The sequence below is a fragment of the Drosophila subpulchrella genome, unplaced genomic scaffold (genome assembly GCF_014743375.2).
Source record: "Drosophila subpulchrella strain 33 F10 #4 breed RU33 unplaced genomic scaffold, RU_Dsub_v1.1 Primary Assembly Seq30, whole genome shotgun sequence".
Classification (NCBI taxonomy): Eukaryota; Metazoa; Arthropoda; class Insecta; order Diptera; family Drosophilidae; genus Drosophila; species Drosophila subpulchrella.
In genome coordinates this window covers 321,784-610,141 of record NW_023665566.1, presented here as the reverse complement: position 1 = coordinate 610,141, position 288,358 = coordinate 321,784, and positions in this window count along the sequence as shown.

The following is a 288,358-nucleotide window of genomic DNA, read 5'->3' as shown; positions in this document are numbered from 1 at the left end:
CGGAGGATCTGGAGTGACCGAGGGCGGATTTCACGTTTTCGGGATCACGAAACGGAAGACTTACGACATACCTGCCGTTATCGTCTCTCGTAGTCGTCCGGAGAAGATTTTCCTCGCACGTCAAATCGGAAGATTTTGTCACTTTTACTGGCAGATCCTTCACCTCCCAAAATTTGGTGAGAAGCCTATCCAGGGACGTGTCAACCGTGTGGGAGATTCTCGTGGAAAAAACGGAAATCTGATTTTCCCTTGGAGCAGGAACGGGACCTGTTAGGATCCACCCAAAAATGGTTTCTTGACCGAGGAGAGAGCCACAAATGTTCGGCCGGGTGCCGCTTAGGAGAATGGATGGCAGTACGTCGGCCCCGACCAGAATATCTATCTGTGCGCTCTCGTAGAAATTTGGATCCGCTAGTGGCAGTTCGGGAAGATCCCGTAGAAACTGTTGCGGAATCGGAGAAGATGGAAGGTTTCCAGCTAATTGAGGAAGAACATAGGCCGTCGTGTTTATTTGCAAGCCAGGCCTGGTCGGAGAACGGATGGTAAACTGACAGAGCTCTTTGGATTCAGCGGATACTGTCTGGTTTAAGCCTGATACTTGGGCTTGGATTACCTGGTGAGGCAACTTTATTAATTTGAACAGCCGCTCAGAAATAAAGGTTGCCTCTGACCCTGAATCTATCAAGGCATGAGCTTTAAAATTCGACCCCAGGTGACATATGTCAATTATGACGGTGCCCAGCAAGACGGATACCCCGTCGCGAAGTAATTTTGGACTGTAGAGTCCGTGGACCGGGAAGCGGTGGCAACTGGTGTACTTGGTCTTGATCTGGGTCTTGGGGAGGGATTCGAAGGCTATTGTGGGGAGTTGCCTCTGTGTAGTAAGGTGTGATGGCGGCCGCGGCACGTAAAGCAACTATGAGTGCTTTCACAATCACGCAGCTGATGCCCTCGTGCGAAGCAGTTCAGACACAGCTGCTTTCTCTTTATATATGCCGACCGCTCGTCGACCGTCATCTGGAGAAATCGTGCACATGTGCGGACAGGATGGTTTTCCTTCTTACAAAGGTCACATCCTTTGGGCTTGGGTGCCACTCTTGTCTCGTAAGAATTTATTCTTCGAGGCGCTGCAGTGGGGGCGGAGGTTTTTGGCAGAGATTGACTCGAGCCTGACGGCCGTACGTCGTCTATGGCTTCTAAGGTCCGGTGACGCTCCGTAAGGAAGGCGTTCAGCTCCTGCCACGTCGGAATCTCGGCCTTGTTGTGCAGGGACTGTTCCCACAAGGATAGCGTGAGCTTCGGAAGTTTGGAGGAGCACATATACACTAAGAGACAATCCTAATTTTCGGCTTCAATTCCGGACATTTCTAAAGCCGTGAGGCAACCCTGGATAGTGCGTTGAAGTTCTCGGATAGCTGAACCAGATTCCTGATTAACGGACTGCACACCGAAAAGTATTTTTAATTGGCTATTTACTAACAACCGCTTGTTTTCGAAACGCTCAGTTAGGTTAGCCCAAGCTGAGCGAAAGCCATCGTTAGTAAGGGGGGAGTTCGACACTATCGTGTGTGCATCGCCACTTGTTTTGGCATTCAGGTGAAACAGTTTTTCGACTGGCGTCAGCCTTGGATTGCTTATATATATGTAAGATAATTGGATATTATCTGTAGTTTATTAATAAAGTTTAGGAATATAATAGTTTGTACATATAAGAGTTACATAAGTTTTGATATTGATTAACGCGACTTTTCAACTGATTTTGCGACTGAAATTACTACTTTTTGACCAACGACTTTGTTTCACAACTTCTCTGTCTCTTGATTCGGCTGATGGTGGTGGACTATCGAATATCATTTTAGAACGCAGAGTGATAAGGACTGCCAACCTATGTCCAATCTACCAGCTCGCATTCGGCCATCCTGCAAAACATCTGTCCCAGATGCCTCGTCCTCTTCAGTTAAAAGGTTTTCATCTTCGTCCTCGTTGCTAGCATAGCGCCACAGCTTCATGAAGTCAGCGCTAGTAGACGTCTGTAGTGGACCCTCAAAATCGGTTGCTTTCTTTACATCATACCTGCCGTTGCGTTTAACCTGTATGACTTCATATGGCCCCATGTATTTGTTGGCTAACTTTTTGCCGGTTATAAACTGCGTCACCTTGATGGCAACCAGATCACCTAACTGATAACCATGACTTCCTTTTCTCTTCTTGTCAAAGTTCTTCTTGTAGATCTCTTGAGCTTTTTCGATTTGGTGACGAGTTTCTTTCCAAATTTCGTTACGTTCTACTTGTTGATTTATTATCATCTCATCTTCAAGGATCTTAGGGAGTTCGGCACTAGAGTTGTTTCTCATTCGCATCCCAAACATAACTTCGAATGGCGTGAAGCTAGTTGATGCGTGGACATGTGCATTTATGGCCTGCTGTACTTGTGATTTGTATTTATACCACTTTGCGGGCTCCGATGCTGACATTTTTGAGAGTACTGAAATAATTACTCTGTTGACCCGTTCGATTTTCCGTTGCCCCTTGGCACACCGGCTGTAGTCTCAATGTGATCAATATTTTTCGCTGTGCAGAATTCCTTGAAGGAGTGTGATGTAAATGCAGCTCCTTTATCGCTGATGATTCTCTGTGGGCTGCCAAATATTGAGACCCAGGACTCCAAGTGTTTGATAACTTCCTCTGCGTTCGTTGACTTAGTGGGAAACAACCAAGTGTATTTAGAAATGCCATCCACAAGTGCAAAAATGTAGCGGTAGCTTTTTGATGTCATGTCTAATGAGCCCAGATGATCCACATGAAGCGTTGAAAGGGGAGTATCTCCTTTGTTTATAGCGTGCAAGAAGTCGTCCTGCTTCCCCAATTTCTGATTATGTGTGATGCACTCGATACAGTTGGAAATAGTCTGCTTTACTTTCTTCTCAAGGTGGGAAATGTGGAAATCCTGCTGGATTGCACGCATAGTCTTCTGCGTTCCCATGTGTCCAAAGTTATGCGAACTTGTTATAATCTCTTTCTCCATGCATTTTGGTACAGCTAAAAGTTCTTGCCCATTTACTTGCTTATATATCAAGTTGTTTTTGATTATATAATCGGCATACGGTCCATGCTTCAAAATTTCCCGAACAGCCATTAAATGTTCATCATTTTGTTGGGCTCTCTTGATCTGCGTGTTAACTTCGGATGACACGATCATTGTAGGGAAACGACTAAGGCTGTCGACATGTTGCATTCTAGTTCCTGCGCGATGCTCCACGTTGAAGGTAAAGTCTTGCAAGTACATCAACCACGGCGTAACTTCTCGAGGAACATCTTCTTTTGAGATCGTCTGCTTGAAGGCTGCACAATCCGTTACCAGGTCAAACTCAATACCCAGCAAATAATGGCGAAGTCTCTTTGTTGCTAGAATAGCTGCCTTTACCTCGAGCACGTAACTGGTGGCGTTTTCTTCTTGTGGTGTGGTTTTCTTACTCCAGTAAAAAACGGGGTGCCACTTCCCAGCATGTTGTTGCAGCAGCGTTCCACCGAAGCCATGTTTTGAAGCATCAACGTGTAATTGAGTTTTGGCGCCTTGACTCCAAACCTTCAGGACTGGTTCCTCTATAAGTGCTGCTTTTAATCGATCAACGGCTTGCTTCTGTTCTCCTTCTATTTTGAAAACAGCATCCTTTTTTAGCAGCTGCGTTAAGGGTTTAGCAATAAAGGCGTAATCCTTAACAAACTTGCGAAAATACCCTGTTAGACCGAGGAATGCCTGTATACCTCTGATGTTGACCGGCGTAGGAAAGTTTTTGACTGCCTTGATTTTCTCTTTTCCTGGCCATATCTGCCCATTTTCTATTTCGTACCCAAGAAAATTGATACGCTGTTTTAGAAAGTGGCATTTAGACCACTTTATATCAAGACCGTACTGCTGGGCCTGCTTCAAGACGCGTTCCATGTTGCTTAGACATTCATCGGCTGCTTGTCCAAAAACAACAATGACATCGATGTACATTTCCATAATACCTGAATTTATCAGCTGTTGAAAGATATAAGTGACATACCTTACAAATACTGTGGGAGAATTGCAATACCCGAATGGTGCTCTGTTGAATTCGAATAGACCCTCTTTGGTCACAAATGCAGTGTATTTTCGGCTGGCTTCATCAATTTCGACATGGAAAAATACATTCTTGAGATCGAAGACTGAAAAATATTTCGCATTTTGCATCTTGTCAAGCACTTCGTCTATGAGTGGAACTGGGAATCGATCTTTAAGAACCTTGGTGTTTAATATACGGTAATCTATGCACAGTCTGTATGTCTTATCCTTCTTCTTGGCCAGCACAACTTTACTAGCAACATCTGAATACGACTCTCTTACAATTCCCAGCTGCAGCCATTCCTCCACCTGTTTGCGAATTATTTCCCTTTCTGCTGCTGAAGATCGGCTTGGATGTTCTCTAAAAGCTATGTTGGTGCAATTAGGGATGATTGTCATCTTTACAGGGCAGGTTAGCTTCACGTCAGACGGCTTGTAGTCCTCAACCATTTGCTTGACTGCAGTTTTGTATTCGCCTGGAACGTCTAGCTCTAATTCATGACTCACCACATTGTAAATATTATGGTCATTCTCGGCAACGGTGTCATCTCCTCGTTTGAAAGCGTATTTTCCATTCTCCAGCACAACAGAAAACTTTTTTAAGAAGTCGAATCCAATAATGATGTTCACATTAATTTTGGTGTCGGGAACAATGAGAAACCTATGTAGCGTTTGCATGCCATCTACCTCCACGTCGACATTCAGTGCACCCAGCACGGAGGTTGCAATGTTTCCGAGCCTGTACAGTTTTGCAAAACTTTTCTGCAGTGGGATTTCAGCGAACTTATCCTTGTAGGTCCTGATACGCATAAGCGACACATCAGCTCCAGTGTCTACTAGGCATGCCACACTCTTTTTGTTGATCGCTGGTACTTTCTCCCTCGACTCGCTGATTACACCGATAATTGGCTTTTCACCTGGACAATTCCTTGAAGTATGCCCACCTCCGTTACATTTAAAGCATTTCGTCTCCTCTTTACATTCGGCTCTCATATGCTCAGTTGAGCCGCAATTGAAGCAATGCCTCTGGCTCTGACTTTGTTTCTGATCGAAACGCTTTACTGGTTTTCCTGCTTTACCTAGGTCATTCTGATTCACTGCTTGCTTGCGCTGTATATTGGATTTCGTCATCATCTCGATCGTTTCAAATCGACTTCGTAGCTCCTTGAAAGTTGTCGCACTATATAGAGGGTATATGAGATCGTCACGAAGCTTTAATCCATCTGCGATATATTGGATCACCGACTCATCCTCCACAATTCCAAGAGCTGCTATCTTACGCATATGCAAAACATATTCGTGGAAATTCTCGTTGTCGTTTTTCTTTCGCTCTCGAAGCTGCTTGTGTACTTCAGCACTGGTCAGCGTCTTATCAAATTCGTCCAAAAGTACTTCGCATAGGGTATCATAGTCCGAAACAGTGGTGGACTCCAGGAATAACATTGCAGTTCCCTTCATTTTCATACGAGCGTTCACATATTTTTGCTTCAACGTTAGCTCGTAGGCACTGGCGTTTTCGTTGAAACATTTAAGCCACTGTCTAATTGGAATTGACACTCCATCAAAATCGGGGACAACTTTAGAGAAGCTCTCAATTGGAACAACGGTCCTGCTTGAATCACTTTGCCCAATTTTTGTAGCAAGCAGTTTTAGCACTTCGCTCAACTCGCTGCTGTTGGTGCAGTCTTCTTCGCGATTATTGTTGTATTTCAGCTCCTGTTGAAACTCAGCTTCGTGTGTTACATCACTACTACTAGCGAACTTAACTTGCTCCTCGATATTATTTCCCTTCTCTTCCTCGTAAGGCGGCACGAAGAAAGTATGATTCATATTCACCACTGCTGCTGCATTTTGCGAATCTTCTGGTTTCATTTTCTGATTGTTTTGTTTTCCACCTGGACTGCATTTTTTGTTCTTTTTCGCGGAGCGAAGCATTTTACCAACTTCTTTGCAATGTCAAATTCAAAGTGTTCGGTTTTTCCCCGAAATCAAACGACGTTCACTCACACCAACAGATTTTTTACTTGCTCGACGGTTGAGCCCCCATGTAAGATAATTGGATATTATCTGTAGTTTATTAATAAAGTTTAGGAATATAATAGTTTGTACATATAAGAGTTACATAAGTTTTGATATTGATTAACGCGACTTTTCAACTGATTTTGCGACTGAAATTACTACTTTTTGACCAACGACTTTGTTTCACAACTTCTCTGTCTCTTGATTCGGCTGATGGTGGTGGACTATCGAATATCATTTTAGAACGCAGCGTGATTAGGACTGCCAACCTATGTCCAATCTACCAGCTCACATATATGGCCGCAGATAATCTCCGGTGAAAACCTCGGTATCGCACGGAGGCAGCCGACAGCCAGAGGAAATGTAAGTCTGGGTAGGAACAGCTTGAACTTGGGGAGCCTGGGCTATCATATCCGCGATCTGAGCCCCACATCTCTCGTAAACGAAATAGCAGTAGCCGTATTTAGCTTTGGCAAACTATCAGCTGCACTGATCGTATTCTGCCTTGATGCGGTCCCATAACGCGCGTATTTCTTCGCGGCGGATGTTCAGCATGGACAGAGTAGGAGGGATCGGCGAAGGAGTGTTTGTTCTCGATTCAAACTCACTCAGCCGATCTGAGACCTCAATGAATTTGCTTAGAGCAGTTTGGGAAGGTGTCAGTGCCATTTTGACGTTTCCACGGGTGTCCATTTTTCGGGGCGACGAGGACTTAGCGGTTAGTTCGGGTGTGGGCGGATCTACGGCTATGCCTGGAACTACGGCAGGTGGAATAGACAACTTGTTGTTATCACTTCCAACGGACATTAAAAAAAGATGACCTTTTTTGGGTCAGAATCTGCTCTTCCTTGTTTATGTCGAATAAATAGGAAACCTGGCCCACTTCTGGAACAGTGGAACGAGGTGTCGACAAAAAAAAGTAGTGGATCGGAGTAATAGAAAATTGGAGCAAGTACCGACCTGGTTCACTTTGCGGAATTAAATTCCAAAGATACGGATTAGGAACGGTGAGTAAGGAGTTCGAATATCACCCGTTGAGAAATAATACTATAATATTTAACCCTTTTGGTATATGTATTTTGGAATTGGGATCAAGTTTGGTATATTTTTTTTTTGCTGGTATTTTTCGCGTTTAAAATAAATTGAGGGGGAAAATACCAACTATGTGTTAATATATAGTCCCCGGTGGAGTAATTTTAATCTTTCGCCTCTATTCTCGGCGGCGTCGGTCGATAGAATCCTTGCCATAATTCTTAATGAGCTGTTGGATTTTCCCTTGCAGCTCGTTTTGGGTGTCTAGTAATCGATTGTGTAAATCGATTCTTGTGTGACTTGTTTCCTCTATGAATGAAGTAGACATGTTGTGTGTCTTGTCCTGTGAAGCTGGATGAAGCTGAGTATCCTGTGAAGCTCGATGAAGCTGACGTTCCTGTGACGCTGGAAGAAGAAGCGTATCCTGTGAAGCTGGATGAAGCTGTGAGTCCTGTGAAGCTGGATTAAGCTGAGTTCCTGTGACGCTGGAAGAAGAAGCGTATCCTGTGAAGCTGGATGAAGCTGAGTTCCTGTGACGCTGAAAGAAGAAGTGTATCCTGTGAAGCTGGATGAAGCTGTGAGTCCTATGAAGCTGGATTAAGCTGAGTTCCTGTGACGCTGGAAGAAGAAGCGTATCCTGTGAACCTGGATGAAGCTGAGTTCCTGTGACGCTGGAAGAAGTGCATCCTGTGAAGCTGGATGAAGCTGTGAGTCCTGTGAAGCTGGATTAAGCTGAAGATCCTGTGACGCTGGATGAAGAAGCGTATCCTGTGAAGCTCGATAAAGCTAACGATCCTGTGACGCTGGATGACGAAGCGTATTCTGGGAAGCTGGATTAAGCTGACGATCCTGTGACGCTGGATGAAGAAGCGTATCCTGTGAAGCTGGATAAAGCTAACGATCCTGTGACGCTGGATGACGAAGCGTATCCTGTGAAGCTGGATTAAGCTGAGTTCCTGTGACGCTGGAAGAAGAAGCGTATCCTGTGAACCTGGATGAAGCTGAGTTCCTGTGACGCTGGAAGAAGTGTATCCTGTGAAGCTGGATGAAGCTGTGAGTCCTGTGAAGCTGGATTAAGCTGAAGATCCTGTGACGCTGGATGAAGAAGCGTATCCTGTGAAGCTCGATAAAGCTAACGATCCTGTGACGCTGGATGACGAAGCGTATTCTGTGAAGCTGGATTAAGCTGACGATCCTGTGACGCTGGATGAAGAAGCGTATCCTGTGAAGCTGGATAAAGCTAACGATCCTGTGACGCTGGATGACGAAGCGTATCCTGTGAAGCTGGATTAAGCTGAGTTCCTGTGACGCTGGAAGAAGAAGCGTATCCTTCCTAGCCTTTGGTAGGAAGGGGGTTGCTGAAGTGTGATCCTTTGTTGGTAAAGGATCACGTCGGGGTCACCAATGTTTGTGCCTAACCGAAGTAGACACTTCTTGGTCACACCGCGGGACAAGGGGGTGATGAGCACTTGTCTCTGGCACGGGGACGCTTTGCTGGCAGGACGACCGCGTTGCGGCAATGGTAACGATGGTTACTGCGATGCCGGACCACAGGCGATGCTGAACTGCGCCGAGGTTGAGGTAACGTGGTTAGCTGCTAGTTGAGATAGTGTATTACCAGCCCTATTCCTAGAGGTAGGAAGTAGAACCGCGAAGTTATAAGGTATGTTGATAACTGATTTATTCTTCATTTGATACCTGCTTACATTCTACTTGGAACACGGAAGATTAGTGTAATGATTAGTGAAATAAGCTATATTCTAAAGTAGGTAGGTAGGTCAGGGAGTTTCGATTATGGTCGCAGTTTGCGTAGTTGGCTCGGCTGACACTGCAAAATGTGCTGACTGCATTGGCGGGTCAGAGTACCGCTGAGACGGTAAGTTAGTGAGACATATAATATGCTGATCAGCAATTCTCATCTGCAGTGAGTGCTACTGAGCGCCTGGTACTGTTCCCAACTTGGCTACTGCTTGATTTGTTGGGTGTGGTCATGTTGAGTACCTTTGGGTACGAACAAGACTCATTCGACAATGTTGACTATAAAAATATTACCCAAATATCAGGTGTTGGTGAAGGAACAACCGACTCAAAAGGATTTGTATCAATAGAACCGCATAATTTTCATATAGTAACATCATATTTTCCTTTTCCATGTGATGGAATTATAGGCATAGATTTTATGAAAAAATACAATTGTCAAATAGATTTAAAACCAGAAAATGATTGGTCTCAGTATGAGACCAGGTAACCTCTATAATCCGATTCATATTCTAATAAACCATATACTCGAAAATAATTTGACAATTCTACCAGCAAGATCCGAAGTAGTCCGAAAATTTGCTATAATTTCAGCAGCCAGGAATATATTAATACCAAATCAAGAAATCCAAAATGGAGTATTCATTGGAAATTCCATCGCAGATTTTAAAAACACTTTTTTCCGAATTTTGAATACAACTAATAAAACTGCAATCATTCAATTAAATACACTGAAAGTTGAACCATTGGATAATTACGACATAATTAAATCTAATAAAAATGTAAGCAAAGAAGAAATTTTAGACAAACTAAACAAAAATTTTCCACCTCAGTTCAAAGAAATACTTAAAGAATTATGCACAAAATACACAGATATATTCGGAATAGAATCCGAATCAATATCAACTAATAATTTTTACAAACAAAAAATAACAATGAAAGATGTTGAACCAGTATACATAAAGAATAATAGAATTCCCCACATTCAAAGAGACGAAGTAGAAAAACAAGTAGACAATTACTTAAAGACAAAATAGTATAACCTTCAGTTTCTGAATACAACAGTCCATTATTAATCGTCCCGAAAAAATCATTACCAAGTTGCGATACTAAAAGATGGCGTTTAGTAATTGATTACCGCCAAATTAACAAGAAAATTTTATCCGATAAACTTCCACTACCAAGAATAGACGATATTCTTGACCAATTGGTCATTGTAAGATCATATGTCAGGATTTCGTCAAATAGAACTCGAAGAAACGTCTAGATATATAACATCCTTTTCCACGAGCAATGGCTCCTATCGCTTCATGCGATTACCTTATGGTTTAAAAATAGTGCCAAATTCTTTCCAAAGAATGATGACAATTGCATTTTCAGGTATCTAATTTTCACATACATTCTTGTATATGGATGACCTACAAACGTTTTTGATTTATGCAGGAAGCACAACCTTAAAGTGCACCCAGAAAAGTGTACATTTTTCAGACACGAAGTGACCTTCCTTGGACACAAGTGAACTGACAAAGGTATTTTGCCAGACAAAGGTATTTTGCCAGAAATACGATGTAATAGAAAAATACCCAGTCCCAACGGACGCAGACAGCGTTTAAAGATTCGTTGCATTTTGCAATTACTACAGACGTTTTCTTAAAAAATGTTCCGATTACTCACGTCACATAACTAGATTATTTAAAAAGAATGTTAAATTTGAATGGACAGATGAATGTCAAAACCCATTCGAATACCTTAAAATTCAATTGATTTTAATAAAGAATTTTGTATAAAAACAGATGCAAGCAAAAAAGCGTGTGGAGCTATTCTTACTCAATATTACAATAACACCCAGCTACCAGTAGCCTATCCATCAAGATCATTTACAAAAGGAGAAAGCAAAAAAAATACAACTGAACAAGAGTTAGCAGCTATCCACTGGGCGATAAATTATTTTCGACCATATATTTATGGAAGACATTTCACAGTCAAGACAGACCAGAGGCCATTAACTTATTTATTTTCAATGACAAACCCGAGCTCAAAAACTAACGCGAATGAGATTAGGCTTAGAAGAATATGATTTTACTGTGGAATATCTTAAGGGAAAAGACAATCATATAGCCGACGCGCTTTCAAGAATAAGTTTAACGGACTGAAAAAATATTGAAACGAATAATACAATTCTGACAGTCACTACAGAAACCAAAGTAAACAGAAAAATTCCTGCGCAGGAAAAGAAAAAGAAAAAAAAAGTTTGCCTAGGCAAACTCTAAATAAAGCTTCTCAGCCCAACGTTTACGAAGTCATTGTAAATGACGAGGAACGAAAAGTAGTGACCTTGCGAATAACAGATTCACTGTGTTTACTAAAGCACGGAATAAAAGTTATAGCAAAAATTGATGTTTGCGATATGTACACCAATCGAATTCTCGACTTAGATCAGATCTTTCAAAGGCTTGAAAAAGAAGCCGGTATACTTAATATCAGCAAACTCAAAGTGGCACCGAGCGAAAAGATCTTTGACACTATATCAATAGAATCTTTAAAAATAATGGGCAATAAAATATAACAATCTCTAAGAGTAGCGCTACTCAAGCCGGTGACCCTATTATCTATAATGATAAAGAGAAAGAAGCATTACTGTTTACATTCCATGACGATCCAATACAAGGAGGTGAGATACAAAGGCATTATTATTGGAAAAATATGACTCGATTTATAACAAATTATATACGAAAATGCCAAAAATGCCAAAAATCCAAAACAACCAAACATACAAAAACACCACTGACTATAACTGTAACGCAACAAATAGCTTTTGACAGGGTAATTGTGGATACGATCGGTCCACTACCTAAATCCGAACAAGGAAATGAATATGCAGTAACCCTAATCTGCGATTTAACTAAATAACTTGTGGCATTACCAATTCAAAACAAAAGTGCAAAAACAGTAGCAAAAGCTATATTTGAAGTTTTTACTCTTAAGTACGGTCCAATGAAGACGTTCATAACGGACATGGAAACAGAATATCAATATTCGATAATTGACGATTTATGTAAAAATTTAAATATCAAAAACATAACTTCTACCGCACACCATCACCAGACTGTAGGAACCGTGGAGCGAAGCCACATAACATTTAATGAGTTCATCCGCTCATACATCTCAGTTGATAAAACAGATTGGGATGTATGGCTTCAATACTTTGTAAATTGTTTCAACACAACACCCTCTATGGCACATGACTATTGTCCATATGAGTTAGTTTTTGGTAAAATTTCAAATTTACCTCAACTTTTTAATAGTATAGATAAAATAAAACCGCTATATAATATAGGTGACTACGCTAAAGAATCTAAGTTTAGACTAGAACAAGCATTTAATAGAGCTAGATTAATGTTAGAATCTCATAAACAGAAACAAAAAACAAGGAAGAACGCTATAGTCGAGTACCTCGACTATCAGATACCCGTTACTCAGCTAAAGGGACCAAAGAGAAATGGAGATATGCAAGCAGCAAAGCGAGATTAAAATGCGCCACCTACCGGCGGTAGACAGATTTAAGCGTTATGGGCGTTAGAGTTGGAGTGGCAAATTTTTTTTTGGATCAATCGATAGGTATTGACGAGACCAATACAGTTCAGTTAAATTTTTGTATCTAGCGTGAAAATTGTGGGCGCCACAGGCTTGGGCGGCTTGATGGCGTTAGAGTGGGCGTGGCACATTCGCGTAATAAACTTGTGCTGCGTACAAGGCTACGGAATCTAAATCTGAGATATCAGTTCTCTATCTTTTATAGTTTCCGAGATATCCACGTTCAAATTTACGATTTTTTGAAGTTTGTGGGCGGTTTGTGGGCGTTATAGTGGGCGTGGCAAACTTTTTTTTTAGGTCAATCGATAGGTATTGATGAGAACATTACATTTCAGTTTCAGTTTTTATTCTAGCATCAAAAGTGTAGGAGCCACAGTTTTGGGCGGTTTGTGGGCGTTAGAGTGGGCGTGGCACTCTTCTGAAACAAACTTGCGCTGCGCAGGAATCTCAGGAATCAGCATGCCTAATCCCAGTATTGTAGCTCTTACAATTTCCGAGATCTCAGCGTTCATACGGACAGACGGACAGACGGTCAGACGGACAGAGGGACAGACGGACAGACGGACATGGCTAGATCGACTCGGCTAGTGATCCTGATCAAGAATATATATACTTTATGGGGTCGGAAACGCTTCCTTCTGCCTGTTACATACTTTCCGACGAATCTAGTACACCCTTTTACTCTACGAGTAACGGGTATAATTAGATATGACAAAAATACTTTATATTTTGATTTAAAAATAGGAGATCAGGTTTTATTGAAAAATGAAACAAGGCATAAGCTAGACTTGAAATATACTGGACCCTATAAGGTTGAAAGTATAGAAGAAAAATATAACATAGTAATTTAAAATAATAAAAATAAGAAACAAACAGTACATAGGGATAAGTTAAAAAATTGTATTTTATAATCACGGTTTATTTACTTTGAACTCCAAAATCGAACTACTTAAATCTAAGCTCAGTTCCGCGCTCCAAAGTGCAGCGGAGACTTTACGGAGGGGAGCTGGGAACAGAGCGGAAGAGCGGGAGCGCGAGAGCGCGAGAGAGCGGGAGAGCGGTGCAGTTGGATAGCGGGGCCGGGGTCCAGATTCGCCGGACAGTGGGCCTGAACATTCCGCCCCCCTTGCAATCGCTAGCGTTGCAAAAAGAGACGGACCCCGGCCAGTATCCTACGCCTTAAGCCTGCGTACAGGCGCCGGAGAGGATCCACCCGAACACCGTCTTCTGGGCTACTAGCAGTCCCTCGTCGACCATGTGGAAGCCCGGTTGTATCACCTTCGGGAAAACGTCCGCGTCCAGGACTAGGGAAATGGTGGCTGGCCGATGGAAACGCTCTCACTGAGCGCACGGATGGGGGTGCGAATGCGAACGTTCGGCTCGATCTTGAAGACCACCTCCATCTTGATGGCCTCGTCGACCTTCGACCGAATCGTCGCCGTGCAGATGCTCTCATCGCCCACGTTCGTTGTCGGCAAACGAAATGCGGCGGCCAGGGATGCATCGATGGAGCTTGTCGGGGTGCCCGGATCGATGAGTGCGGCGGTGTCGAACATCTTCTCCCCGGTCCCGAAGATCACCAAAGCAGTCGGAAGGACGTTGGCGCTATGACGCTGGAGAAGTGCCGCGAGCGACGGAGCTGGTGTCGAGGATGCTGAGCGCGGTGGAGGGGCAAGCGTTTAGCGAGTTGGCGGATCTTGCTGGCGCGAACGCTGCTTAGAAGCGGGCTGTTGCTTGGAGCCGTTCTTTTTCCGGGAAACAAATTCGTGCATGTGGAGCAGCGTGTGATGGTTCCGGTCGCATGTTCTGCACCGGTCACCGCTACGACAGCTCCCAGTGGAGTGCTGGTGTGCGAGACAGTTCGCGCAGTACTTGCTTATAAGAACTGCCCGCAGCCGCTTCTCTGCGCTCAGCTTTAGGAACCTCTGACACTTCCGAAGAGGATGGATTCCGCGGCAGACTCGGCATCGGTAGGACTGAGTACCTCTCGTACGTCTGCTATCCAATGCCTGAGCGCTTCGTGGACGGGGAGCCATTTTCCTGGTTAGAGTGTGGATAAGGAAAAACAAACAGAGCTGATTAGCAATGACGAGGATAATGGCTACGGACTAAGGTGTATAAGCAACGTGGCTCGTTACTAGGTAGTTTTGGACGGCTCTCTTGGAAGAAGAACCACCTTGGTCACTGGACGTTTGACAATGCCGCGCGCCGTACGAATGTCGACTACGCGGACATTGCCATCGGTTCCCGGAAAAACGGAGTCTATTCTTCCGAGTCGCCACTCATTTGAGGGCAAATTTTCTTCTTTAATGACGACCATGTCGCCGAAACGCAGATTTTCTGTGGGAACTTGCCACTTGTTGCGCTTGTGAAGCTCCTTAAGGTACTCATCCTTCCATAGAGTGCGGAATTGCTGATGATGAAACTTTAAGTGCTGCCACCGGTTCAGAATGGACTTGGATTCGCCCTTTACTTCAGGTTCCACTATGGATAGAAGAGGTCCACCAACAAGAAAGTGCCCTGGTGTCAACGCTAAGAGATCAGTTGGATCCTCGGACATGGGAGATAGCGGTCTGGAATTCAGACAAGCTTCTATTCTCGCTAGGAGGGTGGACAGCTCTTCAAAGGTGTACTTCCGTGTAGCGGTGGACTTGTAAATAAGGTCTTGCAGCTCTTGACACCAGCTTCCCATAGGCCTCCCATATGGGGTGCAGGAAGTCTCGGGAAAGCACAGTGGAAGCGCCGACGAAGGTCTTTCCATTGTCGGACTGGACTTGGCGAGGACACCCTCTTGTAGATACAAAACGAGCGAAAGCGGCAAGAAACTTTTCAGTCGTTAAGTCGGATGAAGGCTCTAGATGGATGGCCTTTGTAGAAAAACAGACGAAAACCAACACATACCCTTTTGTAATGAGACAAGCTCTTCCGGTATAATTTTTAATATCAAACGGGCCGGCGTAGTCCATCCCTGTGTACGTGAACGGACGGGAAAAGGACACTCGCTCTTTCGGAAAACTTCCCATCATCTGGACTTGCAATCTCTTTTTGTGGATAACGCAGACCTTGCAGGAGTTAACCACTGCCTTCACCAAGTTCTTTATTCTCGGAATCCAGTATCTGGACCGGGTGAGACGCACCACTAACTGGTTACCACCATGTAATGAAATGAGATGCGTGAATTTTACCAGGAGCCGCGAGAGTGCAAATTCGTACGGTAGGATTATCGGATGTCGTTCATCATACCGCAAACTGTCGGAGGCCGTTACGCGGCCGCATGCCCTGATTAACCCTTTCTTGTCTAGAAAGGGGTTCAGGGAGAGAATCGAACTCGCCGCGGGCACAGGACGCTTCTGACTCAAGCAGCGGTATTCTTCAGAAAAATACCTGCGCTGAGTGCAAATTGTCATGAGCTGTTCCGTGGCGGAAAGGTCCTGGGCCTCTAGACGGACCCCAGAAAGCGGTGATTGCCTTCGACATCACTGGACAAATCGATGGACGTACGCGAGGACCCGCAATGCTTTATCTAATTTGGAAAAGCGATCTAGGAAATCTTCTGTCGGCATAGACTCCACATGGGCTTTGACGGCACGCTTTTCGATCTCGGTCACCGGCAGGTCGGTTCCCTGGCTGGGCCAAAGATCGCGTGGACGTTGCAGCTAAGTGGGTCCATGCCACCAAAGCGGGTTATCCACCAGCTCTTGGAGGGGAACTCCTCGACTAGCCAAATCAGCTGGATTATGTTCGGATTGAACGTGTGACCAATTCGCTGCCTCTGTGGAATCGGTGATCTTCGTCACCCTGTTGGCAACGAACGTTGTCCAATGGTACGCCGGTTTGGCTAACCATGCTAGCACAATCGTGGAATCGGTCCAACAATGGAGTTTTGGAAGGAAACCCATCTGGGTATTCTGACCTGGTCTAGGACCGAATAGCTCTGGAGAAAGCTGTTCCACCTTTGGCACAGCTCAATTGGAAGTTTGTCGTCCCAACCTAGATCCTGAAGCCAAATCTCTTGCATAAAGATTTTGGCACACACAACAAATGGAGCGAGCCAGCCTGCTGGATCAAACAGCTTGGCAATTTGGGAAAGGACTTGGCGCTTTGTGGGGGAGATTTCCGTTGCTAAATCTGGTGGGACGAAAAATAACTCGTCGGACGTCGCCTTCCAGCGTAAGCCGAGAGTTTTTGCTGTGCTCTCAGTGTCGATTTCGAGGAAGTCTGTTGTCAGAAGATGATCGCTTTGGATATGGGCTAATATTTCTTTGTGGTTGGAGGTCCATTTTCTCAATGGAGAGCCCGCGGAATCTAGAGCACTTTGTAGCTCGCGAACAATGAGCTTAGCGTCCTCGGCGGAGTCAGTTCCCGAAAGGACATCGTACATCATCATCATACATATGATTTCAAATGACGTTACTCGCTGTTGGATGGCTGAGCTGCACGTCAATTTCCAGTTGTTGCAGGACTCGAGTGGCCAGGAATGGCGCTCAATTAACTCCAACAGTTACCGTGTGTAATTCGAAATCTCGAATGTGCCCCTCGCTGTTGCGGAATAAGATGCGCTGGAACGGGGAATGCTTCGGATCTACCCCTATCTGCCGATACATTTTCTCGATATCGGCACTGTACACGTATCGGAAACATCGCCACTTCAGGATCTGGATAGTTAGATCGGACTGTAAGACAGGGCCAGCATGAAGGATATCATTTAAACTGACCCCATTCTCTGAAGGGCTGGAGGCATTGAAAACCACACGTAGCTTGGTGGTTGTACTTTCCGGCTTGAGCACGGCATGATGCGGAAGGTAATAACTGGCAGAATTATGGGTAGGACGGACTTCTTTCATGTGATGGAGGTCGAGATACTCTTGAATCACGGAGTCGTATTTGGTTTTGAGCTGACTGTCCCTCTTTAGGCGTTGCTCGGTTCTTAGGAACTGCGACAACGCGGAGGATCTGGAGTGACCGAGGGCGGATTTCACGTTTTCGGGATTACGTCGGTCACAGTGGTGGCAGTACGTCGGCCCCGACCAGAATATCTATCTGTGCGCTCTCGTAGAAATTTGGATCCGCTAGTGGCAGTTCGGGAAGATCCCGTAGAAACTGTTGCGGAATCGGAGAAGATGGAAGGTTTCCAGCTAATTGAGAAAGAACATAGGCCGTCGTGTTTATTTGCAAGCCAGGCCTGGTCGGAGAACGGATGGTAAACTGACAGAGCTCTTTGGATTCAGCGGATACTGTCTGGTTTAAGCCTGATACTTGGGCTCGGATTACCTGGTGAGGCAACTTTATTAATTTGAACAGCCGCTCAGAAATAAAGGTTGCCTCTGATCCTGAATCTATCAAGGCACGAGCTTTAAAATTCGACCCCAGGTGACATATGTCAATTACGGCGGTGCCCAGCAAGACGGATACCCCGTCGCGAAGTAATTTTGGACAGTAGAGTCCGTGGACCGGGAAGCGGTGGCAACTGGTGTACTTGGTCTTGATCTGGGTCTTGGGGAGGGATTCGAAGGCTATTGGGAGGAGTTGCCTCTGTGTAGTAAGGTGTGATGGCGGCCGCGGCACGTAAAGCAACTATGAGTGCTTTCACAATCACGCAGCTGATGTCCTCATGCGAAGCAGTTCAGACACAGCGGCTTTCTCTTTATATATGCCGACCGCTCGTCGACCGTCATCTTGAGAAATCGTGCACATGTGCGGACAGGATGGTTTTCCTTCTTACAAAAGTCACATCCTTTGGGCTTGGGTGCTACTCTTGTCTCGTAAGAATTTATTCTTCGAGGCGCTGCAGTGGGGGCGGAGGTTTTTGGCAGAGATTGACTCGATAGCTGACCCAGATTCCTGATTAACGGACTGCACACCGAAAAGTATTTTTAATTGGCTATTTACTAACAACCGCTTGTTTTCGAAACGCTCAGTTAGGTTAGCCCAAGCTGAGCGAAAGCCATCGTTAGTAAGGGGGGAGTTCGACACTATCGTGTGTGCATCGCCACTTGTTTTGGCATTCAGGTGAAACAGTTTTTCGACTGTCGTCAGCCTTGGATTGTTTATATATATGGCCGTAAACAGATCCTTAAAGGTCGGCCACCGCTTGAACTTGGGAGCCTGGGCTATCATATCCGCGATCTGAGCCCCACATCTCTCGTAAACGGAATAGCAGTAGCCGTATTTAGCTTTGGCAAACTATCAGCTGCACTGATCGTATTCTGCCTTGATGCGGTCCCATAACGCGCGTATTTCTTCGCGGCGGATGTTCAGCATGGACAGAGTAGGAGGGATCGGCGAAGGAGTGTTTGTTCTCGATTCAAACTCACTCAGCCGATCTGAGACCTCAATGAATTTGCTTAGAGCAATTTGGGAAGGTGTCAGTGCCATTTTGACGTTTCCACGGGTGACCCTTTTTCGGGGCGACGAGGACTTAGCGGTTAGTTCGGGTGTGGGCGGATCTACGGCTATGCCTGGAACTACGGCAGGTGGAATAGACAACTTGTTGTTATCACTTCCGACGGACATTTAAAAAAGATGACCTTTTTTGGGTCAGAATCTGCTCTTCCTTGTTTATGTCGAATAAATAGGAAACCTGGCCCACTTCTGGAACAGTGGAACGAGGTGTCGACAAAAAAAAGTAGTGGATCGGAATAATAGAAAATTGGAGCAAGTACCGACCTGGTTCACTTTGCGGAATTAAATTCCAAAGATACGGATTAGGAACGGTGAGTAAGGAGTACGAATATCACCCGTTGAGAAATAATATTATAATATTTAACCCATTTGGTATATGTATTTTGGAATTGGGATCAAGTTTGGTATATTTTTTTTGCTGGTATTTTTCGCGTTTAAAATAAATTGAGGGGAAAAATACCAACTATGTGTTAGTATATAGTCCCCGGTGGAGTAATTGTTATAGTTCGCCTTTATTTAAACTTCTGAATGAAGAAAAAATACCAAAATATGCCAATAGGTTTTTGGCCGGAGGATGCGATCAGTTGATTATTAAGTATTAAAGTATTGCTTTAATTTAATTTCATATTCCGAGAGAAAACTACTAAAAATATACCAAAAAAAAATGGTGGACGGAGGATGCTATGCATGCGGTGTAGTGCTGGTATTTGTTTTGTTAAAATAAAATAAATTTTACGGAGTAAAGCCTAGTACTCAGATCGGCTAAGAGTTTCACTAGTCGAAAAATCTTATTCTTTGTAGTGTGACCGAAGTTTCCAAAGTTCACCCGCCATGCATGTAGCATGGTCTTACTGTCAAGCAGCTGGGCTTGTTGTCAAACGGAAAACAAATCAATTGGAATTTCAATTTCAATTTAATAAAGAAAAGTCTGCTGCTGCACAAAGAAATTAAAATTAAAATATTTTTTTTTAAAAATTTTCATCGAATGTTTTTATTAATGTAAATAAGAAGTTTAAGGCTTCCTTCTCGTCCCACGGATGCTTCGCCATCTTTCCCGCGCCATCTGTAGTCCAGCTCCGAGCTGGTCAATAATGGCTGGTCATGGCTCCTCCAGCTGTCCCTTCGCGGGCGACCTTATTTCCTCCTCCCTATAGAAGCCGGCGCATCCTCTACCATCGCTCCATCACTAGCTGCCAAGTAGCTGGTGAGGGAGGAGTCCTCAATGCAGAGCTCGTCGGAGATCAAGCGATGTCCCATATTCCTTCCTACTGGGATTCTCTAGTGGATCTCCTCTAACGCTTCAACTATTCTGCGGATTTACCCCGTTGTGCTTTTGTTTCCTGTCGGTCAAGTCCCACAATAATGGGCAACAGCTTTGATTAGACGTCTTTTTTCATCTGCACTGACCTCCTTTAGTCGTTTTGGGTGTTTTTCATCCATTTTTTATTTTTAAATTCCGCACCGCCTCTGCACGAACACCGCCAAAGATTAAATTTCTTATTCTTTGGGCCGCGGCTAACAACGTTCATCGAAAATTCACTCCCGAAATCTGGTATTTTTTTTGGTATTTCCTTAGTTCATATGAGTACCGCGCTGAAAAACAGACCCGACGAAACGCTTTAGCCGCCTGTTTGCCTCTCGCTCACTCCTATGGTTGGCTCGCGGTTTTCGTCGATGTGAGTACTAGGCTTAAATATCAAATACCGAAAAAAATACTAAAAAGTTTGATGGTAAATTAAACACATTGACCAAAAAATTTTCACGTCGGTTGGTGTAATTTTTATTTTATTATTTTTTGACCGGATGGCCGACGGGAAACTTTAATTAGTCGGAACGGGATGGTGGAGCTAAAAATTATATGGGTATGTGTGTAGATATTTGTATATATGTAGATATTTGTATGTACCCTTCAGTTCCAAAAAAAAAGTTTCACTTGTGAATCACCTTGGGAATCACCTGGGACATGTCCTCGTGCACAAGTGAAGAACAACCCTTCAGTTCTGCAGTAGGGACGCGGTGACATGGCTCAAGGCAAAAAGCTTTTTTTGTTTTTTTTTTTGTGCCTAAAACGCTGTGCCGCTGTTGACGTCAGCAGAGCAGTCGGCGCAGCGTAGAAGACTGCCCACGAAAACGATCGTGCAACAAAGAGAGGCAGATATTCGGATATTTCCCTCTCTTTCTTGTCTTATAATCTGCCTGCACTCCGCGCTCGCAGAGACAAATATCGTCCGGTCCGTTATTTTTTTTTGCGTCTCTCCGTTATGTTCGGCTAGCGACTAATATTTCGGCGGAAAAATTTTCGTGGAGCAGCGACATGTGAATGCCCTAATATCTTAGGAGCATTATTGTGTATCGAAAATATACAACTTATATTGTTTTATAAAAGTAAATTATTTGATTATAGTAAAATTAAGTAATTTGGATTTACTTATAATGTTATGTTTACTTATTATACATTTTTATTACAATATATTTTTTTAGTGTAATTATAGAAAATTAGTCCGTTAAAATTGATTTCAATATTTAAAACATAAGTAGTATTAGTACTAACATTTTTACAAAATTGCATATTGTATTTGTTACTTAAGAAGTAAAAACTATATAGTCGGATATATTTAACTTTAGAAAGGGTATAGGTGCAGTGGCACGCGCCAACAGCGAAGAGAAAACAAAAGAAATCTAGTAAAGGGGTGAGAAGACTTGGTGCATTCTGTTTGAGTGATTGAAAGGGAAGCATCCATTTTAATGGTGCGCAGCAGAGTTACTTTAATCGTTTAGTTAATATAATAAAGTCAGGTAAGTGCTACATTAAGTTTAAGATGTTGTGCATTGATCTTAGTTTAAAGTACGTAAATTTTGAAGGTATTCAATGGGTTCCGTTAGCCGAAAGTGGATGACGAAATGTTTTGTGCCAATAAAAATTCTCCAACAAGCTATAAAAGGTAAATATACAATTAAACAAATAAAACGCATTTTTTAAACATACAAATGTTTTTTCAGGAGCGTTGGCCAAGAATTCAGAGGACCCGGACAAAGGTTTAAGAACGGCGATGTCTAACGTTAAAAATAAGCTTACGAAGCAAAAAAACAGAAACAATAATTGTACAATTTTTGAAAATCTAAATAGTACCATATAATTAAAATGAATTAAAATAAAATGAATTAAATTCTATATTTTTTTTATTGAAAACTCCAGGAAAAATTCTGATTTTCACAAGTGATTCACTTGGGACGTGTCCCTTGCAAGTGATTTCACAAGTGAAAACTGAAGGAAAAATTCTGATTTTCCCAAGTGATTCACTTGGGACGAGTCACCGGCACGTGACAGGCCATACGAAAAATGAGTATAAGGAACAAGTGAAATCCCGTAGGACTTCGAAAAATTTTCATTTGAATTTTCACTTGTGAAAATGCGGACATCCCATACAATTTTCTATATGGAGCGTCACTTGTTCTTCACTTGTGCACGAGGACATGTCCCAGGTGATTCCCAAGGTGATTCACAAGTGAAACTTTTTTTTTGGAACTAAAGGGAAGTGACGCTCCATATAGAAAATTGTATGGGATGTCCGCATTTTCACAAGTGAAAATTCAAATGAAAATATGTTTAAAAAATGCGTTTTATTTGTTTAATTGTACAATTATTGTTTCTGTTTTTTTGCTTCGTAAGCTTATTTTTAACGTTAGACATCGCCGTTCTTAAACCTTTGTCCGGGTCCTCTGAATTCTTGGCCAACGCTCCTGAAAAAACATTTGTATGTTTAAAAAATGCGTTTTATTTGTTTAATTGTATATTTACCTTTTTTAGCTTGTTGGAGAATTTTTATTGGCACAAAACATTTCGTCATCCACTTTCGGCTAACGGAACCCATTGAATACCTTCAAAATTTACGTACTTTAAACTAAGATCAATGCACAACATCTTAAACTTAATGTAGCACTTACCTGACTTTATTATATTAACTAAACGATTAAAGTAACTCTGCTGCGCACCATTAAAATGGATGCTTCCCTTTCAATCACTCAAACAGAATGCACCAAGTCTTCTCACCCCTTTACTAGATTTCTTTTGTTTTCTCTTCGCTGTTGGCGCGTGCCACTGCACCTATACCCTTTCTAAAGTTAAATATATCCGACTATATAGTTTTTACTTCTTAAGTAACAAATACAATATGCAATTTTGTAAAAATGTTAATACTAATACTACTTATGTTTTAAATATTGAAATCAATTTTAACGGACTAATTTTCTATAATTACACTAAAAAAATATATTGTAATAAAAATGTATAATAAGTAAACATAACATTATAAGTAAATCCAAATTACTTAATTTTACTGTAATCAAATAATTTACTTTTATAAAACAATATAAGTTGTATATTTTCGATACACAATAAAGCTCCTAAGATATTAGGGCATTCACATGTCGCTGCTCCACGAAAATTTTTCCGCCGAAATATTAGTCGCTAGCCGAACATAACGGAGAGACGCAAAAAAAAATAACGGACCGGACGATATTTGTCTCTGCGAGCGCGGAGTGCAGGCAGATTATAAGACAAGAAAGAGAGGGAAATATCCGAATATCTGCCTCTCTTTGTTGCACGATCGTTTTCGTGGGCAGTCTTCTACGCTGCGCCGACTGCTCTGCTGACGTCAACAGCGGCACAGCGTTTTAGGCACAAAAAAAAAAACAAAAAAAGCTTTTTGCCTTGAGCCATGTCACCGCGTCCCTACTGCAGAACTGAAGGGTATGTAGATATTTGTATGTATGTAGATATTTGTATGTATGTAGATATTTGTATGTATGTAATTTTCGCCGGTTTTAAATTTATTAAATAATTATTGCCGGCGGGGTATGTGTTGTTGCGGACGTTTTCGATTTATTTGTATGTGGACTGTATTTGGAAAAACGAAAAAATATGTGCAAGTACTTTAGCGGCTGCGGATATACAGTGAGAAAATCTTGGAAAGTTTTGGGGGCCTGAATTGCAAGAACACTGGAAATTAAATAATTCTCACTGTATGCTTTGCTTGTACTTGCACAATATTTTTTCAAACCTTGGAATATTTTTTCTCGATTTTATGCAAGTGTATGTATGTATGGATGAGCGGGGTACGGCGCTGGCAGAATGGCGTGGGAGGCGACGGCGGGAATCAGCGGCGACGGCGGGAACTGATGCGCGCGCTGGGCTTCGGCGTAGGGCTGCTGGTGCGGATGGCGGGCGTCGGATGCGGCGATCTGCTTGGTCGCTGTAGGGGAGAAAACACACGCTTCGCGAAGTGCCCCTTGACCGAAAAGTAATTACGCAGAAAAGTTAACTTGTAAAGTAGGCGGGGGTGCGACCGCGGTTTATTCATTTTGAACTCCAAAATCGAACTACTTAAATCTAAGCTCAGTTCCGCGCTCCAAAGCCCAGCGGAGACTTTACGGAGGGGAGCTGGGAACAGAGCGGGAGAGCGGGAGAGCGAGAGAGCGGGAGAGCGGGAGAGCGAGAGAGCGGGAGAGCGGTGCAGTTGGATAACGGGGCCGGGGTCCAGATTCGCCGGACAGTGGGCCTGAACAAATTCTCTTATAAATATATCACATATGGCCATACATAAATTAAGAACCATAATTATAATGGATATATAATACAAAATATAAAAAAAAAATATATTAATAAAATAAATAATACTTTCTGATACTAAAAAAAAAAAAATTATGTAATTAACACTTTCTTGAAAAAAAAAAATATTATTATAAAATAAGAAAATAACTTCATAGGATTACGTTATTTTTCAAAAGGAGGGAGATGTAGTATGCATGTATCATTTAAGCGAGTACCCACTGTACCGACACCAACATTGTGTTACAGTGTACTTAAACAAATACAAAAGTCCCGGCCGCTAAGCTCGTGCGGCCAGCCGAAATATGAATGCGCCTCAGAGCCTAACTTATGGGAAGTGCTAGTGTCAGCATATTCCCATGGCCTGAGTGCAGACACATACAATGAACGGATATACAACTTCTCTAGCGCTCTCGCTGCTATCAGCCAAATACATTTGTGAGCATATACGTTGAACATATATATATATGACGGCCGCTGCCAATGTTTGCAGGCAGCGCAGCCGCGAATAGCTAGTTGTTAGACACTCTGATTTTGACCATCAAATATAAAAGATCTTCCCGTGGCCGTTAGCCACTAAGACCAAACCTTTGCACTTTTTCTGGGTTCAACATATATTCTAATAATGACAAGGAGGACCAGCAATACATCACTTTACAGCGTATACGGATTGTAACTCGCTCAAAGCTTCCAAGGCGTACGCTATATTAACTCCTAGAGTTCAGGTTTGTAAATTCGATCAAAAGGAGTATATTATCGTTAAAGTTGTTGCATTTTCTAAGTTCGGCACATCACTAGACTAGACTCTGAAAGCTGCACTAAGTCAGTAAGGTCTTTAATATCGATTTATGGAGTTCCTTTCCGTTTGATAGCGGATGAGGGACATATCTTTGCTAGCACTGTGTTTCGTGACTTTTGCTCAGCACAGAAGATATAATGGCATTTGATCGCAACTGTTGCCAGGTCGAACGAGTGTTGAGTACTCTGAAATGAACTATGCTAACTGCGATTGAAACAGGCAAGGGATCCTGGCAGGACGCCTTATACGAAATACTAATGGCTCTTAAATGCACTCCCAATAGGGTAACGAAAGTTAGTATTTTATAGTTACTTATTGGAAAAGAAGCTTTTACCGGTATATTAAGGGAGAAATATAGCTAAGCATAATATGGAAAGAAATGCCAAATATGAGAAGTTAAGATTTGATAAAAAAAAGCCACTATTGTTAGGCATAAAGTTGACGATCATATCCTACTCAGGAACGAGGACCGACATTAGACAAAACTAGACCCCTTTATTATGTCTGAATCGGAAAGAAAAACGATAAATTCGATTTGAATATATGGAGAAGTCGGATTCCTGGACGATTTGCATATTAATGGCCCCCGCCCCCTTACTAATAAATATATTAATGGCCCCTGCCCCTCACTAATTAGCATATTAATGGCCCCCGCCCCCCCATTAATGTATGCGCGTTCTAGGACAATTAGCATAATCCATAAATTAACTGATTTCAATGGGCTAAGATGTCATAAAAAGGTCACGATCGTGTCCAAAAAGAGTTTACTTAATAACCCCCATCCCCACACCCCCATGTGACAACACTGATCACGTGTCCTTTTTCCTCATCATGAGCAACTAATATTTTACAGGTGTTGTTGTGTACGTGTACACTTTCTCCACATCCCCATGTGACAATAGTGATCATGTTTCTTTTTCCCCTATTATGAGCAATTAATAGCCAACAGGTGTAGCTGTGAACATAAGATAGGTCGCACACCCAAAGTATCCAAAGGTTGTTATCTTAGAGGGACATGTCCAATCATGTGATCACACGATCACGTTTATTTTTGCCTCATTATCACATTATCACATTATCACAGAAAGGTCGCACACATTCCTCACACTACCATGTAACAATACTGATTACGTGATCTTTTCCTCATTATGGGCAACTAATATTCCACAGGTGCTGTTATGTGAAAGATTACTTCCTTTCCAGAAGTGAGTCACCAATAATAGGGACGCTCACAAGACCTACTCCGGTCACAAACTTTACTTATCAAAAACAGGCTTGCCGTGACCTTTCATTACGTGACCGTCATAGAAGTCACATACCCAGGACTTAAAGCGCAGGATCACTGATAAGAGCATACATCGCAGAATATCCCATTGACATGGGGTGAAATCAGGACTGTGTAGAATCTCTCAAGTAGCCGACATATCTTAATCAAGAAAAGATTTTCTATTGTCCGTACCTGTAGTTTTAATTACAATTAAGAAGTCAGAAGCATATTTTTTAGATTATTATAATATTTTGTCATTTATTTTATTATTGTGAACATGTTTCGTTATATATAATTAAATATATATTATATTTTTGAAGTTGAAGAAATGAAGTGTAAAGTTGAGTTTTTTATCAGGCTCCGAGAAAAGTTTTGCTTATTAAGATACCCGCACCATAAAGAGCACAAACTTACGGCCAAACGACGACGCACTGCTCACTGACCGCAGAAAAAACGGAGGATCCGCAGTGGACCAGCGTACCTCACGAGAATCAGCACTTTGTTTTGCAGAAAGATTAACTCGGTTTTCACTCATTTTTTCGGCGAAAGTTGTGAAAAAAACCGGGAAAAGGCATGAAAGCATCAGCTGGTCGCAGCCGCAGTGAGTTGTCTATAACTTAACGAGAACGTTGAACGGGTAGCGGCCACCGTTGGGGGGCGCCAGGAACCTTTTTATTAAAATAGATCCTTCTCTCCTTGAGGAGATTATAGTGTTGCTATTCAAATTGGGCGCCATTCTATTATGATCCTTGCAAGGACCTGTTTGGTTTTCGGGCCTGTTCGCTGGCCACTGCACACATAACAATAAGTATAACGTCGATTTCTTAACAGAAAACCAACATTACACAACACGGTAAACTGCAAGTTCACATTCCAAATTTAAATTTAAAAAAAAACATTAAGCATATTAGCAAATTAATGATTGATTACATAAACATTAACCACACAAAACTTCACTAATACACACTTGCATACATTTTTTTGGCAATTAGTTTGCGGATCACATTTGCAGATATAGATATATATATAAAATTTTAAATAAATATGTAAATAAATAAAAGACAAGCAAATGTGGAATAAATAAATAGATAATTTAAAAAAACAATATTATAAAAAATTCTTAAAATTACAAAAAAAAAAATTACTGAAGCCTACTGGCTGGTCTTCCACGACGAAAAACCAAGACCGGCTTATGCAACCGTCTTGACAAAATAAAAAAAATGAGGCTGCCAGGTTAGGGCCACTCCTCACGGGACTTCCAATTGGAGATTTTCCAAAAATTAACTGAGCCAGGTCAGCCGTCTTCACCTGGCTAATCCCTTCCAGAATTTACTGGGTCTGGTCGAGCATAGAAGGAAATGCTAATAAGCACGGCCTTACTCCTGGACGTCTACCACTCACCTCAAGGGTTTCTCGATCCAGCTTCCCAGCTTCTTCCGGACTGATTTTCGGGCGCAATCGGGCGCTGCTGCAACTGCGCAACCGACTATGTCATTGCAAAAAAAAAGATAATTCTGCTTGCACTTCTTGAACAATCATAAAAAAAAGGTGAACAGCGCAGCAGCTAAAACGCCCTTCCTCGACTTTCAACTTCTTCGATCTGTTCTTCCCTTATCTCTTCGCTAAGCTATGGAGTCTAAACTCCGTTGCTCCTGATTTGAAAATTTCGGGACGTTGACCAGGAAGATACCCGGGTGACCATCATTCCTTGCGCCATGGATAAGTTGGCAGGTCTACCGGCACTGCTTGCTGGTCTTTTAAAACAAAAGTTGGCAGGACTTAACCGATTCTTGATAGCCCTATCGATTAATTTATATGGCCACAACAATATAGCCAAAGAACCGAATGCGAGGAAGGTGTTATAAATACTTAAAAGGGTTTTTACCGTCCCAACTTGTGAAAAATTCTCGTGCCGTCACTTTTGGCTCACAAAAGTCCCTATTCAATTTTCACTAAGCTTTCATGAATGGCGCTGAAAACATTTCGCATGTTAGGTTAACTTGTATTTAGTTTTGCATCGACTTGCATTTTTTTCGGAGGAACTGCTTATGCCGAAGCTGTTTGCCTCAGCGATTCTGTGTGCAGAGGCTATTAACTATAGATCGGCTAAGAGTTTCAAAAATATCAGCTTTCGTGAGTGAATTCTGATCAGCGCCGTTAGCCGCCGCACAAAAAAAGATTTTTGGTGGTGTTCGTGAAGAAGTGATGTGGAAGAAACAATTTAAAAATCTAAGGAAAACCCCAAAAAAAAACCCCATGCCAAAGACACCTGCAGAAGTTCAGTGCAGAAGGAAAAATACGCCTAATACAAGTTGTGGAAGGTCGCCCAATATGGTGGGACTTGACCCACAGGAAGCAAAACCACAACATGGAAAGTCCGCAGAAGAATAGAAGTGCTGGAGATAATCCAATAGATAAGACATTTAGGAAGAAGCATGCCGAGTGGGACTTTCTTACGTGCAAGAGAGGAGGAAAAAATGCAACCCGCTAAAGGACAGCTGGCCGAGCCATTGCCAGGATGCTTACCGACCTGCTGCAGCACCAGCGAATCAACCCCGCTCCCAATCCGGCTCCCAATCCTTCAAGGCCCATATTGGCACAATGGGAATCGGAACTGGACTGCACATGGCGTGGAGAAAATGGTGAAGCTTTTGCGAGACAAGAAGAAAGTTTTAAACTACTAATTTACATAAATAAAACATCACTTGAACATTCCATGTATTATACCCGTTATACTATATTCGTCGGCAAGTATGTAACAGGAAGAAGGAGAAACGTTATATATATTATTGATCAGGATCACTAGGAGAGATAATCTAGCCATGTCCGTCTGTCCGTATGAACGCTTTGTTCTCGAAAACTATAAAGGCTGTAATACTGGGCATGGAGAATCTAGAGATTCCTGCACAGCGCAAGTTTTTTTCATCGCGGATGTGCGGATTTCACCAAATCCTAGTCAGACAGTATGAGTTTGTAACCAAACCATTTGCGCTGAAGAATGTCCCTTCCGTGTTTCAACAAGATATTAATTGTGCTTTAGGTGATCTTGCTTATTCGAATGTCGTCGTTTACATGGACGACGTAATTGTGGTAGCAGATACCAAAGATGAAGCTTTCGAAAGACTTGAGGTAGTTATGCAAACCCTAACAAAGACCGGATTTCTTTTCATAATACAAAATTCTCTTTTCTTAAGTCCTGTGTTGAATATTTGGGGTTTGAAGTTAAGGCAGGTGAAATACGACCCAATCAAAGAAAAATAAATGCTTTTACTGATCTGCCACCCCCACAGCCTGCGACCCAGCTGAGGCAGTTTATTGGTCTTTTATCTTATTTTAGGCAATTTGTTTCTCAGTTCTCACAGTTGTTGAAACCTGTGTATGCATTAACCTTCAAAAACATATTGATCGAGTGAAACCTGGAGCCCGAGCAAATACGAGAAATATTCGACACAGTTTTTCCGATTGAGCTGCAAACTGATGCAGGTGCTTACGGTTACGGTGCAATTTATTTGTTTTACAGTTTATTGCAAAGGATCGAGAACAAGCCCCGAGTGATCGAGTATTTCAGCAAAAGAACTTCGCCTGCCAAATCGCGCTACCACTCATACATATATGTCTCTATGTAGTTTTTCTGTCATTACTTGCATCACTTTACAGAGTATACGGAAAAGCTTCCAAAATGTACGCTATATTAACTCCTAGAGTTCAGGTTGGTAAATTCGATCAAAAGGAGTATATTATCGTTAAAGTTGTTGCATTTTCTAAGTTCGGCACACCACTAGACTAGACTCTGAAAGCTGCACCAAGTCAGTATGGTCTTTAATGTCGATTTCTGGAGTTCCTTTCCGTTTGATAGCGAATGAGGGACATAGCTTTGCTAGCACTGTGTTTCGTGACTTTTGCTCAGCACAGAAGATAGATTGGCATTTGATCGCAACTGTTGCCAGGTCGAACAAGTGTTGAACTATGCTAACTGCGATTGAAACAGGCAAGGGATCCTGGCAGGACGCCTTATACGAAATACAACTGGCTCTTAAATGCACTCCCAATAGGGTAACGAAAGTTAGTATTTTATTGTTACTTATTGGAAAAGAAGCTTGTACCGGTATATTAAGAGAGAAATATAGCTAAGCATAATATAATAACTAAGCCCTCATTAATTAGCATATTAATGGCCGCCGCCCCCTCATTATTGTAAGCGCGTTCTAGGACAATTAGCATAATCCGTAAATAAACTGATTTTAATGGGTTTAGATGTCATAAAAGGTCACGATCGTGTCCAAAAAGAGTTTACTTAATAACCACCACCCCCACACCCCCATGTGACAATACTGATCACGTGACCTTTTTCCTCATCATGAGCAACTAATATTTAACAGGTGTTGTTGTGTACGTGAGGAAGGTCGCACACTTTCCTCACATCCCCATGTGACAATAGTGATCATGTTTCTTTTTCCCCTATTATGAGCAATTAATAGTCAACAGGTGTTGCTGTGAACATAAGAAAGTTCGCACACCCAAAGTATTCAATGGTTGTTATCTTAGAGGGACATGTCCAATCATGTTGGGGGTGTGATCACGTTTATTTTTGCCTCATTATCATTTTTTCGGGGAAAGTTGTTTAAAAGGCATGAAAGCATCAGCTGGTCTCAGCCGCAGTGAGTTGTCTAACACTTAACGAGAACGTTGAACCTATCGGGTAGCGGCCATCGTTGGAGGGCGCCAGGTACCTTTTTATTAAAATAGAGTATACCACTAGGCGGGTAGATAAAATGTTGCAGTAGTCATGTCGAGTTCGGATGAAAAGGATAACTATTTATCAACAGTGCAGGCATCACAACCGCGGAAGTTGGAGAAGACCCCCTAACCAGAAATATCCTTCTCTCCTTGTGGAGATTATAGTGTTGCTATTCAAATTGGGCGCCATACTGCTATGATCCTTGCAAGGACCTGTTTGGTTTTCGGGCTTTTAGCCGTGCTAGCTCATGTCAGGGCTGTGAGTCCCCGAACCCTGCCCACCGCACACATAACAATAAATGTAACGTCGATTTCTTAACAGAAAACCAACATTACACAATACAGTAAACTGCAAGTTCAAATTTTAATAAAACAAAAAACAACATTACATAAACATTAACCACACAAAACTTCACATACACACACTTGCATAAATTGTTTAGGCAATTAGTATGCGGAACACATTTTGGGAAAAATATAGATATATATATAAAATATTAAATAAATATGTAAATAAATAAAGGACAAACAAATATAGAATAAATAAATAAATAAATCAATAAATAATAAAAAAAATCAATTTTATAAAAAATTCTTAAAATTACACAAAAAAAAAATTACTGATGCCTACTGGCTGGTCTTCCACGACGAAAAACCAAGACCGGCTTATGCAACCGTCTTGACAAAATAAAAAAACTGAAGCTGCCAGGTTTGCCAAAAAAAAACTGAGCCAGGCTTTGACCTGGCTAATCCCTTCCAGAATTTTCTGGGTCTGGTCGAGCATAGAAGGAAAAACTAATATGCACGGCCTCACTCCTGGACGTCTACCACTCACCTTAAGGGTTTCTCGATCCAGCTTCCCAGCTTCTTCCGGACTGATTTTCGGGCGTAATCTATTTAAATTATTTTCACTGGCGCGCTGCTGCAACTGCGCAACCGACTATGTCGTTGCAAAAAAAGATAATTCTGTTTGCACTTCTTGTACAAACCTAAAAAAAAACTGTGCAGCGCAGCAGCCAAAACGCTCTTCCTCGACTTTCAACTTCTTCGATCTGTTCTTCCCTTATCTCTTCGCTAAGCTATGGAGTCAAAACTCCGTTGTTCCTGATTAAAAAATTCTGGGACGTTGACCAGGAAGATACCCGGGTGACCATCATTCCTTGCCCCATGGATAGGTTGGCAAGTCTACCGGCACTGCTTGCTGGTCTTTTAAAGAAAAAGTTGGCAGGACTTAACCGATTTTTGATAGCCCTATCGATTAATTTATATGGCCACAACAATATAGCCAAAGAACCGAATGCGAGGAAGGTGTTATAAATACTTAAAAGGGTTTTTACCGTCCCAACTTGTGAAAAATTCTCGTGCCGTCACTTTTGGCTCACAAAAGTCCCTATTCAATTTTCACTAAGCTTTCATGAATGGCGCTGAAAACATTTCGCATTTTAGGTTAACTTGTATTTAGTTTTGCATCGACTTGCATTTTTTTCGGAGGAACTGCTTATGCCGAAGCTGTTTGCTTCAGCGATTCTGTGTGCGGAGGCTATTAACTATAGATCGGCTAAGAGTTTCAAAAATACCAGCTTTCGTGAGTGAATTCTGATCAGCGCCGTTAGCCGCCGCACAAAAGAGATTTTTGGTGGTGTTCGTGAAGAAGTGATGTGGAAGAAACAATTTAAAAATCTAAGGAAAACCCCAAAAAAAACTCCATGCCAAAGACACCTGCAGAAGTTCAGTGCAGAAGGAAAAATACGCCTAATACAAGTTGTGGAGGGTCGCCCAATATGGTGGGACTTGACCCACAGGAAGCAAAACCACAACATGGAAAGTCCGCAGAAGAATAGAAGTGCTGGAGATAATCCAATAGATAAGACATTTAGGAAGAAGCATGCCGAGTGGGACTTTCTTACGTGCAAGAGAGGAGGAAAAAATGCAACCCGCTAAAGGACAGCTGGCCGAGCCATTGCCAGGATGCTTACCGACCTGCTGCAGCACCAGCGAATCAACCCCGTTCCCAATCCGGCTCCCATTCCTTCAAGGCCCATATTGGCACAATGGGAATCGGAACTGGACTGCACATGGCGTGGAGAAAATGGTGAAGCTTTCGCGAGACAAGAATAAAGTTTTAAACTACTAATTTACATAAATAAAACATCACTTGAACATTCCATGTATTATACCCGTTATACTATATTCGTCGGCAAGTATGTAACAGGAAGAAGGAGAAACGTTATATATATTATTGATCAGGATCACTAGGAGAGATAATCTAGCCAAGTCCGTCTGTCCGTATGAACGCTTTGTTCTCGGAAACTATAAAAGCTGTAATACTGGGCATGCAGAATCTAGAGATTCCTGCACAGCGCAAGTTTTTTTCATCGCGGATTTGCGGATTTCACCAAATCCCAGTCAGACAGTATGAGTTTGTAACCACACCATTTGGGCTTAAGAATGCCCTTTCCGTGTTTCAACAAGATATTAATTGTGCTTTAGGTGATCTTGTTTATTCGAATGTCGTCGTTTACATGGACGACGTAATGGTGGTAGCAGATACCAAAGATGAAGCTTTCGAAAGACTTGAGGTAGTTATGCAGACCCTAACAAAGACCGGATTTCTTTTTGTAATACAAAATTTTCTCTTTTCTTAAATCCTATGTTGAATATTTGTGGTTTGAAGTTAAGGCAGGTGAAATACGACCCAATCAAAGAAAGATAAATGCTTTTACTGATCTGCCATTCCCACAGCCTGCGACCCAGCTGGGGCAGTTTATTGGTCTTTTATCTTATTTTAGGCAATTTGTTTTTCAGTTCTCACAGTTGTAGAAACCTGTGTATGCATTAACCTTCAAAAACATATTGTTCGAGTGGAACCTGGAGCACGAGCAAATACGAGAAATAGTAGAAAACTCCATCTTGACCAAAGATCCCGAACTCACTATATTCGACACAGTTTTTCCGATTGAGCTGCAAACTGATGCAGGTGCTTACGGTTACGGTGCAATTTATTTGTTTTACAGTTTATTGCAAAGGATCGAGAACAAGCCTCGGGTGATCGAGTATTTCAGCAAAAGAACTTCTCCTGCCAAATCACGCTACCACTCATATATGTGTCTATGTAGTTTTTCTGTCATTACTTGCATCACTTTACAGAGTATACGGAAAAGCTTCCAAAATGTACGCTATATTAACTCCTAGAGTTCAGGTTTGTGAATTCGATCAAAAGGAGTATATTATCGTTAAAGTTGTTGCATTTTCTAAGTTCGGCACACCACTAGATTAGACTCTGAAAGCTGCACCAAGTCAGTAAGGTCTTTAATATCGATTTCTGCAGTTCCTTTCCGTTTGATAGCGAATGAGGGACATAGCTTTGCTAGCACTGTGTTTCGTGACTTCTGCTCAGCACAGAAGATAGGTTGGCATTTGATCGCAACTGTTGCCAGGTCGAACGAGTGTTGAGTACTTTGAAATGAACTATGCTAACTGCGATTGAAACAGGCAAGGGATCCTGGCAGGACGTCTTATACGAAATACAACTGGCTCTTAAATGCACTCCCAATAGGGTAACGAAAGTTAGTATTTTATTGTTACTTATTGGAAAAGAAGCTTGTACCGGTATATTAAGAGAGAAATATAGCTAAGCATAATATAATAGCTAAGCCCTCATTAATTAGCATATTAATGGCCGCCGCCCCCTCATTATTGTAAGCGCGTTCTAGGACAATTAGCATAATCCGTAAATTAACTGATTTTAATGGGTTTAGATGTCATAAAAGGTCACGATCGTGTCCAAAAAGAGTTTACTTAATAACCACCACCCCCACACCCCCATGTGACAATACTGATCACGTGACCTTTTTCCTCATCATGAGCAACTAATATTTAACAGGTGTTAAGGTGTGTACCTGAGGAAGGTCGCACATTTTCTTCACATCCCCATGTGACAATAGTGATCATGTTTCTTTTTCCCCTATTATGAGCAATTAATAGTCAACAGGTGTTGCTGTGAACATAAGAAAGTTCGCACACCCAAAGTATTCAATGGTTGTTATCTAAGAGGGACATGTCCAATCATGTTGAGGGTGTGATCACGTTTATTTTTGCCTCATTATCATTTATTCGGGGAAAGTTTTTTAAAAGGCATGAAAGCATCAGCTGGTCTCAGCCGCAGTGAGTCTAACACTTAACGAGAACGTTGAACCTATCGGGTAGCGGCCACCGTTGGAGGGCGCCAGGTACCTTTTTATTAAAATAGAGTATACCACTAGGCGGGTAGATAAAATGTTGCAGTAGTCATGTCGAGTTCGGATGAAAAGGATAACTATTTATCAACAGTGCAGGCATCACAACCGCGGAAGTTGGAGAAGACCCCCTAACCAGAAATATCCTTCTCTCCTTGTGGAGATTATAGTGTTGCTATTCAAATTGGGCGCCATACTGCTATGATCCTTGCAAGGACCTGTTTGGTTTTCGGGCTTTTCGCCGGGCTAGCTCATGTCAGGGCTGTGAGTCCCCGAACCCTGCCCACCGCACACATAACAATAAATGTAACGTCGATTTCTTAACAGAAAACCAACATTACACAATACAGTAAACTGCAAGTTCAAATTTTAATAAAACAAAAAACAACATTACATAAACATTAACCACACAAAACTTCACATACACACACTTGCATAAATTGTTTAGGCAATTAGTATGCGGAACACATTTTGGGAAAAATATAGATATATATATAAAATATTAAATAAATATGTAAATAAATAAAGGACAAACAAATATAGAATAAATAAATAAATAAATCAATAAATAATAAAAAAAAACAATTTTATAAAAAATTCTTAAAATTACACAAAAAAAAAATTACTGATGCCTACTGGCTGGTCTTCCACGACGAAAAACCAAGACCGGCTTATGCAACCGTCTTGACAAAATAAAAAAACTGAGGCTGCCAGGTTTCCCAAAAAAAAACTGAGCCAGGTCTTTGACCTGGCTAATCCCTTCCAGAATTTTCTGGGTCTGGTCGAGCATAGAAGGAAAAGCTAATATGCACGGCCTCACTCCTGGACGTCGACCACTCACCTTAAGGGTTTCTCGATCCAGCTTCCCAGCTTCTTCCGGACAGATTTTCGGGCGTAATCTATTTAAATTATTTTCACTGGAGCGCTGCTGCAACTGCGCAACCGACTATGTCGTTGCAAAAAAAAATAATTCTGTTTGCACTTCTTGTACAAACCTAAAAAAAAACTGTGCAGCGCAGCAGCCAAAACGCTCTTCCTCGACTTTCAACTTCTTCGATCTGTTCTTCCCTTATCTCTTCGCTAAGCTATGGAGTCAAAACTCCGTTGTTCCTGATTAAAAAATTCCGGGACGTTGACCAGGAAGATACCCGGGTGACCATCATTCCTTGCCCCGTGGATAGGTTGGCAGGTCTACCGGCACTGCTTGCTGGTCTTTTAAAAAAAAAAGTTGGCAGGACTTAACCGATTTTTGATAGCCCTATCGATTAATTTATATGGCCACAACAATATAGCCAAAGAACCGAATGCGAGGAAGGTGTTATAAATACTTAAAAGGGTTTTTACCGTCCCAACTTGTGAAAAATTCTCGTGCCGTCACTTTTGGCTCACAAAAGTCCCTATTCAATTTTCACTAAGCTTTCATGAATGGCACTGAAAACATTTCGCATGTTAGGTTAACTTGTATTTAGGTTTGCATCGACTTGCATTTTTTTCGGAGGAACTGCTTATGCCGAAGCTGTTTGCTTCAGCGATTCTGTGTGCAGAGGCTATTAACTATAGATCGGCTAAGAGTTTCAAAAATACCAGCTTTCGTGAGTGAATTCTGATCAGCGCCGTTAGCCGCCGCACAAAAAAAGATTTTTGGTGGTGTTCGTGAAGAAGTGATGTGGAAGAAACAATTTAAAAATGGAAGGAAAACCCCAAAAATAACCCCATGCCAAAGACACCTGCAGAAGTTCAGTGCAGAAGGAAAAATACGCCTAATACAAGTTGTGGAGGGTCGCCCAATATGGTGGGACTTGACCCACAGGAAGCAAAACCACAACATGGAAAGTCCGCAGAAGAATAGAAGTGCTGGAGATAATCCAATAGATAAGACATTTAGGAAGAAGCATGCCGAGTGGGACTTTCTTACGTGCAAGAGAGGAGGAAAAAATGCAACCCGCTAAAGGACAGCTGGCCGAGCCATTGCCAGGATGCTTACCGACCTGCTGCAGCACCAGCGAATCAACCCCGTTCCCAATCCGGCTCCCATTCCTTCAAGGCCCATATTGGCACAATGGGAATCGGAACTGGACTGCACATGGCGTGGAGAAAATGGTGAAGCTTTCGCGAGACAAGAAGAAAGTTTTAAACTACTAATTTACATAAATAAAACATCACTTGAACATTCCATGTATTATACCCGTTATACTATATTCGTCGGCAAGTATGTAACAGGAAGAAGGAGAAACGTTATATATATTTTTGATCAGGATCACTAGGAGAGATAATCTAGCCAAGTCCGTCTGTCCGTATGAACGCTTTGTTCTCGGAAACTATAAAGGCTGTAATACTGGGCATGCAGAATCTAGAGATTCCTGCACAGCGCAAGTTTTTTTCATCGCGGATTTGTGGATTTCACCAAATCCTAGTCAGACAGTATGAGTTTGTAACCAAACCATTTGCGCTGAAGAATGTCCCTTCCGTGTTTCAACAAGATATTAATTGTGCTTTAGGTGATCTTGTTTATTCGAATGTCGTCGTTTACATGGACGACGTAATTGTGGTAGCAGATACCAAAGATGAAGCTTTCGAAAGACTTGAGGTAGTTATGCAGACCCAAACAAAGACCGGATTTCTTTTCATAATACAAAATTTTCTCTTTTCTTAAATCCTATGTTGAATATTTGTGGTTTGAAGTTAAGGCAGGTGAAATACGACCCAATCAAAGAAAGATAAATGCTTTTACTGATCTGTCATCCCCACAGCCTGCGACCCAGCTGAGGCAGTTTATTGGTCTTTTATCTTATTTTAGGCAATTTGTTTCTCAGTTCTCACAGTTGTTGAAACCTGTGTATGCATTAACCTTCAAAAACATATTGTTCGAGTGGAACCTGGAGCACGAGCAAATACGAGAAATAGTAGAAAACTCCATCTTGACCAATGATCCCGAACCCACTATATTCGACACAGTTTTTCCGATTGAGCTGCAAACTGATGCAGGTGCTTACGGTTACGGTGCAATTTATATGTTTTACAGTTTATTGCAAAGGATCGAGAACAAGCCTCGAGTGATCGAGTATTTCAGCAAAAGAACTTCGCCAAATCACGCTACCACTCATACATATATGTCTCTATGTAGTTTTTCTGTCATTACTTGCATCACTTTACAGAGTATACGGAAAAGCTTCCAAAATGTACGCTATATTAACTCCTAGAGTTCAGGTTTGTAAATTCGTTCAAAAGGAGTATATTATCGTTAAAGTTGTTGCATTTTCTAAGTTCGGCACATTACTAGACTAGACTCTGAAAGCTGCACCATGTCAGTAAGGTCTTTAATGTCGATTTCTGGAGTTCCTTTCCGTGATAGCGAATGAGGGACATAGCTTTGCTAGCACTGTGTTTCGTGACTTTTGCTCAGCACAGAAGATAGATTGGCATTTGATCGCAACTGTTGCCAGGTCGAACGAGTGTTGAGTGGGATCCTGGCAGGACGCCTTATACGAAATACAACTGGCTCTTAAATGCACTCCCAATAGGGTAACGAAAGTTAGTATTTTATTGTTACTTATTGGAAAAGAAGCTTGTACCGGTATATTAAGAGAGAAATATAGCTAAGCATAATATAATAGCTAAGCCCTCATTAATTAGCATATTAATGGCCGCCGCCCCCTCATTATTGTAAGCGCGTTCTAGGACAATTAGCATAATCCGTAAATAAACTGATTTTAATGGGTTTAGATGTCATAAAAGGTCACGATCGTGTCCAAAAAGAGTTTACTTAATAACCACCACCCCCACACCCCCATGTGACAATACTGATCACGTGACCTTTTTCCTCATCATGAGCAACTAATATTTAACAGGTGTTAAGGTGTGTACGTGAGGAAGGTCGCACACTTTCTTCACATCCCCATGTGACAATAGTGATCATGTTTCTTTTTCCCCTATTATGAGCAATTAATAGTCAACAGGTGTTGCTGTGAACATAAGAAAGTTCGCACACCCAAAGTATTCAATGGTTGTTATCTAAGAGGGACATGTCCAATCATGTTGAGGGTGTGATCACGTTTATTTTTGCCTCATTATCATTTATTCGGTGAAAGTTTTTTAAGCAGTGAGTCTAACACTTAACGAGAACGTTGAACCTATCGGGTAGCGGCCACCGTTGGAGGGCGCCAGGTACCTTTTTATTAAAATAGAGTATACCACTAGGCGGGTAGATAAAATGTTGCAGTAGTCATGTCGAGTTCGGATGAAAAGGATAACTATTTATCAACAGTGCAGGCATCACAACCGCGGAAGTTGGAGAAGACCCCCTAACCAGAAATATCCTTCTCTCCTTGTGGAGATTATAGTGTTGCTATTCAAATTGGGCGCCATACTGCTATGATCATTGTAAGGACCTGTTTGGTTTTCGGGCTTTTCGCCGGGCTAGCTCATGTCAGGGCTGTGAGTCCCCGAACCCTGCCCACCGCACACATTACAATAAATGTAACGTCGATTTCTTAACAGAAAACCAACATTACACAATACAGTAAACTGCAAGTTCAAATTTTAATAAAACAAAAAACAACATTACATAAACATTAACCACACAAAACTTCACATACACACACTTGCATAAATTGTTTAGGCAATTAGTATGCGGAACACATTTTGGGAAAAATATAGATATATATATAAAATATTAAATAAATATGTAAGTAAATAAAGGACAAACAAATATAGAATAAATAAATAAATAAATCAATAAATAATAAAATAAAACAATTTTATAAAAAATTCTTAAAATTACAAAAAAAAAAAATTACTGATGCCTACTGGCTGGTCTTCCACGACGAAAAACCAAGACCGGCTTATGCAACCGTCTTGACAAAATAAAAAAACTGAAGCTGCCAGGTTTCCCAAAAAAAACTGAGCCAGGTCTTTGACCTGGCTAATCCCTTCCAGAATTTTCTGGGTCTGGTCGAGCATAGAAGGAAAAGCTAATATGCACGGCCTCACTCCTGGACGTCGACCACTCACCTTAAGGGTTTCTCGATCCAGCTTCCCAGCTTCTTCCGGACAGATTTTCGGGCGTAATCTATTTAAATTATTTTCACTGGAGCGCTGCTGCAACTGCGCAACCGACTATGTCGTTGCAAAAAAAGATAATTCTGTTTGCACTTCTTGTACAAACCTAAAAAAAAACTGTGCAGCGCAGCAGCCAAAACGCTCTTCCTCGACTTTCAACTTCTTCGATCTGTTCTTCCCTTATCTCTTCGCTAAGCTATGGAGTCAAAACTCCGTTGTTCCTGAAGATACCCGGGTGACCATCATTCCTTGCCCCATGGATAGGTTGGCAGGTCTACCGGCACTGCTTGCTGGTCTTTTAAAAAAAAAAGTTGCCAGGACTTAACCGATTTTTGATAGCCCTATCGATTAATTTATATGGCCACAACAATATAGCCAAAGAACCGAATGCGAGGAAGGTGTTATAAATACTTAAAAGGGTTTTTACCGTCCCAACTTGTGAAAAATTCTCGTGCCGTCATGTTTGGCTCACAAAAGTCCCTATTCAATTTTCACTAAGCTTTCATGAATGGCGCTGAAAACATTTCGCATGTTAGGTTAACTTGTATTTAGTTTTGCATCGACTTGCATTTTTTTCGGAGGAACTGCTTATGCCGAAGCTGTTTGCTTCAGCGGTTCTGTGTGCAGAGGCTATTAACTATAGATCGGCTAAGAGTTTCAAAAATACCAGCTTTCGTGAGTGAATTCTGATCAGCGCCGTTAGCCGCCGCACAAAAAAAGATTTTTGGTGGTGTTCGTGAAGAAGTGATGTGGAAGAAACAATTTAAAAATGGAAGGAAAACCCCAAAAATAACCCCATGCCAAAGACACCTGCAGAAGTTCAGTGCAGAAGGAAAAATACGCCTAATACAAGTTGTGGAGGGTCGCCCAATATGGTGGGACTTGACCCACAGGAAGCAAAACCACAACATGGAAAGTCCGCAGAAGAATAGAAGTGCTGGAGATAATCCAATAGATAAGACATTTAGGAAGAAGCATGCCGAGTGGGACTTTCTTACGTGCAAGAGAGGAGGAAAAAATGCAACCCGCTAAAGGACAGCTGGCCGAGCCATTGCCAGGATGCTTACCGACCTGCTGCAGCACCAGCGAATCAACCCCGTTCCCAATCCGGCTCCCATTCCTTCAAGGCCCATATTGGCACAATGGGAATCGGAACTGGACTGCACATGGCGTGGAGAAAATGGTGAAGCTTTCGCGAGACAAGAAGAAAGTTTTAAACTACTAATTTACATAAATAAAACATCACTTGAACATTCCATGTATTATACCCGTTATACTATATTCGTCGGCAAGTATGTAAAAGGAAGAAGGAGAAACGTTATATATATTATTGATCAGGATCACTAGGAGAGATAATCTAGCCATGTCCGTCTGTCCGTATGAACGCTTTGTTCTCGGAAACTATAAAGGCTGTAATACTGGGCATGCAGAATCTAGGGATTCCTGCACAGCGCAAGTTTTTTTCATCGCGGATTTGTGGATTTCACCAAATCCTAGTCAGACAGTATGAGTTTGTAACCAAACCATTTGCGCTGAAGAATGTCCCTTCCGTGTTTCAACAAGATATTAATTGTGCTTTAGGTGATCTTGTTTATTCGAATGTCGTCGTTTACATGGACGACGTAATTGTGGTAGCAGATACCAAAGATGAAGCTTTCGAAAGACTTGAGGTAGTTATGCAAACCCTAACAAAGACCGGATTTCTTTTCGTAATACAAAATTCTCTTTTCTTAAATCCTGTGTTGAATATTTGGGGTTTGAAGTTAAGGCAGGTGAAATACGACCCAATCAAAGAAAAATAAATGCTTTTACTGATCTGCCACCCCCACAGCCTGCGACCCAGCAGAGGCAGTTTATTGGTCTTTTATCTTATTTTAGGCAATTTGTTTCTCAGTTCTCACAGTTGTTGAAACCTGTGTATGCATTAACCTTCAAAAACATATTGATCGAGTGGAACCTGGAGCACGAGCAAATACGAGAAATATTCGACACAGTTTTTCCGATTGAGCTGCAAACTTATGCCGGTGCTTACGGTTACGGTGCAATTTATTTGTTTTACAGTTTATTGCAAAGGATCGAGAACAAGCCCCGAGTGAGCCCACTCATACATATATGTCTCTATGTAGTTTTTCTGTCATTACTTGCATTACTTTACAGAGTATACGGAAAAGCTTCCAAAATGTACGCTATATTAACTCCTAGAGTTCAGGTTTGTGAATTCGATCAAAAGGAGTATATTATCGTTAAAGTTGTTGCATTTTCTAAGTTCGGCACACCACTAGACTAGACTCTGAAAGCTGCACCATGTCAGTAAGGTCTTTAATGTCGATTTCTGCAGTTCCTTTCCGTGATAGCGAATGAGGGACATAGCTTTGCCAGCACTGTGTTTCGTGACTTTTGCTCAGCACAGAAGATAGATTGGCATTTGATCGCAACTGTTGCCAGGTCGAACGAGTGTTGAGTACTCTGAAATGAACTATGCTAACTGCGATTGAAACAGGCAAGGGATCCTGGCAGGACGCCTTATACGAAATACAACTGGCTCTTAAATGCACTCCCAATAGGGTAACGAAAGTTAGTATTTTATAGTTACTTATTGGAAAAGAAGCTTGTACCGGTATATTAAGAGAGAAATATAGCTAAGCATAATATGGAAAGAAATACCAAGTATGAGAAGTTAAGATTTGATCAAAAAAAGCCACTATTGTTAGGCATAAAGTTGGCGATCATGTCCTACTCCTAATCCCTTCCAGAATTTACTGGGTCTGGTCGAGCATAGAAGAAAAAGCTAATAAGCACGGCCTCACTCCTGGACGTCGACCACTCACCTCAAGGGTTTCTCGATCCAGCTCCCCAGCTTCTTATTTTCACTAGCGCGCTGCTGCAACTGCGCAACCGACTATGTCGTTGAAAAAAAAAAGATAATTCTGTTTGCACTTCTTGAACAAACCTTAAAAAAACTTAACAGCGCAGCAGCTAAAACCCCCTTCCTCGACTTTCAACTTCTTCGATCTGATCTTGTCTTCGCTAAGCTATGGAGTCAAAACTCCGTTGTCCCTGATTAAAAAATTCCAGGTCGTTGACCAGGAAGTTACCCGGGTGACCATCATTCCTTGCCCCATGGATAAGTTGGCAGGTCTACCGGCACTGTTTGCTGGTCTGTTTAAAAAAAAGTTGGCAGGACTTTACCGATTTTTGATAGCCATATCGATTACCTAATATGGCCACAACAATATAGCCAAAGAACCGTAAGCGAGGATGGTGTTATAAATACTTAAAAGGGTTTTAACCGTCCCAACTTGTGAAAAATTCTCGTGCCGTCACTGTTGGCTCACAAAAGTCCCTGGTCAATTTTCACTAAGCTTGCATGAATGGCGCTGAAAACATTTCGCATGTTAGGTTAACTTGTATTTAATTTTGCATTGACTTGCATTTTTTTCGGAGGAACTGCTTATGCCGAAGCTGTTTGCTTCAGCGATTCTCTATATGATCAAGAATCCGTTTTTAATCGCTGTTGCTGTGTGCAGAGGCTATTAAGCATAAATCGGCTAAGAGTTTCAGTAGTTCAAAAATCGTATTGTAGGTAGTGTGACCGATGTTTTCAAAGATCACCCGCAATGCATGTAGCATGGTCTTACTGTCAAGCAGCTGGGTTTGTTGACAAACAAAAAAAATTCAATTGGAGCAATCTAAAAAAGTCGAATCTGCTGATGCAGAATGCTTTGAGCTATCCATAGGAGAGAGCGAGAAACAAATAGGTACCCGTTTTTCACTGGGGCACTCAGATGGGCTAAGAAAACGCGAGGAAAAATACCAGCAAGGAAAACCCCAAAAAAACCCCACGCCAAAGACACCTGCAGAAGTTCAGTGCAGAGGAAAAAATACGCCTAATACACGTTGTGGAGGGTCGCCCAATATGGTGGGACTTGACCCACAGGAAGCAAAACCACAACAGGGAAAATCCGCAGAAGAATAGAAGTGCTGGAGATAATCCAGTAGATAAGACAATTAGGAAGAAGCATGCCGAGTGGGACTTTCTTCAGTGCAAAACAGGAATAAAAAATGCAACCCGCTAAAAGACTGCTGGACGAGCCATTGCCAGGATGCTTACCGACCTGCTGCAGCATTAGCGGATGAACCCCGTTCCCAACCCGGCTCCCATTCCTTCAAGGCCCATGTTGGCACATTGGGAATCGGAGCAGGATTGCACATGTCGTGGAGAAAATGGCGAAGCTTTTGCGAGACAAGAAGAAAGCTTTCAACTAAATTAGTAGTTATATACATAAATAAAACATCACTTGAACATTTCATGTATTATACCCGTTATACTATATTCGTCGACAAGTATGTAACAGGAAGAAGGAGAAACGTTATTTATATTATTGATCAGGATCACTGGGAGAGATGTGCTTACCATGTCTGTCCGTATGAACGCTTTGTTCTCGGAAACTATAAAAGCTGTGGTACTGGGCATGCTGAATATAGAGATTCCTGCACAGCACAAGTTTTTTTCATCGCGGATTTGCCGATTTCACCAAATCCCAGACAGACAGTATGAGTTTGTAAGCTTACCATTTGGGCTTAAGAATGCCCCTTCCGTGTTTCCACAAGATATTAATTGTGCTTTAGGTGATCTTGCTTATTCGAATGTCGTCGTTCACATGGACGACGTTATGGTTGTAGCCGGTAACAAAGATGATGCTTTCGAAAGACTTAAGGTATTTATACAAGCCCTTACAGAGATCTGATTTTCTTTTCATAATACAAAATGCTCTTTTCTTAAATTCTGAGTTGAATATTTGGGGTTTAAAGTTAAGGCATGTGAAATACGACCCAATCAAAGAAAAATAAATGCTTTGACTGATCTGCCACCCCGACAGTCTGCGACCCAGCTGAGGCAGTTTATTGGTCTCTTATCTTATTTTAGGCAATCAGTTTCTCACTTCTCACAGTTGTTGAAACCTGTGTATGCATTAACCTTCAAAAACATATTGTTCGAGTGGAACCTGGCGCACGAGCATATACGAGAATTAGGACGGTTAAAAATCATATAAAATATAAGAAAAATGATTTTAAAAAATTCATTTTGCAGTTACTTTTGATTTTGTTTGAAGAAACCTTTTGCATCAAAAAATTTAAGTTTTCAAGTCGAGGAAAAAAGTTTAAAAAGTAGAATTCGTCGTTTTCAATAAGTTCTGAATGGGTTAAGAAATGTATTGTATCATTCAACCGGCATTAAAATTAGCTTTCCATTGATGCCAAAGTTAACAAGAAGTAAGTTCAAATTATGAGTATATTTAACGTTTGTTTTGTGAAAATACTTTTGACCACCCCTGTATTATCGTTAAAGTTGTTGCATTTTCTAAGTTCGGCACACCACTAGACTAGACTCTGATAGCTGCACCCAGTCAGTAAGGTCTTTAATATCGATTTCTGGAGTTCCTTTCCGTTCGATAGCGGATGAGTGACATAGCTTTGCTAGCAATGTTTTTCGTGACTTTTGCTCAGCACAGAAGATAGATTGGCATTTGATCGCATCTGGTGCTAGGTCGAACGAGTGTTGAGTACTCTGAAATGAACTATGCTAACTGTGATTGAAACAGGCAAGGGATCCTGGCAGGACGCCTTATACGAAATACAACTGGCTCTTAAATGCACTCCCAATAGGGTAACGAAAATTAGTATTTTATAGTAACTTATTGGAAAAGAAGCTTGTACCGGTATATTAAGAGAGAAATATAGCTAAGCATAATATGGAAAGAAATGCCAAATATGAGAAGTTAAGATTTGATCAAAAAAGCCACTATTGTTAGGCATAAAGTTGGCGATCATGTCCTACTCAGGAATGAGCACCGACATTAGACAAAACTAGACCCCTTTATTATGTTTGAATCGGAAAGAAAAACGCTAAGTTCGATTTGAGTAGATGGAGAAGACGGATTCCTGGACGATTTGCATACTAATGGCTCCCGCCCCCTTACTAATAAGTATATTAATGGACCCCGCCCCGCACTACTTAGCATATTAATGGCCCCCGCCCCCTCATTATTGTATGCGCGTTCTAGAACAATTAGCACAATCCATAAATTAACTGATTTTAATGGGTTTAGATATCAAATCAAATCAGAGATCTGATTTTCTTTTCATAATACAAAATGCTCTTTTCTTAAATTCTGAGTTGAATATTTGGGGTTTAAAGTTAAGGCATGTGAAATACGACCCAATCAAAGAAAAATAAATGCTTTGACTGATCTGCCACCCCGACAGTCTGCGACCCAGCTGAGGCAGTTTATTGGTCTCTTTTCTTATTTTAGGCAATCAGTTTCTCACTTCTCACAGTTGTTGAAACCTGTGTATGCATTAACCTTCAAAAACATATTGTTCGAGTGGAACCTGGCGCACGAGCATATACGAGAATTAGGACGGTTAAAAATCATATAAAATATAAGAAAAATGATTTTAAAATATTCATTTTGCAGTTACTTTTGATTTTGTTTGAAGAAACCTTTTGCATCAAAAAATTTAAGTTTTCAAGTCGAGGAAAAAAGTTTAAAAAGTAGAATTCGTCGTTTTCAATAAGTTCTGAATGGGTTAAGAAATGTATTGTATCATTCAACCGGCATTAAAATTAGCTTTCCATTGATGCCAAAGTTAACAAGAAGTAAGTTCAAATTATGAGTATATTTAACGTTTGTTTTGTGAAAATACTTTTGACCACCCCTGTATTATCGTTAAAGTTGTTGCATTTTCTAAGTTCGGCACACCACTAGACTAGACTCTGATAGCTGCACCCAGTCAGTAAGGTCTTTAATATCGATTTCTGGAGTTCCTTTCCGTTCGATAGCGGATGAGTGACATAGCTTTGCTAGCAATGTTTTTCGTGACTTTTGCTCAGCACAGAAGATAGATTGGCATTTGATCGCATCTGGTGCTAGGTCGAACGAGTGTTGAGTACTCTGAAATGAACTATGCTAACTGTGATTGAAACAGGCAAGGGATCCTGGCAGGACGCCTTATACGAAATACAACTGGCTCTTAAATGCACTCCCAATAGGGTAACGAAAATTAGTATTTTATAGTAACTTATTGGAAAAGAAGCTTGTACCGGTATATTAAGAGAGAAATATAGCTAAGCATAATATGGAAAGAAATGCCAAATATGAGAAGTTAAGATTTGATCAAAAAAGCCACTATTGTTAGGCATAAAGTTGGCGATCATGTCCTACTCAGGAATGAGCACCGACATTAGACAAAACTAGACCCCTTTATTATGTTTGAATCGGAAAGAAAAACGCTAAGTTCGATTTGAGTAGATGGAGAAGACGGATTCCTGGACGATTTGCATACTAATGGCTCCCGCCCCCTTACTAATAAGTATATTAATGGACCCCGCCCCGCACTACTTAGCATATTAATGGCCCCCGCCCCCTCATTATTGTATGCGCGTTCTAGAACAATTAGCACAATCCATAAATTAACTGATTTTAATGGGTTTAGATATCAAAAAAAGGTGACGATCGTGTCCAAAAAGAATTACCTTATAACCCCCACCCCTACACCCCCATGTGACAATACTGATCACGACCTTTTTCTCATTATGGGCAACTAATATTCCACAGGTGCTGTTAGGTGAAAGATTATCTCCTTTCTAGAAGTAAGTCACCAATAATAGGGACGCACACAAGACCTACCCCGATCATAAACTTCACTTATCAAAAACCGGCTTGCCGTGACCTTTCATTACGTCGTAAAAGTCACATACCCAAGACCCAAGGCGCAAGATCACTGATAAGAGCATACATCGCAAGACCATTGACATGGGATGAAATCAGAACTGTGTAGAATCTCTCAAGTAAATCTCAAACAAATTCCCCCATAACTTAAATAATTGCTCAGTGATAAAATTAAATTTAATATTCTAAATTAATGTTTAAATTCTCATTTTTGTTTTGCCTTGATTTAAATATACCCCTTCAATATGAATTTAAAGTAAACTTAATATTACTCCCAACTTTGTAAATTTAATGATTACCTTTGTTAGTATTACTTTTTTCATATTAAACATATTAAAAACATGAACTGCTAAATTTTTCTATGGAAGCTTGCATCAAGGAATATGACTAGGAGTTAGGCGTGTGTCGAAGGTATCACCAAGGTAGGGTGGGCAATGTCAGCGGCAAATAAAATCCTCGCTGCTGCCACCGACACACACACATCAGCTGCTGCCATTCCATCTCGGCAGCACCCTTCTTTTCAGGTATTCTCTCCCTCTTTACACACATCTTAGTTCTGCCCCCAACAATTACCTCGAAGTCAGTTCGCACTCGAATTCAAATAGGAATATTGTATATACATATGCGAACAAGTAGCTCTGTGGATCAACTTGGAAACCTACACCCTTTACCGACGAAGCAAGAGCCGGAACCAGCGCATGCCCCACTTGAAGCTATAACCGCGAGCGACGGAGCTGGTGTCGAGGATGCTGAGCACGGTGTAGGGGCAAGCGTTTAGCAAGTTGGCGGATCTTGCCGGCGCGAACACTACGGAGAAGCGGCCTGTTGCTGGGAGCCGGACTTTTTGCATCGGTCATCGCTACGGCAGCTCCCAGTGGAGTACTCATGTGTTTATCAAGACTGCCCGCAGCCGCTTCTCCGCGCTCAGCTTTAGGAACCTCTGACAATTCCGAAGAGGATGCATCCACAGCAGACTCGGCATCGGTAGGATTGAATACCTCTCGTACGTCTGCTATCCAATGCCTGAGCGCTACGTGGACGGGGAGCCATTTTCCTGGTCAGGGTGGATAATGAAAAAAGATAAACAAACAGGGCCGATTAAGGCTGACGTGAATAATGGTTACGGACTAAAAAAATATGGGAAGCACGGCTCGTTCCTAGGGAGTTTTGGAAGGCTCTCCTGGGAGAAGAACCACCTTGGTCACTGGACGTTTGATAATGCCACGTGCCGTACGAATGTCAACTACGCTGGTATTGCCATCGGCTTCCGGAAAAACGGAGTCTATTCTCCCGCGTCGCCACTAATTTGAGGGCAAATCGTCGTCCCTAATGACGACCGTGTCGCCGACGCGCATATGGGGTGCCCCTGGAACACCGGGACTAACTGGTTACCACCATGTAATGTAATGAGATGCGTAAATTGTACCAGAAGCCGCGAGAGTGAACATTCGTACGGAAAGATTACGTACGTTCATCATAACATTAACTTTCGAAGGCCGTTTCACGGCCGCTTGCCCTGATTGGCCCTTTCTGGTCTAGAAAGGGGTTCAGGGACAGAATCGAACTTGCCGCGGGCACAGGACGCTTCTGACTCAAGCACCGGTATTCTTCAGAAAAATACCTGCGCTGACTACAAATAGTCATGAGCCGTTCAGCGGCGGCACATCCTGCGCCTCTTAAAGCGGTAATTGGAAATCGATGGACAAGCAAGGCTCTATCTAACTTGGAAAAACGATCCAGGAAATCTTCTGTCAGCATAATCCCACATGGGCTTTGACGGCAAGTTTTTCGACCTCGGTGACCGGCAAGTCGGTTCCTTGGCTAGGCCATTGATTGCGTGGTCACCAAAGCGGGTTATCCACCAGCTCCTGAAGGGGAACAACTGGAGTCGGTAACCTTTTCACCCTGTTGGCAACGAAAGTTGCCCAATGACACGCTGGTTTGGCTAACCATGCCAGCACAATTGTGCAATCGGTCCAACGGAGTCCAATGGAGTCTTGAGGTCAGCCTCGGCATATTAGGAAGGATGGCTTCGGTCATCTCGGACAACAGTAGAGCTCCACACATCTCCAGCCTAGGAAGTGACACCGTTTTGACTAGCGCCACACGAGTCTTGGCCGTGAGCAAGTCCTCCATGGTCGTATGGCCCATCTCTACGCGCACATAGGTCGCAGCTCCGTATGTTTTTTGCGAGGCGTCACAGAATCCGTGATGCTCCACGCGGAACTCTGTCCGGTGGAAAACCCATCTCGGAATTCTGGCGTGGTCTAGGATCGAATAGCTCTGGAGAAAGCTGTTCCACCTTTGGCACAGCTCAGTTGGAAGTTTATCGTTCCAGCCTAGATCCTGAAGCCAAATCTCTTGCATAAAGATTTTGGAACGCACAACATATGGAGCGAGCCAGCCTGCTGGGTCAAACAGCTTGGCAATTTGAGAAAGGACCTGACTTTTCTTGGGGAAAATTTTCGAGGCTAAATCTGGTGGGACGAAGATAAACTCCTGGGACGTCGCTTTTCAACGTAAGCAGAGAGTTTTGGCTGTGCTTCCCGTGTCGATCTCGAGGAAGTCTGTGGTCAGAAGATGATCGCCTTGGATATGAGCTAAGACTTCTTAGTGGTTGGAGGTCCATTTTCTTAATGGAAAGCCCGTGCAATCTAGAGCACGTTGTAGCTCGCGAACAATGAGCTTAGCGTCCTTTGCGGAGTCAGCTCCCGAAAGAACATCGTCTACATACATGTGATTGCGAATGACGCTCCTCGCTCTTGGATGGCTGAGCTGCACGTCAGTTGCCAGCTGTTGCAGGACTCTAATCGCCAGGAATGGCTCGCAAATTATTCCAAAAGTTACCGTCTGTAATTCAAAATCTGGAATGTGCTCCTCGCTGTTGCGGAATAAGATGCGTTGGAACGGGGTATGCCTCGGATCTATACGTATCTGTCAAAACATTTTCTCGATATCGGCACTGGAGACGTATCGGAAATATCGCCACTTCAGGATCTGGATGGCTAGATCGGACTGTAAGAGTGGGCCAGCATGAAGAATATCATTTAAACTGACCCCATTCTCTGAAGGGCTGGAGGCATTGAGTACCACACGCAGCTTGGTCGAACTTTCCGGCTTGAGCACGGCATGATGCGGAAGGTAATAATTATCAGAATTATGGGTAGGACGGACTTCTATCATGTGATGGAGGTCGAGATACTCAGCTGACTGTCCCTTTTTATGCGTTGCTAGGTTCTTAGAAACTGCGACAACGCGGAGGATCTGGAGTGACCTAAGGCGGATTTCACGTTTTCAGGATCAAGAAACGGAAGGCTTACGAAATACATACCGCTAACGTCTCTCGTAGTCATCCGGAGATAATTTTCCTCACAGGTCAAATCGGATGCTTTTGCCACTTTTACTGGCAGAACCTTCACCTCCCAAAAGTTGGTAAGAAGTTTATCCAGGGATGTGTCAAACGTGTGGGAAATTCGGGTGGAAAAGGCGAAAATCTGATTTTGGCTTGGAGGAGGCAGAAGTTCTGTTAGGATTCACCCGAAAATGGTTTCTTGACCGAGGAGGCAGCCACAAATGTTCGGCCGGGTGCCGCTTAGGAGAATGGATGGCAGCACATCGGTCCCGACCAGAATATCTATATGTGCGCGCTCATAAAACTTTGGATGCGCTAGTGGCAGTTCGGGAAGATCCCGTACTAACTGTTGCGGAATCGGACAAGATGGGAAGTTTCCAGCTATCTATGGAAGAACATAGGCAGTCGTGTTTATTTGCAAGCTAGGCCTGATCGGAGAAGGGATGGTAAACTGACAGAGCTTTTTGGATTCAGCGCTTACTGTCTGATTTAAGCCTGATACTTGGGCTCGGATTACTTGGTGAGGCAACTTAATTAATTTTGATAGCCGCTCAGAAATAAAATTTGCCTCCGATCCTGAATCTATCAGGGCACGAGATTTAAAACTCGACCCCAGGTGACAGATGTCAATTATGGCGGTGCCCAGCAAGACGAATCTATGACCCATCGCAAATTAATTTTGGACTGTGGAGTCCGTGGACCCGGTAGCGGTGGCAACGGGTGTATTTTGTCTTGATCTGGGTCTCGGAGAAGGATTTGAAGGCGATGGGGAGGAGTTGCTTCTGTGAAGTAGGGTGTGATGGCGGCCGCGGCACTTAAAGCAACTATGAATGCTTTTGCAGCAGCTGATGTCCTCGTGCGAAGCAGTTCAGACACAGCTGCTTTCTTTTTATATATGTCGACCGCTCGTCGTTCGTCATCTCGAGAAATCATGCACATGTGCTGACAGGATGCTTTTCCTTCTTACAAAGCTCACATCCTTTGGGCTTGGGTGCCACCATTGTCTCGTAAGAATTTATTCTTCGAGACGCTGCACTGGAGGCAGATGCTTTCGGCTGAGATTGACTCAAACCTGACGGTCGAAAGTCATCTGTGGCTTCTAAGGTCCGATGACGCTGTGTAAGGAATGCGTTCAGCTCCTGCCACGTCGGAATCTCGTCCTTATTGTGCAGAGACTGTTCCCAAAAGCATACCGTGAGCTTAGGGAGTTTGGAAGAGGACATGTACACCAAGAGGCACGGTTTGAATTCCGGACATTTCTAACGCTGTGAGGCAACCCTGGATTTTGCTTTGAAGTTCACAGATAGCTGACCCATTTTTCTGATTAACGGACTGCACATTGAAAAGTATTTTTAATTGGCTATTTATTATCAATCGCTTGTTTTGTTTTGAAACAGTCAGTATGGTTAGCCCAGGCTAAGCGAAAGCCATCATTGGTAACGGGGCAGTTTGGAACTATGTTGTGTCCATCGCCGCCTATTTTTGCATTCAGGTGAAACAGTTTTTCGGCCGGCGTCAGCCTTGGATTAATTATATAAATGACCGTAAACAGATCCCTAAAGGTCGGCCAACGCAGATAATCTCCGGTGAAAAGCTCGGTATTGCACGGAGGCAGCTGACAGCCAGAGAAAATGTAGGTCTGGGTAGGAACAGTGTGTACTTGGGGTGGGCCGGGAGCGGCGGACTGCTGCTGGGCTGTGTGGGGAAATAACTCGGAACACGAAATACCCAGGGAAAAGAAAGAAACTACACACACGCAAACTTGATTTAGTAAAAATGAGTTTAGGGAGCGACCGCGATTTATTCCACTTAGTGACAAAATTCGAACTGACTTAAGCCTACATAAGTTATGCGCTCTAGTGCGCAGTGGAGACTTCATGGCGGGGAGATGGGAACAGAGCGGGAGAGCGAGAGAGCGGTGCACTGGAAGAGCTGGGCAATGGGATAGCGGTGCCGGGGTCCAGATTCGCCGGACAATGGGCGTGAACATTCCGCCCCCCTTGCAATCGCTAGCGTTGCAAAAAAGACCCGGCCAGTCGTCTGCGCCTCAAGCTTGCTTGCGGGTGCCGGAGAGCATCCACCCGAACACCGTCTTTTGGGCCCTCGTCTACCATGTGGAAGCCCGGCTGGATAACCTTAGAGGATCAGGGAGATGGTGGCTGGCCAATGGAACCGCTCATCCACGAGCGGTAGCTCCCGAAACTTTTGGACCATGCTCTTACTGAGCGCACAGATAGAAGTGCGGATCCGTTCGTTCGGCTCTATCTTGAGGACCACCTCCAGCTTGATCGCCTTGTCGACCTTCGACCGAATTGTCGCCGTGCAGATGCTCTCATCTCCCACGTTGGTTATCGGCAAACGAAACGCGGAGGCCAAGGATGTGTCGATGGAGCTTGTCGGGGTGATGAGTGCGGCGGTGTCGAACGTTTTCACCCCGGTTGTAGGGCGCTTGTCGAAGAAATTTGCAACACACAACATTTTCAATACAATTCAAAATGTCCGCCAGAATTCAAAATTGCCACCAGGGCTTAAACTTGCCACCAGAAATAAAAATGGCCGAACAATTTAATACACCCAAAGGCGTCAATCTACAAACCTAATCAAGAAAGTGCATATAAAGCAGCGAAAGTTTCAATTAGAGTGGCCACTTTGGCGTCCACGCCGAAAATTCTTGTGAAATTCTCAGTGCACCATTTGTCGCACATACACACAAGCAACACAGTGCACACCCTGACATGCGAGGAGAGTTGTGAAAGCAGAGAGTGCGGACGCGTTCTAAAATCGCTCCGTTTATTCCTTAAGGTTTTCAGCATAAAACCAGAAGCGCAGCGGGCCATCCGGCGTGGAGCACTTGGGACACGCACCTGGACATCAGCTGGTGGACGGGAGGCCGTGGACGACATCCAGGAGCAGCTTGGGAATCTATCCCCAACAGGTTTGGCGGCCAGGCAGGGGCCGGTCGTAGATGAGGGAGGGGAGGCATCTCTGCCTCTTATTACTTTCCACTCGTTGTTTGTTTAGCAGTTGCCAATTTTTTTCACTCGCGCTTTCTATTTTCGCAAACACTGAATCAGTGGTGGAAAGCGCTTGCGCGACCAGCTGATCGTAGTGTGCGAAAGGGGCTGCGGGTGCTATAGCAGCAAGCTTCGGACAGGGTGCAGGCCAAGCACATAAGTGTGTACCGTAGCACGTAGGGAATTTTGGGCGGCTCTTTTAAAAAAAATTAGAAAATAAAAACCATAAGCCTTATTACTAAGACTTATTCCTTTTATTAAATAATTTATAAAAATATTAAAGCCCGATCGAAAAACAGCAGGATACTGCGGGTAAGGATCCAAGCTTCCTGCAGTACCATCGAACTCCCCAGGCGGGGGAATGGCGGGCAGGGGATCGGGGGCACAACACCCTGGCGCTAGTCTAGGGGTTGGGCCAACCAATAGTGGAGGCACGCCGGCAAACAAAGGCCACACGCCTTTGTCCAGTCTACCTGACTGGGCCAACACGGGAGCTGACCCGTTTAAAAAAAGCAATGTAAAGGCGAGATCGCCAGAAAAAAGGGTGGAGTGCAGTGGCAGGCAGCCTGGCACCCCCCAGCATGAGAAAAAAGCAGCCCAAAAGCTGCTGATGAGGAGCAGGGGGATATGCTGAAGCAGCTGACTGGCCTGGGATCAAAGGCCAGGGAGCTGAAGAAGCTAATGGAAGGAAAGCGTTCCATTAGTTACCCCATGAGGGATATAGTCGACGAAATCGACTATCTCCAGAGGGAAGTCCTGTCGGCTGTGCAATGCATAGTCGAAGAACAGGAAAAAGCTAAGGAGATAGCAAAAAGAACCTGCGCAGAAGTGCTCGCGAGCGGCACCAGCAAGCGACCCAGGGGTCAAGAAACTGGGATGACGTTAGCGGTACCAGCGAAAAAGGCGATGCATAAGGCACCGGCAAGTGATGCCAGTCAAGGTGTAAAGAAAGGGAAACATGCTGGGACAGTTAGCACCAGCAAGCCCCAAAAACCTGGGAAGAAGCCAGAGGAGTGGACACAGGTGAAGCAGAAGGTTCGGAAGCCCAAGGTGCGACCGCCACGGAACGACGCCATAGTCATCGCAGCCTCTGCTGGAGGTTCCTATGCCGACATCCTTAAAAAGGTTAAGGCTGAACCGCAGCTTAAGGAGCTAGGACAAGCAGTACAGGCCGTTAGGCGAACAGAAAAGGGGGAACTCCTAGTGATTCTAAACAAGGTCTCTGACCCTAAAGCTTCAGACCACAATGAAGGCTGTCCTGGGCAACAATGTCGACGTCAGAGCGCTGACTGAGACAATGCTGATCGAGGTTAAATACATCGATGAGACCACCGACAAAGCAGACATCTTATGTGCGGTTCAATTACAGTTCGATGCGGAACTGCCAGAATCCTAAACCTAAGGGTGGCATACGGAGGCACCCAAACCGCCACACTAAGAGTTATGCCCGATATAGGGAGGCGACTCTTGGAGAAGGGCAAAATAAGGCTGGGATGGACCTGGTGTAGAGTCCGCCCAAAGCTAACACCTTAAAGGTGTTTTAAAAGTATGGAGTTTAACCATATAGCAGGGAATTGCAGGGTCCAGGAGGAATGCTGCTACAACTGTGGCGCAAAGGAGCACCAAGCCAGAGGCTGCAAAGCAAAGGCCTGCTGCATGCTATGCAAACGCAAAAAGGAGAAAGATTGCGATCACCCAACAATGAGTGCGAAATGCCCGTACTTCAGGAGGGCTATGCAAGGGCTTAGGGGTAAATGAAGTTCCTTCAGATTAAACTAAACCATTGCGAGGTTGCCCAATCGTTGCTAGAGCAAAATGTCATCGAGAAAAACGTAGACATGGCACTCATAAGCGAGCAATACAGGAATAAGAATTCCGGAGAATGGGTAACAAATAATAGCAAAAAATCGGCAATATGGAGCTGCGGTAATCCAAGGCGACAGATTAGCAAGAAAAAAGGCGAAAATTGCTTCGCTAGGGCCCAAGTGAATGGTATAGCTTTCTATAGCTGTTACCTGCCGCCAAGCCTTAGCCTTCCCCAGGCAACATCTGCGCTCGAAGAGATTGCAGAAGACGCCCGGGAAAATCGCCCCGCCGTAATTGCCGGGGACTTTAATGCCTGGGCTACGGAGTGGGGCTCCCCCCGAACCAACGCGAGGGGAAAGGCGCTACTTGAGAGCTTCGCCGCACTTGACCTAGTGCTGCTGAACTCTGGAACAAAACCGACTTTTTCAAGAGCCGGCACCAGTTCTATTATTGACCTCACATTTGTGAACGCTGGATTGGCCTCGGGCTCCAGCTGGGAGGTTAGTGACACCTACACGGGTAGTGACCATGCAGCAATAATCTGCACGATAAATTCTAGGAGTGGCCCACCACGAGTCCCTAAGACCGTGCCAGGGTACAAAATAGAAACGCTAGACGTGGAGATGGTACAGATGTTGTTCGAGGACTTCTCCACAAGCGGCTCAGCTGAAGAAAGGGCAAACCACATCGCAGAGAAGAGGGAAAATCCCATCGAGAAGAAGACCTGCATACTGGTGGAACCAATCCATTGCGGAAGCCAGGAAAGACTGTCACAGGGCAAGACGCGCATACCAACGCTCAAGAGGAAGGCCCGCATTTGAGGCACTTCAAATATATTTCAGGGAAAAAAGACGAGCCCTCTTGGTCCAAGGAACTCCTAGCTGGAGGCGACCAAGCGGGTCGCAGGTTGCGGATAGCGAACGGCCTATAAGGCCAGCTGTGAATAGCAGTAGGCTAGGTCAAACGGATTCCGCCAGAACGAAACCTCTGTAATAAACAGCCCCGGACAGCCAGCGGGTATCTGTCGCTGTTTAGCGGCAGTACCGTCGATGCGAATTGTTCAGCCGCATTTAAATAGTTGCTCTCTACACAACCCTTTTTCCCCAAACGCACAACCTACCTCCTTCCTATCCCACACAACATCTCACCTCGGGCCGGACTAAGGTGTAAATCGGACCGTGCCGAGAGTCAGCCTGGCTGAGGGCCCGGGTTAAAAACTAGCTCAGTCTCTAACGGAGGGCTCAGGGAGATGGCGGCCCCCTGCTCTATTTATCGCCTTACCCGGGCATCGCGGATCTCTGCCCGGGTGGACCTTCCCTTTCTCCGCAACTCGTGGGAATCAATTATGAATGCCAACAAAAATAAAAATAAAAACACAATGGAGCCGGGCACTCCTAAGAAACCCGTGACGGAGGAGAAGGTGGGTGCGACAGGATCTGCGAGCGTTGGCTCCGCCTGTGCTGGCACCAGCTCGGGGGCTATCCCAAAAGGGCCCCACCCCAAACTGGGGGTGATAGGTGGAAGACAGTCGGCCGCCAGCACCTCTGCAAAGTGCGCGCCGGCGCCAAAAACTGCAGGAGGTATGACTAAGACCGTCGCTCCAACCACCGAGCAAAATAAACACACCTATGCGGAGAAGCGGACTGACGCGCAGACACTCCGCTCACACAACAGGAGCAAGATTGCCAACCCCTCAGCTGAATGGCTGAAGAAGGTGGAATGGGCGAAGACGGTGCTCCCCAACTACGGGCAAGAGAAGCCTAATGCTGTAAGTACACAGCCAAAGAGACAACGATCTCTAGAGTTGCCTGGACCTGCGGCAAAGAGATCTAGGGTCCAACAGAACCTATCATTTGCGGAGATAGCGCGGGACAAGGTTCTGATTGGACTGGTTGACAAGGGAAACCCCGGAGGCCGGATCCCAAGAAACCAGTGGAAGGCGGTCTAGGAGCAGCTAGCGGTCATCTGCATGGCTTTGCTCCGGGACTTCCCCCAACCGACGCCATGTTGCAAGGACGCAGGCTGGTTCCAGGGCAGCGTCAAGGTGGTGTCTTGCGAAAGTCAGAGATCAGCTGACCTCTACAAGAAGGCGACGGAGAAGCTCGGAGAGGTGTATCCTGGGGCTACAATCAGGGTGGCTTCAGCTAACATGGCCTTCGAGAAGGAAGACCCCCCAGACGAGCTTGTCCGGACACTGGTCAAAGATAGCGAGGCGCTCAAAATAGGACTGGTAATCGGCTGCGACGCAAACGCTCACCACACTCAGTGGGGAAGCCCAACAAGCAACAACAGGGGTGAGTCTCTTTTTAACTTCATCCTTGGCTCAAATCTAATTCTATGCAACAGGGGTAATACCCCCACCTTTATCACAAAAAATAGCCAAACAGTCATTGACCTTACCAGGGTGTCAGATAATCTGCTAGAAGCAGTCAGAAACTGGGAAGTCTCAAACGAACACTCTTTCTCTGACCATAGATTTATAGAAACCACTTTATCACTAGACCCTCCTACTCCAGCTGAATTCGTCAACCTTAGACGTACCAACTGGCGCGCTTATAGGGAAGCCCTACTAAACATTCTTCCAATAGAACCCCCAAATGACAACAGTGATATACTCAGTCTTGATTACATAGTAGGGATGTTCACGAACGCCTGCAACTCGGCTTTCGAAGCAGCCCACCCTAAACGCAAACCGAGAGGAACCAGAAAGCCTCCTTGGTGGACACAGAAACGTTCAGAACTCAGATCCAGTTGCAGAACCCTTTTTAACAGGGCAAAAGCAGGAAATGAGGATCTAAAATGGCAACAGTACAAGTTAGAACTAGCCTCCTACAAGAAGGCCATAAGGAAAGAAAAAAGATCAGCTTGGCACCCCTTTCGCTCAAACATAGAGGAAACAGCCGATGCAGCTCGGCTTAGGAAGATCCTCTCCAAAACAATCCCCTCCTTGGGGTACCTTCAAAAACCAGATGGCTCGTGGACAGACTCTAGTGAGGAGTCCCTAAGCCTACTACTAGACACCCACTTTCCGGGTAGTCTCCCGGTAGAACGTCTCCCAGAAAATCATGCAGGTCTAAGCATTGACTTGGAAACGCTTCTTTCCGAACGCAACATAAGTTGGGCCGCAAGCAGCTTCAAACCCTTCAAATCACCAGGACCCGATCATCTCTCACCTGCGCACATCCAACACGCAGGTCAACTTGCCATCAACTGGCTAAAGACAATTTTCCGTACCATTCTTAGGATAGGAACGTTGCCATCAACATGGAGGGAAACAAAGGTAGTCTTTATACCCAAAGCGGGCAAAGCCTCGCACACGACGACGAAAGATTTGAGGCCCATAAGTCTGACATCCTTTCTCCTTAAGAGCTTCGAGCGACTGATTGGACTGCACATCAGGTCAGTCATGGACTCGAAACAGTTATCAGCAGCGCAGCATGCATATTCAAAAGGCAAGTCCACCGAATCAGCTCTACAAGCGGTAGTCAGCCAAATCGAAAAGTCACTCAATCACAAGGAACACGCACTTGCTGCATTCCTGGACATAGAGGGCGCTTTCAACAATGTTCTCCCTACAGCCATAACCGAATCCCTCACCGACCTGGGTGTTGAGATCCAAATCGTGGAGTTAATCCATAAATTGCTGATGAGCAGAATGGTAACCTCCACGCTAGGAATCTCAACACAAACAAGGTTCGTGAACAGGGGAACCCCTCAGGGTGGTGTACTCTCCCCCCTGCTATGAAACATCGCAGTAAATAAGCTGTTGTGCTACATGGAAGGGGGTGGATGCAAGGTTGTGGCATATGCGGACGATGTAGCCATTATTTTCTCAGGAAAATTTCCTCAGACACTATGCGATCTAATGACCGCCAAACTTAAAATACTCTCTGACTGGACAACAGAAAGAGGTCTAGGGGTAAACCCCTCGAAAACGGAACTGGTGCTGTTTACAAACAGATCAACTAAACCCACCAATATTAAATAACTGCTCTCTCTCCTTCAGTGACAACGCCAGGTATTTGAGGTTAATATTAGATAAGCGTCTGACATGGAGACTAAACAGCCAAGAGAGAACGAGGAAGGCAACAATTGCCCTCTTTTCCTGCAAAAAGGCCATCGGAACGAAATGGGGCATGTCCCCAAAACTCGTCAGCTGGATACACACAGCGATAGTTAAGCCTATTCTGCTCTACGGAGTGTCAATATGGTGGCCCGCGCTAATGAAGCAGACAACCACAACAAACCTAAACAAGGTACAACGAATGGCATCCTTATGCATAAGCGGAGTCCTTCGCACCACCCCCAACGAGGCGCTAAATGCTATTCTGAACCTTCCAAGTCTGGACTTAGCCGGCATGGAACGAGCTAAGATAGCTGCGGTTCGGATGAGGGATTTAGGGCAGTGGAAACCCCAAATATACGGTCATGCCAGGATACTCCAGCAAGACACAATGATCCCACCCAGTACAGATCTATGTAAACCTATTGAATACATCCACACCCCCTTTGAAGCATTGCTCCCAACCAGAGAAGACTGGGAACAAGGCTAGCCGGGTCCTACAGAGGCAGTCAATTTCTACACTGACGGCTCAAAATTAAATGATCAAGTCGGAGGAGGTATATACTCCGAACAACTTAATATCAGGAAATCCTTCAGACTACCGGATCACTGTAGCGTCTTCCAGGCGGAAGTATTTGCCGTAATTGAAGCTTTGATGCTTCTGAACGATGCAAACTGTCAGAATAAACTGATTAACATCTATAGTGATAGTCAAGCGGCTATCAGGTCGATTATCTCGACCAATACAAACTCCCACACCATATCAAACTGCCGCAAATCTCTGCACGAGATGGCTCTGCAGTTTAAAATTTACCTGATATGGGTCCCGGGTCACCGGAACATTACAGGCAATTGTATTGCAGATGAGCTGGCCAGGCATGGCACTACCGTTCCTCTCCTTCCGGACAAGGAGAACATTGGTATGCCGATGGCCACCTGCAAGCTTAACATTAGAAATCAATACAAGAAACTTGCGAGCCTAGCATGGACACATGTTAAGCACTGTCGCATCTCTCGCCAGACATGGCCAATCATCGACGCGAAGAGAACTTCGGAACTATTAAGACTAAACCGTACAGAGTGCGGAATGGTAATACGAGTTAACAGGCCACTGGTTGGTTGGCACACACGCAAGCAGATTGGGCGCGCCCCGAAACGATTTCTGCAGAAGCTGCAGGGACGAGGAGGAAGAGGAAACGGTGGAACACCTGTTCTGTTCCTGCCCGGCCCTGTGCAGATCTAGACTGTACCACTTAGGGAATCCCTTCATGAGCAGTCTATCTGAACTGGCGAACATAAGCCTAAAACGAATAATAAAATTCATTAAAGCAACCGGATGGGAATTATGCTAAGCCAGCTGCAATAATGGCAGCAGATTTTTAAGAAAGGGGATACAGATCCACGCGGTACCACAATGGACTTTTTAAGGACTAAGTGTGTCAATGATTTGGCAGCCGCTCTAACCTAACCTAACCTAAGACGAGCCCTGGAAAAAACTATAAAAGAGAGCAAACGCAGGTGCTTTAACAATACATGCGAAGAAATAGACTCCAACCCATGGGGCTTCGCATATAAACTTGTCACAAAACGGCTGCGGGTATTTAGTCGGCCATCACCGACATGTCCAGTCAGCCTAAAAAGGATAGTGGAAACACTATTCCCAGAGCAAGAGGGTATGGCGCGAACCTCACTGATCGTGAGCAGGGCGAGCATAAAGCTCACAAGTGCCGAAGAAGTCCTCCAGGTATTGAAGACAATACTGGACGACAAGGCACCGGGACCAGATGGAATCCCGAATAAAGTTCTCAAAATTGCCATAAAAGCAAATACTAAAGAGTACGTTGACATGTATAATGCATGCCTAACGGAAGGTGTGTGCTGGGAAACACAGCGGCTGGTACTCATACCAAAGGGGGAACAACTTGCGGAGGAGCCTTCTTCGTATAGGCCACTCTGCATGCTAGACACGGTGGGTAAAATTCTCGAAAGAATAATCCACTCCCGGCTAGAAGGTGCCCTTGTCGAAACCAACGGCCTCTCAGAGATGCAGCATGGTTTTCGGAAGGGGCTATCCACCATCGACGCCGTCGGTAAACTGTGTGAAATCGCAGATAAAGCCATTGAGGGGAAAAGGTGGTTGTACGGCACTAAGCAGTACTGCATAGCGGCAACGTTGGATGTAAAAAACGCTTTCAACTCCGCCAGCTGGCCCTACACACTAAATGCACTAAGCAACCTAAATGTACCAGTGTATATACAGAGAGTAATATCGAGCTACTTTAAAGGCCGCCTGCTCCTGTACGAAACTGATTCCGGGCAATCGACCCACAGTGTCACCGGGGAAGTTCCCCAAGGATCAGTCCTAGGCCCTTTGTTATGGAATGTCATGTACGATAGGATACTTAGGATCACGATGCCCGAAGGGGCACGACTCATTGGTTTCTCGGATGACGTGGCCATAGTGGTTACGGCAAAGAAACTCCCAGATGCGGAAGGAATCTGCAACGAAGCGGGGAAACGAGCAAGCGCATGGCTCGACTCCAAGGGACCCGCCTTGGCAGCGCACAAGACTGAAGCAGTCCTGATAAGTAGCAGGCAGAAAGTGGAGGCAGCTACTATAAAAATTGGAGAAGTCACAATTACATCGCGTCCAAGCCTAAAATACTTGGGCGTCATGATCGACCACCGGCTTTCTTTCAAAGAACATCTAGTGGCAAGGCAAGTTAGGACCGCGGCCGCGATCTCGCGAATTATGGCGAACACTCGGGGACCAAGGCAACCAGGACGTAGATTACTGGTTAGTGCTGTCACATCGACGCTGATGTACGCTGCTCCCATATGGGCTCGAGCCACAAAAAATGGAAGTTATATGCAAGACGGCGACTCCGTGCAGAGATTGTGTGCACTACGGGTATGCTGTGCGTTCCGCACGGTATCCCATGACGCGGCGCTGGTAATATCGGGAAGCATACCGATTGATCTGCTGGCAGTGGAATCAGCTAACATCCGCGCAGGCAGCACAGGGGTCGCAACTGCAGAATCCGTACGGAAAAGGTGCAGAGAACTCACCATTGCTAAGTGGCAAGAGAGGTGGGTAAATAGTAGCAAAGGACGATGGACGTATAAGCTTATCCCAGAACTGCAGAGATGGCTGGGACGGAAGCATGGACATGTGGACTACTACTTAACGCATCTGTTGACGGGACATGGATGCTTTAAATACTATCTGAATAGGTTTAAGCATGAACGTTATCCGCACTGCCCACTCTGCGAGTCGGATAATGAAGACGCAGAACACGTGTTTTTTGTCTGTCCGAGATTCGAAAATGAACGAAGAGATCTGAGCATAAGGGTTGGGAGGACGCCAGCCGCTTGTAACCTGGTGGACATTATGCTTGAATCAGAAGTAAATTGGTCTGCGGTATGCAACATGGCCACAATAGTACTCAAAAAACTGCGCATCGCAGAAAGACTGCGAAATTCCAATAGGATAGAATCCTAGAGAGCCCTAAGGGCATTCCCCCCCGGCGAAGTAATACCTAACGGCAGAACCGCCGGGGAAGCGGGGAGGGGGTGGAGTTTTTACTGGGTTAGAGTCCCAGACTTCGGCAAGCTAGCTCAGCTCCAAGTTGGTTTTCGATGCTTTAAACCACCACTAACACAAAAAAAAAAAAACACCCTGAAATGCATACACACTAGCAACACGGTACACCCCCTGACATACACACACACACGCAATACCGCGCACCCGTTATTGAAAGTGCGCAAGTGGGCAGGCCCAAACCTGCAACACCCCGTTTTGATTTGTGATTCGGAGAAAAGCAACACAAAAACTATTTAACTAATTAAATAATCTTATCATCTATATTCATTTATCTAATTTAAAAGAAATTCCTATCAGTTCATTAATTAAATTATAAAGTTATAATAAGAAGTTATCGTAAATTATCAAAAACCTAGTGTAAAACCATTATCACATAAGCAAGTCTCGTCATGCAAGCAAGTGCTTAAGCCCCTGAAAGTGTTTTTCCTTTATTTATGTCAAACCACAGTCAATTGAAATGAAGTTTCTTGACTTATAAACAAAAATTACAGCCAATAATAAAACATATTGAAAGTGCTTTCAATGCTGGATATGGTGGGTAAGTGATCGGCTCCGGTCGTTATGCTATATTTTGATTGACATTTATTCCAATGGTCTTGATGTAAAAAAAATTCACCCATGACATAAATACTTGCTCTGTGATAAAATTAAATTTAATATACTTAATTAATATTAATATTCGAACTTTTTTTTGCTTTGATTTAAATATCTCCTTCAATATAAATTTAACGTAAACTTTATATGACTTCCAACTTTGTAAATTTAATGATTACCTTTGTTAGTACTACTTTTTTCATATTAAACATATTAAAAACATGAACTGCTAAATTTTTCTATGGAAGCTTGCATCAAGGAAGATGATTAGGAGTTAGGCGTGTGTCGAAGGGATCACCATGGTAGGGTGGGCAATGTCAGCGGCAGCACCCTTATTCGCACGCAAATTTAAATAGGAGTATTGTATATACATATGCGAGCAAGTAGCACTGTGGATCAACTTGGAAACCTACTTCCCTTACCGACGAAACAAGAGCCGGAACTAGCGCGTGCCCAACTTGAAGCTACAAACACCATCTTTCGTTGCTGTTAGAATCACTCGTGATATGCTACAGCATTATGTTATATATAATAATCTTACTTAGGCGCCCAACGTGGGGCCAAACCGGCATAGCCAGATTATAAAATATTTTGTAAAGGACAGTCACTTCCATCTGACTAGGTTTCTGTTTCTGACTTTAAAGTTTTTATTGTATTTTTATTTTTACCTTTATCTTGTTTAGCTAAATAGCTCTGTGGATTCAATAATTTAATTATTGCCTAGACTAACAGCTGAACATAATTTTTTGTTGGATTCTCTGGATATAATTATTTTATAACTCCGAAACTCAACTTAAAAATCCTTTTGCGAATGCAAATTGTGTTTAGGAAGCGTTCTTTATTGGTTTTTACGTGGATATAATTGCAACGGCCATCCCGTCAAGTTTATTTTACTGTGATCGTGAGTGTCGGAAAGTTAAATTGTTGCCGTTTGCCTTTTATCTTTGGCTGTGCTTCGCGTCCAATAAAGTACATTTTTCTTTTCACTTTCGCTTGATTGCTCAACAATCTATTCTTTGAAGGTGACGATCGGAATGTTGGATCTGGATACAGGATTGTGGACAAGTGCTACACCTGCCGATCAACTAATTTCGTTCGTTAAAATTCTCTTTACCTGTTCTATTATTCAACATCTATACTGTGAAAAAGATCTTTGTAAATTGAATCTAGATGTAGGCTATGCGGACAAGTTCTACGCCTTCCGATCAATGAATGGTGATCGAATTCCCTTAGCCTTTATTTTCTAAATATCATATACCTAGTAATACCTGGATGATGTTTGACTCTTATCTTGTGAAATGATTGCATGGCTTCCAAGCTCTAATGATTGATAAACATTTTATATTTACATTTATATTCCATTTCTTCCATTCATAATATTAAATAATACCTTTTGTTTTCAACATTTTATATATAATCATTTTCCTGTAATTAAATTTAGTATTTTGGTGTTGAAATGCCAGTAACGCGCACTGACGATCTTCATTGTCATAGTTGCTCTGATACTATTCAGTCTGAGTCTGAACTTTTTATAACCAATTGTGGACATAGTTTCCATCAAAAGTATCTTGACAAACCGGGAAGGACCCTGTGCCCAGACTCATTTGACTAGTAATCCATCTGATTTTTCTGGTGCATTTACTTTAAAAGGAGGAGCTTCCATTCCGTGACATAGAAGATCTACAAGGTAGATTTGTTGGCAAGTTCCACGCGAAGGACTTGAAACAATAACTTTCTCCAAGCGCGGATCTTCCTTTGTTGATTTCATTCCCAAAGTGCGACTTTGGTGGGGGGTATTTGCAGGGCGCTTGTCGAAGAAGTTTGCAACACACAACATTTTCAATACAATTCAAAATGTCCGCCAGAACTCAAAATTGCCGTCAGGGCTTAAACTTGCCGCCATGAAATAAAATGGCCGAACAAAATGCAACCATGTTTCGTCTTTACAACACTGAAAAGAGGCTTTCGATAGAGTTGCATGAGCTACTCTGGTCCCACAATTTCCGATAAACCAGCCCTGATTACTGAAGCATATCGATTATCCGGTCTGAACAAATTTCTTCAGTAATTGAACTCAAACTCAGTGGTCTGCCTAAACTAAATTTGCAAATTATCAGTCATCCTCTTCCTTTGCTAAGGTTATTGGTTACCATTAGGTTGCTATTGATAAATTAAAATAAGTTTAACTAATATTTCGTGGAAAAACCCCGGTTTTCATAAGATATTGCGCTTTATAGGTAAATTCTTGGAAGTCGAGTGGTCTCCTTCACGTGGCTTACAGCCCAATCGGCCTAGCCGGGGAAATTTCTACCCAGATCAGCGTCAGCATTATCATCAGCTTTTCAACATACACCCAAAGAGTCAATCTACAAACCTAATCAAGAAAGTGCATATAAAGCAGCGAAAGTTTCATTCAGAGTGGCCACTTAGGCCGAAAATTCTTGTGAAATTCTCAGTGCACCATTTGTCGCACATACACACCAACAACACACTGCACTCCATGACATACATACACACAAGCAACACAGTGCACCCCCTGAAATATATACACACACTCAACACCCGTACCCGATATTGAAACCTGCAACACCCGGTTTTTATTTGTGATTCGGAGAAAAGCAATACCAAAACTATTTAACTAATTAAATAATCTTATCATCTATATTCATTTATCTAATTTAAAAGAAATTCCTATCAGGTAATTACTTAAAATATAAAGTTATAATTAGAAGTTAGCGTAAATTATCCAAAACCTAGGGTAAAACCATTATGACATAAGCAAGTCTCGTCATGCAAGCAAGTGTTTAAGCCCCTGGAAGGGTTTTTTCCTTAATTTATGTCAAACCACAGTCAGTTGAAATGAAGTTTCTTGACTTATAAACAAAAATTACAGCCAATAATAAGACATATTGAAAGCGCTTTCAATGTTGGATATGGTGGGTAAGTGATCGGCTCCGGTCGTTATGCTATATTTTGATTGACATATATTCCAATGATCTTGAAATAAAACAAATTCCCCCATGACAAAAATACTTTCTCTGTGATAAAATTAAAGTTAATATACTAAATTAATATTTGAATTCTAACATTTTTTTATACCCTTGCAGAGGGTATATTGATTTCAGTCAGAAGTTTGCAACGCAGTGAAAGAGGCGTTTCCGACCCCATAAAGTTTATATATTCTTATCAGCATGACTAGACGAGTCGATCTAGCCATGTCCGTGTGTCCGACCGTTCCTACGCAAACTAGTCTTTCAGTTTTAAAGCTATCGGGCTGAAACTTTCCCAAAAGTCTTAAATCTTTTGCAGGTAGTATATAAGTCGGGACCAGCCGGATCGGACAACTATATCTTATAGCTCTTAAAGGAATTATCGAAAAAAAAATTTAAAAAAATTATATCTGTGGTGTTTTTTAGCATATAACCTCCTACGCTTGGATATAACATTTTTTAATTAGTTTTTAATTTCAAATTACATTTTATCAAACTCGGACGACTATATCATATAACTGCCATAGGAACGATCGTAAAATTGGTGGGAAAATAATATGAAACAAATTATAAATTATATGTCCGTCTGTCCGTCCGTTTCTACGCAAACTAGTCTTTCAGTTTTAAAGCTATCGGGCTGAAACTTTCCCAAAAGTCTTATATCTTTTGCAGGTAGTATATAAGTGGGAACCAGCCGGATCGCACAACTATATCTTATAGCTCTTATAGGAATTATCGGAAAATAAATAAAAAATATTATATCTGTGGTGTTTTTTAACATATAACCTCCTTAGCTTGGAAATAATATTATTTAATTAGTTTTGAATTTCGAATTAAATTTTGTCAAACTCGGACGACTATATCATATAGCTGCCATAGGAACGATCGGAAAATTGGTGGGAAAATAATATGAAACAAATTATATCTTCGGTGTTTTTATACCCTTGCAGAGAGTATATTGATTTCAGTCAGAAGTTTGCAACGCAGAGAAGGAGACATTTCCGACTCCATAAAGTATATATATTCTTGATCAGCATCACTAGACGAGCCGATCTAGCCATGTCCGTCTGTCCGTCTGTCCGTCCGTTTCTATGCAAACTAGTCTCTCAGTTTCAAAGCTATCGCGCTGAAACTTTCCCAAAAGTCTTATATCTTTTGCTGGTAGTATATAAGCCGGAACCAGCCGGATCGGACAACTATATCTATAGCTCCTATAGGAATTATAGGAAAAAAAATTTTAAAAAATTATATCTTTGGTGTTTTTTAACATATAACCTCCTTAGCTTGGAAATAACATTTTTTAATTAGTTTTGAATTTCGAATAAAATTTTATCAAACTCGTACGACTATATCATATAGCTGCCATAAGAACGATCGCAAAATTGGTGGGAAAATAATATGAAACAAATTATAGCTTCGGTGTTTTTTAACATATAACCTAAGCTTGGAAATATCATTATACCCGTTACTCGTAGAGTAAAAGGGTATACTAGATTCGTCGGAAAGTATGTAACAGGCAGAAGAAAGCGTTTCCGACCCCATAAAGTATATATATTCTTGATCAGGATCACTATCAGAGTCGATCTAGCCATTTCCGTCTGTCCGTCTGTCCGTATGAACGCTGACATCTCGGAAACTATAAAAGCTACAATACTGGGATTAGGCATGCAGATTCCTGAGATTCCTGCGCAGCGCAAGTTTGTTTCAGCAGAGTGCCACGCCCACTCTATTGCCCACAAGCCGCCCAAAACTGTGTCTCCTACAGTTTTGATGCTAGAATAAAAATTTTAACTGAAATGCTTTCTCATCAATACCTATCGATTGACTTAAAAGTTTGCCACGCCCACTTTAACGCCCACAAACCGCCCACAAACTTCAAAAAATCGTAAGTATGAACGTGGATATCTCGGAAACTATCAAAGATAGAGAATCGGGATCTCAGATTTAGATTTCGTAGTTTTGTACGCAGCGCAATTTTGTATCGCGAATATGCCACGCCCACTATAACGCCCACAAACCGCTTAAATCTGTGGCGCCCACAATTTTTATGCTAGATACAAAATTTCAACTGAAATGTATTGGTCTCGTCAATACCTATCGACTGATTAAATTAAATTTGTCACGCCCACTCTAACGCCCATAACGCTTAAATATGTCTACCGCCGGTAGGTGGCGCATTTAAATCTCGCTTTGCTGCTTGCATATCTCCATTTCCCTTTGGTCCCTTAAGCTGAGTAACGGGTATCTGATAGTCGAGGTACTCGACTATAGCGTTCTCCCTTGTTTTTTGATAAGTTTTAAATTTTTAATTAAATTTTATCAAACTCGGACGACTATATCAAATAGCTGCCATAGGAACGATCGGAAAATTGGTGGGAAAATAATATAAAACAAATTATAGCTTCGGTGTTTTTATACCCTTGCAGAGGGTATATTGATTTCAGTCAGAAGTTTGCTACGCAGAGAAGGAGACGTTTCCGACCCCATAGAGTATATATATTCTTGATCAGCATGACTAGACGAGTCGATCTAGCCATGTCCGTCTGTCCGTCCGTTTCTATGCAAACTAGTCTCTCAGTTTTAAAGCAATCGGGCTGAAACTTTCCCAAAAGTCTTATTTCTTTGGCTGGTAGTATATAAGTCGGAACTAGCTAAATCGGACAACTATATATTATAGCTCCCATAGAAAGTATAATATGAAACAAATTATAGCTTAAGTGTTTTTTAACATATGACCTCCTACTCTTGGAAATAACATTTTTTAATTAGTTCTGAGTTTCGAATTAAATTTTATAAAAATCGGACGACTATATCATATAGCTGCCATAGGAACGATCGGAAAATTGGTGGAAATATTATATTGCTCAACAATCTATTCTTTGAAGGCGACGATCGCAATGTTGGATCTGAATACAGGATTGTGGACAAGTGCTACACCTGCCGATCAACTAATTTCATTCGTTAAAATTCCCTTTACCTGTTGTATTATTCAACATCTATACCATGAATAAGATCTTTGTAAATTGAATCTAGATGTAGCCTATGCTGACAAGTTCTACGCCTTCCGATCAATGAATGATGATCGAATTCCCTTAACTTTTATTTTCTAAATTTCATATACCTAGTAATACCTGGATGATGTTTGATCTTGTGAAATGATTGCATGGTTTCCAAGCTTTAATGATTGATAAACTTTTTATATTTACATTTATATTTCATTTCTTCCATTCATAATATTAAATAATACCTTTTGTTTTCAACATTAAATATCTAATAGTTTTCTTGTAATTAAATTTAGAATTTTGGTGTTGAAATGCCAGTAACTCGCACTGACGATCTTTATTGTCACAGTTGCTCTGATACTATTCATTCTGAGTCGGAACTTTTTATAACCAATTGTGGACATAGTTTCCATCTAAAGTGTCTTGACAAACCAGGAAGGACCTTGTGCCCTGTGTGCAAAGAGTCCCAGACTCATTTGACTAGTAATCCATCTGATTTTTCTGGTGCATTTACTTCAAAAGGAGGAGCTTCCATTCCGCCAATATCCGATCACAAATTAAGCGCCTAGAGCGGCGGGTGCAAAATATTTTACTTGTCTGGATATGGCTAGTGAATACCATCAGATACCCATTCATCCCGATTCTGTTGAATATACCGCGTTTGTTACACCTGATGGGCACTATGAGTATCTGACAATGCCATTTGGCCTCAAGAACGCCCCGTCTGTTTTCCAGCGAGCCATTATAAACGCATTGGGAAATCTTGCATATTCTTATGTAATAGTCTATATGGACGACATAATGGTGGTGTCATCTACCATAGAGTTAGGTATGGAAAGATTGAGGATTGTGTTGGATGTATTGACTGCAGCGGGATTCTCTTTTAACATAGCAAAATGTGGATTCTTAAAAACTACTGTACAATACTTGGGGTATGAGGTACGAGCTGGAGAGTTAAGGCCTAATCCGCGAAAAATTCTTGCGTTAAATTCCTTGCCACCAACGCAAACAGTTCGTAGCGTAAGACAGTTTATAGGATTAGCGTCTTATTTCCGAAAATTCGTGCCTCGGTTCTCACAGATTATGAAACCGATATATTCTTTAACTTCGAGTAATAGTGTGTTTAATTGGAATAACGAGTTGGAAGATATTAGAAAAAATATTATTGCTATCCTTATAAATGAGCCTGTACTTGTTATTTTTGATCCACAACATCCAATAGAGTTACACACAGATGCAAGCTCTTACGGTTATGGTGCAATGTTAATGCATCGAATCAATGGTAGTCCTCATGTAATAGAGTATTTTAGTAAAACTACTTCCCCTGCAGAGTCTAGATACCATTCATACGAATTAGAAACCTTGGCAGTGGTAGAATCCGTTAAACAGTTCCGTCATTATTTAGTTGGTCGTACGTTTGTAGTGCATACTGACTGTAATTCTCTTAAATCATCGCGGACAAAGATTGATCTGACACCAAGAGTGCATCGTTGGTGGGCGTATCTGCAGTCGTTTGATTTCAAAATCGAATATAGAGAAGGAAAGCGCATGGCGCATGTGGATTTTTTATCGAGAAATCACATTCAGGAAGCCACAAAAGTTGAAAAGTCTTTAGTTCCTGAAAAGCGTGTAAACTTGGCAGAAATCTCAAGTGACTGGCTTGCTGCTGAACAGCGCCAGGATTCTGAAATTACTGATATCATTAACAAACTTAACTCTAAAGAGTTGACAGATGATGTTGCACAGACTTATGAGTTGAGAAAAGGTATCTTGTTTCGTAAAGTCCAGAGAAATGGAAGAACCCGTTGTTTGCCAGTAGTGCCCCATGCATTTCGATGGTCAGTAATAAATCAAGTGCACGAGTCCATCATGCATTTGGGATGGAAAAAGACTCTTGACAAAACTTACCAATATTATTGGTTTGCTAAGATGAATAAATATGTTAGGAAGTTTGTCGATAGCTGCATTACATGTAAAACTGTTAAGGGTTCATCTGGGAAGATACAAGCCGAGTTACATCCAATTCCAAAAGTGAATGTGCCATGGCACACGGTGCATATCGACATCACTGGAAAATTAAGTGGGAAGAATGATCTTAAGGGATACGTGATAGTACAAATTGATGCCTTAACAAAATATGTTTATTTGTTTCATACTTTAAGATTAGATTCTGACAGTTGTATTCAAGCAATGAAATCATCTATCTCTTTGTTTGGAATACCGCAGCGTATAATAGCTGATCAGGGTAGATGTTTTACTAGTGGGAAATTTTCAGAATTTTGTACATCACAGAAGATTAAGCTTCATTTTATAGCTACAGGAGGAAGCCGTGCAAACGGTCAAGTTGAACGTGTGATGAGTACCCTTAAGAATCTACTGTCAGCGGTTGAATCAAGTCACCGATCTTGGCAAGATGCTTTAGGTGAGGTACAACTTGCCTTGAATTGCACAGTTAGTAGTACAAACAAAGCAAGTCCCCTAGAGTTACTTGTCGGCAAGGAGGCTCGCCCTTTAGGTTTGATTCCACCGTATGATACGGAGATGGAGGTAGATAAAGTTAATGCTAGAGATAGGGCAATTGAAAATATGAACAATCAAGCTAGTCACGACAAAATAAGATTCGATAAAAATAAAGCAGCAGTTGAACGACATAAAATTGGAGATTTTGTTTTACTGAAAAATGAAGAACGGCATCAAACTAAATTGAATGTAAAGTTTAAAGGACCATTTTTGGTTAGTGAAGTTATAGAAGGAGATAGATATATCTTGAAGTCATTGCATAATAAGAGAACTTGTAAATATTGTCATGAAGATTTGAGAAAGATGCCAGATGGTTATGTTCCGAGTGAATTGGAGTGCCCGCCCGAGACTTGTTGAAATGGTTATAATATATCCGTGTGAGAGGATATGTTATGTGAAAAAAAAATGTTCATATAGAGTATGGAATGGTTGAAATGAAGTTGCAATAGACTTCGATAAGAACATGTTTGTGAATGGCGGATGTGTTTCAGAATTCGAATGGAAATAACCTGGCGGATGCAAAGTTTATGTATGGTTGATATATGACAATATTTGATTGAAATGTATGAGTTAAAGGTATGGTTTTGAGATTTAAGCTATCTGCGTCATTGAGCAAGCACAAGTGAAAGACGAAAGTTGGAACATGGCGTGTGGCGTTCTTGACAAGACTAAGCTCTTAATCAAAAGGAAATCATAGTGACGATAACTAGAGTCGAATTTTGAAATGCTGAGAAGTAAATGAAATGAATTAAATGTTAAAATGAATTTGATTATACAATGAGAATAAGAATTGAAATTTGTTTATGACGTTGTGTAGAATGTAAAATAATGAAAGATTATGAAATAAGAGAGAAATGTTAAGTGTAAGATAATATATCGAATAAATAAATGATGTTCGAAATTGATGAGTAAAAGAAAACACAAGCTATAATCACGAATTTATAGGTCATATTTAAAATATTAAGATTACAGTACACGAGGACGTGTAATTGTCAGAATGGCCGTGTCGGATCTTAAATTATGGTAGTCAGTGTAAAAGCATTAAATCAAATGCGTGTTACCAAGTGGCAATTCTCGTCTTTGCACTCTAACGGTTGTTTGTTAGTACGCTTTGTTCCGTCTATTCGCCAGGTGGTCAGTATAGTTCGATGCGAACATGAGAAAGAAAGTTGTGAGAGGTTAGGGGTTTGAGAGAGAGATGCGCACTACGATTGTTGTGCGTGTATCCTTGAGCCACTGCGAGAGACAGAGACACAAGTATGCTCGTTGCAGCATTTTCGGGAGGATTTTTTCGGTATGCAAGAAGGCTGGCGCGCATTCTCAAATCGGCTGTGGTGTGCTCAAGGATATTCGCCGTATACAATCTGCGCAAAAATATGGAAAATCATACCAACAACCTGACATATATATATTCTTATCAGCATGACTAGACGAGTCGATCTAGCCATGTCCGTCTGTCCGTCCGTTTCTACGCAAACTTGTCTCTCAGTTTTAAAGCTAACGGGCTGAAACTTTCCCAAAAGTCTAATATCTTTTGCAGGTAGTATATAAGTCGGAACCAGCCGGATCGGAAAACTATATCTTATAGCTCCCATAGGAATAATCGGAAAAAAAATGTAAAAAATTTATATCTTTGGTGTTTTTAGCTTATAACCTCCTATGCTTGGAAATAACATTTTTTATTTAGTTTTGAAGTTCAAATTAAATTTTATCGAAATCGGACGACAATATCATATAGCTGCCATAGGAACGATCGGAAAATTGGTGGGAAAATAATATGAAACAAATTATAGCTTCGGTGTTTTTTGACATATTATCTTATACTATTGGGAATATCATTTTATGTATTTTTAAATTTAATAATTATAGCTGCCATTATCTTATACTATTGGGAATATCATTTTTTGTATTTTTATACCCGCTATAGCCATGTCCGTCTGTCCGTCTGTCTGTCCGGATGAACGCTGAGATCTCGGAAACTATGAGAGCTTAGCTATTGAGATTTGGCGTGCAGATTCCCGAGCTTCTAACGCAGATCAAGTTTGTTTCAGTAGAGTGCCACGCCCACTCTAACGCCCACAAGCCGCCTTAAACTGTGGCTTCCACAGTTTGGATGCTAGAATAAAAATTTTAACTGAAATGTATTGTTCTCATCAATACCTATCGATTGATAAAAAAAAGTTTGCCACGCCCACCTTTACGGCCACAAACCGCCCACAAACTTCAAAAAATCGTAAATATGAACGTGGATATCTCGGAAACTATCAAGGATAGAGAATTGGGATCTCAGATTTAGATTCCGTAGCCTTGTGCGCAGTGCAAGTTTGTTACGCAAATATGCCACGCCCACTCTAAATTTTAACTGAAATCTATTGGTCTCGTCAATACCTATCGCCCATAACGCTTAAATCTGTCTACCGCCGATAGGTGGCGCATTTCAATCTCGCTTTGCTGCTTGCATATCTCCATTTCCCTTTGGTCCCTTTAGCTGAGTAACGGGTATCTGATACTCGAGGTACTCGACTATAGCGTTCTTCCTTGTTAATTATACCCGTTACTCGTAGAGTAAAAGGGTATACTAGATTCGTCGGAAAGTATGTAACAGGCAGAAGGAAGCGTTTCCGACACCATAAAGTATATATATTCTTGATCAGGATCACTAGCCGAGTCGATCTAGCCATGTCCGTCTGTCCGTCTGTCCGTCTGTCCGTCTGTCCGTCTGTCCGTCTGTCTGTCCGGATGAACGCTGAGATCTCGGAAACTATGAGAGCTAGGCTATTGAGATTTGGCGTGCAGATTCCTGAGCTTCTTACGCAGCGCAAGTTTGTTTCAGTAGAGTGCCACGCCCACTCGAACGCCCACAAACCGCCCAAAACTGTGGCTCATACAGTTTTGATGATAGAATAAAAATTTTAACTGAAATGTATTGTTCTCATCAATACCTATCGATTGATAAAAAAAAAGTTTGCCACGCCCACTTTTACGCCCACAAACCGCCCACAAACTTCAAAAAATCGTAAATATGAACGTGGATATCTCGGAAACTATCAAGGATAGAGAACTGGGATCTCATATTTAGAATCCGTAGCCTTGTGCGCAGCGCAAGTTTGTAACGCAGATATGCCACGCCCACTCTAACGCCCACAAACCGCCCAAGCCTGTGGCGCCCACAATTTTCATGCTAGATAAAAAATTTGAACTGAACTGTATTGGTCTCGTCAATACCTATCGATTGACCCAAAAAAAAATTTGCCACGCCCACTCCAACGCCCATATCGATTAAATCTGTCTACCGCCGATAGGTGGCGCATTTCAATCTCGCTTTGCTGCTTGCATGTCTCCATTTCCCTTAGGTCCATTTAGCTGAGTAACGGGTATCTGATAGTCGAGGTACTCGACTATAGCGTTCTTCCTTGTTTTAATAATTATAACTGCAAGGGTATACAAACTTCGGCATGCCGAAGTTAACTTCCTTTCTTGTTATACCCTTGCAGAGGGTATTTTGATTTCAGTCAGAAGTTTGCAACGCAGTGAAGGAGACGTTTCCGACCCCATAAAGTATATGTCAGGGGCTGGGACATTTGCTGGTCTCCTTCTTGCATTTTTGCTGCAGATGCGCAGAAAGCGTTTCCGACCCCATAAAGTATATATATTCTTGATCAGGATCACTATCAGAGTCGATCTAGCCATTTCCGTCTGTCCGTCTGTCCGTATGAACGCTGACATCTCGGAAACTATAAAAGCTACAATACTGGGATTAGGCATGCAGATTCCTGAGATTCCTGCGCAGCGCAAGTTTGTTTCAGCAGAGTGCCACGCCCACTCTATTGCCCACAAGCCGCCCAAAACTGTGTCTCCTACAGTTTTGATGCTAGAATAAAAATTTTAACTGAAATGCTTTCTCATCAATACCTATCGATTGACTTAAAAGTTTGCCACGCCCACTTTAACGCCCACAAACTGCCCACAAACTTCAAAAAATCGTAAGTATGAACGTGGATATCTCGGAAACTATCAAAGATAGAGAATCGGGATCTCAGATTTAGATTCCGTAGTATTGTACGCAGCGCAATTTTGTATCGCGAATATGCCACGCCCACTATAACGCCCACAAACCGCTTAAATCTGTGGCGCCCACAATTTTTATGCTAGATACAAAATTTCAACTGAAATGTATTTTTCTCGTCAATACCTATCGACTGATTAAAAAAAAAATTTGTCACGCCCACTCTAACGCCCATAACGCTTAAATATGTCTACCGCCGGTAGGTGGCGCATTTAAATCTCGCTTTGCTGCTTGCATATCTCCATTTCCCTTTGGTCCCTTAAGCTGAGTAACGGGTATCTGATAGTCGAGGTACTCGACTATAGCGTTCTCCCTTGTTTTTTGATAAGTTTTAAATTTTTAATTAAATTTTATCAAACTCGGACGACTATATCAAATAGCTGCCATAGGAACGATCGGAAAATTGGTGGGAAAATAATATAAAACAAATTATAGCTTCGGTGTTTTTATACCCTTGCAGAGGGTATATTGATTTCAGTCAGAAGTTTGCTACGCAGAGAAGGAGACGTTTCCGACCCCATAGAGTATATATATTCTTGATCAGCATGACTAGACGAGTCGATCTAGCCATGTCCGTCTGTCCGTCCGTTTCTATGCAAACTAGTCTCTCAGTTTTAAAGCAATCGGGCTGAAACTTTCCCAAAAGTCTTATTTCTTTGGCTGGTAGTATATAAGTCGGAACTAGCTAAATCGGACAACTATATATTATAGCTCCCATAGAAAGTATAATATGAAACAAATTATAGCTTAAGTGTTTTTTAACATATGACCTCCTACTCTTGGAAATAACATTTTTTAATTAGTTCTGAGTTTCGAATTAAATTTTATAAAAATCGGACGACTATATCATATAGCTGCCATAGGAACGATCGGAAAATTGGTGGAAATATAATATTGCTCAACAATCTATTCTTTGAAGGCGACGATCGCAATGTTGGATCTGAATACAGGATTGTGGACAAGTGCTACACCTGCCGATCAACTAATTTCATTCGTTAAAATTCCCTTTACCTGTTGTATTATTCAACATCTATACCATGAATAAGATCTTTGTAAATTGAATCTAGATGTAGCCTATGCTGACAAGTTCTACGCCTTCCGATCAATGAATGATGATCGAATTCCCTTAACTTTTATTTTCTAAATTTCATATACCTAGTAATACCTGGATGATGTTTGATCTTGTGAAATGATTGCATGGTTTCCAAGCTTTAATGATTGATAAACTTTTTATATTTACATTTATATTTCATTTCTTCCATTCATAATATTAAATAATACCTTTTGTTTTCAACATTAAATATCTAATAGTTTTCTTGTAATTAAATTTAGAATTTTGGTGTTGAAATGCCAGTAACTCGCACTGACGATCTTTATTGTCACAGTTGCTCTGATACTATTCATTCTGAGTCGGAACTTTTTATAACCAATTGTGGACATAGTTTCCATCTAAAGTGTCTTGACAAACCAGGAAGGACCTTGTGCCCTGTGTGCAAAGAGTCCCAGACTCATTTGACTAGTAATCCATCTGATTTTTCTGGTGCATTTACTTCAAAAGGAGGAGCTTCCATTCCGCCAATATCCGATCACAAATTAAGCGCCTAGAGCGGCGGGTGCAAAATATTTTACTTGTCTGGATATGGCTAGTGAATACCATCAGATACCCATTCATCCCGATTCTGTTGAATATACCGCGTTTGTTACACCTGATGGGCACTATGAGTATCTGACAATGCCATTTGGCCTCAAGAACGCCCCGTCTGTTTTCCAGCGAGCCATTATAAACGCATTGGGAAATCTTGCATATTCTTATGTAATAGTCTATATGGACGACATAATGGTGGTGTCATCTACCATAGAGTTAGGTATGGAAAGATTGAGGATTGTGTTGGATGTATTGACTGCAGCGGGATTCTCTTTTAACATAGCAAAATGTGGATTCTTAAAAACTACTGTACAATACTTGGGGTATGAGGTACGAGCTGGAGAGTTAAGGCCTAATCCGCGAAAAATTCTTGCGTTAAATTCCTTGCCACCAACGCAAACAGTTCGTAGCGTAAGACAGTTTATAGGATTAGCGTCTTATTTCCGAAAATTCGTGCCTCGGTTCTCACAGATTATGAAACCGATATATTCTTTAACTTCGAGTAATAGTGTGTTTAATTGGAATAACGAGTTGGAAGATATTAGAAAAAATATTATTGCTATCCTTATAAATGAGCCTGTACTTGTTATTTTTGATCCACAACATCCAATAGAGTTACACACAGATGCAAGCTCTTACGGTTATGGTGCAATGTTAATGCATCGAATCAATGGTAGTCCTCATGTAATAGAGTATTTTAGTAAAACTACTTCCCCTGCAGAGTCTAGATACCATTCATACGAATTAGAAACCTTGGCAGTGGTAGAATCCGTTAAACAGTTCCGTCATTATTTAGTTGGTCGTACGTTTGTAGTGCATACTGACTGTAATTCTCTTAAATCATCGCGGACAAAGATTGATCTGACACCAAGAGTGCATCGTTGGTGGGCGTATCTGCAGTCGTTTGATTTCAAAATCGAATATAGAGAAGGAAAGCGCATGGCGCATGTGGATTTTTTATCGAGAAATCACATTCAGGAAGCCACAAAAGTTGAAAAGTCTTTAGTTCCTGAAAAGCGTGTAAACTTGGCAGAAATCTCAAGTGACTGGCTTGCTGCTGAACAGCGCCAGGATTCTGAAATTACTGATATCATTAACAAACTTAACTCTAAAGAGTTGACAGATGATGTTGCACAGACTTATGAGTTGAGAAAAGGTATCTTGTTTCGTAAAGTCCAGAGAAATGGAAGAACCCGTTGTTTGCCAGTAGTGCCCCATGCATTTCGATGGTCAGTAATAAATCAAGTGCACGAGTCCATCATGCATTTGGGATGGAAAAAGACTCTTGACAAAACTTACCAATATTATTGGTTTGCTAAGATGAATAAATATGTTAGGAAGTTTGTCGATAGCTGCATTACATGTAAAACTGTTAAGGGTTCATCTGGGAAGATACAAGCCGAGTTACATCCAATTCCAAAAGTGAATGTGCCATGGCACACGGTGCATATCGACATCACTGGAAAATTAAGTGGGAAGAATGATCTTAAGGGATACGTGATAGTACAAATTGATGCCTTAACAAAATATGTTTATTTGTTTCATACTTTAAGATTAGATTCTGACAGTTGTATTCAAGCAATGAAATCATCTATCGCTTTGTTTGGAATACCGCAGCGTATAATAGCTGATCAGGGTAGATGTTTTACTAGTGGGAAATTTTCAGAATTTTGTACATCACAGAAGATTAAGCTTCATTTTATAGCTACAGGAGGAAGACGTGCAAACGGTCAAGTTGAACGTGTGATGAGTACCCTTAAGAATCTACTGTCAGCGGTTGAATCAAGTCACCGATCTTGGCAAGATGCTTTAGGTGAGGTACAACTTGCCTTGAATTGCACAGTTAGTAGTACAACCAAAGCAAGTCCCCTAGAGTTACTTGTCGGCAAGGATGATACGGAGATGGAGGTAGATAAAGTTAATGCTAGAGATAGGGCAATTGAAAATATGAACAATCAAGCTAGTCACGACAAAATAAGATTCGATAAAAATAAAGCAGCAGTTGAACGACATAAAATTGGAGATTTTGTTTTACTGAAAAATGAAGAACGGCATCAAACTAAATTGAATGTAAAGTTTAAAGGACCATTTTTGGTTAGTGAAGTTATAGAAGGAGATAGATATATCTTGAAGTCATTGCATAATAAGAGAACTTGTAAATATTGTCATGAAGATTTGAGAAAGATGCCAGATGGTTATGTTCCGAGTGAATTGGAGTGCCCGCCCGAGACTTGTTGAAATGGTTATAATATATCCGTGTGAGAGGATATGTTATGTGAAAAAAAAATGTTCATATAGAGTATGGAATGGTTGAAATGAAGTTGCAATAGACTTCGATAAGAACATGTTTGTGAATGGCGGATGTGTTTCAGAATTCGAATGGAAATAACCTGGCGGATGCAAAGTTTATGTATGGTTGATATATGACAATATTTGATTGAAATGTATGAGTTAAAGGTATGGTTTTGAGATTTAAGCTATCTGCGTCATTGAGCAAGCACAAGTGAAAGACGAAAGTTGGAACATGGCGTGTGGCGTTCTTGACAAGACTAAGCTCTTAATCAAAAGGAAATCATAGTGACGATAACTAGAGTCGAATTTTGAAATGCTGAGAAGTAAATGAAATGAATTAAATGTTAAAATGAATTTGATTATACAATGAGAATAAGAATTGAAATTTGTTTATGACGTTGTGTAGAATGTAAAATAATGAAAGATTATGAAATAAGAGAGAAATGTTAAGTGTAAGATAATATATCGAATAAATAAATGATGTTCGAAATTGATGAGTAAAAGAAAACACAAGCTATAATCACGAATTTATAGGTCATATTTAAAATATTAAGATTACAGTACACGAGGACGTGTAATTGTCAGAATGGCCGTGTCGGATCTTAAATTATGGTAGTCAGTGTAAAAGCATTAAATCAAATGCGTGTTACCAAGTGGCAATTCTCGTCTTTGCACTCTAACGGTTGTTTGTTAGTACGCTTTGTTCCGTCTATTCGCCAGGTGGTCAGTATAGTTCGATGCGAACATGAGAAAGAAAGTTGTGAGAGGTTAGGGGTTTGAGAGAGAGATGCGCACTACGATTGTTGTGCGTGTATCCTTGAGCCACTGCGAGAGACAGAGACACAAGTATGCTCGTTGCAGCATTTTCGGGAGGATTTTTTCGGTATGCAAGAAGGCTGGCGCGCATTCTCAAATCGGCTGTGGTGTGCTCAAGGATATTCGCCGTATACAATCTGCGCAAAAATATGGAAAATCATACCAACAACCTGACATATATATATTCTTATCAGCATGACTAGACGAGTCGATCTAGCCATGTCCGTCTGTCCGTCCGTTTCTACGCAAACTTGTCTCTCAGTTTTAAAGCTATCGGGCTGAAACTTTCCCAAAAGTCTAATATCTTTTGCAGGTAGTATATAAGTCGGAACCAGCCGGATCGGAAAACTATATCTTATAGCTCCCATAGGAATAATCGGAAAAAAAATGTAAAAAATTTATATCTTTGGTGTTTTTAGCTTATAACCTCCTATGCTTGGAAATAACATTTTTTATTTAGTTTTGAAGTTCAAATTAAATTTTATCGAAATCGGACGACAATATCATATAGCTGCCATAGGAACGATCGGAAAATTGGTGGGAAAATAATATGAAACAAATTATAGCTTCGGTGTTTTTTGACATATTATCTTATACTATTGGGAATATCATTTTATGTATTTTTAAATTTAATAATTATAGCTGCCATTATCTTATACTATTGGGAATATCATTTTTTGTATTTTTATACCCGCTATAGCCATGTCCGTCTGTCCGTCTGTCTGTCCGGATGAACGCTGAGATCTCGGAAACTATGAGAGCTTAGCTATTGAGATTTGGCGTGCAGATTCCCGAGCTTCTAACGCAGATCAAGTTTGTTTCAGTAGAGTGCCACGCCCACTCTAACGCCCACAAGCCGCCTTAAACTGTGGCTTCCACAGTTTGGATGCTAGAATAAAAATTTTAACTGAAATGTATTGTTCTCATCAATACCTATCGATTGATAAAAAAAAAGTTTGCCACGCCCACCTTTACGGCCACAAACCGCCCACAAACTTCAAAAAATCGTAAATATGAACGTGGATATCTCGGAAACTATCAAGGATAGAGAATTGGGATCTCAGATTTAGATTCCGTAGCCTTGTGCGCAGTGCAAGTTTGTTACGCAAATATGCCACGCCCACTCTAAATTTTAACTGAAATCTATTGGTCTCGTCAATACCTATCGCCCATAACGCTTAAATCTGTCTACCGCCGATAGGTGGCGCATTTCAATCTCGCTTTGCTGCTTGCATATCTCCATTTCCCTTTGGTCCCTTTAGCTGAGTAACGGGTATCTGATACTCGAGGTACTCGACTATAGCGTTCTTCCTTGTTAATTTTAATAATTATAACTGCAAGGGTATACAAACTTCGGCATGCCGAAGTTAACTTCCTTTCTTGTTATACCCTTGCAGAGGGTATTTTGATTTCAGTCAGAAGTTTGCAACGCAGTGAAGGAGACGTTTCCGACCCCATAAAGTATATGTCAGGGGCTGGGACATTTGCTGGTCTCCTTCTTGCATTTTTGCTGCAGATGCGCAGTGAGTCGCGGTCAACGTCTTCTCCGTTTCGATATCAAGAGCAAAGTGAAGTCGGCTTCCTTCTACCGGCTTCTTCTGGCTCACGCCAAAGCGTATTGCCTCATCCAATTGCAAATTCCCTTTTGATCTCTCTCTCTCATTTGTAATTCCTTTTTGGTCCTTCTCTCTCTCTCTCAGAGACCTTGACCTTGACCATGACCGCGCCACACTCGGCTGAGACGACACTCTCTCTCGTTCTCAATCCACGCTCTTAGAAATTATGCAAATAAAAGGAACCACAAATAACCTAGTGCGTAGTTTCTTTTATTCTTTATTCTTTCTCATTCTTAATGCTTTTCAGTTTCTTTTACATTTTCTTTCTTCTTATACATCTCCGACACGGCCATCCTGACTTTCACACGTCCTCGTGTGCATACTGTAACACTAGGTTGGTATCATTCTTGCTTTATTTTTCTTTTCATCTTTTACATCTCTCAACATCATTCTTAGCTCAACAAATAGTCTACACACACAACTTTATAAATTGCGTCATCAAATGTTGGTTTCGCAGGCTATCTCGCTTTTTCACATCATACAGTGAGTCAAATCAAACTTGTCACACCAGTCAACCGCGCCACACACCATGACAGAGCACTCCTGGTTCTACACTTGTGCCTTCGGCTTGACCTGATTTAACTTTCTCTCAGTAGCTCGTACTCTTCTGCGCAAACCCGACCATTTGGCTATCCTTGTTATCAAACCACAGTTACAGGCTCTGGCCGCCCCACGCGACGCTTTCCACCTTTAGTGCCACGATCTGCTCAGATCCAAACTGCATCACACAATATCATCCATACCAGGCATGACTATTGTTGATCAAATCTAGACCCTGTGTTTGATGTCTCACGACGAGTGTCTTTTTCACCACTGTCACTTTCCTCAATAGTCTCATCAGAGATCTGCTCGTCCGGCAGCCTTCTCAAACTCTCGTGCGAATACTTGTAGGTTCGCTTTCTAGTTAACGATTTTAACAGGTATCGATCACCTTCCTACAACTCGGCAACCACAAAAGGTCCTTTTAACTTAGGATCCAATTTGGTCTGATGCCGCTCTTCACTTCTAAGCAAGACATGATTCCCAACCTTGTGTTTTACAATCTTGGCCTTATTCTTATCAACTCGAATCTTTTCATATTTCGCATTTATTTCAATATTTTCTTTGGTCTGAGCCCTCGCTTGCTTACAATCTATTATAGTTTCTTCATTTATTGGCAATAAGCCCATTGGCCTAGCCTCTCTTCCAATCAATATTTCTAATGGGCTATACTTTGTTACCCTGTTCGTTGTACAATTCATGGCTAACTGTACTTCACTGAGTGCATCCTGCCAGGAACGTTCACCTATCTCTACCGCTGTCAACATACTCTTCATCGTGCTCATGACTCTTTCAACCTGTCGATTGGCCCTACTTGCACCTGTTGCTATCAAATGTAACTCTATTTTATGCATTGAACAGAACTCACGAAATTTTCCACAAGAGAAACTCCTGCCTTGATCTGCTATGATACGGATAGGTACCCCAAAAAGTGATATTATTGATTTTACAGCCTTAATAAAGTTTTCTGCATCTAAATACAAAGTATGATATAGGTGAACAAATTTAGTAAATGCGTCTATTTGTACTATGACATATTCCTTGGTAGCATTTTTACCACTCAGCTTTCCACTAATATCAATGTGCACAGTATGCCAAGGTATCTCAACTTTCGGAATTGGATGCAATTCCATTTGAATTTTCCCTGATGGAGGCTTTGCTAGTTTGCATGAATGCAAATTTTCGTACATACTTGGACATATGCTCGAACCAATACTGCTCATAAACCTTGTCTAACGTTTTCTGCCACCCCAAATGCATGATTGCTTCATGGACATGATTTACTACAGACCACCTAATGGCTCTTGGGATTACAGGTAGACAGCGTGTTTTTCCATTTCTCTGAATTTTCCGATATAGAATTCCTGCTCTTAGCTCATACGTCTTCGCTAAACTCTCCAGCAACTCTCCATCATTCAACTGGACTATAATTTCCCTTACACACGAATCACGCTGCTGCTCAGCTACAAGCCAGTTGTCTGTCACCTCTGTCAGGTCGACGCGGACTTCGGGTACTCTATTTGTTGTCTCACATTCAGTGACAATCGGATTTCTGGATAAAAAGTCCACGTGCGCCATGCGATTTCCCTTGCGGTACTCTACAGTGAAATCAAATGATTGCAAATATGCCCACCAACGGTGAACTCTCGGCGTTAGTTCTTCTTTAGTACGACTTGCTTTCAATGAATTACAATCTGTAAATATTACAAACTTCGACCGTGAAGGTAATGTCGGAAACTTTTTACAGCGTTGTATACTGCCAGGGTTTCTAACTCGTATGAATGATACCTCGATTCTGGGGGCGATGTACACTTGCGAAAGTATTCGACCACTCTAGGCTTACCGTCTATTTTGTGCATGAGAATGGCACCATAGCCACTTGCACTTGCATCTGTATGAAGCTCTATAGGATATTGTGGATCAAAAATAATTAAAACCGGATCATGAGTTAGTACTGAGATGATCTTCTGCCGTATTTCTTCATGCTCAGCTTTCCAAACGAAACTACTAATTTTGGAAGTCAACTGATATAACGGTTTCATCTGTTCAGAGAACTGTGGGACAAATTTACGGAAGTACGACGCTAATCCTATAAATTGTCGCAATTGTGAAACATTCTTTGGTTGAGATAGTCCAGCCAGAGCTTGTATTTTTCGCGGATTTGGTTCAATACTACCGTCCTTGACCAAGTAGCCAAGATATTCTATTTCAGTTTTCAGAAAAGAGCTTTTTTTATATTAAATGAAAATCCTGCTTCCGATAGAGCCTTTAGCACAACTGTCAATCTTTCAAATGCTTCCTCTTTTGACCTTGCTACTATCACTACATCATCAATGTAAACAATTGCATAGGAGTACGCCAGGTCACCCAGTGCTCGCGCTATAGCTCGCTGAAAAATCGAAGAGACATTTTTCAGCCCAAATGGCATAGATAGAAATTCGTACTGGGGGTTACAAAAGCAGTTCGCTCTATAGATCCTACATCTATTTGAATCTGATAAAACCCACTAGCCATATCTAAACAAGAGAAGTATTTACCCCAACGCAGGCTGTTTACTTGATCTGATATTAGAGGCAAAGGATATTTGTCAGCCACTGTATTTGCATTTAGCTCTCTATAATCTATGCACAAACGATCACTGCCATCTTTCTTCTTAACTAACAAAATTGGACTCGCGAATGGGGAATTACTTCGACGTATTACATTTGCCGCCAACATTTCTTTGATTTTATCTCTAACTAATTCTTTTTCATCTACGTCAAGTCGATATGGACTTCTCTGCACGGTCTTGTTGGCATCTAATAAACGAATTTCTAATTCTTCAGTCGTGACACGTCTGCTCGGTATTCCAATAATAAAATGTTCAGTGTATTGATCAAAAATGTTCTTCAACTTAGACTTATCATTATCACTTAAATCATGATTTTAATCAAATAGCTTGTTATAATTTGTAATAGTTTCATCGGATATTGAATTAATTTGTTTAGTTTTAAAAATATTAATTTTATCAGCATCCATCCATTATGCCAAAGCCAAGTGCCAAAATTTCACGACCAATCATTATGTCATGTTTCAAATGCTCGTCCATAACTACATTAAACATGATTTCCAAATTAAATTGACAAATTTGTATGGTGGACAGTATTTGTAAATTACAGTGTACAACATTTGTTCCAATTCCTTTTAGAATGACTAAATTATTAAATCTTTTTCCGGCAAGTTTGACTGCTAACTTTTCCTTTATTAAGGAGCACTCGGCACCCGAGTCGAAAAAGAATGGAAGGGCCTAACCAAATTGAAATAAAATTCCTTTCGGCTCCAACACTGCACAGACATCTACTTGCTTCTCGTCCATACTGCTACCCGATGCTGCTGTTCCCTTCATACATGCGGATGCAATATGACCGACGATTCCACATTTAAAGCTAGTCACTCCAGTCCTGTCTCGTCCCGCCAGTGGTCTTCCAAACGACTGATTTGGTTTTGATTGTTCTGCCTTCCTATTACGGCATTCCAGCACTTTGTGTCCGGAGATTCCACAGTAATGGCACTTCATTGGTGTGTGTACCTTGAATCTCTTCCTGTCGGGGCCTATCGAAAGATCTGAAGCCAGATACTCACTTCGCTTGCTGTATGCATACGCCTTCAACTGCTGCTGTAGTTCATGTCTGTTCGTTATATTGGTGGTGAACAGTAGACGCTGCAGTCTAGTGTCGATTTGTGACGTGTGTGCCAGCACGAAAGAAACAGCTATTCCCTCGATGTCCATCGACTTCCATTTTGTCAAAAGTGACGTCACTAATCGGCTAACGTACGCTGACAAAGACTCGCCCGTTTTCGGCCGTCCGTTGAGAATGTTCAACAAGATGGCGGCCGGCGTCTCAGAATCGTCGTGGCGCTGAACAAACAACTCTTATAATTGTGGCCAGGTAATGCCAGCATAGCTGAGGATGCTCCGTAAGAATCATGTCGGATGTTTTCCCTTTTGATCTCTCTCTCATTTGTAATTCCTTTTTGGTCTTTCTCTCTCTCTCTCAGAGACCTTGACCTTGACCATGACCGCGCCACACTCGGCTGAGACGACACTCTCTCTCGTTCTCAATCCACGCTCTCAGCAATTATGCAAATAAAAGGAACCACAAATAACCTAGTGCGTAGTTTCTTTTATTCTTTATTCTTTCTCTTTCTTAATGCTTTACAGTTTCTTTTACATTTTCTTTCTTCTTATACATCTCCGACATATATATATTCTTATCAGCATGACTAGACGAGTCGATCTAGCCATGTCCGTCTGTCCGTCCGTTTCTACGCAAACTAGTCTTTCAGTTTTAAAGCTATCGGGCTGAAACTTTCCCAAAAGTCTTATATCTTTTGCAGGTAGTATATAAGTGGGAACCAGCCGGATCGGACAACTATACCTTATAGCTCCCATAGGAATTATCGGAAAAAAAAATTTTAAAATATTATATATTTGGTGTTTTTTAACATATAACCTCCTTAGCTTGGAAATAACATTTTTTAATTAGTTTTGAATTTCGAAATAAATTTTATCAAACTCGTACGACTATATCATATAGCTGGCATAAGAACGATCGAAAAATTGGTGGGAAAATAATATGAAACAAATTATAGCTTCGGTGTTTCTTAACATATGACCTCCTACGCTTGGAAATAACATTTTTTAATTAGTTCTGAGCTTCGTTAGCTGCCATAGGAACGATGGGAAAATTGGTGGGAAAATAATATGAAACAAATTATAGCTTCGGTGTTTTTTAACATATAACCTCCTACTCTTGGAAATAACATTTTTTTATTAGTTCTGAATTTCGAATTTAATTTTTATCAAAATCGGACGACTATATCATATAGCTGTCATAGGAACGATCGGAAAATTGGTGGTAATATAATATTGCTCAACAATCTATTTTTTGAAGGCGACGATCGGAATGTTGGATCTGGATACAGGATTGTAGACAAGTGCTACACCTGCCGATCAACTAATTTCGTTCGTTAAAATTCCCTTTACCTGTTCTTTTATTCAACATCTATACTATGAATAAGATCTTTGTAAATTGATAGATATAGGCTATGCGGACAAGTTCTACGCCTTCTGATCAATGGATGATGATCGAATTCCCTCAACTTTTATTTTCTAAATTTCATATACCTAGTAATACCTGTATGATGTTTGACTCTTATCTTGTGAAATGATTGCATGGCTTCCAAGCTTTTATGATTGATAAACTTTTTATATTTACATTTATATTCAATTTCTTCCATTCATAATATTAAATAATACCTTTTGTTTTTAACATTTAATTTATAATAATTTTCCTGTAATTAAATTTAGTATTTTGGTGTTGAAATGCCAGTAACGCGCACTGACGATCTTCATTGTCACAGTTGCTCTGATACTATTCAGTCTGAGTCTGAACTTTTTATAACCAATTGTGGACATAGTTTCCATCAAAAGTGTCTTGACAAACCGGGAAGGACCTTGTGCCCAGACTCATTTGACTAGTAATCCATCTGATTTTTCTGGTGCATTTACTTCAAAAGGAGGAGCTTCCATTCCGCCAATATCCGATCACAAATTAAGCGCCCAGAGGATACAAGTCTGAACATGGCAAATCCTGGGGATAACACAGCGCCATTGCAGCAGGCAGAGGAGCTAAGCATGGTTGAGTCCATTAAAAAGGCTATAGCGGAAGCGATGGCTGCAGCTATGTCAGAGCAGTCAACCATTTTAACTCGGTATATGAAGGATCAAACTGATAAGCTAACACAAGCTATCGATACAGGACTTAACATAAATTCTAACAGCCCACATCATTCTCTTCAGTATCAGAATAACTTTGATAATTTAGGTGTACCACCTGACATAGAAGATCAACAAGGTAGATTTGTTGGCAAGTTCCACGCAAAGGACTTGAAATAATAACTTACTCCAAGCGCGGATCTCCCTTTGTTGATTTCATTCCCAAAGTGCGACTTTGGTGGGGGGTATTTGCAGGGCGCTTGTCGAAGAAGTTTGCAACACACAACATTTTCAATACAATTCAAAATGTCCGCCAGAACTCAAAATTGCCGACAGGGCTTAAACTTGCCGCCATGAATTAAAATGGCCGAACAAAATGCAACCATGTTTCGTCTTTACAACACTGAAAAGAGGCTTTCGATAGAGTTGCATGAGCTACTCTGGTCCCACAATTTCCGATAAACCAGCCCTGGTTACTTAAGCATATCGATTATCCGGTCTGAACAAATTTTCTTCAGTAATTTAACTCAAACTCAGTGGTCTGCCAATCAGTCATCCTCCTTCTTTGCTGTTTTTGGTTACCATTAGGTTGCTATTGATAAATGAAAGTAAGTTTAACTAATATTTCGTGGAAAAACCCCGGTTTTCATAAAATATTGCCCTTTATAGGTAAATTCTTGGAAGTCGAGTCTCCTTCACGTGGCTTACGGCCCAATCGGCCCAGTCCGGGAAATTTCTGCCCAGATCAGCGCCAGCATTGTCATCAGCTTTTCAACATACACCCAAAGAGTCAATCTACAAACCTAATCAAGGAAGTGCATATAAAGCACAGAAAGTTTCATTCAGAGTGGCCACTTAGGCCGAAAATTCTTGTAAAATTCTCAGTGCACCATTTGTCGCACATGCAAGTTAACTTAGTTAACCGAGCGGCGGCAATGACCGTTCGTTCGACAGCTCGCTCCGGCCAAAACTGCTGACACAGCGTCTGGCCGGATGCCCATGCATAGCCGGCAAACACAGCATATTTGCGTGGCCGCTATGATTCCAATTTTTGTTAGCTTTAAGTTCAGTCTAATTTGAAGTCTTGAATAAAGAGCACAAGCTCTGACAATATTAAACACCGGCAACCGCCGTTTAGAACTTATTATTTTCACACTGTCTGTGTCTCTAGGCCAGCAGGTAAAGAAGGGCAGTCACCCTTCCAACGTAAACTTCCTAATCTTCAGTGGATAGGAGTAGCCAGCCGGCTCATCAAGAATCCGGCTTAACCAGGATAATACACCAACATCAAGTACGCGCGATCCCCCCTGGATCCAGCACCCTTGGCCCATAAGAATTGGGACTTTTGACTTTTGGATACTAGTGAGTGCTGCGTGGGACCTGCCCGCCAGCCGACCTGTACTAAATAATAATTAGTGACTGCTGCGTGGGACCTGCCCGCCAGCCAACCCGTACTAAATAAATAGTTGGCGCTCAACGTAAAATACGGATTGCAATAAATCTAGGGAATCATGTAAGTGAGCATTTTCATTCACACATGCCCTCTATCTGCATTCATTTTGTAAAAAAATCAAATACACTGCCAGAAAAATTTCTGCAGTTCCATTATTGACACATTAATTTCGTAAATTTACTCTCATTAATTGATTGACATTTACAATTCTTTTATAATAAATTCAAAATAAAAGAAGAAAATAAAATTTTTTAAATCTTATATAATAAATATTTTAACCAAATATATTATTAATGGTGACATATTGACAATATTACCATATATTATTGCGTATTGTTTGCATGCTATTTTCTTTTTTTTGCAAATAGATAAACCAATATTTTAGTGCAGTCATAAAGAAAAAATTACAAACTTTAAATATCCCGACCGAATATCTTGTATTCTCAGCGTTAGCTTCGCAGTCTTGTTGGTTTTATTGTCTCCTCACCCCACATCCGCGAACCCGATACGGTCGCGCATGCATTTGTGTGGCAACTGTTGTTTTTCATTTTTTCGGTTTGCCATAGCGGAGGCTCAGTACCCGCGCACCCCTCACCTTGTCACTGCCTGGGAAGGCAACAACTCAGTCTGAACAGCCCCCATCCATCGTGGGCAAAGCGGCGACTCAGCCCCCGCGTCCCCCTCGACAGGCCAGCTGCCTGCACAAGCATACAGCTTGACCATGCTTTTACTCTTCAGGGCGATTTTGTAATTGCAGACCCTCATGAACAATCCGTTTCAGCAGTATAGGAATAATAAACAAATCTCCAGCGGCTCTGATTCTGAGACCGAAGGCCCAGCCAGAACTTCTACACCGAAACGTGTACGCGCTAACATTCCCTCAGCTGTAAACATGGCTTTTAGTTTGGAACAAATGACAGCCACCATACAGGCGGCAGTTGCCCATGCCGTTCAAGAGGCAACCCTGGAGAGCCAGCGTAGGGAAAACGAACTACGCCAAGCCATACAGCAGCTGACCGCCCAGGTTAATGCGGTACAAATCGCTCCCGCCCAAGCGGAAGCCCCTCAGATATTTATTTCGGGACTTAGGACCTCACAGATGTCCTCTTCTCGGCAAAGCCGAAGGACATGCCAACGGCTCTGGCTCTAGCTCAAGAGGTGGAAGCAAACCACGAGAGGTACACGTTTGCATCGTCGTTTGCAAAGAGTCAGGAGGATAGGGACAGGAAAACAAATCCAAAGACGCAAGAACGCCAGCAAACATCCCAACAGGCATTCACGCAAGTAAGTGCTGGGAAAAGTCCACAGTTTACTAAACAGTATAAGGCACAGGTGCACCCTGCTCCACGCGGCGATGGGCACCATGGAGGCACTCCGGAACCCATGGAAGTGGATCCATCACTGTCTAGACTGTTGAAACCATCACAGGCCCCGGCATACCTGAATAGGAAGCCAGCGGCGTCTGACAAAACGCACCCACAAAAAAGGCAAAGGGTGAATCATATTGCCCAGAGCGCTGACAAAACTGGTGATACATACACCACAGCGGCCTCTAGCGCGGTTCAAAAAATTGATGATGACGCCATCACAGAATATGATTCGGATGCCATCAATTTTTTAGGAGTAAATCCCTGCTACCCGTCCTCAGACGAAGAGTAGCGGGGACTTCCATGAAATTCCTTATAGACACGGGCGCTTCTAAAAACTTTATTAGACCTTACAAGGGGCTAAAAGGCGTCCGTCCAGTAGTAACCCCTTTCAATATTCATTCAATCCATGGAACAACACAAATAACACAGAAATGCCTTCTCTCAATTTTTAATATAAAAGCAACGTTCTTTATTCTATCGGACCTATCAACGTTCGATGGGATAATCGGCCTCGACCTGTTAACACAGGCTGGGGCATCGCTTTGTTTAAAATCTGGGAGTCTTTAATTGGGTACGGAAGTCGAAGAAATTTCCTTCCATACCTGTGCTGATGTCAATTTTACTAAAGTAGATTGCTCTGACGCACCCCCTGCAATCATAGATGCCTTTATAAAAATGCTTAAAAGCAGAAAAAGGGCATTTGCGGACCCCAATGAGGCACTACCGTATAACACTTCGGTAGTAGCCACAATAAGAACAATAGACGAAGAACCTATTTATGCAAAACTGTATCCGTACCCCATGGGGGCGGCCGATTTTGTTAACAAGGAAATACAAAATCTGTTGGACAACGGCATAATCCAGAAACCCGTGTCTCCGTACACCAACCCAATATGGGTAGTGGACAAAAAAGGCACTGATGAAATGGGCAACAAAAACATGCGACTAGTAATTGACTTTCGCAAGCTAAATGAAAGAACGGTATCCGACAAATACCCCATGCCAAATATCTCCATGATATTGGGAAACCTAGGCAAGGCCAAATATTTTACAACATTGGACCTTAAGTCACCACCAGATCATGCTCGCAGAGCGTGATCGCGAAAAAACTTCCTTTTCGGTAAACGGAGGGAAATATGAATTTCGCAGACTCCCTTTTGGTCTGAAAAATACTGCCAGCATTTTTCAAAGGACTATCGACGACATTTTGCGAGAGCAAATCGGCAAATTTTGCTACGTATACGTGGATGATTTTTTTTTCTGAAAATGAAGAATCACATGTCACACACGTAGGTTGGGTTTTAAAGAACCTCTACGAAGCAAACATGAGGGTGTCTGTAGAAAAATCACGCTTCTTTAAAAAGAGCGTAGGCTTTTTGGGATTCATAGTCACCAGCAACGGTGCAACAACTGACCCAGAGAAGGTCAAAGCCATTAAAGACTTCCCGGAACCAAAATCCGTGTTTGAAGTCAGATCATTCCTTGGCCTGGCAAGCTACTACAGATGTTTCATAAAGGATTTTGCGGCAATAGCAAGACCCATTTCGGACATCCTGAAAGGGGAAAACGGAACGGTTAGTAGACATAGGTCACGGAACATTTCGGTCCAGTTCTCTGAGGCACAGCAACAAGCGTTTCAGAAGCTGCGAAATATCTTGGCATCTGAGGACGTCATGCCAAGATACCCTGATTATAAAAAAGCATTTGATCTAACGACAGATGCATCAGCCTATGGCATTGGCGCGGTATTGTCCCAAGAGGGTCGGCCAATCACAATGATCTCAAGGACATTGATGGACAGGGAAATAAATTATGCTACAAATAAAAGGGAATTGTTAGCTATTATTTGGGCATTAGCCAAATTACGGCACTATCTGTACGCAGTAAAAGACATAAAAATCTTTACTGATCATCAGCCCTTAACCTTTGCCGTCTCGGAGTCGAATCCGAACGCTAAAATCAAGAGGTGGAAGGCGCGCATTGATGAGTCAGGTGCGCGTATTTTTTATAAGCCTGGCAAAGAGAACTTGGTCGCGGACGCGCTGTCCAGACAACAACTCAATGCCATGGAAGAGCAGGAAGCTGAATCATGCATAGCCACGATACACAGCGAACTCTCCCTGACCCACACCATTGATTCTACGGACAAACCGCTAAATTGCTTCCAGAACCAATTGGTTCTCGAAGAGGCGCGCTCCCCATCGAAACGCAGCTTCATACTGTTTGGGAACAAAAGGCGTGACTTAGTTAGCTTCTCGTGCAAAGAATCATTGCTCAGAGAAATCGCAGATATTATCGTTCCTAATGGCGTAAACGCCATCCATTGTGACCTACACACGTTGGCCATGGTACAGGACCAGCTGGTGCGGCAATTTCCAGCAACAAAATTTTGGTACTGCAAAAGTCAAGTAACAGACATTTTCGCAGTTGCTGAGAGGCGGGAAATTATCAAAGCTGAGCATAATAGGGCCCATAGATCGGCACAGGAAAATGTGAAGCAAGTGCTCTCCGAGTACTACTTCCCGAAGGTGGCAAAATTGGCCAGCGAAATCGTCTCAAACTGTAAGACATGCGCGAGAGCCAAATATGACAGACATCCAAAAAAACAGGAACTCGGCGAAACGCCAGTCCCATCGCAGGTGGGGGAAATGCTGCACATAGACATTTTCTCTACAGACAAGAAATACTTCCTCACATGCATTGACAAGTTTTCAAAATTTGCAATGGTCCAACCGATTCCCTCTAGAACAATAGAGGATCTCAAACCGGCCCTATTACAACTCTTGAACGTTTTCCCCAAAGCTAAGGTCATCTATTGCGACAATGAACCGTCGTTGAATTCGCACACTATTTTGACCATGCTGGAAAACCACTTAGGCGTTAGCTTCTCGAATGCGCCGCCCCTCCACAGCGTCTCGAACGGACAAGTGGAACGCTTCCACAGCACTCTGGTGGAACTTGCCAGATGCCTCAAAATCGACAAAGACATCAGCGACACTGGAGAGTTGATTTTACTGGCCACGACAAAATACAACAAATCTATCCATTCGGTCATCGGCAAGAGGCCCGCCGACGTGGTAGTCACTCAATCGAATGACCCACAGTGCGATATAGAGGGTAGAATAAGGCTTGCCCAGGACAAGCTAAGAACCAGGGAAAATGCCTCCCGGCAGAATAGAGTATTCAATGCCGGCGACAAAGTCTTAGTAAAATCCAAGGAAACAAGCTTTCGCCGTTATGCGAAGAAAAAACGGTGGAAGCGGACATGGGGACCACAGTCCTCATTAAGGGGAGGGTGGTCCACAAAGACAACCTTAGGTAGGCCAAGCAGAACCATGTTATCGCTCGCCTGATAATTTTTCACTTTTTATTACTTTTATACCTAGCCACTTGGCGTAAGCTTTTCATTACTATTATTTTTAATCATACTGCTTTTTCTGTGCTTTGGTGGTGGGTTAACCCGTCTTTAACAAACAATACAGTATATACGAATTACAGGTTTACAGTCATACCCCTGCTATTCTTCTTGACCGTAGCTTCGGCGCACATAACAGACTACTCAAAAGCCAACTACATTCCCATCGTTGATAGTCGAATTTTGGTATGGGAAGAGTTCGCATTTGTAAGACACTCAGCGAATCTCTCGGAGTATAGGCGCGTGGTGGAAGAGACAGACGGGATGAGCGACAGGTTCCCACAATCGCATATGCAAAAACTTTTGAGCGTTGATACCGCTCACTTGCGTGACCTGCTCGAGTCATTAAGCATTCACCATAGAGTAGCCAGGAGTTTAGACTTCCTAGGTAAAGCCTTAAAGGTAGTGGCGGGAACGCCGGACGCCGAGGATTTTGAAAAAATTAAATTCATCGAATTTCTACTCATTGATGCAAACAATAGGCAATTTAATATTAATACCAAAGTCCAAGACCAAATCAATAAAATATCCACTACTGTCAATCAACTTCTGAGGTCGGCTAAGGAATCCCAAATTGATACGGGACACCTATTCGAGATGTTACTAGCTCGTAATAGGATGATGGTAATGGAGCTGCAGAATTTGATGCTTGCAGTCGCCCTTGCGAAAATTAATGTCGTTAGCCCTAGCATACTAGATCATGCAGACCTAGAAAGTGTGTGGATGGAAGAGCCCACGGAGACCGCCATCAAAGATGTTTTGTCCGTAGCGTCCGTAAAAGTTTTACAATCCATTAACATCTTACACTTTGTTATTAAATTTCCTAAAATTAAGTCAGCCTGCAACAAAATTACCGTTTTTCCTGTGTCACATCATGGCATCATTCTCAGGCTGGAAGATAATATAATAGCGGAATGCAATGGGGAGATTCGCACGGTAAAAAGCTGCTCCGCAACACCAGGGGCCACATTTTGCCAACTGGCACTAAGAAGTTCGTGCGCCCAGGAGCTCCACGCTGGAGGCACTGCGCACTGCGAAATTCAACAAAGCGACTTGCATCCCGTCACTTACGTTGACGATGGAATTGTTATTGTAAATGATCGCCCGGCTCGTGTGAGTGTGGACAATGGCACTTACGTCCACGTACAGGGTACCTACCTCATCACCTTTATTGAGAGTACCACAGTCAACGAAACCCGGTTTGTTAATCAGGACACAGCCCAGAAAAGGGCTCCGGGAGTAGCCAGCTCGCCTTCTCTGAACATCACTATGGAACGAAACATCCTTAGTCTTCCATACCTTCATCGATTAAGTGAACGTAATTTGGAACACACGATTCGGAGAAGAGGTCAACGACTATCGCTTGTATCAGATAATGCTAATTGCAGGAGCAATATGCTGCGCGTTGATCTGCATCGGATTAACCTATCGGCGATTCACCCAGGCCAGAAGAACTACGGCCCAGCTAAAAGAGATGATTGCCAGACTAGGGTCGGCCGAGGGCGGCCTCATTCCTGAGGGGGGAGTAGTTAACTAAGTTAACCGAGCGGCGGCAATGACCGTTCGTTCGACAGCTCGCTCCGGCCAAAACTGCTGACACAGCGTCTGGCCGGATGCCCATGCATAGCCGGCAAACACAGCATATTTGCGTGGCCGCTATGATTCCAATTTTTGTTAGCTTTAAGTTCAGTCTAATTTGAAGTCTTGAATAAAGAGCACAAGCTCTGACAATATTAAACTCCGGCAACCGCCGTTAAGAACTTATTATTTTCACACTGTCTGAGTCTCTAGGCCAGCAGGTAAAGAAGGGCAGTCACCCTTCCAACGTAAACTTCCTAATCTTCAGTGGATAGGAGTAGCCAGCCGGCTCATCAAGAATCCGGCTTAACCAGGATAATACACCAACATCAAGTACGCGCGATCCCCCCTGGATCCAGCACCCTTGGCCCATAAGAATTGGGACTGTTGACTTTTGGATACTAGTGACTGCTGCGTGGGACCTGCCCGCCAGCCGACCTGTACTAAATAATAATTAGTGACTGCTGCGTGGAACCTGCCCGCCAGGCAACCCGTACTAAATAAATAATTTGCACACCAACAACGCAGTGCACTCCCTGACATACATACACACAAGCAACACAGTGCACCCCCTGAAATGTATATACACACACTCAACACCGCGTACCCGATCATTTTTCTAATATATATTAAATTCATATCAGATAATTAATTAAAGTACAACATCATAATAAAAAGTTAACGTTAATTATCCAAAACCGAGTGTAGAACCATTATGTCATTAGCAAGTCTCGTCATGCAATTAAGTGTTTAAGCCCCTGGAAGTGTTTTTCCTTAATTTATGTCAAACCACAGTCAATTGAAATAAAGTTTCTTGATTTATAAACAAAAATCACAGCCAATAATAAAACATATTGAAAGCGCTTTCAATGTTGGATATGGTGGGTAAGTGATCGGCTCCGGTCATTATGCTATATTTTGATTAACATATATTCCAATGGTCTTGAAATAAAACAAATTCCCCCTTGACATAAATACTTGCTCTGTGATAAAATTAAAGTTAACATACTAAATTAATATTTGAATTCTAACTTTTTTTATACCTTTTATACCTCTAATATTGATTTCAGTCAGAAGTTTGCAACGCAGTGAAGGAGACGTTTCTGACCCCATAAAGTATATATATTCTTATCAGCATGACTAGACGAGTCAATCTAGCCATGTCCGTCTGTCCGTCCGTTTCTACGCAAACTAGTCTTTCAGTTTTAAAGCTATCGGGCTGAAACTTTCCCAAAAGTCTTATATTTTTTGCAGGTAGTATATAAGTCGGAACCAGCCGGATCGGACAACTATATCTTATAGCTCTCATAGAAATAATCGGAAAAAAAAGGAAAAAAATTTATATCTTTGGTGTTTTTAGCTTATAACCTCCTATGCTTGGAAATAACATTTTTTATTTAGTTTTGAAGTTCAAATAAATTTTATCGAAATCGGGCGATTATATCATATAGCTGCCATAGGAACAATCGGAAAATTGGTGGGAAAATAATATGAATCAAATTATAGCTTCGGTGTTTTTTGACATATTATCTTATACTATTGGGAATTTAATTTTATGTATTTTTAAATTTAATAATTATAGCTGCCATTATCTTATACCATTGGGAATATCATTTTTTGTATTTTTAAATTTAATAATAATAACTGCAAGGGTATACAAACTTCAGCATGCCGAAGTTAACTTCCTTTCTTGTTATACCCTTGCAGAGGGTATATTGATTTCAGTCAGAAGTTTGCAACGCAGTGAAGGAGACGTTTCCGACCCCATAAAGTATATATATTCTTGATCAGCATGACTAGACGAGTCGATCTAGCCATGTCCGTCTGTCCGTCCGTTTCTACGCAAACTAGTCTTTCAGTTTTAAAGCTATCGGTCTGGAACTTTCCCAAAAGTCTTATATCTCTTGCAGGTAGTATATAATAATATAATAATAAAACTATATCTTATAGCTCACATAGGAATAATAGGAAAAAAAAAAAAAAATTATATCTTTGGTGTTTTTTAACATATAACCGTCCAAGCTTGGAAATTACATTTTTGAATTAGTTCTGAATTTCATATTAAATTTTATCAAAATCGGACGACTATATCATATAGCTGCCATAGTAACGATAGGAAAATTGGTGGGAAACTAATATGAAACAAATTATAGCTTCGGTGTTTTTTAACATATAACCTCCTGCGCTTGGAGATAACATTTTATAATTAGTTCTGAATTTCGAATTTAAGTTTATCAAAATCGGTCGACTATATCATATAGCTGCCATAGGAACGATCGGAAAATTGGTGGGAAAATAATATGAAACAAATTATAGAGAGTGAGTTACTATAGAGGGAATATAATTTATAAACAGAGTACAAAGCAAAGGTCCTAAATGACTGCCCTGAGGCACTCCCGATGTCACGTTGATCATCTTGGAAACAGCGTTTTTGAATAGAACCCTCTGAGATCTACCATTCAAATAACTTGAAATCCAAGTTAACAGATTATTCGGAAATTCGAGCTGATCTAATTTGAATAAAAGAAGAGAGTGGTTTACAGAGTCAAAGGCTTTACTAAAATCTGTATATATAACGTCTGTCTGCAATTTTTTGTTAAATCCATCTATTATAAAATATGTCAATTCGAGCAGGTTAGTGGTGGTCGATCTTCGCTTAACAAAACCATGTTGACACGGCGATATTAAAGAGGAGCACAAATGTTGCAACTGAGAGGTAATAATGCGTTCAAATGTTTTAGGAATTGCAGACAATTTGGAGATTCCTCTATAGTTCTGAACATTAACCTTCGGAGGAGTGGAATAATAAAAGAATCTTTCCAGATAGTAGGAAAAACAGATGATGAGATAGACAAATGAAAAAGTTTAAGAATGGGTTTACAAATAGTTCGGGCACAAAACTTAAGAACACACCCAGGGAGTCCATCTAGCCCCGGAGAATAGGTTGGCGTTATTGTTTCTAAATCACTTAAGAGAGAACTTTCGGTGATTTCAGGAGAAAAAATACAATTTAGAATTAGACCAAGAAACAGAACTACAAGTAGATTGGAAGAATTCAGCAAATAAATCCGCAATTTCGGGATCCGTAGATGCCTCAATAGAGTTAAATCGTACAGATGATGGCAATGCTGAAGACTTTCGCTTACCATTGACAAAGTTATAAAATTGCCTCGGATCCTTTGAAAATTCAAATTTACATCGGTTCAAATACATGGAATAGCAATGACTGTTAAGTACATTAAAATTAGTACGAGCCACCACATATCTTGAAAAATCGGATGGCCTACCCGACTTTTTGTATTTTTTATTGAAGTTTGTTTTTAGGTTAAGTCTTTGCAACTGATTGGTAAACCAAGGAGGCCTGTCTAACTTAGGAGGAAAACTATCAGGAACACATTCACAGAAAAAAGAGTTTAGGACACTATAAAATAGTTCCGTAGCACTTTCAATATCCAAGCATTTATATAAATTTGTCCAGTTATATTGTGAAATCAAGTTGTTGAGTTACTAAAGTCACATTTAGGAAAGCATCTACTTTTAGTTGGAGAAAGAGAAGGAGAGAGGGTATCAACGCAGGGAAGACAAAATGTAAGTTCTAATGTGGGATGATACCGGTCTTCTGGCACAACTAGTGGGTCAATTCTAGAAACCGAGACTTCAGACGGATCTAAAGCAAATACAAGATCTAATTGTCTGTTTAGTGAATTACGTATAACGCTAACTTGCTGTAATGATAATTTTAACAGACCGTCAACGAATTCATGGTCAGATAAAGGGGTAGAGACAAGTGAGTCAGTGGAAAGGGACCAAGAAATTTCAGGGAGATTGAAATCACCCAAAACAATCAAAAGATCCCTTTCGGAAAGATGAGATAAAACAGTTTTTATTGCAGACAAATGTTGCTCATAAATTGTTAAGTCGGATCCAGGTGGAATATAAGAACAATTTACATAAATAGAAAAAGATTTCAAAGAAACTTTAACACCAACGAATTCTATTTCATTGAGATTAAGAAAGTATATTCTCTCCGATGTTAAAGTAGAGGTATCCAGCACCCCACCCCCCCTACAAGGAGAGCGATCAGTTCTATACGTATTAAAATTTTTGGACAGAACTTCAGAGTCTGATATCTCCGGTTTCAGCCAAGTCTCAGTAAAGGCCAGAATGTCTTCAGAAAAGGCAGAGGAGTCAGCATAAAGCTTAGGTAGCTTCATATTAAGTCCCCTAACATTTTGATTGGCCAAAAATAAACTGCTCAGTTTTTTGGCGCAGGTACTGTCGTGGAAGGCCTATTATTAGTTCTCCGTCTGTTTGGAACAAATTTTTTAATGAAGCCAAAAACTTTTAGAATTTAGTACGTTAAATACTTCCGGAGGAGCAGATATTTTAAATGAAGATATCCTACGAACATATGCAAATTTAAACTCCTCCACTGTGATGTTTTGAGATGGGAATTCCTGTTCTATAAATTCCAATACATCTGCAGATGTGGTTTCAGGTGTTAAACGAGTCACAAATAATTGCTTCCTATATGGAACAACCGAGAGGCTCTTTCTTCCACCACCAGCAATCTGAACATCGTTCGTCTGATTATCGAGACTAGGGACTCTTATAGAGGTAACTTCACCTTTAGGCACAGAAAGCTGCGTATGGTTTGAAAACTTAGGCTGACTAGCAGAAACAGGGACTCCTCCAGAGCTTTTGGTACCTATGGGTACTGCTGTCAGTGAAGCTTTAGGTCCCCCAGCCCCAGTAGATGCCGACATTGCTGCCGTTACCGATCGGGTAAAAATATTTGAAGCTAAGTTGGGATTTGGAACTGATGCCTTTACTTGAACAGATTTTGAAGGAGCGGTCTTTTTGCGTTTAGGTGACCCTACTAACATTTTTTTATTATCAAGGTCCGCCTTAAACTCTTTAAAATCAGCATCTACGCTCATAAGCTTATCAAGCAGTTTCATACAACGATCATTGGTCAGCGCAACATAGCCATCCAAATCACGATCTATTTCAACGCATGGGGCACAAGTCCACGAAAAAGCAACACGCAGATCAATATAATTTTGTATTCTGCCAACAAGTCCAGTACATTTTGGATGTATGACTATGTTGCAGAAACGACAGTAAATAAAAACGTCATTAGGTGACGATCCAAACTGACAATCTTTTTTTGAACAAAAAAGAGCCATTTTAAGTATTTAAATTTAAGAAAAAAAGTTATTTATAAAACCAAAGAATCAAAAGAATTATAAGTACCTCACTTAATTTGACACTGGGATCAAACAATAAAAATGTAGACACACAAGAACACAAAAGTATAAGAGCGCGTAGAGACTGCGAGAGCGAGAGAGCGCAACAGAGTGGCTGTCGACTGAGCGTGGCTTGCGAAACACAAACAAAATATACACGACAACAGTTTAGACGACAAGAAACGGGAGAGAGGTTACGAGAAAGTTATGGGAAACAACAACAAAAGCTATTGAAAAAAATGCACCACAGCGTACAGAAGTTACAATAACAAAATGCACAGGCTAAAAATAGAGTTAGGTTTTGTTAAAATTTCTACAATAAAATAGACAATTTAACATAAACAGACGATTTAAAACACAAGCACGGCTGGTTATGTTGGACTAAGTCACAAAGCAGGGCACCAGTATCAGAGATATTAATGACAAATTGACAAAAATCACAGAGCGCAAGATAAACACAACCGGTCATAAGCGACGCTAAATCGATATATGATATATATTAACATATAACCTCCTACGCTTGGAAATAACATTTTTTAATTAGTTCTTAATTTCGAATTTAATTTTATCAAAATCGGACGACTATATCATATAACTGCCATAGGAACGATTGGAAAATTGGTGGAAAAATAATATGAAACAAATTATAGCTTCGGTGTTTTTAACATATAATCTCCTAGGCTTGGAAATAACATTTTTTAATTAGTTCTGAATTTCGAATTTAATATTATTAAAATCGGACGACTATATCATATAGCTGCCATAGGAAGGCGACGATCGGAATGTTTGATCTGGATACAGGATTGTGGACAAGTGCTACACCTGCCGATCAACTAATTTCGTTCGTTAAAATTCCCTTTACCTGTTCTATTATTCAACATCTATACTGTGAATAAGATCTTTGTAAATTGAATCTAGATGTAGGCTATGCGGACAAGTTCTACGCCTTCCGATCAATGAATGATGATCGAATTCCCTTAACTTTTATTTTCTAAATATCATATACCTAGTAATACCTGGATGATGTTTGGCTCTTATCTTGTGAAATGATTGCATGGCTTCCGAGCTCTAATGATTGATAAACTTCTTATATTTACATTTATATTCCATTTCTTCCATTCATAATATTAAATAATACCTTTTGTTTTTAACATTTTATATATAATAATTTTCCTGTAATTAAATTTAGTATTTTGGTGTTGAAATGCCAGTAACGCGCACTGACGATCTTCATTGTCATAGTTGCTCTGATACTATTCAGTCTGAGTCTGAACTTTTTATAACCAATTGTGGACATAGTTTCCATCAAAAGTGTCTTGACAAACCGGGAAGGACCTTGTGCCCAGACTCATTTGACTGGTAATCCATCTGATTTTTCTGGTGCATTTACTTCAAAAGGAGGAGCTTCCATTCCGCCAATATCCGATCACAAATTAAGCGCCCAGAGGATACAATTCTGAACATGGCAAATCCTGGGGATAACACAGCGCCATTGCAGCAGGCAGAGGAGCTAAGCATGGTTGAGTCCATTAAAAAGGCTATAGCGGAAGCGATGGCTGCAGCTATGTCAGAGCAGTCAACCATTTTAACTCGGTATATGAAGGATCAAACTGATAAGCTAACACAAGCTATCGCTACAGGACTTAACATCAATTCTAACAGCCCACATCATTCTCTTCATTCTCACATCATTCTCTTCAGTATCAGAATAACTTTGATAATTCAGGTGTACCACCTGACATAGAAGATCTACAAGGTAGATTTGTTGGCAAGTTCCACGCGAAGGACTTGAAAAAATAACTTTCTCCAAGTGCGGATCTCCCTTTGTTGATTTCATTCCAAAAGTGCGATTTTGGTGGGGGGTATTTGCAGGGCGCTTGTCGAAGAAGTTTGCAACACACAACATTTTCAATACAATTCAAAATGTCCGCCAAACCTCAAAATTGCCGCCAGGGCTTAAACTTGCCGCCATGAATTAAAATGGCCGAACAAAATGCAACCATGTTTCGTCTTTACAACACTGAAAAGAGGCTTTCGATAGAGTTGCATGAGCTACTCTGGTCCCACAATTTCCGATAAGCCAGCCCTGATTACTGAAGAATATCGATTATCCGGTCTGAACCAATTTTCTTGCAGAGGGTATATTGATTTAAGTCAGAAGTTTGCAATGCAGTGAAAGAGACGTTTCCGACCCCATAAAGTATATATATTCTTATCAGCAAGACTAGACGAGTCGATCTAGCCATGTCCGTCTGTACGTCTGTCCGTCCGTTACTACGCAAACTAGTCTTTCAGTTTTAAAGCTATCGGGCTGAAACCTTCCCAAAAGTCTTATATCTTTTGCAGGTAGTATATAAGTCGTAACCAGCCGGATCAAACAACTATATCTTAAAGCTCTTATAGGAATTATCGGAAAAAAAAATTAAAAAAATTATATCTGTGGTGTTTTTTAACATATAAACTCCTAAGCTTGGAAATAACATTTTTTAATTAGTTCTGAATTTCAAATTAAATTTTATCAAACTCGGACGACTATATCATATAGCTGCCATAGGAACGATCGGGAAATTGGTGGGAAAATAATATGAAACAAGTTATAGCTTCGGTGTTTTTATACCCTTGCAGAGGGTATATTGATTTCAGTCAGAAGTTTGCTACGCAGAGAAGGAGACGTTTCCGACCCCATAAAGTATATATATTCTTGATCAGCATGACTAGAAAAGTCGATCTAGCCATGTCCGGCTGTCCGTCCGTTTCTATGCAAACTAGTCTCTCAGTTTTATAGCTATCGGGCTGAAACTTTCCCAAAAGTCTTATATCTTTTGCTGGTAGTATAGAAGTCGGAACCAGCCGGATCGGACAACTATATTTTTTAGCTCCAATAGAAATTATCGGAAAAAAAAATTTTTTAAAATTATATCTGTGGTGTTTTTTAACATATAACCTCCTTAGCTTGGAAATAACATTTTTTAATTAATTTTGAATTTCGAATTAAATTTTATCAAGCTCGTACGACTATATCATATAGCTGCCATAGGAACGATTGGAAAATTGGTGGAAAAATAATATTAATCAAATTATAGCTTCGGTGTTTTTTAACATATGACCTCCTACTCTTGGAAATAACATTTTTTAATTAGTTCTGAGCTTCAAATTTAATTTTATAAAAATCGGACGACTATATCATATAGCTGCCTTAGGAACGATCGAAAAATTGGTGGGAATATAATATTGCTCAACAATCTATTCTTTGAAGGCGACGATCGCAATGTTGGATCTGGATACAGGATTGTGGACAAGTGCTACACCTGCCGATCAACTAATTTCATTCGTTAAAATTCCCTTTACCTGTTGTATTATTCAACATCTATACCATGAATAAGATCTTTGTAAATTGAATCTAGATGTAGCCTATGCGGACAAATTCTACGCCTTCCGATAAATGAATGATGATCGAATTCCCTTAACTTTTATTTTCTAAATTTCATATACCTAGTAATACCTGGATGATGTTTGATCTTGTGAAATGATTGCATGGCTTCCAAGCTTTAATGATTGAGAAGTTTTTATATTTACATTTACATTTCATTTCTTCCATTCATAATATTAAATAATACCTTTTGTTTTCAACATTAAATATCTAATAATTTTCTTGTAATTCAATTTAGAATTTTGGTGTTGAAATGCCAGTAACTCGCACTGACGATCTTTATTGTCACAGTTGCTCTGATACTATTCATTCTGAGTCGGAACTTTTTATAACCAATTGTGGACATAGTTTCCATCTAAAGTGTCTTGACAAACCAGGAAGGACCTTGTGCCCTGTGTGCAAAGAGTCCCAGACTCATTTGACTAGTAATCCATCTGATTTTTCTGGTGCATTTACTTCAAAAAGAGGAGCTTCCATTCCCATATCTTATAGCTCCCATAGGAATAATCGGAAAAAAAAATGTAAAAAAATTATATCTATGGTGTTTTTAGCTCATAACCTCCTATGCTTGGAAATAACATTTTTTATTTAGTTTTGAAGTTCAAATAAAATTTTATCGAAATCGGACGACTATATCATATAGCTGCCATAGGAACGATCGGAAAATTGGTTGGAAAATGATATGAAACCAATTATAACTTCGGTGTTTTTTGACATATTATCTTATACTATCGGGAATATCATTTTATGTATTTTTAAATTTAAAATTTATAGCTGCCATTATCTTATACTATTGGGAATATCATTTTTTGTATTTTTATACCCGCTAAAGAGCTAGTGGCCAAAGAGCTAGTGGGATGGCTCTGAGGGCGCCGAGCTGAAGGCTACCGAACGGGTCGCAGGTTGCGGATAGCGAGCGCCCTGGTTCTCCAGGGTAGCTACGAATAAGCGTGGAAGTTGGACACGGCCCGGCTACCGCCAAGCCCCCAACACGAAGCGCAAATAAGTAGCCCCGGACAGTCAGCGGGTATCTGCGCCGTAGCAGTACCGACTTCGCGCTTGTGCTGCCGCCTCCGACAAATAGCTCACACACACCCCTTCCCACACTCTTTGAACCTACCTCTTCCCTACCCACACAACTCATCTCACCCCGGGCTGGACTAAGGTGTCACTCGTACCGTGCCGAGAGTCAATCTGGCTGGGAGCCCGAGTCATCAAATAACTCAGTCTCAAACGGTGAGCTCAGGCAAGTGGCGACCGCCTGTTCTAAGTCAGCCTTACCCGGGTACGGCGGATCTCTGCCCGGGTGGACCTGTCCTTTCTCCGCAGCTCGTGGGATTTAACATGGAGAACTTAACAAATACTAAACAAAAAGATTGCACAAGACGAGAGCCCGACACTCTTATAAAATCGGAAGTCGTAACCAACGACGAAAGAAAGAGCAAGATCACGGCTCTGACTACCCCAGTCCACGTGACGTCTACCCCTGCCAAGGCCAGCGAACAACGCAGCCGGCTAAGCCCAACTCGCCATAGCGACAAGCCCAAGCCTCCCACCACCGTAGGTGTGGCTAACCAGCCACTCCAACCTGAGGGGAGTGCCAAAGCCGGTCTCGTGGTGAGTACCAGGGCAAAGGAGTTTAAGAGGGTACCACCTAACCAGACAGGACCTCTTGAAAGAAAGAAGGCTTCTAGGATCCTCAAACGGCTGGCCACCAATCCGATACGTGAGGATCAGACATCAAAATTGGATTACCAGAAAATCCAAGAGGACATAGCCTGGGCGAAGGCAGTTATCCCAGATTTCGACATCGCTATGACTACCAGCAACAAGCGAGAGAGGTCGATGGAGTCAGCTCAACCAGCGAGCAAGAAGGCCAAAGTAACCAACCGCGGCACATGGTCGAGATCCTTTGCGGAAGTGGTAAAGGATCGGAAGATCATTGGAGTCATCGACCAGAGCGATGAAGGCGGAAGGATCCCAAGAAACCTTTGGGGTCTGGTTAGACGGGCCCTTGCGACAGTGGCCTTGAAAGTGCTGGACGAAAACCCAGGACCGCCACCCGATTGCACAGATGCAGGGTGGTACCAGGGCAACGTAAAGTTGATCGCCTGCGAAGACGAGAGATCGGCAGCACTCTACAAGGCTGCAATTGACAAAGTCGGCGAGGTCTACCCCGGGGCCAAGCTGGCAGTTTGTGAGGCTGCAGACATCCCGTCTCGACCGAGAGCGAGGGTGTGGCTGCCGTCGGAACCATCGGAACCAGAGGCTATACTCAGCCTGCTGACCAGGTTCAACCCAAAACTTCCAACAGACGGTTGGAAGGTGGTCAAGGTGGAGAAAACCGAGCGAGTCACCATGAGCGTGGTTATCCTCCTAAACCAGGCCTGCTTGGAACCCCTCGCAGCCCAACAGCACAGAGTGAACTACGGGTTCGATAAGGTGCAGCTTCGTATTTATGACACCGATAAGATAGCGGCAGACAACCTGGCTGCCTGTGCGTCGTACGAACCCCCGAGCGACGACGAACCAGATCACGAAGAGGCCACCCTCACCGGCTACGTGTCAACCGACTCGGAGCTGACGGAGAGCCTGAAACAGCTGTGCACCCAGGACACAACCCGACCAGGGCGCTCTGTCCTCCAGGACATAGCGGAGGAAGCGGAGGGTACCCAGCCCGACCCCAGTCCCAAAGATGGTGCAGTTTCTGCAAATTAATCTGCACCACAGCAAGGCAGCATCCGCTGCCCTCCTCACCCGCCTGGCAACAGGCAACATAGACGTAGTCCTCATTCAAGAGCCATGGATTGTTGGTAACAACATCTGTGGCTTATCAACCCCCCTATACAAGCTATTTTACACCAAGGACAAGGGTAAAACCAGAACCTGCATTCTTACAAAAACACACTTTAACACATTTCTTATTCCACAGTTTAGCGAAGGCGACCTTACCACGGTCAGACTGGAGCTAAACGAACAAACCCATCACACCATAGCATCATTCTATCTGGCTCACGACCACGAAGGGCCACTACCAAACACCACTACACAACAACTCATACGCACTCACTCATCTAAGGAACTCATCCTGGGTGGGGACGCTAACTCTCACCACACACAATGGGGAAGTACAAACACCAACGAAAGGGGTGAGTTACTCTACGACTATCTCCTTCAATCAAATCTATTCATCTGCAACAAAGGTAATGACCCAACTTTCATCACTAGAAATAGGAGGGAAGTACTAGACATTACTCTAATATCTGATCCCCTACTTAACCAACTAGAAGCGTGGAAGGTGGGGATTGAACACTCATTCTCAGACCACCGTTACATAGAATTTACAATAAGTCTAGACCATCCTCCCGCCGAGAACATCACTAATTTAAGATTAACCAACTGGGGATACTACAAAAATCTCCTCAACAGGAACCTACTCGCTCCCCCGACACGTATACGCAACCGTCAAGAATTAGATAACCTAGTTAACACTTTTACTGATAACTGCGGTGAGGCCTTAAAAAGGGCTTGCCCAAGTAGAACAGTCAAAACAAAGCACAAACCCCCATGGTGGAACCCAACCCTGGCGAACCTTAAAAGAGAGTGTAGAACTTACTTCAACAAAGCTAAATATAACAATAGCGAATCCTCCTGGAATCTATATCATTCAAAACTAAGCATATACAAAAAGGAAATAAGAATATCAAAACGAAGAGCCTGGGCTAACTTCTGCAGTAGCATAGAATCTACTGCGGAGGCATCCAGACTCAGAAGAATTCTAGCTAAAGCTCCAGCTACCATTGGCTATCTTAAAACCAATGCTGATGGCTGGACGGAAAACAGTCAGGAAACCCTTGAACTACTGTTAGACACACACTTCCCTAACAATACCCAGGTAGTGGAGGACCTCCACATAGAGGTGAATCTAGACGACCAGAGTATTGCCAACATTTCAAACCCTGACCGCATTCAGTGGGCTGTTAACTCTTTTAAGCCCTTCAAATCACCTGGCCCAGATGGGTTCTTCCCGGCCCAGCTACAACGGACATTAGATATGTCCCTTTCCTGGCTGACAGCCATCTTCCACGGCTGCCTTGCTCTAAACCATATTCCAACAAGGTGGCTGGACGTTAAGGTAATTTTTATACCGAAAGCCGGCAAGCCCTCCCACACCAACCCAAAGGACTTCCGCCCGATCAGTCTCTCTTCCTTCTTGTTGAAGACCCTGGAAAGGCTAATTGACACCCATATCAGACTAACCATCGACCATAGCCTACTCTCTGACGCACAGCATGCGTACCGTAAGGGTAGATCAACCGATACCGCCCTCCACTCTCTAGTGTACAGTATAAAACGAGGCTTCCACAATAAGGAATACTCTCTTGCAGCGTTTCTAGACATAGAAGGCGCCTTCAACAACGTCACCCCAACGGCGATCACTGGTGCTCTGACTGAACTGGGCATTGAGCGGCCCATAGTGGGACTCATACACACCATGCTAACTAGCAGGGTAGTGCACTCCACTATGGGATCGGCCCTCTCGACCAGGAATGTCAGTAGAGGAACCCCACAAGGGGGCGTACTCTCACCTCTTCTATGGGTTTTGGTGGTCAACAAACTGCTATCACTTCTAGAAGAGGCGGGCACAAAAGTGTTAGCCTACGCGGATGACGTGGTTATCCTACTGCAGGGCAAATTCCCGCAAACCCTTTGTAATCTAATGGAGACAGCCCTATCCACCCTTTCCCGGTGGACGGCTGGCTGTGGACTGGGAGTTAACCCAGAAAAGACCGAACTAGTTCTCTTTACAAGGAAGTACAAGGTACCAATTCTAGTTCCCCCAAAACTACACCAAACGCGCCTAACCTTTAGCAACCAAGCAAAGAACCTAGGTGTCATCCTTGACAAAAAGCTCCTCTGGACTGATAACATCCTAGATCGCACACGCAAAGCGGCCATAGCCCTCTTCGCTTGTAAAAAAGCCATAGGGAGGAAGTGGGGTTTCTCCCCCATGATAGTTCACTGGCTATATACTGCAATAGTCAGGCCCATTCTCCTCTACGGAAACATCGTTTGGTGGCCTTCTCTAGATAAGAACTCCAACCTCCGGATCCTTCACAAGATCCAAAGGAGCGCAGAGCTCTGCATCAGTGGGGCGCTGCGCACTACCGCCACTGAGTCACTAAACACAATTCTCGATCTCCAACCCCTGGACCTACTTGCCAAAAGCTGGGCATCTGCAACCGCGCTGAGGCTCCGTGAAGCAGCGGCATGGACAACGGGCTCCACGGGTCACTCCATTATCCTATCAAAACATTCACCCCTACCACGTTATACAGACTACGTCCCACCCATAGTCAACTTCGAAAGAAGATACAAAATTCATATACCCACCCGTTCAGACTGGGACAACCTCCCACATCAATTCGTAAACGCCGTCAACATATACACGGACGGCTCCAAGTTTAACTCCCAAACAGGTGGGGGAGTCTTCTCCCCCGAACTAGACATAAAAGTCTCATTCCGCCTACCAGACCACTGTAGTGTTTTCCAAGCGGAAGTGATGGCAATTCAGGAAGCCACTACCCACCTGAACACGTCTGTACATAAAGACAGTGATATCTTCATATTCTCGGATAGTCAAGCTGCCCTCAGGGCCCTCGACTCCTACACAACGAGCTCAAAAACAATCTCTGAATGCCGCAAATCTCTTAACGAGATGGCCACTCATCTGAGAATCAACCTCATCTGGGTGCCTGGGCACCGCAACATTGAGGGCAACTGCATAGCAGACGAGCTGGCAAGACAGGGGACAACCGCCGATATCCTTCGTGATAAGGACACGGTAGGGATGCCCATGGCTACCTGCAAGCTCCATCTCAGGCAGAGATTGTATACTCTTTCCAACAACCGTTGGAACTCAATCTCAACATGCCACAATTCTAGACTCACATGGCCAAACTATAACACGAAAAGAACAAAAACTCTCCTACAATGTAGCAGGGAGGACATCTCCACTCTCCTAAATGCCCTCACGGGCCACTGTCTTATAGGGACTCCTGCGATAAGGCTGGGTCTAAGTAACCACGACTTCTGCCGCAGCTGCAAAGAGATAGACGAAGAGGAGAGCATCGAACACCTCCTATGCTTCTGCCCAGCGCATAACCTAAAGCGCTTTCAAACCCTAGGTAGCTACACACTTCCGAACCTTGCGGCCATTCAGGACGTAAGCATTCAAAAACTACTATGTTTCTTAAGAAGAACAGAATACTTCGCGAAGGCAGAAAACCCATGAGCTAGGGAAACGGATCTTTCAGAGATCATGTGGTATCACAAGGGGCCCATTGTGGCCTAAGTGAGGGGACTAATATTTAGTCTCCAACCACTCCTACCTAACCTAACCATACCCGCTATAGCCATGTCCGTCTGTCCGTCTGTCTGTCCGGATGAACGCTGAGATCTCGGAAACTATGAGAGCTAGGCTATTGAGATTTGGCGTGCAGATTCCCGAGCTTCTTACGCAGATCAAGTTTGTTTCAGTAGAGTGCCACGCCCACTCTAACGCCCACAAGCCGCCCGAAACTGTGGCTTCCACAGTTTGGATGCTAGAATAAAAATTTTAACTGAAATGTATTGTTCTCATCAATACCTATCGATTGATAAAAAAAAAGTTTGCCACGCCCACCTTTACGGCCACAAACCGCCCACAAACTTCAAAAAATCGTAAATATGAACGTGGATATCTCGGAAACTATCAAGGATAGAGAATTGGGATCTCAGATTTAGATTCCGTAGCCTTGTGCGCAGTGCAAGTTTGTTACGCAAATATGCCACGCCCACTCTAAATTTTAACTGAAATCTATTGGTCTCGTCAATACCTATCGCCCATAACGCTTAAATCTGTCTACCGCCGATAGGTGGCGCATTTCAATCTCGCTTTGCTGCTTGCATATCTCCATTTCCCTTTGGTCCCTTTAGCTGAGTAACGGGTATCTGATACTCGAGGTACTCGACTATAGCGTTCTTCCTTGTTAATTTTAATAATTATAACTGCAAGGGTATACAAACTTCGGCATGCCGAAGTTAACTTCCTTTCTTGTTATACCCTTGCAGAGGGTATATTGATTTCAGTCAGAAGTTTGCAACGCAGTGAAGGAGACGTTTCCGACCCCATAAAGTATATGTCAGGGGCTGGGACATTTGCTGGTCTCCTTCTTGCATTTTTGCTGCAGATGCGCAGTGAGTCGCGGTCAACGTCTTCTCCGTTTCGATATCAAGAGCAAAGTGAAGTCGGCTTCCTTCTACCGGCTTCTTCTGGCTCACGCCAAAGCGTATTGCCTCATCCAATTGCACATTCCCTTTTGATCTCTCTCTCTCATTTGTAATTCCTTTTTGGTCCTTCTCTCTCTCTCTCAGAGACCTTGACCTTGACCATGACCGCGCCACACTCGGCTGAGACGACACTCTCTCTCGTTCTCAATCCACGCTCTTAAAAATTATGCAAATAAAAGGAACCACAAATAACCTAGTGCGTAGTTTCTTTTATTCTTTATTCTTTCTCTTTCTTAATGCTTTTCAGTTTCTTTTACATTTTCTTTCTTCTTATACATCTCCGACACGGCCATCCTGACTTTCACACGTCCTCGTGTGCATACTGTAACACTAGGTTGGTATCATTCTTGCTTTATTTCTCTTTTCATCTTTTACATCTCTCAACATCATTCTTTACTTTATAAATTGCGTCATCAAATGTTGGTTTCGCAGGCTATCTCGCTTTTTCACATCATACAGTGAGTCAAATCAAACTTGTCACACCAGTCAACCGCGCCACACACCATGACAGAACACTCCTGGTTCTACACTTGTGCCTTCGGCTTGACCTGGTTTAACTTTCTCTCAGTAGCTCGTACTTTTCTGCGCAAACCCGACCATTTGGCTATCCTTGTTATCAAACCACAGTTACAGGCTCTGGCCGCCCCACGCGACGCTTTCCACCTTTAGTGCCACGATCTGCTCAGATCCAAACTGCATCACACAATATCATCCATACCAGGCATGACTATTGTTGATCAAATCTAGACCCTGTGTTTGATGTCTCACGACGAGTGTCTTTTTCACCACTGTCACTTTCCTCAATAGTCTCATCAGAGATCTGGTCGTCCGGCATCCTTCTCAAACTCTCGTGCGAATACTTGTAGGTTCGCTTGCTAGTTAACGATTTTAAAAGGTATCGATCACCTTCCTACAACTCGGCAACCACAAAAGGTCCTTTTAACTTAGGATCCAATTTGGTCTGATGCCGCTCTTCACTTCTAAGCAAGACATGATCCCCAACCTTGTGTTTTACAATCTTGGCCTTATTCTTATCAACTCGATTCTTTTCATATTTCGCATTTATTTCAATATTTTCTTTGGCCTGAGCCCTCGCTTGCTTACAATTAGTTTAGTTTCTTCATTTATTGGCAATAAGCCCATTGGCCTGGCCTCTCTTCCAATCAATATTTCTAATGGGCTATACTTTGTTACCCTGTTCGTTGTACAATTCATGGCTAACTGTACTTCACTGAGTGCATCCTGCCAGGAACGTTCACCTATCTCTACCGCTGTCAACATACTCTTCATCGTGCTCATGGCTCTTTCAACCTGTCCATTGGCCATACTTGCACCTGTTGCTATCAAATGTAACTCTATTTTATGCATTGAACAGAACTCACGAAATTTTCCACAAGAGAAACTCCTGCCTTGATCTGCTATGATACGGATAGGTACCCCAAAAAGTGATATTATTGATTTTACAGCCTTAATAAAGTTTTCTGCATCTAAATACAAAGTATGATATAGGTGAACAAATTTAGTAAATGCGTCTATTTGTACTATGACATATTCCTTGGTATCATTTTTACCACTCAGCTTTCCACTAATATCAATGTGCACAGTGTGACAAGGTATCTCAACTTTCGGAATTGGATGCAATTCCATTTGAATTTTCCCTGATGGAGGCTTTGCTAGTTTGCATGAATGCAGTTCTCTACAAATTTTCGTACATACTTGGACATATGCTCGAACCAATACTGCTCATAAACCTTGTCTAACGTTTTCTGCCACCCCAAATGCATGATTGCTTCATGGACATGATTTACTACAGACCACCTAATGGCTCTTGGGATTACAGGTAGACAGCGTGTTTTTCCATTTCTCTGAATTTTCCGATATAGAATTCCTGCTCTTAGCTCATACGTCTTCGCTAAACTCTCCAGCAACTCTCCATCATTCAACTGGACTATAATTTCCCTTACACACGAATCACGCTGCTGCTCAGCTACAAGCCAGTTGTCTGTCACCTCTGTCAGGTCGACGCGGACTTCGGGTACTCTATTTGTTGTCTCACATTCAGTGACAATCGGATTTCTGGATAAAAAGTCCACGTGCGCCATGCGATTTCCCTTGCGGTACTCTACAGTGAAATCAAATGATTGCAAATATGCCCACCAACGGTGAACTCTCGGCGTTAGTTCTTCTTTAGTACGACTTGCTTTCAATGAATTACAATCTGTAAATATTACAAACTTTCGACCGTGAAGGTAATGTCGGAAACTTTTTACAGCGTTGTATACTGCCAGGGTTTCTAACTCGTATGAATGATACCTCGATTCTGGGGGCGATGTACACTTGCGAAAGTATTCGACCACTCTAGGCTTACCGTCTATTTTGTGCATGAGAATGGCACCATAGCCACTTGCACTTGCATCTGTATGCAGCTCTATAGGATATTGTGGATCAAAAATAATTAAAACCGGATCATGAGTTAGTACTGAGATGATCTTCTGCCGTATTTCTTCATGCTCAGCTTTCCAAACGAAACTACTAATTTTGGAAGTCAACTGATATAACGGTTTCATCTGTTCAGAGAACTGTGGGACAAATTTACGGAAGTACGACGCTAATCCTATAAATTGTCGCAATTGTGAAACATTCTTTGGTTGAGATAGTCCAGCCAGAACTTGTATTTTTCGCGGATTTGGTTCAATACTACCGTCCTTGACCAAGTAGCCCAGATATTCTATTTCAGTTTTCAGAAAAGAGCTTTTTTTATATTAAATGAAAATCCTGCTTCCGATAGAGCCTTTAGCACAACTGTCAATCTTTCAAATGCTTCCTCTTTTGACCTTGCTACTATCACTACATCATCAATGTAAACAATTGCATAGGAGTACGCCAGGTCACCCAGTGCTCGCGCTATAGCTCGCTGAAAAATCGAAGAGGCATTTTTCAGCCCAAATGGCATAGATAGAGACTCGTACTGGGGGTTACAAAAGCAGTTCGCTCTATAGATCCTACATCTATTTGAATCTGATAAAACCCACTAGCCATATCTAAACAAGAGAAGTATTTACCCCCACGCAGGCTGTTTACTTGATCTGATATTAGAGGCAAAGGATATTTGTCAGCCACTGTATTTGCATTTAGCTCTCTATAATCTATGCACAAACGATCACTGCCATCTTTCTTCTTAACTAACAAAATTGGACTCGCGAATGGGGAATTACTTGGACGTATTACATTTGCCGCCAACATTTCTTTGATTTTATCTCTAACTAATTCTTTTTCATCTACGTCAAGTCGATATGGACTTCTCTGCACGGTCTTGTTGGCGAATTTCTAATTCTTCAGTCGTGACACGTCTGCTCGGTATTCCAATAATAAAATATTGATCAAAAATGTTCTTCAACTTAGACTTATCATTATCACTTAAATCATGATTTTAATCAAATAGCTTGTTATAATTTGTAATAGTTTCATCGGATATTGAATTAATTTGTTTAGTTTTAAAAATATTAATTTTATCAGCATCCATCGTTATGCCAAAGCCAAGTGCCAAAATTTCACGACCAATCATTATGTCATGTTTCAAATGCTCGTCCATAACTACATTAAACATGATTTCCAAATTAAATTGACAAATTTGTATGGTGGACAGTATTTGTAAATTACAGTGTACAACATTTGTTCCAATTCCTTTTAGAATGACTAAATTATTAAATCTTTTTCCGGCAAGTTTGACTGCTAACTTTTCCTTTATTAAGGAGCACTCGGCACCCGAGTCGAAAAAGAATGGAAGGGCCTCACCAAATTGAAATAAAATTCCTTTCGGCTCCAACACTGCACAGACATCTACTTGCTTCTCGTCCATACTGCTACTCGATGCTGCTGTTCCCTTCATACATGCGGATGCAATATGACCGACGATTCCACATTTAAAGCAAGTCACTCCAGTCCTGTCTCGTCCCGCCAGTGGTCTTCCAAACGATTGATTTGGTTTTGATTGTTCTGCCTTCCTATTACGGCATTCCAGCACTTTGTGTCCGGAGATTCCACAGTAATGGCACTTCATTGGTGTGTGTACCTTGAATCTCTTCCTGTCGGGGCCTATCGAAAGATCTGAAGCCAGATACTCACTTCGCTTGCTGTATGCATACGCCTTCAACTGCTGCTGTAGTTCATGTCTGTTCGTTATATTGGTGGTGAACAGTAGACGCTGCAGTCTAGTGTCGATTTGTGACGTGTGTGCCAGCACGAAAGAAACAGCTATTCCCTCGATGTCCATCGACTTCCATTTTGTCAAAAGTGACGTCACTAATCGGCTAACGTACGCTGACAAACACTCGCCCGTCTCAGAATCGTCGTAGCGCTGAACAAACTACTTTTGGAATTGTGGCCAGGTAATGCCAGCATAGCTGATCTGTACAAGCCATTGGGAAGCGCTCCCTTCTAGTGCTCCACTCAGCGACATAACCAGCTCATTCCCCTCCGGAGGATGCTCCGTAAGAATCATGTCGGCTGTTTTCCCTTTTGATCTCTCTCTCTCATTTGTAATTCCTTTTTGGTCCTTCTCTCTCTCTCTCTCAGAGACCTTGACCTTGACCATGACCGCGCCACACTCGGCTGAGACGACACTCTCTCTCGTTCTCAATCCACGCTCTCAGCAATTATGCAAATAAAAGGAACCACAAATAACCTAGTGCGTAGTTTCTTTTATTCTTTATTCTTTCTCTTTCTTAATGCTTTACAGTTTCTTTTACATTTTCTTTCTTCTTATACATCTCCGACATATATATATTCTTATCAGCATGACTAGACGAGTCGATCTAGCCATGTCCGTCTGTCCGTCCGTTTCTACGCAAACTAGTCTTTCAGTTTTAAAGCTATCGGGCTAAAACTTTCCCAAAAGTCTTATATCTTTTGCAGGTAGTATATAAGTGGGAACCAGCCGGATCGCACAACTATATCTTATAGCTCTTATAGGAATTATCGGAAAATAAATAAAAAAAATTATATCTGTGGTGTTTTTTAACATATAACCTCCTTAGCTTGGAAATAATATTATTTAATTAGTTTTGAATTTCGAATTAAATTTTGTCAAACTCGGACGACTATATCATATAGCTGCCATAGGAACGATCGGAAAATTGGTGGGAAAATAATATGAAACAAATTATAGCTTCGGTGTTTTTATACCTTTGCAGAGAGTATATTGATTTCAGTCAGAAGTTTGCAACGCAGAGAAGGAGACATTTCCGACTCCATAAAGTATATATATTCTTGATCAGCATCACTAGACGAGCCGATCTAGCCATGTCCGTCTGTCCGTCTGTCCGTCTGTCCGTCCGTTTCTATGCAAACTAGTCTCTCAGTTTCAAAGCTATCGCGCTGAAACTTTCCCAAAAGTCTTATATCTTTTGCTGGTAGTATATAAGCCGGAACCAGCCGGATCGGACAACTATATCTATAGCTCCTATAGGAATTAAAGGAAAAAAATTTTAAAAAACTATCTCTTTGGTGTTTTTTAACATATAACCTCCTTAGCTTGGAAATAACCTTTTTTAATTAGTTTTGGATTTCGAATTAAATTTTATCAAACTCGTACGACTATATCATATAGCTGCCATAGGAACGATCGAAAAATTGGTGGGAAAATAATAAGAAACAAATTAAAGCTTCGGTGTTTTCTAACATATAACCTGCTAAGCTTGGAAATAACATTTTATAATTAGTTTTGAATTTCAAAATAAATTTTATCAAACTCGGACGACTATATCATATAGCTGCCATAAGAACGATAGGAAAATTGGTGGAAAAATAATATGAAACAAATTATAGCTTCGGTGTTTTTATACCCTTGGTATATTGATTTCAGTCAGAAGTTTGCAACGCAGAGAAGGAGACGTTTCCGACCCCATAAAGTATATATATTCTTGATCTGCATGACTAGACGAGTAGATCTATCCATGTCCTTCTGTCCGTCTGTCCGTCCGTTTCTTTGCAAACTAGTCTCTCAGTTTTAAAGGTATCGGGCTGAAACTTTCCCAACAGTCTTATATCTTTTGCTGTTAGTATATAAGTCGGAACCAGCCGGATCGGACAACTATATCTTATAGCTCCTATAGGAATTATCGGAATACAAAATTTAAAAAAATTATATCTTTGGTGTTTTTTAACATATAACCTCCTTAGCTTGGAAATAACATTTTTTAATTAGTTTTGAAATTCGAATAAAATTTTATCAAACTCGTACGACTATATCATATAGCTGCCATAAGAACGATCGGAAAATTGGTGGGAAAATAATATGAAACAAATTATAGCTTCGGTGTTTTTATACCCTTGCAGAGGGTATATTGATTTCAGTCAGAAGTCTGCAACGCAGAGAAGGAGACGTTTCCGACCCCATAAAGTATATATATTCTTGAGCTGCATGACTAGACGAGTAGATCTAGCCATGTCCTTCTGTCCGTCTGTCCGTCCGTTTCTATGTAAACTAGTCTCTCAGTTCTAAAGCTATCGGGGTGAAACTTTCCCAAAAGTCTTGTATCTTTTGCTGGTAGTATAGAAGTCGGAACCAGCCGGATCGGACAACTATACCTTATAGCTCCCATAGGAATTATCGAAAAAAAACATTTTTAAAAATTATATATTTGGTGTTTTTTAACATATAACCTCCTTAGCTTGGAAATAACATTTTTTAATTAGTTTTGAATTTCGAAATAAATTTTATCAAACTCGTACGACTATATCATATAGCTGGCATAAGAACGATCGAAAAATTGGTGGGAAAATAATATGAAACAAATTATAGCTTCGGTGTTTCTTAACATATGACCTCCTACGCTTGGAAATAACATTTTTTAATTAGTTCTGAGCTTCGATAGCTGCCATAGGAACGATGGAAAAATTGGTGGGAAAATAATATGAAACAAATTATAGCTTCGGTGTTTTTTAACATATAACCTCCTACTCTTGGAAATAACATTTTTTTATTAGTTCTGAATTTCGAATTTAATTTTTATCAAAATCGGACGACTATATCATATAGCTGTCATAGGAACGATCGGAAAATTGGTGGTAATATAATATTGCTCAACAATCTATTCTTTGAAGGCGACGATCGGAATGTTGGATCTGGATACAGGATTGTAGACAAGTGCTACACCTGCCGATCAACTAATTTCGTTCGTTAAAATTCCCTTTACCTGTTCTATTATTCAACATCTATACTGTGAATAAGATCTTTGTAAATTGAATCTTGATGTAGGCTATGCGGACAAGTTCTACGCCTTCTGATCAATGGATGATGATCGAATTCCCTCAACTTTTATTTTCTAAATTTCATATACCTAGTAATACCTGTATGATGTTTGGCTCTTATCTTGTGAAATGATTGCATGGCTTCCAAGCTTTAATGATTGATAAACTTTTTATATTTACATTTATATTTCATTTCTTCCATTGATAATATTAAATAATACCTTTTGTTTTCAACATTAAATATCTAATAGTTTTCTTGTAATTAAATTTAGAATTTTGGTGTTGAAATGCCAGTAACTCGCACTGACGATCTTTATTGTCACAGTTGCTCTGATACTATTCATTCTGAGTCGGAACTTTTTATAACCAATTGTGGACATAGTTTCCATCTAAAGTGTCTTGACAAACCAGGAAGGACCTTGTGCCCTGTGTGCAAAGAGTCCCAGACTCATTTGACTAGTAATCCATCTGATTTTACTGGTGCATTTACTTCAAAAGGAGGAGCTTCCATTCCGCCAATATCCGATCACAAATTAAGCGCCTAGAGGATACAAGTCTGATCATGGTAAGTCCTGGGAATAACACAGCGCCATTGCAGCAGGCAGAGCAGCTAAGCGTGGTTGAGTCCATTAAAAAGACTATAGCGGAAGCGATGGCTGCAGCTATGTCAGAGCAGTCAACCATTTTAACTCGGTCTATGAAGGATCAAAATTGATAAGCTAACACAAGATCGCTACAGGACAACATAAATTCTAACAGCCCACATCATTCTCTTCAGTATCAGAATAACTTTGATAATTTAGGTGTACCACCTGACATAGAAGATCAACAAGGTAGATTTGTTGGCAAGTTCCACGCAAAGGACTTGAAATAATAACTTACTCCAAGCGCGGATCTCCCTTTGTTGATTTCATTCCCAAAGTGCGATTTTGGTGGGGGGTATTTGCAGGGCGCTTGTCGAAGAAGTTTGCAACACACAACATTTTCAATACAATTCAAAATGTCCGCCAGAACTCAAAATTGCCGCCAGGGCTTAAACTTGCCGCCATGAATTAAAATGGCCGAACAAAATGCAACCATGTTTCGTCTTTACAACACTGAAAAGAGGCTTTCGATAGAGTTGCATGAGCTACTCTGGTCCCACAATTTCCGATAAACCAGCCCTGGTTACTTAAGCATATCGATTATCCGGTCTGAACAAATTTTCTTCAGTAATTTAACTCAAACTCAGTGGTGTGCCAATCAGTCATCCTCTTTCTTTGCTGTTTTTGGTTACCATTAGGTTGCTATTGATAAATGAAAGTAAGTTTAACTAATATTTCGTGGAAAAACCCCGGTTTTCATAAAATATTGCCCTTCATAGGTAAATTCTTGGAAGTCGAGTCTCCTTCACGTGGCTTACGGCCCAATCGGCCCAGTCCGGGAAATTTCTGCCCAGATCAGCGCCAGCATTATCATCAGCTTTTCAACATACACCCAAAGAGTCAATCTACAAACCTAATCAAGGAAGTGCATATAAAGCACAGAAAGTTTTATTCAGAGTGGCCACTTAGGCCGAAAATTCTTGTAAAATTCTCAGTGCACCATTTGTCGCACATGCAAGTTAACTTAGTTAACCGAGCGGCGGCAATGACCGTTCGTTCGACAGCTCGCTCCGGCCAAAACTGCTGACACAGCGTCTGGCCGGATGCCCATGCATAGCCGGCAAACACAGCATATTTGCGTGGCCGCTATGATTCCAATTTTTGTTAGCTTTAAGTTCAGTCTAATTTGAAGTCTTGAATAAAGAGCACAAGCTCTGACAATATTAAACTCCGGCAACCGCCGTTAAGAACTTATTATTTTCACACTGTCTGTGTCTCTAGGCCAGCAGGTAAAGAAGGGCAGTCACCCTTCCAACGTAAACTTCCTAATCTTCAGTGGATAGGAGTAGCCAGCCGGCTCATCAAGAATCCGGCTTAACCAGGATAATACACCAACATCAAGTACGCGCGATCCCCCCTGGATCCAGCACCCTTGGCCCATAAGAATTGGGACTTTTGACTTTTGGATACTAGTGAGTGCTGCGTGGGACCTGCCCGCCAGCCGACCTGTACTAAATAATAATTAGTGACTGCTGCGTGGGACCTGCCCGCCAGCCAACCCGTACTAAATAAATAGTTGGCGCTCAAAGTAAAATACGGATTGCAATAAATCTAGGGAATCATGTAAGTGAGCATTTTCATTCACACATGCCCTCTATCTGCATTCATTTTGTAAAAAAATCAAATACACTGCCAGAAAAATTTCTGCAGTTCCATTATTGACACATTAATTTCGTAAATTTACTCTCATTAATTGATTGACATTTACAATTCTTTTATAATAAATTCAAAATAAAAGAAGAAAATAAAATTTTTTAAATCTTATATAATAAATATTTTAACCAAATATATTATTAATGGTGACATATTGACAATATTACCATATATTATTGCGTATTGTTTGCATGCTATTTTCTTTTTTTTGCAAATAGATAAACCAATATTTTAGTGCAGTCATAAAGAAAAAATTACAAACTTTAAATATCCCGACCGAATATCTTGTATTCTCAGCGTTAGCTTCGCAGTCTTGTTGGTTTTATTGTCTCCTCACCCCACATCCGCGAACCCGATACGGTCGCGCATGCATTTGTGTGGCAACTGTTGTTTTTCATTTTTTCGGTTTGCCATAGCGGAGGCTCAGTACCCGCGCACCCCTCACCTTGTCACTGCCTGGCAAGGCAACAACTCAGTCTGAACAGCAGTAGTAGGGAAACGCGGGTTCTGGGACAATTAGCATATTAATGGCCCCAAGCCCCCCCTCCCCCTCATTAACCTATGCGGGTTCTGGGACAATTAGCATAATCCAATAAATTAAGTGATTTTAATGGATTTTGAACTCATAAAAATGTCACGATCATGTCTATAAAGAGTATACTTAATTGCCCCCATCGCCCCCAAATCCCCAATGTGACAATATTGATCATGTATCCTTCCCCTCATTATGTGCAATTAATAGTCAGGTGAGAAAGGTGCACGTGAGAAAGGTCGCACAACCATAGTATCCAAAGGTTGTTATCTTAGAGGAACATATCCGATCATGTTGGGGAAAGGTGTGATCACGTACCCTTTTGCCTCATTATCACAGGTGTTGCTGTGCACGCGTGAAAGGTCGCACACCCAAAGTATTCAAAGATGGTTATCTTAGAGGAACATGTCCGATCATGTTGAGGAATAATATTTTCTATGATTGTAAAATTAATTTAGAAATCAAAAGAACCCCAATAAAATAAATCTCACAAGTTAATGATTCTCAGATGTGAAAAATTTTCAAACACACATTTTTGTTTCCGCCCCAGAACGTTTAACTGGTAAATTCTCTAAGATTCTCTCCTTTCCACAAATGGGTCATAAACATGTCATAAAAGGGATTCAAGCAAGAGCTACCCGAACATGCGCACCTGTCCATTACCTGACCGCAATAAAAGGGGCACATGCCCAAGCCTGAAGGCGCACGCTCATTGACAGGCGCAATAAAAGGGACACATGCACAAGCCTGAAGGCGCACGCTCATTGACAAGATCATGGGCCTCACGCCAACGACCTCATGGCTGACTTCTAGCTCTAATACGTTCCCATAATAGGGGTTGAAATCACGACCGCGCAACAACTCACAAGTAGCCGACATATCTCAGTCAATGAAATATTTTCCATTCTCCGTACCTGTAATTTTAACTCGAAATAAAAAGTCAGAAGTTTATTTTGTAGCATAATAATACATTTATTCATTTATTTTGGTATTGTGAACATTTTTTATTATGTTATTTAATCATTTTCATTCTTTTTTCTAGATTATAGTATATATTCATAATTTTGAGTGCTTCCTTTTTGTAATCCGAAATTCGATGGCATACACAAGTATCAACACCCTCAGTGGCTGCATCATTGCTCCACACGCAGGTGTTCATATGATTTCCATGAATAGATATTTTCATATTACCTCGTTCACATTCAAAGAGTTTTGATTGTATAAACTGGAGCCGTACATAGTGTGCATTGAACAGAATTCCGTCAAATACATTCAGAAAGTTATTTATTTTAAGTGAATGCATGTTGTCTATCTAAGTCAACAATCTCGTCTTACCCTTTTAAATATGCTTTCACAATTTATAAGGAAATTTTATATAGGTTTTCATCTTCTTCTTTTACCCAAAAATGTGCATTCTCGAAATTCAACAAATGAAAATCTTTGATTTGTCCTCTTCTTTTACCCAAAAATGTGCATTCTCGAAATTCAACAAATGAAAATCTTTTATTTTTCCCAAAATCGAAATGATTTTTTTTCCAAACTGTCCCCTATTGGCTACCTGAGTATGATGGTGTGTATAAAAAATGACCTTTCCTTTCCCACCTGCAGCAAAGTATGTGCGACCTCTTCTAACCAACCCTCTCCTTTATTCTATGATTTTGTGTCTCCTTTATCGATTTGATGGTGTCCTATTGGTTACACTTGTATCAAATACTTTTCAAAATCAATACTTCTCATCTCTTCTAACCAATGAATAGTCGATGTAACCTACTAGAATTACCTAAGTTTTTTAATTTTAAAAATCTTAAGTATGCACCTCTCATCTTCAATATTATCGTTCACGCCCACTTCAAACACTATAAATGATCGAGGACAATAGTTAGTCTTCCAAAAATAGTCTTGAAGTGGGATACTCTGCTACGTCAAACACAACTTGAGTAAAAGTGAAAAAAGTGATCGTGAAAAAGAATTTTACCAAAACGAATAAAATAAAAATGAATAACCAAAATCAGTTTTGTCAATCCTGCAAGTGTTTCTTGCTAAAGAATAAGTGGGCAAATCATGTCCGTTCGGAGTTGCATAAGCGAAATGCAATTCAACCCCTTGACGGAAGAGTCAAAAAAATTTCTGAGGGATTCAAGGGAAGAATACTACATTACATGTATGTAAACGATGGATCGGACTTGATCTTACCAGAGAGTTTCTTGAGTGAAGCTGGATTGTCACTGCTACCTCATCTCAGCATTCTGTTAGAAAGTTATACTTCAGCAAAAGTAAACTTTGAACTGTTTGCAGAGTATATACTTTTTAAAGAAGAATCTGAAGAAATTGATATGAAAAGTTTTCAAAGTAAAATGACGATCATGAATAAAGATTCTGACTTAGAAAATATCTTCCATGAACATACCATGGAAATAATTTCAAAAACACAAGAATTTCAAGAGAGAGATAGTGGATGGTCTCTTATAAAATTGATTCGCTTGGAAATGAATGTGAATCATTATACACCGATGGCTGGTTCATCTTTCATACCACTACCTCGTTTCCTTTTAACGAAAAAAGCAATAGTTAACGTTTGTAACGAAAATGATCAATATTGTTTTAAATGGGCTTTGATTTCTGCCTTAAAAATTGTTAACAGGCCGCAAAGATGTTCGGCATATAATATTGATATATCGCTGGAGATAATTCGTATAAGTGATGAAATAATATTAGATTTCACAGGGTTGACTTTCCCCCTTGAAATAAAATGTATAAACAATTTTTTAAAGAAGAATACTCATATGAGTTTAAACGTATTCGGATATAATGAAGAGACGAGGGAAATAATTGGACCGCTTTTTCAATCGGAAGTGGAAAAGCCTCTTCATATCAATATGATGTTTTTGGAAGAAGGTGGAAATGGACATTACATGTACATTAAAAATATTTCAAGGTAAATTCTTTTATACATTTTTATCTCTTTTAAGCAATTAACTAATTTGTATATATTTCTCTTTCAAAGACTAATGACTGCTCAGAGAGGAAATCAGAAGAGGGCGCAATATTTCTGCAATGTGTGTTTGAATTTTTCCGGAACCCAGGAAGCTGCATTAAAACACAAGACGCTCTGCAGTAGGAAGGTTTCAAAGATGCCGCACCCCCAGAACAACACACTGGAATTTACCCAAGTTCAACATCAGCTTCAAGTACCATTTGTTGTCTACGCGGATTTTGAATGCATTCTGGATCCGAAAAATCTTGAAGTGAGCCCCAAATTATTTAATATTAATGAGCATATTCCAATATCATATGCGTATTATATAAAGTGTGCTTTTGATTCTAGACTAGATAAATTTGTTTTAGAAACAGGAAAAAATTCGGGAGTAAGTTTTGTAGATTCATTGATAAAAAATCTAACTAAATTGAGTGATGACTACTTAAATAAAATAGTTCCTATGAGAATGACTTTGGATGACCAGAAAATATTTGATAATTCATTGAATTGTTCTATTTGTCAGAAAGATTTAGGGACTGATAGGGTTAGAGATCATTGTCATTTCACAGGTCGCTTTAGAGGTGCAGCCCACTCTAAGTGTAACTTGGATTATAAAGTTAACAAATTCATTCCAGTATTTTTTCATAATTTTTCAAAATACGACTGTCATTTGTTTATTCAAGAGTTGGGAAAGATTCCCGGTGAAATTTCCGTAATACCAATAAATAAGGAAAACTATATTTCTGTCTCAAAGAAAATAAAAAGTTTAAGTGGAAATAGTTTTGAAATTCGTTTTCTCGATACATATAGATTTATGCCATCAAGTTTAGATTCCCTAGCTTCTAATTTAGTTGACGATCAATTGAACACTGTAAAATCGTTTTTTAGTAATGATATAGAATTTCGACTAATGCGTAAGAAGGGTATATTTCCCTATGAATATTTAGATTCCGCCAGTAGACTCGAGGAAACTTCCCTCCCACCAAGGGAAGCATTCTATAGTAATTTAACGGAAAGGGAATGCGCTCAGGAAGATTATGATCAAGCTCTTAAAGTTTGGTCGCATTTCTCTTGTTCCACTCTTAAAGATTATTTAGAATTATATTTAAAAACAGATGTATTTCTTTTAACCGACATTTTTGAAAACTTCCGAAAAATTTGTATGCAAATTTATTCACTTGACCCAGCTCAGTATTTTACGACACCAGGTCTATCTTGGGAGGCAATGTTGAAATCTACAAATATTCAACTTGAATTGCTGACAGATATAGATATGTATAGATTTATTCAAAGTAGCATTCGAGGTGGTTTAGTTCAATGTTGTCATAGATATACAAAAGCAAATAACAAATATTTGTCAGATTATGATTCCTCGAAGGAGTCTTCATTTTTAATGTATGTGGATGCGAATAACTTGTATGGTTGGGCAATGTCACAACCTTTACCATATAAAGATTTTAAGTGGATGTCTACCACAGATATAGACAATTTTGATATTAATAATATTCCAATTGATAGCAAATACGGTTATTTTTTGGAAGTGGACTTAATATATCCATACCGTTTACATGATCTTCATAATGATCTTCCATTTTGTCCGTCAAACTGTCTGGCCTCAAAAGAGGATAAGGTAAAAAAATTAATTGCTGACCTGGGAAATAAGAAAAATTATGTAATACATTATCGGAATTTGCAACAATGTATACAGAATGGGTTAGTATTGAAAAAGATCCATAGAGGTGTTCAGTTTTTACAAAAGCCTTGGTTAAAGAAGTACATTGATCTAAATACTTTACATAGGCAAAATGCAAAAAATAAATTTGAAAAAGATTTTTTTAAATTAATGAATAATTCTGTTTACGGAAAAACAATGGAAGATCCCGAGCGCAGGGTCGATATTAAGCTTATTAGTTCATGGGAAGCTCCGGATAACTCCAAGACTGGACGAAAAGCACATTGTGCCAAAACTTTAATTTCAAAATCCAATTTTCATAGTGCAACTAAAATTAATGATAATTTCTATGCAATTCAAATGAAAAGATTGTCCGTTCTATTTAATAAGCCAATGTATTTAGGATTTGCAGTATTAGACTTATCGAAATGGAAAATGTACGATTTTCACTATCAATATATGAAGCCAAAGTTTCAGGAAAAGTTAATCTTAAATTATATGGATACTGATTCATTTATCTATACAATAAAAACTGAAGATTTTTATAAAGATATTCGTAATGATCTTGAAGCAAAATTTGATACATCGGACTATTCAGATGAAAGAATTAATCTATATAACTTTAAAAGAGTTAACAAAAAAAGTTTAGGGTTTTTTAAAGATGAGCTTAATGGTAAACTCATGACAGAATTTGTAGGTCTGTGCTCAAAGGTTTATTGTTATAGAATAGATCAAGTTAAATCTTCACATAATAAAGCAAAGGGAGTGAGTTCACGAAATCTTACAATCGAAGACTATAAAAACGTTTTATTAACTGGGGCCTCACTATATGGTAATAGAACAATGTTTAGATCAAAAGCACATAAAATAACTACAGTTAAAGTAAATAAAAAAATTCTTTGTGGCAAAGATAATAAAAGAAAACGTAATGTTAATGAAACACAATTTTTAGAGTTAAGTAATGAAGACCATGGTACGACATCAATAAAACATCAGAGATTAATTGAAAAAGATATTTTAGAAAATGTTGAATGGCTAGAATCAAATTCATTTTGCTTGGGTGAGATGATACAAAATAATTATGTGAACGATGGAGAATCATTAGATAGCCTTAAATTTCAAAAGGAACATATTGAAAAAGAACTATTTTATAAATCAGTTGAATTGGAGATGTTTTATTATGATCGAGACTTTGGAAAATATAAATGAAAATGATTTTGAGTTTGTAAAAAGTATTTTTATTATATTTAATTTTAATTTAAAACATTGTACAAAAATATTAATATTAAACTTAATATAAGATAAGATAATATGTAAATAAAAATTAATTAAATAAATCATTTATTATACTACAAAATGTCTTCCTTGTTTATCCAGCTAGTCTTTGAAAACCCAAGCCACTTAACCAAAACTTTATTTCCTTTTCGCCTTACAACTTTTTCAACTAGGTATGTGTGGGGAAATCGTGTTTTTTTCAGTTCTTCTTTATAGAATCCGCCCTGAATCGGGCTACCATCTAAATCTTCAAGTAAGTATGTTTTAGGGTATGTATTCTTCACCTTTCTAATTTTAAAGATTTCAGTTGTATAGTTTGGTGTATACCCTTTCTCAAAGACATGTTTATATTTACTGATACGAACGTGGTCCCCCTTACGGAATTTACTTGCAACAAATATTTTCAGGTGATTATACGAAGTTTGTAATATTTGTTTTTCATTGGAGGAATTGACTTTACTTGGACTCATTTTTATTGTTCTATGCACTCTATTATTGTATTTATTAATTAATTGTTTATACATATCTATCCACTTATATTTTCCATTGAAACTAAACTCACGCCACATTAATTCTTTAAGAGTTCTATTGAAACGTTCAACTATTGATGCTTTTAGAGTACTGAAGGTTGAATAATGATTTATCCTATAACTTTTCATTAATACCTTAAATTTGGAATTAAAGAATTCAGTGCCATCATCAGTTTGCAGGTTTCTTGGTGTTCCATGACCCGATTTAAATATTCTCTCCATGGCTTGGGAAACATCATTTGCATTTTTTGATTTTAATGCCTCACCCCAAGCATATTTCGAAAATGTGTCTATAACAGTCAACAAGTATCGGTACCCATCATTAGATTTTGAAAAGGCTCCCATTTCAACCAAATCTGCTTGCCACAGATCGTTTATACCCCTTGTAATGACTCGTCTTCGTTGAAAGTTTTTTCGAGATGGTCCGTGCAACTCATTTACGATTTCTCGCTTAATCATATTCTTCTAATAGGCTGAAAAGCGACACCTTCTAACTCAATTGTGGTTTTTTTTCGGTAATGATACCGGTTTTGTTACATATTTAAATATATAGTCCTCAATGGTTTTAATCTTTTCCAGAATTTTGGCAAAAATTTGGTCAGCGCTGTCTGCCCTCTTACTATTCAATTCAATTTTATTTTCTAAGCTTGAAATTTTTGTGAGTCGACGATTAACATTTTGAGTTATAATTTTCCTTAAATCTTCTCCCAACTTTCCGAGAATCTCATCAGTATATTGTTTCGTTGCTAGATCATTGTTGTCTAAAGGCTTAGATCCGTTTTTGATACGTTTATTTTGAGCATTTAGATTACCGTCCTCATCGATGAATAACCCCTCAGTAGAATTAACACGTCTTTTCAAATTTTCTGATCGTTCCTTATCAACAGAAAAATGTCCAAACTTGTCGACAGACATGATGTTTATAAATGTAAAACATATTTGTCCTTCTTATTTATACCCATTAAAATATAATCCTTTCTTCACGCAATTCCTCTAATATTGAAAAAATTTCGTTATTGTGGCTGGTGTTACCCGCTCCTTTTGATGCTACTAAAATTTCCAACCGTTCGACTAACTCATTTACATCATTCCAATATACATAGTTTGGATTTGATTTCTGAAGAGTCATGTAACCAAAACCTGTTTTTGAGCGAAGTGGAGTAGATGTTGTAGCACTGAAATCTTTGTCTATCAACTTCTTAATAATATGGCTATATTTGTATGCTCGTGTACCCTTGATTCTGTTATTAGGTTTAAAGCCTACTCTATGTATATTCGTTTCTAAAATAATTTTTTTATACATTTTCAAGTCTTGATCATCATAGTTTTCAGGTTTACTAAGAAAAATTAGAGAGTACAGACCAGGAGTCAGATCACAACTCATCCCACTAGAAAATGTTATTTTATTATTTTTAATTTTTATTTCTTTATCTCCCAGTGTTAATGAATTGTTTGCAGTTTTTTTAGGTCCATAACCTTTATCAAACACATTTCCTCTGGTCAAATTACTGATATTAAAATCATAATTATAACTAGTGTTATTATCTTCTAGCTCTGCATCCACACCCATATCGGCCTCTTCTGTATACATTGGTAAAGGTGTTGTCCCTTCTTCTTCTTCACTCTTTTCCGTCTCCTTTTTCTCATCTTCTATATCTTCCTCTATATTCGTCTGTGAAAAGAATTGATTATAGGAATCACTATCATCGAAAGACCTTGGTGGAGTTATGTTTCGATTAGACTGCAGATCTTTCTCATTAGTTGTAAAGTATAAATCGTCAAGCTCTCTCTCATCACCATCGTATGTTTTAATTTGCTTCATTTCACGCTTTACTTTTATACTATCTTTTACATTAGAAACCTTTTGTTTTTTATTTTCCTTAACAAGTTCATGTAAGGGTTCGGTAATAGGTTTAAAAGTCTCCTCCAATTGTAAATTCGTATGATTTTTGACTTGTTTGAGATCATCGAATTTTCGCTTCAAAGCAAATCTAGCTTTGGTTAACTGTGACAAAATATTCATTGTAGTATATTTTACAAACTTTATAGGTAAAAGATTTTAAATTTCCGAAATTTATGTAGTCACTCCTCAGTTACTAAACAATTACTGTTTAGGGAACGCCATAATCTGTAATATTTATACACCATTTCCGAATAAAAAAAGATTCGATACATTTTCTTCATTATATTTAAAAAAGTGTATTTATTGTTATATTCTTAAAATCTCAATCTTTTAATCATTACTGACTTATTTCTAAATACAAATTGTCATTACTTTTATAAATATTAAATTTTCCATCAACCATTTCATTGATGATATCATCTTGAAGAGAGGTGTACCTTTCCGGCATGTACAGGATGTGCTCCTCCAACTCGAGAGCAATAGATTCTCCAACCTTTGTTGTTTTGCGCTCCGCCTTGAGGATCGGGAATCTTACATTTTCAGGCATCCTTGTCTTCGATAGCAGTGTCTTTTTATTAAATTTATTGAACTCCTTAATTACAATATTCATCTGGTTTTCCTGATTCATGATGGTTGTTGAGGTTTTTGGACTTGGTACAGTTGTTCCACGTTGTATTTAGCTGTATTTTGATGTTTACTACCTGTATAGCAGTTGTTCAGTACTTGTTTCGTACTTGCTTACTACTTGTTTTAGCTGGTTAATAGCTGTTATTAGATGGTTATTATCTGTTTAGTAGCTGTTAACTGGTTGTTTACTAGTTGTTATAAGCTGGTCACCAGCTGTTTTGAGCTGTTATGAGCTGTTATAGTTTTTTTTGTTAAGAATGATCAAAAATTCTTGTCCTCTAGATGACGTTCGATGTGAAGTAAAAACTTAGACTGTGAATTTGAACGCGTGCAGGTCCACTTTTTATACTATACAGAGTTCACACATACACGTACCCATACATTGATTTTCACCCCCCCAAATGTAAATTAACCATTTAAATATACCGGTTTTGACTCCACATCTTCTACGAAAGAAAGTAGAAAAGCGAGGCACAGGTGTCCACAGTTGTATGTATCAAAGTCTTGAACTCTATCGTAATTGTATTGTATTCTATGACCCAAGTATTTCACAACTTCTCTAGGTGGCTGAAGATTTCCAAAACTATCGAAATAATGTATATTATTTTTATTTTTATTATATGCAACCCAATGTGTACCACTTGATCGTGAATTATCTAGGTTTACTATACCACACTCCCGACTTTTTGGTGCTTCTGGAAGTAGATCTCTCATAAACACTCCTCTAAAATGTGGGATATATTTCTTAGCAAAATGTATAATGTCTATATTTGATAGTGGTCTATTGGGTAGCAGAGAAATTAGTTTTTTCGCTTCTTAATTCCTTTCCCCTTACTGTAGGGCTTAAGAAAGAAACCATAACCCTTTCTATAGGGCTTGAGATATAATCCTTCTCCTACAGCAACACTTTCAATTTTCCTGTTGTGACGTTTTTTCTCCTCCATATCTTCTTTAGCCATTCTCGCATTGTTAATTGTTTTTGCAATTGCTGCACTACCACTTGCTAAACTACCAAGAGCGCTGAGGGCTGTCAAGATCGGCACGATTGGTAGAAAACCTCCAATTTTGGGTACATTAATAACACGAGGTACTTTAACATTTTTCTTAGAACCGATTGATTGATGAATTGATTTACGTGCAACTTTAATTGCACTCATAATGTCTAATGGTTTTTGTTTTTTTAATGTCTTAGTAGCAACATTAATAACAGTCGAAAGGTTTGTCTTCTTCATTTTATTCTTCAATATCTTTCTCTTTCCTTTCTTTTCCGTTTTATTCAATCCCATACCAAATTTTTTCTTGGCTTTCATTATATTTGTAACAAAGTATGCTGCTGCTTTTTCACCAAGACTGCTATCGGGTGCCTTGACACGCGACCAGGCTTTGTCAATTAATATGGAGTCTGCCCTATGTCGTTCACTCAATGCCTTGTTTTGAGAATATGCAATATCGTGCTCTTTGCAAGCTTCATCCAATGGGTTTATTCCTTGATCACCACGTTCCAACCGTTTCTGTAACTTTGTACCCGGTCCACAAAAATTATATCCCGGAATATGGGCTTCAAACGGTAATGTATTGATTAGCTTATCGACAAGACCACCACCGTGTTTACAATTAAAAATACGACTGATGCGATTATAAAAACGTTTCCCCATTTTATTGATGTTTAATCATCAAAGATTTCTCATTGAATGAGGTACATTAGATTAAGAGATGCGTTTAATAAGTCAAAAACAAAAAATTTTAGTTAGAAATATTAACGATGAAAACGAGAAAAATCTACCGCCACGACATAGTGCTCTCTTACCGAACACAATAAGGGCTCTAATTGTTGGGCCTTCGAATTGTGGTAAAACTAATATTATGTTAAGTCTAATAGAGAGTCCTAATGGATTAAAATTCGAAAATGTTTATATATTTTCAAAAAGTTTATATCAACCTAAATATGAGTACTTGGAGAAATTAATCAAACCGATTAAAGGAATGGGATATCATACATTCTCCCATAATGAGGGTGTACTAGACCCCAGTGAAGCTAAAAATAATTCCATTATGATATTCGATGACGTAGCTTGTGAAAAACAAGATAACATAAGATCTTATTTTTGTATGGGTCGACATAAAAATATCGACTCTTTTTATTTATGTCAAACGTATAGTCATATACCTAAACATCTGATTCGTGACAATGCCAACTTTATTATAATGTTTAAACAAGATGATTTAAATATGCGGCATATATATCGGGACCATGCTAACACTGATATGAATTATGAAACATTTGTGAAAATTTGTCAAAAATGTTGGAAGGACAAGCACGGATTCCTATTAATTAGCAAGGATAACGAAATGGATAACGGAAGATACAGAAAAGGATTTGATCAATTTATTATGATTTAAGGAGTAATTTCAATATAAAGCTTGGTTAGATACTTACAATGCCACAGTTTATCAAGAGATTTCAATATGTCTAGATCACTTGCATTATCCTTGAATGGAAATAGTTCCATTATAAATACAAACTTTTTTCCACCTATCGAATTGAATGGTCGATATGAGTGTGCTCTTATCGATTTTAATATGTATAATTCGATTCCAAATATTGATGAAAAAAATAACCTCTTCCACATCGGTGACAAGGTTATTACAATTCCAACTGGATCATATGAATTGAATGATATCACCGATTTCATTTACAATAAACTAAAAGACTATAACCTGGAAAATACATTTAAAATTCAAAGTAATAATAATACACTTCAAGTTGAAATAACTACCATGCGAGAGTCAGTTTATTTTAATAAGGAAAGATCGGTTGGACAGCTGTTTGGTTTCCATCAAAAAGTACTAGAACCACATCCTACAAAAACCTATCGATCAGATCAGACCGTGAACATATTAAAAATTAATACAATTCGTTTGGAATGTAATATAATCAGCGGTTCTTATGTAGATAATACACCGAATCATACATTACATGAGTTTGGCATTAATGTTCCGCCTGGGTATAAAATGACAGTGACACCACATAACCTAATTTATTTACCAATCAACTGTGACGAAATAAGCACACTATCTATACGCATAGTTGATCAAAACGGTGATTTGGTGAATTTACGTGGTGAAAACGTTTCGATTCGCATGCACATTCGGTTAATAGAATGATTATTTATAATAAAAGACTTAGCTTAAGTCCTCAGCCAAGCATTACTAATTGTAAAGCTATAGAAAGAGGATCAACAGTAAAAAGAAGCTCACTTACTTTGAAAAATAAAGTATTTTTAAAGTCGTTAGGCTTGAAGCTTCGAGTATAATATAAAAGGTGGAAAGGAAAACAATGAACGAAATTTTAAATGTTCGAGAAAAGGTTTACTCAGATGAGAGTATTTCGAAGAAAGAGTTTCATACTTATTCATCGTATAATCAAACATTTAAACCAAACGATGAAATTCGAATTACTATTCAAAATCAAGACTTGTACGTGCTTCCTCACGAAAGTTACCTTAATTTTCAAGGAATTATTAGAAAAGATTCACCGAATGGACCTACAACTGATAATGTTACCACTTTTTTTAAAAATAATTGTATGGCTTACTTTTTGGATGAAATTAAGTACGAAATAAATGGATGTGAGATTGATAAAACACGATTTGTCGGTATGACTACAACCCTAAAAAATTATATTTCTCTGGATAATCTTCAAAGTCAAAATCTATTAAATTCCGGATGGAGCAGTGGAGACGAAATTTCTACGGGACCTCACTTTAACTTTTCTGTACCATTAAAAAATTTGTTGGGATTTGCTGAGGATTATAAAAAAGTTTTGTTAAATTGTAAACACGAACTAGTGTTGATGCTAACTAAGAATCTTGGTGATGTGTTTGAACAAACCAGAAATGAACAAACTTTTAAGTTGGAAATGACGAATATAACCTGGAAAATTCCCCATGTAACTCCAAGCGATTTTGCAAAAATTAAGATGTACGATATTATTAAAAGTGGTGTAAACCTACCAATCGCATTCCGGAGTTGGGATTCATATGTTAACCCCAAATTGGGGTATGGAAGTCAACACAGCTGGAATGTGAAATTGTCGGCTAACCGCGAAAAACCAAGATTTGCCATAATTGGATTTACACTAAATGGAGAACTTATCACAAATAACTTATCAAACTTGAAAGTTCACTTGAATTCTGAGTCATATCCATATGATAATCTGAATGTTGATTTTAGTAAGAATCAGTATGCACACCTATATGAAATGTATACAAGATTTCAATCTAGTTACTATAATCGTGAATCACAACCATTTTTGACCCCAAATGAATTTAAATTGAAGGCCCCTATTATTGTGGTTGATCTTTCATATCAAAACGAATCAGTGAAAACTGGTCCTATTGATGTGAGAATTTCAATAGAACTGAAGACACCAAGTCATGAAAATACCCAAGCTTACTGTCTCCTCATACATGACCGTTTAGTTGAATATAACCCATTAAACGGACTAGTACAACGAGTTGTTTAACATTAGAAAAATGTTGAAAGATAGTGTTTCGATTGATGTTCAAGGTTTCTTTGATAATAATAATAATTTTATTCTAAAGGAAATTGGAATTGTATTCGAAAAAGATCCAAACTTGAATAATAGTTTTTTAATAGAACCACCATATGATTTTACTTTGCTAAATAAAAAATCTCGAAAGACTGCAATTTGGTTAACCAATAAACATCACAAAATTTTTTGGAACGATGGAGAAAATAATTTTTCACAAACTCGAAAGTATCTAAGGACAATTACAAGCGGAAAACAAATTATTTGTAAAGGTGTGGAAAAGAAACGATTTCTAGAGAAGTTTTTTGGGAGTCGTCAGCTCATTAATATCGAGGAAATGGGCTGTCCGTCATTAAACAGGTTTAAAGGAAACCGGTTTCCCTATTGTGAAACACACCTTAAGGGCGGGGTTTGTGCTCTTAACAATGCATACATTATTTTGACATTTTTTAAAAGTAGCTCCAAAACAATAAAATAATTTTTATACATCATTTTAAAGTTGAGACTAGATGTGTAAAGACCTACAAGAAAATAGAATTAACAAAATGAAATTTCATGAGGAAATTGACCAATTTATTGAAGAATTCAAAGGACAGATAATTGGTCAGCATTTTCAATATCTTCTAAACACAAAAACTATGTTCATGAATCGAGGTGGACATGATCTCAAAACTACGAATTATGGTGAACACTTTACATTTTGTAATCCAGAAATGACATCGGAAACGTGCGCCTGCTTCTTCTATGCAAATCGCCGGAATCAAAGCAGAAAATTAATTTCTATGTATAACAAAAATGTTCACAATACCAAAATAAATGAATAAATGTATTATTATGCTACAAAATAAACTTCTGACTTTTTATTTCGAGTTAAAATTACAGGTACGGAGAATGGAAAATATTTCATTGACTGAGATATGTCGGCTACTTGTGAGTTGTTGCGCGGTCGTGATTTCAACCCCTATTATGGGAACGTATTAGAGCTAGAAGTCAGCCATGAGGTCGTTGGCGTGAGGCCCATGATCTTGTCAATGAGCGTGCGCCTTCAGGCTTGTGCATGTGTCCCTTTTATTGCGCCTGTCAATGAGCGTGCGCCTTCAGGCTTGGGCATGTGCCCCTTTTATTGCGGTCAGGTAATGGACAGGTGCGCATGTTCGGGTAGCTCTTGCTTGAATCCCTTTTATGACATGTTTATGACCCATTTGTGGAAAGGAGAGAATCTTAGAGAATTTACCAGTTAAACGTTCTGGGGCGGAAACAAAAATGTGTGTTTGAAAATTTTTCACATCTGAGAATCATTAACTTGTGAGATTTATTTTATTGGGGTTCTTTTGATTTCTAAATTAATTTTACAATCATAGAAAATATTATTCCTCAACATGATCGGACATGTTCCTCTAAGATAACCATCTTTGAATACTTTGGGTGTGCGACCTTTCACACGTGCACAGCAACACCTGTGATAATGAGGCAAAAGGGTACGTGATCACACCTTTCCCCAACATGATCGGATATGTTCCTCTAAGATAACAACCTTTGGATACTATGGTTGTGCGACCTTTCTCACGTGCACCTTTCTCACCTGACTATTAATTGCACATAATGAGGGGAAGGATACATGATCAATATTGTCACATTGGGGATTTGGGGGCGATGGGGGCAATTAAGTATACTCTTTATAGACATGATCGTGACATTTTTATGAGTTCAAAATCCATTAAAATCACTTAATTTATTGGATTATGCTAATTGTCCCAGAACCCGCATAGGTTAATGAGGGGGAGGGGGGGCTTGGGGCCATTAATATGCTAATTGTCCCAGAACCCGCGTTTCCCTACTACTAACAGCCCCCATCCATCGTGGGCAAAGCGGCGACTCAGCCCCCGCGTCCCCCTCGACAGGCCAGCTGCCTGCACAAGCATACAGCTTGACCATGCTTTTACTCTTCAGGGCGATTTTGTAATTGCAGACCCTCATGAACAATCCGTTTCAGCAGTATAGGAATAATAAACAAATCTCCAGCGGCTCTGATTCTGAGACCGAAGGCCCAGCCAGAACTTCTACACCGAAACGTGTACGCGCTAACATTCCCTCAGCTGTAAACATGGCTTTTAGTTTGGAACAAATGACAGCCACCATACAGGCGGCAGTTGCCCATGCCGTTCAAGAGGCAACCCTGGAGAGCCAGCGTAGGGAAAACGAACTACGCCAAGCCATACAGCAGCTGACCGCCCAGGTTAATGCCCCTCAGATATTTATTTCGGGACTTAGGACCTCACAGATGTCCTCTTCTCGGCAAAGGCGAAGGACATGCCAACGGCTCTGGCTCTAGCTCAAGAGGTGGAAGCAAACCACGAGAGGTACACGTTTGCATCGTCGTTTGCAAAGAGTCAGGAGGATAGGGACAGGAAAACAAATCCAAAGACGCAAGAACGCCAGCAAACATCCCAACAGGCATACACGCAAGTAATTGCTGGGAAAAGTCCACACTTTACTAAACAGTATAAGGCACAGGTGCACCCTGCTCCACGCGGCGATGGGCACCATGGAGGCACTCCGGAACCCATGGAAGTGGATCCATCACTGTCTAGACTGTTGAAACCATCACAGGCCCCGGCATACCTGAATAGGAAGCCAGCGGCGTCTGACAAAACGCACCCACAAAAAAGGCAAAGGGTGAATCATATTGCCCAGAGCGCTGACAAAACTGGTGATACATACACCACAGCGGCCTCTAGCGCGGTTCAAAAAATTGATGATGACGCCATCACAGAATATGATTCGGATGCCATCAATTTTTTAGGAGTAAATCCCTGCTACCCGTCCTCAGACGAAGAGTAGCGGGGACTTCCATGAAATTCCTTATAGACACGGGTGCTTCTAAAAACTTTATTAGACCTTACAAGGGGCTAAAAGGCGTCCGTCCAGTAGTAACCCCTTTCAATATTCATTCAATCCATGGAACAACACAAATAACACAGAAATGCCTTCTCTCAATTTTTAATATAAAAGCAACGTTCTTTATTCTATCGGACCTATCAACGTTCGATGGGATAATCGGCCTCGACCTGTTAACACAGGCTGGGGCATCGCTTTGTTTAAAATCTGGGAGTCTTAAATTGGGTACGGAAGTCGAAGAAATTTCCTTCCATACCTGTGCTGATGTCAATTTTACTAAAGTAGATTGCTCTGACGCACCCCCTGCAATCATAGATGCCTTTATAAAAATGCTTAAAAGCAGAAAAAGGGCATTTGCGGACCCCAATGAGGCACTACCGTATAACACTTCGGTAGTAGCCACAATAAGAACAATAGACGAAGAACCTATTTATGCAAAACTGTATCCGTACCCCATGGGGGCGGCCGATTTTGTTAACAAGGAAATACAAAATCTGTTGGACAACGGCATAATCCAGAAACCCGTGTTTCCGTACACCAACCCAATATGGGTAGTGGACAAAAAAGGCACTGATGAAATGGGCAACAAAAACATGCGACTAGTAATTGACTTTCGCAAGCTAAATGAAAGAACGGTATCCGACAAATACCCCATGCCAAATATCTCCATGATATTGGGAAACCTAGGCAAGGCCAAATATTTTACAACATTGGACCTTAAGTCAGGATACCACCAGATCATGCTCGCAGAGCGTGATCGCGAAAAAACTTCCTTTTCGGTAAACGGAGGGAAATATGAATTTCGCAGACTCCCTTTTGGTCTGAAAAATGCTGCCAGCATTTTTCAAAGGACTATCGACGACATTTTGCGAGAGCAAATCGGCAAATTTTGCTACGTATACGTGGATGATTTTTTTTTCTGAAAATGAAGAATCACATGTCACACACGTAGGTTGGGTTTTAAAGAACCTCTACGAAGCAAACATGAGGGTGTCTGTAGAAAAATCACGCTTCTTTAAAAAGAGCGTAGGCTTTTTGGGATTCATAGTCACCAGCAACGGTGCAACAACTGACCCAGAGAAGGTCAAAGCCATTAAAGACTTCCCGGAACCAAAATCCGTGTTTGAAGTCAGATCATTCCTTGGCCTGGCAAGCTACTACAGATGTTTCATAAAGGATTTTGCGGCAATAGCAAGACCCATTTCGGACATCCTGAAAGGGGAAAACGGAACGGTTAGTAGACATAGGTCACGGAACATTTCGGTCCAGTTCTCTGAGGCACAGCAACAAGCGTTTCAGAAGCTGCGAAATATCTTGGCATCTGAGGACGTCATGCCAAGATACCCTGATTATAAAAAAGCATTTGATCTAACGACAGATGCATCAGCCTATGGCATTGGCGCGGTATTGTCCCAAGAGGGTCGGCCAATCACAATGATCTCAAGGACATTGATGGACAGGGAAATAAATTATGCTACAAATAAAAGGGAATTGTTAGCTATTATTTGGGCATTAGCCAAATTACGGCACTATCTGTACGCAGTAAAAGACATAAAAATCTTTACTGATCATCAGCCCTTAACCTTTGCCGTCTCGGAGTCGAATCCGAACGCTAAAATCAAGAGGTGGAAGGCGCGCATTGATGAGTCAGGTGCGCGTATTTTTTATAAGCCTGGCAAAGAGAACTTGGTCGCGGACGCGCTGTCCAGACAACAACTCAATGCCATGGAAGAGCAGGAAGCTGAATCATGCATAGCCACGATACACAGCGAACTCTCCCTGACCCACACCATTGATTCTACGGACAAACCGCTGAATTGCTTCCAGAACCAATTGGTTCTCGAAGAGGCGCGCTCCCCATCGAAACGCAGCTTCATACTGTTTGGGAACAAAAGGCGTGACTTAGTTAGCTTCTCGTGCAAAGAATCATTGCTCAGAGAAATCGCAGATATTATCGTTCCTAATGGCGTAAACGCCATCCATTGTGACCTACACACGTTGGCCATGGTACAGGACCAGCTGGTGCGGCAATTTCCAGCAACAAAATTTTGGTACTGCAAAAGTCAAGTAACAGACATTTTCGCAGTTGCTGAGAGGCGGGAAATTATCAAAGCTGAGCATAATAGGGCCCATAGATCGGCACAGGAAAATGTGAAGCAAGTGCTCTCCGAGTACTACTTCCCGAAGGTGGCAAAATTGGCCAGCGAAATCGTCTCGAACTGTAAGACATGCGCGAGAGCCAAATATGACAGACATCCAAAAAAACAGGAACTCGGCGAAACGCCAGTCCCATCGCAGGTGGGGGAAATGCTGCACATAGACATTTTCTCTACAGACAAGAAATACTTCCTCACATGCATTGACAAGTTTTCAAAATTTGCAATGGTCCAACCGATTCCCTCTAGAACAATAGAGGATCTCAAACCGGCCCTATTACAACTCTTGAACGTTTTCCCCAAAGCTAAGGTCATCTATTGCGACAATGAACCGTCGTTGAATTCGCACACTATTTTGACCATGCTGGAAAACCACTTAGGCGTTAGCTTCTCGAATGCGCCGCCCCTCCACAGCGTCTCGAACGGACAAGTGGAACGCTTCCACAGCACTCTGGTGGAACTTGCCAGATGCCTCAAAATCGACAAAGACATCAGCGACACTGGAGAGTTGATTTTACTGGCCACGACAAAATACAACAAATCTATCCATTCGGTCATCGGCAAGAGGCCCGCCGACGTGGTAGTCACTCAATCGAATGACCCACAGTGCGATATAGAGGGTAGAATAAGGCTTGTCCAGGACAAGCTAAGAAGCAGGGAAAATGCCTCCCGGCAGAATAGAGTATTCAATGCCGGCGACAAAGTCTTAGTAAAATCCAACAGGAGACTAGGAAACAAGCTTTCGCCGTTATGCGAAGAAAAAACGGTGGAAGCGGACATGGGGACCACAGTCCTCATTAAGGGGAGGGTGGTCCACAAAGACAACCTTAGGTAGGCCAAGCAGAACCATGTTATCGCTCGCCTGATAATTTTTCACTTTTTATTACTTTTATACCTAGTCACTTGGCGTAAGCTTTTCATTACTATTATTTTTAATCATACTGCTTTTTCTGTGCTTTGGTGGTGGGTTAACCCGTCTTTAAGAAACAATACAGTATATACGAATTACAGGTTTACAGTCATACCCCTGCTATTCTTCTTGACCGTAGCTTCGGCGCACATAACAGACTACTCAAAAGCCAACTACATTCCCATCGTTGATAGTCGAATTTTGGTATGGGAAGAGTTCGCATTTGTAAGACACTCAGCGAATCTCTCGGAGTATAGGCGCGTGGTGGAAGAGACAGACGGGATGACCGACAGGTTCCCACAATCGCATATGCAAAAACTTTTGAGCGTTGATACCGCTCACTTGCGTGACCTGCTCGAGTCATTAAGCATTCACCATAGAGTAGCCAGGAGCTTAGACTTCCTAGGTAAAGCCTTAAAGGTAGTGGCGGGAACGCCGCACGCCGAGGATTAAAAAAAAATTAAATTCAACGAATTTCTACTCATTGATGCAAACAATAGGCAATTAAATAATAATACCAAAGTCCAAGACCAAATCAATAAAATATCCACTACTGTCAATCAACTTCTGAGGTCGGCTAAGGAATCCCAAATTGATACGGGACACCTATTCGAGATGTTACTAGCTCGTAATAGGATGATGGTAATGGAGCTGCAGAATTTGATGCTTGCAGTCGCCCTTGCGAAAATTAATGTCGTTAGCCCTAGCATACTAGATCATGCAGACCTAGAAAGTGTGTGGATGGAAGAGCCCACGGAGACCGCCATCACAGATGTTTTGTCCGTAGCGTCCGTAAAAGTTTTACAATCCATTAACATCTTACACTTTGTTATTAAATTTCCTAAAATTAAGTCAGCCTGCAACAAAATTACCGTTTTTCCTGTGTCACATCATGGCATCATTCTCAGGCTGGAAGATAATATAATAGCGGAATGCAATGGGGAGATTCGCACGGTAAAAAGCTGCTCCGCAACACCAGGGGCCACATTTTGCCAACTGGCACTAAGAAGTTCGTGCGCCCAGGAGCTCCACGCTGGAGGCACTGCGCACTGCGAAATTCAACAAAGCGACTTGCATCCCGTCACTTACGTTGACGATGGAATTGTTATTGTATATGATCGCCCGGCTCGTGTGAGTGTGGACAATGGCACTTACGTCCACGTACAGGGTACCTACCTCATCACCTTTATTGAGAGTACCACAGTCAACGAAACCCGGTTTGTTAACTAAGTTAACCGAGCGGCGGCAATGACCGTTCGTTCGACAGCTCGCTCCGGCCAAAACTGCTGACACAGCGTCTGGCCGGATGCCCATGCATAGCCGGCAAACACAGCATATTTGCGTGGCCGCTATGATTACAATTTTTGTTAGCTTTAAGTTCAGTCTAATTTGAAGTCTTGAATAAAGAGCACAAGCTCTGACAATATTAAACTCCGGCAACCGCCGTTAAGAACTTATTATTTTCACACTGTCTGAGTCTCTAGGCCAGCAGGTAAAGAAGGGCAGTCACCCTTCCAACGTAAACTTCCTAATCTTTAGTGGATAGGAGTAGCCAGCCGGCTCATCAAGAATCCGGCTTAACCAGGATAATACACCAACATCAAGTACGCGCGATCCCCCCTGGATCCAGCACCCTTGGCCCATAAGAATTGGGACTGTTGACTTTTGGATACTAGTGACTGCTGCGTGGGACCTGCCCGCCAGCCGACCTGTACTAAATAATAATTAGTGACTGCTGCGTGGGACCTGCCCGCCAGGCAACCCGTACTAAATAAATAATTTGCACACCAACAACACAGTGCACTCCCTGACATACATACACACAAGCAACACAGTGCACCCCCTGAAATGTATATACACACACTCAACACCGCGTACCCGATATTGAAACCTGCAACACCCGGTTTTGATTTGTGATTCGGAGAAAAGCAACACAAAAACTATTTAACTAATTAAATAATCTTATCATCTATATTCATTTTTCTAATATATATTAAATTCATATCAGATAATTAATTAAAGTACAACATCATAATAAAAAGTTAACGTTAATTATCCAAAACCGAGTGTAGAACCATTATGTCATTAGCAAGTCTCGTCATGCAATTAAGTGTTTAAGCCCCTGGAAGTGTTTTTCCTTAATTTATGTCAAACCACAGTCAATTGAAATAAAGTTTCTTGATTTATAAACAAAAATCACAGCCAATAATAAAACATATTGAAAGCGCTTTCAATGTTGGATATGGTGGGTAAGTGATCGGCTCCGGCCATTATGCTATATTTTGATTAACATATATTCCAATGGTCTTGAAATAAAACAAATTCCCCCTTGACATAAATACTTGCTCTGTGATAAAATTAAAGTTAACATACTAAATTAATATTTGAATTCTAACTTTTTTTATACTTTTTATACCTCTAATATTGATTTCAGTCAGAAGTTTGCAACGCAGTGAAGGAGACGTTTCCGACCCCATAAAGTATATATATTCTTGATCAGCATGACTAGACGAGTCGATCTAGCCATGTCCGTCTGTCCGTCCGTTTCTACGCAAACTAGTCTTTCAGTTTTAAAGCTATCGGTCTGGAACTTTCCCAAAAGTCTTATATCTCTTGCAGGTAGTATATAATAATATAATAATAAAACTATATCTTATAGCTCACATAGGAATAATAGGAAAAAAAAAAAAAAATTATATCTTTGGTGTTTTTTAACATATAACCGTCCAAGCTTGGAAATTACATTTTTGAATTAGTTCTGAATTTCATATTAAATTTTATAAAAATCGGACGACTATATCATATAGCTGCCATAGTAACGATAGGAAAATTGGTGGGAAAATAATATGAAACAAATTATAGCTTCGGTGTTTTTTAACATATAACCTCCTGCGCTTGGAGATAACATTTTATAATTAGTTCTGAATTTCGAATTTAAGTTTATCAAAATCGGACGACTATATCATATAGCTGCCATAGGAACGATCGGAAAATTGGTGGGAAAATAATATGAAACAAATTATAGAGAGTGAGTTACTATAGAGGGAATATAATTTATAAACAGAGTACAAAGCAAAGGGCCTAAATGACTGCCCTGAGGCACTCCCGATATCACGTTGATCATCTTGGAAACAGCGTTTTTGAATAGAACCCTCTGAGATCTACCATTCAAATAACTTGAAATCCAAGTTAACAGATTATTCGGAAATTCGAGCTGATCTAATTTGAATAAAAGAAGAGAGTGGTTTACAGAGTCAAAGGCTTTACTAAAATCTGTATATATAAAGTCTGTCTGCAATTTTTTGTTAAATCCATCTATTATAAAATATGTCAATTCGAGCAGGTTAGTGGTGGTCGATCTTCGCTTAACAAAACCATGTTGACACGGCGATATTAAAGAGGACCACAAATGTTGCAACTGAGAGGTAATAATGCGTTCAAATGTTTTAGGAATTGCAGACAATTTGGAGATTCCTCTATAGTTCTAAACATTAACCTTCGGAGGAGTGGAATAATAAAAGAATCTTTCCAGAAAGTAGGAAAAACAGATGATGAGATAGACAAATGAAAAAGTTTAAGAATGGGTTTACAAATAGTTCGGGCACAAAACTTAAGAACACACCCAGGGAGTCCATCTAGCCCCGGAGAATAGGTTGGCGTTATTGTTTCTAAATCACTTAAGAGAGAACTTTCGGTGATTTCAGGAGAAACAAGAAAGGAAGTTAGCTTCGGCAAGCCGAAGCTTATATACCCTTGCAGCTATAATTATTAAATTTAAAAACACAAAAAATGATATTCCCAACAGTATAAGATAATATGTCAAAAAACACCGAAGCTATAATTTGTTTCATATTATTTTCCTACCAATTTTCCGATCGTTCCTATGGCAGCTATATGATATAGTCGTCCGATTTTGATAAAATTAAATTCGAAACTCAGAACTAATTAAAAAATGTTATTTCTAAGCGTAGGAGGTTATATGTTAAAAAACACCGAAGCTATAATTTGTTTCATATTATTTTCCTACCAATTTTGCGATCGTTCCTATGGCAGCTATATGACATAGTCGTCCGATTTTGATAAAATTTAATTCGAAATTCAGAACTAATTAAAAAATGTTATTTCCAAGCGTTGGAGGTTATATGTTGAAAAACACCGAAGCTATAATTTTTTTCATATTATTTTTCCACAAATTTTCCGATTGCGTAGAAACGGACGGACAGACGGACAGACGGACAGACGGACATGGCTAGATCGACTCGTCTAGTCATGCTGATCAAGAATATATATACTTTATGGGGTCGGAAACGTCTCCTTCACTGCGTTGCAAACTTCTGACTGAAATCAATATACCCTCTGCAAGGGTATAAAAATACAATTTAGAATTAGACCAAGAAACAGAACTACAAGTAGATTGGAAGAATTCAGCAAATAAATCCGCAATTTCGGGATCCGTAGATGCCTCAATAGAGTTAAATCGTACAGATGATGGCAATGCTGACGACTTTCGCTTACCATTGACAAAGTTATAAAACTGCCTCGGATCCTTTGAAAATTCAAATTTACATCGGTTCAAATACATGGAATAGCAATGACTGTTAAGTACATTAAAATTAGTACGAGCCACCACATATCTTGAAAAATCGGATGGCCTACCCGACTTTTTGTACTTTTTATTGAAGTTTGTTTTTAGGTTAAGTCCTTGCAACTGATTGGTAAACCAAGGAGGCCTGTCTAACTTAGGAGGAATACAATCAGGAACACATTCACAGAAAAAAGAGTTTAGGACACTATAAAATAGTTCCGTAGCACTTTCAATATCCAAGCATTTATATAAATTTGTCCAGTTATATTGTGAAATCAAGTTGTTGAGTTACTAAAGTCACATTTAGGAAAGCATCTACTTTTAGTTGGAGAAAGAGAAGGAGAGAGGGTATCAACGCAGGGAAGACAAAATGTAAGTTCTAATGTGGGATGATACCGGTCTTCTGGCACAACTAGTGGGTCAATTCTAGAAACCGAGACTTCAGATGGATCTAAAGCAAATACAAGATCTAATTGTCTGTTTAGTGAATTACGTATAACGCTAACTTGCTGTAATGATAATTTTAACAGACCGTCAACGAAGTCATGGTCAGATAAAGGGGTAGAGACAAGTGAGTCAGTGGAAAGGGACCAAGAAATTTCAGGGAGATTGAAATCACCCAAAACAATCAAAAGATCCCTTTCGGAAAGATGAGATAAAACAGTTTTTATTGCAGACAAATGTTGCTCATAAATTGTTAAGTCGGATCCAGGTGGAATATAAGAACAAGTTACATAAATAGAAAAAGATTTCAAAGAAACTTTAACACCAACGAATTCTATTTCATTGAGATTAAGAAAGTATATTCTCTCCGATGTTAAAGTAGAGGTATCCAGCACCCCACCCCCCCTACGAGGAGAGCGATCAGTTCTATACGTATTAAAATTTTTGGACAGAACTTCAGAGTCTGATATCTCCGGTTTCAGCCAAGTCTCAGTAAAGGCCAGAATGTCTTCAGAAAAGGCAGAGGAGTCAGCATAAAGCTTAGGTAGCTTCATATTAAGTCCCCTAACAATAAACAGCTCGGTTTTTTGGCGCAGGTACTGTCGTGGAAGGCCTATTATTAGTTCTCCGTCTGTTTGGAACAAATTTTTTAATGACCAATTCATCATTAAGCCAAAAACTTTTAGAATTTAGTACATTAAATACTTCCGGAGGAGCAGATATTTTAAATGAAGATATCCTACGAACATATGCAAATTTAAACTCCTCCACTGTGATGTTTTGAGATGGGAATTCCTGTTCTATAAATTCCAATACATCTGCAGATGTGGTTTCAGGTGTTAAACGAGACACAAATAATTGCTTCCTATATGGAACAACCGAGAGGCCCTTTCTTCCACCACCAGCAATCTGAACATCGTTCGTCTGATTATCGAGACTAGGGACTCTTATAGAGGTAACTTCACCTGTAGGCACAGAAAGCTGCGTATGGTTTGAAAACTTAGGCTGACTAGCAGAAACAGGGACTCCTCCAGAGCTTTTGGTACCTATGGGTACTGCTGTCAGTGAAGCTTTAGGTCCCCCAGCCCCAGTAGATGCCGACATTGCTGCCGTTACCGATCGGGTAAAAATATTTGAAGCTAAGTTGGGATTTGGAACTGATGCCTTTACTTGAACAGATTTTGAAGGAGCGGTCTTTTTGCGTTTAGGTGACCCTACTGACATTTTTTTATTATCAAGGTCCGCCTTAAACTCTTTAAAATCAGCAACTACGCTCATAAGCTTATCAAGCAGTTTCATACAACGATCATTGGTCAGCGCAACATAGCTATCCAAATCACGATCTATTTCAACGCATGGGGCACAAGTCCACGAAAAAGCAACACGCAGATCAATATAATTTTTTATTCTGCCAACAAGTCCAGTACATTTTGGATGTATGACTATGTTGCAGAAACGACAGTAAATAAAAACGTCATTAGGTGACGATCCAAACTGACAATCTTTTTTTGAACAAAAAAGAGCCATTTTAAGTATTTAAATTTAAGAAAAAAAGTTATTTATAAAACCAAAGAATCAAAAGAATTATAAGTACCTCACTTAATTTGACACTGGGATCAAACAATAAAAATGTAGACACACAAGAACACAAAAGTATAAGAGCGCGTAGAGACTGCGAGAGCGAGAGAGCGCAACAGAGTGGCTGTCGACTGAGCGTGGCTTGCGAAACACAAACAAAATATACACGACAACAGTTTAGACGACAAGAAACGGGAGAGAGGTTACGAGAAAGTTATGGGAAACAACAACAAAAGCTATTGAAAAAAATGCACCACAGCGTACAGAAGTTACAATAACAAAATGCACAGGCTAAAAACAGAGTTAGGTTTTGTTAAAATTTCTACAATAAAATAGACAATTTAACATAAACAGACGATTTAAAACACAAGCACGGCTGGTTATGTTGGACTAAGTCACAAAGCAGGGCACCAGTATCAGAGATATTAATGACAAATTGACAAAAATCACAGAGCGCAAGATAAACACAACCGGTCATAAGCGACGCTAAATCGATATATGATATATATTAACATATAACCTCCTACGCTTGGAAATAACATTTTTTAATTAGTTCTTAATTTCGAATTTAATTTTATCAAAATCGGACGACTATATCATATAACTGCCATGGGAACAATCGAAAAATTGGTGGGAAAATAATATGAAACAAATTATAGGTTCGGTGTTTTTAACATATAACCTCCTAGGCTTGGAAATAACATTTTTTAATTAGTTCTGATTTTCGAATTTAATATTATTAAAATCGGACAACTATATCATACAGCTGCCATAGGAAGGCGACGATCGGAATGTTTGATCTGGATACAGGATTGTGGACAAGTGATACACCTGCCGATCAACTAATTTCGTTCGTTAAAATTCCCTTTACCTGTTCTATTATTCAACATCTATACTGTGAATAAGATCTTTGTAAATTGAATCTAGATGTAGGCTATGCGGACAAGTTCTACGCCTTCCGATCAATGAATGATGATCGAATTCCCTTAACTTTTATTTTCTAAATATCATATACCTAGTAATACCTGGATGATGTTTGGCTCTTATCTTGTGAAATGATTGCATGGCTTCCGAGCTCTAATGATTGATAAACTTCTTATATTTACATTTATATTCCATTTCTTCCATTCATAATATTAAATAATACCTTTTGTTTTTAACATTTTATATATAATAATTTTCCTGTAATTAAATTTAGTATTTTGGTGTTGAAATGCCAGTAACGCGCACTGACGATCTTCATTGTCATAGTTGCTCTGATACTATTCAGTCTGAGTCTGAACTTTTTATAACCAATTGTGGACATAGTTTCCATCATAAGTGTCTTGACAAACCGGGAAGGACCTTGTGCCCAGACTCATTTGACTGGTAATCCATCTGATTTTTCTGGTGCATTTACTTCAAAAGGAGGAGCTTCCATTCCGCCAATATCCGATCACAAATTAAGCGCCCAGAGGATACAAGTCTGAACATGGCAAATCCTGGGGATAACACAGCGCCATTGCAGCAGGCAGAGGAGCTAAGCATGGTTGAGTCCATTAAAAAGGCTATAGCGGAAGCGATGGCTGCAGCTATGTCAGAGCAGACAACCATTTTAACTCGGTATATGAAGGATCAAACTGATAAGCTAACACAAGCTATCGCTACAGGACTTAACATCAATTCTAACAGCCCACATCATTCTCTTCATTCTCACATCATTCTCTTCAGTATCAGAATAACTTTGATAATTCAGGTGTACCACCTGACATAGAAGATCTACAAGGTAGATTTGTTGGCAAGTTCCACGCGAAGGACTTGAAAAAATAACTTTCTCCAAGTGCGGATCTCCCTTTGTTGATTTCATTCCAAAAGTGCGATTTTGGTGGGGGGTATTTGCAGGGCGCTTGTCGAAGAAGTTTGCAACACACAACATTTTCAATACAATTCAAAATGTCCGCCAGAACTCAAAATTGCCGCCAGGGCTTAAACTTGCCGCCATGAATTAAAATGGCCGAACAAAATGCAACCATGTTTCGTCTTTACAACACTGAAAAGAGGCTTTCGATAGAGTTGCATGAGCTACTCTGGTCCCACAATTTCCGATAAGCCAGCACTGATTACTGAAGCATATCGATTATCCGGTCTGAACCAATTTTCTTGCAGAGGGTATATTGATTTAAGTCAGAAGTTTGCAACGCAGTGATAGAGACGTTTCCGACCCCATAAAGTATATATATTCTTATCAGCAAGACTAGACGAGTCGATCTAGCCATGTCCGTCTGTCCGTCCGTTACTACGCAAACTAGTCTTTCAGTTTTAAAGCTATCGGGCTGAAACCTTCCCAAAAGTCTTATATCTTTTGCAGGTAGTATATAAGTCGTAACCAGCCGGATCAAACAACTATATCTTAAAGCTCTTATAGGAATTATCGGAAAAAAAAATTAAAAAAATTATATCTGTGGTGTTTTTTAACATATAACCTCCTTAGCTTGGAAATAACATTTTTTAATTAATTTTGAGTTTCGAATTAAATTTTATCAAGCTCGTACGACTATATCATATAGCTGCCATAGGAACGATTGGAAAATTGGTGGAAAAATAATATTAATCAAATTATAGCTTCGGTGTTTTTTAACATATGACCTTGGAAATAACATTTTTTAATTAGTTCTGAGCTTCGAATTTAATTTTATAAAAATCTGACGACTATATGATATAGCTGCCTTAGGAACGATCGGAAAATTGGTGGGAATATAATATTGCTCAACAATCTATTCTTTGAAGGCGACGATCGCAATGTTGGATCTGGATACAGGATTGTGGACAAGTGCTACACCTGCCGATCAACTAATTTCATTCGTTAAAATTCCCTTTACCTGTTGTATTATTCAACATCTATACCATGAATAAGATCTTTGTAAATTGAATCTAGATGTAGCCTATGCGGACAAGTTCTACGCCTTCCGATAAATGAATGATGATCGAATTCCCTTAACTTTTATTTTCTAAATTTCATTTACCTAGTAATACCTGGATGATGTTTGATCTTGTGAAATGATTGCATGGCTTCCAAGCTTTAATGATTGAGAAGTTTTTATATTTACATTTACATTTCATTTCTTCCATTCATAATATTAAATAATACCTTTTGTTTTCAACATTAAATATCTAATAATTTTCTTGTAATTCAATTTAGAATTTTGGTGTTGAAATGCCAGTAACTCGCACTGACGATCTTTATTGTCACAGTTGCTCTGATACTATTCATTCTGAGTCGGAACTTTTTATAACCAATTGTGGACATAGTTTCCATCTAAAGTGTCTTGACAAACCAGGAAGGACCTTGTGCCCTGTGTGCAAAGAGTCCCAGACTCATTTGACTAGTAATCCATCTGATTTTTCTGGTGCATTTACTTCAAAAAGAGGAGCTTCCATTCCGCCAATATCCGATCACAAATTAAGCGCCTAGAGGATACAAGTCTGATCATGGTAAGTCCTGGGAATAACACAGCGCCATTGCAGCAGGCAGAGCAGCTAAGCATGGTTGAGTCCATTAAAAAGACTATAGCGGAAGCGATGGCTGCAGCTATGTCAGAGCAGTTAACCATTTTAACTCGGTCTATGAAGAATCAAACTGATAAGCTAACACAAGCTATCGATACAGGACTTAACATCAATTCTAACAGCCCACATCATTCTCTTCAGTATCAGAATAACTTTGATAATTCAGTTGTACCACCTGACATAGAAGATCTACAAGGTAGATTTGTTGGCAAGTTCCACGCGAAGGACTTGAAACAATAACTTTCTCCAAGCGCGGATCTCCCTTTGATGATTTCATCCCCAAAGTGCGATTTTGGTGGTGGGGTATTGGCAGGGCGCTTGTCGAAGAAGTTTGCAACACACAACATTTTCAATACAATTCAAAATGTCCGCCAGAACTCAAAATTGCCGCCAGGGCTTAAACTTGCCGCCAAGAATTAAAATGGCCGAACAAAATGCAACCATGTTTCGTCTTTACAACACTGAAAAGAGGCTTTCGATAGAGTTGCATGAGCTACTCTGGTCCCACAATTTCCGATAAACCAGCCCTGATTACTGAAGCATATCGATTATCCGGTCTGAACAAACTTTCTTCAGTAATTGAACTCAAACTCAGTGGTCTGCCTAAACTAAATTTGCAAATTATCAGTCATCCTCTTTCTTTGCTAAGGTTCTTGGTTACCAAAAACTCATAAAAAATATAAGCAAAATGATTTTCGAAAAATTCTTTTTGCAGTTACTATTATTTTTGTTTGAAGAAACTTTTTGCATCAAAAAATTTAAGTTTTCAAGTCGAGGAAAAAAGTTCAAAAAGGACATTTTCACACAAATTCGTCCTTTTCAATAAGTATGTACTGAATGGGTTAAAAAATGTATTGTATCATTCAAACGGCATTTAAATTACCTTTCCATTGATGCCAAAGTTAACAAGATGCAAGTTCAAATTATAAGTATATTTAACTTTTTTTTGTGAAAATACTTTTGACCACCCCTGTATAAGTCGAAACCAGCCGGATCGGAAAACTATATCTTATAGCTCCCATAGGAATAATCGGAAAAAAAAATGTAAAAAAATTATATCTATGGTGTTTTTAGCTCATAACCTCCTATGCTTGGAAATAACATTTTTTATTTAGTTTTGAAGTTCAAATAAAATTTTATCGAAATCGGACGACTATATCATATAGCTGCCATAGGAACGATCGGAAAATTGGTTGGAAAATGATATGAAACCAATTATAACTTCGGTGTTTTTTGACATATTATCTTATACTATCGGGAATATCATTTTATGTATTTTTAAATTTAAAATTTATAGCTGCCATTATCTTATACTATTGGGAATATCATTTTTTGTATTTTTATACCCGCTATAGCCATGTCCGTCTGTCCGTCTGTCTGTCCGGATGAACGCTGAGATCTCGGAAACTATGAGAGCTAGGCTATTGAGATTTGGCGTGCAGATTCCCGAGCTTCTTACGCAGATCAAGTTTGTTTCAGTAGAGTGCTACGCCCTCTCTAATGCCCACAAGCCGCCTGAAACTGTGGCTTCCACAGTTTGGATGCTAGAATAAAAATTTTAGCTGAAATGTATTGTTCTCATCAATACCTATCGATTGATAAAAAAAAAGTTTGCCACGCCCACCTTTACGGCCACAAACCGCCCACAAACTTCAAAAAATTGTAAATATGAACGTGGATATCTCGGAAACTATCAAGGATAGAGAATTGGGATCTCAGATTTAGATTCCGTAGCCTTGTGCGCAGTGCAAGTTTGTTACGCAAATATGCCACGCCCACTCTAAATTTTAACTGAAATCTATTGGTCTCGTCAATACCTATCGCCCATAACGCTTAAATCTGTCTACCGCCGATAGGTGGCGCATTTCAATCTCGCTTTGCTGCTTGCATATCTCCATTTCCCTTTGGTCCCTTTAGCTGAGTAACGGGTATCTGATACTCGAGGTACTCGACTATAGCGTTCTTCCTTGTTAATTTTAATAATTATAACTGCAAGGGTATACAAACTTCGGCATGGCGAAGTTAACATCCTTTCTTGTTATACCCTTGCAGAGGGTATTTTGATTTCAGTCAGAAGTTTGCAACGCAGTGAAGGAGACGTTTCGGACCCCATAAAGTATATGTCAGGGGCTGGGACATTTGCTGGTCTCCTTCTTGCATTTTTGCTGCAGATGCGCAGTGAGTCGCGGTCAACGTCTTCTCCGTTTCGATATCAAGAGCAAAGTGAAGTCGGCTTCCTTCTACCGGCTTCTTCTGGCCACGCCAATGCGTATTGCCTCATCCAATTGCAAATTCCCTTTTGATCTCTCTCTCTCATTTGCAATTCCTTTTTGGTCCTTCTCTCTCTCTCTCAGAGACCTTGACCTTGACCATGACCGCGCCACACTCGGCTGAGACGACACTCTCTCTCGTTCTCAATCCACGCTCTTAAAAATTATGCAAATAAAAGGAACCACAAATAACCTAGTGCGTAGTTTCTTTTATTCTTTATTCTTTCTCTTTCTTAATGCTTTTCAGTTTCTTTTACATTTTCTTTCTTCTTATACATCTCCGACACGGCCATCCTGACTTTCACACGTCCTCGTGTGCATACTGTAACACTAGGTTGGTATCATTCTTGCTTTATTTCTCTTTTCATCTTTTACATCTCTCAACATCATTCTTTACTTTATAAATTGCGTCATCAAATGTTGGTTTCGCAGGCTATCTCGCTTTTTCACATCATACAGTGAGTCAAATCAAACTTGTCACACCAGTCAACCGCGCCACGCACCATGACAGAACACTCCTGGTTCTACACTTGTGCCTTCGGCTTGACCTGGTTTAACTTTCTCTCAGTAGCTCGTACTTTTCTGCGCAAACCCGACCATTTGGCTATCCTTGTTATCAAACCACAGTTACAGGCTCTGGCCGCCCCACGCGACGCTTTCCACCTTTAGTGCCACGATCTGCTCAGATCCAAACTGCATCACACAATATCATCCATACCAGGCATGACTATTGTTGATCAAATCTAGACCCTGTGTTTGATGTCTCACGACGAGTGTCTTTTTCACCACTGTCACTTTCCTCAATAGTCTCATCAGAGATCTGCTCGTCCGGCATCCTTCTCAAACTGTCGTGCGAATACTTGTAGGTTCGCTTGCTAGTTAACGATTTTAAAAGGTATCGATCACCTTCCTACAACTCGGCAACCACAAAAGGTCCTTTTAACTTAGGATCCAATTTGGTCTGATGCCGCTCTTCACTTCTAAGCAAGACATGATCCCCAACCTTGTGTTTTACAATCTTGGCCTTATTCTTATCAACTCGATTCTTTTCATATTTCGCATTTATTTCAATATTTTCTTTGGCCTGAGCCCTCGCTTGCTTACAATCTATTTTAGTTTCTTCATTTATTGGCAATAAGCCCATTGGCCTGGCCTCTCTTCCAATCAATATTTCTAATGGGCTATACTTTGTTACCCTGTTCGTTGTACAATTCATGGCTAACTGTACTTCACTGAGTGCATCCTGCCAGGAACGTTTACCTATCTCTACCGCTGTCAACATACTCTTCATCGTGCTCATGGCTCTTTCAACCTGTCCATTGGCCCTAATTGCACCTGTTGCTATCAAATGTAACTCTATTTTATGCATTGAACAGAACTCACGAAATTTTCCACAAGAGAAACTCCTGCCTTGATCTGCTATGATACGGATAGGTACCCCAAAAAGTGATATTATTGATTTTACAGCCTTAATAAAGTTTTCTGCATCTAAATACAAAGTATGGTATAGGTGAACAAATTTAGTAAATGCGTCTATTTGTACTATGACATATTCCTTGGTATCATTTTTACCACTCAGCTTTCCACTAATATCAATGTGCACAGTATGCCAAGGTATCTCAACTTTCGGAATTGGATGCAATTCCATTTGAATTTTCCATGATGGAGGCTTTGCTAGTTTGCATGAATGCAGTTCTCTACAAATTTTCGTACATACTTGGACATATGCTCGAACCAATACTGCTCATAAACCTTGTCTAACGTTTTCTGCCACCCCAAATGCATGATTGCTTCATGGACATGATTTACTACAGACCACCTAATGGCTCTTGGGATTACAGGTAGACAGCGTGTTTTTCCATTTCTCTGAATTTTCCGATATAGAATTCCTGCTCTTAGCTCATACGTCTTCGCTAAACTCTCCAGCAACTCTCCATCATTCAACTGGACTATAATTTCCCTTACACACGAATCACGCTGCTGCTCAGCTACAAGCCAGTTGTCTGTCACCTCTGTCAGGTCGACGCGGACTTCGGGTACTCTATTTGTTGTCTCACATTCAGTGACAATCGGATTTCTGGATAAAAAGTCCACGTGCGCCATGCGATTTCCCTTGCGGTACTTTACAGTGAAATCAAATGATTGCAAATATGCCCACCAACGGTGAACTCTCGGCGTTAGTTCTTCTTTAGTACGACTTGCTTTTAATGAATTACAATCTGTAAATATTACAAACTTTCGACCGTGAAGGTAATGTCGGAAACTTTTTACAGCGTTGTATACTGCCAGGGTTTCTAACTCGTATGAATGATACCTCGATTCTTGGGGCGATGTACACTTGCGAAAGTATTCGACCACTCTAGGCTTACCGTCTATTTTGTGCATGAGAATGGCACCATAGCCACTTGCACTTGCATCTGTATGCAGCTCTATGGGATATTGTGGATCAAAAATAATTAAAACCGGATCATGAGTTAGTCCTGAGATGATCTTCTGCCGTAATTCTTCATGCTCAGCTTTCCAAACGAAACTACTAATTTTGGAAGTCAACTGATATAACGGTTTCATCTGTTCAGAGAACTGTGGGACAAATTTACGGAAGTACGACGCTAATCCTATAAATTGTCGCAATTGTGAAACATTCTTTGGTTGAGATAGTCCAGCCAGAGCTTGTATTTTTCGCGGATTTGGTTCAATACTACCGTCCTTGACCAAGTAGCCAAGATATTCTATTTCAGTTTTCAGAAAAGAGCTTTTTTTATATTAAATGAAAATCCTGCTTCCGATAGAGCCTTTAGCACAACTGTCAATCTTTCAAATGCTTCCTCTTTTGACCTTGCTACTATCACTACATCATCAATGTAAACAATTGCATAGGAGTACGCCAGGTCACCCAGTGCTCGCGCTATAGCTCGCTGAAAAATCGAAGAGGCATTTTTCAGCCCAAATGGCATAGATAGAAACTCGTACTGGGGGTTACAAAAGCAGTTCGCTCTATAGATCCTACATCTATTGGAATCTGATAGGACCCACTAGCCATATCTAAACAAGAGAAGTATTTACCCCCACGCAGTCTGTTTACTTGATCTGATATTAGAGGCAAAGGATATTTGTCAGCCACTGTATTTGCATTTAGCTCTCTATAATCTGTGCACAAACGATCATTGCCATCTTTCTTCTTAACTAACAAAATTGGACTTGCGAATGGAGAATTACTTGGACGTATTACATTTGCCGCCAACATTTCTTTGATTTTATCTCTAACTAATTCTTTTTCATCTACGCCAAGTTGATATGGACTTCTCTGCACAGTCTTGTTGGCATCTAATAAACGAATTTCTAATTCTTCAGTCGTGACACGTCTGCTCGGTATTCCAATAATAAAATGTTCAGTGTATTGATCAAAAATGTTCTTCAACCTAGACTTATCATTATCACTTAAATCATTATTTTCATCAAATAGCTTATCATTATTTGTAATAGTTTCATCGGATATTAAATTAATTTGTTTAGTTTTAAAAATATTAATTTTATCAGCATCTATCGTTATGCCAAAGCCAAGTGCCAAAATTTCACGACCAATCATTATGTCATGTTTCAAATGCTCGTCCATAACTACATTAAACATGATTTCCAAATTAAATTGACAAATTTGTATGGTGGACAGTATTTGTAAATTACAGTGTACAACATTTGTTCCAATTCTTTTTAGAATGACTAAATTATTAAATCTTTTTCCGGCAAGTTTGACTGCTAACTTTTCCTTTATTAAGGAGCACTCGGCACCCGAGTCGAAAAAGAATGGAAGGGCCTCACCAAATTGAAATAAAATTCCTTTCGGCTCCAACACTGCACAGACATCTACTTGCTTCTCGTCCATACTGCTACTCGGTGCTGCTGTTCCCTTCATACATGTGGATGCAATATGACCGACGATTTCACATTTAAAGCAAGTCACTCCAGTCCTGTCTCGTCCCGCCAGTGGTCTTCCAAACGATTGATTTGGTTTTGATTGTTCTGCCTTCCTATTACGGCATTCCAGCACTTTGTGTCCGGAGATTCCACAGTAATGGCACTTCATTGGTGTGTGTACCTTGAATCTCTTCCTGTCGGGGCCTATCGAAAGATCTGAAGCCAGATACTCACTTCGCTTGCTGTATGCATACGCCTTCAACTGCTGCTGTAGTTCATGTCTGTTCGTTATATTGGTGGTGAACAGTAGACGCTGCAGTATAGTGTCGATTTGTGACGTGTGTGCCAGCACGAAAGAAACAGCTATTCCCTCGATGTCCATCGACTTCCATTTTGTCAAAAGTGACGTCTCTAATCGGCTACCGTACGCTGACAAACACTCGCCCGTTTTCGGCCGTCCGTTGAGAATGTTCAACAAGATGGCGGCCGGCATCTCAGAATCGTCGTAGCGCTGAACAAACAACTCTTGGAATTGTGGCCAGGTAATGCCAGCATAGCTGATCTGTACAAGCCATTGGGAAGCGCTCCCTTCTAGTGCTCCACTCAGCGACATAACCAGCTCACTGCCCTCCAGAGGATGCTCCGTGAGAATCATGCCGGCTGTTTTGCGCCACGCGCTGGCGTCAGCTTCAGCCGCGTCTGAATTAAACTTTGGCAGTCTCATTGATTTTTCACTTGTTGTTGTTGAAGCAGGCTGCTGCATTGTTTTTAGTATTTCGATGAATCGTAGATTTTGTGCTTCCAACAGAGATCGTCATTCACTATCACGCTGAGCCTGAGCCGATCCCACTTCTGATGTCAGGGGCTGGGACATTAGTTTGTGTCCTTCTTGCATTTTTGCTGCAGATGCGCAGTGAGTCGCGGTCAACGTCTTCTCCGTTTAGATATCAAAAGCAAAGTGAAGTCGGCTTCCTTCTGCCGGCTTCTTCTGGCACACGCCAAAGCGTATTGCCTCATCCAATTGCAAATTCCCTTTTGATCTCTCTCTCTCATTTGCAATTCCTTTTTGGTCCTTCTCTCTCAGAGACCTTGACCTTGACCATGACCGCGCCACACTCAGCTGAGACGACACTCTCTGTCGTTCTCAATCGCTCTCAGCAATTATGCAAATAAAAGGAACCGTCTGTCCGTCCGTTTCTACCCAAACTAGGCTCTCAGTTTTCAAGCTATCGGGCTGAAACTTTCCCAAAAGTCTAATATCTTTTGCTGGTAGTATAGAAGTCGGAACCAGCCGGATCAAACAACTATATCTTAAAGCTCTTATAGGAATTATCGGAAAAAAAAATTACAAAAATTATATCTGTGGTGTTTTTTAACATATAAACTCCTAAGCTTGGAAATAACATTTTTTAATTAGTTCTGAATTTCAAATTCAATTTTATCAAACTCGTACGACTATATCATATAGCTGCCATAGGAACGATCGGAAAATTGGTGGGAAATAATATGAAAAAAATTATAGCTTCGGTGTTTTTATACTCTTGCAGACGGTATATTGATATCAGTCAGAAGTTTGCAACGCAGAGAAGGAGACGTTTCCGACCCCATAAAGTATATATATTCTTGATCAGCATCACTAGACGAGTCGATCTAGCCATGTTCGTCTGTCCGTCTGTCCGTCCGTTTCTACTCAAACTAGTCTCTCAGTTTTAAAGCTATCGCGCTGAAACTTTCCCAAAAGTCTTATATCTTTTGCTGGTAGTATATAAGCCGGAACCAGCCGGATCGGACAACTATATCTATAGCTCCTATAGGAATTAAAGGAAAAAAAATTTTAAAAATTATATCTTTGGTGTTTTTTAACATATAACCTCCTTAGCTTGGAAATAACCTTTTTTAATTAGTTTTGAATTTCGAATTAAATTTTATCAAACTCGTACGACTATATCATATAGTTGCCATAGGAACGATCGAAAAATTGGTGGGAAAATAATAAGAAACAAATTATAGCTTCGGTGTTTTCTAACATATAACCTCCTAAGCTTGGAAATAACATTTTATAATTAGTTTTGAATTTCAAAATAAATTTTATCAAACTCGGACGACTATATCATATAGCTGCCATAAGAACGATAGGAAAATTGGTGGAAAAATAATATGAAACAAATTATAGCTTCGGTGTTTTTATACCCTTGCAGAGGGTATATTGATTTCAGTCAGAAGTTTGCAACGCAGAGAAGGAGACGTTTCCGACCCCATAAAGTATATATATTCTTGATCTGCATGACTAGACGAGTAGATCTATCCATGTCCTTCTGTCCGTCTGTCCGTCCGTTTCTTTGCAAACTAGTCTCTCAGTTTTAAAGGTATCGGGCTGAAACTTTCCCAACAGTCTTATATCTTTTGCTGGTAGTACAGAAGTCGGAACCAGACGGATCGGACAACTATATCTTATAGCTCCTATAGGAATTATCGGAATACAAAATTTAAAAAAATTATATCTTTGGTGTTTTTTAACATATAACCTCCTTAGCTTGGAAATAACATTTTTTAATTAGTTTTGAAATTCGAATAAAATTTTATCAAACTCGTACGACTATATCATCTAGCTGCCATAAGAACGATCGGAAAATTGGTGGGAAAATAATATGAAACAAATTATAGCTTCGGTGTTTTTATACCCTTGCAGAGGGTATATTGATTTCAGTCAGAAGTCTGCAACGCAGAGAAGGAGACGTTTCCGACCCCATAAAGTATATATATTCTTGAGCTGCATGACTAGACGAGTAGATCTAGCCATGTCCTTCTGTCCGTCTGTCCGTCCGTTTCTATGTAAACTAGTCTCTCAGTTTTAAAGCTATCGGGCTGAAACTTTCCCAAAAGTCTTGTATCTTTTGCTGGTAGTACAGAAGTCGGAACCAGCCGGATCGGACAACTATACCTTATAGCTCCCATAGGAATTATCGGAAAAAAATGTTTAAAAAAATTATATCTTTTTGTTTTTTAACATATAACCTCCTTAGCTTGGAAATAATATTATTTAATTAGTTTTGAATTTCGAATTAAATTTTGTCAAACTCGGACGACTATATCATATAGCTGCCATAGGAACGATCGGAAAATTGGTGGGAAAATAATATGAAACAACTTATTGCTTCGGTGTTTTTATACCCTTGCAGAGGGTATATTGATTTCAGTCAGAAGTTTGCTACGCAGAGAAGGAGACGTTTCCTACCCCATAAAGTATATATATTTTTGATCTGCATGACTAGACGAGTCGATCTAGCCATGTCCGTCTGTCCGTCCGTTTCTATGCAAACTAGTCTCTCAGTTTTAAAGCTATCGGGCTGAAACTTTCCCAAAAGTCTACTTTCTTTTGCTGGTAGTATAGAAGTCGGAACCAGCCGGATCGGACAACTATATCTTATAGCTCCCATAGGAATTATCGGAAAAAAATGTTTAAAAAAATTATATCTTTTTTGTTTTTTAACATATAACCTCCTTAGCTTGGAAATAACATTTTTTAATTAGTTCTGAGCTTCGAACTTAATTTTATAAAAATCGGACGACTATATCTGATAAGTGCCATAGGAACGATGGGAAAATTGGTGGAAAAATAATATGAAACAAATTATAGCTTCGGTGTTTTTTAACATATAACCTCCTACGCTTGGAAATAACATGTTTTAATAAGTTCTGAAATTCGAATTTAATTTTATCAAAATCGGACGACTATATCATATAGCTTCCATAGGAACGATCGGGAAATTGGTGGAAATATAATATAGCTCAACAATCTATTCTTTGAAGGCGACGATCGGAATGTTGGATCTGGATACAGTATTGTGGACAAGTGCTACACCTGCCGATCAACTAATTTCGTTCGTTAAAATTCCCTTTACCTGTTCTTTTACTCAACATCTATACTATGAATGATCTTTGTAAATTGAATCTAGATATAGGCTATGCGGCCAAGTTCTACGCCTTCTGATCAATGGATGATGATCGAATTCCCTTAACATTTATTTTCTAAATTTCATATACCTAGTAATACCTGGATGATGTTTGACTCTTATCTTGTGAAATGATTGCATGGCTTCCAAGCTTTTATTATTTATTTGTTAAACGTTGATGCACTAAGAGCAGTACAAACAAGTGGCCCAAACGACACCAAGCACGTGCTTGTTACGCGCGGGCCCATTTTTATTTCGGGCAAATACGGTTCGCGAGGAAGGTACATAGAACAAACAAGGACAGGACAAAACATAGATCAACAAGACTAAAGCAAATGAGCTAAGATTTTAGTTTTTAATACAGGGATAGAGGTTGAGGAACAAATTAAATGATATAGGTTGTTATAATTATTACAAAGAACGCGAAAAGGCTCATGCTGACTAAAATTAGATGAACATCGTGGCAAGTTTATAGGATAGTAGTTTCGCATTAGTCTAACAGGAACATTGAAAGTAAGGCGGCTTACCAAATCTACAGAATCAATATCGCCTCTGATAAGATTATTCATAAAAATAGTACCAAGCATAGTTCTACGGCTTACTAGACTAGGCAAATTAATTAAAAGCAATTTACTCGAGTAAGAAGGCAACCTGACGTTTTGATCCCAGTTCAAACCACGTAAGGCAAAAAGAAGAAATTGTTTCTGTACGAACTCTATACGGTCAATGTGCACTTGATACTGAGGACTCCAAACGGAAGAACAGTATTCCAAATTAGGACGGACAAGGGAGGTAAATAATAATTTGGTAGTGTATGGATCATCAAATTCTTTAGACCAACGCTTTATAAACCCAAGAACACTCATAGCTTTATTTGCAGTAGAGGTTATGTGGGAGTCAAATTTAAGTTTAGGATCTAGGAGAACACCTAAATCGTTTACTGAGTATATTCGGTCCAGGGACATGTTCAGAAGAGAGTAACTTATGAACGTTGGCGTACCCCTATAAAAAGTCATAACGTTGCATTTAAGATAGTTTAAATTCAAAAGGTTGTACTGACACCATTCCTGGAATCTATTAATGTCTGACTGCAAGCAGAAACCAGACTCAATATTATTATATGAAAAACAAAGCTTAACATCATCAGCATACATTAGTACACGAGAGTGAGTTACTATAGAGGGAAGATCATTTATAAACAGAGTAAACAGCAAAGGGCCTAAATGACTGCCCTGAGGCACTCCAGATGTCACGTTGATCATCTTGGAAAAAGCGTTTTTGAATAAAACCCTCTGAGATATACCATTCAAATAACTTGAAATCCAAGTTAACAGATTATTCGGAAACCCGAGCTGATCTAATTTGAATAAAAGAAGAGAGTGGTTTACAGAGTCAAAGGCTTTACTAAAATCTGTATATATTACGTCTGTCTGCAATTTTTTGTTAAATCCATCTATTATAAAATATGTCAATTCGAGCAGGTTAGTGGTGGTCGATCTTCGCTTAACAAAACCATGTTGACACGGCGATATTAAAGAGGAGCACAAATGTTGCAACTGAGAGGTAATAATGCGTTCAAATGTTTTAGGAATTGCAGACAATTTGGAGATTCCTCTATAGTTCTGAACATTAACCTTCGGAGGAGTGGAATAATAAAAGAATCTTTCCAGATAGTAGGAAAAACAGATGATGAGATAGACAAATTAAAAAGTTTAAGAATGGGTTTACAAATAGTTCGCGCACAAAACTTAAGAACACACCCAGGGAGTCCATCTGGCCCCGGAGAATAGGTTGGCGTTATAGTTTCTAAATCACTTAAGAGAGAACTTTCGGTGATTACAGGAGAAAAAATACAATTTGCCCTGTTTAAGTGATTAGGGTAGCTGGAATTAGACCAAGAAACAGAACTATAAGTAGATTGGAAGAATTCAGCAAATAAATATGCAATTTCGGAATCCGTAGATGCTTCAATAGAGTTTAATCGTACAGATGATGGCAAGGCTGAAGACTTTCGCTTACCATTGACAAAGTTATAAAACTGCCTCGGATCCTTTGAAAATTCAATTTTACATCGGTTCAAATACATGGAATAGCAATGACTGTTAAGTACATTAAAATTAGTACGAGCCACCACATATCTTGAAAAATCGGATGGCCTACCCGACTTTTTGTACTTTTTATTGAAGTTTGTTTTTAGGTTAAGTCTTTGCAACTGATTGTAAACCAAGGAGGCCTGTCTAACTTAGGAGGAAAACTATCAGGAGCACATTCACAGAAAAAAGAGTTTAGGACACTATAAAATAGTTCCGTAGCACTTTCAATATCCAAGCATTTATATAAATTTGTCCAGTTATATTGTGAAATCAAGTTGTTGAGTTACTAAAGTCACATTTACGAAAGCATCTACTTTTAGTTGGAGAAAGAGAAGGAGAGAGGGTATCAACGCAGGGAAGACAAAATGTAAGTTCTAATGTGGGATGATACCGGTCTTCTGGCACAACTAGTGGGTCAATTCTAGATACCGAGACTTCAGACGGATCTAAAGCAAATACAAGATCTAATTGTCTGTTTAGAGAATTACGTATAAAGCTAACTTGCTGTAATGATAATTCTAACAGACCGTCAACGAATTCATGGTCAGATAAGGGGGTAGAGACAAGTGAGTCAGTGGAAAGGGACCAAGAAATGTCAGGGAGATTGAAATCACCCAAAACAATCAAAAGATCCCTTTCGGAAAGATGAGATAAAACAGTTTTTATTGCAGACAAATGTTGCTTATAAATTGTTAAGTCGGATCCAGGTGGAATATAAGAACAAGTTACATAAATGGAAAAAGATTTCAAAGAAACTTTAACACCAACGAATTATATTTCATTGGGATTAAGAAAGTATATCCTTTCCGATGTTAAAGTAGAGGTAACGGCAAACAGCACCCCACCCCCCCTACGAGGAGAGCGATCAGTTCTATACGTACTAAAATTTTTGGACAGAACTTCAGAGTCTGATATCTCCGGTTTCAGCCAAGTCTCAGTAAAGGCCAGAATGTCTTCCGAAAAGGCAGAGGAGTCAGCATAAAGCTTAGGTAGCTTCATATTAAGTCCCCTAACATTTTGATAGGCCAAAAATATACTGCTCAGTTTTTTGGCGCAGGTACTGTCGTGGAAGGCCTATTATTAGTTCTCCGTCTGTTTGGAACAAATTCTTTAATGACCAATTCATCATTAAGCCAAAAACTTTTTAGAATCTAGTACATTAAATACTTCCGGAGGAGCAGATATTTTAAAGGAAGATATCCTACGAACATATGGAAATTTAAACTTCTCCACTGTGATGTTTTGAGATGGGAATTCCTGTTGTATAAATTCCAAAACATCTGCAGATGTGGTTTCAGGTGTTAAACGAGACACAAATAATTGCTTCCTATATGGAACAACCGAGAGGCTCTTTCTTCCACCACCAGCAATCTGAACATCGTTCGTCTGATTATCGAGACTAGGGACTCCTATAGAGCTAACTTCCACCGTAGCCACAGAAAGCTGCGTAAGGTTTGAAACGGTAGGCTGACTAGCAGAAACAGGGACTCAAGAGCTTTTGGTACCTATGGGTACTGCTGTCAGAGAAGCTTTAGGTCCCCCAGCCCCAGTGGATGCCGACATTGCTGCCGTTACCGATCGGGTAAAAATATTAGAAGCTAAGTTGGGATTTGGAACTGATGCCTTTACTTGAAGAGATTTTGAAGGAGCAGTCTTCTTGCGATTAGGTGACCCTAGTGACATTTTTTTATTATCAAGGTCCACCTTAAACTCTTTAAAATCAGCAACTACGCTCATGAGTTTATCGAACAGTTTCATAAAACGATCATTGGTCAGCGCAACATAGCCATCCAAATCACGATATATTTCCACGCATGAGGCACAAGTCCACGAAAAACCAACACGCAGATCAATATAATCTTTTACTCTGGCAACAAGTCCAGTACATTTTGGGTGTATGACTATGTTGCAGAGACGACAGTAAATAAAAACGTCATTAGGTGACGATCCAAATTGACAATCTTTTTTGCTACAAAAAAGAGCCATTTTTAATTTAAGAAAAAAAGTTATTGATAAAACCAAAGAATCAAAAGAATTATAAATACCTCACTTAATTTGACACTGGGATCAAAAAAATAAAAATGTAGACACACAAGAACACAAAAGTATAAGAGCGCGTAGAGACTGCGAGAGCGAGAGAGCGCAACAGAGTGGCTGTCGACTGAGCGTGGCTTGCGAAACACAAACAAAATATACACGACAACAGTTTAGACGACAAGAAACGGGAGAGAGATTACAAGAAGGTTATGGGAAACAACAACAAAAGCTATTGAAACCAAAGCACCACAGCGTACAGAAGTTACAATAACAAAATGCACGGGCTAAACACAGAGTTAGGTTTTGTTAAAATTTCTACCATAAAATAGACAATTAAACATAAACAGACGATTTAAAACACAAGCACGGCTGGTTATGAAGGACTAAGTCACAAAACAAGGCACCAGTATCACAGATATTAATGACAAATTGACAAAAACCACAGAGCACAAGATAAACACAACCGGTCACAAGCGACGCTAAATCGATTTGATTGATTATGACTGATAAGCTTTTTATATTTACATTTACATTCCATTTCTTCCATTCATAATATTAAATAATACCTTTTGTTTTTAACATTTAATTTATTATAATTTTCCTGTAATTATATTTAGTATTTTGGTGTTGAAATGCCGGTAACGCGCACTGACGATCTTCATTGTCACAGTTGCTCTGATACTATTCAGTCTGAGCCTGAACTTTTTATAACCAATTGTGGACATAGTTTCCATCTGAAGAGTATTGACAAACCAGGAAGGACCTTGTGCTCTGTGTGCAAAGAGTCCCAGACTCATTTGACTAGTAATCCATCTGATTTTTCTGGTGCATTTACTTCAAAAGGAGGAGCTTCCATTCCGCCAATATCCGATCACAAATTAAGCGCCTAGAGGATACAAGTCTGAACATGGTAAGTCCTGGGTATAACACAGCGCCATTGCAGCAGGCAGAGCAGCTAAGCATGGTTGAGTCCATTAAAAAGACTATAGCGGAAGCGATGGCTGCAGCTATGTCAGAGCAATCAACCATTTTAACTCAGTCTATAAAGGATCAAAATTGATAAGCTAACACAAGATCGTTACAGGACTTAACATCAATTCTAACAGCCCACATCATTCTCTTCAGTATCAGAATAACTTTGATAATTCAGGTGTACCACCTGACATAGAAGATCTACAAGGTAGATTTGTTGGCAAGTTCCACGCAAAGGACTTGAAATAATAACTTACTCCAAGCGCGGATCTCCCTTTGTTGATTTCATTCCCAAAGTGCGATTTTGGTGGGGGGTATTTGCAGGGCGCTTGTCGAAGAAGTTTGCAACACAAAACATTTTTAATACAATTCATAATGTCCGCCAGAACTCAAAATTGCCGCCAGGGCTTTAACTTGCCGCCAAAAATTAAAATGGCCGAACAAAATGCAACCGTGTTTCGTCTTTACAACACTGAAAAGAGGCTTTCGATAGAGTTGCATGAGCTACTCTGGTCCCACAATTTCCGATAAACCAGCCCTGATTACTGAAGCATATCGATTATCCGGTCTGAACAAATTTTCTTCAGTAATTTAACTCAAACTCAGTGGTTTGCCTAACCTAAATTTGCAAATTATCAGTCATCCTCTTTGTTTGCTAAGGTATTTGGTTACCATTAGGTTGCTATTGATAAATGAAAATAAGTTTAACTAATATTTCGTGGAAAAACCCCGGTTTTCATAAAATATTGTGCTTTATAGGTAAATTCTTGGAAGTTGAGCGGTCTCCTTCACGTGGCTTACGGCCCAATCGGCCCAGTCGGGGAAATTTCTGCCCAGATCAGCGCCAGCATTATCATCAGCTTTTCAACATACACCCAAAGAGTCAATCTACAAACCTTATCAAGAAAGTGCATATAAAGCAGAGAAAGTTTCATTCAGAGTGGCCACTTAGGCCGAATATTCTTGTGAAATTCTCAGTGCACCATTTGTCGCACATACACACCAACAATTAATTAAAATATAAAGTTATAATAAGAAGTTAACGTAAATTATCCAAAACCTAGTGTAAAATCATTATGACATAAGCAAGTTTCGTCATGCAAGCAAGCCCATGGAAGTGTTTTTCCTTAATTTATGTCAAACCACAGCCAATTGAAATGAAGTTTCTTGATTTATAAACAAAAATTACAGCCAATAATAAAACATATTGAAAGCGCTTTCAATGTTAGATATGGTGATGGTAAGTGATCGGCTCCGGTCATTATGCTATATTTTGATTAACATATATTCCAATGATCTTGAAATAAAACAAATTCCCCCATGACATAAATACTTGCTCTGTGATAAAATTAAAGTTAACATACTAAATTAATATTTGAATTCTAACTTTTTGTATACCCTTTATACCTCTAATATTGATTTCAGTCAGAAGTTTGCAACGCAGTGAAGGAGACGTTTCCGACCCCTTAAAGTATTTATATTCTTATCAACTTTCCCTAAAGTCTTATATCTTTTGCAGGAAGTATATAAGTCGGAACCAGCCGGATCGGACAACTATATCTTATAGCTCCCAATATCGATAATCAGACGAACGATGTTCAGATTGCTGGTGGTGGAAGAAAGAGCCTCTCGGTTGTTCCGTATAGGAAGCAGTTATTTGTGTATCTTTTAACACCTGAAACCACATCTGCAGATGTGTTGGAATTTATACAACAGGAATTCCCATCTCAAAACATCACAGTGGAGGAGTTTAAATTTACATATGTTCGTAGGATATCTTCATTGAAAATATCTGCTCCTCCGGAAATATTTAATGTACTAATTTCTAAAAGTTTTTGGCTTAATGATGAATTGGTCATTAAAAAATTTGTTCCAAACAGTCGGAGAACTCATAATAGGCCTTCCACGACAGTACCTGCGCCAAAAAACCGAGCTGTTTATTGTTAGGGGACTTAATATGAAGCTACCTAAGCTTTATGCTGATTCCTCTGCCTTTTCTCAAGACATTCTGGCCTTTACTAAGACTTGACTGAAACCGGAGATATCAGACTCTGAAGTTCTGTCCAAAAATTTTAATACGTATAGAACTGATCGCTCTCCTCGTAGGGGGGTGGGGTGCTGGTTACCTCTACTTTAAGATCGGAGAGAATATACTTTCTTAATCCCAATGAAATAGAATTCGTTGGTGTTAAAGTTTCTTTGAAATCTTTTTCTATTTATGTAATTTGTTCTTATATTCCACCTGGATCCGACTTAACAATTTATGAGCAACATTTGTCTGCAATAAAAACTGTTTTATCTCATCTTTCCGAAAGGGATCTTTTGATTGTTTTGGGTGATTTCAATCTCCCTGACATTTCTTGGTCCCTTTCCACTGACTCACTTGTCTCTACCCCCTTATCTGACCATGAATTCCTTGACGGTCTGTTAGAATTATCATTACAGCAAGTTAGCTTTATACGTAATTCTCTAAACAGACAATTAGATCTTGTATTTGCTTTAGATCCGTCTGAAGTCTCGGTATCTAGAATTGACCCACTAGTTGTGCCAGAAGACCGGTATCATCCCACATTAGAACTTACATTTTGTCTTCCCTGCGTTGATACCCTCTCTCCTTCTCTTTCTCCAACTAAAAGTAGATGCTTTCGTAAATGTGACTTTAGTAACTCAACAACTTGATTTCACAATATAACTGGACAAATTTATATAAATGCTTGGATATTGAAAGTGCTACGGAACTAAATTCTTTTTTCTGTGAATGTGTTCCTGATAGTTTTCCTCCTAAGTTAGACAGGCCTCCTTGGTTTACCAATCAGTTGCTAAGACTTAGAAACCTAAAAACAAACTTCAATAAAAATACAAAAAAAGAAAGTCAATTGAAATGAAGTTTCCTGATTTATAAACAAAAATTACTGCCAATAATAAAACATATTGAAAGCGCTTTCAATGTTGGATATGGTGGGTAAGTGATCGGCTCCGGTCGTTATGCTGTATTTTGATTGACATATATTCCAATGATCTTGAAATAAAACAAATTCCCACATGACATAAATACTTGCTCTGTGATAAAATTAAAGTTAATACACTAAATTAATATTTGTATTCTAACTTTTTTGCAGAGGGAATATTGATTTCAGCCAGAAGTTTGCAACGCAGTGAAGGAGACGTTTCCGACCACATAAAGTATATAAATTCTTGATCAGCATGACTAGACGAGACGAGCTAGCCATGTCCGTCTGTCCGTCTGTTTCTTCGCAAACTAGTCTTTCAGTTTTAAAGCTACCGGGCTGAAACATTCCCAAAAGTCTTGTATCTTTTGCGTGTAGTTTATAAGTCGGAACCAGCCGGATGGGACAACTATATCTTATAGCTCTTATAGGAATTATCGGAAAAAAAACTAAAAAAATTATATCCTTGGAGTTTTTTAACATATAACCTCCTAAGCTTGGAAATAACATTTTTTAATTAGTTTTGAATTTCGAATTAAACTTTATCAAACTCGTACGACTATATCATATAGCTGCCATAGGAACGATCGGAAAATTGGTGGGAAATAATATGAAAAAAATTATAGCTTCGGTGTTTTTATACTCTTGCAGACGGTATATTGATATCAGTCAGAAGTTTGCAACGCAGAGAAGGAGACGTTTCCGACCCCATAAAGTATATATATTCTTGATCAGCATCACTAGACGAGTCGATCTAGCCATGTTCGTCTGTCCGTCTGTCCGTCCGTTTCTACTCAAACTAGTCTCTCAGTTTTAAAGCTATCGGGCTGAAACTTTCCCAAAAATCTTATATCTTTAGCTGGTAGTATAGAAGTCGAAACCAGCCGGATCGGACAACTATATCTTATAGCTCCCATAGGAATTATCGGAAAAAAATGTTTAAAAAAATTATATCTTTTGTGTTTTTTAACATATAACCTCCTTAGCTTGGAAATAACATTTTTTGATTAGTTTTGAATTTCGAATTAAATTTTATCAAACTCGTACGACTATATCATATAGCTGCCATAGGAACGATCGGAAAATTGGTGGGAAAATAATAGGAAACAAGTTATAGCTTCGGTGTTTTTTAACATATGACCTCCTACGCTTGGAAATAACATTTTTCAATTAGTTCTGATTTTCGAATTTAATTTTATAAAATATCATATAGCTGCCATAGGAACGATCTGAAAATTGGTTCATTTCTTGATTTGCTTTGATTTAAATATCTCCTTCAATATAAATTTAACGTAAACTTTATATGCTACCCAACTTTATAAATTTAATGATTACCTTTGTTAGTATTACTTTTCTCATATTAAACATATTATGAACATGAACTGCCAATTTTTTTTTAATGGAAGCTTGCATCAAGGAAGATGATTAGGAGTTAGGCGTATGTCGAAGGGATCACCAACCTGTGTCAGGTTATGCGGCTTCGGTGATCATGGTAGGGTGGGCAATGTCAGCGTCAAATAACATCCTCGCTGCTGACACCGACACACTCTCATCAGCTGCTGCCTTTCCATCTGGGCAGCACCCTTCTTTTCAGGTATTCTCTCCCTCTTTACCCCTATCTTAGTTCTGTCCCCCAACAATTACCTTAAAGTCAGTTCGCACTCGAATTAAAATAGATCTATTGCATATACATATGCGAGCAAGTAGCACTGTGGATCAACTTGGATACCTACTTCCTTTACCGACGAAACAAGAGCCGGAACCAGCGCGTGCCCATCTTGAAGCTACAACCACCATCTTTCGTTGCTGTTAGAATCATTCGTGATATTCTACAGTATTATGTTTTAAATAATAATCTTATTTTGGCGCAAAATATTTTGTAAAGGCTATTCACTACCATCTGACTAGGTTCTGTTTCTGACTTTAAAGTTTTTATTGTTTTTTTATTTTTCCCTTTATCTTGTTTAGCTAAATAGCTCTGTGGATACAATAATTTATTTATTGTCTAGACTAACAGCTGAACATAATTTTTTTGTAGGATTCTCTGGATGTGCTATAATTAATTTTATAACTCAAAAACTCAACTTAAAAATCCTCTTGCGAATGCAAATTGTGTTTAGGAAGCGTTCTTTATTGGTTTTTACGTGGATATAATTGCAACGGCCATCCCGTCTACTGACACTGATTTAGCTGGCAGACCCTACAAGTTTATTTTACTGTGATCGTGAGTGTCAGAAAGTTAAATTGTTGCCGTGTGCCTTTTAGCTTTGGCTGTGCTTCGTGTCCAATAAAGTACATTTTTCTTTACACTTTCGCTGGAGTATTTAAAAAACTTTTATTGAAGTGCCTTCTTCGGCTGAACTTCGTGTCCGCGTGTGATTGTTTAATTTGCTCAACAATCTATTCTTTGAAGGCGACGATCGGAATGTTGGATCTGGATACAGGATTGTGGACAAGTGCTACACCTGCCGATCAACTAATTTCGTTCGCTAAAATTTCCTTTACCTGTTCTTTTATTCAACATCTATACTATGAATAAGATCTTTGTAAATTGAATCTAGATATAGGCTATGCAGACAAGTTCAACTTTTATTTTCTTAATTTCATATACCTAGTAATACCTGGATGATATTTGACTCTTATCTTGTGAAATGATTGCATGGCTTCCAAGCTTTTATGATTGATAAACTTTTTATATTTACATTTATATTCCATTTCTTCCATTCATAATATTAAATAATACCTTTTGTTTTTAACATTTAATTTATAATAATTTTCCTGTAATTAAATTTAGTATTTTGGTGTTGAAATGCCAGTAACGCGCACTGACGATCTTCATTGTCACAGTTGCTCTGATACTATTCAGTCTAAGTTTATATTTTTTATAACCAATTGTGGACATAGTTTCCAACAAAAGTGTCTTGACAAACCGGGAAAGACATTTGACTAGTAATCTATCTTATTTTTCTGGTGCATTTACTTCAACAGGAGGAGCTTCCATTCCGCCAATATCCGATCACAAATTAAGCGCCTAGAGGATACAGGTCTGAACATGGTAAATCTTGGGGATAACACAGCGCGATTGCAGCAGGCAGAGCAGCTAAGCATGGTTGAGCCCATTAAAAAGGCTATAGCGGAAGCGATGACTGCAGCTATGTCAGAACAGTCAACTATTTTAACTCGGTCTATGAAGGATAAACTGATAAGCTAACACATGCTATTGCTACAGGACTTAACATCAATTCTAACAGCCCACATCATTCTCTTCAGTATCAGAATAGCTTTTATAATTCAGGTGTACCACCTGACATAGAACATCTACAAGGTAGATTTGTTGGCAAGTTCCACGCGAAGGACTTGAAACAATAACTTTCTTCAAGCGCGGATCTCCCTTTGTTGATTTCATCCCCAAAGTGCGATTTTGGTGGGGTGGTAATACAATTCAAAATATCTGCCAGAACGCAAAATTGCCGCCAGGGCTTAAACTTTCCGCCAAAAATTAAAATGGCCGAACAAAATGCAACCATGTTTCGTCTTTACAACACTGAAAAGGGGCTTTCGATAGAGTTGCATGAGCTATTCTGGTCCCATTTCCGATAAACCAGCCCTGATTACTGAAGCATATCGATTATCCGGTCTGAACAAATTTTCTTCAGTGATTAAACTCAAACTCAGTGGTCTGCCTAAACTAAATTTGCAAAATATCAGTAATGCTCTTCCTTTGCTAGGGTTTTTGGTTACCATTAGGTTGCTATTGATAAATGAAAGTAAGTTTAACTAATATTTCGTGGAAAAACCCCGGTTTTCATAAAATACTGCGCCATATAGGTAAATTCTTGGAAGTCGAGTGGTCTCCTTCACGTACTCACCAGCAACACAGTGCACCCCCTGACATACATACACACAAGCAACACAGTGCACCCCCTGAAATATATACACACACTCAACACCACGTACCCGATATTGAAACCTGCAACACCCGGTTTTGATTTGTGATTCGGAGAAAAGCAACACAAAAACTATTTAACTAATTAAATAATCTTATCATCTATATTCATTTATCTAATTTAAATCAAATTCCTATCAGGTAGATAGTTAAAATATTAAGTTATAATAAGAAGTTAACGTAAATTATCCAAAACCTAGTGTTAAACCATTATGACATAAGCAAGTCTCGTCATGCAAGCAAGTGTTTAAGCCCTTGCAAGTTTTTCTTCCCAATTTATGTCAAACCACAGTCAACTTAAATGAAATTGCTTGATTTATAAACAAAAATTACAGCCAATAATACAACATATTGAAAGCGCTTTCAATGTTGGATATGGTGGGTAAGTGATCGGCTCTGGTCGTTTGCTATATTTTGATTGACTGTATACATATATTCCAATGATCTTGATATAAAAAAAATTCCCCCAAGGCATAAATACTTGCTCAGTGTTAAAACTAAATTTTATATTCTAAATTAATGTTTAACTTCTAATTTTTTTTGTCCTTGATTTAAATATACCCCTTCAATATGAATTTAACGTAAACTTTATATGACTCCCAACTTTGTAAATTTAATGATTTTTCATATTAAACATATTATAACCATGAACTGCTAATTTTTGTTATGGTAGCTTGCCTCAAGGAAGATGATTAGGAGATGGCGTGTGTCGAAGGGATTAACAACCTGTGTAGGTAGGGTAGGCAATGTCAGCGAAACATCCTCGCTGCTGACACCGACACACACACATCAGCTGCTGCCATTCCATCTGGGCAGCACCCTTCTTTTCAGGTATTCTCTCCCTCTTTACCCCTATCTTAGTTCTGTCCCCCAACAATTACCTTAAAGTCAGTTCGCACTCGAATTAAAATAGAACTATTGCATATACATATGCGAACATATGTGGATCAACTTGGAAACCTACTCCCTTTACCGACGACACAAGAGCCGGAGCCAGCGCGTGCTCCACTTGAAGGTACAACCACCATCTAACGTTGCTGTTAGAATCATGTGTGATATGCTACACGGTCTCGACGATCACCAATGCAGTTGGGAGGACTTTGACGCTGTGGCGCTGGATAAGTGCCGCGAGTGACGGAGCTGGTGTCAAAGACGTTGAGCGCGGTGTAGGGGCAAGCGTTTGGCAAGTTGGCGGATCTTGCCGGCGCGAACGCAACGGAGAAGTGGCCTGTTGCTGGGAGCCGGACTTTTTGCCCCGGTCACCGCTACGGCAGCTCCCAGTGGAGTACTCATTTGCGAGGCAGTTTGCGCAGTACTTGTTTATCAGGACTGCCCGCAGCCGCTTTTCCGCGCTCAGCTCTAGGAACCTCTGACACTTCCGAAGAGGATGCATTCCACAGCAGACTCGGCATCGGAAGGATTGGATACCTCTCGTACGTCTGCTATCCAATGCCTGAGCGCTACGTGGACGGGGAGTCATTTTCCTGGTCAGGGCGGATAATGAAAAAAGATAAACAAACAGGGCCGATTAAGACTGACGTGAATAATGGTTACGGACTAAGAACTATGGGAAGCGCGGCTCGGTCCTAGGGAATTTTGGGAGGCTCTCCTGGGAGAAGAACCACCTTGGTCACTGGACGTTTGACAATGCCGCGTGCCGTACGAATGTCGACTACGCTGGTATTGCCATCGGCTCCCGGAAAAACGGAGTCTATTCTCCCGCGTCGCCACTCATTTGAGGCCAAATCGTCGTCCTTAATGTCGACCGTGTCGCCGACGCGCAGATTTTCTGTGGGAACTGTGCCACTTGTTACGCTTGTGGTACTCATCCTTCCATCGAGCGCGGAATTGTTGATGGAAAGACTTGCTGCCACCGGTTCAGAATGGACTTGGATTTGCCCTTTACTTCGGGTTTCACTATGGACAGAAGAATTCCGCCGACAAGAAAGTGCCCTGGTGTCAACGCTAAGAGATCAATTGGATCCTCGGACATGGGAGATAGCGGTCTGGAATTTAGACAAGCTTCGATTTTTACTTGGAGGGTGGACAGCTCTTCAAAGGTTTACTTCCGCGTGGCGGTGGACTTGTAAAACAAGGTATTGACGCTCTTGATACCAGCTTCCCATACGCCTCCCATACGGGGTGCCCCAGGAGCACCGGGACTAACTGGTTACCACCATGTAATGTAATGAGATGCGTAAATTGTACCAGAAGCCGCGAGAGTGAACATTCGTACGGAAAGATTATAGGATGTCGTTCATCATAACGCAAACTTTTGAAGGCCGTTACGCAGCCGCCTGCCCTGATTAGCCCTTTCTGGTCTAGAAAGGGGTTCAGGGAAGGAATCGAACTTACCGCGGGCACAGGACGCTTCTGACTCAAGCACCGGTACCGGCACATCCTGCGCCTCTGAAAGCGGTAATTGGAAATCGATGGACATAAGCAAGGACCCGCAATGCTCTATCTAACTCTATCTAACTAAAACGATCCAGGAAATTTTCTGTCAGCATAGCCCCACATGGGCTTTCACGGCACGTTTTTCGACCTCGGTCACCGGCAAGTCGGTTGCTTGGCTAGGCCATTGATTGCGTGGTCACCAAAGCGGGCTATCCACCAGCTCCTGAAGGGGAACTCCTGGAGTCGGTAACCTTTTCACCCTGTTGGCAACGAAAGTTGCCCAATGACACGCTGGTTTGGCTAACCATGCCAGCACAATTGTGCAATCGGTCCAACGGAGTCCAATGGAGTCTTGAGGTCAGCCTCGGCATATTAGGAAGGATGGCTTCGGTCATCTCGGACAACAGTAGAGCTCCACACATCTCCAGCCTAGGAAGTGACACCGTTTTGACTAGCGCCACACGAGTCTTGGCCGTGAGCAAGTCCTCCATGGTCGTATGGCCCATCTCTACGCGCACATAGGTCGCAGCTCCGTATGTTTTTTGCGAGGCGTCACAGAATCCGTGATGCTCTACGCGGAACTCTGGCCGGTAGAAAACCCATCTCGGAATTCTGGCGTGGTCTAGGATCGAATAGCTCAGCTCAGTTGGAAGTTAATCGTCCCAGCCTAGATCCTGAAGCCAAATCTCTTGCATAACGATTTTGGCACACACAACAAATGGAGCGAGCCAGCCTGTTGGGTAAAACAGCTTGGCAATTTGGGAAAGGACCTGACTTTTCCTGGGGGAAATTTTCGTTGCTTAATCTGGTGGGACGAAGATAAACTCATCGGAGGTCGCTTTCCAACGTAAGCCGAGAGTTTTGGCTGTGCTTCCAGTGTCGATTTCGACGAAGTCTGTGGTCAGAAGATGATCGCTTTGGATATAAGCTAAGATTTCTTAGTGGTGGGAGGTCCATTTTCTTAATGGAAAGCCCGTGCAATCTAGAGCACGTTGTAGCTCGCGAACAATGAGCTTAGCGTCCTTTGCGGAGTCAGCAAATTATTCCAAAAGTTACCGTCTGTAATTCAATATCTGGAATGTGTTCCTCGCTGTTGCGGAATAAGATGCGTTGGAACGGGGTATGCTTGGTATCTGGCAAGACATTTTCTCGATATCGGCACTGGAGACGTATCGGAAATATCGCCACTTCAGGACCTGGATGGCTAGATCGGACTGTAAGACTGGGCCAGCATGAAGAATATCATTTAAACTGACCTCATTCTCTGAAGGGCTGGAGGAATTGAGTACCACACGCAGCTTGGTGGTCGAACCTTCCGGCTTGAGCACGCGAAGGTCTTGAAACAATAACTTTCTTCAAGCGCGGATCTCCCTTTGTTGATTTCATCCCCAAAGTGCGATTTTGGTGGGGTGGTAATACAATTCAAAATATCCGCCAGAACGCAAAATTGCCGCCAGGGCTTAAACTTTCCGCCAAAAATTAAAATGGCCGAACAAAATGCAACCATGTTTCGTCTTTACAACACTGAAAAGGGGCTTTCGATAGAGTTGCATGAGCTATTCTGGTCCCATTTCCGATAAACCAGCCCTGATTACTGAAGCATATCGATTATCCGGTCTGAACAAATTTTCTTCAGTGATTAAACTCAAACTCAGTGGTCTGCCTAAACTAAATTTGCAAAATATCAGTAATGCTCTTCCTTTGCTAGGGTTTTTGGTTACCATTAGGTTGCTATTGATAAATGAAAGTAAGTTTAACTAATATTTCGTGGAAAAACCCCGGTTTTCATAAAATACTGCGCCATATAGGTAAATTCTTGGAAGTCGAGTGGTCTCCTTCACGTGGCTTACGGCCCAATCGGCCCAGTCGGGAAAATTTCTGCCCAGATCAGCGCCAGCATTATCATCAGCTTTTCGACATACACCCAAAAGTGTCAATCTACAAACCTAATAAAAAAAGTGCATATAAAGCAGCGAAAGTTTTATTTAGAGTGGCCACTTAGGCCGAAAATTCTTGTGAAATTCTCAGTGCACCATTTGTCGCACATACTCACCAGCAACACAGTGCACCCCCTGACATACATACACACAAGCAACACAGTGCACCCCCTGAAATATATACACACACTCAACACCACGTACCCGATATTGAAACCTGCAACACCCGGGTTTGATTTGTGATTCGGAGAAAAGCAACACAAAAACTATTTAACTTATTAAATAATCTTATCATCTATATTCATTTATCTAATTTAAATCAAATTCCTATCAGGTAGATAGTTAAAATATTAAGTTATAATAAGAAGTTAACGTAAATTATCCAAAACCTAGTGTTAAACCATTATGACATAAGCAAGTCTCGTCATGCAAGCAAGTGTTTAAGCCCTTGCAAGTGTTTCTCCCCAATTTATGTCAAACCACAGTCAACTGAAATGAAATTGCTTGATTTATAAACAAAAATTACAGCCAATAATACAACATATTGAAAGCGCTTTCAATGTTGGATATGGTGGGTAAGTGATCGGCTCTGGTCGTTTGCTATATTTTGATTGACTGTATACATATATTCCAATGATCTTGATATAAAAAAAATTCCCCCAAGGCATAAATACTTGCTCAGTGTTAAAATTAAATGTTATATTCTAAATTAATGTTTAACTTCTAATTTTTTTTGTCCTTGATTTAAATATACCCCTTCAATATGAATTTAACGTAAACTTTATATGACTCCCAACTTTGTAAATTTAATGATTTTTCATATTAAACATATTATAACCATGAACTGCTAATTTTTGTTATGGTAGCTTGCCTCAAGGAAGATGATTAGGAGATGGCGTGTGTCGAAGGGATTAACAACCTGTGTAGGTAGGGTAGGCAATGTCAGCGGCAAAAAACATCCTCGCTGCTGACACCGACACACACACATCAGCTGCTGCCATTCCATCTGGGCAGCACCCTTCTTTTCAGGTATTCTCTCCCTCTTTACCCCTATCTTAGTTCTGTCCCCCAACAATTACCTTAAAGTCAGTTCGCACTCGAATTAAAATAGAACTATTGCATATACATATGCGAACATATGTGGATCAACTTGGAAACCTACTCCCTTTACCGACGACACAAGAGCCGGAACCAGCGCGTGCTCCACTTGAAGGTACAACCACCATCTAACGTTGCTGTTAGAATCATGTGTGATATGCTACACGGTCTCGACGATCACCAATGCAGTTGGGAGGACTTTGACGCTGTGGCGCTGGATAAGTGCCGCGAGTGACGGAGCTGGTGTCAAAGACGTTGAGCGCGGTGTAGGGGCAAGCGTTTGGCGAACGGCGCGAACGCAACGGAGAAGTGGCCTGTTGCTGGGAGCCGGACTTTTTGCCCCGGTCACCGCTACGGCAGCTCCCAGTGGAGTACTCATTTGCGAGGCAGTTTGCGCAGTACTTGTTTATCAGGACTGCCCGCAGCCGCTTTTCCGCGCTCAGCTCTAGGAACCTCTGACACTTCCGAAGAGGATGCATTCCACAGCAGACTCGGCATCGGAAGGATTGGATACCTCTCGTACGTCTGCTATCCAATGCCTGAGCGCTACGTGGACGGGGAGTCATTTTCCTGGTCAGGGCGGATAATGAAAAAAGATAAACAAACAGGGCCGATTAAGACTGACGTGAATAATGGTTACGGACTAAGAACTATGGGAAGCGCGGCTCGGTCCTAGGGAGTTTTGGGAGGCTCTCCTGGGAGAAGAACCACCTTGGTCACTGGACGTTTGACAATGCCGCGTGCCGTACGAATGTCGACTACGCTGGTATTGCCATCGGCTCCCGGAAAAACGGAGTCTATTCTCCCGCGTCGCCACTCATTTGAGGCCAAATCGTCGTCCTTAATGTCGACCGTGTCGCCGACGCGCAGATTTTCTGTGGGAACTGTGCCACTTGTTACGCTTGTGGTACTCATCCTTCCATCGAGCGCGGAATTGTTGATGGAAAGACTTGCTGCCACCGGTTCAGAATGGACTTGGATTTGCCCTTTACTTCGGGTTTCACTATGGACAGAAGAATTCCGCCGACAAGAAAGTGCCCTGGTGTCAACGCTAAGAGATCAATTGGATCCTCGGACATGGGAGATAGCGGTCTGGAATTTAGACAAGCTTCGATTTTTACTTGGAGGGTGGACAGCTCTTCAAAGGTTTACTTCCGCGTGGCGGTGGACTTGTAAAACAAGGTATTGACGCTCTTGATACCAGCTTCCCATACGCCTCCCATATGGGGTGCCCCAGGAGCACCGGGACTAACTGGTTACCACCATGTAATGTAATGAGATGCGTAAATTGTACCAGAAGCCGCGAGAGTGAACATTCGTACGGAAAGATTATAGGATGTCGTTCATCATAACGCAAACTTTTGAAGGCCGTTACGCAGCCGCCTGCCCTGATTAGCCCTTTCTGGTCTAGAAAGGGGTTCAGGGAAAGAATCGAACTTACCGCGGGCACAGGACGCTTCTGACTCAAGCACCGGTACCGGCACATCCTGCGCCTCTGAAAGCGGTAATTGGAAATCGATGGACATAAGCAAGGACCCGCAATGCTCTATCTAACTATATCTAACTAAAACGATCAAGGAAATCTTCTGTCAGCATAGCCCCACATGGGCTTTCACGGCACGTTTTTCGACCTCGGTCACCGGCAAGTCGGTTGCTTGGCTAGGCCATTGATTGCGTGGTCACCAAAGCGGGCTATCCACCAGCTCCTGAAGGGGAACTCCTGGAGTCGGTAACCTTTTCACCCTGTTGGCAACGAAAGTTGCCCAATGACACGCGGGTTTGGCTAACCATGCCAGCACAATTGTGCAATCGGTCCAACGGAGTCCAATGGAGTCTTGAGGTCAGCCTCGGCATATTAGGAAGGATGGCTTCGGTCATCTCGGACAACAGTAGAGCTCCACACATCTCCAGCCTAGGAAGTGACACCGTTTTGACTAGCGCCACACGAGTCTTGGCCGTGAGCAAGTCCTCCATGGTCGTATGGCCCATCTCTACGCGCACATAGGTCGCAGCTCCGTATGTTTTTTGCGAGGCGTCACAGAATCCGTGATGCTCTACGCGGAACTCTGGCCGGTAGAAAACCCATCTCGGAATTCTGGCGTGGTCTAGGATCGAATTGCTCAGCTCAGTTGGAAGTTAATCGTCCCAGCCTAGATCCTGAAGCCAAATCTCTTGCATAACGATTTTGGCACACACAACAAATGGAGCGAGCCAGCCTGTTGGGTAAAACAGCTTGGCAATTTGGGAAAGGACCTGACTTTTCCTGGGGGAAATTTTCGTTGCTTAATCTGGTGGGACGAAGATAAACTCATCGGAGGTCGCTTTCCAACGTAAGCCGAGAGTTTTGGCTGTGCTTCCAGTGTCGATTTCGACGAAGTCTGTGGTCAGAAGATGATCGCTTTGGATATAAGCTAAGATTTCTTAGTGGTGGGAGGTCCATTTTCTTAATGGAAAGCCCGTGCAATCTAGAGCACGTTGTAGCTCGCGAACAATGAGCTTAGCGTCCTTTGCGGAGTCAGCAAATTATTCCAAAAGTTACCGTCTGTAATTCAATATCTGGAATGTGTTCCTCGCTGTTGCGGAATAAGATGCGTTGGAACGGGGTATGCTTGGTATCTGGCAAGACATTTTCTCGATATCGGCACTGGAGACGTATCGGAAATATCGCCACTTCAGGACCTGGATGGCTAGATCGGACTGTAAGACTGGGCCAGCATGAAGAATATCATTTAAACTGACCTCATTCTCTGAAGGGCTGGAGGAATTGAGTACCACACGCAGCTTGGTGGTCGAACCTTCCGGCTTGAGCACGGCATGATGCGGAAGAAAATAACTATCAGAATTATGGGTAGGACGGACTTCTCTCATGTGATAGAGGTTGAGATACTCAGCTGACTGTCCCTTTTTAGGCGTTGCTAGGTTCTTAGAAACTGCGACAACGCGGACGTTCTGGAGTGACCTAAGGCGGATTTCACGTTTTCAGAATCAAGAAACGGAAGGCTTACGAAATACCTGCTGTTATCGGCTCTTGTAGTCATCCGGAGAACATTTTCCTCACAGGTCAAATCGGATGCTTTTGCCACTTTTACTGGCAGATCCTCCACCTCCCAAAATTTGGTGAGAAGTTTATCCAGGGATGTGTCAAATGTGTGGGAAATTCGGGTGGAAAAGGCGAAAATCTGATTTTGGCTTGGAGCAGGCACGAGTCCTGTTAGGATTCACCCGAAAATGGTTTTTTGACCTAGGAGGCAGCCACAAATGTTCGGCCGGTTGCCGCTTAGGAGAATGGATGGCAGTACATCGGTCCCGACCAGAATATCTATATGTGCGCTCTCATAAAACTTTGGATGCGCTAGTGGCAGTTCGGGAAGATCCCGTACTAACTGTTGCGGAATCGCACAAGATGGGAGGTTTCCAGCTATCTGTGGAAGAACATGGGCAGTCGTGTTTATTTGCAAGCTAGGCCTGATCGGAGAAGGGATGGTAAACTGACAGAGCTTTTTGGATTCAGCGGATACTGTATGATTTAAGCCTGATACTTGGGCTCGAATTACTTGGTGAGGCAACTTAATTAATTTTAACAGCCGTTCAGAAATAAAAGTTACCTCTGATCCTGAATCTATCAGGGCTCGACTTTTAAAACTTGACCCCAGTTGACAGATGTCAATTCTGGCGGTGCCCAGCAAGACGAATCTATACCCCATCGCAAATTAATTTTGGACTGTGGAGTCCGTGGACCCGGTAGCGGTGGCAACGGGTATCGGAGAAGGATTTGAAGGCGATGGGGAGGAGTTGCCTCTGTGTAGTAGGGTGTGATGGCGGCCGCGGCACCTGGCACCTAAAGCAACTATGAATGCTTTTGCCGCAGCTGATGCCCTCGTGCGAAGCAGTTCAGACACAGCTGCTTTCTTTTTATATATGCCGACCGCTCGTCGACCGTCATCTCGAGAAATCATGCACATGTGCTGACAGGATGCTTTTCCTTCTTACAAAGCTCACATCCTTTGGGCTTGGGTGCCACCATTGTCTCGTAAGAATTTATTCTTCGAGACGCTGCACTGGAGGCGGGTGCTTTCGGCTGCGATTGACTCGAACCTGACGGTCGAAAGTCAACTTTGGCTTCTAAGGTCCGGTGACGCTCTGTAAGGAATGCGTTCAGCTCCTGCCACGTCGGAATCTCGTCCTTGTTGTGCAGAGACTGTTCCCAAAAGCACACCGTGAGCTTAGGGAGTTTGGAAGAGGACATGTACACCAAGAGGCACGGTTTGAATTCCGGACATTTCTAACGCCGTGAGACAACCCTGGTTTTTGCTTTGAAGTTCACAGATAGCTGACCCATATTGATATACATAAGTTATGCGCTCTAGTGCGCAGTGGAGTCTTCATGGCGGGGAGATGGGAACAGAGCGGGAGAGCGAGAGAGCGGTGCACTGGAAGAGCTTTGCAATGGGATAGCGGTGCCGGGGTCCAGATTCGCCGGACAATGGGCGTGAACATTCCGCCCCCCTTGCAATCGCTAGCGTTGCAAAAAAGACCCGGCCAGTCGTCTGCGCCTCAAGCTTGCTTGCGGGTGCCGGAGAGCATCCACCCGAACACCGTCTTTTGGGCCACCAGCAGTCCCTCGTCTACCATGTGGAAGCCCGGCTGGATAACCTTAGAAGATCAGAGAGATGGTGGCTGGCCGATGGAACCGCTCATCCACGAGCGGTAGGACCAGGACCTACGAGGTTACGGTAACATCAGAACACCAAGTCCTTTCGTGACGGAATATTCCACGGGAGGCCCAGAATCCTACGGGCTGGACCTTCGGGCGAGGCCGCAGTCGCGTTTTATTGTATGTGGCCGAGGTATGAGGCTCGTGAGGCCAAGAATCCTACGGGCTGGACCTTCGGGCAAAAACAACATGTATATCAACCCGGCTTGTCGTTTCCTTTTGTATGAGTTCACTCAGCATTATTCGTCGTGTTTAATCGTTCTTGGGTTTCACTGCGCCGATCACACTGATTCACTTACCTTGTTTCCTACCGACCGCGTTTTCTCTCCCGCGTGTTTCTTTGTTTTGTTTTGTCCGCGTGCGCGACCGTCCGCCTCGAGGTATCAGAGCCGAGAGAGAGCTCGGAAACCGCCGTGTGGCCCTGTCATCCTTTTGACCTTTTCCTTGCTAGTATTTTTTTCTATGGTTGCCACCTCGGGCGGATGGTGCGGAACCAAACTTGACCTATTTTGGTTTTGCACCCGAAAATCCATATGTTCGCTTTCCAATTACTAAATCATAATCCTTCATTTTATATCTCTTACGTACTAATGATAATAATGCCAAACTTAGATATCTACTGCTTATATACATATTGTGGCGGTCTAGCCGTCAGGCAGGATCGTCACAAGTGATTACACTCAAACTCAGTGATCTGCCCAAACAAAATCTGCCAAACTAAATACACCCAAAGGCGTCAATCTACAAACCTAATCAAGAAAGTGCAGCGAAAGTTTCAATCAGAGTGGGCAGGCCCAAACCTGCAACACCCTGTTTTGAATTGTGATTCGGAGAAAAGCAACACAAAAACTATTTAACTAATTTAATAATTTAAATTAAAACTCATATCAGTTAACTAATTAAAATACAACATTATAATAAAAAGTGAACTTAAATTATCCAAAACCGAGTGTAAAACCATTATGTCATAAGCAAGTCTCGTCATGCAATCAAGTGTTTAAGCCCCTGGAAGTGTTTTTCCCCAATTTATGTCAAACTACAGTCAATCGAAATGAAGTTTCTTGATTTATTAACAAAAATTACGGCCAATAATACAATACAGTGAAGGAGACGTTTCCGACCCCATAAAGTATATATATTCTTAATCAGCATGACTAGACGAGTCGATCTAGCCATGTCCGTCTGTCCGTCCGTTTCTACGCAAATAAGTCTCTCAGTTTTAAAGCTATCGGGGTGAAACTTTCCCAAAAGTCTTATATCTTTTGCTCTTATTGGAATTATCGGAAAAAAAAATTATATCTTTGGTGTTTTTTAAAATATAACCTCCTTAGCTTGGAAATAACAGCCGGATCGGACAACTATATCTTATAGCTCTCATAGGAATTATCGGAAAAAAAAATTTAAAAAATAATATCTTTGGTGTTTTTTAACATATAACCTCCTTAACTTGGAAATAACATTTTTTAATTAGTTTTGAATTTGGAATTACATTTTATCAAACTCGTACGACTATATCATATAGCTGCCATAGGAACGATCGGAAAATTGGTGGGAAAATAATATGAAACAAATTATAGCTTCGGTGTTTTTAGACATATGACCTCCGGCGCTTGAAAATAAAATTTTTTAATTAGTTCTTAATTTCAAATTTAATTTTATAAAAATAAGACGACTATATCATATAGCTGCCATAGGAACGATCGGAAAATTGGTGGGAAAATAATATAAAACAAATCATAGCTTCGGTGTTTTTTGACATATTATCTTATACTATTGGGAATATCATTTTTTGTATTTATACCCGTTACTCGTAGAGTAAAAGGGTATACTAAATTCGTCGGAAAGTATGTAACAGGCAGAAGGAAGCGTTTCCGACCCCATAAAGTATATATATTCTTGATCAGGATCACTAGCCGAGTCGATCTAGCCATGTCCGTCTGTCCGTCTGTCCGTCTGTCCGTATGAACGCTGAGATCTCGGAAACTATAAGAGTTACAATACTGGGATTAGGCATGCAGATTCCTGAGTTTCCTGCGCAGCGCAAGTTTGTTTCAGAAGAGTGCCACGCCCACTCTAACGCCCACAAACCGCCCAAAACTGTGGCTCCTACAGTTTTGATGCTAGAACAAAAATTTTAGCTGAAATATATTCTTCTAATCAATACCTACCGATTGACCTAAAAAAAGTTTGCCACGCCCACTTTAACGCCCACAAACCGCCCACAAACTTCAAAAAATCGTAAATATGAACGCGGATATCTCGGAAAATATCAAAGATAGAGAAACGGGATTTCAGATTTAGATTCCGTTGGCTTGAGCGCAGCGAATATGTTTTTTACGCGAATATGCCACGCCCACTTTAACGCCCACAAACCGCCCAAAACTGTGGCGCCCACAATTTTTATGCTAGATAAAAAATTTTAACTGAAATGTATTGTTATCTTGAATACCTATCGATTGATCTAAAAAAAGGTTGCCACGCCCACTCTAACGCCCACAAACCGCCCAAGCCTGTGGCGCCCACAATTTTCGTGCTAGATAAAAATTTTTAACTGAATTGTATTGGTCTCGTCAATACCTATCGATTGATTAAAAAACGCCCACAACGCTTAAATCTGTGTACCGCCGGTAGGTGGCGCATTTGCTGCTTGCATATCTCCATTTTCCTTTGGTCCCTTTAGCTGAGTAACGGGTATCTGATAGTCGAGGTACTCGACTATAGCGTTCTTCCTTGTTTTAAATTTAATAATTATAACTGCCAGGGTATACAAACTTCGGCATGCCGAAGCTAACTTCCTTTCTTGTTTTGCTTTGATTTAAATATCTCCTTCAATATAAATTTAACGTAAACTTTATATGGTACCCAACTTTATAAATTTAATGATTAGCTTTGTTAGTATTACTTTTCTCATATTAAACATATTATGAACATGAACTGCCAAATTTTTTTAATGGAAGCTTGCATCAAGGAAGATGATTAGGAGTTAGGCGTGTGTCGAAGGGATCACCTACCTGTGTCAGGTTGTGCGGCTTCGGTGATTATGGTAGGGTGGGCAATGTCAGCGGCAAAAAACATCCTCGCTGCTGACACCAACACACACTCATAAGCTACTGCCATGCCATCTATGCAGCACCCTTTTTTTCAGGTATTCTCTCCCTCTTTACCCGTATCTTAGTTCTGTCCACCAACAATTACCTTAAAGTCAGTTCGCACGCAAATTTAAATAGGAATATTGTATATACATATGCGAGCAAGTAGCACTGTGGATCAACTTGGAACCTACTTCCGTAACCGACGAAACAAGAGCCGGAACCAGCGGGTGCCCAACTTGAAGCTACAACCACCATCTTTCGTTGCTGTTAGAGGTTTTTTTGTTGTTTATCACAGGCCATGTCTGGTGAGAGATGCGACACTGTGGTGCGTTTTGCCAATGGGCGTTGGCTAGTGTGTTGAACTAGTTTTTTATATTTAGCATGCAAGTAGCCATGGGCATACCGACATTCTCCTATCCTGGCAGGAGAGGCTTGGTGGTGCCCTGCCTGCCTACGATGTCCCGGTGACCCATATTAGGCTGATAGTAAACTGATTTGGCATCTCGTGGAGAGATCTGCGACAGTCTGCTATTGTACGGGAGTTGGTGTTTGTCCAGTAGATCGATTTAATAGCCGCTTGGCTGTCACTATATATGTTTAGGTGTCCTCTCTGGAGGCTAAAGTTCCCTAAACAGGTTAGTGCTTCTTTTATAGCGTGGACCTCCGCCTGAAAGACGCTACAGTTGTTCGGAGTATACACCTCCGCCAACGTGTCCTTCTAATTTGGAGCCATCTGTATAGAATCAGATTGCGTCCGTCGTGCCCGGTCAGCCCTGTTCCCATTCCTCTCTGTCAGGAATCAGGGCCTCAAAGGGTGTGTGATTATATTCAATGGATTTGCATAGATCCGTGATCTTCGGAATCGATTTAACATGCTGGAGAATTTTAGCATGGCCATAAAATTGGGCTTTCCACTGGCCTGTGTCCCTCAGTCGAATAGCTGCCGATTTGGCCCTTTCCATGCCTGCTAAGTCCAGGCTAGGGAGGTTCAAGATCGCATTCAGCGCTTTATTCGGGGGGGTTCGAAGGGCTCCACTAATACACAAAGCCGCCATTCGCTGTACTTTGTTTTGAGGAGTCAGTATGCATTGTTTGTGCAAGGCGGTCCACCACAGAGCCACTCCATACAGTAGGATTGGCTTGACTACCGCTGTGTATATCCAGTTGACTATTCTAGGGGACATGCCCCATCTTAGCCCAATTGCTTTTTTACAGGAGTAAAGTGCAATGGTTCTCTCTTGGTTGGATTTAAGCCCCATTTGAGACGCTTATCGAGTACTAACCCCAAGTACCTGGCGTGATCGCTAAAAGAGAGATTACAATTGTTTAGAATGGGTGGGCTAAATTGTGGAATTTTGTACCTATTTGTAAATAGAACAAGTTTTGTTTTCGATGGATTTACCCCGAGTCCGTTTGCTATCGTCCATTCCGATAGTATTTTAAGTTTAGCGGTCATAAGATCGCAAAGTGTTTGTGGATATTTCCCATTAAAGATGATGGCGACGTCGTCTGCGTATGCCACGACCTTACAACCTCCTCCTTCCAGAATCCCCAGTAGTTTATTTACTGCGATATTTCACAGGAGGGGTTATAGTACACCTCCTTGCGGGGTGCCTCTGTTCACTAGTCTAGTCTGGGTTGAGGTCCCTAGTGTGGCTGTTACCATTCTGCTTATTAGCAATTTATGGATTAGCCTCACCATTGGCGGCTCAACCCCTAGATCTGTGAGAGATTCTGTTATAGCAGTGGGGAGCACGTTATTGAAGGCTCCCTCTATATCCAGGAAGGCGATCAGTGTGTATTCCTTGATGCTGAGTGATTTCTCGATGCTGCTCCCCACCAAGTGTAGCGCCGATTCGGTTGACTTACCTTTGGTGTAAGCGTGATGTGCTTCTGATATTTGTGTCGGGTCTACGGTGGCCCTTATGTGTAGGCTTATCATTCTTTCAAAGCTCTTAAGCAGGAATGATATTAAGCTTATTGGCATAAAATCCTTCGCTGTGCTGTGAGTGGCCTTCCCTGCCTTGGGAATGAAAACCACCTTTGTTTCTTGCCATGCTGTTGGTAGTTCTCCTACCGCCAGGATGGATTGGAAGATTTTTTTCAACCAGTTAATGGCTATTTGTCCTGCTTGCTGGATGTGAGCCGGTGTTATTCTGTCCGGTCCCGGTGATTTGTATGGTTTGAAACTATGAATGGGCAATTTCATGTTGCGGTCTGATAGGAGTGGATCTATTTCGATTCCCTCTCCTGCTCCTCTTTCAGGTGGATGACCTGCTTGTTGGCTGCCCGGGAAGTGAGCGTCTAGGAGCAGGTCCAAGGACTCTTTACTGGAGTCTGACCATGATCCATCTGCTTTTTGAAGATAGCCCAAAGGCGCGGCTGTCTTAGAGAGTATTTTCCTGAGCCTTGCGGCATCAGTTGTTTTTTCTATGTCGGAGCAGAAGGTCTGCCATGCCGTTCGTTTTGCTCTTCTAATGGCCTTTTTGTAAGAGGCTAGTTCATACTTGTAGTTCAGCCAGTTAGTTTTTTTTTTTTTTTTAGTATAACAAATTTATTTATTTAACGTTGATCAGCCAACTTAATGGCTATAAAACGTTGTCTACAAAGAGGAAAAATTAACATGGAAACATAACAGAAAAGGAGATTAACAATATTTACAATAATTGAACAATTTCATTGCTTTAGGACTCGAGAGACCTGACGTCCTCTTGTCCAGAGATCACCGGGGTGCCTTCGCTTTAGTCTTCTTCTCGTTGAGATTCGGTTTGCCAGGGATGCTGCTAGGTGGTTCGTGTGGGCTTGTAGACGGTCGTTGTAACGGCTTGAGTGCATGTTAATCTGCTCTCGCACCGAGGGGATGTGAAGGTCGCAAGCCAGGACATCGTTCCTTACGTACCAAGGCGCATCCGCAATCGTACGTAGCGCCCGGTTTTGAATTCTTTGGACCCTTATGACATTTGAGTCTGAAGCGGTACCCCATATTTGTATGCAATACGTGAATGAAGGAACCACTATCGACCTGTACAGCAACATCTTGTTGCTAAGGCTGAGCTCTCTTTTACCTTTAAGCATCCAATTTAGTTTCCGCAGCTTGGAGCCAGTTAGTGTCCTCATTTCCCGCCTTTGCTCTGTTAAACAGGCATCTGCAGTTGGTTCTGAGGATTGATAGTTGTTGAGTCCACCAGGGGGGTTTTTTCCTTCCCCTTGGTTTCTCTGTGGGGCATGCCACTTTGAAGGCAGTGTCGCATGCCTCTGTAAATTTGTATACTGTTTCGTCCAGCTCCTGTGGGTTTGTGATGCTTTCTGACGGTTCCATGGGGAGGATATTTGTCAGAACTTCTTTGTACCTGTGCCAGTCGGCTCGTCTGGGGTTAGCGAAGCTGTCCGGCAAGGGCGAATCAAGGGACAATACAGTTTCTATGAATCTATGGTCCGAAAAGAAGTGCTTGTCAGAGACTGCCCAGTTTTTGACTGCGCCTACGGGTGAATCTGATACCAAAGTTAGATCTATGATCGTTTGGCAAGCTTTAGTTATGAATGTAGGGACATTGCCCCTATTGCATAAGAATAGGTTCGAATTTAGAATAAAATCAAAAAGAGACTCACCTCTGTCGTTGTTGTTTGGGCAACCCCACTGGCTGTGATGGGCGTTGGCGTCCCAGCCTATTGCCAAACCTTTCTTGAGCTTTTCGCATTCCTCTGCCAGTCCTCTGACCAGCGCATCTGGGGGGTTTTCCTTTTCAAAGGCCAAGTAGGCCGATAGGACCCTTATAGAGCCACTTTGCAGCTCCAGGCTTACTGCGGTGATGTCTCCGTTGCTGTAATTACGAAGTAGAAATATACTAAGATGCCTTTTGGCTAATATGCAGGTTCGAATTTAACCTTCTTTGGGGTCAAGCATAAGCTTGTAGTCCTTTGTTCCTAGTCCAGAAGCCTTGCCTCCTACTACCCAAGGTTCCTGTACAAGGACTAGGTCGGCTCCGCCTTCGGTCAGGCTTTACTGTGGTGAAGGTTTATTTGTAGAAGTCTTAATAACATCTACAGCTTCAACCTCCACCACAGTAACGTCGGCCTCCTCTGTGTCGCTGAGGTCTACGTCCGAGCCGGTCCGAGCGCTCGCATCTCTCTGCTTAGTGACGAATCGGTATAGTAGCCGTCCTCCGGCCCACCAGGTGCCTCCAACTCCTCAGCAAGCACCTGCTCGGCTTGGTTGCCGACAGAGCTACTAGCGGCGTTGGAGTCGCCCTTATACACCTTGATGTATATCGGACTGAGCCCGAAGTTCAGCACTCCTCAAGCAGTCTCGATCGGAGCCCCTGACTCCTTGTTCAGGACCAACACCGCCTGGTTGACGTCCCCTTCATGCTCCTCCACCTTGACGACTTTCCAGTCCTTCCTGGGGAGGTGCGGGTTGCATTCTTCCAACATGAAGAGGATGTCTTCCGGCGCCTTGATCGCTGCTGGAAGCCAGATCCTGGCTCGGGGTCTACTGGCGACATCGCACCAGTCAAGCGCAACGATGTTCGCCCCTTCGTATACCTCGCCGAGCTTGCTCGTCGCCTGTTTATACATGTCAGCCGACCGCTGACTGTCGCAGGCCACCACCTTGACGCTGCCCTGGTACCAGCCCGCGTCCATGCAGCAAGGCGAGGTGCCTGGCTTCTACCGTACCATGCGCAGGCAAATGAGGAAAAGGTGGGACTCTACTGCCTTCCACTTGTTCCTGGGGATCCTGCCCTCCGGATTTCCCCTGTCAATCAGGCCGAGTAGTACACGGTTCTTCGTGATTTCGATGAAAGAGACCGATGGCTGGATCTAAGATCTCTTCGCCGATGGCCCGGGTAGTTCGAGGGATCGCTGTCTTTTCGCCTGAGTCCCTTCTTGAGTGGGCTTATCCTGCCCGTAGTTAGGAAGCACCTTCCTTGCCCGCTCTACCTTTTTAAGCCATTCAGGCGAAGGTGTGGCAACGGTGCTCCTATCGTGTGAGCGCAGAGTCTGGGCGGCAGTCCGCCTTTCTGCGTATGTGTATTTGTTAGCTCCAGCGGGTGGCCCGAGCGCCTTGGCAGTGCCTACCGCTGCTTTAGGCACAGATGCGCTCGTGGCGGAGGCGTTTGCGGCTGGCTTTCTGCCACCCATCATCCCCAGTTTGGGATGCGGCCCTTTCTGGACCGTGCTGGTATGGATGGTGGAACCAGTGTTCAGCTTATTCATGGGTTTTTTGAGGATTCCCGTCTCTGTGTTTTGTGTTGTGTTGTTGGTTTGCTTTTTATGTTTCATAATTTGGTTCCACGAGTAGGGGAAAAGTCCGCCCGAGCAGAGATCCGCGATGCCCGGGTAAGGCGATAGTTAGAACAGGGGGTCGCCATGTCCCTGAGCACATTGTTTGAGACTGGGCTAGTTTTTGATCCGGGCCCCCAGCCAGGCTGACTCTTGGCACGGTCTGTATTACACCGTAGTTCAGCCCGGAGTGAGATGTTGTTTGGGAGGGGTGATGGGTAGGTGTTGTGTTGGGAGTGGGTTTGTGTAAAGCAACTATTTAGATGCGGCTGAACAACTTGCTTCGTTGCAAAATACCCGCTGGCTGTCCGGGACTGTTTTTTAACTGGGGTTTCCGTCCACGATTCCGTGCTTGACTTATCCCACCAGCTTATTCACAGTTGGCCTCGAGAGAGGTCGTCCGCTATCCGCAACCTGCGACCCGCTCGGTTGCCCCAGCTAGGCGACTTTGGAACCGTCTCAGAAGTTCCTCAGCCGAGCAGTATTATGTTATATATAATAATATTATTTTGGCGCCCAACATGGGGCCAAGCCGACATAGCCCGATTACAAAATATTTTGTAAGGGACAGTCACTTCCATCTGACTAGGTTCCTATTTCTGACTTTAAAGGTTTTATTGTTTTTTTTATTTTTCCCTTTATCTTGTTTAGCTAAATAGCTCTGTGGATACAATAATTTATTTATTGCCTAGACTAACAGTTGAACGTAATTTTTTTGTTGGATTCTCTGGATGTGCTATAATTAATTTTATAACTCAAAAACTCAACTTAAAAATCCTCTTGCGAATGCAAATTGTGTTTAGGAAGCGTTATTTATCAGTTTTAACGTGGATATAATTGCAACGGCCATCCCGTCTACTGACACTGATTTAGCTGGCATACTCTACAAGTTTATTTTACTGTGATCGTGAGTGTCAGAAAGTTAAATTGTTGCCGTTTGCCTTTTAGCTTTGGCTGTGCTTCGTGTCTAATAAAGTACATTTTTCTTTTCACTTTCGCTTGAGTATTTAAAAAACTTTTATTGAAGTGCCTTTTTCGGCTGAACTTCATGTCCACGTGTGATTGTTTAATTTGCTCAACAATCTATTCTTTGAAGGCGACGATCGGAATGTTGGATCTGGATACAGGATTGTGGACAAGTGCTACACCTGCCGATCAACTAATTTCGTTCGCTAAAATTTCCTTTACCTGTTCTTTTATTCAACATCTATACTATGAATAAGATCTTTGTAAATTGAATCTAGATATAGGCTATGCAGACAAGTTCAACTTTTATTTTCTTAATTTCATATACCTAGTAATACCTGGATGATATTTGACTCTTATCTTGTGAAATGATTGCATGGCTTCCAAGCTTTTATGATTGATAAACTTTTTATATTTACATTTATATTCCATTTCTTCCATTCATAATATTAAATAATACCTTTTGTTTTTAACATTTAATTTATAATAATTTTCCTGTAATTAAATTTAGTATTTTGGTGTTGAAATGCCAGTAACGCGCACTGACGATCTTCATTGTCACAGTTGCTCTGATACTCTTCAGTCTAAGTTTATATTTTTTATAACCAATTGTGGACATAGTTTCCAACAAAAGTGTCTTGACAAACCGGGAAAGACATTTGACTAGTAATCTATCTTATTTTTCTGGTGCATTTACTTCAACAGGAGGAGCTTCCATTCCGCCAATATCCGATCACAAATTAAGCGCCTAGAGGATACAGGTCTGAACATGGTAAATCTTGGGGATAACACAGCGCGATTGCAGCAGGCAGAGCAGCTAAGCATGGTTGAGCCCATTAAAAAGGCTATAGCGGAAGCGATGACTGCAGCTATGTCAGAACAGTCAACTATTTTAACTCGGTCTATGAAGGATAAACTGATATGCTAACACATGCTATTGCTACAGGACTTAACATCAATTCTAACAGCCCACATCATTCTCTTCAGTATCAGAATAGCTTTTATAATTCAGGTGTACCACCTGACATAGAACATCTACAAGGTAGATTTGTTGGCAAGTTCCACGCGAAGGACTTGAAACAATAACTTTCTTCAAGCGCGGATCTCCCTTTGTTGATTTCATCCCCAAAGTGCGATTTTGGTGGGGTGGTAATACAATTCAAAATATCTGCCAGAACGCAAAATTGCCGCCAGGGCTTAAACTTTCCGCCAAAAATTAAAATGGCCGAACAAAATGCAACCATGTTTCGTCTTTACAACACTGAAAAGGGGCTTTCGATAGAGTTGCATGAGCTATTCTGGTCCCATTTCCGATAAACCAGCCCTGATTGTTGCAGAAACGACAGTAAATAAAAACGTCATTAGGTGACGATCCAAACTGACAATCTTTTTTTGAACAAAAAAGAGCCATTTTAAGTATTTAAATTTAAGAAAAAAAGTTATTTATAAAACCAAAGAATCAAAAGAATTATAAGTACCTCACTTAATTTGACACTGGGATCAAACAATAAAAATGTAGACACACAAGAACACAAAAGTATAAGAGCGCGTAGAGACTGCGAGAGCGAGAGAGCGCAACAGAGTGGCTGTCGACTGAGCGTGGCTTGCGAAACACAAACAAAATATACACGACAACAGTTTAGACGACAAGAAACGGGAGAGAGGTTACGAGAAAGTTATGGGAAACAACAACAAAAGCTATTGAAAAAAATGCACCACAGCGTACAGAAGTTACAATAACAAAATGCACAGGCTAAAAACAGAGTTAGGTTTTGTTAAAATTTCTACAATAAAATAGACAATTTAACATAAACAGACGATTTAAAACACAAGCACGGCTGGTTATGTTGGACTAAGTCACAAAGCAGGGCACCAGTATCAGAGATATTAATGACAAATTGACAAAAATCACAGAGCGCAAGATAAACACAACCGGTCATAAGCGACGCTAAATCGATATATGATATATATTAACATATAACCTCCTACGCTTGGAAATAACATTTTTTAATTAGTTCTTAATTTCGAATTTAATTTTATCAAAATCGGACGACTATATCATATAACTGCCATGGGAACAATCGAAAAATTGGTGGGAAAATAATATGAAACAAATTATAGGTTCGGTGTTTTTAACATATAACCTCCTAGGCTTGGAAATAACATTTTTTAATTAGTTCTGATTTTCGAATTTAATATTATTAAAATCGGACAACTATATCATACAGCTGCCATAGGAAGGCGACGATCGGAATGTTTGATCTGGATACAGGATTGTGGACAAGTGCTACACCTGCCGATCAACTAATTTCTTTCGTTAAAATTCCCTTTACCTGTTCTATTATTCAACATCTATACTATGAATAAGATCTTTGTAAATTGAATCTAGATGTAGGCTATGCGGATAATTTCTACGCCTTCCGATCAATGGATAATGATCGAGTTCCCTTAACTTTTATTTTCTAAATTTCATATACCTAGTAATACCTGGATGATGTTTGACTCTTATCTTGTGAAATGATTGCATGGCTTCCAAGCTTTTATGATTGATAAACTTTTTATATTTACATTTATATTCCATTTATAATATTAAATAATACCTTTGGTTTTTAACATTTAATTTATAATAATTTTCCTGTAATTAAATTTAGTATTTTGGTGTTGAAATGCCAGTAACGCGTACTGACGATCTTCATTGTCACAGTTGCTCTGATACTATTCCGTCTGAGTCTGAACTTTTAATAACCAATTGTGGACATAGTTTCCATCAAAAGTATCTTGACAAACCAGGAAGGACCTTGTGCCTGTGTGCAAAGAGTCCCAGACTCATTTGACTAGTAATCCATCTGATTTTTCTGGTGCATTTACTTCAAAAAGAGCTCCCATTCCGCCAATATCCGATCACAAAATAAGCCCCAAGAGGATACAAGTCTGAACATGGTAATTCCTGGGAATAACACAGCGCCAATGCACCAGGCAGAGCAGCTAACCATGGCTGAGTCCATTAAAAAGGCTATAGCGGAAGCGATGGCTGCAGCTTTGGCAGAGCAGTCAACCATATTAACTCGGTCTATGAAGGATCAAACTGATAAGCTAACACAAACTATCGCTACAGGACTTAACATAAATTCTAACAGCCCACATCATTCTCTTCAGTATCAGAATAACTTTGATAATTCAGGTGTACCACCTGACATAGAAGATCTACAAGGTAGACTTGTTGGCAAGTTCCACGCAAAGGACTTGAAATAATAACTTTCTCCAAGCGCGGATCTCCCTTTGTTGATTTCATTCCCAAAGTGCGATTTTGGTGGGGGGTATTTGCAGGGCGCTTGTCGAAGAAGTTTGCAACACACAACATTTTCAATACAATTCAAAATGTCCGCCAGAACTCAAAATTGCCGTTAGGGCTTAAACTTGCCGCCATGAAATAAAATGGCCGAACAAAATGCAACCATGTTTCGTCTTTACAACACTGAAAAGAGGCTTTCGACAGAGTTGCATGAGCTACTCTGGTCCCACAATTTCCGATAAACCAGCCCTGATTACTGAAGCATATCGATTATCCGGTCTGAACAAATTTCTTCAGTAATTGAACTCAAACTCAATGGTCTGCCTAAGCTAAATTTGCAAAATATCAGTAATGCTATTCCTTTGCTAAGGTTTAATTAAAAACCTTTAGGTTGCTATTGATAAATGAAAGTAAGTTTAACTAATATTTCGTGAAAAACCCCGGTTTTCATAAAATATTGCGCCATATAGGTAAATTCTTGGAAGTCGAGTGGTCTCCTTCACGTGGCTTACGGCCCAATAGGCGCAGTCGGGAAAATTTCTGCCCAGATCAGCGCCAGCATTATCATCAGCTTTTTGACATACACCCAAAGGCGTCAATCTACAAACCTAATCAAGAAAGTGCATATAAAGCAGCGAAAGTTTCATTCAGAGTTTCCATTTAGACCGAAAATTCTTGTGAAATTCTCAGTCCACCATTTGTCGCACATACACACCAGCAACACAGTACACCCGCTGACATACATACACACAAGCAACACAGTGCACCCCCTGAAATATATACACACACTCAACACCGCGTACCCGATATTGAAACCTGCAACACCCGGTTTTGATTTGTGATTCGGAAAAAAGCAGCACAAAAACTATTTAACTAATTAAATAATCTTATCATCTATATTCATTTATCTAATTTAAATTAAATTCCTATCCTATCCTATTTATAATAAGAAGTTAACGTAAATTATCCAAAGCCTAGTGTAAAACCACTATGACATAAGCAAGTCTCGTCATGCAAGCAAGTGTTTAAGCCCTTGCAAGTGTTTTTCCCCAATTTATTTCAAGCCACAGTTAACTGAAATGAAATTTCTTGATTTATTAACAGAAATTACAGCCAATAATACAACATATTGAAAGCGCTTTCAACGTTGAATATGGTGGGTAAGTGATCGGCTCCGGTCGTTATGCTATATTTTGATTGACTGTATACATATATTCCAATGATCTTGATATAAAACAAATTCCCCCTATGGCATAAATACTTGCTCAGTGATAAAATTAAATTTTATATTCTAAATTAATGTTTAGATTCTAATTTTTGTTTTGCCTTGATTTAAATATACCCATTCAATATGAATTTAACGTAAACTTTATATGACTCCCAACTTTGTAAATTTAATGATATTTCATATTAAACATATTGTACACACACATCAGCTGCTGCCATTCCATCTAGGCAGCACCCTTCTTTTCAGGTATTCTCTCCCTCTTTACCCCTATCTTAGTTCTGTCCCCCAACAATTACCTCAAAGTCAGTTCTCACTCGAATTAAAATAGGAATACTGCATATACATATGCGAACCAGTAGCACTGTGGATCAACTTAAAAATATGCTCCCTTTACCGATGACACAAGAGCCGGCACCAGCGCGTGCCCCACTTGAAGCTACAACCACCATCTTACGTTGCTTTTAGAATCATTCGTGATATGCTACACCGTCTCGACGATCACCAATGCAGTTGGGAGGACGTTGACGCTGTGGCGCTGGATAAGTGCCGTGAGTGACGGAGCTGGCGTCAAGGACGCTGAGCGCGTTGTAGGGGCAAGCGTTTGGCAAGTTGGCGGATCTTAGCGGCGCGAACGTTACGGAGAAGCGGCCTATTGCTGGGAGCCGGACTTTTTGCACCGGTCACCGCTACGGCAGCTCCCAGTGGAGTACTCATGTGCGAGGCAGTTTGCGCAGTACTTGTTTATCAGGACTGCCCGCAGCCGCTTCTCTGCGCTCAGCTCTAGGAACCTCTGACACTTCCGAAGAGGATGCATTCCACAGCAGACTAAACTATGGGAAGCGCGGCTCGGTCCTAGGGAGTTTTGGAAGGCTCTCCTGGGTAAAGAACCACCTTGGTCACTGGACGTTTGACAATGCCGCGTGCCGTACGAATGTCGACTACGCTGGTATTGCCATCGGCTCCCGGAAAAACGGAGTCTGTTCTACCGCGTCGCCACTCATTTGAGGGCAAATCGTCGTCCTTAATGACGACCGTGTCGCGGACGCGCAGATTTTCTGTGGGAACTGTGCGACTTGTTACGCTTGTGGAGCTATATAAAGTACTCATCCTTCCATCGAGCGGGGAATTGTTGATGGAAAGACTTGCTGCCACCGGTTCAGAATGAACTTGGATTTGCCCTTTACTTCGGGTTTCACTATGGACAGAAGAATTCCGCCGACAAGAAAGTTCCCTGGTGTCAACGCTAAGAGATCAATTGGATCCTCGGACATGGGAGATAGCGGTCTGGAATTTAGACAAGCTTCGATTTTTACTAGGAGGGTGGACAGCTCTTCAAAGGTTTACTTTTGCATGGCGGTGGACTTGTAAAACAAGGTATTGACGCTCTTGATACCAGCTTCCCATACGCCTCCCATATGGGGTGCCCCAAGCACCAGCACTAACTGGTTACCACCATGTAATGTAATGAGATGCGTAAATTGTACCAGAAGCCGCGAGAGTGAACATTCGTACGGAAAGATTATAGGATGTCGTTCATCATAACGCAAACTTTCGAAGGCCGTTACGCAGCCGCCTGCCCTGATTAGCCCTTTCTGGTCTAGAAAGGGATTCAGGGAAAGAATCGAACTTGCCGCGGGCACAGGACGCTTCTGACTCAAGCACCGGTACCGGCACATCCTGCGCCTCTGAAAGCGGTAATTGGAAATCGATGGACATAAGCAAGGACCCGCAATGCTCTATCTAACTATATCTAACTAAAACGATCAAGGAAATCTTCTGTCAGCATAGCCCCACATGGGCTTTCACGGCACGTTTTTCGACCTCGGTCACCGGCAAGTCGGTTGCTTGGCTAGGCCATTGATTGCGTGGTCACCAAAGCGGGTTATCCACCAGCTCCTGAAGGGGAACTCCTGGAGTCGGTAACCTTTTCACCCTGTTGGCAACGAAAGTTGTCCAATGACACGCTGGTTTGGCTAACCATGCCAGCACAATTGTGCAATCGGTCCAACGGAGTCCAATGGAGTCTTGAGGTCAGCCTCGGCATATTAGGAAGGATGGCTTCGGTCATCTCGGACAACAGTAGAGCTCCACACATCTTCAGCCTTGGAAGTGACACCGTTTTGACTGGCGCCACACGAGTCTTGGCCGTGAGCAAGTCCACCATGGTCGTATGGCCCATCTCTACGCGCACATAGGTCGCAGCTCCGTATGTTTTTTGCGAGGCGTCACAGAATCCGTGATGCTCTACGCGGAACTCTGGCCGGTAGAAAACCCATCTCGGAATTCTGGCGTGGTCTAGGATCGAATAGCTCTGGAGAAAGCTGTTCCACCTTTTGCACAGCTCAGTTGGAAGTTTATCGTCCCAGCCTAGATCCTGAAGCCAAATCTCTTGCATAACGATTTTGGCACACACAACAAATGGAGCGAGCCAGCCTGTTGGGTAAAACAGCTTGGCAATTTGGGAAAGGACCTGACTTTTCCTGGGGAATATTTTCGTTGCTAAATCTGGTAGGACGAAGATAAATTCAGCGGACGTCGCTTTCCAACGTAAGCCGAAAGTTTTGGCTGTGCTTCCAGTGTCGATTTCGACGGATTCTGTGGTCAGAAGATGATCGCCTTGGATATGAGCTAAGATTTCTTAGTGGTTGTAGGTCCATTTTCTTAATGAAAAACCCGTGCAATCTAGAGCACGTTGTAGCTCGCGAACAATGAGCTTAGCGTCCTTTGCGGAGTCAGTTCCCGATAGGACATCGTCTACATACATGTGATTGCGAATGACGCTCCTCGCTCTTGGATGGCTGAGCTGCACGTCAATTGCCAGCTGTTGCAGGATCTAATCGCCAGGAATGGCGCGCAAATTATTGCAAAAGTTAACGTCTGTAACTCAAAGTCAAGAATGTGCTCCTCGCTGTTGCGGAATAAGATGCGTTGGAACGGGGTATGCTTCGTATCTGTCAAGACATTTTCTCGATATCGGCACTGTAGACGTATCGGAAATATCGCCACTTCAGGACCTGGATGGCTAGATCGGACTGTAAGACTGGGCCAGCATGAAGAATATCATTTAAACTGACCTCATTCTCTGAAGGGCTGGAGGCATTGAGTACCACACGCAGCTTGGTGGTCGAACCTTCCGGCTTGAGCCAGGCATGATGCGGCTGGAAATAACTATCAGAATTATGTTTAGGACGGACTTCTCTCATGTGATAGAGGTCGAGATACTCAGCTGACTGTCCCTTTTAAGGCGTTGCTAGGTTCTTAGGAACTGGCAGATCTTCCACCTGCCAACATTTGGTGAGAAGTTTATCCAGGGACGTGTCAAAGGTGTGGGAAATTCGTGTGGAAAAGGCGATAATCTGATTTTGGCTTAAAGCAGGCACGGGTCCTGTTAGAACTCATCCGAAAATGGTTTCTTGATCGAGGAGGGAGCCACATATGTTCGGCCGAGTGCCGCTTAGGAGAATAAATGGCAGTACATCGGCCCCGACCAGAATATCTATATGTGCGCTCTCATAAGACTTTGGGTGCGCTAGTGGCAGTTCGGAAAGATCCTGTTACGTACGCCCTCCACATAGAAAGATTCACATAGAGAAACAACGACGAATCTTTAGACAGGGGGAGGGGTGCATGTGACTAACCAGACTCATACTGGTAAAGGCAGAAGAAAATGCAATTCGGCAATTCTCGGGTGTCGCGTGGCCAGAACAACGGCCACGATCAACCTACTGGTAACCATACTCCAGTAGCTGGCAAAGTGCAACAGCCGGCCGTTGACTCCCAAGATAGCAGATATCGAGGAATAGTAATCCTAGCTGGGAACACCTAGGTGATCCGATCCATACCGGCAGCCAGGTAAAAGCTCTAGTCTGGTATAAAAGACCTTAGGCAAGTAGAGAAGAGGAGAGAATCCATTTGAGTGTCTGGCTGACGGAAGCCGGCAGCTCCGAGGGAAGACGACTTTCCCTGGGGTAGTCGTCCACGGAGTCTTCTGCCACCAGGACCAACCACCATATCCAACAGTCCTTGAGGAGGACACAAATCGCAGCTCGAAAGGTTCTGATGGGTCGGACCAGCGCCGCCATTGTCATCAAAGAACGTGAAGAGGATCAACAATAAAAACGACATCTGTACTGTGATGTTTGTAGCCGCAGTACAAGTGATCCCCATGATCCTGAAAATTGTTCAGCTGTAGGAGCCATCCGTTCAGAGGCGTAGCGACCAATAGCATACGTCGGAGAAAGTAGTGATGCAATATAAGTGTGTTAATCGAGCCAACCAAAGTGAACTCATGCATAACCAAAGACCAATATCGTGTAATAATACAATTGGAGAACAAGTGAAAATCAAAAAAACAATGGATGCATTCAAACATGCTTTCAAAATACATTTAAACCAACCGAATCAATAGAAAAAGTGCGAATCATGATGAACAATCAGAGAGGACGAATCTCTCCACCAGCCGTTTAAGTGAATTGGTATACTTAAGAACAGCCGTATTTTGGTGCACGTATATTTATATGTATATATCTAATATAATATTTTCCAAAGCCCAGGATCCGAAGCGTCGAAATCTCATCGCACAGGATTTAAAGAGGGGCTAAGTTTGTCGGAACACTGTTCCTTTCTTATAAACATAGATATATAAATATTCGTGCAGTATCCTACAGTTTTATAGACTACTATAATACATTACCTAATAAATGTATAATGTGAAAAAGAATTCGAAACCATGGTGTGCTAGAACTCAAACAAGGGGGTGCACACGCGAGGAGTGGAGGAGGTCAAGAACCGTGACATAACTTTTACGAACAACCTTGACAATAGGGGATCGTATTGCGCGGCCCGCGACGATCCATTGGCACACGAATGTGTCTCTGATTAGCATTCGTTGTAGTCAGACGTGTTTTCTTTTCGCTATGAATTCTTATTCGTGCTCCGAGTGCAATGCTGAAGTTACAGCAGCGCAGCTTCGCGGTTTTGAGGCGGTTCGTTGCTCATCGCTTTGTCGTCGTACTTTTCACACTGCATGTGTTGATCTCCCGGAGGATGCTATTGGATTATTAACAAATACGCCGAATCTACTCTGGCAGTGTGATCGCTGTGTTGTGAGTAATGATTCATACTCCAAAATCGATGAAGTAATGGAAGAACTTCATGACCTGAAGAGTCTATACATGGATTTAAACTCAAAGTTTCTGAAGGCTGTTCCCAATTCTACCACTGACAATAGCAATGTCAGTCAGCGTAAAAAAGTGGTGAAACCATTGGCTCCAGATTCTTCAATTGGTCGTCAAGCCAACCATGCAGAGATGATACCCCCCGCACCAGTTTCTACTGCCGCCAGGAACCATGCAAAGAATAACAGGAACAAGAGGCAAATAGTTGGTCAAGCTCCTAGTTGTAAAATACTCGAAGTTTAAATTAGGAATACCTGAGCAGCACTTTCAGACTGTGTTAAGTGATGCGTTCTGGCCCAATCCAATCAAGGTAAGTCGATTCATCCACAGGGATAGGCCTATTGTTGATGGGAACGTTCTGGATTTGCACAATCATCATACATCGGACTCAAAAAACCCCCAATAATCGGCGCCTCTGGTGTTTTTTTGACTACGGCAAATTTTTATGATCCTCTTCCTCATTTTCATGCTACTTATTCGCAATGTCAACGTCAGCTGGTTTCGATATCGCTAGCTGCTACCATTACTCTCTCATAAGCCGCTCCCAGTGCACTCTTAAGTGTTGGGCGCCCGTCACTCCCAAATCAAAAACATCATCAGCTGGATTTTTCCTTTTTTGTTCTGTCTAACGTTCATCAAACGCTCACTGGAGAGGCGTTGTCACCAGATTCCATTAAGATTCCCGCTTTAATCGCGCTCTTCGGAGATATGCACTCATCACAATCAAAGCAATATCGGCATCAGCTGGATTTGTCGTTGTCTATTTCGCGCGACGTTTGTCAAACGCTCTCTGGAGAGCTGCTCTCATCATATTTCATCAAGATTCCCGCTCTAAGCGCGCTCTTCGGAGTTGTGCGCTTATCATCGTCAAACAAACAACAACGTCAGCTGGAGTTGTCGTTGTCTGTTTTGCGCGACATTCGTCAAACGCTGATCGATGAGGCGCTCTCATCATATTCCATCACGCTTCTCCCTCTAAGCGCGCTCTTTGGGGATGTGCATGCATCACAATCAAAGCAACAACAACATCAGCTTGAGCTGTCGTTGTCCGTTTCGCACGACGATCGTCAAACGCTCTTTGGGGAGCCGCTCTTATTATACTACATCAAGATTCCTGCTCTAAGCGCGCTCGTCGGAGTTGTGCGCCTATCACAATTGAACCAACAACAAAGTCAGCTGGAGTTGTCGTTGTCTGATTTGTGTTATGTTCGTCTAATGCTCACAAAAACCCAACGGCTGCAGCTTTTAAAATTTGCTTTGAGTGATATTCGTGATCACAGCATCATTTCCTTATTACCGCGCTCCTCTCCGACGCTACGAAATTGCTTGGATTTCTCATCGACTGCTTTGTGTGGCTCTTCCCGATGGCACCATCAACAACAACATTGTCTATCTCTCCTTAACTTGGATAGATATGCTCTGTTAACGGCGACATTGCCATCGCTCTTAAGAACTAGTTGCTCTTTACTAAAAGTATCTAGCAAACTTCAGGAATGCATCGATCCTAGTCTGCATGATAAAATTCGTATTAAAATCACTACATTACTGAAGGCGATCTACGGGCCTACAACATTGGGAACGCAAGAACAAATACTTCCTAGGGCATTGGACTATGATGCCTTAAATGCGAATCCGGAGATTGTTTATCGTGCTATTGTGAGTATGGCCCCACTAAAAATTTATTTTCAAAACATCTCCGGAATGCCGACAAAGGCGGAGCAAGTATACCTTGCCACATCCCAATGCGAGTTTGATGTTATAGTTTTAGTTGAAACTTGGTTCAACATAAACTTTTACTCAAATTAATTCTTCGACTCCAATTTGTACCATATATTCCGCAAGGACAGGGATAGCACGAAAACTCACTGTGCTAGAGGGGGCGGTGTAATTGTTTCTGTTCCCTGCAATTTGCGCTGCTTGTCAATTGGACTTCTCATTGAAGATACCCTTCTTGATCAAGTTGCGGTGTCGATAATTGGAGAATCGATAACGCTGCAAATTGTGGTGTCATACATACCACCGAATGGTTCATATAAACTTTACAAGGCTCATCTGGAAAACATTACCGACATCTACAATAATCTGCAGGATCATCAGCATATCTGTGTGATTGGAGACTTTAATCTATCATCCCTCGTTTGGTCTCAGGTTCCGGAGCATCACTCTTCACCGCCAAGCAACATACATCAACCACACGAGATTCTTTTTATCGATGATATTTTCAGTATGGGCTTAATACAAGTCAATAATATATTCAATAACTTATGTACATAAAATTTTAGATTTAGTATTCGTTAGCGCTGATATTAACTTTTCTTTAGTCCAATGTAACTCACCTATAAGCAATTGTGGTATCCATCATAGACCATTGCTACTAGGTATAAACTTTTACCGTTTTGCGCCTTCAGCTGAATATTCACCTAGATTTATTTTCTATGAAACCAGCCTTTGTGCCATCAGAAATGAGATCTCTACCATTAACTGGGAGTCAGTTTTATCACATGTCAGTTTGGAGTCGTGTTATGACACTTTTTTAGTTGTTATTTTAAACATCATTAAGAACAATGCTCGAGAAAGGGTCCACAATTCGTTTAAGTTGCCATGGTATACCAAAGGTTTGAAAAAGCTTAAAAATCTTCGAAATAAATTCTATAAAATGTTTTTAGTTACACAGGATCCTGGTGTTTGGAATAGACACTTGCAGCACAATCGAGAATTTGAATTTCTAAATAAATTTCTTTACAATCAGTATATAGCGAGTGTTGAGAACGGGCTAAAAAGTAATCACAACTCTTTTTGGCGATTCATCAATTCAAAGAAGAACGCTTCTTCAGTCCCATCTGCTATGTTCCTAGGGAATTTATCTTCCCATTCAAATACAGAAACCACAAATCTCTTTGCCTCTTATTTTAAAGCTAATTTTGAGCCAACAGCAGCCTGGAAAGGTTCTCAAACCTTAAATGCGATCCCTCCTCTATTCATAGGGCTGTGGAAGACGTTGATGACTCTTACACTCCGGACTGTGATGGGATTCCGGTCTACCTTCTGAAACATTGTATAGAGGTGCTATGCGTTCCACTAAAAATTGTGTTTGATAAATAACTTTCTAGTGGACACTTTGCGGACAGATGGAAGGTCGCATACGTGCCTCCAATTTTAAAATCAGGGCCGAAGAATAACATTGCCAATTACAGGCCTAAAGCAAAGATCAGTAATATTGCTAAACTCTTCGAACGCATTGTTGCCCATAAATTATCATTTCTTGTAAAAACATATTTACGCACTCCTCAGCATGGTTTTGTTGCAGGTCGGTCAACTACGACTAATCTTGCCGTTCTCAGCAACTATTGCATTCATGCCTTTGATATGCGATCTCAGGTTGATGCTATTTACACTGATATTGCGAAAGCCTTTGACAAAGTTAGCCACAGTGCCCTACTGGCATTACTAAATTGAATAAAATCATATTTACACCATCGACTTTATAGAGTTAATATTAATGGAAAATTCTCAGATTCCTATTTGGCAACCTCAGGCCTTCCTCAGGGGAGTGCTATGGGACCTCTGCTTTTCATCATTTTCATTAATGATGTGAGGTTCTGTCTATCTTCAGAGTGTCTCCTGTATGCAAATGATTTTAAAATTTTTAAGTCTATTAAATTAGCGATTGGTTCAACATGACTTAGATTCGTTGAGCTCTTGGTGTAGCCGAAATTCGCTTCCTCTTAACATAAGCAAGTGCTTGTATGTCACTTACAGTAAATCCGTATACAATTTCGTCACATCCTATAATATCAATGGTCAACCGCTACAACTGCGGCAGGAATCCTTGAATCTAGGAGTGTTGTTTGACTCGAAATTTAAGTTTGCAGCACACTTCGATTACATCATGCCCAGGGCCTATGCAATGTTTGGATTTGTGAAACGGAACGCATCACTATTCACGGATCCTTACACCAGACTTGCGCTTTATTTTGCATTTGTCCGATCTAAACTAGAATATGCGTCTCTTACTTGGAGTCCCTTCACTACCACTCATGGAAACAGAATAGAACGACTACAGAAACAATTTTTGAAATTCGCTTTGTTGCCGCTAAGGGTTTTAGACCCTACCCCTTCATACCACCAGCAATGTAGGCTTGTTCACCTACCAACCCTTGAGCATCGTAGAAGTATCCTCGCCATTTGCTTCATTTCTGATTTGGTGGATGATAGTATCGACTGTCCAGAACTACTCTCGAAAGTTGGTTTTCACGCCCCGTCTAGACAACTTCGGAATTTTGATCTATTTTTTCTCGAGCTGCGGCGGACAAATTATTCCCAAAATGAGCCCCTCTATAGGGCCTTATGGGCCAATTGATATGCAATTGGACTACTTATCAAGTAAATCAATTCTTAAGCATAGGTTAGTAAATTTCTTTGTAAATTTTAGTACGTAAGATAAGTTGTTGAATTGTAGGAGTAGCCAGTAAAATAAACAAATAAATATACAATTATGTGTGAAGGGGAGGGAATATGGCCAAAACACAGCCCGATCGAATTGCGATCAAGCGACAGCTGAACTAATAATTTTTTTCCAGGCACTTTTAATATTTATTCTCGTTATGTTGGAGAGGAGAAAGGCTTACCAAGATCCCATAACCCGAATACGATACGAATACGGCAAATGGTGCCAGAATATCGGACGCCTCTCCCTCGGCCCAAGTCCCTGTCAGGACTCGGGCACTAATATGCCCACGTAACAGAGTTGACGCCCAACGCTAGGATTTTTCATATTCCTTAAGGAATATTATCAGGGTCCACAGTCTCGGTACCTGCGGTATCGGAGTGGATGTACCTAGGGATGGCAAAGCTTTCATTTTTATTTGCCAAGAGTAATTTGACTGTTTTATAGAGCAGGGAACTTAAATAATTTTAAATATGCGCATACTTATTTATTTTGTCTTTCAACTAGTAACTTTAAAGTCCCCAACTTCTGTGACTGTCAGTGTTTAGAGACCTCTCAATCAGAACTTTGTCTCAGAATAGAGGCTTGACTTTAAGATAATTTAATTTTTGTCTTTTACAATCGTAGAACTCCCTTTTTTGTTCATGGACAAATTTACCGGAATTTCCTTAAATCTAGAACTGTGAGTTATCCTTTTTATAATACTATACCTACAACTAAGTGCCGACCGACTATTTGTTGAAATTAACGTTGATCAGTTGTGACGCCGTGCCGAAAAAAAGCTCTGTACGGCTGTCATCGTAAGAGGGGCTCTTGGGAGTAATTAAACGACTGAAGTTCAAATATAACAGTTTAGCCTTTAATTCATTAGCTTATAATGTGTACACTTCACTCTTCTTCATTAATTAACTTTACAAAATAATGGGTCGCAATGGACAGCAAAATAAAAGAAGACAATGTTGTTCCGGTCGCTGAAGCTTGTAGTTCTCTCTGCCCTTCTCTCAAGTTCTGTAGATGTCCTGACCTTCGTCTTCAGTTGGCAGGGCTATCAGCTGTGTATACGAACCAAGTACCGTGGGACTGAACATGCCGCCCGCCAATGCGAAATCCGCGTGATACATGTGTTGTTCAGGTTTCTGTATCTAAATTCCCTTGTACTCGTAGCGGCTAAGACAAAGAGAAAGAGAAATGACATACGGATGCAATTGATTACCAAGGGAGCAATAGCTGGTTCATATTAGCATGAGATCAAAGACAAAGTTTGGAGATGGAGCGTTTTTGACTGCCAGATTTTGTTTTCAGTGTTACAACTCGAACGAGTGAATCCTCTCCAGGATGGAGACTGGTAATTCTACCGAGCGTCCATTGCGATGGAGGCAGTTGATCGTCCTTGATGAGTACTAATTCGTTGATTTTAAAATTCACCTTTTCCTGACACCATTTTGGGCGAGTTTGAAGCCAATCTCGGCCCCACTCGGGTCAAATTTTGATGAGACAGAAATTGCTCACGGAACGACGAGTTTTGAGGGCGACAATGGGCAGGTGCGAGCAGGGTGTCACCAATGAGAAAATGTGTCGGCGTGAGAGCTTCTAAGTCGTCTGGATCAGCTGTCAGCGGACAAAGTGGCCGAGAGTTTAGGCAAGCTTCAATCCTGATGAGCACCGTTGCGAGTTCCTCATAAGTTTGCTTGTGACTTCCGACAGTCCTCGTCAGGTGATGCTTGACGGACTTGACCCCATACTCCCAAAGGCCTCCGAAATTGGGAGAGTATGGCGGAGTGAAATGCCATGTAGGGCACGTAGCGTGGTCGCGATCCGCCTGTTGTGCGCTTGCTAATAACTTATTGGCGCCATCGAAATTTGTTCTGTTGTCGCTAAACATATGTTGAACTGGTCCTCGGCGACCAGTAAAACGAGAAAATGCTAGTAGGAAGTGTTCCGACGAGAGTCCGGTAACCGCTTCTAGGTGAACTGCCTTTGTAGCCAAGCAGACGAAAATTGCAATCCCTTGTACCTTGTAAGTACTTGTCCCACGAAGCCGTGCTGCCTTGATTTCTATTGCCCCGGTATAATCGACGCCGGTCGCAATGAATGGGCGGTTTGGTGGGTTGACTCTGTGCACCGCCAGGTCGCCCATCAACTGACTTCAGATGCTAGGTGAAGCGCTGAAGCACGTGATGCATTTTCGAAAGATTTTTCGGACGGCTTGTCTTCCATTTGGAATCCAGAACTTGTACCTCGTGTGGGCTAGAGTTAGATGAGCGCCGCCATGCAGGGTAGCTTGATGGGAGTTCTGAATTATCAGCTCTGTAAAGAAATGACGCTGCGGTAAGATGATTGGATGTTTGCGATCGAAAGAAAGGTTGGAATGTTTGAGACGACCGCGAACGCGTAAGATGCCGTCGTCAAGAAAGGGAGTGAGATTTCTTAGGATGCTCTTCGGAGGCAGAGGATCTTCTGCGAGGATCGCGTGCATGTCGGATTGAAAGGTTTCGGCTTGTACTATTTTCACGACGCAGCGAAGTGCATTGTCCAGTTCCTCTGGCGACAGCTGACTGTAAAATCTGGTTTTCTTCGATTGAGCGTTGTGACAAAACGAACGAGTTTGGTGTAAGTCGAAAACCGCTCAATGGTATTAATGTCTACTTGGGTGGTGTGCAATCGAATTTGCAAAGATTTTGCTTCTAGGGACTGCTCATCAAACTTTATGTTCGGTACCTCTGTGTCCGGCCACTCACTGGAGTGTTGCCTCAACCATGATGGTCCGTGCCACCAGAGATCAAAGATGGAGATTTCTGATGGGGATAGTCCTCTCGTGGCGCTGTCTGCTGGATTATCCGCCGTGGGAACATGTCTCCATTGGTTTGAATCGCTGTGGTCCAGAATGTAGGCAACGCGATTGGCAACGAACGTTTTCCACGATTGTTTGCTACTACCCATTTAGTTAGTTTGGTTGCCAGCACAGCGCCGCATAACTCGGTCCTCGGGATCGTGAGGGGTTTCGTTGGAGAGATTTTGGATTTTGCAGTGATGAGAGTGGTATAAAACGATGAATCCGGTTGGGGTATACGCATGTAAACCGCCGCTGCGTAGGCGTGAGTGGATGAGTTGATGAAGGAATGCTGTCTAGGAGCGCTATGTCGTTACTAGACCATTTTCTCAATTCCATATTTGCGGATTGTAGAGCGTTCTGGATTTGTAAACTCTTGTTTTGTGCTGCTGAGATAGTGTGATCACCAGAAAGAATATCGTCGACGTAGATTTCGTGCTTTTAGACCTCTTCCGCCAGTGGATAATTTTCGCGTTCATCCTCTGCAAGTTGACGAACGACTCTGATGGCGGTGAATGGTGCAGAAGCGATACCGAAAGTTACAGTTGACAGGCAATATTCCTTGATGTTTCCATCCGCCGCCCGCCATAAAATCCGCTGGTACTGCGTGTCGTCCGGATGTATGTCGATGCAGCGGTACATGCGCTGGATGTCGGCGGTGAAAACATGTCGGTACTGTCTCCAATTCAGCAACACTGCAGGGAGATCATATTGTAGAGTGGGTCCTACGGACAATACATCGTTTAGAGATCGACCGTTTGAGGTCTTTGCCGATGCGTCGAATACAATGCGCTGTTTGGTGGTGAGACTGTCTTCTTTATAGACAGCGTGATGAGGAAGAACGCAGGATTGAACCCGACAGGATTTTTTGGAGGTACTGACTGTTGATCTCTCACTAGAGACTGTTGGTGTGATTTGTCCCAATTCAAAATATTCTTCGATTCCCTCCTTGTAGCGAATCCATTTGTCTGGATCCCGTTCATAACGCCGCTCTAATTGAAGAAACCTGTTTAAAGCGACTTGATGCGATTTTCCTAGGGCCATTGTGGGATCGAAATGCCATTTGAAAGGTAGTCTTACCATAAATCTACCGTTTGGTTGACGTGTGTGCGTTTCCTTAAAGAAAGACTCACACCACCGCTCTTCGTCAGAGTGAAGTGATCGGCTTGGGACAGATTCTATTTCGCAGAAATTAGCGTGGTTTGATGACAGCGAATATTAAGTGTGTGGATTGATTCCTGGAACTTGCCGAGTATCATCCAACCTAAGTGAGAATTTTGTGCAATAGGTTCGTATGGATTTCCGATTCGGGTTCCCGAAAGGATAAGACCCGCCATGAGGTCGGCTCCGATGATGAGATCTATGCGTTTCGAGCGATAGTATAGAGGATCCGATAGCTGGAGTCCGTTGATGTGTTTCTAGTTTTGAGGCGGAAACGATTGGTTTGGTAGATGTGAGGTCAGCGAGTTCATAACTTACGCAGAGTCGACATCTAGATTGAACGTTGGGTTTAGCGACGTTTGGATGCGGAGTCAGTTCCCGAAAGGACATCGTCTACATACATGTGATTGCGAATGACGCTCCTCGCTCTTAGATGGCTGAGCTGCACGTCAATTGCCAGCTGTTGCAGGACTCTAATCGCCAGGAATGGCGCGTGAATTATTCCAAAAGTTAACGTCTGTAACTCAAAGTCAAGAATGTGCTCCTCGCTGTTGCGGAATAAGATGCGTTGGAACGGGGTATGCTTCGTATCTGTCAAGACATTTTCTCGATATCGGCACTGTAGACGTATCGGAAATATCGCCACTTCAGGACCTGGATGGCTAGATCGGACTGTAAGACTGGGCCAGCATGAAGAATATCATTTAAACTGACCTCATTCTCTGAAGGGCTGGAGGCATTGAGTACCACACGCAGCTTGGTGGTCGAACCTTCCGGCTTGAGCCAGGCATGATGCGGCTAGAAATAACTATCAGAATTATGTTTAGGACGGACTTCTCTCATGTGATAGAGGTCGAGATACTCAGCTGACTGTCCCTTTTAAGGCGTTGCTAGGTTCTTAGGAACTGCGACAACGCGGAGGATCTGGAGTGACCTAAAGCGGATTTCACGTTTGCAGGATCAATACCTGCTGTTATCGTTTTCCCCACTGGTCAAATCGGATGCTTTTTCCACTTTTACTGGCAGATCCTCCACCTGCCAACATTTGGTGAGAAGTTTATCCAGGGATGTGTCAAAGGTGTGGGAAATTCGTGTGGAATTGGCGATTATCGCCTTGAAGCTTGAAGCTTTGGCTTGAAGCAGGCACGGGTCCTGTTAGAACTCATCCGAAAATGGTTTCTTGATCGAGGAGGGAGCCACAAATGTTCGGCCGAGTGCCGCTTAGGAGAATAAATGGCAGTACATCGGCCCCGACCAGAATATCTATATGTGCGCTCTCATAAGACTTTGGGTGCGCTAGTGGCAGTTCGGAAAGATCCTGTTACGTACGCCCTCCACATAGAAAGATTCACATAGAGAAACAACGACGAATCTTTAGACAGGGGGAGGGGTGCATGTGACTAACCAGACTCATACTGGTAAGGGCAGAAGAAAATGCAATTCGGCAATTCTCGGGTGTCGCGTGGCCAGAACAACGGCCACGATCAACCTACTGGTAACCATACTCCAGTAGCTGGCAAAGTGCAACAGCCGGCCGTTGACTCCCAAGATAGCAGATATCGAGGAATAGTAATCCTAGCTGGGAACACCTAGGTGATCCGATCCATACCGGCAGCCAGGTAAAAGCTTTAGTCTGGTATAAAAGACCTTAGGCAAGTAGAGAAGAGGAGAGAATTCATTTGAGTGTCTGGCTGACGGAAGCCGGCAGCTCCGACGGAAGACGACTTTCCCTGGGGTAGTCGTCCACGGAGTCTTCTGCCACCAGGACCAACCACCATATCCAACAGTCCTTGAGGAGGACACAAATCGCAGCTCGAAAGGTTCTGATGGGTCGGACCAGCGCCGCCATTGTCATCAAAGAACGTGGAGAGGATCAACAATAAGAACGACATCTGTCATACTGTGATGTTTGTAGCCGCAGTACACGTGATCCCCATGCTCCTGAAAATTGTTCAGCTGTAGGAGCCATCCGTTCAGAGGCGTAGCGACCAATAGCATACGTCGGAGAAAGTAGTGATGCAATATAAGTGTGTTAATCGAGCCAACCAAAGTGAACTCATGCATAACTAAAGACCAATATCCTGTAATAATACAATTGGAGAACAAGTGAAAATCAAAAAAACATTGGATGCATTCAAACATGCTTTCAAAATACATTTAAACCAACCGAATCAATAGAAAAAGTGCGAATCATGATGAACAATCAGAGAGGACGAATCTCTCCACCAGCCGTTTAAGAAGTCGTATGCCTCTGGCATAATATATCTATATATTTTGTATTTAAGTTAATTGGTATACTTAAGAACAGCCGTATTTTGGTGCACGTATATTTATATGTATATATCTAATATTTTCCAAAGCCCAGGATCCGAAGCGTCGAAATCTCATCGCACAGGATTTAAAGAGGGGCTAAGTTTGTCGGAACACTGTTCCTTTCTTATAAACATAGATATATAAATATTCGTGCAGTATCCTACAGTTTTATAGACTACTATAATACATTACCTAATAAATGTATAATGTGAAAAAGAATTCGAAACCATGGTGTGCTAGAACTCAAACAAGGGGGTGCATACGCGAGGAGTGGAGGAGGTCAAGAACCGTGACATAACTTTTACGAACAACCTTGACAATAGGGGATCGTATTGCGCGGCCCGCGACGATCCATTGGCACACGAATGTGTCTCTGATTAGCATTCGTTGTAGTCAGACGTGTTTTCTTTTCGCTATGAATTCTTATTCGTGCTCCGAGTGCAATGCTGAAGTTACAGCAGCGCAGCTTCGCGGTTTTGAGGCGGTTCGTTGCTCATCGCTTTGTCGTCGTACTTTTCACACTGCATGTGTTGATCTCCCGGAGGATGCTATTGGATTATTAACAAATACGCCGAATCTACTCTGGCAGTGTGATCGCTGTGTTGTGAGTAATGATTCATACTCCAAAATCGATGAAGTAATGGAAGAACTTCATGACCTGAAGAGTCTATACATGGATTTAAACTCAAAGTTTCTGAAGGCTTTTCCCAATTCTACCACTGACAATAGCAATGTCAGTCAGCGTAAAAAAGTGGTGAAACCATTGGCTCCAGATTCTTCAATTGGTCGTCAAGCCAACCATGCAGAGATGATACCCCCCGCACCAGTTTCTACTGCCGCCAGGAACCATGCAAAGAATAACAGGAACAAGAGGCAAATAGTTGGTCACGCTCCTAGTTGTAAAATACTCGAAGTTGTGCCGAGCAATAAATTCCTTCATATTGGTAGATTCAGAGCGCACGTAAAATTTGATTATGTGTGTGAATATGTTGCAAGTAAGCTAGGTGTGGATACCGCCATCATAATTTGCAAGCCTTTAGTCAAAAATGGTGTAGATGTTGCTACACTGGAATTCGTCAATTTTAAATTAGGAATACCTGAGCAGCACTTTCAGACTGTGTTAAGTGATGCGTTCTGGCCCAATCCAATCAAGGTAAGTCGATTCATCCACAGGGATAGGCCTATTGTTGATGGGAACGTTCTGGATTTGCACAATCATCATACATCGGACTCAAAAAACCCCCAATAATCGGCGCCTCTGGTGTTTTTTTGACTACGGCAAATTTTTATGATCCTCTTCCTCATTTTCATGCTACTTCGCAATGTCAACGTCCGCTGGTTTCGATATCGCTAGCTGCTACCATTACTCTTAAGTGTTGGGCGCCCGTCACTCCCAAATCAAAAACATCATCAGCTGGATTTTTCCTTTTTTGTTCTGTCTAACGTTCATCGTATTTCATCAAGATTCCCGCTCTAAGCGCGCTCTTCGGAGTTGTGCGCTTATCATCGTCAAACAAACAACAACGTCAGCTGGAGTTGTCGTTGTCTGTTTTGCGCGACATTCGTCAAACGCTGATCGATGAGGCGCTCTCATCATATTCCATCACGCTTCTCCCTCTAAGCGCGCTCTTTGGGGATGTGCATGCATCACAATCAAAGCAACAACAACATCAGCTTGAGCTGTCGTTGTCCGTTTCGCACGACGATCGTCAAACGCTCTTTGGGGAGCCGCTCTTATTATACTACATCAAGATTCCTGCTCTAAGCGCGCTCGTCGGAGTTGTGCGCCTATCACAATTGAACCAACAACAAAGTCAGCTGGAGTTGTCGTTGTCTGATTTGTGTTATGTTCGTCTAATGCTCACAAAAACCCAACGGCTGCAGCTTTTAAAATTTGCTTTGAGTGATATTCGTGATCACAGCATCATTTCCTTATTACCGCGCTCCTCTCCGACGCTACGAAATTGCTTGGATTTCTCATCGACTGCTTTGTGTGGCTCTTCCCGATGGCACCATCAACAACAACATTGTCTATCTCTCCTTAACTTGGATAGATATGCTCTGTTAACGGCGACATTGCCATCGCTCTTAAGAACTAGTTGCTCTTTACTAAAAGTATCTAGCAAACTTCAGGAATGCATCGATCCTAGTCTGCATGATAAAATTCGTATTAAAATCACTACATTACTGAAGGCGATCTACGGGCCTACAACATTGGGAACGCAAGAACAAATACTTCCTAGGGCATTGGACTATGATGCCTTAAATGCGAATCCGGAGATTGTTTATCGTGCTATTGTGAGTATGGCCCCACTAAAAATTTATTTTCAAAACATCTCCGGAATGCCGACAAAGGCGGAGCAAGTATACCTTGCCACATCCCAATGCGAGTTTGATGTTATAGTTTTAGTTGAAACTTGGTTCAACATAAACTTTTACTCAAATTAATTCTTCGACTCCAATTTGTACCATATATTCCGCAAGGACAGGGATAGCACGAAAACTCACTGTGCTAGAGGGGGCGGTGTAATTGTTTCTGTTCCCTGCAATTTGCGCTGCTTGTCAATTGGACTTCTCATTGAAGATACCCTTCTTGATCAAGTTGCGGTGTCGATAATTGGAGAATCGATAACGCTGCAAATTGTGGTGTCATACATACCACCGAATGGTTCATATAAACTTTACAAGGCTCATCTGGAAAACATTACCGACATCTACAATAATCTGCAGGATCATCAGCATATCTGTGTGATTGGAGACTTTAATCTATCATCCCTCGTTTGGTCTCAGGTTCCGGAGCATCACTCTTCACCGCCAAGCAACATACATCAACCACACGAGATTCTTTTTATCGATGATATTTTCAGTATGGGCTTAATACAAGTCAATAATATATTCAATAACTTATGTACATAAAATTTTAGATTTAGTATTCGTTAGCGCTGATATTAACTTTTCTTTAGTCCAATGTAACTCACCTATAAGCAATTGTGGTATCCATCATAGACCATTGCTACTAGGTATAAACTTTTACCGTTTTGCGCCTTCAGCTGAATATTCACCTAGATTTATTTTCTATGAAACCAGCCTTTGTGCCATCAGAAATGAGATCTCTACCATTAACTGGGAGTCAGTTTTATCACATGTCAGTTTGGAGTCGTGTTATGACACTTTTTTAGTTGTTATTTTAAACATCATTAAGAACAATGCTCGAGAAAGGGTCCACAATTCGTTTAAGTTGCCATGGTATACCAAAGGTTTGAAAAAGCTTAAAAATCTTCGAAATAAATTCTATAAAATGTTTTTAGTTACACAGGATCCTGGTGTTTGGAATAGACACTTGCAGCACAATCGAGAATTTGAATTTCTAAATAAATTTCTTTACAATCAGTATATAGCGAGTGTTGAGAACGGGCTAAAAAGTAATCACAACTCTTTTTGGCGATTCATCAATTCAAAGAAGAACGCTTCTTCAGTCCCATCTGCTATGTTCCTAGGGAATTTATCTTCCCATTCAAATACAGAAACCACAAATCTCTTTGCCTTTTATTTTAAAGCTAATTTTGAGCCAACAGCAGCCTGGAAAGGTTCTCAAACCTTAAATGCGATCCCTCCTCTATTCATAGGGCTGTGGAAGACGTTGATGACTCTTACACTCCGGACTGTGATGGGATTCCGGTCTACCTTCTGAAACATTGTATAGAGGTGCTATGCGTTCCACTAAAAATTGTGTTTGATAAATAACTTTCTAGTGGACACTTTGCGGACAGATGGAAGGTCGCATACGTGCCTCCAATTTTAAAATCAGGGCCGAAGAATAACATTGCCAATTACAGGCCTAAAGCAAAGATCAGTAATATTGCTAAACTCTTCGAACGCATTGTTGCCCATAAATTATCATTTCTTGTAAAAACATATTTACGCACTCCTCAGCATGGTTTTGTTGCAGGTCGGTCAACTACGACTAATCTTGCCGTTCTCAGCAACTATTGCATTCATGCCTTTGATATGCGATCTCAGGTTGATGCTATTTACACTGATATTGCGAAAGCCTTTGACAAAGTTAGCCACAGTGCCCTACTGGCATTACTAAATTGAATAAAATCATATTTACACCATCGACTTTATAGAGTTAATATTAATGGAAAATTCTCAGATTCCTATTTGGCAACCTCTGGCCTTCCTCAGGGGAGTGCTATGGGACCTCTGCTTTTCATCATTTTCATTAATGATGTGAGGTTCTGTCTATCTTCAGAGTGTCTCCTGTATGCAAATGATTTTAAAATTTTTAAGTCTATTAAATTAGCGATTGGTTCAACATGACTTAGATTCGTTGAGCTCTTGGTGTAGCCGAAATTCGCTTCCTCTTAACATAAGCAAGTGCTTGTATGTCACTTACAGTAAATCCGTATACAATTTCGTCACATCCTATAATATCAATGGTCAACCGCTACAACTGCGGCAGGAATCCTTGAATCTAGGAGTGTTGTTTGACTCGAAATTTAAGTTTGCAGCACACTTCGATTACATCATGCCCAGGGCCTATGCAATGTTTGGATTTGTGAAACGGAACGCATCACTATTCACGGATCCTTACACCAGACTTGCGCTTTATTTTGCATTTGTCCGATCTAAACTAGAATATGCGTCTCTTATTTGGAGTCCCTTCACTACCACTCATGGAAACAGAATAGAACGACTACAGAAACAATTTTTGAAATTCGCTTTGTTGCCGCTAAGGGTTTTAGACCCTACCCCTTCATACCACCAGCAATGTAGGCTTGTTCACCTACCAACCCTTGAGCATCGTAGAAGTATCCTCGCCATTTGCTTCATTTCTGATTTGGTGGATGATAGTATCGACTGTCCAGAACTACTCTCGAAAGTTGGTTTTCACGCCCCGTCTAGACAACTTCGGAATTTTGATCTATTTTTTCTCGAGCTGCGGCGGACAAATTATTCCCAAAATGAGCCCCTCTATAGGGCCTTATGAGCCAATTGATATGCAATTGGACTACTTATCAAGTAAATCAATTCTTAAGCATAGGTTAGTAAATTTCTTTGTAAATTTTAGTACGTAAGATAAGTTGTTGAATTGTAGGAGTAGCCAGTAAAATAAACAAATAAATATACAATTATGTGTGAAGGGGAGGGAATATGGCCAAAACACAGCCCGATCGAATTGCGATCAAGCGACAGCTGAACTAATAATTTTTTTCCAGGCACTTTTAATATTTATTCTCGTTATGTTGGAGAGGAGAAAGGCTTACCAAGATCCCATAACCCGAATACGATACGAATACGGCAAATGGTGCCAGAATATCGGACGCCTCTCCCTCGGCCCAAGTCCCTGTCAGGACTCGGGCACTAATATGCCCACGTAACAGAGTTGACGCCCAACGCTAGGATTTTTCATATTCCTTAAGGAATATTATCAGGGTCCACAGTCTCGGTACCTGCGGTATCGGAGTGGATGTACCTAGGGATGGCAAAGCTTTCATTTTTATTTGCCAAGAGTAATTTGACTGTTTTATAGAGCAGGGAACTTAAATAATTTTAAATATGCGCATACTTATTTATTTTGTCTTTCAACTAGTAACTTTAAAGTCCCCAACTTCTGTGACTGTCAGTGTTTAGAGACCTCTCAATCAGAACTTTGTCTCAGAATAGAGGCTTGACTTTAAGATAATTTAATTTTTGTCTTTTACAATCGTAGAACTCCCTTTTTTGTTCATGGACAAATTTACCGGAATTTCCTTAAATCTAGAACTGTGAGTTATCCTTTTTATAATACTATACCTACAACTAAGTGCCGACCGACTATTTGTTGAAATTAACGTTGATCAGTTGTGACGCCGTGCCGAAAAAAAGCTCTGTACGGCTGTCATCGTAAGAGGGGCTCTTGGGAGTAATTAAACGACTGAAGTTCAAATATAACAGTTTAGCCTTTAATTCATTAGCTTATAATGTGTACACTTCACTCTTCTTCATTAATTAACTTTACAAAATAATGGGTCGCAATGGACAGCAAAATAAAAGAAGACAATGTTGTTCCGGTCGCTGAAGCTTGTAGTTCTCTCTGCCCTTCTCTCAAGTTCTGTAGATGTCCTGACCTTCGTCTTCAGTTGGCAGGGCTATCAGCTGTGTATACGAACCAAGTACCGTGGGACTGAACATGCCGCCCGCCAATGCGAAATCCGCGTGATACATGTGTTGTTCAGGTTTCTGTATCTAAATTCCCTTGTACTCGTAGCGGCTAAGACAAAGAGAAAGAGAAATGACATACGGATGCAATTGATTACCAAGGGAGCAATAGCTGGTTCATATTAGCATGAGATCAAAGACAAAGTTTGGAGATGGAGCGTTTTTGACTGCCAGATTTTGTTTTCAGTGTTACAACTCGAACGAGTGAATCCTCTCCAGGATGGAGACTGGTAATTCTACCGAGCGTCCATTGCGATGGAGGCAGTTGATCGTCCTTGATGAGTACTAATTCGTTGATTTTAAAATTCACCTTTTCCTGACACCATTTTGGGCGAGTTTGAAGCCAATCTCGGCCCCACTCGGGTCAAATTTTGATGAGACAGAAATTGCTCGCGGAACGACGAGTTTTGAGGGCGACAATGGGCAGGTGCGAGCAGGGTGTCACCAATGAGAAAATGTGTCGGCGTGAGAGCTTCTAAGTCGTCTGGATCAGCTGTCAGCGGACAAAGTGGCCGAGAGTTTAGGCAAGCTTCAATCCTGATGAGCACCGTTGCGAGTTCCTCATAAGTTTGCTTGTGACTTCCGACAGTCCTCGTCAGGTGATGCTTGACGGACTTGACCCCATACTCCCAAAGGCCTCCGAAATTGGGAGAGTATGGCGGAGTGAAATGCTATGTAGGGCACGTAGCGTGGTCGCGATCCGCCTGTTGTGCGCTTGCTAATAACTTATTGGCGCCATCGAAATTTGTTCTGTTGTCGCTAAACATATGTTGAACTGTTCCTCGGCGACCAGTAAAACGAGAAAATGCTAGTAGGAAGTGTTCCGACGAGAGTCCGGTAACCGCTTCTAGGTGAACTGCCTTTGTAGCCAAGCAGACGAAAATTGCAATCCCTTGTACCTTGTAAGTACTTGTCCCACGAAGCCGTGCTGCCTTGATTTCTATTGCCCCGGTATAATCGACGCCGGTCGCAATGAATGGGCGGTTTGGTGGGTTGACTCTGTGCACCGCCAGGTCGCCCATCAACTGACTTCCGATGCTAGGTGAAGCGCTGAAGCACGTGATGCATTTTCGAAAGATTTTTCGGACGGCTTGTCTTCCATTTGGAATCCAGAACTTGTACCTCGTGTGGGCTAGAGTTAGATGAGCGCCGCCATGCAGGGTAGCTTGATGGGAGTTCTGAATTATCAGCTCTGTAAAGAAATGACGCTGCGGTAAGATGATTGGATGTTTGCGATCGAAAGAAAGGTTGGAATGTTTGAGACGACCGCGAACGCGTAAGATGCCGTCGTCAAGAAAGGGAGTGAGATTTCTTAGGATGCTCTTCGGAGGCAGAGGATCTTCTGCGAGGATCGCGTGCATGTCGGATTGAAAGGTTTCGGCTTGTACTATTTTCACGACGCAGCGAAGTGCATTGTCCAGTTCCTCTGGCGACAGCTGACTGTAAAATCTGGTTTTCTTCGATTGAGCGTTGTGACAAAACGAACGAGTTTGGTGTAAGTCGAAAACCGCTCAATGGTATTAATGTCTACTTGGGTGGTGTGCAATCGAATTTGCAAAGATTTTGCTTCTAGGGACTGCTCATCAAACTTTATGTTCGGTACCTCTGTGTCCGGCCACTCACTGGAGTGTTGCCTCAACCATGATGGTCCGTGCCACCAGAGATCAAAGATGGAGATTTCTGATGGGGATAGTCCTCTCGTGGCGCTGTCTGCTGGATTATCCGCCGTGGGAACATGTCTCCATTGGTTTGAATCGCTGTGGTCCAGAATGTAGGCAACGCGATTGGCAACGAACGTTTTCCACGATTGTTTGCTACTACCCATTTAGTTAGTTTGGTTGCCAGCACAGCGCCGCATAACTCGGTCCTCGGAATCGTGAGGGGTTTCGTTGGAGAGATTTTGGATTTTGCAGTGATGAGAGTGGTATAAAACGATGAATCCGGTTGGGGTATACGCATGTAAACCGCCGCTGCGTAGGCGTGAGTGGATGAGTTGATGAAGGAATGCTGTCTAGGAGCGCTATGTCGTTACTAGACCATTTTCTCAATTCCATATTTGCGGATTGTAGAGCGTTCTGGATAGTGTGATCACCAGAAAGAATATCGTCGACGTAGATTTCGTGCTTTTAGACCTCTTCCGCCAGTGGATAATTTTCGCGTTCATCCTCTGCAAGTTGACGAACGACTCTGATGGCGGTGAATGGTGCAGAAGCGATACCGAAAGTTACAGTTGACAGGCAATATTCCTTGATGTTTCCATCCGCCGCCCGCCATAAAATCCGCTGGTACTGCGTGTCGTCCGGATGTACGTCGATGCAGCGGTACATGCGCTGGATGTCGGCGGTGAAAACATGTCGGTACTGTCTCCAATTCAGCAACACTGCAGGGAGATCATATTGTAGAGTGGGTCCTACGGACAATACATCGTTTAGAGATCGACCGTTTGAGGTCTTTGCCGATGCGTCGAATACAATGCGCTGTTTGGTGGTGAGACTGTCTTCTTTATAGACAGCGTGATGAGGAAGAACGCAGGATTCAACCCGACAGGATTTTTTGGAGGTACTGACTGTTGATCTCTCACTAGAGACTGTTGGTGTGATTTGTCCCAATTCAAAATATTCTTCGATTCCCTCCTTGTAGCGAATCCATTTGTCTGGATCCCGTTCATAACGCCGCTCTAATTGAAGAAACCTGTTTAAAGCGACTTGATGCGATTTTCCTAGGGCCATTGTGGGATCGAAATGCCATTTGAAAGGTAGTCTTACCATAAATCTACCGTTTGGTTGACGTGTGTGCGTTTCCTTAAAGAAAGACTCACACCACCGCTCTTCGTCAGAGTGAAGTGATCGGCTTGGGACAGATTCTATTTCGCAGAAATTAGCGTGGTTTGATGACAGCGAATATTAAGTGTGTGGATTGATTCCTGGAACTTGCCGAGTATCATCCAACCTAAGTGAGAATTTTGTGCAATAGGTTCGTATGGATTTCCGATTCGGGTTCCCGAAAGGATAAGACCCGCCATGAGGTCGGCTCCGATGATGAGATCTATGCGTTTCGAGCGATAGTATAGAGGATCCGATAGCTGGAGTCCGTTGATGTGTTTCTAGTTTTGAGGCGGAAACGATTGGTTTGGTAGATGTGAGGTCAGCGAGTTCATAACTTACGCAGAGTCGACATCTAGATTGAACGTTGGGTTTAGCGACGTTTGGATGCGGAGTCAGTTCCCGAAAGGACATCGTCTACATACATGTGATTGCGAATGACGCTCCTCGCTCTTAGATGGCTGAGCTGCACGTCAATTGCCAGCTGTTGCAGGACTCTAATCGCCAGGAATGGCGCGTAAATTATTCCAAAAGTTAACGTCTGTAACTCAAAGTCAAGAATGTGCTCCTCGCTGTTGCGGAATAAGATGCGTTGGAACGGGGTATGCTTCGTATCTGTCAAGACATTTTCTCGATATCGGCACTGTAGACGTATCGGAAATATCGCCACTTCAGGACCTGGATGGCTAGATCGGACTGTAAGACTGGGCCAGCATGAAGAATATCATTTAAACTGACCTCATTCTCTGAAGGGCTGGAGGCATTGAGTACCACACGCAGCTTGGTGGTCGAACCTTCCGGCTTGAGCCAGGCATGATGCGGCTAGAAATAACTATCAGAATTATGTTTAGGACGGACTTCTCTCATGTGATAGAGGTCGAGATACTCAGCTGACTGTCCCTTTTAAGGCGTTGCTAGGTTCTTAGGAACTGCGACAACGCGGAGGATCTGGAGTGACCTAAAGCGGATTTCACGTTTGCAGGATCAATACCTGCTGTTATCGTTTTCCCCACTGGTCAAATCGGATGCTTTTTCCACTTTTACTGGCAGATCCTCCACCTGCCAACATTTGGTGAGAAGTTTATCCAGGGATGTGTCAAAGGTGTGGGAAATTCGTGTGGAATTGGCGATTATCGCCTTGAAGCTTGAAGCTTTGGCTTGAAGCAGGCACGGGTCCTGTTAGAACTCATCCGAAAATGGTTTCTTGATCGAGGAGGGAGCCACAAATGTTCGGCCGAGTGCCGCTTAGGAGAATAAATGGCAGTACATCGGCCCCGACCAGAATATCTATATGTGCGCTCTCATAAGACTTTGGGTGCGCTAGTGGCAGTTCGGAAAGATCCTGTTACGTACGCCCTCCACATAGAAAGATTCACATAGAGAAACAACGACGAATCTTTAGACAGGGGGAGGGGTGCATGTGACTAACCAGACTCATACTGGTAAGGGCAGAAGAAAATGCAATTCGGCAATTCTCGGGTGTCGCGTGGCCAGAACAACGGCCACGATCAACCTACTGGTAACCATACTCCAGTAGCTGGCAAAGTGCAACAGCCGGCCGTTGACTCCCAAGATAGCAGATATCGAGGAATAGTAATCCTAGCTGGGAACACCTAGGTGATCCGATCCATACCGGCAGCCAGGTAAAAGCTTTAGTCTGGTATAAAAGACCTTAGGCAAGTAGAGAAGAGGAGAGAATTCATTTGAGTGTCTGGCTGACGGAAGCCGGCAGCTCCGACGGAAGACGACTTTCCCTGGGGTAGTCGTCCACGGAGTCTTCTGCCACCAGGACCAACCACCATATCCAACAGTCCTTGAGGAGGACACAAATCGCAGCTCGAAAGGTTCTGATGGGTCGGACCAGCGCCGCCATTGTCATCAAAGAACGTGGAGAGGATCAACAATAAGAACGACATCTGTCATACTGTGATGTTTGTAGCCGCAGTACACGTGATCCCCATGCTCCTGAAAATTGTTCAGCTGTAGGAGCCATCCGTTCAGAGGCGTAGCGACCAATAGCATACGTCGGAGAAAGTAGTGATGCAATATAAGTGTGTTAATCGAGCCAACCAAAGTGAACTCATGCATAACCAAAGACCAATATCCTGTAATAATACAATTGGAGAACAAGTGAAAATCAAAAAAACATTGGATGCATTCAAACATGCTTTCAAAATACATTTAAACCAACCGAATCAATAGAAAAAGTGCGAATCATGATGAACAATCAGAGAGGACGAATCTCTCCACCAGCCGTTTAAGAAGTCGTATGCCTCTGGCATAATATATCTATATATTTTGTATTTAAGTTAATTGGTATACTTAAGAACAGCCGTATTTTGGTGCACGTATATTTATATGTATATATCTAATATTTTCCAAAGCCCAGGATCCGAAGCGTCGAAATCTCATCGCACAGGATTTAAAGAGGGGCTAAGTTTGTCGGAACACTGTTCCTTTCTTATAAACATAGATATATAAATATTCGTGCAGTATCCTACAGTTTTATAGACTACTATAATACATTACCTAATAAATGTATAATGTGAAAAAGAATTCGAAACCATGGTGTGCTAGAACTCAAACAAGGGGGTGCATACGCGAGGAGTGGAGGAGGTCAAGAACCGTGACATAACTTTTACGAACAACCTTGACAATAGGGGATCGTATTGCGCGGCCCGCGACGATCCATTGGCACACGAATGTGTCTCTGATTAGCATTCGTTGTAGTCAGACGTGTTTTCTTTTCGCTATGAATTCTTATTCGTGCTCCGAGTGCAATGCTGAAGTTACAGCAGCGCAGCTTCGCGGTTTTGAGGCGGTTCGTTGCTCATCGCTTTGTCGTCGTACTTTTCACACTGCATGTGTTGATCTCCCGGAGGATGCTATTGGATTATTAACAAATACGCCGAATCTACTCTGGCAGTGTGATCGCTGTGTTGTGAGTAATGATTCATACTCCAAAATCGATGAAGTAATGGAAGAACTTCATGACCTGAAGAGTCTATACATGGATTTAAACTCAAAGTTTCTGAAGGCTTTTCCCAATTCTACCACTGACAATAGCAATGTCAGTCAGCGTAAAAAAGTGGTGAAACCATTGGCTCCAGATTCTTCAATTGGTCGTCAAGCCAACCATGCAGAGATGATACCCCCCGCACCAGTTTCTACTGCCGCCAGGAACCATGCAAAGAATAACAGGAACAAGAGGCAAATAGTTGGTCACGCTCCTAGTTGTAAAATACTCGAAGTTGTGCCGAGCAATAAATTCCTTCATATTGGTAGATTCAGAGCGCACGTAAAATTTGATTATGTGTGTGAATATGTTGCAAGTAAGCTAGGTGTGGATACCGCCATCATAATTTGCAAGCCTTTAGTCAAAAATGGTGTAGATGTTGCTACACTGGAATTCGTCAATTTTAAATTAGGAATACCTGAGCAGCACTTTCAGACTGTGTTAAGTGATGCGTTCTGGCCCAATCCAATCAAGGTAAGTCGATTCATCCACAGGGATAGGCCTATTGTTGATGGGAACGTTCTGGATTTGCATAATCATCATACATCGGACTCAAAAAACCCCCAATAATCGGCGCCTCTGGTGTTTTTTTGACTACGGCAAATTTTTATGATCCTCTTCCTCATTTTCATGCTACTTCGCAATGTCAACGTCCGCTGGTTTCGATATCGCTAGCTGCTACCATTACTCTTAAGTGTTGGGCGCCCGTCACTCCCAAATCAAAAACATCATCAGCTGGATTTTTCCTTTTTTGTTCTGTCTAACGTTCATCGTATTTCATCAAGATTCCCGCTCTAAGCGCGCTCTTCGGAGTTGTGCGCTTATCATCGTCAAACAAACAACAACGTCAGCTGGAGTTGTCGTTGTCTGTTTTGCGCGACATTCGTCAAACGCTGATCGATGAGGCGCTCTCATCATATTCCATCACGCTTCTCCCTCTAAGCGCGCTCTTTGGGGATGTGCATGCATCACAATCAAAGCAACAACAAAATCAGCTTAAGCTGTCGTTGTCCGTTTCGCACGACGATCGTCAAACGCTCTTTGGGGAGCCGCTCTTTTTATACTACATCAAGATTCCTGCTCTAAGCGCGCTCGTCGGAGTTGTGCGCTTATCACAATTGAACCAACAACAAAGTCAGCTGGAGTTGTCGTTGTCTGATTTGTGTTACGTTCGTCTAATGCTCACAAAAACCCAACGGCTGCAGCTTTTAAAATTTGCTTTGAGTGATATTCGTGATCACAGCATCATTTCCTTATTACCGCGCTCAGCTCCGACGCTACGAAATTGCTTGGATTTCTCATCGACTGCTTTGTGTGGCTCTTCCCGATGGCAGCATCAACAACAACATTGTCTATCTCTCCTCAACTTGGATAGATATGCTCTGTTAACGGCGACATTGCCATCGCTCTTATGAACTAGTTGCTCTTTACTAAAAGTATCTAGCAAACTTCAGGAATGCATCGATCCTAGTCTGCATGATAAAATTCGTATTAAAATCACTACATTACTGAAGGCGATCTGCGGGCCTACAACATTGGGAACGCAAGAACAAATACTTCCTAGGGCATTGGACTGTGATGCCTTAAATGCGAATCCGGAGATTGTTTATCGTGCTATTGTGAGTATGGCCCCACTAAAAATGTATTTTCAAAACATCTCCGGAATGCCGACAAAGGCGGAGCAAGAATACCTTGCCACATCCCAATGCGAGTTTGATGTTATAGTTTTAGTTGAAACTTGGTTCAACATAAACTTTTACTCAAATTAATTCTTCGACTCCAATTTGTACCATATGTTCCGCAAGGACAGGGATAGCACGAAAACTCACTGTGCTAGAGGGGGTGGTGTAATTGTTGCTGTTCCCTGCAATTTGCGCTGCTTGTCAATTGGACTTTTCATTGAAGATACCCTTCTTGATCAAGTTGCGGTGTCGATAATTGGAGAATCGATAACGCTGCAAATTGTGGTGTCATACATACCACCGAATGGTTCATATAAACTTTACAAGGCTCATCTGGAAAGAATTACCGACATCTACAATAATCTGCAGGATCATCAACATATCTGTGTGATTGGAGACTTTAATCTATCATCCCTCGTTTGGTCTCAGGATCCGGAGCATCACTCTTCACCGCCAAGCAACATACATCAACCACACGAGATTCTTTTCATCGATGATATTTTCAGTATGGGCTTAATACAAGTCAATAATATATTCAATAACTTACATAAAATTTTAGATTTAGTATTCGTTAGCGCTGATATTAACTTTTCTTTAGTCCAATGTAACTCACCTATAAGCAATTGTGGTATCCATCATAGACCATTGCTACTAGGTATAAACTTTTACCGTTTTGCGCCTTCAGCTGAATATTCACCTAGATTTATTTTCTATGAAACCAGCCTTTGTGCCATCAGAAATGAGATCTCTACCATTAACTGGGAGTCAGTTTTATCACATGTCAGTTTGGAGTCGTGTTATGACACTTTTTTAGTTGTTATTTTAAACATCATTAAGAACAATGCTCGAGAAAGGGTCCACAATTCGTTTAAGTTGCCATGGTATACGAAAGGTTTGAAAAAGCTTAAAAATCTTCGAAATAAATTCTATAAAAGGTTTTCAGTTACACAGGATCCTGGTGATTGGAATAGACACTTGCAGCACAAACGAGAATTTGAATTTCTAAATAAATTTCTTTACAATCAGTATATAGCGAGTGTTGAAAACGGGCCAAAAAGTAATCCTAATTTTTTTTGGCGATTCATCAATTCAAAGAAGAACGCTTCTTCAGTCCCATCTGATATGTTCCAGGGGAATTTATCTTTCCATTCAAATACAGAAACCACAAATCTCTTTGCCTCTTATTTTAAAGCTAATTTTGAGCCAACAGCAGCCTGGAAAGGTTCTCAAACCTTAAATGCGATCCCTCCTCTATTGAATTTAGGTAGTTGAACAGTGCTAGAAGAGAATATTCATAGGGCTGTGGAAGACGTTGATGACTCTTACACTCCGGACTGTGATGGGATTCCGGCCTACCTTCTGAAACATTGTATAGAGGTGCTATGCGTTCCACTAAAAATTGTGTTTGATAAATCACTTTCTAGTGGACACTTTGCGGACAGATGGAAGGAAATGCAAATGATTTTTAAATTTTTAAGTCTATTAAATTAGCGATTGGTTCAACATGACTTAGGTTCGTTGAGCTCTTGGTGTAGCCGAAATTCGCTTCCTCTTAACATAAGCAAGTGCTTCTATGTCACTTACAGTAAATCCGTATACAATTTCGTCACATCCTATAATATCAATGGTCAACCGCTACAACTGCGGCAGGAATCCTTGAATCTAGGAGTGTTGTTTGACTCGAAATTTAAGTTTGCAGCACACTTCGACTACATCATGCCCAGGGCCTATGCAATGTTTGGATTTGTGAAACGGAACGCATCACTATTCACGGATCCTTACACCAGACTTGCGCTTTATTTTGCATTTGTCCGATCTAAACTAGAATATGCGTCTCTTATTTGGAGTCCCTTCACTACCACTCATGGAAACAGAATAGAACGACTACAGAAACAATTTTTGAAACTCGCTTTGTTGCCGCTAAGGGTTTTAGACCCTACCTCTTCATACCACCAGCAATGTAGGCTTGTTCACCTACCATCCCTTGAGCATCGTAGAAGTATCCTCGCCATTTGCTTCATTTCTGATTTGGTGGATGGTATTATCGACTGTCCAGAACTACTCTCGAAAGTTGGTTTTCACGCCCCGTTTAGACAACTTCGGAATTTTGATCTATTTTTTCTCGAGCTGCGGCGGACAAATTATTCCCAAAATGAGCCCCTCTATAGGGCCTTATGGGCCAATTGATATGCAATTGGACTACTTATCAAGTAAATCAATTCTTAAGCATAGGTTAGTAAATTTCTTTGTAAATTTTAGTACGTAAGATAAGTTGTTGAATTGTAGGAGTAGCCAGTAAAATAAACAAATAAATATACAATTATGTGTGAAGGGGAGGGAATGTGGCCAAAACACAGCCCGATCGAATTGCGATCAAGCGACAGCTGAACTAATAATTTTTTTCCAGGCACTTTTAATATTTATTCTCGTTATGTTGGAGAGGAGAAAGGCTTACCAAGATCCTATAACCCGAATACGATACGAATACGTACGCCAGAATATCGGACGCCTCTCCCTCGGCCCAAGTCCCTGTCAGGACTCGGGCACTAATATGCCCACGTAACAGAGTTGACGCCCAACGCTAGGATTTTTCATATTCCTTAAGGAATATTATCAGGGTCCACAGTCTCGGTACCTGCGGTATCGGAGTGGATGTACCTAGGGATGGCAAAGCTTTCATTTTTATTTGCCAAGAGTAATTTGACTGTTTTATAGAGCAGGGAACTTAAATAATTTTAAATATGCGCATACTTATTTATTTTGTCTTTCAACTAGTAACTTTAAAGTCCCCAACTTCTGTGACTGTCAGTGCTTAGAGACCTCTCAATCAGAACTTTGTCTCAGAATAGAGGCTTGACTTTAAGATAATTCAATTTTTGTCTTTTACAATCGTAGAACTCCCTTTTTTGTTCATGGACAAATTTACCGGAATTTCCTAGACTGTGAGTTATCCTTTTTATAATACTATACGTACAACTAAGTGCCGACCTACTATTTGTTGAAATTAACGTTGATCAGTTGTGACGCCGTGCCAAAAAAAAGCTCTGTACGGGTGTCATCGTAAGAGGGGCTCTTGGGAGTAATTAAACGACTGAAGTTAAAATATAACAGTTTAGCCTTTAATTCATTAGCTTATAATGTGTACACTTCACTCTTCTTCATTAATTAACTTTACAAAAAAATGGGTCGCAATGGACAGCAAAATAAAAGAAGTCAATGTTGTTCCGGTCGCTGAAGCTTGTAGTTCTCTCTGCCCTTCTCTCAAGTTCTGTATATGTCCTGACCTTCGTCTTCAGTTGGCAAGGCTATCAGCTGTGTATACGAACCAAGTACCGTGGGACTGAACATGCCGCCCGCCAATGCGAAATCCGCGTGATACATGTGTTGTTCAGGATTCTGTATCTAAATTCTGTAGCAGGAATGCTACGTCGTAGTATGTATGTATGTGTATGTTATTGTATTCCTTCTAGATCATTCGTGTAAGTTCTAAGAATAAGTTGTTGTTGTTGTACGATGCCGCTCACTGTTCTCTAACTCTCTCTCTCAATCTCATCGCTCTCACACTCTCTCAATGAATCGGGGGTTGATGCGGATCGTGAGCTGAGAGCGAGGGCAGTTGAACGCCGACCGTGATCCTGAACAGACGAAATTATAAAATAAAGACTAGAAATACATATATATGTGTGTTGGTGTTTAACTTTGGGGGAATATATCATACCCCTACAAAATCAGAAGTGGGCCGATCACGAGCCAATTAATTAAATTGTTAGTAAAAAGAAAATCAAAATGGATTTAAACAACGAGTCGATTGAACAATTAAAAAGGTGGTTGAGTGTATTGAAGTTATCAACAACCGGAACAAAGAGACAATTGATCTTGCGATTAAATAATATACCGAAGGAAATTCGGGAAAAGTTTGACGAAATGGCGAGACAAAAAGGAGACAAAGACGGCGACAAAAGTAAAGGCGAAGACAGCGGCGACGAGAATTTCGAAGACGGCGGCGGAACTATCCAGAAAGAAGGCGGCGACAAAAGTAACGGCAAAGACGGCGGCATCCAGAATTACGACGAAGAAGGCGGCGACAAAAGTAACGGCAAAGACGGCGGCATCCAGAATTACGACGAAGAAGACGGTGACAAAAGTAATGGCAAAGACGGCGGCATCCAGAGTTACGACGAAGAAGACGGCAACAAAAGTAATGGCGAAGAAGGCAGCATTGAGAATTACGACGAAGAAGACGGCGAAATAAACGGCGAAGATGGTGAAAGGAATGACGAAGTTGCTGGCAGCATTCTCAGAATTAGAGGCAAACGGAACGAAAACTATACAGAAGACGACATGCACGACCAGGCTGGAGAGAATTCTAGGAACGCAAAAAGCAGCGAACGTAAAGTGAAAAATGGCAACGTTGCGGTGGTGGAAAACTTAAACGAGAGGTGTTGAGAGATTTTGCTGGCGAGTCGTGTGCCTGCAAATGGACTACTCAAATGCATAATATCGCGAAGATTTATGGAATAGGTGGAAAATTCGAGAAAATGCTAATGGTGAGCAAAATTAAAGGAAAAGCTTATGAGTGGCTGCACGCAAATTCAGACCGCGTGTTGCTACCGTTGGATGGCTTGACTGCAGAGTTGATTTCAACGTTTGGCGGAAAATCATCGAAGTTGGAGAGAAGACGCAAATTCGAAGGTCGCAAATGGAAACAAAGCGAAACTTTTGGGAGTTATATCGACGACAAGATAATGCTTGCTCAGGGTATTAATATTGATGCTGATGAAATGTTGAGCTGCATCATCGAAGGAATTCCCAATCAAGGGCTACGTAATCAGGCGCATATTCAATGCTTTGTGGATATTGGGCACATTAAGAGAGCGTTTGCGGATGTAAGCTTGCCAAAATCGTATGGAGTTGGCAGGCCGACGACATCAACGGGTCCCAAGGACGGCAAGAAGACTCGCTGTTTTAATTGCAATGCAAAAGGGCATTGGGCGTACGAGTGCAGGAAGTCGAAGCGGGAGAAAGGATCGTGCTATGCGTGCGGTAAGAGGGGACATTTTGTTGCGAAATGTTTGAACAATAAAAACATGAACGAGGGCGAAAATAATTATGTAAGATATGTTGAAATTAATTTTGTAGACGAATCAAATACCAGGTTAATTGCAGAATGCCTCATAGATACGGGAAGTCCGATTTCATTTATCAAAATATCCAAAGTACCCAAAGACATTTCAAAATTACCAGTTTTAAGTTCATATTACGGTTTAAACAAAAGTTACCTAAAAACGCATGGAAAAGTATTATGTTATGTTATGAAAAATTTAGATAAAATACATTTTAATTTAGTTATTGTGGCAAACGAATCTATGAGTCATGATGTAATCTTGGGACGAGATTTTATGGATGCTTGTAATCTAAATTTAAGCCTTGACACTTTGAAAATGGTTACAGTTGAGAATCTTGAAAATCCTTCTGATGTTAGTGATGAAAAGCAGATAGTTAGCGAAGAAGTTAGTGATGAAAAGCAGATAGTTAGCGATGAAGTTAGTGATGAAAAGCAGATAGTTAGCGATGAAGTTAGTGATGAAAAGCAGATAGTTAGCGATGAAGTTAGTGATGAAAAGCAGATAGTTAGCGATGATGTTAGTGATGAAAAGCAAATAATTAGCGATGGTGTTAGTAATGTTAGGGATAAGAATACAATTTTTAGCGATGTTAATCATGGAATTAGGGACAGCAGGGAAACAATTAAAGAAATTTTTAGTAAAATCAGAAATGAAGAAGAAGTTACGAATAAAAATTATATTGAGCCGGAAATAAATCTAGTGGAAAAGGAATTATTTAATATAAATTTAACGGATGAAAGTGTTGAATACAAAGTCGGTGATCATGTGAATTATAATGTTAGGTGTCAGTTCGTTAAGATGGTAGAAAGTTGTTATGTAAATAAAGAAAGGCCAAAGGAACCGGAGGTTAGATGCGAAATGAAATTAAGATTAGAGGATTCAAAACCATTCAGTTGTTCGCCCAGACGTTTAGCTTACACAGAGAAAGAAAAATTACAGGTGATATTAGACGAATACCTAAGTGAAGGAATTATAAGGCCAAGTGAATCTGAGTATGCATCTCCAATAGTGTTAGTTAAAAAGAAGTCAGGCGACTTACGACTATGTGTAGATTACCGAAAACTTAACAAGACTATGGTGAAAGATAATTATCCGTTACCTTTGATTGACGATTTATTAGATACATTAGTAAATAAAACAATATTTTCGAAATTAGATTTAAAGCATGGCTACTTTCATGTGTTTGTGGATAGTGAATCGATAAAATATACCTCATTTATGACGCCTTTAGGACAATTTGAGTTTATGCGGATGCCAATGGGGCTGAAGAATGCACCAGCGGTGTTTCAACGATTTATCAATAAGATTTTTGCAGACATGATAAGGGATGGTAAGGTAGTTATATACATGGACGATATCATGATTGCGAGTAAAGACATGCAAGAACATTTAAGTGTTCTTAGAGAAGTTTTTGATCGATTAGCAAGGAACAAACTAGAATTAAGAATGGACAAGTGTGAGTTTCTACAAGCAAGTGTACAATACTTAGGATTTTTGGTAACTAGCAAAGGAATACAGGCTAATGACAAAGGAATAGAAGCTGTTCGAGATTTTCCCGTTCCAGACAAAGTACACGGTGTTAGAAGCTTTCTGGGTTTGTGTTCGTATTTTAGAAGGTTCATTAAAGATTTTTCGATGATCGCTAAACCTCTATATGAATTGTTAAAAAAGGATAAAGAATTTGTATTTGAAGAAAAGGAATTACAATGTTTTGAAATGCTTAAGAAAAAGTTGGTGGATTATATTATTACAAGGACGAGGTAGAATTGCATACAGACGCCAGTGCACAAGGTTTTGGAGCAGTTTTGCTGCAAAGAAAAGAGGATAAAAAGCTTCATCCAATATTTTATTTTTCGAAAGCAACAACAAAAGACGAAGCAAAGTATCATAGTTATACCCGTTACTCGTAGAGTAAAAGGGTATACTAGATTCGTCGGAAAGTATGTAACAGGCAGAAGGAAGCGTTTCCGACCCCATAAAGTATATATATTCTTGATCAGGATCACTAGCCGAGTCGATCTAGCCATGTCCGTCTGTCCGTCTGTCCGTCTGTCCGTCTGTCTGTCTGTCCGGATGAACGCTGAGATCTTGGAAACTATGAAAGCTAGGCTACTGAGATTTCGCGTGCCGATTCCTGAGCTTCTTACGCAGCGCAAGTTTGTTTCAGTAGAGTGCCACGCCCACTCTAACGCCCACAAACCGCCCAAAACTGTGGCTCCTACAGTTTTGATGCTAGAATAAAAATTTAAGCTGAAATGTATTGTTCTCATCAATACCTATCGATTGACCCACTTTTACGCCCACAAACCGCCCACAAACTTCAAAAAATCGTTAATATGAACGTGGATATCTCGGAAACTATCCAAGATAGAGAATTGGGATCTCAGATTTAGATTCCGTAGCCTTGTGCGCAGCGCATGTTTGTCACGCAAATAGGCCACGCCCACTCTAACGCCCACAAACCGCCCAAGCCTGTGACGCCCACAATTTTCGTGCTAGATAAAAAATTTTAACTGAAATGTATTGGTCTCGTCAATACCTATCGATTGATTTAAAAAAAACTTTGCCACACCTACTCTAACGCCCTCAACGTTTAAATCTGTCTACCGCCGGTAGGTGGGGCATTTGCTGCTTGCATATCTCCATTTTCCTTTGGTCCCTTTAGCTGAGTAACGGGTATCTGATAGTCGAGGTACTCGACTATAGCGTTCTTCCTTGTTTTGAACTGGAAACGTTAGCAATAATTTACGCTCTTAGAAGATTTAGAATTTATGTGCAGGGTAGACGATTTAGAATAGTCACAGATTGTAACTCACTGACGTTGACGTTAAATAGAATTGAGTTAAACCCCCGTATTGCACGGTGGGCATTAGAATTGCTAGAATATGACTTTGAATTAGTCCACAAATCGGGGAAACTTATGCAACATGTTGACGCGTTAAGTAGAAATACAAACATAATGGTAGTTGAAACGAATAGCTTTGAAGATAATTTAATTATTTGTCAAGCGAAAGATGAAAAATTAAAAGATGTTAGAAAAAAGTTAGAAAATGAGGAAGATAAAATGTTTGAGATGAGGAATGGAGTTATATATAGAAAGTCGAATAATGGAAAGCTGTTATTTTGTGTTCCAGAAGAAATGGAGGAAAAGATATTATACAAATATCACAATGAATTAGGTCATTTAGGAAGAGATAAAGTTATGGATGCTATTGCTAGGACGTATTGGTTTTCGAATTTGAAAGAGAAAGTGGTTAGACATATAGAAAATTGTATAAGATGTGTAGCATATTCGCCAAAGTCAGGGAAAGGGGAAGGACTGTTGCACAGTATACCAAAAGGAAATGTGCCATTCGAAATTATACATATTGATCATTATGGACCGGTTGATAATGGAAGAGCAAAGAAACATCTCTTTGTGGTTATAGACGGATTTACCAAATATGTTAGGCTATATGCAACAAAAACGACGAACACAAAGGAAGTTATTAAGCATTGAAAGACTATTTCAGGTCTTACAGCAGACCAACTTGTATAGTTTCGGATAGGGGAAGCTGTTTTACGTCGGAAGATTTTGGAAAATTTATGGAAGAATGTAATATTAAACATGTCAAAATTGCGACTGGGTCACCTCAAGCCAATGGACAAGTAGAAAGGATTAATAGAATTGTCGGACCAATGATAGCTAAATTAGCAGATCCAGAAGAGAAAATGCATTGGGACACAGTTGTGGAAGATGTTGAGTTTTCATTGAACAACACGAAGCAAAGAAGCATAGCACAAATGCCAAGTAAAATGTTTTTTTGGAATCGAGCAGAAAGGTAAAGTTATTGATGAATTGAGACAAAAGTTAGAAGAATTAGATAATGTTAGTGATGTTAGAGATTTAGACAAAATTAGAAAAGATGGTTCAGAAGCGCAAAGAAAATTACACAAAGACAACGAACAGAGATATAATGAAAAAAGGACAAAGAGTTCGGAGTACAAAGTAGGAGACTACATTATGGTAAAGAATTTTGATAGCTCAGTAGGAGTCGCAAGAAAGCTAATACCTAAACACAAGGGTCCTTATGTTATAGATAAAGTTTTGAGAAATGATAGATACTTGATAAAAGACGTTGAAGGTTTTCAATTATCGCGTTGCCCTTATCAAGGTGTCTGGAGTAGCCAAAATATTAAGCATTGGATTGGAAAACGAAAGTAAAGTTGTGAATATATCAAAGAATTTGTAAATAAAAAACTAAATTATAGAAACTAAGATAAATATAAGCCGAAATTAATTGTAAATTAACACAAGATCAGGGGATCTTAAAATGTCAGGACGGCCGAATTGTAGCAGGAATGCTACGTCGTAGTATGTATGTATGTGTATGTTATTGTATTCCTTCTAGATCATTCGTGTAAGTTCTAAGAATAAGTTGTTGTTGTTGTACGATGCCGCTCACTGTTCTCTAACTCTCTCTCTCAATCTCATCGCTCTCACACTCTCTCAATGAATCGGGGGTTGATGCGGATCGTGAGCTGAGAGCGAGGGCAGTTGAACGCCGACCGTGATCCTGAACAGACGAAATTATAAAATAAAGACTAGAAATACATATATATGTGTGTTGGTGTTTAACTTTGGGGGAATATATCATACCCCTACAATTCCCTTGTACTCGTAACGGCTAAGACAAAGAGAAAGAGAAATGACATACGGATGCAATTGATTACCAAGGGAGCAATAGCTGGTTCATATTAGCATGAGATCGGCAGGCGACAAAGTTTGGAGATGGAGCGTTTTTGACTGCCAGATTTTGTTTTCAGTGTTACAACTCGAACGAGTGAATCCTCTCCAGGATGGAGACTGGTAATTCTACCGAGCGTCCATTGCGATGGAGGCAGTTGATCGTCCTTGATGAGTACTAATTCGTTGATTTTAAAATTCACCTTTTCCTGACACCATTTTGGGCGAGTTTGAAGATTGGACAGCCAATCTCGGCTCCATTGCGTCCAAAACTGACGGGTCAAATTTTGATGAGACAGAAATTGCTCACGGAACGACGAGTTTTGAGGGCGACAATGGGCAGGTGCGAGCAGGGTGTCACCAATGAGAAAATGTGTCGGCGTGAGAGCTTCTAAGTCGTCTGGATCAGCTGTCAGCGGACAAAGTGGCCGAGAGTTTAGGCAAGCTTCAATCCTGATGAGCACCGTTGCGAGTTCCTCATAAGTTTGCTTGTGACTTCCGACAGTCCTCGTCAGGTGATGCTTGACGGACTTGACCCCATACTCCCAAAGGCCTCCGAAATTGGGAGAGTATGGCGGAGTGAAATGCCATGTAGGGCACGTAGCGTGGTCGCGATCCGCTTGCTAATAACTTATTGGCGCCAACGAAATTTGTTCTGTTGTCGCTATACATATGTTGAACTGGTCCTCGGCGACCAGTAAAACGAGAAAATGCTAGTAGGAAGTGCTCCGACGAGAGTCCGGTAACCGCTTCTAGGTGAACTGCCTTTGTAGCCAAGCAGACGAAAATTGCAATCCCTTGTAAGTACTTGTCCCACGAAGCCGTGCTGCCTTGATTTCTATTGCCCCGGTATAATCGACGCCGGTCGCAATGAATGGGCGGTTCGGTGGGTTGACTCTGTGCACCGGCAGGTCGCCCAATTGACTTCCGATGCTAGGTGAAGCGCGGAAGCACGTGGAATCCAGAACTTGTACCTCGTGTGGGCTAGAGTTAGATGAGCGCCGCCATGCAGGGTAGCTTGATGGGAGTTCTGAATTATCAGCTCTGTAAAGAAATGACGCTGCGGTAAGATGATTGGATGTTTGCGATCGAAAGAAAGGTTGGGATATTTGAGACGACCGCGAACGCGTAAGATGCCGTCGTCAAGAAAGGGAGTGAGATTTCTTAGGATGTCCTTCGGAGGCAGAGGATCTTCTGCGAGGATCGCGTGCATGTCGGATTGAAAGGTTTCGGCTTGTACTATTTTCACGACGCAGCGTAGTGCACTGTCCAGTTCCTCTGGCGACAGCTGACTGTAAGATCTGGTTTTCTTCGATTGAGCGTTGTGACAAAACGAACGAGTTTGGTGTAAGTCGAAAACCGCTCAATGATATTAATGTCTACTTGGGTGGTGTTCAATCGAATTTGCAAAGATTTTGCTTCTAGGGACTGCTCATCAAACTTTATGTTCGGTACCTCTGTGTCCGGCCACTCACTGGAGTGTTGCCTTAACCATGATGGTCCGTGCCACCAGAGATCAAAGATGGAGATTTCTGATGGGGATAGTCCTCTCGTGGCGCTGTCTGCTGGATTATCCGCCGTGGGAACATGTCTCCATTGGTTTGAATCGCTGTGGTCCAGAATGTAGGCAACGCGATTGGCAAAGAACGTTTTCCACGATTGTTTGCTACTACCCATTTAGTTAGTTTGGTTGCCAGCACAGCGCCGCATAACTCGGTCCTCGGGATCGTGAGGGGTTTTGTTGGAGAGATTTTGGATTTTGCAGTGATGAGAGTGGTATAAAACGATGAATCCGGTTGGGGTATACTATTGTAAACCGCCGCTGCGTAGGCATGAGTGGATGAGTTGATGAAGGAATGCTGTCTAGAAGCGCTATGTCGTTACTAGACCATTTTCTCAATTCCATATTTGCGGATTTTAGAGCGTTCTGGATTTGTAAACTCTTGTTTTGTGCTGCTGAGATAGTGTGATTACCAGACAGAATATCGTCGACGTAGATTTCGTGCTTTAAGACCTCTTCCGCCAGTGGATAATTTTCGCGTTCATCCTCTGCAAGTTGACGAACGACTCTGATGGCGGTGAATGGTGCAGAAGCGGTACCGAAAGTTACAGTTGACAGGCAATATTCCTTGATGTTTCCATCCGCCGCCCGCCATAAAATCCGCTGGTACTGCGTGTCGTCCGGATGTACGTCGATGCAGCGGTACATGCGCTGGATGTCGGCGGTGAAAACATGTCGGTACTGTCTCCAATTCAGCAACACTGCAGGGAGATCATTTTGTAGAGTGGGTCCTACGGACAATACATCGTTTAGAGATCGACCGTTTGAGGTCTTTGCCGATGCGTCGAAAACAATGCGCTGTTTGGTGGTGAGACTGTCTTCTTTATAGACAACGTGATGAGGAAGAACGCAGGATTCAACCCGACAGGATTTTTTGGAGGTACTGACTGTTGATCTCTCACTAGAGACTGCTGGTGTGATTTGTCCCAATTCAAAATATTCTTCGATTCCCTCCTTGTAGCGAATCCATTTGTCTGGATCCCGTTCATAACGCCGCTCTAATTGAAGAAACCTGTTAAAGCGACTTGATGCGATTTTCCTAGGGCCATTGTGGGATCGAAATGCCATTTGAAAGGTAGTCTTACCATAAAACTACCGTTTGGTTGACGTGTGTGCGTTTCCTTAAAGAAAGACTCACACCACCGCTCTTCGTCAGAGTGAAGTGATCGGCTTGGGACAGATTCTATTTCGCAGAAATTAGCGTGATTTGATGACAGCGAATATTAAGTGTGTGGATTGATTCCTGGAGCTTGCCGAGTATCATCCAACCTAAGTGAGAATTTTGTGCAATAGGTTCGTATGGATTTCCGATTCGGGTTCCCGAAAGGATAAGACCCGCCATGAGGTCGGCTCCGATGATGAGATCTATGCGTTTCGAGCGATAGTATAGAGGATCCGAAAGCTGGAGTCCGTTGATGTGTTTCCAGTTTTGAGGCGAAAACGATTGGTTTGGTAGATGTGAGGTCAGCGAGTTCATAACTTACGCAGAGTCGACATCTAGATTGAACGTTGGGTTTAGCGACGTTCGGATGCAGCATCTTGCCGTAAAGTTGCACCGTTGACCAGTAGTTTGGCCGACGCCGGCGATCGAAGCGCGGATTCTGCATCCTGGAAGCTGGAGAGCTTGGACGGTATGCTCTGAGATTATTGTAGCTTCCGACCTCTGATCGATGAAGGGAGTTATTGTTGCTTGAGCGCCGCTCTGGGGGTGGCAGACAATAATCCGTGCGGTAGCTAGCAATTTATTCTGTCGCGTTGCATGGGAGGCTGTGGAAGAATAACATTGGAGGTTTGAATTAGCAAGGGGGCTAACTGGTGCGGTGTCGTTGTTCATAATCGAAGCGATATGTGGTTGACTGGATGATACGGTCGGCGAGTAAGGTTGGGGTGCTTGAGTGATGCTTGGCGCCGCGGCCGGATGAAGTAAAGAATGGTGGCGTTGTCCACAGTGGTAGCAATTCTTTACACTTGAACAGCGGGCCAGCATGTGCGATTTGCTCAGGCAGTTGAGGCATAGGTTTGACTTACTCACGACCTCCTTACGTTGGTAGCAATCCAAGCTAAGGAATCGCTGACATCGACGAAGGATATGATTACCATTGCAGTGTGGGCAACGAAGCACAGGGGGGCTTGGTTGCGCGTGGGTGCCATGAACCGAGATACGTTTTGTGGGGTGATGATCCAGTGATGATCCAGATTTGTTGGTGCCCGAACAGTTTCTATTTTCAATGGCGTCCAGGGTGATTAACCGGTTGTTGAGAAACTGTTCGAGATCCTTGTACGAGACAGACGTTGCAGACGTTGACTGCACTAATCATAGATCGAATATCATCGGGCTTCTCCTTGCTTAGGCTTGGCAACTGGTACAACATGTTCATGTGATTGGAGAAGACCACGCGTCGATTGTTATAGCGCTGAATTAGTGTGTCCCATGCCACCGTATAGTTAGCGGCCGTCAAAGGAATTTGACGAATATCGCAATCTCGACCAGCTGGCAGAGATTCCTTGAGGAAATGAAACCGTTGAATATTGTCCAGCCGCTCATTTTGATGAATTAACCGAGTGAAGGCGTCATAATATCCACGCCAGTCCACACAGTTTCCGCTAAACTTGGGCACTGGCAGTTGTGGCATGTGGACACGTGCATCGGCAACCGTCACTGGACGGCGTCACTGGGAACTTTATTCGTTGGCCTTTAGCTACAAGGCAATAGGTTTCCATGTACAGATCCTCAAAACTGACGGCGATCTTCTTGGCGTGATAGTCCGTTTTGACATATCCCTCGGTGCAGATGATTACTTGATGGGTGGTCTCAAAAGCCGCGTTTAAACTCTCGATTTGCTGCAGGCGCTTCATATAATAGCTTTCGGTTTTTCGAGACGCGGAATCCTTCTTATAGTTCTGCTGCAGAAGTGTAATAAAACCTGCTAAGGCCGGATCATCAGCTTCGTGGTCAGACATATTATGAAAATTTTTACCAATTTATTTTGAACCTAGCTAGCTCTGCTTGATAAATAAAAGCACCCGTACTTACGTTATCTTTCCCTTTTTACATATGCCTGAATTTACGTAACGTTGAATATAGCGTGAGCGCAGGCTGTACTGTTTTCCGATTCCGCCTTGAGTAAAAGATTTTTCTTGGTTGCGAAATTATAACGGGCCTTCTTGCAGCATCCGTGTGTGTGTGTGTAGAAGCGCTGTCAGGCGACCGGGTGTGTTGGTATTGGTGACTGTGCTCTATCGGTGTGAGAGCACTTGTTGGGGGGACAAACGGAGACGATCGCAATTTGTGTAAGATGGAGTGATGGGTGTTATGCTTTATAACCAACAATTGAAAGATCAAACTGAGATTTTTAAACATAAATCAAGAGTCCCCTCATGAGCCACCATGTTCAGTTGTGACGCCGTGCCGAAAAAAAGCTCTGTACGGCTGTCATCGTAAGAGGGGCTCTTGGGAGTAATTAACCGACTAAAGTTCAAATATAACAGTCTAGCCTTTAATTCATTAGCTTATAATGTGTACACTTCACTCTTCTTCATTAATTAACTTTACAAAATAATGGGTCGCAATGGACAGCAAAATAAAAGAAGACAATGTTGTTCCGGTCGCTGAAGCTTGTAGTTCTCTCTGTTCTCTCTCTACAGTTTATAGGTTCTTTCTGGCCGACGCCCCACGACGTACTAAGCATTTGCCAGGTCGTTTGATAGGTTCGAGTCCAGAAAGAGCAGGAGCGCAAAATTGTTGCGGTGCGGGTCTACTGTTCGTTTGTTGATCCAGGACAGAACGAAGGTGGTGGAACTGACAGGAAACGCAAAGCCGACACCCCACGACGTACTCGGCATTTGTCCGGTCGTTTGCTTGGTTAGAGTCTTTGCGGTTTCCCTTGACCATATTTGGGCGGTGGAAGATTTTTAGTTTCTTTGCCGACGCCCCACAACGTATTAGGCTAGTTGGTCAGGTCGTTTGCTTGGTTTGAGTCCAGAGAAATAGGAGACGGTTGTGGAGCCCGAGAATGATCGGTCAAACAACTTGTTTTCCGACGACTGGCGGGAGGGGGTTTTTGGACAGAGTCTTTATCTAAACATAGCCATTCTGTTTGGAACATTTGAGCTGTCTAGAAAACGGGAAAGTAAGGGCATGTTAGCTTAGCGGAACCCAGTCGTGTAGAAGCGGCTAACACCCCTAGTTAGGGATATTTATGTTGTTTTATTTTTTGGGCTTAAATATCGGACGGTTCTTGACTGAAGAGAAACTTGAGAGGCAGAGAGAGCACCCCCATTTTATAAAAATTTTATTGTCGACTTATTCAGCATTTACGTCGCTGACCGGGTGTTTTGAAAAGAATCACGTGAACCTGTTACACCAAAGTGCGTGTATTAATCAGCACAAAGTGCCAATCAATTAATGAAAGCGGAGGCCTTTAAAGAAGGTCCAGTCATATAAATGAAGGGGGCCAAGAATAAGGTCCTATTCCAACCCAGCACCGGAAGAGTGACCCGAGCAACCACGCGCGGAGACAATCACCAACCCCGCAGTGCAAGCGCGCCAAGGCTAGGAGATTCACCTGAAAGAGAGCCGTGGGAGCTCGCACAGAATCAGCCAGGACAGGTAGATACCCTGTCCGAAGAAATCAATCTGGACCAATATACTGAAATGGAAGGAGCCGCCGGTGGGAAGAATCTACCCCTAGGACCGCCGAAAGGAAGATCAAACATGCTTCCCCAACTTCAGAGGCACGAGGAGGACAACTTAGAGGCTGCCGAGCGACGTGAACAAAGATTGATGGAGCTCTTAAGGCAGAGCAACGAAATGCAGCGTGGTATGAACGCCCAGATAGAAGCGCTGAAAGCACAAATAACAGAATTTCAGTCTCCGACATCCAGGAGACCCAAACAGAAGGGACTGCTTTCGCCGCCCTGAACTGTTCCGAACCCAACTGACAGCTTCTTGAGGTACCAAGAGACTCCACCTCTGGAACCGGTAACGCAGGTCATGTTCAATAGTCAGATGCACCGGTTAAGAACACCCAGGCGGATAGATATTCCGTCCCACAGGCAATCCAGAACAAACGAGAGGGAGACGAGTCACCAACTGCATCCAGAGATCGATCGGAACCATCATTTCAGGGACCAAGATCAAAAGACGTCAGATTAGACAGATGGAATCTAAAGTTCGACGGAAGCGGTCGCGGCATGACAGCTGAAAGTTTCCTGTCCCGCTGAATTCCATCTTCAGCTGGCAGGTGCGGCCACTAAATGGTATTGGCAGCTAATAGAGGACAAGGCAGAAGACAACGATTTCGACTACTATTCGTTTACACAGGAGATGGAACGAGCGTTTTCCACTACCGGAAGTGACCTTATGCAATTCAAGGAATTAATGGAACGCAAGCAAGGACAGCACGAAACCTTCATCGATTATGTCTCCGATATGCACAACTTGCATTTCAAACTGAAGCATAAAATCGCTGAAGATGAATATTTTGAGCTTTTCAAAGACAACATGAACTCCCAGATGTGCGGCTTGCTGCTAACATCCCCATTAACTTCGTTAGCGTAATTCAAAAGGGAGGGTCTCCGAGTGGACCGCTGGTTAAAAAGTACTGCGAAAAACATGCCCAGCACTATAAAGCTTTCCTAATAGTACAAACGTTCTTACACCTTATAAACATATAAGTCAAACATTTCTAATAAATGTGATTTAATTGGTCGTCAGTTAGATCATAGACCAAATTTCATGCGCCAAGTTTATGAAAAATACTAGAGTACATAATATACCTTTAACATAAGGCAACAGCGGTGAAGATATTAGCCCGGACAGATCAGCCAATAAAACATGAGACAAGGTGAACAAGCCTTGCTCTCCAGGCCGACGCCTTTCGAGGCAATACCTGTCCCGCTAGGTTTTTGCTCAGATCGCGCTGACAGTCAAGGCTACCGCCAGGAAGCTGCCTAGCAGTTCACTTTGCTTTACGCCTAGCGCAGACGAACGTTCCACCCCGCTTCACCCTAATGCTTGACGTCCGCGACGCTCCTGCGCTCCCCAATGAGCTCCGCGCGGCGATGGTAACGTGGCCGATGTCCTCTGCGCTGTCTCCTGACCAGTAGCTTGGCGTTCTGGCACTCGGGGAGTTGGGCGGTTGCTGTTCGGGAACTTCGCCGGTAATCGAAGGGTTTCCAGGCGACCGCCTCTTTAAACCGCAAATCGATCTACCGCTCGTCCGTCACGCCAGGTCCTGCTTGGTCGGGCAAGGTACGCTGGGTCTCAGACATCTTTTCTCCCCAAGCTGACGGTTCTTCGTCGTAGGCCTCTTCCGCTTGTCTCTGACAGACCCGCCGGGCGACTCGCCAGGGTGTGGTCGTGACAAAGTTGATAAACAAACGCCTTGACTTAGCCGTGTGATGCCTTCCGGAACTCAGCCACTTGTGTCTCAATTCGGAGATTCCTGATGTCCCAATGACGAACGTCTCGATGTGGCGGTCTTGCTCCTTGTATGCTTACCACGGCGCTGCTTCCGACGACTCGCTTGGTTGTGGCTCCCTCGTAGATTACTTGCTTGACTGACTGTTCACTTGGTACTTTAACTGATCTTGAAGGTTTGACTCCTCGTGATCGACTGATCCAGCTGCCAGCGCTCTGCGGCCTTATATAGGGCCTCCGGGAACCGTTATTTCCCTTTTGCGCACGGCCCGCTGGATCTCTCCACTCCGGGTCCAAGGTCCGTGCCTCCTGGTTGACCCACTTGTCCTTCAAGTACCGCTTCCAACCGAGGCTCTACCCACAGATGCCGTCCCGCTGATTCCCGTGATGCTTGTGGCACGCTTGTGTGCCGCTCCACTGCCGAGATGTGTCACTTCTTCCCCCGGTCCAAAGTTCACGGCAGAGTCCAAAGTCCGGTGCAGTTCCGTTATCCCCTTTTGCTCACGGCACTCTTGCTCTGCCTGCCAAGTCTCTATTCTCTCATTCTCCGCTCCTTGGTCTCCAAACTCTCCTAATCTCCATCCTTGGCGCTCCCTCGTTGCTCCCTCGATGCTACCTCGACGCTCTTAACTCCGTTGAGTTTCTACAGCGCTGGTCATCCTCCTCGTAGCAAATTGAATCTCCCGCATCGATATTTTCCATGACTCCACTGGGACATCGATACTCGTGGCTTATCGATCCCAGCTCGCTGCTCATTGCTGCGTCCCACTCCTTTTCTTGGTTCCTCCGCCTGATCACACCATCCGTGCGTGATCGATGTTTATTCGCCTATCGATACCGACGAGGCGGCGTTGCCACCTGCTCGTTGCGATATTTCCACCTTTCGCCGACATTTCCATTTTCTTGTACCCATCAATCGCACTGTCGTCTAGTGCCTATCGATCGCCTATCGAGGCGCCTCCTTCCCTGGCTCGTGGTGATTTTGCAACTTTTGATCTGCCCGCACAGCTTCTGGCTGTTCTGTCTTTTCCATTTTATTTTCTCAGCTCATTCCAGCCAATGCCTTTCGTTGCCCTCAACCTCAAGTACAATGGCCCCAGCGGCCTTGAATAACGTTTGGCCTTCGTTTGCAGCAGAGCCTTTCTGCCCGTGGTGAGTTGCACTTTTGGTTGAACCGGCATTCACTTTTCTTTCCTTTCAGGATTTGCCCGTGTTTTTTTTTCTCTTAACTGTTGGTGCGATGCGTGTTCCTATCTTTTGTGACCAACTGGATACGGTGTAGAACTGATTCTGCACCGTCCTCCCCCTTTCCTCTGGTAACAACTAGACGAACTCGTCCGGTGCTCCGTATAGAATCTCCGGATGCTACGGTGTATGTCTGGACTGCGCGACTTGTGTTGCTTGTCTCCCTCCGCGCATACTCTCTTATACGTGGCGTAATCGGTTGACCCTGGCTCCCGCCCTACGCTGAAACCTGTTGCCTTGCGGGTGGATCCCTTATCGTTACTCGTGTCTTTGTGTCGTCCTCGTAAGTGTCCTTTCCGCCTGGCGTAATCTCGGATGACTGTGGGAACTGCCCGACGCTGAGTCATGTTGCCTTGCGGTCGGGATCACCATCCATCCTTATCCACGTCCTTGTGACCTATCCCTGTAATTGTCCTTTCTGCGTGGCGTGTGGATGACTCTTGCTTAGGCCTGACGCATAATCCTGTGGCCTCGCAGTCTGGATCAATGTGCAATCCTTATCCATGTCCTTGTGGCCTATCCTTATGGTTGATCTTTCTGCAGGGCGTGTGGATGACCCTCGCTTAGGCCTGACGCATAATCCTGTGGCCTCGCAGTCTGGATCAACGTGAAATCCTTATCCATGTCCTTGTGCTATCCTGATTGTCCTTTCCGTGTGGCGTATGGATGACTCTCGCTTCAGCCTGACGCCTAATCTTGTCGCCTCATACCTGTTGTTAGATATCTGACGTTTCTGCTGTCTGCTCGATTTGTTGTTGCTTGTGCTCGCCAACGTGAACCGTCCTTTCTTTCTTCGACTGTGTGTGGCGAATTTTGCAGATCACTGGAGAGACGAAATCCACAACCTGGTAAGGGCCATCGTACCTCGGGGCTAGTTTTGCGGCGAATCCTTCAGCCGCTTTGGACAGGGGATGCTCCTTGTCCCACACTAAATCGCCCACCGCTGGTGACCATTGCCTCCTTCTCAGATTATAGTGTCTGGCTTGGTCCTGGGACGCCTTTTCCATATTTCGCCGTACGATGTCGAATACCTCCCTCAGTTTGTTGGCATTTTCCTCAGGGGTCTCCGTAGCTCGTCCAGTGCCTATGGCCGGTGGATTCCGATGTTAGCTAGCATAATTTCCGACCACTTCTCGTCCCAGTTTCTCTGGTCCTGCCCTGCGAACTGCGCAATCATGGTCTTGACGGCTCTGTTCGCTCGTTCGGTCGGATTCGCTTGTAGTGTGTATTGTACGGTGAACTGTTGTCTGATACCCATCTCAGCCAGAAAACTCTTGAAGATACGGCTTGCAAACTGCACTCCGTTGTCCCTTATGACCACCTTCGGGACCCCGTACCTTGCGATTATGCGCTCCCTAAACGCCTTCTTGAGCGACTCTGCTGTCGCACTGCGCAGGGGCACCAGTTCCGTTCATTTCGAAAATCTGTCTATCATCACCAGCAGCATTTGGTTCCCGTGCTTAGATCTTGGTACCGCATCTGCACATACCGTGGCCCATGGTACCTCCGGCACCTGGGTCAACATCTTCCCGGCCGCCTGCATCTGATTGGGCTTAAACCGCATGCAAATCTCGCATTTTCTTACGTGGGCTCGGGCGTCTCTATGCATGCCTGGCCAGTACTATCGGGCTGTCAACCGTGCAATTGTCCTCCGGCTTCCTACGTGTCCCGCAGACGGTGCGTCGTGGTTTTCCCTCAACACTGTTTCTCGTAGCGACTTTGGGGCGCACATCTTCCATGACGCGACGTCTTCACTGCCTGCTCGGTGAGGTATGTTTCTGTACAGTGTCAATATTGCCTGAGCTTCCGGATCGCACAGACGATCGCCAAGCACTCCTTCTCCGTTGTTGAATAGTTCTTTTCCGCGCCGTTCAGTGTCGGCTCGAATAGGAGATTACTCTTTCGCCCTTTTCGGTGTCCTGGCGTCTGTTTGCAGGATGAAAGTTCTACTGAAGTCCGGCATGCTAGCACCACGAGTCTTGCCTTTACTTCCTCAAACGCCATCTGGTGCTTTGGTGTCCACTCCCACTTACTGCCTTTGCGCAGCAGGTCATTCAGGGGTTTGACGATTCTGGAAAAATCTGGCGGTACCACGACGCTACTCCTTGGTATTGCCGGAGCTCTCTGACGGTCGATGGCGGTTCCAGTTCGGCGATGGCAGCTACTTTCTCTGGATCTGTTCCTATTCCCTCGCTAGTCACTCGATGTCCCAGGTACAGCAGTTCCTTCTTAAAGAATTGGAATTTTTCTGGATTCAGCCTCAGGTTTGCCTCCTTTAGACGCCGCAACACTTTCCTCAGGTTTCTTTTGTATTCTTCCAGCGTGCGACCGATCACTATTATGTCATCCTGGTAAGCGAATGCGTGAGGTGACATCTCGGGGCCAATTACTTGGTCCAAGACTCGCTGAAACGTTGCCGACGCCGAGTGAAGTCCGAACGGCATTACCCTCCACTGAACAGACCTTTGCCTGGTACCGTAAACGCCGTATATTGCCTGCTACTCTCTTCCAGTGGGATCTGCCAGTATCCATCCTTCAGGTACAAACTGCTAATGTACCGCGCTTCCCTTAGTTGATCTAGGATGTAGTTTATTGGGTAGGCATCCACTGACTTCGCGTTGAAGTCGACACACAGTCTCCACTTGCCTGTCTTCTTTATCACCATCACGATGGGGGAGCTGTATGGGCTCTTTGAATGCTCTATGAACCCCATTTGGAGAAGCTCGTCCACATGTGCGTTGATTTCCCCTTGAATTGTTGGGTTCTTGGGGTTGGTGTAAAATAAAAACGTTTTATTTCCCAATTTGAGTGGACTGTATTTCAATTATTAAATTTGTCACATTTTTTGTGTGTCCGATGCTTTCCGTTGTAGTCTTAACACTAAGTCCTAAAAAATCTATAAAGTGTGACGCACCACCAAAATATAGTAAAAAGGGCAAAGTTAGTATTTCATATACCAAAAGACAATAAGATTAAAAATTAAATAACGGATGTAATGCGTTCATCAACATCCCGGGCCGCCTTGAAACAATGTTTCAGAAATAGGCAGTACAGCTAACTTGGTGATGGGACGGGTCATATCTCCAGTAGACGTCTTAAGTTTCACAGCGCGTACAAGTCCATCTGGTCCAGGATGAGCTTCCACTACACGGGCTAGTATCCAAGCTGCTGGAGGGAGATTTAAGTCCTTGACGAGAACTACATTGCCTACAGCGATGTTGCGTTCCTTGTTGCTCCACTTTTGGCGTTGCTGCAGGGATGTTAAATACTCTTGGTGCCAGCGTTTCCAAAACCCTTGATACATCGATTGCAAGTGCTGCCAATAGTCCAGACGATTGATCGGCAAATGTGTCAGATCTTCCTCTAGAACAGTTCTGAATGGGCGTCCAATTAAAAAATGGGCCGGAGACATGTAGGTAAGGTCAGTGTCAGGTGTATAGCATAGCGGTCGCGAGATCACCACTGCACTGATCTGAGCAATCAGAGTTTGCATTTGTTTGAAGGTTAGTACAGTTTTTCCCAGAACTCGACGCAGATGTAGTTTGACGGAACGTACTGATGACTCCCACTTTCCTCCCCAATGTGGCGAATGAGGAGGTATAAAGCTCCACTTAATTCCATCATTGGCCATCGATTGTGTTAGATTGCGTTGATGCTCCTGCGAAGATAAAAGTTGCTGCATCTCATCTAATGCCCGTTTGGCGCCAACAAAATTCGTCCCGTTGTCGCTGAAGATCTGTGAGCATTTTCCTCGAAGGGACATGAAACGCCGAAGACATGCCAGGAATGTGTCTGTGCTAAGATCGGTGGCCAGTTCCAAATGTATGGCTGATGTTACAAGGCAAACAAAGAGGCATATGTAGCCCTTAGTTTTTCGGAGATTGCGCCCTCTCCTTTCCTTTAGTATAAATGGACCAGCGTAGTCACAGCCTGAGTGCTGGAAGGGTAAAGCTTCTGTTATACGGATGCCTGGTAAATCGGCCATGAATTGGTGCTCCGTGAGTTTACGTTGGCGGAAACATTTAATGCAGTTGTGAACCAGATTTTTTATCAGGTTACGCGCACCAAAGATCCAGTACTTTTGACGCAATTACAAAAAGTGCAGAAACTCCTGGATGAAGATTTGTAGTATGCTCGTGTTGCAAAATCATTCTTGTGATGCGGTTCGATTTCGGAAGCAGTATTGGGTGTTTTACATCAGCTGGTAATTGTGAGTTGTCCACCAACTCGAAGAAGACCATCCTTGCAGATAATCGGCGAGAGCTTCAGCAACTGGGAGCGGCTGTGAAGTGGCTTGTTTTCCGTCAGTAGTTTGCGGTCTTCCATGAAACACTTCTGAGCCTCTTGCAGGCAAAGAATGCGAGCAGCCTGAATCTCCTCAAATGTGAGCATCTTCCCATTTACCAGCGTTGCAGGTTTAATGGCCTTGGTCTTTTGGATGAAGCGTAAGGCGTAAGCTACAACGCGTACCAGCTTTGTCCAGGACGAGACGCGTTGTGTCAAAGCTTCGATTGGTGACAATGATCAGCTTTCCTGTGCGGTTAATGCGGTGGTCTTCATTTCTTCCTTTTCATGGTTTTCTAAAAGGGAAGAACAGAATTTTTAACTGGTCAACTTTACCGCTAGCATTTTGGATCTTGCAGCCATGAAGGTCCCATCCACCATAAGTCGAAATGGAGAAGGTCCGAAGCAAGCATTCCTCGTGTGGCGCAGTCCGCCGGATTCTCCTTTGTGTTCACATGATGCCATGCGTTGCGTGGTAAGGCTTCGAGTATTTCTGAGGTTCAATTGGCTACAAATGTTTTAAGCTTAGATGGTGGATGTGAAAGCCAAGCCAAGACTATGGTTGAGTCACACCATGCATGTACTTCAATGTCCTTGTGTTGTAGTCCAGCCTTGACTGATAAGAACAGTCGGCTCAGTAGCAAAGCGCCACACAGTTCGAGACGCGGTAGAGACTGCTGCTTCAGCGGAGCAACTCTGGTTTTTCCTGCTATGAGTGAAACAGATACGGTGCCATCTGCTCGCACCACTCTGCTATAGATGACTGCGGAATATGCCTTGATGGAGCCATCTGAAAATCCATGCAGTTCGATGTGATCTTCATTGTTTTGGACGAACCGTGGCAGGCGTAGATCTCGAAGGATGTATAGGTCGTTACGGCATTTATTCCACCAGTCCGCAATTTTCGGAGGAAGCTCCGTGTCCCAGCCGAGATCGAGTAGCCACAATTCTTGGAACAGACTCTTAAACTGCACTATCACTGGCGACAGAATACCCAGCGGGTCAAAAATGCGTGCCACATCTGACAGCACTTGGCGTTTGGTGTTGTCCGGATTTGTTGTAAGGCAAACTTTGTAGGATAACGTGTCCTCTTCTGGATCCCAATGAATGCCAAGAACCTTTGCTGTAGAATTGGATCCTTTGCCTTGTACTTCAGTTGTAGCGAGAGATGTGTCAGCGACACGAGATGAATTGGACCCATTGGAACCCATTTACCAAGTTCCATGCCTTCACATTTTATTAACTGGATCAACTCATTTTGATTGCGAATGAGCTCCTCCTCGGTATGTGCTCCCGTCAGTACGTCGTCCACATAAATCTGCTCCTTCAAGATCCGGGCAGCGGTAGGAAAATCGTGTTGATGGTCGTGAGCTAACTGATCCAGGACCCTCACTGCCAAAAATGGTGCGCAGGATGTGCCGTATGTTATCGTGGACAGTTCATAGTGTTTAATAGGAGTCGTTTCATCTTCTCTCCAAATAATTCGCTGATAGCCGCAATGGTTGGAGGCCACCCAGATTTTTCGGTACATTTTGACAATATCTGCCGAGAAGACGAACTTAAACATTCTGAAACGCATACAAATCGAGAAAAGGTTTCGTAGAATGCTGGGTCCAATGTGCAGAGCTTCGTTTAAGGACCGTCCATCGTGGCCTTAAATGAACCGTCAAATACGACCCGTAATTTTTGAGTAATAACAGGATGATGTGGCAAGTAAAAGCTCGGCTTTTTGTCAATGTCTTCTAACGATAGTTCTCGCATGTGGCCCAACTGAAGATAATCCCGCATAAATTGAACGTACTCTGAATGCAGATTGGGGTCTTTCTTTAGGCGGCGTTCTACACCCCTCAATCGCGCTCCTTGTAATGTATCCGAAAACTGTTCCTTTGAGTTTTTGAACGGAAGTTCGACAATGTAACGCCCCTTAAAGTCCCGAGTGTGCGTCTTCACAAAGTGTTGTTCAACTTCATCGTCCTCTGGTTTCCCATGGAATTCCTGATTGACATCCTCCAGCTCCCAAAAGCGCCGTAGCGATGCGTCAATGTCAATAGCCGTGTGCATTGTTGTTGTAAATGAACATCCGGTAGTAACGATAGATGTTATGAATCATCCAAATATGGTCGAAATGGCGATGATGTTGCCCTGGTTGTCGAACATCTTTTGACCGGTGAACACGGTCCAAACGTAGTCGCTGCCCAGGAGTATTTCAACTGGCGCCAACGACTGATAGTCAGAATCCACAATCCCAAAGCCAACGAATGCTTTGAGTGCTGAGGTGGCGATATCGTGTCTTGCCATCGTGGAGGTAATTTTGCTAAGTACATGAGCACATACCTTCATTGTGTGATCTGAGATCCTTGACTGCCAGTCCAGTGTGCTGCAGCCTCTAGTTGTCTCAGCCTTGATTGACGAGATTCCGGTCACCAAAATTCGTGACGGAGAGCGTGCCAGTCCGAGTGCCTGTACGCACCGCTCGGAGATGTACGACAGTTCCGAGCCACTGTCCAAAAGCACCCGGCAGGTAGTGTGCGATCCTGTTGCGTTTTTGACAAACACTAGAGCTGATGGCAATGCACTTTTTCGTAGCTCTTGTGGTTGTGCTGCTGTTGTTGAACCGTGGCACAAGAATTCAGCTGTGGGAGCCACTTGCGCCCGTGCGATATGGCTGATGGCACACTTTCGCGACACATGCCCAGGCTTAAGGCAGTTAAAGCAAAGTGAATTTGCCTTAACAAATGTGCGTCTCTGCTCGATTGACAATTCACCAAACTTTGAGCAGGCGTAGATCTTGTGCTCCTTTGAGTTACACTTCACACAAGTGTTTGCTTCCGTTGATACTAAAGCGTGTGATGATAGCTTTGCCTTGCCATGTCGCGGGCCAACCTTCCAGTCTATATGTCTGCCTCACTTTTGCTGAGCTCGAATTCCTCGCAACGTCGGTCTAAAAACTTGAGTAGATCATCCACAGACGGAGATTGCAGATCCCGGCTTCCTTCGATCCATTTGCGACGGGTTTCAGCATCGATCTGGCTAGGATGAAGTGTATAATCCAGCAGTCTGACGTGGTCTTTGTACCGATCAGTTAGGCAAGTCCAACAGCCTCGTAAGCTGCATCCGTTATTGGCATATGTCGTATCAAGTCAGCTTCTTCTCCAGTGATGTACGTTTTCAAGTAGTTCAACTTTTGTAATGCTGTCAAATGCTGCTTGCTATGGATCGTACTCTCGAAGATGTTTTTAAAGGCTGGCCACTCCTTATAGTCGCCAGTGAATAGCTTGATGTGGATTTTTGGCAGTTCATTATGCATTACATTTGCTGCCGAGTTTGCCCTTAAAAGCGTTGCTTGTTGCTCAGCCAAACGCTCCTGTTGTTGTTCCAGAAAACGAACTAGGTTTTCGTTTCCCACTCCTGATGCCATTGACGCGCCCTCATCAGGGTTGCCAGGTTGTCTGAAGTTGTTGCCTTCTTTTTCATTCTCCTGAGATTCTTCACAGGTGCGTATGAGGTTGCGAAATAATGTGCTCGCTTGTAGGTACTTGTCCTCGTACCTTTCGTTGTCGATGGTCGGATCGACGTACCCTTCCTCTTCGTCAAAAAGGGCCATTTGGTCGCTAATGGACTCAAATTCTTTCCAAACGATGTTGAGCCTTTCTAATGAAACTTGTATTTCACCAAGCTCCCATTTTGATCCCGCACGTGGATCTTGAGACGCCGTTAGCAAACGCGTAATGCTTGCCTTCGCAGGACTTCTAGCTGCCTTCAAAAGTTTAAACTGATCCATGTTTATGAGTAAGTAAATTTGGCTAGAAGGACCAAAGATATGGTGTAGAATAAAAACGTCTTATTTCCCAATTTGAGTGGACTGTAATTCAATTATTAAATTTGTCTCATTTTTTGTGTGTCCGATGCTTTCCGTTGTAGTCTTAGCACTAAGTCATAAAAAATCTCTAAAGTGTGACGCAGCGCCAAAATATATTAAAAAAGGGCAAAGTTAGTATTTCAAATACCAAAAGACAATAAGATTCAAAATTAAATAACGGATGTAATGCGTTCATCAACAGGGGTAGTATCTCTGCTTGATTGGCTTGTCATCCTTCATATTGATCTGGTGTTCTGCCATATTCGATGTTCCCGTCTTTGTGCTGAAGTCTGCCAGCTCTGCTTCAAGGAACGCTGTAGTATCGTCCAACTCGTTTACTTGTTGAACGACTGCTACTGATAGCTTCTCCTCGAGCCATCCATTGTGTCGGTTCCTGGCTGGTATTATTATCTCGTGTCCAGCACACCTTATCTCGGTTCCGACTTGTTTCAGGAAGTTCCATCCCAACACTAATGAATCCACTACTCCGGGTAAAATCAACAGGCTCATGGTCACTTGTTTGTTGCCGAATTTGACCTCCACCTCAAGCTGCGCATCAATTCCGCACCTTCCATCTGCCAACCTAACTTGCCGTCTCGTCCTTGAAATCCTTCTTAGAGCAGCAATATTGTCCGCCAATTCTTCCCTAACGAAGCTTGCCGTCCGACACCGTCCGGTGTCGATTGTGGCTTCGTAGCTGTTCCCACCAATCATCACAGCTGCGGACAACTGCTGCTCCTCCTCGATTAGCGTGCCCGTTAGTTTGGAGAGGTGGCATTGTGCGATCCCCGCTCGCCTCTCTGCGGCTGAGATCGCTGGACATTTCCCGATCGTTGGCAGCAATCGACGCTCCTGACACCCACCTTGCCGCATATCCAGCAAAATAACATCCGCTGGTTTCGACATCCCCTAGCCCAGTGTCCGTTCCCACCGCATTTCCGACAGGCCTCCTGCAGGTCTGTGATATGGGTGGCATCTTGTCGCCTATGTGTTTTGCTTGGCGGCCTCCACAAGGTATTGTTTGGCTGTCTCTGTTGCTGTGGGGGTGGTGTCCAAAGGCCTCCGCGTGGTGTGTCTGTTGCCTGCTGTCGTCTGGCTTGGTGTGGTAGTGACCATTGGTTATTTCCTCGTGTGTCCTGGTTATCTGTCTTCTCGCATCTTCTGCATGTCACCTGCGTTGGTGATGCCGACTTGGTCTTTGAGAACTTGTTCTCCTGTGCGAAAACTTCCCGTTCCTTTTCAAGTTCTTCGTACTCATCGGCTAGGATTATTAGCGTGTCCAGGTCCGACACTTTGTATGCTCTTAAGAAAATCCGTAGGCTTGGGGTGCAGTTCTCTTTAATGACCCTTAACGTCTCTTTCGTAGAATAGTTAAGTGGCCTCACCATCGTCTGCATGTCGATCATGTAGTCCTTGAACGACTCGCTGAAGCCTTGCTTCCGTTGCCGGACCTGGTCCGCCAGCCTGGTGAAGTAATCTCTTAGCAGAAAATAGGTGTGGAAGCTTTCTAGAACTCTGCCCAGGTCCTCCATTGCTTGTTATTGGCGATGAACCATTTCAAAGCCCTTCCTTTAAGTAACTCCGGCATCGCTCGAGGGATCATATCAAGGTCCAAGCCGTAAGTGTTGGCGGACCATTCTTCCTGCTCCAGGAACTCAAATGGTTTTTCCGCCCCGTCGAACCTGAACGACCATTCGCGGACCTGTTTAGCGACATTAAGCCTCTGTGCGACATGGGCGAAGTCCTCCTTCTTGAGGCGGTAAATCCACCTATTTTCCATTTTTAATGTGCTGTTCTCACTGTTGGGACAATCACGTTGGGCGCCAGATATAACGAACTGATTTTGTTGTCTGCTTGCTACGAGATTCGTGCGGCTAGCTCAGAAGATTGTGTGTTCGTCCCACCAAATAAAAATGACGTGACTGCCCCGTAGATCAGTGAGAAAACAAAGGGTTCAAATGGTAACAATGGGATTTATTCTCGTAGTATTAGTACAGCGGATGTGTGGCTGGGCCGGCTGCTGGTGCTCCTCTTTCTGGCTTGTCGACGCGTTGACTCGGCTTCCGCTGGCTCCTGGGTTTCGGCACGCTCGTAGTGGCCGCCTCTGCTTGCTTGCCGTCGCGCTGCCACGGGGTCGCTTATTGTGCCTTAGACTCGCAGAGAGTTCGGCCTTGTGGGCTTAGGGAAGCGTCACCGTTCTCAGACTAGGGTGAACAAGCCTTGCTCTCCAGGCCGACGCCTTTAGAGGCAATACCTGTCCCTTGCTCTGTCCCGGACGGTCCCGCTAGGCTTTTGCTCAGATCGCGCTGAAAGTCAAGGCTACCGCCATGAAGCTGCCTAGCAGTTCACTTTGCTTTACGCCTAGCGCAGACGAACGTTCCACCCGGCTTCACCCTAATGCTTGACGTCCGCGACGCTCCTGCGCTACTCAATGAGCTCCGCGCGGCGATGGTAACTTGGCTGCCGGAAATGTCTGCTGGCGTCGCTGCCGATGTCCTCTGCGCTGTCTCCTGACCAGTAGCTTGGAGTTCTGGCACTCGGGGAGTTGGGCGGTTGCTGTTCGGGAACTTCGCCGGTAATCGCAGGGCTCTCCAGGCGACCGCCTCTTTAAACCGCAAGTCGATCTACCGCTCGTCCGTCACGCCAGGTCCTGCTTGGTCGAGCAAGGTTCGCTGGGTCTCAGACAACTTTTCTCCCCAAGCTGACGGTTCTTCGTCATAGGCCTCTTCCGCTTGTCTCTGACAGACCCGCCGGGCGACTCGCCAGGGTGTGGTCGTGAGTTGGAAAACAAACGCCTTGACTTAGCCGTGTGATGCCTTCCGGAACTCAACCACTTGTGTCTCAATTCGGAGATTCCTGATGTCCCAATCCCGAACGTCTCGACGTGGCGGTCTTGCTCCTTGTATGTTTCCCACGGCGCTGCTTCCGGCGACTCGCTTGGTTGTGGCTCCCTCGTAGATTACTTGCTTGACTGACTGTTCACTTGGTACTTTAACTGATCTTGAAGGTTTTACTCCTCGTGATCGACTGATCCAGCTGACAGCGCTCTGCGGCCTTATATAGGGCCTCCGGGAACCGTTATTTCCTTTTTGCGCACGGACCGCTGGATCTCTCCACTCCGGGTCCAAAGTCCGTGCCTCCTGGTTGACCCACTTATCCTTTAAGTACCGCTTCCAGCCGAGGCTCTACCCACAGCTGCCGTCCCGCTGATTCCCGTGATGCTTGTGGCACGCTTGTGTGCCGCTCCACTGCCGAGATGTGTCACTTCTTCTCCCGGTCCAAAGTTCACGGCAGAGTCCAAAGTCCGGTGGAGTTCCGTTATACCCTTTTGCTCACGGCACTCTTGCTCTGCCTGCCAAGTCTCCATTCTCTCATTCTCCGTTCCTTGGTCTCCAAATTCTCCTGATCTCCACCCTTGGTCTCCAAACTCTCTCGTTCTCCATCCAAGTCTCCAAACTCTCCTCGCCGCGCCGTTACTACGCGAATTCGCCGCGTATCTGGTAAGCGGCCAGCCATCTGCTGCTGCTTCTATTTGTGGGGAGTTATTCAACTCCTCACACCTGTTACGTACGCCCTCCACATAGAAAGATTCACATAGAGAAACAACGACGAATCTTTAGACAGGGGGAGGGGTGCAAGTGACTAACCAGACTCATACTGGTAAAGGCAGATGAAAATACAATTCGACAATTCTCGGGTGTCGCGTGGCCAGAACAACGGCCACGATCAACCTACTGGTAACCATACTCCAGTAGCTGGCAAAGTGCAACAGCCGGCCGTTGACTCCCAAGATAACAGATATCGAGGAATAGTAATCCTAGCTGGGAACACCTAGGTGATCCGATCCATACCGGCAGCCAAGTAAAAGCTCTAGTCTGGTATAAAAGACCTTAGACAATTAGAGAAGAGGAGAGAATCCATTTGTGTGTCTTGCTGACGGAAGCTGGAAGCTCCGAGGGAAGACGACTTTTCCTGGGGTAGTCGTCAACGGCGTCTTCTGCCACCAGGACCAACCAACATATCCAACAGTCCTTGAGGAGGACACAAATCGCAGCTCGAAAGGTTCTGATGGGTCGGACCAGCGCCGCCATTGTCATCAAAGAACGTGGAGAGGATCAACAATAAGGATGACATCTGTCATACTGTGATCCCGTGATCCCCATGCTCCTGAAAATTGTTCAGCTGTAGGAGCCATTCGTTCAGAGGCGTAGCGACCAATAGCATACGTCGGAGAAAGTAGTGATGCAATATAAGTGTGTTAATCGAGCCAACCAAAGTGAACTCATGCATAACCAAAGACCAATATCCTCTAATAATACAATTGGAGAACAAGTGAAAATCAAAAAAACATTGGATGCATTCAAACATGCTTTCAAAATACATTTAAACCAACCGAATCAATAGACAAAGTGCGAATCATAATGAACAATCAGAGAGACGAATCTCTCCACCAGCCGTTTAAGAAGTCGTATGCCTCTGGCGTAATATATCTATATATTTTGTATTTAAGTGAATTGGTATACTTAAGAACAGCCGTATTTTGGTGCACGTATATTTATATGTATATATCTAATAGAATATTTTCCAAGGCCCAGGATCCGAAGCGTCGAGATCTCATCGCACAGGATTTAAAGAGGGGGTAAGTTTGCCGGAACACGGTTCCTTTCTTATAAACATAGATATATAAATATTCGTGCAGTATCCTACAGTTTTATAGACTACTATAATACATTACCTAATAAATGTATAATGTAAAAAAGAATTCGAAACCATGGTGTGCTAGAACTCTAACAAAGGGGGGAGTGCTGACGCGAGGAGTGGAGTAGGTCAAGAACAATGACATAACTTTTACGGACAACCTTGACCCAATCGTATTGCGCGGCCCGCGACGATTCATTGGCACACGAATGTGTGAAGGGGAGGCAATATGACCAAAACACAGCCCGATCGTATTGCAATCAAGCGACAGCTAAGCTTTTGGGGCAGTGTGGACTGACGACTGACGAACTTTATGAACCTATATTATTTTTCCAGGCACTTTTAATATTTATTCTCGTTATGTTTGAGAGAGGCTTACCAAGATCCCACGACCCGAATACGACGTAGCTTATGCCGGCAAATAATGCCAGAATATCGGACGCCTCTCCCTCGGCCCAAGTCCCTGTCAGGACTCGGGCACTAATATACCCACGTAACAATCCCGTAGTAACTGTTGCGGAATCGGACAAGATGGGAGGTTTCTAGCTAACTGTGGAAGAACAAAGGCAGTTGTGTTTATTTGCAAGCTAGGCCTGATCGGAGAAGGGATGGTAAACTGACAGAGCTTTTTGGATTCAGCGGACACTGTCTGATTTAAGCCTTATACTTGGGCTCGGATTACTTGGTGAGGCAACCTCATAAATTTTAACAGACGCTCAGAAATAAAAGTTGCCTCCGATCCTGAATCTATCAGGGCACGACCCCAGGTGACAGATGTCAATTATGGCGGTGCCCAGCAAGACGAATCTATACTCCATCGCAAATTAATTTTGGACTGTGGAGTCCGTGGACCCGGTAGCGGTGGCAACGGGTGTATTTTGTCTCGATCTGGGTCTCGGAGAAAGATTTGAAGGCGGTGGGGAGGAGTTGCCTCTGTGTAGTGGGGTGTGATGGCGGCCGCGGCACGTAAAGCAACTATGAATGCTTCTGCAGCAGCTGATGCCCTCGTGCGAAGCAGTTCAGACACAGCTGCTTTCTTTTTATAAATGCCGACCGCTCGTCGACCGTCATCTCGAGAAATCATCCACATGTGCGGACAGGATGCTTTTCCTTCTTACAAAGCTCACATTCTTTGGGCTTGGATGCCACTCTTGTCTCTTAAGTTTTTTTAATTGGCTATTTACTAACAATCGCTTGTTTTTTTTTGAAACAGTTAGTAAGGTTAGCCCAGGCTGAGCGAAAGCCATCGTTGGTAACGGAGGAGTTTGAAACTATGTTGTGTGCATCGCCGCTTATTTTTGCATTCAGGTGAAACAGTTTTTCGGCCGGCAGATCCCTAAAGGTCGGCCAACGCAGATAATCTCCGGTGAAAAGCTCGGTATTGCACGGAGGCAGCTGACAGCCAGAGAAAATGTAGGTCTGGGTAGGAACAGTGTAAACTTGGGGAGGGGCGGGAGCGGCGGACTGCTACTGGGCTGTGTGGGAGAAATAACTCGGAATACGAAATACCCCGGGAAAAGAAAGAAACTACACACACGCAAACTTGATTTAGTTAAAATGAGTTTAGGGAGCGACCGCGATTTATTCCACTGGCCAGTCGTCTGCGCCCCACGCTTGCTTGCGGGTACCGGAGAGAATCCACCCGAACACCGTCTTTGGGCCACCGGTAGACCCTCGTCGACCATGTGGAAGCCCGGCTGGATAACCTTAGAGGATCAGGGAGATGGTGGCTGGCCGATGGAACCGCTCATCCACGAGCGGTAGCTCCTGAAACTTGTAGACCACGCTCTTACTGAGCGCCCAGATAGGAGTGCGAATCCGTACGTTCGGCTCTATCTTGAGGACTACCTCCAGCTTGATCGCCTTGTCGACCTTCGACCGATTTGTTGCCGTGCAGATGCTCTCATTTCTCACGTTGGTTAGGTTACGTTAAGTTAGGGCGGCTGTCGGACCATGGTCCGACACACTTAGACCTCTATGGGTCCGTTGTGATACCGCATGATCTCGTTTTTCCTTCTCTAGGGTCCCGTTTCTGGTAGTTTCAACCTGTGTTAATCTGATCAGCATGTCTTCCACCCGGAAGATTTAATAAAGGCACTTATGTTTTTGAGATTAATCTCCGATATTTCGGTAAGATCGTCGATGAAGGGACTTCCTTAGTGTTTCAGTCTGAGTCTGCATAGGGCTGGGCAGAAGCAGAGAAGGTGTTCTACCGTTTCCGCTTCTTCCTCATCCCTGCAGCTTCTGCAGAAATCATTTTGCGGGGCTTTTAGCCTGCCGGCATGTGCGCCAACAAGCCAGTGGCCTGTAAGAGCTCGAATCAACATGCCACACTCTGTGCGGCTGAGTTTGAGTAATTCCGAGTTTTTTTTTTTTGTTTAACACAGGCCATGTCTGGTGAGAGATACGACACTGTGGTGCTTTTTGCCAATGGCTAGTGTGTTAAAGTAGTTTTTTATATTTAGCTTGCAAGTTGCCATGGGCGTACCGACATTCTCCTCTCCTGGGAGGAGAGGCTTGGTGGTGCCCTGCCTGGCTAACTCGTCCGCTATGCAGTTGCCTAGGATGTCCCGGTGACCCGGAACCCATATTAGGCTGGTAGTAAACTGATTTGCCATCTCGTGGAGAGATCTGCGACAGTCTGCTATTGTACGGGAGTTGGTGTTTGTCGAGTAGATCGATTTAATAGCCGCTTGGCTATCACTATATATGTTTAGGTGTCCTCTTTGGAGGCTAAAGTTCCCTAAACAGGTTAGTGCTTCTTTTATAGCGTGGACCTCCGCCTGAAAGACGGAGTATACACCTCCGCCAACGTGTCCTTCTAATTTGGAGCCATCTGTATAGAAACAGATTGCGTCCGTCGTGCCCGGTCGGCCCTGCTTCCATTCCTCTCTATATGGAATCAGGGCCTCAAAGGATGTGTGACTATATTCAATGGATTTGCATAGATCCGTGATCTTCGGAATCGATTTATCATGCTGGAGAATTTTTGCATGGCCATAAAATTGGGCTTTCCAATGCCCTGTATCCCTCAGTCGAATAGCTGCCGATTTGGCCCTCTCCATGCCTGCTAAGTCCAGGCTAGGGAGGATCAAGATCGCAATCAGCGCTTCATTCGGGGTGGTTCGAAGCGCTCCACTAATACACAAAGCCGCCATTCGCTGTACTTTGTTTTGAGGAGTCAGTATGCATTGTTTGTGCAAGGCGGTCCACCACAGAGCCACTCCGTACAGTAGGATTGGCTTAACTACCGCTGTGTATATCCAGTTGACTATTCTAGGGGACATGGCCCTTCTTAGCCCAATTGCTTTTTTACAGGAGTAAAGTGCAATGGTCGTTTTCTTGGTTCTCTCTCGGTTGTTTAAGCTGTATTTGAGGCGCTTATCTAATACTAACCCCAAGTACCTGGCGTGATCGCTAAAAGAGAGATTACAATTGTTTAGAATGGGTGGGTTGAGTTGTGCAATTTTGTATCTATTTGTAAATAGAACAAGTTCCGTTTTCGAGGGACTTACCTCGAGTCCGTTCGCTATCGTCCATTCCGATAGTATTTTAAGTTTAGCGGTCATAAGATCGCAAAGTGTTTGTGGATATTTTCCATTAAAGATGATGGCGACGTCGTCTGCGTATGCCACGACCTTACAACCTCCTCCTTCTAGAATCCGCAGTAGTTTATTTACTGCGATATTCCACAGGGGGGGTTATAGTACACCTCCTTGCGGGGTGCCTCTGTTCACTAGTCTAGTCTGGGTTGAGGTCCCTAGTGTGGCTGTTACCATTCTGCTTATCAGAAATTTATGGATTAGCCTCACCATTGGCGGCTCAACCCCTAGATCTGTGAGAGATTCTGTTATAGCAGTGGGGAGCACGTTATTGAAGGCTCCCTCTATATCCAGGAAGGCGATCAGTGTGTATTCCTTGATGCTGAGTGATTTCTCGATGCTGCACCCCACCAAGTGTAGCGCCGATTCGGTTGACTTACCTTTGGTGTAAGCGTGCTGTGCTTCTGATAATTGTGTCGGGTCTACGGTGGCCAGGAATGATGTTAGGCTTATTGGCCTAAAATCCTGCCTTGGGAATGAAAACCATCTTTGTTTCTTGCCACGCTGTTGGTAGTTCCCCTACCGCCAGGATGGATTGGATTTTTTCAAGCAGTTTATGGCTATTTGTCCTGCTTGTTGGATGTGAGCCGGTGTTATCCCGTCCGGTCCCGGCGATTTGTATGGTTTGAAACTATAAATGGACCATTTCATGTTGCGGTCTGATAGGAGTGGATCTAATTCGATTCCCTCCTTCAGGAGGATGACCTGTTTGTTGGCTCCCCGGGAAGTGAGCGTCTAGGAGCAGGTCCAAGGACTCTTTACGGCTGTCTTAGTTAGTATTTTTTTCCTTCCCCTTGGTTTCCCTGTGGCGCATGCCACTTTGCAGGCAGTGTTGCATTCCTCTGTGAATTTATGTACTGTTCCGTCCAGCTGCTGTGGGTTTGTGATACTTTCTGACGGTTTCATGGGAAGGATACTCGTCAGAACTTCTTTGTACCTGTGCCAGTCGGCTCGTCTGGGGTTAGCGAAGCTGACCGGCAAGGGCGAATCAAGGGACAATACGGTTTCTATAAATCTATGGTCCGAAAAGGAGTGCTCGTCAGAGACTGCCCAGTTTTTGACTGCGCCTACGAGTGAGTCTGATACCAAAGTTAGATCTATGATCGTATGGCAAGCTTTAGTTATGAATGTAGGGACATTGCCCCTATTGCATAAGAATAGGTTCGAATTTAGAATAAAATCAAAAAGAGACTCACCTCTGTCGTTGTTGTTTGGGCAACCCCACTGGGTGCGTCACAGCTTATTACCAAACCTTTCCTGAGCCTTTCGCATTCCTCTGCCAGTCCTCTGACCAGCGCATCTGGGGGTTTTCCTTTTCAAAGGCCAAGTAGGCCGATAGGACCCTTATAGAGCCACTCTGCAGCTCCAGGCTTACTGCGGTGTTGTCTCCGTTGCTGTAATTGCGAAGTAGAAATATACCAAGATGCCTTTTGGCTAATATGCAGGTTCGAATTTTCCCTTCCCTGGGGTCAAGCATAAGCTTGTATTCCTTTGTTCCTAGTCCAGCAACATTGCCTCCTTCTACCCAAGGTTCCTGTACAAGGACTAGGTCGCCTCCGCCTTCGGTCAGGAGAAGCAGAAGTGCAGCAAACGCTGCTTTACTGTGGGGAAGGTTTATTTGTAGAATTCTTAGTGACATCTACAGCTTCAACATCCACCACAGTGACGTCGGCCTCCTCTGTATCGCTGAGGTCTATGTCCTCGATGGCCGGTCCGAGCGCTCGCATCTCTCTGCTTAGCGATGAATCGATAGAGTAGCCGTCCTCCGGCCCACCAGGTGCCTCCAACTTCTTAGCAAGCATATGCTTGGCTGGGTTGCCGACAGAGCTGCTAGCGGCGTTGGAGTCGCCCTTTTACACCATGATGTGGACCTCCCACGTTGGTTTTCGGCAAACGAAACGCGGAGGCCAAGGCTGAGTCGATGGAGCTTGTCGGGGTGCACGGGTCGATGAGTGCGGCGGTGTCGAACGTCTTCACCCCTTGTTAGGGCGCTTGTCGAAGAAATTTGCAACACAGAACATTTTCAATACAATTCAAAATGTCCGCCAGAATTCAAAATTGAAGCCAGGGTTTCAACTTTCCGCTAGGAATTAAAATGGCCGAACAAAATGCAACCATGTTTCGTCTTTACAACACTGAAAAGAGGCATTCGATAGAGTTACATGAGCAACTCTGATCCCACAATTTCCTATAAACCAGCCCTGATTACTAAGGCATATCGATTGTCCGGTCTCTTCCGTTTTGGGCCGTGCCCGTGTGAGGATCGCTCTCCTGAACAAATTGTCTTCAGTGACTAAACTCAAACTCAGTGATCTGCCCAAACTAAATCTGCCAAACTAAATACACCAAAGGCATCAATCTACAAACCTAATCAAGAAAGTGCATATAAAGCAGCGAAAGTCTCAATCAGAGTGGCCACTTTGGCGTCCACGCCGAATATTCTTGTGAAATTCTCAGTGCACCATTTGTCGCACATACACACCAGCAACACAGTGCACCCCCTGACATACATACACACAAGCAACACAGTGAACCCCCTGAAATATATACACACACTCAACACCGCGTACCCGATATTGAAACCTGAAACACCCGGTTTTGGTTTGTGATTCGGAGAAAAGCAACCCAAAAACTATTTAACTAATTAAATAATCTTATCATGTATATTTATTTATCTAATTTAAAATAAATTTCTATCAGTTAATTAATTAAAATATAAAGTTATAATAAGAAGTTAACGTAAATTATCCAAAACCTAGTGTAAAACCATTATGACATAAGCAAGTCTCGTCATGCAAGCAAGTGTTTAAGCCCTTGCAAGTGTTTTTCCCCAATTTATGTCAAACCACAGTCAACTGAAATGAAATTTCTTGATTTATAAACAAAAACAAGGAAAAACGCCGGCCAAACTGCTGACCCAGCGTCTGGCCGGATGCCCATGCATAGCCGGCAAGCACAGCATTATTGCGTGGCCGCTATGAAGTCCAATTTTTGTTAGCTGTAAGTCAGTTCACTTTGTATCCTCAACAAATAAAGAGCAGAAGCTCGCTAACTGAACTCCGGCTATCGCCGCTATCAATTTATTAATTCTATACCCCGTCTGAGTCTCAAGGACAGCGGGTGAAAAGAGGGCAGTTACCCTCTCAACCTAATCGACATATTTCTACAGTTGATGAACGACGGTCAACCGGCCCGTCTTGAAGAAGTTACAGCGAGGGACACCCCCGCACTCATCTGCATTGAATCACAGACGGCCAGCCGGCCCTTCATCATAGCGACTGCTGCGAGGGACTACCCCCCGCATCCACGCATGAGCATCGGCCAGCCACCCGGCCATCTACTACTCACTGCTGCTGCACTTGGCCTCTCCGCGGCCGCGATTAAGAGGCTGGTATTAGTAAAGATTTAATTGGCGCTCAACACAAAATACCCACTGCGGTAAAAAGTAGGAAAACATGTAACACTCTTTAATTGATTTACAGTTTGATATAAAAATATTTCATATTATATATATTTTTACAAAGTAATATATTTTTAACATAATAATTATATATCATTAAAATATATAAACAAATAGCTACCGTTTGCTATTCAAGATATTTATTGTTGCGTATTGTTTGCATATTAATTTCTTTTTTATGAATAAATAAATGAATATTTTGGTGCAGTTATGCATGAAATTTGGAAGTTAAATATTTCAACCGAAGCTAAAAAATAAATTACTAGCACAAGACTTGAATCGTAACTGATCCTAATTAATAAAAACACCGTCTCATTGCTTCGTTTAATTGTGTGCATTTAATTCAGCTTTTATATGTCTCTTTGCTTATGCTCGAATTCTTGACATTAGCTTCGCAGTCTTAGTTGTCTTATTGTCTCCCCACTCCACTTTTGCGAACCCGATACGGCCGCGCATGCATTTGTGTGGCAGTTTGCTGTTTTTATTTTCCTTTGTTTGTCTTAGCGGAGGCTCGGTCCCTGCGCCCCCTTCACCTTGTCACTGCTTGGCAAGGCAACAGCTCAGTTCGACGAGCTCTCATCGACCGTTGCTGAGGCGGCGACTCAGCCCCCGCGACCTTTCAGCTTTGTTTTGTAGCGCTTTTGCTTACGCGCACGGGTTTCTGTGCAGTTGAATTCAGCTGCCCATGAGCACTCCGTTTCTCACGTATAGAAACAAAAAACAATACTCGAGCGACTCAGAGTCCGAGAGTGAAGGGAAGGTCCGAACCTCAACACCAAAACGCAGGCCCCCAGTACCTCGTACTAATATGGATCCCGATCAGCTCCGAACCGTCATACAGGCAGCCATTAGTAATGCCCTTGCAGAATCGACCGCCCAAAGCCAGATCAGAGAGCAAACGCTTAGGCAGCAAATTGAGGATTTGGCCGGGCGAGTAGCGGCAGTAAGCACTGGGTCAACTCCAGCCCAGGCCCCTCAGATAAAAACATACATGGCCATAGATATAAGAGAATGCATACAATGTAGCGAGCCTTTAGATGCCGTTAAATGTCTGCCCGAATTTGCGGGAACTAGCAGCTGTAGCCGCCTACCACATTTTCAGACGATATGATGGCAGCTCCCGTCACTATCAAGCGGTAATAATTATTAGGAGTAAGGTTAGGTGTCCCGCTGATGCCGTGCTATCTTCGTTTGGGACTGTGCACTATGGGCAAAAAAACCGTTTTTGGTGCATAAACTCTAGTTTTTAAGATATTGACTTGAAACTTTTTTTGGTGTATTATTTAAACTTAAACAAAATTTTGGCTTTTGTTTTTTTTTTAATTTGTCCACCGCACAGTGGTTAAAAATACATTTTAAAATAAGCAATTATTATAAATTATAATTTTAATCCTATTTGGTGTTACATTATAGAAAAAAACCGGTAACATATTTGGGATCCATTGTTACATTTGAAGAACACTGAAAAAAAATTCGATTAATTTTTTTTAATAACTCAACAATTTTAACTTACTCTTTTTATTTTTTCCTTGTTTTTTAGTTTTCAATATCGTCTGGTACCTCTTCCTCTAATTCTATTTCAAAAGTGTCACTTACATCATCGTTACAATTTTCTTCATCTGTGTCTTCTGTGCCTGGGGATATGATTGGCGAATCCAAAAGATCTACAACCTCTGCTGGCTGAGGCATCCGGTTGGTTTTTGTTGAGCAAAAAGCGGTATGGTTCAATAAGTTTTGCAAGGAAACTTTGGCTTCATTTTCGGTCCATACTATTCCAGCAGGTCTACATTTTAATTTCTCCTCAGCTATTTTCGAATAAGGGGGGTAAATATCGCAGCCATGTTGTTTACTAATTTGTTTTACATTTAAGTTATGGCCACTCATGGCCAGAGGGGGGAGGATTCTCCCCGATATTACCTAGTTAAGATCAGTCTCATTGCGGTTCCTTCTTTTGTGTTGGCTTCTTCGTCTTCTTCCTTCTAAGCCTTTTTAATTTAGTTAACGAATTTACTTTAAAATAAAACAGTAAACGTTCTTTAACGTTACAATTGGTTTTATTATTCAAAATGTTAAGTCTAGGCTGGTCAGGGGTACAAATGCAAGTGAAAACAAAATCATTCCTCGAGTCGCTGGTTGGCTTGAACGGTACCGCCCGTCAGCAGAACGTTGGCAGAGCGGCTCCGGAAACCCGATGCCGATGGCAGCGGCTTTGGGTATTTTGCCCAATGCGTTGCTAAGCCCCATATGCTAACGCTGCATTTCCGTTAGGGCGCAGCGATGGGTAGGGGTAGCGGCGGCTATAGCTGAGGCAGCTAGCGGGCGGTCAGCGCTCTTGCATTGTCGCGCTGCTGCCGTTGCATTTCTCACGCTGACGTTCTGTCGCTGTGCTGTCGCTCTGACGCCGCCGCCGCTGCGTCGCTGTCGTTCTGACGTTGCTGTCGCTGCGTCGCTGACGTTGTCTCTGCTGCTGCATCGCTGCTGGTACCATAACTTAGCGGCTGCATTATTGTAGCCACTTGAAGTTATAGCCACTCGAATGTTTCGGTGTTGCTGGGTGGCCGAGAGGGGTGAGGGCAATGGGCCCTAGTTTGCGGGTGGCCGAGAGGGGTGATGAGAGAGATGCGGTGTAGGGTATCAGGGTCGAGAGGGGGTGAAGGGAAGGGGGCGTTTGGCCGGTGTTAACTCCTCCCCACCACAAGATCTGTGTCCCACAGATTATTAGGCCTTGGTTGCGGGCTCCAGGGTGCCTTGCGTTTCCAGGTTCGCAAGCGGATCCCGCAGCTTAGGGATTCCTTTGGTCGACGTTATCTTTTTCCACACGAGGTACACCGCTGTCATGATGGAGAGAGCTATGACTAGTTCCACTGAGAAGGATATCAAAATCTCATTGGACATGACTGATAATTTTTTCAGGTTCTCCATGCTGAATTCGTGGACATATTTCAGTGATAGCTCATAACCCGTAGTTTTTATCTGGGTTAGCACGGCTGGCATTGCCATCAGGTGTGTTGACGAATAGCTGCTGTAGTTCCGGTCGCCGATTGTGATCGTTTCGTTGTCAAACTGCACGACGTATGAGCCTTCCAAGTGGTGTTTCTTGACCGGAGTGGATAATGTTCCATTGAAGTTTGTCAAAAAAATTGTGCCGTCATCGATAAGTTCCACTGTTTCCTGGTTGGTCCTCAGGTAGTCACATTCGGCTTGGACAACCGGTGCATCATATTTGAAAATATGGAGGGTTGCCGCCACGTAGATGGTAGACGCGCTTGTAGCGTCAAAAGAGGATTAGATGTACATGAAATTGCAGATTCTTATAATTAAATTGTCTATTTGTCTTAATCTTAATGTTCGTGTTGGTGTTTTTCTGTGTGTGTATTATTATTACTTGCGTATTTATTCTTATTTGTGTATAGCTATTACTAAAGGAATTTATTGTTCCCCTTTTCTGAGGGGTTTATATTTCTCATATCAATAAGTGTGTATCTTAGACTAGGTTTTTCTTAATTATATTTGTGAAGATATTAAATTGTTTGATTTGTTTGTGTTCGGGGAAGGTTAAGAGTTAGTGAAACGTTCAGTACGCATTTCCCTTTATGGTTTTTAGATGAATTTTTGCAAAGTGTTAAGATATTCTGTTGCTAGTCTCCCCTACCACATATGTCGAATAGTTAGATTTTCTTTTAGTTGTAGGTTCGTTTCAAAAAATTTTTTTAATTCCTTAAGTGTGATTTGTGAAAGATTTTTCCCGACCTTGTTTTAATAGTGACCTTTCGGTCATCCTGAACTTCTTCTGCCTTAAATCGTTGTTTTTCCTTTGTTTTTATTTGTTTATTGGCGACATACACTGTGTCGCCTGGTTCGTAGGAAATTGGGTCGCTTCTATTTTTATTGCGCCCATTGTTGGTTAAATTTTGCTTGTGCTCAATGAGCCCCCTAATGTCCTCAAAAGTTTGATGTTTAAAATCGGATAATCCCTGGTAATTTATTCTGGAAGTGCGGTTGAAAAAAATATCCACGGGCTTCCTATTCGTTACCGAGTGGACAGTGTTATTGTACCTGTCTACGACAATTGCGATAAGCTCGGTGGTTTTAAAGGTAGGATATTCTCCTTTTAGGCATCGATATATTTCCATGAAGGTAGAATGGAATCGTTCTACCTGACCGTTTACTTCGCTTTTCTGAGTTGGGGTGTGATAAAGTTCAATTCCCAGCGTTCGCAAGTAGTTCAAGACAGTTGGGCATAGGAGGCCCCTTTCGTTATCAGACACTATCATTTTAGGCGCTGTGAAATAATGAAGTGGGTCTAGTAGTGTTTCACGGAGATGTATTGCTGATTTTGATTGCAAAGGAAAAAGTTTAGCAAATTTTGAGAATTTGTCGATGCAACTCAAGTATATTTTTTTCTCCAATGTGAAAACGTCGATATGATGTATTTCACATGGGTAGTTTGGAATAGGGGTTGGTTGTAACGGTGGTTTATTCGGGTGCCTGTCGTACTTATGCAATTTGCAAGTGGTGCAGGTTGACAATTGTGTGCGAATAATACTAGCCATCCTGGGGAAGTAGTACTTTTCTAGGATTTGAATACGGACCTCTTTTGAATTCCTGTGAGCTCTGCGATGCTCTTTGTCGATGACTTCGCAAATTTGCTCTTCGTCCGTAATATCCTCTACTAAGCGCTGTGTTATACGGATTTTATACAATTTAAAATTCTGGAAGCAACAGGTTTGAAGGAGTTGTAGGTAATTATCCGGGATTTTAATTCCATTGATTACCGAAGGTTTCAAGTATTTCTTTAATGAGTTTAGAAGAGTTGAAGGGGCGTTATCACTAATTGGAATTGAGTGGCGCACATATCCAGTATGTGGGTGGCCACACGAATAATCGGACAGATCTGAGTAAAAAATCAATTGATTCCGGTAGGCGTTAATCGGGGTTTCAACGTGGGGGATTAAAGAAGAGGCGTCTTGAAGAGCGCTATGAACCGTAGCTATGGAATCCGATTCGGAGGCGGTGTCATTGTCAGGACCCAGGTGATTAACATACGTTGTAACTCTTGAAAGGGCATCGGCCACTATATTTGACTTCCCTGGTTTGTATATTAATTCGCAATTGTACTCCTCAATACGGGACTTCCAGCGTTTTAACTTGGCGTTAAAATTTCTATTGCCCAGTGAAAATGTTAAGGGCTGGTGATCAGTGTAAATCTTAATAGATCCCGCGCCATACAAGTAAGAACGAAGGTTATCTAAGGCCCACACTATCGCGAGCATTTCTTTTTCGTTGGTGGCGTAGTTCTCTTCTGTCTGACTCAATGATCGGGAGATATACGCTATTGGCCGATCTTTGCCAGAGTCCACTTGAGAAAGAACTGCTCCGATAGCGTAATTTGACGCGTCGGTGGTTAAGTGGAAGGGTTTGGAAAAATTTGGAAAAGCCAATACCTCTGAGGATGAAAGGATAGTTTTCAAATCGTTAAAGGCTTTCATCGCGGCCTCGTCGAGTTCAATGGGGACTTTTTTTGATTGTGAAGACTTAACTCTAGCGAACTCTCCTCGAGTTAAGTTAGTCAGTGGTTTTGCGACTTCTGCATAGTCCTTAATAAATTTTCTATAATAGGATGTCATGCCGAGAAAACTCTTTAGTTCCTTTACATTGGTAGGTGGTTTCATTTTTGTGACACCCTCTACTTTTTTGTCGTCTGCTTTGATGCCATCTGCAGTTACTACGTATCCTAAAAATTCAACATGCGTTGATAGGAAATTAGTTTTTTCTAAATTGACCTGCAGTTTGGCTTTCTCTAGGTTGTCAAAGACAGCGCGGAGGTTTTGCCAGTGGCTATCATAGTCTTCACTAAAGACTATTATGTCGTCGATGTACACATAGCAAATCTTGCCAATGTGTTCCCTTAATACATCGTCGATCATTCTTTGAAATACTGCTGGGGCATTTTTCAACCCAAACGGAAGACGAAGAAATTCGTACTTCCCATTCAGCGTAGAAAATGCTGTCTTTGGGGTATCGGATTCCAACATGTAAATTTGATGGAATCCCGAAGTTAAATCGAGAGTGGTAAAATATTTGGCCTTCCCTAGGCTGGCCAAAATAGAATTAATGTCCGGTATTGGATATGTGTCTGCAATCGTGACAGCGTTTAAGCGCTTAAAGTCGATGACCATGCGGTACTGTTTCTCTCCATTTGGTTTGGGTTTCTTTGGAACTACCCAGACCGGGGAGTTATAGGGACTTTTTGATGGTTTGATGATCCCATCCCGCAAAAGCTCCTCTATTTGTCTATCCACTTCCCCTCTCATATTGGTAGGGTAGGGATAGCTCTTTGTGTATATGGGGTCTGAGGTGCTGGTGCGAATCTCGGCCCTAACGCTCGTGTCTACGGCCTCTCCGGGCGAGAGTGGTTCAAAGATTTTGAAATATTCGCTGATAAGCGCGTTTAAGGCTTCTTTTGCGGATTCGGGATGTTTTGCATCCAATAACAGATGTACGTTTAGAGATTTTTTTGCAAGGAGGGGTATTTTAATACCGGGTGATATTGTCAAGGTATCGTTTTTTCTGTCGATCAGGGCTTTTAAGGATTTTAGGGTGTCGTCTCCTATAATGCCGTCAAATGATTTTAGTCCGGGAAGAACAAAAAAGGTGAGAACAGTATCGTTCCCAATTGGTTTAAAAAATTGTCCAGTAATGCGATGTGTTATTTTAATATTACCCCCCGCGGATTGAACGACAAATGGCGTGGATAATGTTGTAGAGCCGGCGGAATTCTTGAGGCTAATAAAATTATTGTTAGCGCCGGTGTCTATGAGAAATTGTAACTTAGCCCCTGTTTTAGTTTCGTATTCTATGTATGGTATGCTAGAGAGGCGTCGGTCATAAAATTTGGCTCGCCATCGCTAATACACCCTACCTCCTCTAAGGGGGAACAATGCTCTATCCCTTGGGATGAGATTTCCAGTTCCTCTACCTCGTTATTGGGATGTCGTTCATAGTATTCATTGGGGATGGGGTTTGCTGATGGGGTGGACTGAATATGGTAAAGCCTTTGGGCTTTACAGAAGGGATTTAAATTAGAGTTAGCGCTCGGGCTTCTCTTGATGCCGCCGGCCTCTCCTTGACGTGAGTTAAAATTTGTCCTATAGCTTTGACCTGACTGGTTTGATTCCTGTTTAATCGCTGGTCTGGCCCCCTGGAATCTTGGAGAGCCCTGCACGCTTCCACTTGGGGCAAAGTTGTGCCCTGACCTAGTTTGGGACCTATTGTTAAACTGATAGGTCTGGGGGAACCTCGGTGGATTAGGTGGTCTATAGTTCTGGTATGTTTGGTTAAAGGTCTGTTTAAATAGAGGCGCCCTTGGCGTAGTGTTCCTCGGCTCCATTTTTTGTAGCTCTAGGCAAATAGAATAAGCTTCGTGGACGTCCGCAGGTTTACGGATTATTAGAAGCCTGGAAGCGTCGCCGTTTAACCCCCTAATAAAGGCATTAAGGGCCTTGTCCCTTTGTCCGGCAAGGAAAGCGTTCGTTATCTCCGAAGAGTAATTCATGCTTTTAATTTTATTCATTTTTAGCGAGACATGGTTATTAATTCTAAGGTAAAAATCTTCCACCTTTTGGTTTCCCTGGGTCATTTGTGTTAGCTCGTACTCTAGTGTACCGACATCTCTTTTGTCGGCGAAGTGTAGCGCCAACACTCGTTTAATTTCAGTCCAGTCGTCATCCCGTACATTGTAGGCATTGAGCGCCATGTCGGCGTTGCCCCTAATTTTTTGCCTAATTTGGATAAGCACTGATCTATAAAGGGGTTTCTCCCGAATGACCTCATAGTCGTTAATTATGGACTGTGCCCTATCGATCCAAGAAATGTACTTCTCGGAATCGCCCTCGAAAGTTAGTAACTCCCTTACGCAATCCGGTACGGTCGAAGATTCCTTTAATTCGTACTCCGTACGCGGACGCGTTAATGGTAGCGGTATGTCCGCTATCGGGTTGCGCTGTTTGAAGTCGGTTTCTAAAGTTCTCACCCTATTCCCTATTTTCTTAACCTCGTCTTTCATGCCCACCATCTGAGTGGTTAGGGCCGCAATAGTGGAGTCAAGTCGGTTTAGTACCTCCTTCATTTCCTCCATTTTTAATATCGATAGATTCGAGTGAGAGAGTTTATTTTTATTTTAGGTCGACGTGGGGGAAATAAGCAACAGTTTTATGAAAATTTATTTTTTGTTCTCTTTTGGGAATAATAATTTATGCGAAGACGTTTCACTCACCCTTATTATTTTCCTCCTCGTCTTGTTTTTGATTTTTATTCCGTATTCGCTGCTTACAGGGTTATTAGTCTGAAATTAAATTTTGATTAGAATTTGTTTCTTTTTTTTGTTTATTAAAGAAATTTTATGGGACTTGTCGTTTTGTGGGTTGTGCGTTTTTTTTTTTTTTTTTTTTTTTTTTAGTAATTCTTTGTTTTTCCTTTTTGTGTATTGTGTTTATCGGCGCGGTGGTCCGTATTTGTCCTTTTTGGCGTTTCGCCTACTAAGGTACGGTTGCCACACAATCCACTGGGCAGCTTTCTTGAATGCATTCCACATTCATTAGCGTTTCCAGCAGATTGCCACACACACGCGAGAACTTTTGGTATACTTTATTTTTTTTGTTTACTTTATTGGTCTCGAAGACATTTTTAATAGTTTTCCGCTCGCAAATTAATTGCCGCAGCGGTTATCTGTATTTATTTTTTTAGATTTGCAATTTTTTTGCGCTCGCGAATAAGTTACCCATTGATATGGACTTATCGCCGCAGCGGGTTATTGCTCGTTTTTGTTATATAGGTATTTTGTGCCCGCGAATATGCCGCGCCACAAGGTGCGTGGACAAATCGCCGCGGCAGGTTTACCATCACATTAAATTAATCACAGTTTTTCTTTGCGCCCGTGGGGAGTGCCAACTCTGGACGGCAGCACCCCCACCGCGGCGGGTAGCTGTGTTTCGCACAAATTCTCATATTCTCGTTTTTTGTATAAATTTTTAACTTTTCAACCACACGCACAACACCACATTTTTTGTAATATTAAAAAAGACATTTTACTTTAAATTTTTGTTTAGCTTTTAAAGCTAACATTCTTAATTTTTTCTTTTTCATTTTTTTGAATTTTGGGGGTTCTTTTTGTCCGACTTTCGCGAGAAAGTGAACACTGTTCGGGCGCCAGTTATGGCCACTCATGGCCAGAGGGGGGAGGATTCTCCCCGATATTACCTAGTTAAGATCAGTCTCATTGCGGTTCCTTCTTTTGTGTTGACTTCTTCGTCTTCTTCCTTCTAAGCCTTTTTAATTTAGTTAACGAATTTACTTTAAAATAAAACAGTAAACGTTCTTTAACGTTACAATTGGTTTTATTATTCAAAATGTTAAGTCTAGGCTGGTCAGGGGTACAAATGCAAGTGAAAACAAAATCATTCCTCGAGTCGCTGGTTGGCTTGAACGGTACCGCCCGTCAGCATAACGTTGGCAGAGCGGCTCCGGAAACCCGATGCCGATGGCAGCGGTTTTGGGTATTTTGCCCAATGCGTTGCTAAGCCCCATATGCTAACGCTGCATTTCCGTTAGGGCGCAGCGATGGGTAGGGGTAGCGGCGGCTATAGCTGAGGCAGCTAGCGGGCGGTCAGCGCTCTTGCATTGTCGCGCTGCTGCCGTTGCATTTCTCACGCTGACGTTCTGTCGCTGTGCTGTCGCTCTGACGCCGCCGCCGCTGCGTCGCTGTCGTTCTGACGTTGCTGTCGCTGCGTCGCTGACGTTGTCTCTGCTGCTGCATCGCTGCTGGTACCATAACTTAGCGGCTGCATTATTGTAGCCACTTGAAGTTATAGCCACTCGAATGTTTTGGTGTTGCTGGGTGGCCGAGAGGGGTGAGGGCAATGGGCCCTAGCTTGCGGGTGGCCGAGAGGGGTGATGAGAGAGATGCGGTGTAGGGTATCAGGGTCGAGAGGGGGTGAAGGGAAGGGGGCGTTTGGCCGGTGTTAACTTTTATGTATAGCTGCTTAGTAAATCCCTTTTCCATAAAAAAAGCGAATGCCTTTTCAGAAGTTATTGGACTCGGAGCCAGCGATTCAGTTCTATCACTTTTTTTAATAATTTCATTTTCTGTTGATTTTATGGCGGAAATGTTAGCAGCGTGTAGTAACGAAGGAGTTCAATTTTCATTTTCTACCGCAAGTTCAGATGCCAACTTTATTTTGAGTCGTTTACCAGCAGCTTCATATGACAATTTTGGACGACCACCTTTCTTCTGTGGGGATTCATTTCTATCAGAAAGTATAGTCATATTACCGGCTAGCCACATAGCGTGTTTTTGTCTAAATCGCTTTATGTTTCGGCAGCATCGAGGCAAATGTTTATTTATGTAATTTAAAAAGTTAGTAATTTTAGTTGATATTGTTTTTATTATTGTTTCATTTTGATGATCGGCATTCAATTTGTCGAATATGTAAGCCTCCAATGCTTCTCGCGAGCGTTTGTTGCTTACCCAAACTGCAAGAAGAGCCCCGTGACCAAACACATATGTCTCTACATAAACGCAAGTTTAGCGAAAAGGAGCAAAAATGAGCAAAAACGGTTAGTTGTATGACAATAAGGACACTTTTGTAATCAATTTCTCGTTCTTACTCTTTTGCAAGTCTGTGCTATTAATAAGTTATACTCCACAAAACACAAACACAATTGTTAGTTCAAATCTATAAAGATACACATATAAAACAGTTCACAGGTGGACAACAAGACACATAAAATCAAATGTTTAAGCTAATTTGCATTAATAAATACCTTTGCAAGGAATTTCCATTTTCATATTTATTAAACTTTTTTTTCACAGAAACAACAAGCACGTAAAGTTTGCCAATTTTTCGCGCCAATTTAACGACATAGCAAAGCCTCTCGAACAGCTGATTTTGTTGGAGTGGCAACACTACAGAGTTGCCACCAAAAATTTTTGGAGGGCGGTTTTTTTGAAATGAAGATGTCTAGATTCGATTAGTATGGGCCATTCATAAAAATTAATTAAGAAAATAAATAGGTTTATGCACCAAAATCGGGTTTTTTACCCATAGTGCTGTGTTGAGTTTCGACGCGATTATAAATCGCTTGGACTTCACATACAGTGATAAGCGGCCGATGTACGTCATCGAGCAAGAGTTAGGCACTCTTAGACAGGGTAGTCTAACTTTGTTACAGTATTATGATGAGGTTGAGAAGAAACTCACCTTATTAACAAACAAGGTCAATATGACATATGAGGCGGCCATGGCTAAGGTATTGTGCGATAAATTCCGAGAAGACGCTTTGCGGGCATTTATCTCTGGGCTAAGGCGCAGCCTCACGGATGTGCTTTTCTTGGCAAAACCCAAAGACATGCCGACAGCTCTCGCCTTGGCGCAGGAAGTCGAATCCAACCATGAGAGATACATCTTCGCAACAACGTTTACAAGGAACCAAGAGGATAAAGAGCGCAAGCAATTCCCAAAAGCGCAGGAACGGCAACAGGCTCCTACACAAACAAATTCCCAAAATAGGTGCCGGAAAGAACCCGCACTTTACTAAAAACTATAAGGCGCAAGTACACTCTGCTCGGCGCAGCGACAGGCTTCCCATGGAGGTGGATCCGTCGCTTTCCAAATTCTTACAGCCGTCCCGTGCCGCGGCTTATCAGAACGCGGCTGCGTCTGGACGTTCGGACCCTCACAAGAGGCAAAGAGTTAACCTCACTACTCAGGGCGCAGATACTTCTGACAATGCATACGCCGACGCAGCCTTCAGTGCAGCGGAAAAGGTAGACGATGACGCCATCTGCGAATATGACTCGGATGCCATTCATTTTTTAGGGGAAAATCCCTGCTACCATTCATCAGACGAAGAGTAGCGGGGATCGACATGAGACTTCTCATCGATACGGGCGCGGCCAAGAATTTCATCCGACTATACGAAGGATTGAAAGGCGTTCGCCCGGTAGAAACTCCGTTTAAACTTCATTCCGTTCATAGCGTCACCACTATCACGAATAAATGCTTCGTGTTAATTTTTAATTTAAAAGCAACATTCTTCATTCTACCTGACTTGTCCTCCTTTGATGCAATCATAGGTCTCGACCTGTTAAAACAGGCGGGGGCATCACTTTGTCTAGCTTCTGGTCGCCTCAAATGGGGCATCGAAGAAGAGAAGATTGATTTTCACTCATGCCCCAATGTCAATTTCACTGAAGTGGACTGCCCGATGCACCACCTTTGGTCAGAAAATCATTTCTGAAAATGCTCAGCGACAGGAAAAAAGCGTTCGCAGACCCTTATGAGGCCCTACCTTACAACACGTCGGTGGTAGCTACCATAAGAACTGTTGATGAGGAACCCATCTATGCCAAGCCGATTTCGTCAATGGCGAAATTCAAGATCTGTTAAAAAATGGCATAATCCAAAAGTCGAAATCCCCCTACAATAACCCAATATGGGTAGTAGATAAAAAGGGTACAGACGAAGCTGGCAAGCGGAAAATGCGTTTGGTGTTGGACTTTCGCAAGCTGAACGAAAAGACCGTACCCGACCGATACCCCATGCCGAACATCTCGATGATATTAGGAAACTTAGGCAAGGCCAAGTATTTCACAACACTGGACTTGAAGTCCGGTTATTATCAAATCACACTGGCGGAACGCGACCGTGAAAAAACTTCCTTTTCCGTTAACGGAGGAAAATACGAGTTTCGCAGATTTCCATTAGGATTAAAAAATGCGGCCAGCATTTTCCAAAGAACAATTGACGATATACTGCGAGAGCAGATCGGCAAATTTTGCTATGTCTATGTTGATGATGTTATCATTTTCTCAGAGGACGAAACTCCCACATTCGGCACGTAGATTGGGTTCTTAAGATCCTGCACGATGCCAACACGAGGGTGTCAGCGCAAAAATCCATTTTTTCAAAAAAAGCGTTAGCTTTTTAGGGTTCATAGTCACCAACAACGGGGCCACTACAGACCCAGAAAAAACCAAGGGCATTCAGGAATTCCCGGAGCCTACAAAACATATTTGAGGTCAGATCATTCCTGGGCTTGGCTAGCTATTATAGATGCTTTATTAAAGACTTTGCGTCAATAGCTTGGCCCATTTCGAACATTCTGAAAGGGGAACATGGAAGTGTCAGTAGACACAGATCCAAAAACATCCAGGTACATTTCAGCGAGCCGCAACGGCTGGCTTTCCAAAAGCTGCGCAACATTCTGGCTTCCGAGGATGTCGTCCTCAGATATCCCGACTACAAAAAGGCATTTGATCTAACAACAGATGCCTCGGCGCACGGCATTGGCGCGGTGCTATCCCAAGAGGGGCGACCCATAACTATGATCTCCAGAACTTTAAAGGACAGAGAAGTTAACTACGCTACCAACGAAAGGGAGCTGTTAGCCATAGTTTGGGCGCTCTCCAAACTGCGCCATTATTTGTATGCAGTTAAAGATATAAATATCTTTACTGATCACCAACCGTTGACCTTCGCAGTGTCGGAATCCAATCCGAGTGCGAAAATCAAAAGGTGGAAAGCTCGCATCGACGAGTCCGGCGCTAAAATTTTTTACAAGCCCGGCAAAGAAAACCTCGTTGCGGATGCCCTTTCAAGGCAACAACTTAACGTTATGGAAGAGGAAGAAGCTTTTTCGTGCGCAGCCACAATTCACAGTGAGCTGTCACTAACCCACACGATTCAAACTACGGACAAGCCTTTGAATTGCTTTCAAAACCAGATAACTCTGGAGGAAGCACGCTTTCCGTCAAAACGCAGCTTCGTACTTTTCGGAAACAAAAGACGGCATAACATTGACTTCACATGCAAGGAATCATTGCTTGAGGAGCTCGCGGACATTATTGTTCCTAAAGGCGTAAACGCCATTCATTGCGATTTGCACACGCTAGCGATGATACAGGACGAATTGGTTCGGCAATTCCCTGCCACCAAAATTTGGCATTGCAAAAACCGCGTAAGGGATATTTTTGCAATCGCTGAAAGGCGAGAAGTTCTTACTGTCGAGCATAACAGGGCTCACAGATCGGCCCAAGAAAATGTGAAGCAGGTACTCTTAGAATACTACTTCCCGAAAATGGCCAAGCTTGCGAGCGAGATAGTAGCCAATTGCAAGACATGTGCTAAGGCAAAATATGACATACATCCAAAAAAACATGAGCTTGGTGAAACACCAGTCCCATCTCATTTAGCAGAATTGCTACATATAGACATTTTCTCCACAGACAAAAAATATTTCCTTACGTTCGTTGACAAATTCTCGAAATTTGCCATGGTCCAGCCAATTTCCTCTAGAACCATAGAGGATCTCAAGCCGGCGCTTCTGCAACTCATGAATATTTTCCCTAGAACCAAGGTCATATATTGCGACATCGAGCCATCGTTGAATTCGCACTCCATTTTGACCATGCTGGAAAACAATTTCGGCGTTAGCATCTCGAATGCGCCGCCCCTCCACAGTGTCTCAAACGGACAGGTGGAGCTATTCCACAGCACTCTGGTAGAGCTTGCTAGATGTTTTAAAATTGATAAAGGCATTAGTGACACCGTTGAGTTAATTCTGCTGGCCACTGCCAGGTATAACAAATCTATCCATTCGGTCATCGACAAGAGGCCAGCCGACGTGGTTCAAACACAATCGAATGACCCACAATACGAGGTACAGGATAAGATTAGACACGCCCAGGATAAACTCCGAGACAGGGAGAATGCTTCCCGACAAAACAGGGTGTTCAAAGTTGGCGAAAAAGTCCTAGTGAAATCCAACAGGCGCCTAGGCAACAAACTCTCACCATTGTGTGAAGAGAAAATTGTGGAAGCGGACATGGGGACCACAGTCCTCATTAAGGGGAGGGTGGTCCACAAGGACAACCTTTGGTAGGCCAAGCATAATCATGTTATCGCTCGCCTGATAATATTTTATTTTTCATTACTTTTATCCTTAGCCACTTGGCGTAAGTTTTTTATTACTATTATTTTTAATCATGCTTCATTTTACATGCTTTCGTGGTGGGCTACCCCGTTTGAAAAAACATTCCAATATATCCGAATTACAGGTTTACACCCATTCCCCTGCTATTCTTTTTGACCATAACATCGGCACGCGTCACGGACTACTCAGAAGCTAAATACATTCCCATGGTCGAATTTTGGTATGGGAGGAATTCGCGTTTGTAAAACACTCAGCGAATCTCTCAGAATATAGGCGCGTGGTAGAAGCGACTGACGGAATGACCAACATGTTCCCCCAGTCACACATGCAAAAGCTCTTGAGCGTTGATGTCGCTCACCTGCGCGACCTGCTCGACTCATTGAGCATCCACCATAGAGTAGCCACGAGCTTAGATTTCTTAGGGACAGCGTTGAAGGTAGTGGCGGGAACGCCAGACGCTGAAGACTTTGAAAAAATTAAATTTAATGAATTTCAACTCATAAAACAATAGGCAAATAAATATCAACAATAAAGTACAGGACCAAATTAATAGAATTTCCACAACTGTCAATCAGATTTGAGGTCGGCTAAAGAATCCCAAATTGATACGGGACACCTGTTCGAGATGTTACTAACTCGAAATAGGATGATCGCAATGGAGCTGCAGAATTTAATGCTCGCTGTAGCTCTTGCTAAGGTTAACATCGTTAGCCCTAGCATATTAGATCACGCTGACCTGGAAAGTGTGTGGATGGAAGAGCCCACCGAGACCGCGATTAAAGACGTTTTGTCCGTAGCATCCGTTAAAATCTTACAATCCATTAACATTTTGCATTTTATTATTAAATTTCCTAGAATTAAGACAGCTTGTAATAAGATTACTATTTTTCCCGTGTCGCATCACGACACCATGCTCAGGTTGGAGAATAACGTAATAGCGGAATGCGATGGGGAGATTCACACGGTAAAGAATTGCTCCACAACACCAGGGGCTTCGTTTTGCCAGCTGGCGCTAAGAAGATCGTGCGCCCAAGAACTCCACGCTGGAGGCACGGCGCATTGCGAGATACAGCAAAGTGACCTGCATCCCGTTACTTACGTCGATGATGGGATTGTCATTATAAACGATCGCCCGGCTCGTGTGAGTGTGGACAATGGGTACATACCTCATCACCTTTACCGAGAGCGCCACGGTCAACGAAACCCGATTTGTCAACCACGACACAGCCCAGAAAAGGGCTCCAGGAGTAGCCAGCTCACCTTCCTTGAATGTCACCATGGAGCGCAACGTTCTCAGTCTTCCATACCTTCACCGTTTGAGTGAACGTAATTTGTAGCATATCAAAAAATTTGGGAAGGAGGTCAACGACTATCGGTCATATCAGATGGTACTAATTGCAGGAGCAATTTGCAGCGCGTTGATCTGCATCGGTTTGACCTATCGGCGAGTCACCCAGGCCGGAAGAACTGCGGCCCAGCTAAAAGAGATGATTGCCCAAATAGGGTCGGCCGAGGGCGGTCTCATTCCTGAGGGGGGAGTAGTTAACTAAGTCAACCGGGCGACGGCGATGAACGATCGCCCAAGAGCTCGCTCCGGCCAAACTGCTGACATAGCGTCTGTCCGGATGCCCATGCATAGCCGGCAAGCACAGTATATTTGCGTGGCCGCTATGAAGTCCAATTTTTGTTAGCTGTAAGTCAGTTGACTTTGTATCCTCAACAAATAAAGAGCAGAAGCTCGCTAACTGAACTCCGGCTATCGCCGCTATCAATTTATTAATTCTATACCCCGTCTGAGTCTCAAGGCCAGCGGGTGAAAAGAGGGCAGTTACCCTCTCAACCTAATTTCAACAGTTGATGAACGACGGCCAACCGGCCCGTCTTGAAGAAGTTACAGAACTCATCTGCATTGAATCACAGACGACCAGCCGGCCCTTCAACATAGCGACTGCTGCGAGGGACTACCCCCCGCATCCACGCATGAGCATCGGCCAGCCACCCGGCCATCTACTACTAACTGCTGCTGCACTTGGCCTCTCCGCGGCCGCGATTAAGAGGCTGGTCTTAGTAAAGATTTAATTTATGTATGCTACACGGTCTCGACGATCACCAATGCAGTTGGGAGGATCGCTACGGAGAAGCGGCCTGTTGCTGGGAGCCGGACATTTTGCACCGGTCACCGCTACGGCAGCTCCCAGTGGAGTACTCTTGTGCGAGGCAGTTTGCGCAGTACTTGTTTATCAGGACTGCCCGCAGCCGCTTCTCTGCGCTCAGCTCAAGGAACCTCTGCCACTTCCGAAAAAGATGCATTCCACAGCAGATTCGGCATCGGTAGGTTACCGATTAAGACTGACGTGAATAATGGTTACGGACTAAGAACTATTGGAAGCGCGGCTCGTTCCTAAGGAGTTTTGGAAGGCTCTCCTGGGAGAAGAACCACCTTGGTCCCTGGACGTTTGACAATGCCGCGTGCCGTACGAATGTCGACTACGCTGTTATCGGCATCGGCTTCTGGAAAAACGGAGTCCATTCTCCCGCGTCGCCACCCATTTGAGGGCAAATCGTCGTCCTTAATGACGACCGTGTCGCCGACGCCCAGATTTTCTGTGGGAACTATGCCACTTGTTACGTGTGTGATGCTATTTAAGGTACACATCCTTCCATCGAGCGCGGAATTGTTGATGGAAAGACTTGCTTCCACCGGTTCAGAATGGACTTGGATTTGCCCTTTACTTCGGGTTTCACTATGGACAGAAGAATTCAGCCGACAAGAAAGTGACCTGGTGTCAACGCTAAGAGATCAATTGGATCCTCGGACATGGGAGATAGCGGTCTAAAATTTAGACATGCTTCGATTTTTACTAGGAGGGTGGACAGCTCTTCAAAGGTTTATTGACGCTCTTGATTCCAGCTTCCCATACGCCTCCCATATGGGGTGCCCCAGGAGCACCGGGACTAACTGGTTACCACCATGTAATGTAATGAGATGCGTAAATTGTACCAGAAGCCGCGAGAGTGAACATTCGTACGGAAAGATTATAGGATGTCGTTCATCATAACGCAAACTTTCGGAAGCCGTTACGCGGCCGCATAACCTGATTAGCCCTTTCTGGTCTAGAAAGGGGTTCAGGGACAGAATCGAACTTGCCGCGGGCACAAGACGCTTCTGACTCAAGCACCGGTATTCTTCAGAAAAATACCTGCGCTGAGTACAAATAGTCATGAGCCGTTCAGCGGCGGTACATCCTGCGCCTCTGAAAGTGGTAATTGGAAATCGATGGACATAAGCAAGGCTCTATCTAACTTGGAAAAACGATCCAGGAAATGTTCTGTCAGTATAACCCCACACGGGCTTTGACGGCACGTTTTTCGACCTCGACCATTGATTGCGTGGTCACCAAAGCGGGTTATCCACCAGCTCCTGAAGGGGAACTCCTGGAGTCGGTAACCTTTTCACCCTGTTGGCAACGAAAGTTGTCCAATGACACGCTGGTTTGGCAAACCATGCCAGCACAATTGTGCAATCGGTCCAACGGAGTCCAATGGAGTCTTGAGGTCAGCCTCGGCATATTAGGAAGGATGGCTTCGGTCATCTCGGACAACAGTAGAGCTCCACACATCTTCAGCATTGGAAGTGACACCGTTTTGACTGGCGCCACACGAGTCTTGGCCGTGAGCAAGTCCAGCATGGTCGTATGGCCCATCTCTAGGCGCACATAGGACGCAGCTCCGTATGTTTTTTCCGAGGCGTCACAGAATCCGTGATGCTCTACGCGAAACTCTGGCCGGTAGAAAAGCCATCTCGGAATTCTGGCCTGGTCTAGGATCGAATAGCTCTGGAGAAAGCTGTTCCACCTTTGGCACAGCTCAGTTGGAAGTTTATCGTCCCAGCCTAGATCCTGAAGCCAAATCTCTTGCATAACGATTTTGGCACACACAACAAATGGAGCGAGCCAGCCTGCTGGGTCAAACAGCTTGGCAATTTGGGAAAGGACCTGACTTTTCCTGGGGAAAATTTTCGTTGCTAAATCTGGTGGAACGAAGATAAACTCATCGGACGTCGCTTCCCAACGTAAGCCGAGAGATTTGGCTGTGCTTCCAGTGTCGATCTCGAGGAAGTCAGTGGTCAGAAGATGATCGCCTTGGATATGAGCTAAGATTTCTTAGTGGTTGGAGGTCCGTTTTCTTAATGGAAAGCCCGTGCAATCTAGAGCACGTTGTAGCTCGCGAACAATGAGCTTAGCGTCCTCTGCGGAGTCAGCTCCCGAAAGGACATCATCTACATACATGTGATTGCGAATGACGCTCCTCGCTCTTGGATGGCTGAGCTGCACGTCAGTTGCCAGCTGTTGCAGGACTCTAATTGCCATGAATGGCGCGCAAATTATTCCAAAAGTTACCGACTGTAATTCAAAATCTGGAATGTGCTCCTCGGTGTTGCGGAATAAGATGCGTTGGAACGGGGTATGCCTCGGATCTATACGTATCTGTCAAAACATTTTCTTGATATCGGCACTGGAGACGTATCGGAAATATCGCCACTTCAGGATCTGGATGGCTAGATCGGACTGTAAGAGTGGCCAGCATGAAGAATATCATTTAAACTGACCCCATTCTCTGAAGGGCTGGAGGCATTGAATACCACACGCAGCTTGGTCGAACTTTCCGGCTTGAGCACGGCATGATGCGGAAGGTAATAATTATCAGAATTATGGGTAGGACGGACTTCTATCATGTGATGGAGGTCGAGATACTCAGCTGACTGTCCCTTTTTATGCGTTGCTAGGTTCTTAGAAACTGCGACAACGCGGAGGATCTGGAGTGACCTAAGGCGGATTTCACGTTTTCAGGATCAAGAAACGGAAGGCTTACGAAATACATACCGCTATCGTCTCTCGTAGTCATCCGGAGATAATTTTCCTCACAGGTCAAATCGGATGCTTTTGCCACTTTTACTGGCAGAACCTTCACCTCCCAAAATTTGGTAAGAAGTTTATCCAGGGATGTGTCAAACGTGTGGGCAATTCGGGT